Source organism: Panicum hallii, chromosome 4 (assembly GCF_002211085.1).
Source record: "Panicum hallii strain FIL2 chromosome 4, PHallii_v3.1, whole genome shotgun sequence".
NCBI classification, from domain to species: Eukaryota; Viridiplantae; Streptophyta; class Magnoliopsida; order Poales; family Poaceae; genus Panicum; species Panicum hallii.
In genome coordinates this window covers 889,972-1,124,278 of record NC_038045.1, presented here as the reverse complement: position 1 = coordinate 1,124,278, position 234,307 = coordinate 889,972, and the positions used below count along the sequence as shown (strand labels likewise).

The window sequence follows — 234,307 nt, the reverse complement described above, 5'->3', positions numbered from 1 at the left end:
CGTTTCAAAGTGAGTGATGATACAGATGTAATCGGAGGTAGAGGTGGAGGAAGCAACTTGAACAGTTGGGAACTAAACAGGGCCTAGATAACAAAAACCCATTAGGGCCTACGAACCCTACCTATATGGCTAGATGACAACAACACAAAGATGAAACGGCATCGCGCACAGTATAGACCCATCCGAAAAAAGGGGCCGAAATGACAGCGACTTTTATCTCAAAAAAAAAGACTACTCGAAGCGATCGGAGCCGGACGAACGACCCGCGCACGTCACATCGTTTGCTTGTCTGCTGCGCGCTTGTTAGCGGGGAAGGAAGGAAGCGGACGCGCTTTCCAGCTTGGTGTCGTCTTCGGCCAAGACTCATGCTCTGTTTGGCTAGCGCGCGCACGTTTCCTCCTCTCTACGAAATACCCAATCTCTCAGGGTGGATACGGTAAAAGGGCATGCGGCCTCTATCTCGGCCGTCGGGCGGCCGCGCACCGCTTGATCCGGCCGTCCAACGCGTTGCCTATGGTAAAGGGTTTATCATGCGCCGTGCCCGATGCGAGTATTGTGCGGCACACCTAAGCACGTGACCGACAGGCAGGAAGGCGCTTTGGAATGATCGATGCTCCTAACCAACGTCTTCAACAACTTGCCAAACACAATCAGCTCGCCCTCTCGTTGCAGCAAATTTTTAGAAGGCTCGCGTTACGTGCTTATTGCATACAGATGGGGTTAAGCTGTGTTTGGATCGTCTAGAGCTAAAACTTAATGCCTGCTAAAGTTTAGTGCAACCAAATTTTAGCACATAACTATGGTTAAAATTTAGCTAGATAAGGAAGAATAATATCATTAGCATCTATCGGCTCTCTTTTTCTAAGCTAAAGTTTAGACACCATTTTATGGTATTTAGATCATTCGTTAGCATGGATTTCTGTTTGGATGGATTAGTACTTAAAATTTTGCGCTTTTATCCATTAGCACTTGGATCTAAATAGAGTGTTAGCTACTACCGCATGTGGTACAGGTACAAAAATACTAGCTCCAACTGGTATTTTTTTCGCAAAAAGTTTTTGTTAGGGAGAGAAGACAAATAATGAGCTATCGATCGTTAATAACAATGCTGCACTGGCCCATCAAAGCACTGTCAGCCCATGGGTTGGCCCAATCTACGCACTCGCTCCATTAACCCCGCCTTTTCGAATCGGAATACGGGAATATAGCGAGACTACGGACTAGCCCGTTTGGAATTCAAAAGCCATGAAGAAGAACGTTGCGGTCTGCTCGGCCCATTTTGGGCTAAGAGTTGCGGCTAGGCCCAGCCCAACGAGGAAACAGAGCAACCGAAGCTCGCCTGCACTTGCACGTGTGTTCGTCGTCGTCGTCCTCGCTGCCGTCGGCAAGTCCACGGCTCAATTCAGGATTCGGGGGGTTCTCGGGAGGTGGCTCTCTGCAATTTGCCAGCCCCCCTCGTTCCCCGAAACCTCCGTCGCCGGCGCTGGCCAGGACGCACGGGGTCCTCTCTGGCACGGGGACTTGCGGCCCGGATTTGCCGGAGAGTCCAAATGCGTCTCGTCGAGGAGGGGGAGGCGCCCAGCCGAGCCGAGGTAAGTGCGCTCCGCCTGCTCCTGCCTCGCCTTGCTCGTTAACGCGGAATCGCGAGGGATTAGATTAGTGGGTATGCTTTTGCAATGTGGGTGTTCTTTTGTTGCGCGCTGTGCCGTGAATAGGGATCATCAATGCATTCTAAATTTGCTCGAACGTTTCCCAGTGCGATGCCTGAATAGGGATCAGATGATGAATGGCTGCATGCCCCATTGATGAGGACCGGGATGTCTCCCTGAACACTTAAACTCTGTTAGCCAGACCAATTAATGAATGCTGTGCAGGAACCCTCTGCTTGGCTGGTCCAATGTGGAAATTTTGTTTTGCTTACATAGGGTAAGTCCAGCTTCGCTGTGAATCTGTTAACTTGCACATGCTCGTATAGTCGTGTGGAATACAAGGATGATATGGTTGCCATGTCATGTATGCAACCATGAAGCTTTGCCTGGTTCTCGAATTAGTTGTCATTACTTATACACAGAATTAGAAAATTTGGTTCATATATCTAAATAATCAGTTTGGATTTCTATCGTTCATCGAAAAAAAGTTTAGATTTCTATCTGAGTTTCGAACTTTGGTGCCATTTAGTATGATTGTTTTTCTAGCTTGACACGCAATATTTCCTCATTTCACACGATTGCACCGTCTGTTGTATTCATTCTGCCACCATAACGAGAGTTTGGTATGATAATTGTAGGAGGAGCGGATACACTCCAACAATTTGTGACTCGAGATGTTCCTATCTGCATTTGTGCAGGTCATAAATCTGTAAGACTGTAAAAGACTGATTCCTGACCAGGAGCATGATCACTGGCGAATGGAAGATGTGCAGCAAGTGCTTTGAGGATCTATCTAATCAGGCAACAGGTATACAAGATCTGAGTTAGGATATGACCCATTTAGTTGACTGCAACTAATTGGCATATTAGTTTGATAATCGTAGTTTTGCATGCCAGGGATCTTAAAAAGTTATTTAATAATCACAACAGTGTATCTGTAGAAGACAACACTCTATTCTTTCTGTTTCGTTCCTAGTTTAATCTTCACAATAACTAGATAGCTACCTAAGGGGGAAAAACGAGCTAGGTAACTGTCTGCCACTATCCTCTGAAGAGAAAAAGAGTGAAATTGTTTTTGGTTAATACTAATTACCACTCAAAAATTTTTGCCTGACGTGTTCAGTTTTGTGTGAATAGACAGTTATTGTGGTCTTGCAAAGGAGTTGCCGAAAGTGGGTGATTTGATTGCAAAAGTGATTATTTAATTGGAAAAGATGCATCATGCATGCCATGAGACTGAAATGCAGGCATCAATGCTTACTGATAAATGCTACATCCATCATGCGGTGAAGATGTACATGAAGCTTGATAGAGAAAAGGCATGTTTTAGTTATGAACCCAAAAGAAGATTATTTCTCTTACCCCAAAACAATAGGTTCCATCTCAAGGAACGGTCACTTCTCAGAAGCTGCCAAAGAAGTGAGAGCGCCATTACTTGGTCTTTATTCACCAAGTATGCTGCAATGCTGTGTACTGAACATATTGCGGCGTCCCCAAAAAGATGTATGTCTACTAGAAGCTAATGGCACCAATCCTTTGGATGTTAGTCTGACAGTTTCGAACAGGCTCCTAGTTGAAGCAAAACGGAAACCTTGTTGCATGTACCTGTTCGTGTTTTTTCCATTTGAACCCGAGCGTCTCAGGTTTTCAACAATGCTCTATTTATTATGCTAATAACCACTATTTGGTGACCCCCTCTTTGTCAGAACAACTGTTTAGAACAGTCAGGACCAATCTTTAAACCTTATATCAGTGAAAGGCATAGTATGCCATTGTCTGTTTTATATTACCAATGTCACTGATAATATGTTGATTTTACAGATGGCTTGTGTAATACCACCAAATGGTTCCCTACTTTCTCATTCAGTTACTGGAGTAAGCCAGGGAAATTACGGAATGGCAAGCCTGGTCCCGGTAACAATTCCATCAGGTATGCTACATGAAAATTCACAGTGCGTCCTATCAGCAGCATCTGGTAAATATTACTGATTGATGGTGTCATCATGCTTGTTAGAAATATGTTGCGGTGTCGTATGTTCCAATATATATATATATATATATATATATATATATATATATATCTTTTATCTATGCACACATGGCAATAGGATCCAACATACCCAGGCTTGCCCAGCGTTGTCATTCTATTGTGTTTCTAGAACTACTTCAGTTTGCACATCATTTTTGTTATCAAACCTTAGTTGGCCTTGGCCAATTCCTTTTGAAATCTTTTCCCGCTCCATAATTCTCCTGCTGAATGCTAACAGCTTAGTAGCTTTACAAGATCAAAACTGCAAGTGGCCCTTGTTTCCTAAAGAAACAAACAGTAGGTGAGCTGGTCACCAGGTTCCCTTACTGTCAGATTGATTTAGTACTCATGGATTCATTCCCTTGCTCTGTTTTCATTTCTTCTGATAACACATCTCATTATCTGCAATTTCCTTACTGGACGGCAATTCCTTGCAGATGAAAACGACCGACTGTCCGATTCACCACCAATAATTGGGGTATGGAGGACCTGTCTCCCTGAAATAACTCAGAGACTGTAACTGTATGGTTCAAAGTTCAGACCAGGGGCATGGACGAGCGAGCAACGACGGACACGCCCGCACGGCCGTCCCGGCCACCCGGGGGTCCCTTCCGGCAGCTACAGGGCGTCCTCGCCGTGTGCACGTGTGCATGAACTTGTCCCCCTGGTGTTCCATCACGCATTCATGCGCGCCGTGGCTGTTGCTGATTGACTCGGTGCTTGTGGAGTCGGGACACGGGTGGCCCGAGCTGGCGCAGCCGGGCGGACACGGCACATGCCTGCAGTTGGCGCCACACTGTTCATCAGGAGATGGACTGCAACTCCTGAGAGGGTGTGCTCCCAAGTCTCTCCCCCATCCGCAGCCGCTACAGTTGATGCAGAGTACTCGCTCGAAACTTTTGCTCAGAGGCTTGGATTGGATCGCCCTGGTTATATGGGCGCCGCTCCTGGTGTTCCAGTTCGGTTTGGATGCAGAGCGGAGAAGGTCAATTTCTGGTGCAGGGTGGGAGTTCTTGAGATTGGTTGCTTGCGCCAACACTGATAATTTGGTCAATGTGTCTTGCAACAGGAGACTTGGCTAGAAACAGTGCTTGGAGAACCCAGGTTTGGTCAAACGCTGAAGAGGACTCCAGCTGTGTGCATAGGCTCGTGCGGCAGCCTGCATGCAGCTACATGTCTGATATCTGACAGAGCACAGACATCTTCATGTACTACTATACCTGAATAAGATTTATGATCGATTCATTTCACCTCATAAACAAATGAAGAATTCTCTCCTAATCATATAAGCATGGAATTCATCCAACCATGCAGGCACAGGCACCACACCATCTGTACTATGTATGTACTCAAGAAGCATGCAAACAAGGGAGTGACAGCATGATGGCAGTTGAGGTATGCAATGAACTACTTTTCTCTGGAGCAGCAAGCCCAAGCAGGGGAGGCATGCAATTAGGGCATATTCTACTGCAAGCACTACGGCTAAACATCACATGATCGCCACCATTTGGAAGAAGGGGAAAAAAAAAGATGCGGGGGTGGGGCCCGCCCCCCTAATGATCCTTTTTAGCCCAGCCCAGCAGGTGTTTGTGTCTCATCTAGTGGGGTACTAGGAGGGGCTTAAGATACTGCCTAGTGATCTTGAGACATGTGCTGCTGCTAATGCTTCATTAAAGGGTGAATGGATCGCAGCACACTGCTGCCGCTGCTGCCGCGAACACACTCACGATTCGATTAGTTTAAATATATTTCTTGTTTGCTTTGTTGTGTTAGCGGTAATAGGGTAGATTAGTAGGGGGGCGGATGATGATGCACTGCGAGCCTGCAACCTACGGCCACCAAATATTTTATACGTTTTTTTGGCGCTAGCATATCTTTCAGTGATCACAAGAAGCTACGGTGCCTACCCTGTTCATCTGCTGGCCCATTGGAGGCAAGCTTGCTACAAATGGAATCGATGGGGCCGATGCACAACTGGACAGAAAGTTTTTATTTTTATTTCTGTTTTTGCCCCTGCTTGGAAAATACTACAGTATTTATGCTCCACTACTAGCCTGCTTTTACTAATTATTATCAGATGCAATTTGGTCTGCTATGTGTATCCTTATTAGTACATATAAATGCATTTTATAATACTACACATCCACTTGAGATTTGCTCAAGGGGAATACAAGTTTTTTTTTCTCGAATACGCAGTAGAGCTACGTATCTTTTGTATTAATAGGTAGAAAAAAGGAGTTTTTTACAACGCGCTGTGCCTGAACACGCGCAGCTTTGGTTGTGAAGGGGAATACAAGATACTCCTGGTTGGTCTGAATTTTGAAGGCTTTGGGCTGTTTATTATTAAGGTGGTGATGAGATAATAACACTAATCCAATTTGATGAGCAACGATGTATTTTGGAGCATTTGGTGTATATATATGCAGTGATAGAAAGAAAAGGAGAACAAAAATGCTAGCAAAGGTAGGGGGAAGAGGAGGGCGGTACTAGCTTAGTAGGTAGGAGTGTAGCTGCTAGAAGGTAGCGCGGTGATCAGTGCATGAGTGTTGAGTGAGTTGAGAGGTGAAGGGAGGGTAGAGGTGATCGGAGAGAGACGCGCGGTGAAGGGCGTGGTGACCGACCGGGTGAGGCATGCAAGCATGCAGGCATGTGACGCTTGGCCCAGCAGCCATCAAGTCGGCCGGGCCGGGTTTCTATTGCGCTTTCTTGTCAAGCCGCTGCGACAAGGGACGGGGCATCCCTATTGCATCTATTTGCTCGTGGAAACGCCGCCCGGCCGGCGGAGCTGGTGAGATGAGCTACCTGCTGCTGCTGCTGCATCGGCCGGCCTCTCCATCGCCGCTGCTGGTGCTGGCCTCTGGAGAGGAAAAAAAATAAAGCTACTGTTCTGCTATAGTGCAACCAGTACGAGGCCACCACATATACACTTGGACACGCGAGGCGACCCATAGCTGGCGCTGGAACAAAAGGCATGCATGGCCTTTTCCTGCTGGCTTTAGTTTTTCTTCTTGCTCCTCTTTTATTTATCAACCTATAACTTCACAGCTGATAAAAAAAAAAGAAAAATTCAAAATATTTAGATATGCGCATGATAGAAAATTCTAGTAAATTAAAAGCTAGCTAGCAATTAGTGTGGGAAGCACTGAAACAGTACCTTGAGAAATACTAGTACTAGCAAATTAAATAATTAATCCTCCGATTAAGAGCTTCCTGCAACAGCTACTGTTGAAGGAGTTAGCTAGAGTACAGAAGAGGTGGGGGCCATCAGTTGACTTGGACTTGTGTCTAGTTTCCCTGCCTGGGGGATTAAGCATGCATGTCTATAATTGCAAGCATTACAATAGAGGTTTGTTTTATTTGTTTTTCTCTGAGGTGTTACAGTAATCTCCAGTATTCTCTTTTGCAGATGATTTGGATTCACTGGCACAAGTGTTTCTGTTGTCAGCTTCATTGGCACGTCACGTGATATCTATGTCAGGTCGTAATTCGAATCATCATGTCCTGGCCATACCCTTTATATGATCTCATCAGAGCCTCAGACGCTGCAGGGAGAAGAGCAGCTTTTCTAGCTAGTTAGTTATACAGTTAGCGAAAATTAGCAGCTTTATATTTAGTACAGGTGATGATGAATCGGAGTTGTTTAGGCATGCAATTCCCTTTCAGAATGGTCAAGAGCAGGAGGAAGAGGTGCTGTCGATTTTTGGGACCTGCAGCATCATATCGTCCAATCCACAGGATGACACAGCCGGCCGGCCTGAGTGTGTCATTCAAAAACCTAATGGCACACCTCTCAAGGCATGCAGCACCTCCGGCCGGCATCCCTCTGCAGCAGGTTGCTCCTCAAGCGACGACCCCCAAACTCCAAAGGGAATGAGTTAGTTAAGCATAGGGATTTGGGCATTATGCATGGCACTCTCTCTCTCCCCCCCCCTTTTTCTTTTTTCTTTCTCTCTCCTTCCTCGGGTGTGGGTGTGTATGTCTTTGCAGTACATACATACAAACGCGCGCACATTCATGTGGTGTTGTGGATGGGGACAGAAAGGGACTGAAATGAGTGAAAGGGAGTAAAAGAAGAGTCAACTCGTGTATTGCACAGGGCTCGAGAGCAAAGGCCAGCAAGTACTCAATTATTGGGACCTCACCCACATCACTGTCAATGTCAAATTTTAGGGGCCCTTTTAATCCCTTCTGTACCCAACAAAGCCAAACAGATAAACAAAGTAAAAAAAAAGAATTCGATCGCCTCAGTACTTCCTTCTTCAGAGTACAAGGATCTTCTATTTTCAAATTTTACCCCAACACTACTCATGTATTAGCTGCTTTCATATCGCTCAATCAGACACAATATATTAGAGAGTTGTACCTTTTCTTTCATTTTAGGGCAATATATCGAAGTTGTTCATCATGCTACGGGCAGGGATCTTTTGTATTTTTTCCCTGCTTGATCACTCTATACACTAATAAACAAGTATAAAAATAAAAGGGAATTAAAATACCGGTATACTTTAACATATGTGCGTGCTTGAATGGAGATGGATAGATACGATCTCATTTCAGATAAGCAGAGCAAAATGCTTTGCATTATTTACAATGACCACATGAAGGGATTACACAAACACACATATCAGTGGAAACATATTCTCTCTTCTCCTTTGGCCTTGGCTGAATGACCCATGGTGCCTGTTTGCTGCATGTAGAGCACACTGTTCATATGTGCACTAAAGAAAAAGTTAGGCAAGTTTCTTATCACAAGGGCCTTTAATTGGTACTCCGTGGAAAACTGAATTATGCTTTGACCCAATATAAAAGAGAACCTAAATGTAAGGTATTCAGATGCAGTTACGCTTTTCAATCAAATTCAGAGGCTTAGAAACTCGCACGTGTCAAACAATCAAAAGGCATATGTTTTATGATTTTGACTGAATATACCTTTTATGTATCACAAAAGAATTGTTGTACTCCAAATTGCAATGGTCAATGATGAACTAGTTCTTTGCATAGTGGTTTACTTAGAAAACATCATGGTTTTCTTATGCAAAAATAATACCATTCTGCTGGGATCATGGTTCTTGCATGTGGGCACATAAAAAAATCAAATTTATATAAATAAGACCATACCGTAGTGCTAACCATATATATTATGGGTAATTAATTAAGATAGTTGATTCTTCGCCCATTGTATATGTTCTTTTTTCTTCGTGTCCCAGATTTAAGCAATTACATAATCATTAATTTGCAACTAGCATGTTATTAGATGTGTTTTTCCATTTTGCTAATCAAAACAAAATCTCTGATGATAGAACTTTTAGCACATATAGAGACTGTACCTTTTAATTTGGGTGGTTTCATATACATTGCTACGAAGAAAAGATCAAATGGAGTTAATTATGTTCCTATTGCATATGATGATACCTGACATTTTTCTTAGTACTTGGAAACCATTCTTAATGTAGGTATATCAGGCGCCGACTCTAAAAAAAATTACCTAAACTATAGTTACATGTTATATAAAAATTCGCGACCATTTTATGTGTACAAATTTCACCCAAATAATTTCATATCAAGCTGGACCCACATGAACTGATGCACCTGCAACGCAATGATATGTCTCATTTCTGAGTCCGGCTGAAGAGATGAATGTGGCGATGATTAATTCACTCAGATGACAGGAAGAGAATATATGCATAGATATTCTATTCTTGCCTGGTTCAGACAAACCGCTCCAGTGTTGTACAGGAGAGAAAATGGGGCCTGGAGAGAATGGAAGCTGGCCGTTGTTTTTATTCAGTCCTTGCATTGCTGAGTATACATAATTATTGGAATAATTCACTTGGCCCATCCATCTATTTTTTTCAGGACAATAATCTTTTCATCTAAATTTATTGAGTTAAAGGTGGGGTTTGAACTGACAACTAACAAACAACTGATCGAGATCAAACTCGATAATCAGATAAGTATTACTAGGCGTCTAAGCCGGTCACCCTAACAAAATCTTAGTCCGGCATCCAGACTATGCATCGCTATGGTAATCGCCCATCACGTTATTAATTCTATCATCAAATCCTTTGAGGATCGGATCGATCTTTTATTTAGTGCACGCTACTGTGTTATTTTGGACACTTGAACTTTTCCACTGTGTGAATCACTCCCATCGACAAGAGACCTTGCCGACACATATGCACCCTCTACACTTCTTGCGCATTCTTTCAATTCTTTTTTTACTGAAACGACATAGATCGTCCATATAACCTACCGCTGGTTGGTTGGTCTGCCTTTTATCATATCAGACCGTGAAAGGACTCACTAGTATTGCAACCATACAAATGTCGATCAGTCGAGAGATGGAAGCTTGACTTGATCATTGCTAACCCGTAATCGTCATCGATCTTCTGATTGATCGATCAGAAAGAGTTGCATGCATCTAATCTAATCTCGCTTGCTACCCACTCCTTTTATTTGTAGAGCATACAACAGCACACACAAGATATTACACATTTTGGTCGTCTCTGGCTGTTGGCCTCCAGCATATATAGTGCGTACTGGGCCATGGAAAAGACTTGATTTGAGTTGGTTATGATCACTATCCATGGTGCCTCATGAGACATTCTGTGTCTACATGGAGCAACAGAGATGAAGGGGACCCACTAGGTAGAGACCAAAGACCTAATAAGCTAATAAGACCGCCTGTTGCTAGCTTAACCAACAAAAGTGGCTACTAGGAATGCATGGTTGCGCATGGATACATACATGTAGGATCAGAGGTAGTAGGAGAAGTGCGTGCATGCAGCTGCTGGAACAGTCGGAGTGGAGGCCCATGCATGTTTTTGCTATATAGCTACCATGCGACCTTGTCATATGGTTTGCTGTCACGTCACAGCAGCATGTAAATGTATTATGAACACATTAAGAAACTAATATAGTTGTCAACCTCAACTTCAAGTTTCAAGAAAGTATATATAGTATAGTACCCGCACTTGTCAGCGTCAACTACTACAACTTCCATGCTAATTAAACAATGGCAGGATGTGTGTATAGTTCAAGGTGTGCTTTAGTTTTGATCATTTCAATAATTACAGAGCTGGCGCTTTTTCTTTACCTCCAGGTGTTTCCTTTGAGCATTTCTTGGGGCCTCAGACCGTACATGCCTAGCTCCCATATGTAGGCCTCTTTTGGCACGCATGAATTTCACAAGATTTTGGCAGAATCGTTTGAATTCCCCGTAGGAATTGGGGGAAATCCCTCGTTCCAAATAAGGCCACATATACTTGGTTTGGGCCATCGCTTTTCCTTCGATCCAACATAAACACATACTTTCTCCGTTCTAAAATGTAAGGTGTTTAATTTTATCCTAATTCAAACTTTTCTGAATTTATTTGAAGTTTATGGAAAAATATATTATTCTATAATACCAAATAAATGCACCACCAAGACATATTTCATGGTGGATTTAGTAAAACTAACTTAGTGTTGTGGATGTTGATATACTTTTTTTATAGATCTGGTCAAAACTAAATGATTAAATTTAGCTTAGGATAAAATTAAATTGTACACCTTGCCTTTTTCAATATATGGAGTAGGACTTGTCACTAGCTAATATAGTTCCATGCATTTGTGTTCTCACGATCGTTAATATAAGTACTCGTTTTTGCTGCTCTTTTGGGCATTTTATCCTCGCTTGGTCCAAAAAGGTAAACTGAGCAAATGATTGCTTCGTTAATTCTAGACTAACAGGATTTGCTCAAAATAACCCCGGCCCGCGATGCGATGCTAAAAATGCACGACGGGAATCGTACGTGCCACAGGGACATGAGAGCGAGACAAGCTCACAAAGGTGGTGTTCCTGTGGCTTCCTCTTCCCCGGCGCAGAGGATCCCTGCAGCCTCGGGTGTGCTTTACATGATGATCAGCGACCTTTTTAAGGCAAGGGGAGGAGGATCATGAGGCACTGACAGGTTCTAGACCAACTGGTGTCGACGCCACGCCACGCCATGCCATGGCATGGCGCGGCCCGCAGCAGGATGAACAGCAGCAGCGGCGTCAGAGCAGATCGAAAGAAAGCCAGGGGCATGTGGTGACAACAAGACACCAATTTAAAACGCCATGGCCGCAACAACAAACACGGGGCCGGGCCAGCTGCCTGCAGGGATCCATCCATGTCCATGTCCATGCATGAAGCTTCTCTCACTAGTCACTAGTGTAACTGTTCACACTCTCTCGCTGCCGCCTCACCCTACCGCCGCCTAGCTACAGTGCCGCCGCGCGCGCGCGCGTCTCCCTCTCTCTCCTCCCTCCCCAGTCCCTCCCATGGCGTTCAAGAACGTGGTCGAGAGAGAGAGAGCAGGGAGCTGCGGCCTGCCGGACAGCAGCGGCTTTCGCGGCCGGCCGGAAAGGGCACCCGACACAGGCCCTGGATTCCCGCCACGTGGCGAGGCATGCGCCGTCCGCTGGCGCCTAGACGGCCGGGATGGCCCCACGCTACGCGCTCCCTCGGGGTTTTAAACTCGCCCAGCTACGGCCACTCCTCCTAGCTGCCGCTGCCGCTGCCGCTGCCGCCGCTCCCGTTCCGTTCCCCCTCTCCTTTTTTTTTTCACTTTGCCTTTTTTTCACTGCTCCTGCTCCACTCCACCTGCAAAGTCAGCTTTCCGGTGATGGCACAGGCGGATGAAAATTCCCAACAGTTTTTGAGAGTGCGTGCAACATTTCCTGTCTGCAACAAGGTACTAGTGCACTATAGCATGCAACGCTTGTCCCGGCCCAAAAGATTTTGCTCACCCAGCCGGCAAAGGTGTTGGATCGGAATATACTAGATGTCTCAGTAATAATATTATACTATTCTGCTGGTACTCATAAGTAAATCTACCACGAACTCTAAAACATTTCATGGAGAAGGTACACTTTTTTATGTATGGACTTACAAATTTTCTTTTTCGTGCATGTCCACATTGCATGGTACAATAATACTACTAATTCTCTTGTACTACCTCTGCATCCATATAGCAAAACAGTTGTTTCCAAGTAACACATTCATTGTGACAATATGCAAGGACACGATACTAGCTGCATTAATGCGCTAGATAGTATTAAGCAAGCTTAAAGTTTATGCACGAATATAATTGAACTGAATTGAATTGTTGCAGCTCGTAGGCTCCATGCTTGTGTAGTGTACGTTACTTTTGACCATACCTAGCTAAGTGGAGCTGCCTATACATATAGTGCTGTCCTTGTACTTCGGGTAGCTAATAAGTGGTACGGTACTATGTCATTGACAATCATATGCTTTTTTAGAGAGTTAAAAATAAATAAATAAAAAGAGACCATACATGCTCTGTTTTTGCAACCATAAATAAAATATCTCCTCATCATTTAGTAATTAAATAAAAATTGATAAGTATTCTAATGTTTTGTTATAAAAAATACCATGCATGCATGCTACTAGTATAGTGCAGTAGGAGTATTCACCCTTCTGTTGGACATGGACATCAAATAATAGAATAATATACTCAGATAACGGAAATAAATTATTCTACCAACTGAGCTGAACTACCAAGTGCAGTGCATGCGAGCTGATGTGGGGAAGAGGAAGACGACGACCACACTGCAAAGGTATTCTTTCTCCTGTCAGTAAAAATTCCTCCCTGTCCTTTGTCGCCTTGTAGTCATGCTGTTATTGACAAGGCATGAAGAAGGGCAAGGACAGCTCCGGTAATAACTCGGCAAGGCGAGGTACAAAATGTAAAAAGGGTGGCAAAGGCAAAGCAAAACAAACTCTGCAAAAAGAAAAGGAAGAAAAATACACTACCCCGCCATTCTCTCTCCCCCCCCTCTCTCTCATTCCATTTCTTCCTTTTCCTCTCTCTTGCATCCCTTCTCTCTTTCATCTGGTTGGGTGGACAGAGAAGGGAGCACGCAACCAAGGAACCGAGAGAGAGAGAGAGAGAGAGAGAGAGAGAGAGATAAGAGAGGTGAGCTGTGCGCGAGCAATAAATAGAAATTAAGGTCCGAGCCGCCTCCATGGCGGCGTTCGCAGGCGCCCTCGAATTCGTCCCCCGCACCCACATCTCCTCCGTTCCCTTCTCCCATCTCTTCTTCCTCTTTATATAGCCTAACACCTCATCTCCTTACCACCCCCAAAAGCAGCTCTCCCTCGCTCGCTACCACTACTCATCAGCAGCTAACCTCCTCCCCCTCTCCCTCCTCCTCCAGATACTACTTCTAGAGAGAGAAAGAGGGGCTTAGACCCAAGGGGTCAAGAGAGGAAAGCAATTAAGCAAGAAGAGGCGGATTAGAGGCGAGCTTCCTATTTTCAGCAAAGGCAAGGTGAGTAGTAGCACTGATGAGTGATGAGGAGGTGCTAGTCGAGTAGTGGAGCAAGCTTCGTTCTCTCACCACTCCCACATGCATATGCCACTCATCATCAGACAGCAAGCCTATCCTCATCTCCTACGCCTTGCTTACACAAATCTCTCTATCTCTATGAGCTTCTCTCTACAGATCTACGATCCATCCATCCACTACTGAGCTATGTCAATCTACACACGCAGCTCATCTAACCTACATGTCACACAGCCCCAAGCCCGCTGCCGTGTTCTGTTGTTGCTGTTGCCTCTGCAGCTGCTTTTTTCTTACTCCCAAGATCTCTACTTGTTTTTTGCTGTAGGAGCTAGCTAGGCGAGAGAGAGAGAGAGGAGGAGGAGCTGCGGAGGCTTTCTTTGCGGTGCACTCTCGCTCTTCTTGATGGGTGGTGGTTGCTGCCTCGCATGGCTGGGTTCTCTCTGAGAGGCAGCGGAGGAGGAGGTGGGAGAGGCGGAGACCGCGCCGGCGATCACCCGATCGGCGCCGACAGCCTGTTCCTGTACGCGCGCGGGGCGGCCGCCGCGGCCGCCGACACGGCGGCCAGCGGCGGCGGGGGCGGGGGGATAGGGTTCCAGCTATGGCACCCGCACCAGCAGGCGGCGGCGGCGGCCGCGCCGCACACGTCGCAGTTCTTCTCCTCCGGCGTGGCGACGGGAGTCGTGCTGGGGTTCTCCTCGCATGATGGCAGCGGTGGGATCGGCGGCCCCGGCGGCGGAGGCGCGGGGGGCGGCAGGGCGGGGACGAGCTGCCAGGACTGCGGCAACAACGCCAAGAAAGACTGCGCCCACATGCGGTGCCGGACCTGCTGCCGGAGCCGCGGGTTCAGCTGCCCGACCCACGTCAAGAGCACCTGGGTCCCCGCCGCCAAGCGCCGCGAGCGCCAGCAGCAGCTCGCCGCGCTCTTCCGCGGCGCCGCGAACAACAACAGCGCCAGCGCCGCCGCCGCCGCGGCCGCGGCCGCGAGCAAGCGGCCGCGCGAGCTCGTCCGGTCCCTCGGCCGCTTGCCGTCGGCCAATTCCGCTATGGTCACCACCACTACTTCCTCAGGTATGCCTCTCCTCAATTGCGCTGCGCACTCCACTGTCCACCTCCGCCACACTGTTGCGGGCGCGCCCGCAGACGGCATGGCATGGCATGACGCGTAGATTATCTAACCAAATGATGGTGATGCGGTTGCAGGCGACGGCAGCGGTGGGAGGTTCCCGCCGGAGCTGAGCGTGGAGGCGGTGTTCCGGTGCGTGCGGATCGGCCCGGTGGACGAGCCGGACGCGGAGCTCGCGTACCAGACGGCGGTGAGCATCGGCGGGCACACTTTCAAGGGGATCCTGCGTGACCACGGGCCGGCGGATGACGCGGCGGTGGGCCAGCTGCCGCCGTCCTCGGCGGAGTACCACCAGCTGACGGGGCACGCGAGGGAAGGGTCGTCGCCGGCGGGGAGCAGCGAGGCGGCGGCAACGGTGGCGACGTCCGCGGCGGTGCTGATGGACCCGTACCCGACGCCGATCGGCGCCTTCGCCGCAGGCACCCAGTTCTTCCCTCATAACCCTAGAACCTAGCTTAATTAGCTAGCTGCTGCTTCAATTCCTATCCTAGCTTAATTCCTTGATGGTTTCATTTACTTCCAAAGATGATGAGCATGAGCTAAGTCGTCGTCGTGTCGTCATGATCAGCAAACAAATTCGAGACAAGAAGAGAGAAGAGATTTTAATTGCTACTACTACTACTACTATTACTCATTCGAGTCGGTGATCGATGAACACTAATGTGCGATCAATCGAGCATAATGTTGTTAGCTAGAGCTAGTACTACTTCTACTTGTTGGTCAATCTTATTTCGAGCTTATAAGTTAGCCGGCCACCTTAATGCAATGCAAAGAGAAGAATTTAAGTGTAGTTTCATTCCTCAAATGATGGGACTACTTGATTTGTTTTCTCCTCGGTTGTTTACTCCATTTGACATGCAGCATGTGATTAGTTAGTGATACTGTATAGTATCATCTTCTAGTTTATTATAAGCTAATCCTCCCATGAGTATAGTTATATATATAATTAAGTAGCTACCACACTAGCTTAGTACTAGTACGTAGATCACACTGTGCTTGCTTGCCTGCATTAATCAATATGCTGCTTTTGTATTATGTACATGCATGGGGAAGCTTCTCTCTCTGGATTTGGCTTGTGTGTAAAGCTGGGCGTTTCTTGCATTGGTGCTTTTTATATGATTTGTTGCATGTTTTGGGCTCTACCGATGCATGTTTTGTTCCTCCAGTTTGGTTCTTTTTAAGCAACTTGCTGTTCTACCTTGGGATGGATGAGCAATCAGCTTGTGCTAGCTTGCTCCAGAACATGGGAAAAGTACAGCAGTATTTCTATGCATTTTTGCAGGGATTGATGTGGCTTTTGGATTAGTTCCTTTGGCTAATCTCGACGATGCTAGCTGCCTTGTAACATCTTGGCCTCTCTCTCCTCCTCCATTTCTCTCTCTAGAGTACATAGTGACCTTGTCACACCACTGTTCCTCTTTTCTTAGGGGTACTATTTGCAATATTCTTTTGGTGAAGTGACGTAGATCAATGTTGCAATTCTTTAACAATAAAAAGGGAAATCCACCATATACCAGTCACATGGAATGATGGAAGAATGTCAACAATGTACATGATTTGTCGTCTAAAGAAATAATGTGCATGGCTATCTCTCTTGAAAAAGCTGTAGGGTTGATCCAATTAAGCCTAGGCATTAGTATCTGAGTTCACAGCCAGAATAACATTGCCTTCACTTGACAAACACTTCTGATTTTCAATTGATAACTACTTGGGCCATTATTGCTCATGCGTTTGTCCACCCAAAAATTTTGAACAAAAACAAAAGCAGTACGGCGTTCTGGAGTTTGGTATGTGATCTCTTGTCCTAGCTTCACTGCTCTGTAAATTTTGATAGCTCGGCCGGCCTACATGTAGAGTGGTACAGTGTGTACTGTCCTTGTGCCATATCTAGCTGTAGAGCCACATCTCTACTTTGCTTGTTCCTTTTCCCCATCGTCTCACATCTCTACAATATATTTTCCTCTATTTTCAAGAAAAAACACAGAGAGCTTTTACATTTGTGAGATGCTGTAGCTTGGACACCATGGATTATTATTGCTAACGCAGTTCTATGGCCAGACTAATCAAGAGTAGATCCAAAAGTTCATGCATGCTCCTTCTTTGTTGTGCATACATTCGATTTCTTCTCTCTCACAGTGTCATACACAACATCTACATTGGTCAAAGATGTTAGCACATTTATAGATGTCCCTTTTCTGGATCTAAGTTTTGTATGTGGTGTCTATTCAAAGTTATTAGTATAACTAATTATGCTTCGTGCTTGTCCCTTCAACTCTCCCTTAATTCACTTATTAGTGATCTATATTTGCATTCATACATGGCATAAATTCTAGTAAATAATGGTTCTTAATACATAGAAAATACAGGACATATATATATATATATATATCGATGATCTTTTAAGTACCTAACTAAGTCGCGGCAAAAGTTACTTAATTTGTTAGGAATGATTGGAATTGGACATACATAAACTCATACTGGTCGTCCCTAGCTCATATGCATGCATATATCCAACTGGAGATGCTTTAAATTTTGTCACTTAAATACAAAAGTGCTAGAATTTCTTATGAAACCTATGCAGTGTTATATTAGAAGAGAGAATCCCTCCCTAGAATAACATCCCATTGAGTAACATTGTGCAAACTAAGAACACAGACATTATAACTCCATTGCGAACTGTTATCGGGTTCTGAGAATGTACATCACGCTTAGTAAAACGATGGGGTTGTTTGTATATATGCCCAATTGTTCTTTCATCGAGTTAGATGAATGGAAACTTCAAAGGTGAGAATAATATTCGTACATTTTTATTACTCAACTTTGTCATACATTTTAGTGTTACTAACTAGACTGTTTTGTGCATCCATGGCTTGTAGTATATATAGAAATGCTGCAGTATATGACGTGTATAAATTAAATTGACAAATACATAGTCTGATGCACACTCTATTTTCTTTTTCTATGTGCTCTCTAATATATGATGTGTATAAATTAAATTGACAAATACATAGTCTGATGCACACTCTATTTTCTTTTTCTATGTGCTCTCTAATAAATAGTTTGAATTGAAGTTTTTTGAAACATTGTACTAGTTTTAAAGAAAAATACTAGAGTACTCTTAGATAATTCACAAGAAGCATATATGAGCTACTATAGAACGAATTTAGTAAAACCTAAAACACCATAATGAACCATAGCTAGGTCAAATTTGGCCAATTTTCCGCTGGTAATAACAGCTAGGAGTAAATTGGCTTGCAGTGCTACCATCCTCACAGAAAAGGAAAAAGAAGAAGAAAAGAAATATATGTATGGACCATTATCTATACATGCTGTGTGGCTATCTACCTTGAGTTATAGGATGTGAAACCCTTATCTGTCGAGAAAGCCTTGATTTCTTCTCTTGCACACGACAATAAGCTGCACTCCTTGCCTTACAGATATATTTAGGAAGTTCCGAAACGTGGACACTGCACCAATTTTCAGCTATTCAAATAGTATTAATGCTCTAATAATAATAGATCTTGATGACCTCAAATAAGAGTATATAAAAACTTGAGAAAAAATATAATGTCTTCAAATAGATCATTGGATGTATCGTGGCCAGAGAATGAATTGTTCAGTATTTACCAAATGACCATGTCGTAGATTCAAGCTTGAGAGAATATTGTAATTAAGAAGACTATATCGTCTTAACTAATAGCTATCGAGTCCCTTGCCGGAAATTGCATTATTGTGTTAGTCGACGCCCAAGCTAATCCTTTCTCCTTTTTTTTTACGAAGCAGGTAGGAAAAATATTCCACTACTTATCTGATTTATTATATAGTCGTCGCCCAACCTAATCTTGCTCAGATTTTTGAAAGGACGTAACGTGTACAGTTCGTTATGCAATTAAATCTTCTAGATTGATTGATGATTCGATGTAACGTAGGCACAGTACGTTTGTGCTCTCTTTTTTGGCTGCCATGCATGCATGTGCGAATTACTTGTCTACCCGTTGTCTAGGTAGCTAAACATGTATGGGTGCTGGTTCTAGATGAAAAGAATGTAGATTTGTGCAAGCTTGTATGCACTTCCTCCAATAGTAAAATACAAGTAGCTTTAGTGCGTATACGTGAGCATCTGCATTTGTACTAATACCTTTCGTAAAAAAAAAACTACTTCCAAACTTTCTAACAATCAAACCTTTTTTTTTTCAATTTCAGCCTCCAAATATATAAAAAAACAGTTTGATTGATAATGTAAAATAAATGTTGGTACATTCATCATGAAAAATATTTTAATAACATATATGATCCTTCTTGTTTAGATATATACCGTGCATATTTTGATAGAAGATGATATATATATATATATATATATATATATATATATATATATATTAACGTTTCATCTTGTAGACTGTGTTGATGTGCTAAACTTATGATCTGAGTAAATAATATGATGACTCCATATGTGCTTTCTTCTGAGTTTTTTTTAAATGTTAGATTGGATCAGATGAATTATTGTATTAGGTAGCAAATATAGTTCTACCTTTGGTAACAATTATCAAATTTGTGTGCCACATATATATACAAGTGTATTTTCAAATCCAATGGACCAATCGCGCAATTTATATATATATATATATATATATATATATATTCATGAATTAACAAAATACATAACAACCTAAGCAAAACTAAATTTCTACAAATGGAGAATCTACTTGTGTCTCACATGTACATGTGTGCGTGATCTTGATTTTTGACCTGCCAACAATATAATACTATCTTTTCCTGTTGTATGTAGTAGAGAAATAGTAGCTAGCACTAGAATGGATAGCCGTGTCTTCCCCAGCTTTACATCCATGGTTCTAAAATTGAAGGTCGTTTTCTTGCGATGAATACACACCTATATATACGGCTATATATATATATATATCTCCCTAGCTACTTATAGGGTCCTAACAACGTTCTACCAGCAGAATATTCAGTTTCTATGATCTCAATACATAGTCTCCGTTATGCATGTGTAGACGTCGCGAATTCAACAGCCTACATATTTCAATTGATGTATAGCCCATCAAGCAATTAAGGTTGCATTACACTATCCTCTCGCATAAATAATTGTAGGCTAGCATATATGCCCAACTAATTGCACCAACCATATGAATCCGGTTTTACCCTTTCTGAAGAAGTGGACAGCAAAAAGATTAAAAAAAACAAAAGCAGTTGATGTATTGGTCATATACATTGGTGCACAACACATAGAAGCCCCCAATTACACATCTCCATCTCATACATGGGAGGAGGAAAGTGACATGCATAATGAGTTAGGCCTTGTTAGATTTTGTGGACCACTTGACCCCCTCGCTCTCCAACAACAAAGTTTTGACCTCCTCTTTCATGAGGAAGCAAGAGGTAGCTCTCCCCCCTTCCTTGCGACCTTCAGAATCCTGTGCTGCAGCAAAGAAGGAATCAAACCTAACAACAAAAATTTATTGGGCCAATGCTATCCACACCTAACACCCTGCCCTGATCTATATATGTGTACAACCACAGCTACATGTCTAGGGGCCTAATTGCAAATATTCATTTATTCCCAGTTGAGATATATTTTGTAGTCTTCATAGCACACTGGGGCATGCAGTGGGCCCGGCGGGTGCCAGCTTGGGTCCTCCTAGTCAGCTTGTATAGGTGCAGGAATTTCACTGCATGGAGGGAGTGTAGTGCTGAGCTAGCTAAGCTTGTTAGGTTAAGGCCACCCCCTCTCTGTTGCTAATAGCCATGGATGCATATGATGATTAGATGAAGTAGCACTTAGCACTAGCTATTAGTGTGGGGATGGAAATGGAAGCAGCAGCAGTGCAAGCATATATATATATGGAGATGATGGATGGTCCCAAATGTAAGATATCGATAGAGCTTTAATTCGTAAAAGGATGGGAGATGGCTCTCACATGCCTGTTGTCACAAATTGAAGCGACCATGAGGTTTAATTGGTTGAAAAATAATGGCGCTTAATTGCAGCAGTACGAATATATAGGCCGCGTGTCTGTATATGTATCGCAGGCACAGTTTCTTTTATTTGCACTTAATTAATTGGTGGTACCAGTAGTAGATTATAATTGGTTGGACCATGCAAAATCATGAATGAAGGGGTCAAAGTGCAAGTTTTGTTAGCATGAACCGATCCGGCCGTCCAGGGTATACGTATAATTGCTATAAAAGGGTGTGTATGTGTGTATTAAACATGCAACAACAGTACAAGTACTGTATCAACATAACCATTTTGGAAGCACATACAGTAGACATACTATTATTGGGCTGTTCTGCAATTTATTCATTTATTTTTTACAAAATACATCTTACATTTCACACGCTTGTACACTCATCCCAGCTATAAACCCATGAACGCACTCCCTACGCATACGAGCGCCTCCAACGCATACACCTATGTCTTGCATGCACGCACGCTAGCATATTGCTAGGGTTAGTTAGGTAGGAGAAAGAACACTACTATAGTACTGTGCCTGCTAGCAGCCGTACGTATATATAGTAGCCCCTACACATAAACGTATATAGCTAAATTACTACTGCTCCTACCTACATACATACTTAACCACGAAGAACAGTACAGTATCAAGCAAGAGCGCACTGCATCGGTGTCCTATACGAAGACACATTGACGCGTTCGCGCAGCCGGCCGCTCAGCTCAGCGATCATCTATCAGCCGCGCAGCACATGCGCGCACAAAACCGCCCCCTCCCCTTGTCAATACGCATGTGCCCGCGCCGCTCGCCCGAATAAAACTAAGCGATTTAATTAGTCCACTAACTAATTTGCTTTTGCTTAATCCATGGAGGATCTCTCTCTCTCTCTCTCTCTCTCGTCGGCGCGGCAGCAGCCAGCAGGCATGGCATGTACTGCTCCGCCGCTAGGGAAGGAGGAGGAGTAGAGGCTAGTAGGGGCAGTAGCTAGCTACTAGCTACTAGGTTAGAGCGAGGCGTCGTCGCTATGGGAGGGCGGAGCTGGCCTTGGGCAGTGTGCGAGCGGCTGGCTGACCCCTGACGCTTTCTTTCAGCGCTCCCTCGCTCGTCAGGACCGAGGCGATAGATAGAGTACCCGGTGTTTTCTAGTGCTTGCCGATGGGAGGCAGCCTGCAACTGACGGCCACTCGACTGTACTGTTCCGGCCTCTTTGGCGTCAAGCTTGCTTAATGACCTGCGTCAATGGCTAGCTACCCTTGGCCGCGCGCGCCTAACAGTTGTACTGCTGCTAGCTGCTTCCTGGTACTAGCTAAGACTTAAGAGTGCGTATATATTTGTTTTGGGATCAGTTAATCTGCAGCCAGGCTTAATAATTAGTTGATTTCTAAAAAAGGATCATAGAGAACAGTGCTTCTCTGTACTTACATCACACACGTGACTGAGCACTGTGCTGCTCTTCTCCTTGGAGCTTATCCACCTACTACTAGCTAGCTCATTAGCTGCAGAAAAACCAAGGTTTGATTGTTAGCTTATTACTCGACAAAGTATATTGCCATCTGGATATGCTACAATTGCTCTAGATGCATGTGTATGTATAGGAACAGAATATGCATGTAGCTAGATCATCGCTCATCTGCTTGCTCGTCCCGAGAGTACGCCACACCCACACCCACTGCACACTGCGCTGCACCTACCTGAGACAAAATTTACCGGCTTGCATTGCATTTGCATCACGACGCCGCACTGGAACACTGTTGCAAGTGCGTGCTCGTTTACATGGAACAGTGCACACACGCAAGCACCTACAGGCGATTCTGTACTACCCCTGCGCCGGCGATGGATCGACCACAACTTCCACACGGACACACCCAGCGCCCAAGCCATCTGCGGCTGCAGGTGCCTCTGGACTGAACTGAATGGGTTAGTAGTTGCGCTTGCACGGGCATGGGTCTCGCCATGGATGGGCGGCCGGCCATCAGGTCAGAGCGAGAGCTCGAACGGAGACACAGGCGAGGGGAGCTTCCAATGCACGTTGGATCGGATGGGGCCGTGGAGGTGCAGGCGTATGCAGAGCGAGCCAGTCTGCGCCGGCTGCTGCTGCTGTGCTACCCTGCTGCTGCCTGGCCGGGGCCAGACGGCAGCCAGCCTACCAGCTGCTGCGTGGTCCTCTCCTCTCCGCCGTCCGCCGTCTGAACTCGCCTGACACCCGTGCGCGCCCGGCAACGGCAAAGCCAGATCCAGTTCAGTACGCGCGTCAGGAACCCGGACGGCTCGTCAGGAATGGACAGTCACCATCAATTCGCACTCCAACTGTTAACATCTTCCTTCTGTTTCTGAAACGAACACATTTTGTTATCCAGTAATTGTTCGACCTAGTTCTTACTCAAATACGTTACCACAACTATAAAGGCTCAAATTTATTTTCAAAAAGAAAAAAAATGCTGAAGTTTATTTTGAATTAAACTCTGAAATTTCGTCTCTCCTCTTGGTGTGATATGAAAAGCGCAAGCAAGCCTGATGGAAAAAGCGATAGGTTCAGCTGCTGACCTAATTATGGCGCTGTACGCGTATTGTCTGTATGTGATCATGACATCACTGTAACTCTTCATTAATTAAGCCATTAACGAGCCGCGGTGGCCGGATGGATGCTTCTTTCGTTTTGTCGGCTACCTTGTCGAGGCCGCCCCCTTTTTCCAGCTAGCTGCCGCAAATTACGGCCGGCTTTGGTGCCCGGCACTAGTCCAGCCACCTTCTCGATTATTCCCCGTACCCACTCCGTCGTCGCCTAATCCTATGATCAAGCAAGCATCGAAGCGATGCCGTTACTCCTAAAAGCAGCAGACACTAGCTACAACTTCAGGACCCTGCATTGGTCGTCTACCACTGCTAGGAGTGGAGGATCTCATAGCAGTATAGGAATTTGATGATGCAATCTGAACCTTTTTTCTTCTTCCTTCACTTATGATTTCTTGCATTTCTATTGGCATGATTTTTTTTTGCTTAGTTGAGCAAATCAAAATTCTTGCAGCTACAGGTATTCTCAAATTATTAGTCGTTTTGGCTTTTCTGTATTCATAGTTTTTGCTATACATCTACATATATATTATATCTAGGTGAATAGCAAAGTCTACAAATCTAGAAAAGCTAAAACGACCAATAATTTGGAACAGAGGAAGTAGTTGATTGACCACGTATACTATGCGTATCTTTCCTAATTGTTAGGATTCAAACCTAGTTGTGTGTAAAGCCGGCATATATCTCTCTAGCTATAGCGTCTGAGGATGAAGAGCCATCATCTACCAAAAGAAGATTATTGATCGAGACTGTGCGTAAGCATATCTAAATAAATAAGCAAGCATTATTCCAAATCCTAACAATCTATTTTCCTAACCTTGCTAGTAGTGCCGATAGATATATGCAGCTTCCCCAGAGATTGCCAATGCGTAAGGCCCCATAGTAGGTAGCATCGTTCCTCGGGTCACTGTCTGAAAGATGAGCATACTCGGATGGAAAGGCCACTTTCCCCCGACCAGTGGGCCCGGCTCCGATTACCACATTGACTTGTGGCGCCGCCGCGAAAGAGAACTACTGAATCGCCTTGATTTGAGCAGAAGATCTCTGATGGACGGGGAGAGGTAATGTCAGCTTGCGCCCCTGAACCCTGACCTCTTGTTTCTTTGGAAAAGACAAGTGTTCTGATCTCGTGATAATTACGTTTGAATACAGGCCGTCTGTTTAGCCGAGGTCAAAAGAAACGCAAGCATGACCGTCTCTTTTAAGAAGAAAAAAAAGTTCTTCAATTTTTTCAATGCAGTATGATGTATCTCCATCACTGACAAAGTGTCAAATACCGCTTTCTGCTGGGGATGGGATATTTGGAAGATGTTGGGGGTCATGTGGTGCCGTCTTTAAATTTGATTGATTATTATCCTGGCCGGCAGGTCGGCCCATGCACCTTTGTTGGGGCCCTTTTGCAGAAAGTCCGGCCGGTCAGTTTGTGCCTTTGAGCCCAAAGCCCAGTCCGTCCCATTCTGCCCCTTCTCTTTAATTATTAGAAATATTTGCTTGGGCGCGGGCAATCAACACGGTGTTGATTAATCGGCTCGCATGATTAGGAAGGCACGCGGCATTCTGCGTGGCACATGACAGTAAAGCACACGGCGCCGAAAAGACCCTGGTTGTCTCTCTTGCTGTCTCTCCCCATGGTTTCTTTTCGAACTGCATTTCTCTCTCTCTTTTTGGATCAACTAGCCTAGTGGATTCCAAAGCAAGCAGGAGTAGGGTAGGCCGACAAAGTAGCATCGCATTCGCCTAGGGAGTAGAGTGGATCATCAGAATATCCTCTTTTTATTAAGGGTAAGTCTGACCAAAACTCGACGTTCAGATGCAAGCAAAACGATTAATGCTTGATGAACAGCACATGGGGTAGTAAAAGGATCCTTCTTTCTCATCAAAAAAGAAAAAAGAGCTGGAGAAAAAAAATGACGGTATGTATTTGGGCCGCAGGCCCAACTAGTATTGAGTTAGGTCCTGACAAAGCCCAAAACTACGTTCAGTTAAGGAGGCCGAACGGCCGGCGGCCCCTTACAACGACGGGCGGCCCCTTACAACGACGGGCGGCCCGATAGGTGAACATATTTCGGGCCCGTGATGGGGCGGTCGAGGCATGGACTGAATTGTTGGGATCGGTGTGCTGCTGCTTCTGATATTGAATAGCGTGTGACCCGCACTATATCCAACCCCACCCAAAACTAATACACTTATATACCCAACCCTACCCCACCCTAATAATTAATTGCTCAACTCTAACCAACTCAAATGGGTAACCTATAGCTACACTTGCATACAAGAATGACATTACAAGACAAAGAAGGGCCCTTGCATACAAGCAAGGCATATATACCGGGTCACTTCTGGTTTCAGTTTATATGACCAATACTGAATGACATCATGCCACATATTGCCACCGGGTGGCCAGTGTCTATATGACCAGGATCAACTCTGAGACAATTATTACAACAACTGAACAAAGCATGCTCTCCCTTACCAAAATATAAAACCAAACAATGCCCTCCAACGCTTATCACCTTCCTGCAACATTCCCCGGCACACTTTTGTTCATTACCTAAGCTATGTTTAACCGACGCTAGTAAGAAAAATAGAGAAAAACGATCATGTTATTGTATCTTTAGGAGCCATCTCAGCTTCTCATGACTTGCTCTTGGACTGCACGCACACACACAAAGATCAATATATCAGGTGGCTGCAGATGCAAAGGTACAATATAAATTACACTTCAAGAGTTTGTACAGGTAGGCTGCAGGTGCAAAGGTACAACATAAATTACACTTCAAGAGTTTGTACAGATGGGTGAATTAAAATTACCTTCATTGGTTGGATATTTGTACAGCCAATCTTTGCAGCAAACTAGGGCTTCAAGAGTTTGTGGTGTCATTGAGTTTCGATTGTCACTAAGAATCCGACCACCCAAGCTGAATGCAGGTTCAGAAGAAACGGTGCTGAGTGGAATAGCCAGAACATCGCGTGCCATAGCTGACAGCATGGGGTACTTGTTGGAGTTTGTCTTCCACCACAGTAAGATTTCAAAATTTTCATCTTCTCTCACTGGTTTTTCTTCCAAATAGGCATCAAGTTCTGATTTTTCTACCCAGCTCCCTCTTCTCTGAGACCTAAACTGATCAAATTTCCGATGAATTTCTCTTGCCTTGCATTAGCACTGGTGAACGGCTCACCATGCTGTTAGACACATCAACTTGAGGTACTGCATTTGTACCATTTCTTCTTATAACCTCTTGATACTTTTTGAAGTATTTGCCCAGCCAATCTTTAGCCAAATTTATGCTCAACTCAATGTCAACAAAATTCTCACATACTTTTTCATAGAAGAAGTCTAGAAAATCAAATTTGCGTCTTGGATCAAGTATGGTAGCAATAACAAGGACCATGTTGTAATTGCCATCCTAATACTTATCAAACTTATTATCCATTGCTCTTGCCAATTCTTTCATGACCTGATGTTGCCATGCATGACTTCTTAAAGCTTGGTGGATGTAAAGTATATTGACAAGAAACAAATGTGCGGTTGGAAACCTATCAGCTGAGAATGCCTTTGTAGTTTCTTCAAAAACTCCAAGAAACTTACCAATAGACTCGGCTTTGCTCCACTCATCCTTGGTTGGAAAGAGTTGCTGCTATGATGTGGTGTATTGCTTCAGCACAATCTTATACTCAACTGCCTCTAGAATCATACCATGTGTTGAGTTCCAACGGTTTGGAATATCAAGCACTAAACCAGCTTTTGTGGGAAAGCATTCCCTTTCAGCAATTTCATTAAAGGCTTGAATTCGCGATGGTGATGAATTGACATGCCTAACCAAATCCCTTATCAATTCTATTGTAGGACCAGCAATTTTCATTCTATCTTGAACTAATATATTCAGTATATGAGCACAACATCTAATGTGCAAATGCTCACCACCAAACAGCATGTCAGCCTTTCCACTTTCTTGCAAGAGATCACATGCTGCCTTGTGTTGTCGATCGAAACCCACCGGCGAGCAGCGGCAGGCAACACGAGGAGCCGGGAGGCTTCCGGGACGGCTGGTGGGCCCCGGTCCCTCGGTCAACGGCCCAGCGATCTGGCGCACACCCTGGCTTGGAATTGCTAGGCGTGCCACCTGATCCTGTACCTGATCAGGAAGGTGTGATTTGTGAAATTCCTGTAAGCACAGACACTTGTAAAAATCAGTCCGAGCCGTGATCGGCTCATCACTCCTCCCCGGTATCGGCTATAAGGAGCCGATTGCAGCATTACCGGATCGGATCTTTGGGTCAGACAACATATGTATATAATAATGGGATGAAACTTGCTTTATAGATATTAATCTAATCCAATCTACGACGGCTAAGCCCTCACTGCACAATCGGAACGTCCTACACGTGATTGAGCCTAACGAATACGCAAAGCATCAGAACGAACATCCAAACAGAGACCCTAAGAACAGCTAAAGAGCTGATTCCTTAAAGAACCCTCTATGCAGACTAAGATCTGATACTAACGTATTGCCGGAACTTTCAACTCGTTTGCAAGGCCTAATCATGCACATATCAAGCTAAATCCCTGACAAGTAGGAACTAGCCATAACAGATTGGATCTATCAATAAAAATAAAGCAAGACGCGATCATTGCATCCATGAACGGGTGCAATGATCGCGAGACACGCAAGAACAATGAACAGAGCAAGATCATGACATAAGAATAACATTACTCTATGCGCGCTATGATAACTAATGCTACTCGCCATCTACAAGGCTTCAGAACGAGCAACACATGAAACAACAAGCAAGAGCAATGCGCCCCCCGATCACGCGAAGCGTGATCAGGGGGCAACATGGCACTTACCCGATGAAGAACCCTGGAACAGGGGAGGCGATGCGCCGTGAGTTGTTGATGAATGAATCTCTTTTCTTGTTTATTCATGGTACATATTTATAGTCCGTAGACTTGTTCTCCTTAACTAACCCTAACCAAACACGACACGAATCCTAACTGCCTAAGCCTGAGTTTACACGGCTTTACCGGCCCCAAACACCCGTACGGGACCCGATCTGTAATCCTACCATCACCTTTCCCTAGGCCCGTTTTGCTCCTTGACCCACTTTTGGCCCGTCCAGAATATGGCGATAACACCTTGTTATTAGATGCATTGTCAAGTGTTATCGTGAACATTTTTTCTTTTATGCCATAATCTATCAGACATCTTATGAGCGCTTCCTCAATTGCTATACCGCTACGTGAATACTTCACATCCTTAAAAGCAATTATCTTTTTTCAAAATAAAATCAGGCCCAATATAATGGGCTGTCAAGCAAATGTACCCTACCTTCTGATTTGATGTCCAAAGATCAGAGGTAAAGCAAAGCCAAGAGTTAATCATCTGGAGTTCACTATGCAAAGCTTTCTTCATCCTCTCAAACATAGATACACAACCATTACGAATGGTTTGCCGCCCAATGCAACTAAATGTAGGCTGCAATGACTCCATCCACGGTTCAAAGCTTTCATCATCAAATTTGTTAAAAGGAATCTCCGCTCTAATGCACCAAGTAATCATTAACTCTTAGCTTTTTTGGGAATTGAAGAGAAATGTACCTTCTACGGGCTTCTTCATGGTGGCAATAAATTTATTCCTAACTTCACTAGGGATTTTTGAACAATATTCAGCAATGTGATTCCGGAAGCTGGTGGTACCTGTCTTTCTTCTCGTAGTCATCTTTGATCCACAATACTTGCAAAATGCCTTTAATACATCATCTTCGTCAATCAATTCTGGCTCATAATACTCCCAAACTGGTGACCTCCTATTTGGCGAAGGTGATTGCAAGGAACTGTTTCCGGTGTTGTCATTGGTGGTTGAGGCATCGGAATGATGAGAAGACATCTGTCAATAGTAAAAAGAAATCTCATGAACATATTGTTACAAACAACAGTCAACGAGAACAAGAAGCGAAAATTTCATCAAAGTTACTAGCATGTAATGATATAATCAAAGATAACCACTAACTAAAGAGAATTTCATATGTTGGCAGATAAGAAAGCTTAATCTAAAAACACCATATCAAATAGATTTAACTAAAGAGAATTCATATGAATGCAATCCTAACCTCCTTACCAATCCCAAATTTAGTATAACAAGTTTAAAATATGTTTATTTAATGGAAGCAACCATCCCCAAGCCATCAAAAAAGAGGTGCAGGAACACACCATAATTATATTGCAAACACACATGACACATATCATTCTGTTATATCAAGGCAAGCCATTACGTAGCTATATTATGAAAGGGGAAAAATGCTATCTATTGCATCGATCCTCCAACTGAAACCAACCAAAATTCAGCAGTACCAGTACTGCTTTCCAGGGCACACAGGAAAGAGGGAAAAAAGAAAGAAAGGCACGGCAAATTCTATGTGTTGCATCGATCTTCTCAGGAAGAGATTAGGGAGGGTCAGAGGGGAGCTTGAGGAGATGCACCTTTCTGTTGGAAGAGGCGCCGACGGCAGTGGAGGTCGTTGGTGACGGTGGCCGGCGGGGACGGCCGACGAGAAGGGAGGCCGGCGGGAAGGGCAGCCTGCGGGGATGATGGACGGAGCGGCCGCCACTGCTCCTTGCAGCCTCCTCAAACCGCTGCAGATCTAGCAAGAAGATGAATGGGGTGAGCCGATGAGGAAAAGGAGGACTGGGGAGGGGTGATGCGAAGGAGATGGGGAAGGGGGATGGAGGAGGTGTACCTGTGGGACGGGCGGAGGTGGCGACGGCCGGTGATGGCGGCGGGGTCTCCCGAGTTCTGTGCGGGGGCTTGCGAGTCCCGTGCGGCAGCAAAGAGGTTTTGCGAGGGGTGGGGGGCCGAGTTGTGTGGTCAACAGGAGTCACGACCGACCCGCTTCTACCCGCTCCAACCCGCAATTCTATTATATCCAACCCGCTCCGACCCGCAAATTCCTACAACCCATTCCCACCCACCCAAACAAGCCCCATCTAAATACCCAACCCGAAATACCCATTCCGACCCGCCCCACTAGCAGGGCTAATATTGATCACTGATCAGCATGTCAAACCAGGATCCATAGCATACAAGGCCAACCATCACAATGTACAGTATAGTAGTGCTATTATATTATATTTGAACAGTCAAGTTTGACAGTAATCAACCAATACTTGGTTTTTTTCTTGAACACCAACCAACCAATACATTGTACCACGATACGATACGATACAATACAATACAATTATAAATGACACACGTATGTTACACAAGTAGAACACACGAACGGTTACATGAGAATAAGCACCACGAAGAGCTGGGGCCGTGGACGAAGCAAGCACGTACGCGGCTAGCTGGTTCATCAGTTTATTCGTTACAATACCACCTCAGTTACATACTTGGTGACGAACTTGCATTATATTGCTTGGCGTGCAGCGACACTGCACGCTACGCATGGCAATGCACAAGACAAGCCGCTACTAGATAGCTAGATCAGCCGAGGCGCAGGTCGTGGGAGCCGTAGGCCATGCCGTGCAGGTTGGGCTGGCTCGGCACCACGCGGAAGGCGTACATGTCCGCCGCGCCGGGGCCGCCCAGCGCCACCGCGCCGTCCCACCCGCCGGCACCCGTGTTGTCCACGAACCCGAACGCCGGGTCCTCGCGCATGCCCTGCACGTGCACCTCTAGTTTAGATCAAGACAAGTAGATAGATCACGATCTGCGGAGATTAATAATTAATTATATGATGATGGTAGCGCGATCGAGTTGCTTATACTAATAATAACCACAACTGCACGTACCAGTTCCTGCTGCAGGTTCTTGTACGCCTCGTAAGAGTGCTTCACCTGCACACGCATGTACACACACAGGATAGTATTAAGCAAGGTCGTCGTGTACCGGCCACAACATGTATCGAGTAACAGAATCCGATCCACAATCATTGGTGACGTACGCCATGGTATATAAAGTATAATTAAGCCTACTTAAAGAGAAAATGTTATTAGTAGCATGAAATAAACTAAGCTTATCCACAAATTAAAGTAAAAAAACTCTGAAAAATAGGTTCTTTGTAGCAATAATAATTATATGTATTGCTCTAACTGCAGTATAAGTACTTTATGGTATACAATAGGAGGAGCTACATATCTGCATCTGATGGGGTGATGGACAACACATATGTGTCCTTCACATAGGTGGGGATGGAGGTGCGTGCTAGCTAGATAAAATCTGATGGATGCATGTTTATTTCAGTCAAAATACATGCATGCATGGTCGTGGCACGGCTACATTCAGAGGTCAAAAGCCAAAGTACCTCCATACTAATGGGTTCCATTTCCACACTTCTGCAAATCATAAAGCCTCCACTTTGGTACTTATCTGCGTGTGTATCATGCTGTGGTGCTACTTCATAAAAATCAGTGTTTGACATGCTACTCCCCGGATAGCCGGGGGACCAAATGAGCATGCAACGATATGATCTGCGGGGCAGCTGTCTAAGCTAGCAGGCTTAACGGGAGAAGCACACGCAGACGCATGCATATGGATGCCCCAACACTAGCTGTCCTTTGCTTTCTGGTTCTCAATTCATTGTAGCTTCTAAAAGACAGAGACCAATGAGCCTATTGATTGAGGAATACAGCGCTGCATACGATGTGTACGAGTGCGCGCCATGCGAGCATATGAGATGGACCAAGATCTAGTGCAGTTCTACAACGTGGAGCTACTCTGAGTAGAGCCTCGAGTTTACACGGAGGAGGAGTTGCGTGTGGAAATGCACAGACATGCATGCTAGTGTACACTGGACAAGAGCATGCAAGGCTCAGTTTGAGCGAGGCGTGGTGGTGTCTGTCAGATATTAGCTTTGATCACTACTTGAAGAGTCAAATGTGCAGGTACAAAGATTTGAAGGTGGTTGGGGTTGCATGTCGATCTACATGCTGGTTTTCTTAGTATATATAGATAAGTAGACCAATGCACTAGAAAGGTATAGACAGGAAGAGGTGGTAAGCAGACTCTCAGTTACGTATATCTTATTTAAGTCGAAAATGATTCATTTAACTGAAGCAATTAATATGTATATGTTTATATGAAAAAAAAAGCTATATAGACTAAAAAAGAGAGGAGTGATGCTTTGACCAATCGCAAACTGATTTTGAAACATTACCATGACCACTGGACTAAACTAAGAAACTGGTGACAAGTGAAGGCAACGGTCGTCGGGAGATCTAGGTCGGTGCAGATATATATGTGGTGACAAATTGGGGGGTAGCTAACTCTTAAAAACTTGCATTGCCCAATTGACTTGTATGAGCAAATCGATGCACAGTGAGTGTGGGATCACATGATACTGCTAAATGCTTGGTTTTCTTACCTTCTTCTTATAGGTATCAGTCTGTGTACTGATCACATGATACTGCAAAATCAAATTGAGAAAAGGATCAGCAAAAGAGATATATAAGGTTAATAACATATAAGCAATTCTCTCTCACACCTTTTCTTTTGAGAACAAAGAAATACCAGTGCAACATGTTGTTTTTTGAGGTAAAAAACACGAAATTTACTCTAGAACATAGATAATATGCATCAATATATTGGAAATTAGCAATACGATCTTCTCCAATTGAAGTATCATAAATCTTCTCTTAACTACTTCACACACAATAAGACACGCAAGAAGAAATTAAGAACGCACACAGATCTACCAGCGAAAAACATTCACAAACAAATCAAGAAACAACACACAAAGATCTGCCAAGGCGCATGAAATATGCAGAGATCTGAAGAGGATATCAGTTTGCAGAAGAGATAGATCTAGCTATCTAGGATCTGAACAAAAAGATTAGGGTTTGTACGCGCCTTCCTGTGGCGAACCTCCTTGAGAGCGGCGTCAACATTTTGCTCAAGACCGCGCAGCTCGTCGAACTCCAGACTGTCCAGATCTTCACCCATCCTTTGCCTAAACACACAAATCAAGTATCAAAGTTAACTAAACTTTGCGAATTAGTTCCCCATCTTGCTCAGAAATCCCCATGAGAAACCAAAGAGAGGAAAGAGGAAAGTGATCCCGTGCTGACCTAATCTCTGTGCGCAGGTTGCGATTGATGTCCTTGAGATGGCTCAGCGTGCGCTGCATATTCTGCAGTAGTCAAACCAAGCAAAACACCAGAATTTCTTTTAGATCTCGTCATCTCATGGACAGGTGAAGAGTAAAGCATCTAGCTTGGTGATGCAAAAAAGAGAGGGAACGGAAAGACAAAAGGAGACAATCGATCACCTCATACTGCTCGACCCACAGGCTGGTCCCGATGGCCTGCTGGTAGCGGTCAAAGATGGTCTTGATGCTGCAATCAATCAAGAACAAAGTCAGCAATCGAGAGATTACATATGCACAGAACCAAGCTGGAGCAGCGTGAAATTGAGCAGCAGCTCGTGAGGAAGAATCAGCGAGCTAGTAGCGGAGAAATACAACGAAGAGATGGAGATCGGTCGAGGTTTATAGCACTGACTCGGTTCCGGGGCTGCAGAACTCGTGGTACTTGCCGGTGGAGGAGAACATGATGATGGCGACCTGGGCGTCGCAGAGCACGGTGAGCTCGCGCGCCTTCTTCATGATCCCCGTGCGGCGCTTGGAGTAGGTGACCTGCCGGTTGGTCGCGTTCTCGATCCGCTTGATCTCGATCTTGCCGCGCCCCATCTTGGGATCCTCGGCCAGCAGCCGGTCGCCCTCCTCCACGGTCTCGAGCTGCTAGCTGGGCTAGCCGCAGCAGATTCACGGCAGGGGAGAGGCCCGGAGAGGAGTTCGAGAGAGCGAGATGGGGAAGAAGGGGAAATGGGGAACGGGGGAGGCAAGAGGCCGCGCGAGTGCGCTGTGATAAGGAGGAGTTGGAGGAGGAGGAGGCGGTGGTGTGAGGGAGGCGGTGAAGGACAAGGCGCGTGTGTGCAATTCGGGGTGGGGAGGACGAGCGGTGGAGCGCGACGTGGACGGGGGCAGCTGCCGAATCGGTGAAAGGCGTGGGGCACCGTGCCCGCCCGTGCCGTGTGCCCGCGCCGGAACACCGGTCAGCCGTCGCCGGCTGGCCTGCTCCTCCTCGTGACGCGCGCGGCGAGGGTGTAAGCGCCGGCCGGCCGACCTCTCGGCTCGTTCTACCGTGCCATCGGTCTCGGTCGGTCGCGGCTCAGGAGGACCTGCCTGTGCCTCCCGGCTGCCGCGGGGCTGTACGTGGCTTTTGGGCACAACTGTTAGCACGGTTTTGGCTACCGGATCATCGTCGGGTCTCTTCTTCTCTTTTTCCCCAAAGACAGGGAGACGTCGACAGGCCCGGTCATGACGTGCTCTTGGAGTGCAGCTTCTAGAGAAAGCAAGCTGTAAGAAGCAAATAGATTGCCTGCTTTGGTACTGGAATCATAAGCTAGCATGGAGTTGTCTGGATGTTCGGGAGGTGATGTTTTGAGGGTGCCATTGTACATTGCACATCAAAAAGGCAATCTCACAATCTAGAATTAGTTTTTTTCCCCGAAGCCATATGTTATACAATCAATTTTTCTAAAAGCCACAATTGGTATTTTTAGGTCTTTATTATTTAGGAAGCAAGATTTAGTGCATTATATACTACTCAACCACTACATATGATCCTCCACGACCCCTAGTTGCAACTTGACCTGGCTAACACTCTGCTCATGTACCATAGATCCATAATCTAAAAAGAGCCATGTTTCCATGTCATTTTGAAACATGTGAGGTCAGGGACAAAAAGATTACACTAGCTATCCAAGTCTGAAGCAAGGTGGTTCTATGCTTCTGTACAACTGAGGAAGAACTCCCACTGTCCATCAGTCAAGCAGGAAAAAGAAAGGAGCAGCTCATATGACTAGTCATGTCCATCTAATTGCTTTGGCACCTATCTACGGAAAACCATGGTAACCATTCGTGAGAATCCAAGTGATGCCTCTTTGGCGCCGGGCAGGATCGGACGAGATGGGCAGATGGGCTTCCTGGCTGGTTGGTGGTACGCAGCGCAGCAGCTGCTCGGTCAATCATGCGGCGGCCTGTGTGAGCAGAAGAGGAAATCCTTCGTGCCACTTTCCAGTTCCAGGCATGAGTTATTGGGCTCATGGTGCCATTTCCGGGTGCTGGTACGTGACGGGTCATTGCACTGACTACAGAGAAAAGAGGACCAACAACTTGCTTTCATTTAACTTGTTTATTGCTTTTGTTTGATTTCTCTTGGTTTGCCCTCAATATACTCAGTGGATAATGCATATTGTGCTCTTGCTTGCATGCGCGGTTGGTGCCTCACGTCAACTTTCCAACGATTTTTCTATTTTCAAGATAGGGAATTTATTAATGTGTTATAATGTCTACAATGTTTTCAATTTGTTTTATTATGCATGCTACTCATGCTAGCCATAATCAATATCTCCTAGCTAAGATTTTGGTTAGCAACAACAGTTGTATTTGGCCACACTTTAGAAAAAGAAAACCAGAATGAAACGAACCATGAAACATGTTGCATGGTTCATTCTGGATTCTTTTTCTAAAGAAAAACGACGCGAACTATTTCAAAAGAAATCAAATCGAGGGTGGCAGGAGAGATTTAAAATTTATATAAAACAAGAGGACAGCGAAGAAACACGGCGCAGATGATGGGGATTGGGAAGGTGAAGAGCGAGAGAAGAGGGAGACGACGCGCCCCGGTTCTCCCTCTCCTCCAGCTCCCCTCCCATGCACCGCCCGCTTGTTAAGCAACGCGGCTCGTCGAGGCGCCCCCCCCCCCCCACCCCCACCACCGCGCGCGGGCCCCACATGTCATCCCCACGTCCGACCACCCCCCGACGCGCGGGGATCACCCCATGTTCCAAAGATTACGCGTCGCTCCGCCGAGGGGAGGGAACAAACCCCTGATCGACCATTAACCCTACACGCCCCAACTCGCCGAGGTGAGGTTAACTGTTCGTGCTAACAGATCAAGCGGCAGGGGCAAATCCCATCTGCTACCCGCATGCGGGATCGGTCCATGGCGGGGGGCTCCCGGGGCTCGCGCGCCGGCGGGAAGCGCGGCGGCGCCGCGGCGTCCGCGTCGTCCTCGGCGGCGGCGTCCGCGTGCGTCTACTACGCCACCACGGCGCTGCTCGTCGCGCTCTGCGTCGCGGGGGCCTACTTCCTCACTTCCACCTCCAGCGCGGCGTCGGCGGCGGCCGCGGACGGGGACGCGGCGGGGGGCACGGTCACCGCGTACCGGCACACGACGCGGTCGTCGTTCGCGTACGAGGTGACGAGGGAGAGGGCCGCGCTGGCGCCGCCGCGCCGGGCGGGGAAGGCTGGCGGTGAGAGCGCCCGCTCCGACGAGGACCTCGCCGAGGTGGAGTCCCAGCCGGAGAGCACCGTCGCGGCGGCGGCCGTGCTGGACGACCCGCACGCCAAGCCGGACGAGGAGCGTGGCTCCGACGAGGCGGGCATGGAGGAGGAGCACAGGATCTCAGGGGCGGCCATGGAGGATGTGAAGAGCGAGGACGGTGACAACGTGGCGGCCGCCGGCGATGCGGGTGCGGAGGACGCGGCGAAGGAGCAAGAGGCAGTGCTGGAGGAGAACCGCGACCCGCAGCTGGAGATGCCGCACGAGCAGGCTCGGGCCGCTGCCGTCGAGGAGAAGAACCTGGACGGCGGCATCGAGGAGGAGAGCAACGCGGGGCAGAGGCAGCGAGAGGAGGAGCAGAGCGCGCTCGACGAGCAGGCCGCCGGCGGAGGCCTGCGCCGGGAGGTGCAGGAGGAGCCCCAGATCGACGGCGACGAACGAGCGGACCCGCAGCCGGGGGAGGAGAGCGAGCAGCGTCAGCCGGAGGAGGAGCGCAGCAATGAGCAGCCACAGAACGAAGAACAGCCACAGAATGGGGAAGGCGGCGACGGCGACAAGCAGGCGGTGTCCGAGCACAGGGAGGACACGGACGGCAACACCAGCCAGGACGGCCGCAGCGTGGAAGACTCGCTCGTCGGCGAGGCCCGCACCGAGGAGCACAAGGCGTGGGCGACGCAGGCCGACCAGTCCCACCGGGAGAAAGACCGCCGCGACGAGAACGCCGGCAGCGGCGACGGCGACGGCAGCGGAGCGGACAGCGCCGGCGGCGAGGAGCACGAGTGGCGGGTGTGCAACGTGAAGGCCGGCGCGGACTACATCCCCTGCCTGGACAACGAGAAGGCCGTCAAGAAGCTGCGGCCGGAGAACTTCCGGCGGTACGAGCACCGGGAGCGGCACTGCCCCGACGAGGGCCCGACGTGCCTCGTCCCGCTCCCCAGCGGCTACCGCCGCCCCATCGAGTGGCCCAAGAGCCGAGACAGGGTACGCACTCACGTGCTCGTGAAATTCTCAAGCTCATTGTTGCTGCTTGCTAACCCATGGTGTTCGCCATGGCGGCGACGTGCAGATTTGGTACAGCAACGTGCCGCACACGAAGCTGGTGGAGGTGAAGGGCCACCAGAACTGGGTGAAGGTGAGCGGGCAGCACTTGACCTTCCCCGGCGGCGGCACGCAGTTCATCCATGGCGCCCTACACTACATCGACTTCCTTCAGCAGGTACCTACCTGCTCAACAATGTCGTCGAGCGATCAGCCGAGACGGTGAGGGAATAATCAGGTTGGTTTCTCTGAGCCGCAGTCTGTCCGCGGCATCGCGTGGGGGAAGCACACGCGGGTGGTGCTCGATGTCGGCTGCGGCGTGGCCAGCTTCGGCGGCTACCTGTTCGACCGCGACGTGGCGACCGTGTCGTTCGCGCCCAAGGACGAGCACGAGGCGCAGGTGCAGATGGCGCTCGAGCGCGGGATCCCGGCCATCTCCGCCGTCATGGGCTCCAAGCGCCTGCCATTCCCCAGCAAGGCCTTCGACCTCGTCCACTGCGCGAGGTGCCGCGTGCCCTGGCACGCCGACGGTACGTTGCCGCCGCCGCCCCTTCCACTTCGTCTGATGAGATCATTGCCGACGATGCAACAACATTGTGTGTCCGCGTGTAGGTGGCGCCCTCCTCCTCGAGCTGAACCGCGTCCTGCGCCCCGGCGGCTTCTTCGTCTGGTCGGCGACGCCGGTGTACCAGAAGCTGCCGGAGGACGTCGAGATCTGGAAAGGCACGTGCGCGTAATAGACATCAGTTTCAGTTCCGATCATCTCCCACCATGGCAAGAGGTAGGAAGCTGATGGCTAATGGAGTTTTGTTCACCTGCACTGCACCCACAGCAATGACATCTCTGACGAAATCCATGTGCTGGGAGCTGGCGTCGATCAAGAAGGATCGTCTCAACGGCGTCGGCGTCGCCTTCTACCGCAAGCCGACGTCCAACGACTGCTACGAGGCGAGGAGGCGGCAGCAGCCACCGATGTGCAGCGACGACGACGACGCCAACGCCGCGTGGTACATCCGCCTCAACTCGTGCATGCACCGCGTGCTGACGGGCCCGTCGGAGCGCGGCGCGCGGTGGCCCGTGGACTGGCCGCGGCGGGTGCGGACGCCGCCGTACTGGCTCAGCGCCGCGCGGGCCGGGGTGTACGGGAAGCCGGAACCGGAGGACTTCACGGTGGACTACGACCACTGGCGGCGCGTCGTCGACCGGTCCTACCTCAACGGCCTGGGCATCGACTGGCCCAGGGTCAGGAACGTCATGGACATGAGAGCCGCATACGGAGGGTAAGAAATCCGTCGAATCGGCGTTGATGATGCGCTCTGATCGTGCTTACGGCATGGCTGCGTCTCTTTCTCAGGTTCGCTGCCGCGCTCCGGGAGAAGAAGGTCTGGGTGATGAACGTCGTGAACGTCGACGCGCCCGATACGCTGCCGGTCATCTTCGAGCGCGGGCTGTTCGGCATCTACCATGACTGGTGCGAGTCCTTCAGCACCTACCCGAGAACCTACGACCTCCTGCACGCCGATCACCTCTTCTCCAAGATCAAAGAGAGGTGAGCCATCACAGCTCAGCTCAGTTCTCACTGCTAGCACTCTGTTTCAGCAATGCCTGCAACAGCCTCAGATTTCTGGGTTGACGCACGCGTGTCTTCTCCAGATGCGCGGTTCTGCCGGTGGTGGTCGAAGTGGACAGGGTCATCAGGCCTGGGGGCGGCATCATCGTGCGCGACGAGGCCGGCGCCGTCGGCGAGGTGGAGAAGCTCCTGAGGTCGCTTCACTGGGACGTGCGGTTGACCTTCTCCAAGAACGACGAAGGGGTGCTCTACGCTGAGAAATCGGATTGGCGGCCGGAGCTGATCGAGGAGCCTGCGTAATAGCCAGCCCCTCTTGACTGACCATTTCAGGACGACAAGCAGTTTTCATGTCCAGCTCAAAGATAGATAGGGTTCTTCCTTTCTCCTCTCTTAGTTTTGCAGATGTTACATACGAATAACACACCCGTCAGCAGTGAGTACATTGTTTTGCAGTAGCATCGCAGTATGTTCATAATCACTGATAGAGAATTTAAATCATTATAGCAAACTGAACGCTGATGATAGTTACAGATTCCTACTTGTGTATCCTGGACGCCAAAGGTTATATGGAATATATGCTCAGTTAAACATGTCTTGCATTTATTTATTTATTTAAAAAAAACATGTGTTGCATGTGGTAGAGCAGCCCAGAAAGACAACAGGTTGGTCTGGACATGAGTGTGCACCAACACAGCTCCACAAAAGCATTCAAAGCTCAATTCAATTGCAAATCCTAGGTATCAGAGACCGTATACTGATGTATGCAAATTTATATATCAGCTGTTACAACAATGAGGTGATGCGTTTGTAAACAAACAAACTAATTGAGCAACCACTGAATAGTTCAATCAACCAGAATTTCGTTCCAGTCGGGGCCACAGTGTTGGACCATAACGATGCTCTTCCAATCTATAGTACAAGTTAAATAGTTCCTACTTTTCATACATCTTTCCAAAAATTGGTGCTGCAGATCTCAAAATTGATGGGGAATCGTCAAGCATTGCTAGCAGCTAGCCCATCTGCTGTTGTCTGCAGTGCACTCTCTTTTTTGTAAAGTGGCACTCTTCCACCGAGCTTCTTAAGCCTCATTACCATGTCATGCAACCATTCGAAGGTGAGTATGTTCTGCTTATTGAGTTCCTCCCTCACCTCTGGATGCACCCTGAACCAGTCCCCCAACATCTTGTGGACATGGGATCTAACCATTCTCCATGGCACAGGGTACTGCTCACACAGCTTCAAATATTCAATCACTAGATCAGCCTGGTCCAAGCCGCTATCTTCATTCTCACCACAATCTTCTTTCCATTCCTTTGTCCTGAAACCAGCAAAGAGTGCTGGATTTTCTAGAAGCGTTTCTGCTGAAAGCACACCATCAGCACCAGTATGTTCCAGGCAGTTCTTCACATCCTCCATATGGCGAATGTTTCCATTTGCAAGAACAGGTACTCTGAGAGCATCTTTGACGGCCTTGATGGCATCCCAGTCTGCTCGAAATTTCTTCCCATCCTTTTCGTCTCTTGTCCGACCATGGACAGCCACAAGAGAAGCTCCAGCTTCCTCAAGCATCTTTGCATAGGCTAGTGTGTCTTCCAACCGTGGAAATATGCGAATCTTAACTGAGACTGGAACATGAAGGTTAGCTGATAGATTCTCGACAAGGGATTTTACGAGGGGAAGGTTGTCCATGAGAAATGCCCCATAGTTCCCCCGTCTTGCAATACGCTGGGGGCATCTGCAAGGCAATACATTATTACCAGTCAGAAGAGCATGGACCATATTTTCAAGCAATGCTAATACATGAGAAATGAAAAAAATGGTATATGCTAGCTAGAAAGTAACAGTGGAAGATTCATCATTAGTGCTCTAAGCAAAGCTAAGAAAGCAGCTAGCAGCATAAATTACTAGAACTAAACAGTTATTGAGTTGCAGTGGGCAAACCATGGCCTAGCATGGTGGCTAATTCGTTTCCCCATTGGAATCACTTGCATATCACTAATATCACGCTTGAGGCACAGCTAACAATGTTCTCTTTCAGAAGAAGTTTGTGTCAGCAAACTATTTGAGTGAGCCATTACAAAAGTGGTGAAAACTACAATCAGGTACTAGGAAAGTAAATATGAATATAAAAACCAGTATAATAGCACAAGGAATTGCGCATTACCCAAAATTGATGTCAACATAATCGCAATGTGGTTCCACCATCTTTGCAGCTTGTAACAAAATGTCAGGGTCATTTGCACAAAACTGAACAAAAAGTGGCCGGTCCTCCTGTATATGGTGAAAAGAATGTCACATCCCATACAAGATAAATAATACAACTCATAACAAAAAAAAAACTGTGTAGAATAACAAGAGAATACACCCAGATGATGTAAAACAACTGTCAAATAACCCTCATGTTCAAACAACCATTACCAAATACAGCAATTCTTTGCTTCTCAGGTTCAAACATTGGCTGCTACCACTAAAATTTGGAAGTTTTTAAAATCAAAATGCAAAACTGCCTAACCATATTCGTCTTCACACCAAAGCAATTATTGTATCAGCTTGTATTGCAATGGCAAGGAAACTAAGTAACTAACCGTCAAATAAGGCTAGTGTTTAAACAATTCTTACAAAATACAGCATTACAGCAATTATTGGCTACTCAGGTTCAAAGATTGGCTACCCCACCCCAGCTACTAAATTGGGGAACTCTTAAGTAACACTCGGAATTCCATCAAACTGCAAACTTGGAAGTGATTTGAAATCGAACCGCAAAAGTACCTAATCATATTCGTCACCACACCAAATGAGCAAAGCAAGCAATTATTCTATCAGCTTGTATTGCTATTGCGAGCTAAGCATATACCACTACCCTTAACTTAAACTCCATCCCAGTAGTTACGGTGCCGGACTGGAACCTCAAAAGCGTCAGTTACCTTGCACGTGGTAAACTCCATGGACCTATACTTCTCGTTCTCGGAGAAGATGCGGGAGTGGAGCATGGGCGTGTATGCCGCGTCGGCGCCGTAGCGTCGGCACAGTATGCGGAAGGGAAGCTCGGAATTATCCACCATGGGCGCCACCATCAGCCGCGGGGACCCCAGGCGCCTCCAGTGCGCCCACGCGCGCTCGATCCTCTCCTCCGCGGACACCGGCGGCGGCGGGAGGGGCGGGGCCGGCGCGACCTCCCCCGCCGCCGCGGCGGCGGCGCTGGAGCAGAGGTCCTCGTCGGGGTCTGCCGCCGTGGCTAGGTGGGCGGCGTCGGCGGCCGGCGGCATGGCGGGGCTAGGGTTCAGGGGGCGGAGGCGGCGGCGCGGGCTCGTGAGGTGCGGAGCGAGTCGGCGCAGTGGCATGCGGTCGGGTGCGGCGGCGGCGATTCCTCAGATGTGGGCTGGGTCGGGTCGAGATTTTTTTTTGTCTTGGGGACCGTGTCCGGTTAAGATGACATCACGGGCTCACATGTCAGTGAGGGAAGCTTTGGAAACAAATGTTAGCGTGGGCCTTTTACGGCCCAGCTGGACATGAACAAAAGTCGCCATGAAAAGGCCCATAACGAATCTATTTGGCAAGTTTGTCATCTCTGTGTTCCTCTCTCTCTTCAATGCATCATGTTCATAGATTCTTGGTTACAAAAATGGAGCAACATTACCCGGGAAAAATGGAGCAATATTTTCAGTGCACTGAAACTTCTTGTGTTTAATAACTGAAATCTTATCTCTTCCACCAGGAAGAGAATCATCTGTCGGCTGTAGCAAACAGAGGTGAGCGCCGGAAGTAGGAGCAGAGAGGCGAGCAGCCGGGACAAGCCACCTCCACCGCATCGCCAGCGAGCTCGAGCAACTCCTCTCTCCTCCGCCTCCAACGCGCTCGCCTCCGTCGCCGCCCGTCAGTACTCCGTGGCGACAAGCGCGCGCAATTCGAAGCGTCGAGCTTGGACTGCCGGCGGAAGCAAGCACAGGAAGGGAGCCCGACGAAGGGCAAGAGTCGGGAGCCTCCGGTGAGATAGACGACTACGCGAGAGAAGCACGAGCTCTCCTCGAGCCCCGGTGGCCGGAGCAGTCGGCGACGAGCGGCGCGAGGTGGCGGCGAGCTAGCTCCGCCCTGCACTCCCCCTGGAGGAGCCCGCCGTGTCAGTTCCGATGTTTGGACAGGAAAATGCGGCGAATTGACGGCTTCTGCTTTCCTGCTCCTCCCGCCGCGTTGTGGAGCTGGCTCCTCGACGACAGCAGCAGCGGTGGCGGCGGCCGTCGGTCAAGGACGGCGGCGGACGGGCGGGAGCATGAGGAGCCAGTGCAATCCAGGGGGTATTTTGTAAATAGGAGGGGCCAATATGCAAATATTCGGATGGAGATTACTAATCGCGATCCTAAATAGGGGGTATTTTGTAAAATAAGGGGTTAATTTGCAAATATTCGGATCGCGATTATTAATCGCGATCCAACCTAGGGGGCACAATGTAAATAATTTAGGGGATAAATAGCAAATATTTGGATCGTAGGGCTCCAGGTGCAAATACGTCGGGACGGACACACGGCGGCCGGCCGCCGGCGAGGCTGCCCTATCCCCTCCGGCGAGAATCCGGCGCGACCCTCCGACCGCTCTGATGCGGTATTACGCCCGCTCGCGGCCGTAGCTGCAAGCTACGGCAAGCAATTGGCGGCTCCAGCCACGGCAACCGCCATAGCGGGCTCTCGACGCCATGGCCACTCACCGAGTCGCCCACCCCCGGCCATGACGTCCCCGCCGGAGTCGCTACCCGCGGCGCAACAACCCGCTCGCCCCGCCGCTCTCCTCAACGCGCACGCCGCGGACGGCGCGCCATTTCTCCCAGCCCAGGTACAATCACGGCATCTCCAGCTCCCTCCGAAACCTCAGACAGAGGACCTCCAGGGCCGGCGCGCCAGCGCAACGACGAGACCGCCAGCGCCAGGGCATCTTCGTCGTGGCTCCACAGCTGCGCTGGCATAATGGCCTCGTCGAGCAGAACTCGGAACGGATGAGCAACTTTCGGTTGAAGCTCTGCTTTCAGCTGTCTGTTAGGTTGGAAAGGAATGGAGTCTGCTGACAATGGACTAGGAAAGGGTTCCTTTTTAGATGATGGCAAGTCATTAGAAGTGGGCTCTTCATCAGACAGAAGAAGAACATGCCGTACTTTCATCCTTCATCAGATCTGTGTGTGTACCCAGGGTTCCTGAAGGGGATGATGTGATGAGCCTCGAGGTGGCCATGAAGAGGGAGCGTCCAAGGACTAAAAGTTTTGGATAGGATCTGTATTACAAATTGAAGTATTTATAGACTATTGATTTTCTTGTGGATGTATACCATTCGCTTGTCAGCATCAGATTTGCAGTTGTAAAAAAACAAAATTTACACAACCCCATATCAAAATTAACCTGCACATTTTTGTTTCTGTCCGGTAAATGTAGATTGCTCAAGTGCAGGTACCAGCCACCCTCTGTGCGTGAGTAATGCTTTTACATCTGCCCTGTCTTCCAAGATTAGCTTTCGTCTTATATAGATAGATTTCTGCAATCCTGTATTGAATTAATATTTTAAAAAAATCCATCACCGCTTCTCTCCTGTTCCTTTGATGCGTACGAGACCGCCGTAGCTCAAGTAGCGTTTGATTCACTGACAGGGCTGGCTTGGAACACCGACTTTTTTTTTTCTTCTTATCATGATGAAGCAGCTCAATTCTAGAGGTAACTAGGAAAAACATCGCTAATACCCAAACTAAATATGTTCTCAAGACTTCCGTGGCAAGAAAAGGACAAAATGTTCTTTTTCAGATGGGACAGCAATTGCATTTTATAAGATAAAGATAGGTTAAAATATATCCATTAGAACAATTTGGTGGGACACCTATTAGCAGGCTACCACTACCACACTACTAGAATTCTTCAGAAGATGAGACAGTTGATGGATGGGATTGTTTTGTGGTAATCAAGAGTAGGATGCGCCCTACCAATTAGATGGACAGAGGACCTAGTCGTCTTCCTGGCTTCCTGCCCGCCAAGCTGACAATGCAAGTGGCATCAAATTCATATCCCATCAGCAACATCTGAAGAAACTTTTGTTTCTGAATGATGGACGGTTCATCGCAATTTCGAGAGCAGAATAGTTTACACACAAATGATTGCCCAAGTTGCCACCTTGGGCGTACTGGAGCATCTCCCAAACAGCTGAAACCTACTCATCAAGTGCCCATATGGCCATATCTATTCCTCGGTTTCGTTTCGTCGTTTGCTTGAGGCAGATTGGGGGTAGTTCTGAATCTTTCAGCTCGGTTTCGCATCGGCAGAAGACGATGGCGACGGGAGTGCAATGTAGCCAGCACATCCCACCACTAGCTGCATCAAACAAACTAGATACTACTACATCTTTTAACCGCACTCTCTGATTTGTCGCTTAAAAGTTGTCAAAACGTACTCTACAATTCTATTTTATCAAAAAAAAAGAAACAATTCTGACAAGCTTCTAGAGAACTTTATGCCTACTTGGTTAATGCTGATTATCTTTGTCGTCCTACTCGGAAGCATCACTCTTACTCCAAAACTATGAAACACTGCACGGGTTCCAACAATATAAGTAGGGGCTCCATATAAGTACGTACTTACGTTCACCCTGTCAATCAACTCGATGGAAACCCATTTGAAGGACAAGGCAGTTTTTTTCTCTGATCGTACATAGAATGGCTAGCCGACTCTTTATCTGAAGAATTGAGTATTTGAGTCGAGTCCGCGACCGGCCAGAGGTGTCCAGCAGTGTAGCCTACAGACCCACAGTGTTTTCGTGTCGCGATTTCTGCGTAGAAGAATGTGACCTCGTCATCAACCTATATCAACAACAAAGTTTCTACTGTCCATGCTATCGAATTGACTTGGAGAGTTGCATTGCGTTGCGTATGCCCTTTTTTCACCCTATAATATAGCACAGATTTCAAGAATTTTTCTGGACCAAAGCTAGCAGATCACCCTGGTATATAGGTTTTTTTTGCGCGCACAAATACTGTCACTTGGTAATATGGAGTATAGAAAAGATCCAACCATCAAAGTAAGATTGTTATTAGTAATTTAATATAAATTAAGGATAATTTTTATAATTTTTGTAATTTTATTTATTGCAACTATTTTTGGCATATTGCAACATTTTTAGACCGTTGCATCAAGAGTGAAACCTTGTAGTGAAATAAATTTTTCCATATTACTCTTGTACTACCTATACTAGTCCGTACTAATAATCAATGTTTCAGTGGTATAGAAAAATCTCGAATGTCCCATGTTTACATGCGAGTTGTTTTCAGATAGGAGTATATGGTTGTATTATGCACCGTAAAAATCCTCGTATATATCAGTTAGAGAAACAAATTTTTGACAAGAACAACAAAGCGATCTTTCCCAGAGGAAGGGACCATCTGATGCCATGCGATGAAATATCTGGGGCGCTCTGAAACCGTCTCCTCCAGCAGCTTCCTACCGGAGACACCTCCCAGCTGGCCGGCGGCGACGTTTTCCGCCGGAGCGGCAGCGACGGCCGGGTCTGCTCCGACCTGCAGCGCCCCGAAAAGGCTTCCGATGCGACGGAGCCATGTGATGCGGCGCGGCTTGCAACTGACAGCACGCCCCAACCGGATAGCGGAAGGTGCCTGGCGTGCCCGCACCAAGACCTTTTCTTTCTCCTTTTCTCTTCAGCTCGCAACATCCATGGACCAGACCAACCATCACCGCACGAGGAGATGCTAACAATCTTGGCATACAGTTAGCTCCTCATCCTGTGCTGGTGCTTGTCCTTGCTCTGCACTGCTGCTTGACTGGCGCGGAGAGCCTGTGCAAGTTTGGCGGCGTGCCTTGAGATCTTGATGTCCCCGCGCCGCCGTCTTGCCTCTACAAGCATGGGTGATAGTTCAGTCATGGTGTTTTGCTTGGGAGGTGCACGGATTTCTGGTAAAGAAATGACGTGCGGAGCTGTGATAGATTGCCTCTCAGATATATAGCTGGTGAATGTAGTTCAAGACTTCCAAGTCGATCGCAAGCGCATGTCTGTTCAAAAATAAAAGTGCATATCGAATTGCTTTTCCCACTTCAAGTGTATCAGGGACTGGCTTTTTTAGCTATCCTTGGAGATTTCCAGGAGCTGCAAAAGAACTACTCCTGGAACGGTATACTGCTTTAAGGTTCATGGCGATTCAGCTTTCTTGTGACTGCATACTGAAGTGCATAGTTCATGTCAAAACTTTCGTTTCAGCAACCGCAGTTCATCTTCAAAGTTCAGAGGTTCAGCCTGTCAGTCCCATGCTCTCAGACCCTACAGACCGAGGCCAACTTCTCTTTGGAGTCTCTCTTCAGAGACCAGATAGATGCATTCATTGGTCTCGCCTACATATAGAAAGCATCTGAGATTTTCAATCGAGGATTTGTACTCAGCAAAGCAAGCCAATTGGGGAAAGATCGAAATGGGCATATGGCGCAAACTGCCGCCCTGATTTTTGTTGAACAAGAGAAGTATCTTGCAAACCAGCTGAGTGCTTGGAAACTACTCCTACGCGGCTTTTGTTTTCTACTCTGACACTCCTACCAGCAGCCCTTGGTTTCAACAAGGAAATGCAGAGATCAGCCGAGCATGTTGCCATTAGTACAGCGATCCATCTGTGGAGGCACACCCTACAAGATCAAGGGCGAGACTAAAGAGCACGATAATTGTTGACGAGGTTCATATTAAAATCACCTTAACATTGGTAATTCAGAACTTCTGTCCTATCAGGATCATCAACACATTTGTGACATGACCAAGTAGCTAGGTGGCACACATGACAATCACAAGTTTTTACAGTACGGTAACGATGGATATCTCTCATGGCCATAAACTGCACCGGGTTTGACTGGGATTGAGCACTGCTAGTAGTGGTAAGTAGTATGAGGTAACAGTACAGTAACAGCAAGCTCACACACACTGGTACACAGTAGTAACGAAGTGCACACGCGATCGAGCTAGCACGGCGGCCGGAATGATGCAGCTCGATCATATCAGAAGCACCAGAAAGTCGGCGCCGGCGGCCGCGCCTTCTTGGCCGGCGGCTGCAGCGAGATCTCCGGCACCGCGAACACGTCGCTGTCGCTGTCGCAGCTCCAGTGCCTCTCCCTCACGCGGCCCTGCTGCTTGGCCGCCGTCGGGACCGCAATGGAGGCGGCAGCAGGCACCTTCTCGAGCCCCATCGCGCCGCCGTACAACGCGCCGCGCTTCCCCTGCCGGCCGGCTATCACGTCGAAGAGGTCGGCGTCCAGGGACGGGACCTGCTCGTGCTCATCGCACCTGTCCTCCTGCTTCCAAGAAACGCAAGATGGATGGATCGATCGATCGTTTAGTGTACATCATCCGGTTGTGGGTAGAACCGTAGAAGTAGAACTCGGCGAAGAGATCAGATCAGGCGTGGCTAGACACATACTGAGGCAGCGGAGAACGCGGCGTCGTCGAAGAGGAGGTCGTCGACGCGCCAGCCGGGGCAGATGTTGGTGAGGTAATCGGAGATGCTGCTGCCTCCACCGCCGCCACCGTAGCTGTTGCTGCAATCAAGAGCCAAGCTCTTGGCCGTGCAGGAGCCCTGCGCCTGAGGCGCGCAGACGGCGGCGACGTCGTGGAGCTCGTCAGAGCCGCTGCCGCGGCAGTCGTCAGGGGAGGGGGGCGCCTGGTCGACGAGCGCGGCGGAGAGCTTGGCCCCGACTAGGAGGAAGCGGCTGTGCTTGGCGGTGAGGTCGTTGGCGCTGTGGATGGGGTCGTCGCAGTCGGCGCACAGGATGGCGCGGTCCTCCACGCAGAACACCAGGCCCCTCCGCTCCTGCAACAGATCGACCGTGTCAGCAGCAGCTCCGATCCTCTCCGGCTGAAGCACACCAACGGGGGTCAGGCACAGGCTCACGGCACCTTGCAGACGTCGCAGAGCGGCGCGGCAGCGGCGGAGTCGTCGCCGGAGGGGTGGATGAGCGGGATGCGGCGGTGCTTGTCGGCGAGCTTGTTGGCGCGGTGGACGCGGGTGTCACAGGCGGAGCAGAGCGCGGCCTCGTCGGCGCAGCAGAGCACGGCGGCCGGCTCGGCGCCGCAGACGTCGCAGCGCACCAGCATGGCTGGCTGGCTGGCGGAGACCAGGGCTCACCGGCTCACGAGGAGATCGAGCTAGCTCTCAGCTAACAGCGTCGTCGGAGGCTGAGGAAGAGGAGGCTCGAGATGAGAGAGAGGCAGAGGACATGGCGGGATGGGAGCGGCGAGGAGGCCGCAATAATAAAACAGAGAAGGAGGGGTGGTGAGGGATTAAATTATCCGCCATGACAGGGAGAGGCGAGATCTTGTTTGGGAAAGAGATCAGGCCAAAGCTGGCCACCTCGTTTGGTTCTTTTGTTTTCTTGCCTCCATTGACGGCCTACTGCATGGCTCGGCTCAAAAGCTGGGCCGTGTCATTCTAAGCCGAGTAAGTAATTGTGCAAACTACACCTAGATTTTTGTCCAACTTTACTGGACAGCTTGGTTACTTTTACCTGCTTTTGGTCATACAAAAAATCAAAGATGGGTAGGCCTGCTGCCTGCAAGATATTTAAGATTTTTTTAAGTTGTGTTGTTGTTGCTGCAAAAACTAGATGGTTATGGGTCTTCGTTTTCCTTTTTTTTCCTGACAAGTAATACATGCAGGGGTGTTTGGTTCCAGGGATTAAAGTTTAAGTACTTGTCACATCAAATTTTCGGTGCTAATTAGGAGGACTAAATATAATATAATTATAAAACTAATTATACAGATGGAGGCTAATTCGCGAGACGAATCTATTAAGCCTAACTAGTTCGTCATCAGCACATATTTACTGCAGCACCATATTGTCAAATCATGGTCTAATTAGTCTTAATAGATTCGTCTTGCAAATTAGTCTCCATCTGTGCAATTAATTTTATAATTAGTCTATATTAATACTTCTAATCATCAGTAACCACACATTCAATCGTTGTTTGATTTAACAAGGACTAAAGTTTAGTCCCTGATTTGTACATGGCACGTGGATAGATCGGGTTTTTTGCTTGCTTGCAGTACCGGAAATCTGTCTCTAGACTCTCTACGCACAGTGTCAACTGGGCCCTAAGGAAGTCAATGCACCATGCCTCGGATCACGGCTTGCTTGTACTGTAAGTGGCATGATCCTTGTGAGAGAAAAAATGCACGGCATCCACTGTGCCGTGTTTAATCACCACCTGTGCCCCGATCAGCTGGACTGTTGCTAATTATGAAATAATTAGGTTAATCCGCGGTTATTGTTGCTGGTCAACCAAGAGCGCGCGCAAGCACAGCGATCCGGTTGCCCATGGCGACGACTTTTTCTTGCTCCTCTTAAACGCCCGTGACTCCGGCCATGGATACCGATTTGAAGCGGCTGCACAGGAACTGAATTAAGTCAGGTCAGCATGCGTGCGCTTTTCGGAGGACATTCTCGTAATTAGGGTTGGCCCAATCTGGATGCTGCCCCTCAATGCAAGCAAGACTTTTGCGTTGGGTTCAGAGTGGGAGATCGATCGAGAGAGATCTTGCTTGGTCCATCTCCATCAGTTGACGAGCTCATGGATCGACGCCCGCCGGCGCACAGCCGGGCTGCGCGCGCCATGCTGCTTAAAAGCTGGCAGCTAGCTAGGTCACCGGTTCCTCGATCCATCCATCAATGGATCCATCGATCACAGCTAGCCCTGTGCCGATGAAGTGAAACCTCGGTCGTAGATGGTCATCTGCTCTCGATCGATCAGCTCGGCAGCTGTCAGCTGTCCTCCTCCTCTTCACCTCGATCTTAACTTCAAAAAGCTCATCGCCTTTCCGGTGCCACGTCGAACGATCGTCAAGCTCGCTTGATCGCATGGAGTCAGTCCAGCGTGTGAACAACCATATCATTCACCGCGAACGCGTCTAGATCTGCCAATCGAGCGACCCAATTAATACGATGATCTTAGTTAGCTGATGACACGAACTAGCTAGTTTTCCTCCACGGTTTGCAGTCGTTTTCACTTTTCAGATAGCGAAGCCGGGCCAGGGCCAACCTTTTCGCTCGCTCTTGAATTCCGCGTCGTCCTTGCGCGTATGGGTTTTCCTCGGCCTCATTAACTCCCTGACGTTGAGATTATATAGTACGTACGACTAATGGCTTATTAGCTAGCAGTGCAGGCGTAATTAGGGTTAGATTAGATAGATCCAGATCGAGCAGCCATTTTCGCATCGATGGAACTCTCTCCTCTTATGGTCGTCCTTGTGGAAGAAAACGTTTTAATTTTTGTCCATTTGATTGATGATTTGAGGATAGAGAAGTGTACGTAGTTATTACAGTATTGTATTTACTGTCCCTAACTAAATGCTTTGGTAATAATAAAAATGACTACCAGTACTATTTACCAGAGGTTATGATGGTCATTTCATATTGACTTTCTTTTAACGTGAAAAGTAGGAGTACGACCCATGCGGCATATATATGTATATATATGGCCGCGCCTCAAAAGGCGTTGGCGCCACTCGGCGCGGCAGGCAGCGGCAGCGACGAATGAACGCACAACTCGCGGCCGGCGAGGATCGCATCACATGGCGCCCCGCCAAAGGCGCCCCCCCCCCCCCCCCCACCCCCTCTCTCGCCGCCTTGAACTCTTCACCCGCCTCGACGCGCGGCTGCCGATGGCAAGCTAGGACCACGCCCAAGGGAACTGAACCCCCCGCCCCGCCCGCGGTGGCCGAGACCTGCCACGGCATCCGGCATCGCATCCGCCACTCGCCGGGCGCGGGGGACCAGCGGCGGCGGCATGGCCCCTGCCTGGGGGCGGCCGGCGCGGGATCGTCTGCGCTGCGCATGGCGACGCGGTCCCGTGTCCGCGTGATGACGCCGCCTACCGGCCGGTGTACGCGGGCCGTCGAGATCGGGTCGGACGGCCGCGCGCGCTGATCCGCGGCGTGTTCCGCGAGGGCGCCCGCCCGCCGTCGCTTTCGTCGCTGGAGGCCACTCGCTGCTTGTACATGCCCTCCTAGTCCTAGAGGCATCTATCTAGCGGTCAGGGGGTATGGGCCTGGGCGTATCCGGCCGGCCGGCGGTGTCCGTACGGACGAGCTTGCACGACCACGCCATGCCCATGTTCGTTCATCTCCAGACTTGACGAGAACTTGCGAGACGGCATCAGGATGGGCACGATAGCGACCCAAGATTTCGCAACAATTTTAGGCTCAGATGCCCGGCACGTCAGCACAGTAGCGTGCTAGTGCGTAGAACAAGGGCATCAACTATATTTGTAAACCACTGTAAAAGTTAATACCTGGAGAAAATTATTTCTCCAGGCGAGTTCGCATCAGTATCCGTACGCTTGCAGGAAAATAACTGGGTTCATGAAAGAAGCTGAGAGCGAGGAGACCCAGGCGGGGCGGCCCTGGCCGAGGGAATTCGGCACGCGCAGAAATCCCCAGCCCAGAGTTTTACTACCACCCAAAAGGAGCTGGTGGCTAAGGAAGCGTCAGCCTCAGCTCAGGTGCCTTTCAACCGGGAGCTGTTCCGAGTTCCTGTCACGCGGCTGGGGGGGGCCTACTGGGCTGAGCGATCGGCCATGGACTCGACTTCGGGGTGCCTTCCAGCCACAGACTTTCCCCTTGTGCCCACGTGACTGCACCCGCGGTCGCTCTCCCCGACCGCGAGTGCCTGGGCTGGGCGGGCGACTTTGAGATTTGTTGCGTGCTGTGCGGGTAGGGCCGTGCTTCAGCGCCAGCTGATGATTCCAAAGGTCGTGGAGTGGCTCTGGATGGACGACATTGCGGTGACCATCAGAGAATTTTGGGGATCTTGTCGTGCCTCTCAAACAATTGGGGCGGGTCCCTTTGTTTTTCTCATCACCAGATAGTATCTGGGTGCTGTCGACACCAGGCACAAGGGCAGCGATTGATCGGTTTACAGAACACAGAACAAAAGCAAACTAAGAAGAAAAATATGTAGTCAGATTTTTTTTTTATAAAAAAAATGTATTCAGATAAGAGCAGCATTATAAGTACTTCGTATAATGGTAACCAAAACTTTAGTCATAGGCCCGTTAAGAATAGATGCTAGAGTTGGGCCAAACGAAGCACGTCACGTCCATTGCAAAATGAAAACCACGTGCAACTAAAAAGAAGTAAGAACATAAACGATCGAACACCACACTGACACAGAACATATATTGGTAAGAAAATGGAGCCCAGGCCAGGATGCTGGACTAGAGATGCCACGAACACAATATGTGGTTCAACACAGTTAAGGACCCCTCAGGACGAGGTCCACGTAGATGGCTTCAGCCGAGCAGAAACCAGCATGTTAATCCACAATGGTAGGCAGTGCACAGGTAAAGAATCATTTCAGATCCATTTCTTCCACGGGCGATCTATTTTACAAGTTTGGGCAACATCTCCCTACCAGGTGTTACAACATTTCCCCTGAACACGTTTTGTCCCCTCCAAAAACTAGGAACAGAATCAGAACCTATCCTCTTCTAGCGGGTTTCCACCAATGAATTTGGGTAAAGGAAAGAACGTATTCGCTTGCTTCACATCACGATACGGAGAACGGCAAGCCCGACGGCTGATATGGAAACAATGGTACCTATGCAGTATTTGATGACATCATACTTTGCTGCCTCCAACTGGGCCTTCAGTGAGTGAATTTCCTGCGTACAGCAACAAAGCATCAGATTGGTCTCTGGTGTAAAAAGATGATTCCACAGACATACAGCCTTACTTCACTACCACTTACCTTGTCAAGCTTTGTGGTAAGCTCAGTAGTTTCCTCATTTTGCTTGGCAAGTTCATCACGTATGCGCCTGGAGCAATTGTGTTTCAATCAGGTGTCATATTCACACATAAAGCAGTTTTTAACTATGCAGGCGATTATACTAAAGAAATGCACTCATCACTGCTCAGCAGCATTATGCCCAGTACTCATCAGAAACTAGATGGATTCTTTCAAGAAAATCTCAAGGCAAGCAGGACAAGAGCATTAAGATTAAACCAGCTAGTGGAGTCATCTATATGGAGATACTGATGCAAACCAAACACTAAAATATAGCACACATGCAGGAGATGGAGCATGGTGCAAAATTCTCACTTCAGCTACATAGCCTAACAATTCGTCATTGTTCACAATTTAAATTTCCTCAGCTGAGCAATGAATGGTTTGCATCCTTGTTAAGAAAGAAAACTGCTAGTATCTCAACCAAAGACACAATGCCTTTTCATGTGCAAAAGTGAGTAACTACAACTATGAACCAAGTAAGTCGAATCTAAGGACTGGGAACCAGAACCATGGCCAAGGTCACTACAACTTTCTTTATAATGAGTATTCTGTTTGTTCTATATACAAGTTCATAGAAAGTATAAATTCTAATGTTTCAGTGGTCAGCACAACTGGTAGGTAGCTAATGGGAAAAGAACCAAATAGAGACAAGTGATCTCACCCTCTTTCAAGGTTCAGATCCAACCGCTGCCCTGCAGTGACCTTGTCAATCTCATACCTGTTTCACACGATGAATCATTAGTCTGAGTGTGCTCATTCAGATTCATGATATAAACCGTTCTTGAACTTAAATACTGACTTAAGTTCACTCCTCATCTTATCAATATCTCCACGAAGTTTCTCAGTCTCCCGCTGTAGCAAAGAGAAATGGTTTTCCTGCAGAAATAAAAGGTCTTTTAAGAGAATTGCCCCTTGTAACCATTACAAAGAAATATAAATACAGGACAAGTACTCAAGGGAACAGTTTCAAATACTGAAGATGTAAAGAGAGAAAAAGAAATATGAGTACATCTGAACTGTAATCCATGTGAACACAGTGCATAGAAAGTGAGAATTGTTTGTAGGTTACTTGTTTCAATTATGGAATGGAAATATGCAGTTCTGTATACTAGGTCCAGCTAAAACATTGCAGTCTGTTCCAGTTCTTGCAGAGCACACAATAACAACAACAACTACTACAATGCCTTTTATTCCCACAAATCTCAAGCTAGGATCACAGTAAAAAAAAAAAGCATCATGGATATAAACCAGAGTATTAGATTTGTAGCTTCTGCCCCTTAAATCCTAGACAGGATTTCTGGAACTCCGCACTTTGAAAGAGAGAATTATGATTTATGAGTAGGACTGCTATTGAAAAATGCATCAGATTGGCCTTCCAAATTAGATAATTGATAGATCAATGCAAATATGACAGATAGCTGAAACAATGGCGGCCGCGAGTAATTCCATATGATTGCATCTGGGCACAATAATATGATCCTCCTATACAGCTAGGCATGTCAGGACATCAAGAACACACACACAACACACAAAGAAGTGTCCTTCTATCTGAAAGATTAGTCAGATATTATATAACATGTCCAGCCAATGAGCAGTTGATCACAACCAGCAATACATTCTTTGAAGTCCAGAGTGCGCAATAAAATATCAGCTTGGGGGGTGGGGTGGGGTGGGTGGGGTGTCTAACATAACACAACATCTCTAATATTTCTCAAAAATATTTTGCAAAACATTATAACATATATACAGTAGATTGCAGAACCAAATGGAGAACTGTGGTTGCATAAGAATACAATGGATGAGGACTGAATTATCTTCTGCACAGGAAATTATAAAATGTTCAAAGAAGCATCTATGAAACAAACAGGCCACAAATTTGAAACTAACCATTCAAAATAAGAGACAGTGGTGCAATGCATAATAAAAACGATCATAAGTGATGCAAACATGCATTTCCGTATTGAGTGTTAATAATCATTTTGACAAGGAAGGTTGGTTTATTCCTCACCAGATTTGCTGCTGGCATGCTCAGATTATTAGATATCAGATACTACTGGAAGCCTCAAAGAGGTTCCACACTAACATTTCAGATGGATGTAAACTGATTCAAGAAAGAGTGCGGTAACTGATACAAGGCATGTAGTAAAATCTGATAAGCCTGAACTAATGTAACTTGGTGATATGAGAATAAATTTTTCAAGGTAAACTGAGACCACTGATCTTACCTCATGATAAAAGGCCAAGTGTTAATACAAGCAAGCAAAAATGTACCAGACTCAGTATAAATGAAGACAGCAAAAATGATCAAGATATAGCAACCCATCATAATCTGATACCCGAAAAACAGAAAAGGGAGATGTAAATGGTTGTCAAATGATCATATGAACCCATAAATCCCCATTCCCACACATCGATTCCACAAATTACGAGGGCCATAATGGAAATGAACAGCAGCTCTAAACAGGGTTGTATAAACCTTCATTTCAGTAATGCTCAAACGGAACATTCTAAAACAATCCAGAGAGAAACCAATGCTAAGTGTCTTCACCCCCCAAAAATGCTAAAGCTACGCAATCATATGCAATCAAGTTCAATGGAAAGCCAGCAACAGTTTATGTGGAACTTGTACAAGCTCCCAGATCAATTTCAATGAAAATTCAGCAACAGCTAATTCTCGTGACCTAACTGTTTAGCTTTGAACAATACCTGCGAGCTCTGCACTTGCGACTTGAACTTGGAGATATTGGACTCCTGCAGCATCTCACTCTGCACACAGAGAAGCAAGGCCACCAAATAAGGAAGACAATTGACCCAGCCATTCGCACAGCCTGTCAAACTCTAAGAAACAATCCGGCACGAAACGTGGGGCGTTACCTTCTGCATCTCGGCCTTGGAGACGAAAGACTCGGAGATGCTCTCGAGGCTGTCGTTGAGGACCTCCGTGATCGCGGAGGTGATCGCCTCCGCCTGCTTGGTCGGCACGCCCTGCGACTCCAGCTTCCTGACCTGCGATCATCCCCGCGCGCGCGCCCGCGCGCTCACATCAGCATCCCGACGGAGCATTTCGCCGAACACCTCTCTGGCGCAACCCGCCACGAGACGCACAGCATTGCGCGAAACCGAAACGGAACGGAACGACGCGGAGGGGAAATTGCTTACGAGGGCGAGGGTGTCGACGAGGAAGGCGCGGCGGCCGTTGGTCTTGACGAGCTGCGAGATGCTGCGGGCGCTGCTGGGCGCGGCCGCCCAGCGCTGCTGCGGCCAGTGGTGCTGGCCGTGCAGGAGCAGGGCGCGCCTGCAGGCGACGGCGGCGGCGGCCATCTCCTCCTCCTCCCCGACGCGACGCGGCGGCGGACCGGGAGGCGGCGGCGGAGGGGGTCGGGGCGCGAGCCGGTGGGGAGCGGCCGGGGGCCCCGGGCTAATAAGGCTGGGCGGGTGGGCGGCGGGCGATTCGGGCGGCCCGGCTTCGTTCCCGGGAGGAGGCGGTGGTGGCGCTAATTTGGGAAAGGCGAGGGGGCGACGCTGCCTACATGGGAGGGATTATGGGGATGGGGAGGCGTGCAGTTGAGGCTTGGGGAGGAAGACGACGCGAATCAAGGGTAAAAGAGGAAAAACCAGACGGTTTTCTTCATTTCCTTGTGAAGAGAAAAGAAATGGACCAGCTGCTCTTTTGTCATTTACTATCCTTCCCCCCGGATGAACCCTTTTTCTTTCGTAATATATTGGTAACCTGCTTTTGTTTCAAAACTGTCAGCAATCCATTAGCACTTACTCCGTAACCGGTATACAAATTCAAATGCCCTTGGTTTTTTGTTCTATTTCAAAACAAAAAAAAAACGTGGAGTCTATGCTATGACTAGTATTATCCTTGGCTTTCGGGGGAAGAGAAGGAAGTTGCCGTGGGCGTTCCTCGGTGCGCTGGGCCTGGGCGTGGCTGGCGATGACGCACCAACCAGCCGCCCGCCCAGGCCCAGCGCACATGGCGGTAGAGCACGCACGAGCAGCCCCAGCCTGGTCCGCGCTGGGAAGAGGACTCGACCCGACCCGACCCGACCATCCCAATCTGGCAGTCTCCGAGCCAGACGCTCCCGGTGCGGTGCGGTGACTTGACGTTGAGTTGGTCCGGTCGGAGGTAGGTTTGGAGCTGAGGGAGCGAGGGATGGATATGATGCGAATGCGGGGATGGGTGGGTGCGGGGCCAGTGGCCGTCCGGCTCGGGGCCCAACGTGTTTTTGCCCTCTATTGGATTGGATCTATGGGGTCTCAAATTTCGTTGTTTTTACAGTACAGTGTTTAGATCCATTTAGCTGAAAAGTGGGTCGAAATAGCAAAACTTTTGGTAAAATTGTCGAACGGTTCCAAGAGCACGTACACCAAAAGTATGTGATGCTAAGAGTTAGACCATTAAATGCTATCTTTCGTCCAACTGGAGAACATGATTTGCGACGTGTGGTTCTCAGGTTCCTTGGGCAAGGGAACGCCTTTCTTTCTGCCTCGAGAGGCTCGCCCTAACTGTTTGCGCAGTCAAGAATGTGAAGATCAAAGAGTGGGACGGATATTTACAGATACCTTGTGTTTATTACTACTAGCAATTTCTTGTTAGATTAAGGGATAAGCTACTGGAATTACAGTTCTTGTGAAGTAGCCTTTTCATGGCTCTACCAAGCCAGTACAGATAGCAAAGATGGTAAAGTTAAATATACATTGATTTCTCAAATATGGTAGTTCTAGGTAAATGCAAAGTTATAAGATACTTTTCACTAATACCATCCCGTAATGTGACAGTCTGACAGACCCCTCTGGATAGAGAGAAGCAGGCGAAAAGGCCAATCCGTTCTTGTTGAAATTACATGTCTATTTAATTTGTTGTAGCAAATTGGTCCATAACATTTCCAATCATATAACCAGTACCCAGAAAAATGCAGTTCTTGTCAGAGATAGCTACTGTTATTAAATTCTTAGAAAAAGTCCGGTTTACACTCTCAAACTATAGTAAAAATTCAATTTTTGACCTTCAACTACAAAACCGGGTAGCATAGACCATCCAACTATCGAAACCGTGCAAATTTGGCTCTTTGAGTGGTTTCAAAGGTGGTTTTGTATTTTTTTAAAAAATAAAAAACTCTAATAAGATCTAGAAAATCATAACCAATCCATTTTAAATCAGAGAAAAATATAAAACTAGTATCAAGTTTTTCTAAAAATGTAACCTATCTATTATTGCTCTATTTGAAACTTATTTATTCAAAAATAATAGGCATAAATACAAGCAACCGAACATAAAAAAGTTGGATCCGAATAACTGACAAGTAGAGTGTCAATAGAGAGGTTACATTTTTAGAAAAAAATTTATACCTATTTCATATTTTTATTTAAAATGAATTAATTATGATTTTTAGTTTAAAATTGTATATTTAATTTTTACAAAATAAAAAATCACCTTTGAAACCACCTAAAGGATCAAATTTATACGATTTCGATAGTTGGATGGCCTATGTTGTCCGGTTTTATAGTCGAAGGTTCAAAATCGGACTTTTATGATAGTTGGAGGGTGTAAACTGGATTTTTTTCCTAAATTCTCATGTTGCCATGTATCATCATCATGTCCTTCTCTTGCTTGCTTTCCTATCCAATATCATCGAAACCTTTTAGTTATGGACCAATCTGTTGGAGCCAGCCGGCGCAGGTTGCTTTGTCCAATTGACAACATATGCTTTGTGACATGTGGTTTTCAAGCTCCACGGGCAACGCCGCAATGCCTTTCTTCCCGCCTTGAGACACTCACCCTAACAAATCGGCGCCGTTTCCTCGCCGCATTGTTCAATTTGATTCAACATTTTGCAGTAATTTCAGTCTGTTTGCTTATTTGTGGTACATGAACTTGATCCATGCTAAGGCCCCGTTTAGTTCTCAAGTGTTAAACTTTAGCCCCGTCATATAAAAAGAAGAATCTTATCATTTTGAGTATTAAATAAAATTTGCCTAATTTTTTCACAGATGGGTGCTAATTCGTGAGACGAATTTAATGAGCCTAATTAATCTATAATTTGCAACAGTGATGCTACAGTAACCATTCGCTAATCATTGATTAATATATCTCGTTAGATTCGTCTCGCGAATCAGGCTAGGAGTTCTACAATTAGTTTTATAATTAAATTTTATTTAATATTTCTAAATGATAAGATTATGATATGACAGGGGTAGAGTTTAGTCCTCACGGATCAAACACCTCCTAAGTCTCTTGGTCAGAAAACTGGAACCTGGAACAAAAGCTGGTGCATGGTGTAATTCCTACATCCTTTTTTCTGTCCAAGAAGTTTGTGCCATCCATCCTCAATTCTCCGTTGACTTGACCATCATCTTCTTCCTCAGCGGCCTGGTTTTGTGTTGCCTGAGGACGGGATAACTCGTAACGGAGTTCGGCACAAATTCGTTGCCTCCAAGCAACTCCCTGACATACTTCGACAGTACAGATAGCTACTGTTATTAAATTCTCCTCTCCTATAAATACCCAGCATCTTGCTGCTGCGACCTCACCGCACTCATCTTCTTGTTCATTTCCAGGTCACTCACAGTCAGTGTAGAGACCGTGTGTGACAGAGTGACAGAGAAACAGAGCGGCGGCAATGGGTACAAGGCACCTGTGTTGCCTGCCCGGCCCTGCTCCTCCTCCTGGGGCTGGCGTCCAGGCAGGTCCTGTTGCAGGTAACCAATGCATCCCATCATGGCTAGCTGACGCTCTAATCTCACTGATCATGCGATCATCTCGTAGGCTGTTCGCCTTCATCGTTGATTCGCACTCTGATCTCTGAAGGAATTGAGCTGGTGCATGCAGGGGTTCAACTGGGAGTCGTGGAAGCAGAGCGGCGGGCGTGGTACAACCTGCTGATGGGGAAGGTCGACGACATCGCCGCCGCCGGCGTCACGCGCGTCTGGCTCCCGCCGCCGTCGCACTCCGTCTCCACCCAAGGTCCGTCTGGACGCATCCTTCTTCTTCTTCCAAGTTCCTGTCTGAACATGTCTAGGAATCCTGAAAGCCGACGTGGAGTGGACAGTACGCGAGCTAATATGATTGCATGCAATCATGTGAAGTGAATGGATAGCTGGCCGACATACACGCAGGTTACATGCCTGGCCGTCTGTACGACTTGGACGCGTCCAAGTACGGGACGGCGGCTGAGCTCAAGTCCCTGATCGCCACCTTCCACGGCAAGGGCGTGCAGGCGGTGGCGGACATCGTCATCAACCACCGGTGTGCCGACTACAAGGACAGCCGCGGCATCTAGAGGCTGTTTGGAGCGCCGCCTAACCCGCCACAGCGCGCCACACTTTTTCCGCCACAGGTATGGTGTTCGAGGGCGGCACGCCCGACGGCTGCCTCGAACGGGGCCCCCACATGATCTGCCGCGATGACACCCAGTACTCGGAGGGCACGGGCAACCTCGACACCGGCGCCGACTTCGCCGCGGCGCCGGACATCGACCACCTCAACGACCGCGTCCAGCGCGAGCTCACCGAGTGGCTGCTGTGGCTCAAGTCCGACCTCGATCGGCTTCGACGCCTGGCGCCTCGACTTCGCCAGGGGCTACTCCGCGGAGGTCGCCAGGGTCTACATCGACGGCACGGCCCCGAGCTTCGCCGTCGCCGAGATCTGGAACGGCATGGTACCCGGCGAGGACGGGAAGCCTGCGTACGACCAGGACCCGCACCGGCAGGCGCTGGTGGACTCAGTGGACAAGGTGGGCGGTGCGGCGTCGCCGGCCACCGTGTTCGACTTCACCACCAAGGGGATCCTGAACGCCGCCGTGGAGGGCGAGCTGTGGCGGCTCGTCGACGCGCAGGGCAAGGCCCCCTGTGTCATCGGGTGGTGGCCGGCCAAGGCCGTCACGTTCGTCGACAACCATGACACCGGCTCCACGCAGGCCATGTGGCCATTCCCTTCCGACAAGGTCATGCAGGGCTACGCCTACATCCTCACGCACCCCGGCAACCCATGCATTGTGAGTCCTGTTGTTGCCTTGCCTTGCCTTCAATAACTTGTCGCGTTGCACATCGACATGGCCTAATAACTTCTAGTCCTAAATGCTCTTGATCGATTTATTGCAGTTCTATGACCGTACCATTTCTTCGACTGGGGGTTCAAGGACGAGATCGCAGCGCTGGTGGCGGTGCGGAAGCGCAATGGCGTCAAGCCGACGAGCGAGCTAACGATCCTCGAGCATGATGGCGACGCCTATGTGGCGGAGATTAATGGCAAGGTGATCGTGAAGATCGGGTCCAGGTTCGACGTCGGGCACCTCATCCCGGCAGCAGGGTTTGAGGTCGCTGCACACGGCAGCGACTACGTCGTCTGTGAGAGAGCTGGCAGCGAACAAGTGACTCGCGCGTAACATCAGTGCTTGTAGTAGGCATGATCCATATAGAACTAGAAATGCTCGCGGCGTTGCCGCGTATGGCCATGTGTGGGCTGCTTCCAATGCAGATAGTTCCCCCGTTTTCCGTCTCGTATGGTGAAGCGAGCTAGCTATGGATCGGGATGGGTAGTTCAGCTTCTTATCTGCTGATTCTGAGATCTCCTACATGTGTTTTACTGATTTGTTCTTTTTAGTGAACTCTGCTATTATAACTGGTGTCAGATATAGGAAGCTGATCGCACCTAAGGAAATTTGTACAAGTAAGTTTAGCCATATTGGAGGAAGGTTTATGGTGCAAGCTAGCTTGAATCGCTTTAGTTTGTACTAAACTAACATTAGGGCAGTGCTAGAATTTTTCTTAACTCCAGCAAAGTTAATAACTTTTTGAAAGAAAACCAACAAAGGAGCTGCAGTTAGCGTACGCCAATTATTTTATGGTCTCACTTATTGCATCCACAATGGGTTGGAATTTGGAAAGCAGATTTGATGTTATAGTTTGATCATAAGATCCTGCAGCAGTATTGTTGCTTTCATAGTTAAACAAGCATACATGGCATTTCATCAAACAATTGAGAGGCATAGCAATTCTGTAGGGAGGCAGACGTTGGTGAAGGAGTATGCTGCTTACAACGTTGGTGTTACAAAAACTAAAATAGCATGCCTCAGCGGAGGCAGTGAACTTAATCTTTGTTCCCAAAAGGTAGGTACCTTATAACCTATCATTTCATCATCTATGTTGTTGTATGGTGCCTGTAAATGTTTTGGGCTGTCGAAAGCTATGTTTTCGACCAAAATATACGTAGTAAGAGCATCAGTTAACCAAAGTTGTATCCAAAACTATAAGCAAAAGCAGCGGTCCACATTGGTGTGCCCTGTACAGCAAAATATCATTCCGTTTGGTTTCCTTGTTGTTAGCTGTGCAGTCCTGCTACACAGAGAAAAAAAAAAGGAAACACACACACACACACATATATATATATATATATATATATTAGCAGATGGAAGTTTAATCCAAATTAAATGGTAATGGATAAAGATAAACCTTAGAACTTTATAATTATGTAATGCTAGCTTACCTTTGATCATTCCTCAACTTTTAGCTTCTTCCTCTCGTGTTGCTCATGCTTCCTGTCATCATCGTCATTAATCTAGAAAAGATTCCAAAAAGGATTACACATTATATTGTATAGTCTTTTGTAATTGATTTTTTGTTAAGGGAAAAAGGGGTTACCTGTGATTCATTATGCTTCTCTGTGGTATCCCAAGCACTGTAATTATTTGAAATGTTATTAGAAGCAGGTGAATAGGATAAGTGTATGAAACAGTAGAAATATACTTACTCAGACTGCTGGTCTAAGTCCATATCTTGTATATCTGTGAACTGAGGAGTGTATAATAATGATGCATGCAACAAGTCCATAGTTAGCATAAATATGTTTAATAAAACAAGGAGTAAACAGTAAATTCTCCTTTGCTGTACCTGCTCGATCTTTCTCTTTGATGATATTGTTACAAGTGGTGGCAGATCATAATTAGATACATTGTGTATGATGTTTGATAATGTTGCTTGTTTTCCATGTCTTTCTTTGATCATCACAACCTCAAAAGAAGGCTCCATGTTTTTGACACTTTTTTTGAATAGCACTTTGACTATGAAAGTGCATTTATGGGTAATCCATTGCGATATCTCAGGTGGAATAGAGCTTGGATCATAACGTTTCCTTAGTGTCTCTGAGCTTTTCCCAATGAGTTCTACCCCTTTTTTCTCGAAAAACATGAACTGAAGGCTATAAGTGTCATCTGCTCCTGTGAAACAAACTTTGTACTTGAAGCATATAGAAAATACAATTAAAAGAACCATTTAAAGATCAATAACTGAATCTATGTTACAGCTTGGCTATGGAGGAATTTTCTTACTTCCAATCATATTGCTTGCATGAGCAGCCATCTATCTTTGTGCACTGATATCCATCATCACCTGGTATCATTCTGGAGTTGCAAACTCTGCAAGCTCTGTAACACCATTGCTCTTTTTCTGGTATAGATATCAGTGTGATCGTACACTAAATTTGTTCTAAGCATATGCAGTTAACAGACAGGAATATAATGAGCCATGGCTAATGTAAAGAGAGATTTAAGGAAAACAAATCAAGGTGTTTTTACCTTGTCAGTCAAAGGATCGATTTGTTTCAGGTCAAACAGAGTTTTTTCTTGAACACCTTGCTCCATGTAGTCTGCTTTGGAGTTCTAGTTTTTTAATTGGTGTCACCTGAGATGACAGTCTGTTGGCAAGTTATAAATTAACGAAACATGAGTATTGCGTTAAGATATAGCTATTTGTATTTAAATTCAGAATTGAAATAATAACCTCTTTGAAATGTCCTCGTTGCTGGAATATCATTTTCATTTATATACCAGCAACATGCTAAAGTTCCACTGAGAAATTTGTAGTCTTCTCGATATATTTTTATGAGTGTGCCCACAAATATTGCTATGACGTGATAATTCTGACCAATATCAAAGAACGCCTCAGCATCGAATTGAAGAGCTCTTTGTCCTGAGAGTGATAAATCAATTGTGTTTCCCCTGCAAGTAATTAAGAAAAACCAATCATGAAGACTATATGTCAAAATATTTATATGAGTTGGCAAATGCATAACTTTTTTTGGAAAAGTACCTGTGATCTTGAAGAGTTATCAGCCTACGCATCATAAGGTCTCAAGATGTGTTACGCGCTACAGCTGCATTTGCGATGGCAGTGATTTTTCCAATCACATCTACATTTGGAAAAGACTGCAAGTCATGATACTTGAACAAATGATGAAGATTCCTAGTATAGTTACTGAATATGTGTAGATTAAATGTGAGGCAATGACAAAAGAGTGTATATTGATTTTTATTGTTACCTAGGAAACGATCAGTCCTTCTTGCATATTGTGGTAGCATTTCGATTGGGTTAATGAAAATATATACTTTGGGAAACTTGTGTCATTGCTATTTCCTTCAAAGATCTGTGTTCTCATGATCAGTTTTAATATGTAAGGGGCATCTACAGCTCTGTTCCCAGGCTTTGCCCTTTCAACACATGCGTTGCATATATAAAGAACCTTTCCTTCTTCTAAATATTGTTTCAAACTGATCCAGGACTTGTGGAGGTACCTCACAATACATCGCATAACCCTGTGATTTGGAGTACTTAAAGACAAATACAGAGGGAAACAATAGTTTTGCAGAGGAAATACTCTGAAAGAACATCTCTATAAAAATTTCTGGCAAATGAGTATGTAGTTATACCTTTTGATCGATGACCACCATGTCAAAATGGATCAGAAGATTGTTCTCACTTTTACCCCTATATTCCCAAGGCCTTGACACCCTGACATGAACATTGCACAGAGTGTTTATGGGACGGAGCTCTGATAATGGAGTTATTTTTTCCTGCAATTTAGTTACTGAAAATTGTTGTTGTCTGTTGAATTAGGACAGTAGTACGAACAATAATGTAGGTGCATACATTACCTGCATTGCTAGTTCAACAATGCAAGAAAACTTGCAGTGAGTAAAAAAGGAATAGGTTAAGTTAAAGCATAATAGTTAATGCGAATAACTAAAATAAAAAAGGGTAGAACTAAATATTTGTATATTTCAGTCCATGTTCAATACTTCTTTATATACTATATTTGTAGTTTGTTTCCACATGTTTCATCTTCATTTTCTATCAATATTTTTAGCCCTTGTCTATCCTTTACTCGAGATACCCCAACATATAGTTTACCGTGAGTGAATACTGGTTTTCTTAGGTACACTCCCACATTGGATAGTGTTTGTCCTTGGCTTTTGTTTATGGTCATAGAGTAGCAAACTTTAAATGGGAATTGTCGATGACATAGAACGAACGGCCAACGACATCCTTGTGTGGTTAGATTTATTCTAGGTACGTAGACTTTTTGTCCGATATGTGTTCCTGTTATAATTATCACCTCTACAACATTTTGTCCGAGATTTGTTACAATTAATTTTGTTCCATTGCACAATCCTATGCTTTGGGTAAGATTCTGTAGTAGCATAATTGGGACCCCTATTTTTAATTTTAGTTTATGTGTTGGGAAATTATTTGCACTTAGACTATTTAAATATTCAATAGGGTATAATATATCAGCATCGTTACAAGTATCTATGCATTTGGATATTGAGTCTGCACTGTAATATTCAACTTCATTTTCAGGTACTAAATTAGGCATATACTCATTTATTTCATCCACTATTTCATTTGTCGTTGCTAATATTGCTCTATGTTTGAGATACTCGGGATCATTGTAGTTTGATCTAAAATCAGGGAATGTTGATTCTACAAGATCCTTTATCTTATTCTCTACTTATTTTATCAATAAATCATCTGGGATTTAAACTGTAATGCAATCTGAAAGATCATTTGTATCAGATGTAGTGTTATTTTCAGTGCTTCCATTTTCTATACTTAGTATCCACTGACAGAAAATTCATTTAATTCTTTGTACTCTGATAGGTTTGCCTTAATTTTTTTAGATGTATGTTTTCATGTAAGTAAAGCTTTTTTTGTATTTCCATAGATATGATCAAAATATTGAGGCATTAATTATTTGTGCTCTTGTAGCATTTTCGATTACCGGTAATATTTGTTTAGGGTCTCGTCCTAGTACTACAACCTTTCCTCCAAATTGTACATTTTGTAATTTTGAATCCTTTTCAGAATTTATATCTCTAAGTGATCTATCAAGAGCCTCAAAGCATTGCTTATTTTTCATTAGCGCTTCATCTCAAATGATGAGATCTGTGTTAAGAATGAGATCCGCTAACTTTATTCCTCTTTTGATATCGCAGATTGAAAGTTCGTCCACATCTATAGGAATCCGAAATCTTGAATGTGAAGTGCGTCCATTTGGAAGTAGCAAAGATGCAACTCCCGATGAAGCAATTGTAAGTACAATCTTTCTTTATGCTCTTAAATATGCGATTATAGTGTTCCATAGGAATATTTTCCCAGTTCCACCATGTCCAATGACAAAATAAATATTTGGTTCCTTATTAAGAATAGAATATATTATCGAATGAAATGCAGTTCTTTGGTCATTATTTAGTTGCTGGTAAAGTTTATTTGATTCTATTTCTAACTTACTGCAATCATAGCTAAGTTCTTCCTGAATTAACTGGTTGTTTACATCAATTTGGTACTGTGTTGACTTCTGTGGGAGGTTATAATTGTACATGTAAATTCCATTCTTTGAAAATATTTCTTCCAGCTCTTGAAGTGCATATCCTGTAGTTCTGTATCTGTTGGATTATATATAATTGGGTGATATTTATTAATGAGGTAACGTTGAATGTCATCGGTCATTTTCCTCCATTTTTCATTATAGAATTTTCGCTCATCTTGTAAGTTGCAGAATAATAACATGGTGAAAAATAGGTATCGCAGTTGTGTTGCAGTTGCCCAATTTGCAGCCTTGGTAAACATATCGTACCATTCTTTGTCATCTGTGAGTAGTCCATGTGCTGCACACACTTCCTTGAATGTTTGATAGACTATTCCATTATATGTTCTTATATCTTTGTAGCTTTGTGCTCCTTTGACTATCATAAGTAGCATGCGCAAATAAAAACGTTCCCCTTCTATTGGATTTACATAGTATAGTCTACCAATCTTAAAATTTCTTTGTCTTTTTATCCACTTTCTACTTTGATCATCCCATTTCCATTCTTGTGGAAATTCGCAATATGTTAGATTCCTTGCATCTTCATACAGCTTATTAGCTCCAAACCACTCTGTTAATTTTTGTTTTTTTGGAACTTTGGATCTTTAGCAATTGTTTTCAGCTTTGTTCCTTTACGCAATGGTACCATATTTTGTAATGGTAAATGTACAAGTAGTTTGGTAGCCAATGGTAATGTATGTCAAATTCTAATAATCTCCAGAGAGCATCTTGTTCACATATATATCCATAATCTAGGTATTCTTTAATTTCATCTATATCTTTAACTTGTTCACTTGAAGATTCGTTTTGTCCTGTTCTTATGCATTGAAACATGATAGATGCTTGGTCACGTCCTTTGATAACATATTTGCAAAGATATTTCAATAATTTACTTTTGTTTACATATTCTACATTTATATGTGCTTGGTACTTTTTAAGTAGTTTTATATTATATGAAACTACCCAACTATTATCTAAGTTATGATTTTCTCTTCGAATATACATATTGTTATTTCGTCTACGATATAGAGCGAATCCATTATCTGTGAATGTGATCTCCTCCGTAAAATCTTTTGGATAAGATTTTGAGCATTTTCCCTTTTTCATGCAAGGATATTTCTCATTTTTATCACCGCATGGCCCACGCATCATATGTTCAGATACAAGGATATAACCTAGAGGATCATCTTCTGGATTAGGAATCTCAGCTGATATCTATGAGTCTATTATTTCAGCATTGATGACCAAATTTTTTTATCTATCCATAATATAATGTGAACATGAGGCAATCCTCTTTTTTGGAATTCAAACGAATATAAGATAGCTAACATTTGACCAAATAGTTAGCCAGACCAAATATCTTCTATCAATTCTTGTAGTTTCATATGGAATATTCATAGTATAATATCTGGTCTATCACTGGGTTGTCCACCATGTCTTAGGGTATTAACTATTTCTTGCCATTTCGGATTACATGTAAATGTTATGAAAAGGTCAGGAGGTTCGTATACACGACAAATAGCGATGCCGTCATGATAATTTTATATAGCACAGCGTTTACAACCTGTGTGACTCGATGGTAGTAATATTTTTTCCCAACTTGATTACTTTCACTTAATCCTTTTCTATGGCATTAAAAACTCCTTGTAAGTATTCAATTTTTAATTTGTCCTGGTTTCTAGCAATATATGCCAATCTATCTTCATCCTTCATTGCCCTAGCGTCTACTATGGCTTGTTTAGAGAGTCTACCATAACATAAAAATGAATTTGGTTGATTTGGTCTATAGTGCATGTGATACTTATAATATTCATGCATTGTAATAGTATTTATTTTTTTTTTTGTTAATTTCAATATCATGATATGATATCCCAAGTTGGAATCCTCTTTCACCGTAGGGGAAAAGTAGTGGATATTGTAGAGCCATATATGCTGGATGGAAAATGGTTATACGTAGGAGGCCTTTATTTTTAGTACTAACGATAATATCTCTCTGGTATTTTTCTAGATTTAGATCACCAACTATTAGCATTGCTAAATCTTTGGTACGTGGCATCTCATATTGTGTTGGATCTTTCTTTTCAGCACCAATATAATTATGCTTATATCTATTCCATTATGTTCTTCTAGTAACTCACGGGCATGGCGAAATATTTTTACCAATAGGTTACATTTGTCAAGCATGTTTTTAAGCTCATGTACTATATTTGGATCTATGTCCGTTTCTTGAGGGTCTTCTTTGTGTAAAGCTTTTATCCTATTTTCAATTTCATTTTTTGTATCAAAAATATATAGTTCAGCATATTGTGGTGGTTGACCTTGTTCTGACGATCCTATACGGTGATGTATCTGGCCATTGATACGGAATATATGGTCCTTCTCCTTTGTTAATGTCTTTTATTATATTTGCTCCCATTGAGGTGAATGCAAAAAGGCTATTGTATTGCCTTATTTTTGTAAGAAATGTTTTGATTCTGTGCTTTTTCTATCATTAATTAACCATGATAGAAATTCAGGAGGGTCTTTATATGGTGGTATCTTTATTTTCCCATTTTTACAACAGTTTGTGTATATAACTTGTCTCCTACGCCGGCTCTCTATTTGGTTATGTTCATTGAACCAGAATATAGCTCCACAATATCTACACCGGTAATTTGGTTTACCTAAATATGATCGTTTATCATATGACTCTTTTAAGTGTTGAATATATTCTGGTGTATATGATACCATGTCTTTATTAGTACTAATTTGCAAGCATATTTTCTTTGAATCGTCTTTTTCATCTGGCTCATAGTTTTGTTTTCTTTTTCTTCTTTGCAGTGATGATATTTTTTCCTGCCTAATCTTTTTAGAATGTGATTGAATGTCTATAGGATTAATAGGTTGGTCCTTTCTCTTTGTACGAACCATATAAGAACTATGAATTTAACAATATCTATGTGTGCGTACATATAGAGAGAGAGTATATAAATATTTCAGAAAATATATGGAAACTTAAATATGTATATGTATATTCATATATTTATATACATGTATATATATACTTATATATTTCTATATATGTGTGTGTATTTGTGTATATGTATTATATATATATAGTTTTCGTGTGTATATGTATAGATATATATGTGCACAAAAAAAATTATGTATCTTTTTAAAATTTACACAGGTGAAAAAATGTAGGATAAGTTAGAAACTCATGACAAAAATAGAAAAAATACACACTTTGTAGCATGAAAAAAAATGATGCGACATACATACAAATGTTATTATCAGTTATGGTAATATGAATGTCTAAAGAATATTGTTTAGTTGGTATTACATACCTTTTTTTTTACTCCTGCTCTTTACTTATTTGGGATGTGCTGGTTCTTGAACATATATGGTAAGATTTTGTTAGAATAAGTAGTACTGAAATTGAAGCAATGGAAATCGACATAGCACCATATATAGTAATCTGCTTGGGGGCACTCATGAATAAGCATATATATAGTCATGGGATCGAATAAAGTGCAGTTATTTAACCCAAGGTTTTGTATCTGTAAGAGTACATTATGGTATGTATGTAGGTTCTGTGCATGCTTCAAATTATCTTAATATTCTGGAAGTGTCAAAAAATTGAGGCAGTAGTAAAGTCATCGATGTTTTAGAAAGAGAATTGCAATAAAATGATTTAGTACCAAATCTCCAACCAGAATTGCAGACTGTGTCCCCCAAATTTGTTTTAGATTGCATATTGATGCTTCGTTTGATACAGGCTACATTTTGGAAGTGCAAGGTTGTGCATCAAAGTGATGTGGTGGAGCAGGAAGCAAGGTGACAAATGAGAAAAAGGGACGAAGCGAGCCTAATTGGAGGAAGGAGGTGATGATAACGGGCAGTACACAATGAGCGAAGTTGAGCTACAGCTCGTCAGCTAGCCGTAAAAAGGACCCCTCCTCGTTCTCGGCGTCGTCGGTCGAGTCGCCGTAAAAAGGACGCCGCGTAGCTGGCGGAGACCGCGCTGGCGCGCGCTTGGACTTCCCCCGAGACTTCACGAAACCTTTGGAACCGCACAACTCTACAGCCACGTTGAAACGTTTGATGCCGTTACTTTCTCATCCAACGCTTGAGGGAAAGTAGATGACGTGGCCCAATAAGATACCCTGGTTTGGTGCAAGAATCGTAGTAAGAGATTACACACTCCCTCCAGGGCTTTAGGGCATGGCTAAGTAGTAGGCATAAACACTACAAGGCCCGTGAACTCGCCTTATCAGGTGTAACTGGAACAAGGCTTTCCGTGTAAGAAATCAAGTCAAACCACAATACATTTTCCCATGCACGCCCCAAGGTGTCTTGAGAGGGCGCAAGGTGCCTTAACTCATCCATATCGAATAGTATTTCACCTACCACTACCTTGTAAGCTTCCAAACTGTAACCAGTGGATAGCATTTTGGATGGAGCAGCGTTGCAGTACTCCTCATCATGTTTTCTTGTAAACACCACTGGTAGAACTGGATGTTGGTGGAAAAAGCATCGGCATGACCTGGTCCCAGAAGAAACTTGGGGTTGATGAGGAAAGACGATGGGTTCCGGTGCTGTTTCTGCTTGGAGCACTTGAGATGCTGCGCGGACAAAAGAAGGGTCGTCGGAGATGGTGGCAAGCCAGGCCTTGCTGACGGTTCTGAATCTCGCCAGGGATTCCACTGGCAGCTCGAAAGTCTGCTGCTGCGGCACCCTCCTCTTCGCCTTCCTCCTGTATACCTTCAAGTCCATGGCGCCAAGAACAAGCAACCATTAGTAACAGTGACTTAATTGGAGAGTGGTAGCAATTGCTAATCTGTATATGCAATGCACGGCGTCGGCTATGCTGATTTATATGTGGATATACCGAGATGAATTCGGACACGGCCTCTGTTAATGTGGGAATCGATAGGTGAATTCGAACACTGTCTCTCTGTTAGTCTGGAAATCGATAAGCTATGCTTGGAATCCCTCCCGGACACGGTCTTCGTCTTGATAGGCAACTTATGCACAAGAAATTCTGAACAAACGTGAGATGTTTTTGCTATCGGAGTACATGTTCATACTTTGTGGCCGCTGCAAATCATCATTATTATATTCTGGATGATTCACCCTGCCTGCAGTCTTCCTTCAAAATGGGTTATTATCAGACCTCGAGCATCCTGTGCGTACATACATAATTTCAAAGTGAGTACTGCAATGCTCCGTGAAGAAACAGCATTGAGGCTTGCGATGCCGCTCTGATGTTATTATCAGAAGACACAAAATGGGTTTTGTTTGTCTTATTACATGACATCCTGTACACTACTGGAGGAACCTACGGAAACAACAATCAATGGGGCGAGCAGTGGGGCCAAGTGGAGAACACAATACCATGCCCCTACTATCAGTGTCCAAGTGGGTTTTCTTTTTAACACTGAAATCTCGTCACGATTTTTCTAGAAACCAACAGAACTACAGAATGCTACTTCTATTCCAGGTGTCTGGAGGAGTGATTGATCGCACGCTCCCCCAGCTTCTAGTGTCTAATCCCCTGCAGGATCTATAGAGAGCAGGCCTATGTTTTATTTTTATTTGGGACGCTTCCGGTCTGGGTACATCATATCACCCATAGTGTCTTTGATGTAGGTCCCAACTTTATTCAGGTTCTTTGCCACACCATTGGCAACAAGCCCGGCATTCCTCTGAAACCTGCAAGTTCAATAGACAAAGTGCGGCTTGTTAAATTCTGATGTGAAATTACAAATTAGAGAACTTGTAAATTAGCAGGAACCAAAAGACCAACTCACTTAGTTAAGAAGTCGTCTCCTGCATGCCCTGGCTTGTATCGATGTGGTTGTGGTTCCGGTTGCGGAGCTGCAGTGAAGTACAGATGAGTAAAAGTTCTAAAACAGGAACTTGTGAATTCTACAGGCACCTACTAATAACAAAATCAAAGAAAGAAGCGTGTTTCGAACATTCAAAAAAGTAGAGCAGCAACGCTGGAAAGATATAGAGACAAGTTCCCAAGTAATCAGATCGTTTTCTGAGTTTCACCAAGAAAAACATGTACATTGAGGATTCTTAATATCCTCTGATCCTACTTTCTACAGAACATGAGCTTCCCACAAAAATCAGTAACAGGTACAGTGGCAAAACTCGCAATTCCTTAAAAAAAGAAAATATTACATCACGAATTAATCAAGCTGCAATTTCTAATTTTTTTTATCAGAAAACATTTTTGAAGTAATAGATTGATTGTTATAAAAAAATATCTGGTAATTTCTCTTCACAGGTTCAATAAAAAAATTGGGACAGTTAAGGAGGCAGTTTAGATTTTTTTCAAATTGATTTCTTAAGGTCTCATATCTACCATAAATAAATCAGTCAACATTAATCAGGAAGCAATTGGGGCTACCTGTGCAATCTACATAATCATTCATTTCTCCATTACGAGCTTAATTCTCCTTTCCAACTAAAATTTGAGTGACAATTCTCGGTGTATTTCAGGTACATGAATGCAACTGATCAACAAGAAATCAACATATTTGAACAAACAAGGAGTCTGTTATATGGAAAGTATTAAATCCAAGGGAGAAATATACTTTGTCGAAAATGGATCTTGAGTGTGTGCACAGGCCGGCAAGTGCGAACTTCTTTCAGTGACCATTCCAAATTCCCTAGCATATTGTCGTCGCTTTGCAATTTCTAGCACAAGTACAAATCTTGGAATGGAAGAAAATGTTTTTCTTACCTTCTTTCTTATTGTAAGATGGGGCTTTATTAACTGGGGCTCTTCTATCTGCCAATAGCTGGAAAGGGGGAAATATATTCACTCTTAGCAAAAAACACAAAAATGTATAAAAGATCATAAGACGCAATAACTACAAAATACTACCTGAGCAGTTTGAACAGTTAATGCAGAAGAGGTTTGGAGAAAAATCAAGAACAGATATCAAAACAGAATAATGTGCATTTATTTCTACTGCAGTTGAGAGTGAAAAAAAAGCATGCAAAATTATGTAATAAAAATAAATGCTATGAAGATAAACAAATTGGCGTGAATAGCCACCCAACCATTCCAAAATTCAGCATAACCACTATCATGTTTCTAACAAGATTTGGATTACTCTGGTTAGAATATATTACCTCAACTCCAACACAAACAGGTAGCTGTGCATGTGCTTTCTTGTCATGTACCCCCATAGAAGTTTCCTTGTCATCTAGGTATATTGAATAGCCAACACATGCATATTTGAAATCCGAAAGGTTGCGACCTTCTTGGATAGCTTCCAGTTCAATTTCTCCAATCATACGCTCAGAAACTAATACACAGTTAAGAAAGTCGATCATGAATCAGAGTCGATAAAACTGTTAAAAATTATGGAATCAGATAACAAAATAAATAGATCGTGAAACAGAGTTGAAAACTTATTCTGTCTGCTCTGATTATTTGATTACAAGATAAATAATTTGTACATGCCAGACACAGATAAAAATTAGTTCACAGCGAGTCACACAATAAGAGCCTTTGCACAGTATGATAGAACAGATCAAGTTTAGATTCTCTATAGCCTACACTTTTGGTCGCTAGGTGATTAACGCCAACCATTGTACAGTTAGTTTATGGATGAACGCCAAGCGTCTCAGTTATATTTCTTTCAACTCTGTGGAAGACATGCCCCTAATAGGCCTAACCTAGTTAGTGCTTAGGTTGGGCAATCCAAGATCCTACAGTAAATGACATGAATGTAATCCTTGGTGGAGAACTTTCAAGTGGGCCATATATGCTAAGCCATCTAACAGTTCAAATTTCCCATGAAAACTCCTAGCCCTGATATAGAGAACAACCTTCATAGTTTACACTTCAACCTGCGTTGATGAATTGGACATGTCAGGATTCTAATATTCCATGGACGACAAGTCCTGACATCACACCTTTCCTAGCACATTTTGAGACCACAGAAGTTGCTGGGAAATGTATCTGTCCTCCTTCCCATTTCCCCTGCGAAAGGAAAGGAGAGTGGTTCGTAGACGCGGAGTGATACCCAACCGGCCACTCGCAGAGGCGCAGCGTACGGAGCCCAGAAAAAGCTTCAGAGCATTGTACACTGCGGCAGGGTGGATCAGTAGAAACCCTAGCCCAGAGACGAAGAGAGGAGGAGAGGGCGGCTGGAGAGGCGCGCGCGGATAACCTTGGGGAAGGGCGCGGGTGATGCCGACGCAGACGGGCCCGCGCGCTCGCGACCGGAGCACCGACGAGTAGAAGAGGCAGCCCTTGCACGACCTCCCCTTCGCCGCCCCTCCTGTTCCCGCTGCCGCCGGCGGCGGCACCGGCGGCGTGGGGTCGCCCGCCTCACCGCCGGCGCGCTCCATGGCCGCGGGCGCGCGGCGTCAAGGGGAGCCGACGCCGCGGCGGAATGGGCGGATCGGCGCGGCGGCGGCGTGAACTGGAACGAAATGGCTGCGCTGCGCTGGAGCGGAGAGGAGAGTAGCGGGGCCTTTGCTGCCAACTCCGTTTGGGTTTACGCCGCGGCTCCCTAACCGAATCGTCCCCATTTTCATTTTCGCCTCCTGCGATTTCCAGAAACAGGTGGGGTGTGCGGTGCGGCGGTGGTGCGCGTGCACGACGACGGCGCATGTGTCTCGTCGTCTCCTTCACCATGCACGCCCATCGCTGAGTTGAGCGATTTGGTGTGGGAATTTCTTTGCATTGTGAAGAGGAGTAATATAATTTATACCATTTTCGTTTTCCAGCATTCACACCCGGAAATAAGGTTGCCCTAACATAAGATTTATGTGTCGTACTTCAGAATCTCTAAGAAACCAGATTCTGAAATGCCACATCACATTGCATCAATTTTTATGCGTGTTTACAGCTCTCGTTAGAGCGTGCAAAACCTCATCTCTGAACACGTACTCAACTCTTGGTGAAAGTGCACACCGCAGGCAACGGTACAGAGGCTGAGACCAACATCAGAGACCACGGATCTTCTTGCAAATCACATTCAGTATTCACACGAGACGAACTACAACGTTCCCCCACCTGACAATAGTGCAGTGCGTATGTACATTTCCTTTTTTTCCAACAAATAAAGATCATTTATGTACACAAGGTGAGGTTGCAGGGTACAGTTAGTTCCTGTACAATGACTGGCATCTTCTACAGAGCAAATTACATGTCACGATGCTGGTCCACACTGACTGCGCGGCTGCATTGATGTTCCGCAGAGTTAGCTTCATGGTCATGTCAAAATGCTGTCGCAAATGAACAACCGATAAGCACATACAAACCTTATTTTTGAAAGTTCCATTTTGGTGAAGTGTAGGTCAGCCAGCATTTCTAACCTATGCAGCCAGATTTCGGAGCAGCACCACAAGTAGCACACTGTTCAAATGGACAATTGTCCTATTTAATTTAAGTTTGTATTCCCCGAGGCCCACATACATATTATGGGCAACTGATACATTACATACCTCATGATTGGAAGAGAGTAACCGTTGCAATATATCCATTTTTCATTACCTGTTAGTCAAAGACAAAAACACAATGTCACATCTGAATATATAATAGCTAGCAGTGTAGTTATATGCACAAGGGAGGAGAACAGATTTTGAATTAAATTGATTAATAGCCACCTCAAAAGCAATATTCTGATATCCATATACAAAAGTTGATCCAAACGGATTATTCATCGAGCCTTGTGTCTGGATCGCAGCTCGACCACAATCACCGAGGATCTCCTAATACAAAACAACCAATACAAGGGTTGTTAAAGAGGTGAAAAGATACAACATACAAACGAGTATACGAGAAGATAGCGTGATCACTCCAAGAATTGCTACTCTGCTACATTATTACAACCGTGTCCTCAAAAAAATTTATAGCCTTCCAGAACAAGCAAGAGAAGAGTTGTCATTCTTAGCATCAGAGCATTAGATGTTTAAGCTAACAACCTAATGTTCTAAAGAAACCATCATTTATCTATATGTGTATTAAAAAGTTTGCCATACAGCATTTGGGAAGGATGAGATACCTCAAAAAGTAATCTAGCATGTAACGAAACAGAGTGCTAAAAATGTCAAGGAAATGATAGTTTAAAGCGAAGATGGTAACTTCAAAAACAAACCACCTGGCAGGCATCATTAGCAATCAAAACCTGAACAAGACATTCAAGACTTCTAGTGGTGCCTTGACTGTGCAAATTAAGTCATCTTAAACACCATACCTTGACTTGTTCCCATTTTGTACGAGGTGTGATGCAATTCTTGGAGACATTACCAGGCTGATATGTCCCTTCAACTGGGAAAAAATTAAAGGTTATTGGATAGTATTGGTTCCTCAAAAGCAAATGATTCTATTAGTAGCCATTGTAGTTCAGACCTTCAGCATCATAGATAACAAAGTTGCATTTCTTATAGGAATTGAAATCTGAATGGCCAGGGAAGTTTGTATGCAAAACAAACTTCTTTATCCTATGTGTCTGCAAGGAAGCAAAAATCTGTTAGCATGCTCTCTTGTCACAAGAAAGACCCTTTTTTAAGTGTGTACCCAATCATAAAGCAAGGAAATTCTCCATACCTGTCCATCAAATAAGATATCAATTCCGCGGGAGAAATAGTTGTAGAAGTAATCACCACAGAGTGTTGTCCTTGGGCGGGGGTCTGATGCAGAGTGTATTACCATTTGGTCGACCTGACAAGGAGGGAGAGCAAACTTAGTAGCATTCCAGATGAAAATGCACCAACAATTCTAGGGAGAATGGCATTCCTTTATATTGATCTTTGCAAAACAAAACTTTAATCATAAACCACAGAAATACTGCATGGCCTCGCACCCTCAGTAGCTCTGTACAGGCTAAAACAACTAAATAGTGCAAACCAATTCAGCTATGTCATATGTTAATTGATGCTAGCAATTGAAATAATTACATATTACATGAAACCTCTATCTGATGCCTCAATTAAAACTGACCTGCTTTTGATGGATACCACATGGACGACCCAAGTCAGTCCAGACATCCTGCAAAAGAAAACCATGTAAAGGAATAAATCAGGGCCACCGTTAAAGTTATATTTTACTTCAGCAAATAAAAATGTGATGTTCGACCTGTGGTGATGCACCAAAAGGAATACGTTGGCCCCCTATTGTGAACCAAAGCTCTTCACCAAGCTGAAAATAATACAAATTATACACATAGATGAAATATTTTATCCAGTGGTAAGGCTTCGTAAGATGAAAGACCATACAGAAACCCCCTCTTACAGTGATTGTATGAATGTGCCTCAAGCAAGAAAGCAAAAGATATATTTGATTTAACAAAAAAAAGGAATCCAAAACAATAGCATGATTGAAAGGCATATCTCATGACAAGTTTTTTCTTCATTTATTTTGCTCATTATGTCCATATATTTCCTCAGAGAAGAAGATGCCCCAGTGGGTGGGTGGGTGGGGACAAGGCTTGCCAGTTAAGAGGTCAAAAAGGATTAGTCTGAATCCTTACTACTGGATTATGAAACATCTGAATTGCTGGATTATGGAACATCAAATATATCTTCAACTTCAACAAAATCAAAAGCTGAAAAGACTGTCAAAAAATCAAGCACACAGCATACCTTTGCGTGCACCTCCTCCATATACAGGCTGCCTGCAGGCAATGCAGGTGTAGCTGCTTTGTCCATCAATGATCCAACACCAACCTTGCTATCGGTTGAGCTATCAAATATAGAAACTCGGCATGTGACAGGGGTTGTTCCATCTGGGAACTCGAGGGGCAAATCTGCCACTGCGATAGAATTAGGGAGGTGAGGTAAGATGTTAAGAAAATATGGGTACTAATAGAACATTCACAATTGAATGAGGCTGTTAAGTAGAATACCTTCCCCGTTTGTGAACAGATTTGTATACTGGCTGGGAATAGGGAATGCAAAGGATAAACCCTACAAAAGCTTGTGAGTAAGGCAAACCCACCAACAGACAGAGAGAAAGAGAAAAGAGAAAAAAGCCAGAGCAATTTATCATGACGTACTGGGTAGAATAGAGTATAAATTCCCCTCTCTTTGTCATATATACCAGGGAAGGTTGGTCCAAAGAGTGCATAAACAGCTGCAAAAGTGGCTAATGTTGACGGACCGCTGAAGAGAAAAAGAAGAGAATGATCAGTAACACCGGACATCCCTATGTAGTTGTGCTGAATGGTTGATGTAAATGAGTAACAATGTAGCAAATTATCGCTTAGGATTGATTCAAAAGTACTTTCAAACAGACTAAAGCATGGAAAACAGTGATCACGAGATCCTCACCCAATTAAAGATGTTGCATATCGCAATTGCAATCTTTTGACATCATAAATCTCTATGAGACGGAGCCTCTGCAAGGAAAATAAGAATCGCAGGACTTTAGTAACTGCTGAAGCCTGAAGGATGATTAAATAAAGCAGGTGCCATTTCCATACGGCACACGTTCTCGAAGGTTCTTTTTTCCTCATACAAAAACTTAGAATTACCAACAATGATCCACATTACATTTTCTAGTTCTATAATGCATAATAATAACAACAACAACAAAGCCTTTAAGTCCCAAGCAATTTGGAGTGGGCTAATACATAACATACTCCAATTTGTTTTTGCAAAAGTGGTCCGCTATAGTATTTATAAATCTTCATGAACAACTAATTTCATCATGCATTCAGCACCGGCACTTTCATCAAATACACCTAATAGTGTAACAAATTAACCCGAACATACCTGCGACCAAGGATCAAAACGTAGGTGGAATCCATGGTCCGGAAAGCTAATGACAAAGTCCAACTTGAGAGGCTCCTGAACCAACAACACCGATCATCAGTAAAGAAAATTTTGGTAGCCCCAGCATCCAACAACTTGTGCACCGCAACTCACGAACCTCGTCGAAGTACTTAACATGGACAACGTCGTAGATATTGGGCTGGTGCTCTATCTGTGCAAATGCATCAGAGATCGGCATCCCTGCACCGATTGCGAGCTCTCAAGTCAGAGTTGGCCCAAAGTTTGAATATTTCAGCTAAAGTGTTGCTTAAAAAACAAGTCCTTTTTCCTCTCCCGTGCCAACCGAGAGCAAAGCAAGGAAGCAACCGCCGATCCCGACCGGAGCGGCGGCGGGTGGATAGGTTTCGGGGGAGCTCACCGAGGGTGAAAGGGCCGACGCCGAGGCCGGGGCGGAGGTCGAGGGTGATGGCCCCCATGGCCGTGCCCTCGCACCGCCGCCGCACAGGCACCGTCGCCTGCGACGGCATCCCAACCGACGCCGCCGCCGTTGCCGCGCCGCCGCCGCCCACCATCGCCGGGGACCTCTGCGCCTGCATCCCGGGGCCCACCTCGCGCTCCCCCTTCTTCCTCCCCCGATGGTTTATTCCTCGCGTGCTGCTGGGCTCGATTCGACGGGATTCGCGTGTGGGATTGCGTCTACTCCTCCATCTCCCCCGTCGCGGACTCGCGGTGCGGTTTAGCTTAACGAGAAACTAACCCCGGGGGTTGGCTGCGCATGACACGTGGGCCCGGTCTCGCCAGTGACTGTGGACTAGAAGCGGGGCCGGGGTGTCGGCGAGGGGATCGCCGCGTGCGACTGCGCCGCCCCGGGCCTTGACGTGCGGAGGAGGAGCGTCGCGCGGCAAGGCAGGTGGCCAGCGGGACACGTGGCGGATTTTGAGCGGAGGAGGCTGCTGTTTGCTGCGCGCGGTGAGTTGCGTAGGTTGCTTCTGCTTCCATGGTCGCTTCCCGTTTGGAGACGATACGAAAACAATTGGAGTTGGATTTGCAAGTTGCAAGCCGGGTTCGGCTAAGTTAGCGACGATACGAACTCGATTTGGCTGACCACCGAGAGCGATTCAGATAACTGACAATACCGAAAGTCTGAGACGGTCTCACCCCCAAAATTTTACCTCTCGTTTCAAATTTCTCTTTTGAATGCTTCCATCAAGAGACTACATATTTCACGTGGACCAACGGTAGGAATAAAATCTCGGCGTTATGGAACAATGGAACAAAACTGGATGAAAACTTGATGCGAGTAGCTCAATTCACAGACTAAGTTAAAAGCTCACCATTCGGATTTCAGTTTCAAGAAATATAAACTACTGAAAGAATACCGAAGAAAAATTGAAAAAACTTGAAGGCATAGCCAGCCAGAGGGCCAATAGGGCACACGTGACATGCGGCCCATCAGTTTGCGCTTAACTGCATGACACAGAAAGCAAAATTCCATTGTGTCACGGCAAACATCAGTTGACCAATGACTAGATGAAGAACACAGGGTTATTAGAACAAGCATCCATGGAAAATGAGAAACACAGATGTAGTCCAGTAATTTCATTCTTATTTCTCGTACAACAACTCGATTAAACAAGAAGTGATTTATAGAACTCTGGATGTGCCGAGTTCTGTCCCCACTTGCAGGACTCATGTTTACTAGTCCTCCTTGCCATAATTGTAGACGATCTCAATCTGCAAGATGCAATTGCCATTAGTTGAACAGTTTGGTGTCTACCAGAAGACAATGAAGCAATGAAGTCATTTTGCAAACTCTAAGCAAGAAATACAATACTATGTACTTAGAAAATATTTAACAGTGTTCACCTTGTCGCGTCCAAATAGACATTATTCTGATATGAAATTACTGTACAACTAGCCTACCTCTGTGAGCCCAACAATAAATTTCCTGGTGTTTAAGATGATTTTACAAATAATGATAAAAGATTTGTTCTTAGCAAGTGAATTAATTAATCAATCTCTACAACTAAAAAGACTCAAGTGGCGTACATCGTCGCTGCCAAAACCGTCGTCCCGCCACAAAAAACACGCGTGCGTCGTGCAACCAACCGGCGCCTCACCCGCGGACCGAGTCCTCCGCTAACTCCGGCATCGTCACGCCGTCTCATGATGCCGCCGCCGCCACCTCTACGCTCGCGTCCGGAGTACCTCCTCCAACTCTGGCACCTCCAGCACGGTCTGGTGACTCCACCGCGGATCACCGCTTGCGGACGCGCGCGGGCTCCCCGTCGCGCCGCCTCCCCTAACGCTGGTCTCCGCAGAGCGCGCCGAGCAAGATCATATGGACAGTGCAAGCCCGCGCCGCGCCGCGTCCACCCCCGCGTCCGGAGCGCCTCCCCCGTGGACTGCCGCCTCCCCATCTTTGGCGCCTCCCCCATCTCCAGCACCTCCCCCGCGGACTGCTGCCCCCCCCCAAAAAAAAAAAAAAAAATCTCCGGCGCCTCCCCCGCGAGCGCACGCCTGCTGCGCCAACGAGCAAGATCCGCAGACGAGCAAGGTCGCGGCCCCGGCGCTCTCGGACATCCACCTCGATCGATGGCAGCCATTTTAAGTTGCTCCACTTCACACGATTGTGAGCAAATGATTCTGAACAAATGGTTGCTTCACACGTCAAGCTCGACTACCCCACCATCAGCAAGCAGTTCACTGCCGAGGAGATTCCCGCACAGGTGACTTATAGCTCTTCAATCCTCAGTTACTGGATATGCATTTTTACTGTAAGTTTGTTCTTAATGCAATTGGGTAAATGTGGTGCGATTTACATAGACATTCTACCAAGAGGGTATGGATAAATGCTATGTTTGTTGTTCGTCAATTGGGTATATATGGAAAAGTTATCAACTTTATTAGAGCATAGCTCTTGGACCTGGCCAATTGCTTGTTAGTATACACCCATGCTGGATTTTGTTTGTCATGCGACCGGATAAAAGGTATGTTCAGTTATGGAAAGACGTTTCAATTTAGAGACATTTTGATTTTGCAATGGATGATAGTCCATGTTAGAATCCTTAACATGCTCTGGAGTTTAATCCCTTGGAGAGTATTTTTATTCCAGATCTGAAAATTTTGATTCCCATCTGACAATAAGTGGCATTGTGATATGATTTATGCCAACGGCGATGATTGTTTCAAAATCCATTGCTTCAGTTAAGCAGTTGAGTTATTTGTATTCTGTATTTCTGCTCTGGAAGTGTTGTGAACTTTTGAATGTGTATAGAAGATGATATCTTATCATATGTATGTTTACTTTGAGTTGCCACCAGACAAATATATCTGGGATACTTATACTTTTAATTTTAGTTGTTATACATTTGACTTATCTTGGTTAATTACCTCGACAGATTTTGGGGAAATTGGTGGATGATGCCTTAAAGTTTCTTAATGAGAAAATTACAAAAGCAGTGGTCACAGTCCCAACATACTTCAACGATTCACAAAGGACAACAACAAAATATGCTGGCCGTATTGCAGGGCTGGAAGTTCTTCGTATTATAAATGAACCAACTGCTGCATCATTGGCCTATAGTTTCAATTATAAAAGTTGTTGTTAACCTAGAGAGACTAATTATTATATCTATATATAAACAGCTAAACGCACTGAATATCGTATTATAAATGAATTTTCTCAATACATCTGCTGCTTTGGTGAGAACGGATTCCTCGAGCTGAATTGAGCATAATGGAGCATTCATTTCTGAATAGGCTCTATCTCCATGAGTTTGTTTGTATTGATTTTTTTGGCCCTTTGGAACGCACAGACCATTAACTATAGGATTTTAAATGATCTAACACCAAGTAGAAAACACATTCTTTGATAATATAATACAAATGATTTTTATTTAGATATTGTCTGACTTAGATCCTTTTGCATAATATAATAAAATATGATATTTGTTTTACCCGTAGCAATGCATGGGCATGAACCTAGTCAATAATAAACAATAAGAACTGTTCATCTATCCATTGAAAAAGTACAGATGATATCCATAAGCACTGCGTAGCAATCTTTTGTATTCAGATTAGGCTAGCTTAAACTAAAACTATGAAGACTACCTTTTTTAAGTAATAAAAGTAGAGAAAACCAAGCATAACATTACGAACTGTGAGCATTCTAGTGAATCAAATTAATACAATGCAAATACATTACAAAGAACAAAGAGCAACATAAGCTATGATCTTACCCCTTGAGGTGGAGGAGGGTTTCTTGTGAATTTAGTGCCACCAGGTGCCCATGGAACTGCATTGTTAAGAACGGAAATACGAGGCGTTACTTTAGGCTTTCGCATTGCAGCACAGAGACTTCAACTTACACATTTGGTGATTCATACACAATAGAACAACCAGTCCAAAAGTTACTTTGACGACACAATCAACCCATCAGTAGAAAAATTTCAATTGTCTATCCAAATAACTTTGACACCACAATCAGCACAAAACTTTCAATTATCTATTAAAACAACTTTGACTATAGCATCAGTACTAACTACTAAATTTTCAATTATCTATCCATAAAAAATTCTAGTATCTTCCAGCATAATTTACTGCGCAATATTCATTAACAAACAGAGGCATCAATGTCAAGAACTGAAGCAATTCGTAAGTTAAGTCACGTAGGCTGAAGGATTATATGTTTCAGTTGCATCATAAATCTTACTACAGAGTTACAGTACTCCCACAAAAATACGACAGGCTTCATCTTGCAAATTTAGCAGTCCATTCTAATCACTATAACCACTGTAAGAATTCTAAAAACTTCACTTTAAAGTCAATTGCTCAATATTCAATCTCTATACACACAAAAATGCTAGTACTATCCCACATTATTTGATGTGAAGCATTCACTGAGAAACAGAGGCATCAACGCAGGAACAAAAAAGGACCAGGCAGGATTGCAACAGAAAGCTTACCGATGTAGGGATCGGGGTGCTGGAAATTCCTGTACTGAGCCTCTGCATCATCGATGAGCCTATCGACCACGTCCAGGTTATCCTGCACGACCCACACACGAAAACCAACATCATCACTGACAACACCACACATAAATAATCACCAGATGTAACCCGCGAATTCACTCCTCGACGGCAGCGAAATGGGGGATCGAGGTGCAGAGACGAATCAGCACGAGGCGGCTCACCACATGTCGGTTGGCCTCGAACTTGTCCCTGAGATCCGACGCCTGCGCAGGAGAGGAACACGAGGTCAGATCCATCCGCGAGCAGGGAGGAGGATCAGATCGAGATTCGAGAGCAGAAATGGGGAACTGACGTCCTGATAGAAGAGGTGGCGATGGACAGCCCAGTTGAGTGTGTCCTTGAGCGCCCGGCGGTAGAGCAGGCGCACCCGCTCCTTCTGCGCCGCCCGCCGCGCCAGGTACCCCGCCGTCGACGCCATAAACCTCGCCGCCGCCGCCGCTCCTTTCCTTATCTCTCTCCCCTCTCGCTGCGGTAGTTGGGTTGGGGATTGGGATCGGATTCGGACGGGGTCACGGCCTTGCAGGTGTCGTCTATGGGCTGTTTGAATTGGATCTGGAACTGCTCATACATAAAGGAAAGCCCACTAAGGCCCATTTTTTCCTAACTGGGCTGCTGTACGCACAGCGGCGCGCAGAGCTCATTCATTATCATCCTGCAGACAGTTTCAGGGTTCATTGGGGCTTTTCGGGCCCACCTATTACTTTGTCCTTCTTTCTTTCTTTTTTGTTATCTCTGTGCACACATCTTTTTTCAGACTATTTCAACGTCTAGTACACAAATATCTTTCAAAAAAGCATTTTTTTATGCAACTAGCGTGTAGAAGATGGCGAAAAGATTGATATAACCAGCACTGGTTGAGCATTGGCGCCAAGCAGCAGATAAAAAGGGACTATTAAAGTCCAACATTTCACCTCTAGTCAAGTTGACCTTGTTCCATGAAAGCTTATTTATCTGTCCTTCTCCTCAGTACCGACCGGCTAGTTGGATACAGCTTCGAAATGAGAATGAACAGGGGCTGTTTGGTTGCAGGGACTGTAGCCTTGTTACATCGAATGTTTAGTTATTAATTAGAAGTATTAAATATAGATTAATTATAAAACTAATTGCACAGATGGAGGCTAATTCGGGAGACAAATCCATTAAGTCTAATTAATTTATCATTAGCACGTGTTTACTGTAGCACCACATTGTTAAATCATGAACTAATTAGGCTTAATGGATTCGTCTCTCAAATTAGCCTCTATCTTTGCAATTATTTTTATAATTAAACTATATTTAATATTTCTAATTGATATCCAAATATCCGATACGACGGGATTAAAGTTTAGTCCGGAGGAACCATACACCCAGTGAATATACTGGAATATGATGATAGGACTTGAGCATTGAAACTTCAAAGTTCTCCACTTTTTATAGTCAATGACATGTCGAGCACACTTCTGGAAGTTGTATACTTGCAATATGATAAACAAAAGGAGCGCTACTAGCTACGGTTGACTAGAGACTTTGCATGTCGTATACAAATACCATGAGCCCATTTGGATGGTCCATCTATTTCCATTTCCCCATAACATGTTTTAAAGAAAATAAATTATTTATGCTCTCTATTATAGGTGGATCCAGTCAAAATATAATTAGCAATTTGTTAATTTATAATAACAGAGGTTTCCACTCACGAAGAAAAACATATATGGTGTATCTCCTCCTATCCCTTTGATGATTCCTCCAAGCAGGAGAGAAACCTCTTCGTCCAGCAGATAGCCTAGCAATCGAAGTACGGCCACACCAGAAGTAGTTGGGAGTTGACATGGCCTGCTCCGATCCTGCTGGTACACACTGCCCACTGACGGATAGTTGGCACATCAGTAACTGGTGTAACATTTCTGAATAAACACTCCACTGCTTCTACACAGGATATGTGTACATTCGTACCGGTAGTGCATTAGCAATTAGCATGACACGGGTACAGAGTACACACAGTGCACCAAAAGGAAGAAAACCTTCTCTGATCAAGTTTTAGCTGGTACGATGAACCGTGCATCGTTTACTGTCACTGCTAGTACTTCCATAATACGTGAGATGTAAGCACTGTGCCCAGCATGGTGCTGGCATCCAAGGAAATCAAGATCATCAGGGTTAAAGAGAAGCATACAGATCAAGCGGCAGCAGATGGGGATTGGGGAAGGAAGGCCGTTGCTGCTGCTCACAGTTCAGCTTCAGGCACTGTCCGTTTGCATTTACTCCGTGCACGGGAAGAAGGTAGCGACAGCGAGTTGGGTGAGGTGAGTGAGATTTAATAGCCCCTGCATCACTGACCGGGACCTCACTCCTCTCTCTCTCTCTCTCTCTCTCTCAAGTCTGAACTCGTCTGAGCTCCGAGGTCTGATGAGAACACTGGTGAACAAATATGCAGGAACCCAGGCGCCTCTTCTGAAACTTGCCGCCTGCAGGTTGGCCGTTTGTTTAGTGGCTTGGAACCTTCATGTGTCAGTCAGTGTCAGTCAGTCAGGCTCTCTGCCGCTAATCAGACGCTAACCACGAGTAATACGAGTATTTTACGGCATCGGAAGGCGTTTTATATGGCCACAGCCACACGCACATCGTGGCGAGGCGCTGTGCAGAAACAGTGTTTGCTTATGCCCAGCAGATGCTTCTGTGCTCCTGCTGCCACTGGCCGGTTTCTTTACTCCGCGTGAGGCGCGGCAGCTTGCTGTACGCCGTTTCCTGCTGGATCTTGCATCTTGCCATGCCAGCACAGCGGACCAGGTGTACAGGCTTCGCGGCTCAGCTGAGTTCTTGCTCGTGATGAATCCGTTTCCGTGTTCCAGCTCGTAGTGGCATGGTGCTGGCTGCTGGATCAATTCATCCAAATCTTTCCAAGTGTTGCTGCATGATTTATTTCCTTTTATCTACTATAAATTTTGTAGTATGCAGTGAGAATGGCATATGGATTAGTTGGAAATTTACAGGAATGCTAACAATGCTACTGATTTCCTAGCTTTGCTGGTTGACAGAATAGGACAGACCGCTGCTGCTTGTGCAGCAAATGGAGCAAGAGTTGATGTTGCTGATCTCTGAAACATGAACCATAACTGGATACAGATGGGAAGAAAGAATCTGACGCTTTCAACAGGCTATCACCATAATTTTACGGTTAGTGATGGGCCTGTTAAAGAATGACGGCACGGTCATCGGAAAGCTTCCTTTCGGTGCGTCAAGTAAGCAGGCATTACTTTTCAGAAAAGACAGAGAAGAAAAAAACATAAAAAGGGGAGCTAGTGAACCGGGCATTGATTGAGAAACCTGGCGTCTTTTCCTGCCACGGAAAAAGAAGTCTAGTTTCTTGCTAGCACCGGCAATACACCTACTCGGAGAAAAAGATGTGGCTGTTGGATCGCACAACCGTGCCTCATAATTCCCGGGAATTAGGACATGCAATAACTTCTGAAACCACGTCCGGCTTTGCTATGTGAAGCAAAGCTGCCGATGGAATCGACTTATTATCCTTGTGAACGGCCACTAAAAAGTTTGCACCGGCAATACAACTACACCACGTATAGCCTAGATTAAATGTTGAGATGAAACTTAATCATGCACGCCTGTCGGATCCCGAGACATCAGCCTCGAATTAATTAAAAATGCGGCGCGGTTGTCGACGAATTCGCTGACACGATTCATGGTGAGGTGGACATTGCTTGTGAGATCCTCTGAAAATTTTAGAAGCCACACAAGAGTTTGCTTTTGCAACGAGGCGCGGGCCAATGTTGCGGATGCGCCGCTGACTAATCGGCGTCGGCCCCGGATTTTCGATTAATAAGAGAGGAGATGGTACCAAATACGCGTGCATAAATCGTGTGACGAATTGCATCATGGATGACCTTAATAATAGAGGCAAAGTAGTTATACAATTAAGTGTTGAAGTGTCGCCGTCGGCCATCAACGGATCCACTTGAATCCACACGTGCTCTGGGCTAGAGATTATTTGAAAAGTACTCGATCTTGCCTAATGCACTATGTATAATCCCTGTTGGTATATGTTGCTCGTCACTGTACTGTGACGTTCTCTCGGTCAAATAGAAGTTGTGTTCTTGAGAAAAGGCTTCATCAGGGGGGGAAGATGTGCTCAGATCACAGATGGGAAAGGAACACATTACATCCAGTAAACCGAAGAAGGGAAAATAAAGGAATATTTCCTCTAATCTCTCTCGCTAAAAAATAATTCTCCCTCTAGATTTTGTTGAATTTTCTCGTTTGGTCATGCATGAAATGGATCGGAGCATCTCTGACAGGAAATCCGCACATGTACAATGCAGCACTAATCCATAGGATTTGAGACCATTTTCCCGAATCTCTTGCTTGCATATAGTACAGTATCCAAGACCAACATAAACCTTTTCCTATTTTCATCCAGAAAAAAAAAAGGTAAAAAGTCCTTTGAACAAGGCCCATCAGCATCCCTTTTCACGAGCAGTCGACAGCAAGAGGATAAATCCAGTGGCTGCAGTGGGTCAAGCTGCCGCTGTCCATCAACGTAACGGGAGCTTCGATCTTCCATCCCCAAACCTCGACCTGTTCTTGGAACCCTTGACGCATGGCCTTGCTGCGGTCACCGTTGAATCGCAGGGAGAGACGAATGGGCCTGTCATCCGGCCGTCGAACTCGTCCAGCTCGCGGTCGGCAGCGTCAAGCCATCGTGTCAAAATTCAGACGCCATTCGGCTTGCCTACATGCTTATCTTGCTGCCAAAAGTCATTTTTTTTTCTGGCAATGCTAGTGACTGTGTTCATGTTGGTGCCGGCTAAATTTGTCTGAAAATTTCAGCATACCACGAAACTTCCAATTTTTTGAAATTTCATGAATCTAGGCTCTCCGCGGAGGTCATCAACTGCGCACCGGACATTTCCAAGAACGAAAAGGTCAGGTAGAAGATGAAAGTTCCAACACTATTTCTCTGCACCTGATCTTCTGATTATGTCAACTGTTAACATCAAAATTCAAGTCTTGCTTGCCCATCAGAGCTGCAACTCCTGATTTGTCAAGGGTAAATTATTAAGGAGAAATCATTCAACGGGCGGGTCGCACATTAACTAGTCTATTATTTATCAAATGCTGCAGCTCTCTTTGAAGCGAACGAGTCAAGGAATGACTTTAACTTTGATGAGTGGCAGCGCTAGTACCAGCTGCTGGGAAATGTCAACACGGTTGCATCAAAGCCACGGCACTGCAAGTAGTGTCCCATGGACATCGAGACCAAAGGCGACCAACTATTCAGCGTCGAAAGATGAACAAATCGCATCCGCGGTCGAAATTTGGAGCAAACTGCTCCTTGAATTCCCAGTTACTAAGAAGAGTATGAGTGTTACAGGGCAGCGGCAGAGAATTCCAATCAATCATGAGAAAAGTATCAGTGTTCAGTAGTAGTGTCCCACAAACATTAAGACCAAAGGTGACCGACTATTCACCAGCATAAAAAAAAAGGAGATGAACGATCACATAGGCGGTCAAATTCCGAGAGCAGTTCGATCTTTGAATTCCAAGTTACCGAAAAGAAGAGGAGGAGTCCTAGGGAGCATGTACCGAGAGTTCAATGATGAGAAAAAGGTAGAACTGCCGAACTGTTCTTCAGAAATAGACCGTCATGAAAACCACCTTTTTTTTTCGGCGCCACACTGATGCTGGCTGCAAGAACATCTGATCTGACAAAAAGGAAATTGAATGATCCAAAAGAGAAACGGGGAGCACATTAAGCAGACGCGTCTCCTAAAATTAGGAAGGCGTTAATGGCCCAATCAAGGGCCAGCTTAGCGAATCAACCACTCCCGGCACTGAAAACGGCTTAAGGTTTGCGCTGTAATGGAGGAGGCCGAGGGGGTGGTGGGCCGGTACAAGTGGACAACGGAGAGGCGCCACCTGCCCCGGCCGGCCACCCGCCGTGTTTCTGGAGGAGATAGATGGCTGCTCCTGCTCCAGCTCCCCAAACCGAACCACCCCCACCGGCGTCAGCACGGCCACCGAGGACGGGGTCGCCGGCCACCAAACAGCCCGGCAGCGCCCACCCGCCCCGAGCGACGTGGCCGAGCTGGGCCCGCCTGTCGGGGACAGCGAGGCCGCCCCGCGCGTTCAGTTTCCTCTCAGCTGACGTCACCCGCGCCGGTTCCCACGCGCGGCTGCCGCGTGGGGCGGGTCGGTGACATGCGGGCCCGCGGCGGCGCGGGGGGCCACCGATCAGAAAGGCGTTTTGGGGGTGAAAAAGAAAAAAAGGAAAAGGGCTTTCGCCGTACGCGCAGAGAAGAGAAGGGAAGAGAGAGAGAGAGAGAGATCTCGCTTTCTTTACATCCTGCCCCTCGGGGAGTGGGAGAATTCACGGTCGCCTCCCTGCCTGCTGCCTTTCTCTCTCCTCTCCCAGCTGTGCTGTAACCGAGGGGGAGGAGAGAGAAATAACGAACGCCACCTCCCCTCTCTCTTTCTCTCTCCTCTGTCTCGTCCTCCCCCCGCTTCTTCCCCCCCCTCCCTTCCATTCCCAACGAGGCAGCGACTCGCCCGCCTGCCTCCCTCGCAATCGCGGCCGCGCGGAGGCCCGAGCCCAAACCCTAACCCTAGCGGCCCGGGCTCCGCCTCCGGCCGAGGGGGGCGGGCGCGATGGGGCAGTGCTACGGGAAGGCGGGCGCGTCGTCGCGGGCCGACCAGGACGACATCGGCGGGGTGGTCGCGCCGCCGTCCCCGCTGCCGGCCAACGGCGCGCCGCAGACGCCGCCGCAGCAGGCGCAGGTAGCCGCGCCCGGCACGCCGAGGCGCCGCAAGTCCGGATCGACCACGCCGGTGCACCAGACGCCAGGGGTCGCCTGGCCGAGCCCGTACCCCGCGGGCGGGGCCAGCCCGCTCCCCGCGGGGGTGTCGCCGTCGCCGGCGAGGTCGACGCCCAGGAGGTTCTTCAAGCGGCCCTTCCCGCCGCCGTCGCCGGCCAAGCACATAAAGGCCACGCTCGCCAAGCGGCTGGGCGGGGGCAAGCCCAAGGAAGGGACCATACCGGAGGAGGGCGGCGTCGGGCCCGGTGCCGCCGGAGGAGGCGCGGATGGGGCCGAGGCGGAGAGGCCATTGGACAAGACGTTCGGCTTCGGGAAGAACTTCGGGGCCAAGTACGAGCTGGGGAAGGAGGTGGGGAGGGGGCACTTCGGGCACACCTGCTCGGCCGTCGTGAAGAAGGGCGAGTACAAGGGGCAGACCGTCGCCGTCAAGATCATCTCTAAAGCTAAGGTGAGGGCACCAGTCCGGGATCATGGTTGTAGTATGCTGCTGTCAAATTTCACTTTAGGAAATTTTCAAATTTCAAATAGTAGCTGCTGCTGTTAAGGTAACCGGCACGCGTTTGCGCCAATTCCGTGGTAGTAATCGAAACTTAGGTGGTTGAATGGTCCAAATTTTACTTACTGAGGGATACGTCAGGGATTTTCTTTTTCAATTTTGGAGTTTTACTCTTTGGTTGGTTGGCATTGGCGCAGGAAGTAAGATAGGGAATTTAAGGATTTGGCATGGTAGCTGACTAGTTGCATTTTAGCTATGTGTTCGCTACTGCAATATCTTCCCTCCTTTTTAATTGTTCCAGGATTTTTAGTTTGAGACAGTAAGATTGTACCATGAAAGACATTTTACTGTTCCATTATCCAATCTTTTTAAAATGTCTGCACTTCTCTACTCAGCTAGATAGTCGGACTGGGGCGGGAACTGAGAATAAATTATCCCAATTTTTTGGTCGTGATACTGATTAGATATTTTTTGACAGTTCTAGGCAGGTTCAGTTGATCCTGGAAATCATCCTAATCTTATGTTCTTGTTAATGGGAAGATGATGCATGTAGAAACTTTAGAATGTTGAATAGTACAGTGATTGAAATTCTTGGTGACTTACCCAATTCTTGTTAGTTAAATTAATGATCAAATGATACAGGACATATCTTGACCTATGCTTTCATCCCCACCTTTTTATTTGGTGAATTAAGGCCTGTGCATTTTCTATTTGGATTCAGTGGTACCTTTAGGAAAACCTAATTGATTGTGCTGGACCTGTTAATCAGTCACTTGATTACTAGCTGAGCTTATATTTGATTCCCCCTTGACAATTATAGCTCTGATTGCAGCTATGGAGGCATCACGTGTTGCAATTTGCCAGTCACAATCAATGGGATGCATATGTGTGTAATAACTTGAAGCGGAGAGTGTGTAATAACTTGAAGCGAATATATATTCAAGGAGGCTACATATCCTAGATTTGATTTAGTAGGGCAAGCTCCATAGGATAGCATTGCATGAGTGTGACAATTAGAATTTCTTACATTGCATTATTATTAGACATTTCTTCAAGGAGGAGGAATATTAGACTGTTTGGCTAGATAAAAGAATTGATAATTTAACAGCTCTTTCAAATTTCAGAAATATTATGTAGTTGCAGAAATGGTTCTCAGGGACTTTCTTGTGTCACCTATTTTTTTATGAGGCTATGAAGTTCCCAGGACGCCACCTCTAAATTTGGCAACCTCCTGCTTGGAAAAAGGAAAATTGTTCATTCTTGGCAACAATTTCTCTGATATAAGCCATTTACTCAGTAAATATTTGTTGCCTGGACCCTTATTTGGACATGCTTTGTGATGCTTTCTTCTCTTTAAGTTCTGACCATGTAAATGTATATCACTTACATTTGCTTCTTTCTTTGGAGCTGTAAACATGGCCTCTACTTCTTACTGAAATGAAATATAATCTTTTGTTTTTGGTAGATGACGACGGCCATTTCCATTGAGGATGTTCGTAGGGAAGTCAAGATTTTGAAAGCTCTATCAGGGCACAATAATCTTGTCAAATTCTATGATGCATGTGAGGACGCCCTCAATGTCTACATTGTCATGGAGTATGTTTTTTTGTGACCTTTTTATATGTGATCTTATCAAGTTATAATTCAGAAATACTAGATTAGCCTTCTTTGGATACAACATTTGATCTCAGGCGGCTTCCAGCACACTTTAAAAACAGCTCCGTGATACTTATGCATTTCCTTATATCACTCCCTGCTAATCATATCCTTTGATGTGTGTGCTTAGTAGTATCAAGCATTCTGCATAAATGCTATGCAACACAACTTATGTAATACCCATCAGGTGGTGATGTTCTCATATTGTTTCTTTTTGAACAGATTATGTGAAGGTGGTGAGTTGCTAGATAGAATTTTGGCCAGGTACTTCCTACAATTTATCCATCTCTAGTAGCTGAATAGCAGTATATCTTGTTAATGCTTACCAAGTGTGCAAACTTGAACTATTGAAGAGGCGGGAGATACACAGAAGAAGATGCCAAAGCGATTGTTGTACAAATTTTGAGCGTTGTGGCCTTCTGTCATCTTCAGGGAGTAGTGCATCGCGATTTGAAGCCAGAGGTATGCTTGAACCACTTCGTGTATAGTTTGTATGCACATGCAGTCCCATAGGTGTTTGGTTGGGTTATTTCTGCCATCTCATTTAGCTGCACTTGCTGTTGTTTCTATTAAGTGACAGCAATAATGTTGTTGAACACTAGGCTGTCTTTTGTGATGCAACACAGTTGATATATTTCATTTGCACAGAATTTTCTTTTCACAACAAGAGATGAAAGCGCTCCGATGAAGTTGATTGACTTTGGTCTGTCTGATTTTATTAGACCAGGTAATGTACTCATAATTATTTGATATTTATCTCTTTATATGGCCTATGAGTTTACATTTATTTTTGCTCTTGTAATTATATTGCAAAAAAATGCATTACCTTTTTCATAGATTCATTCTAATTTTCTAATATGCACTTAGATAAACAACGTAGATTTCTCAGTGAGAATCTTAAATGAAAAAAATTGCAAAGGTGACAGAAACATTGATTGTTACTGAAGCATAAGTTCAAGTGAACTTCTTACAGTAGAAATCAGCTTGAATGCAAGTTTCAGAATTTTTATTGTGTGCTCAGGGTCAAGGATTTCATCACACATGTTTCATGTTTGTTTTTCATACTGTTCATACTTAATAGTGTATGCCAGTTAGCTCTTGTGGCGAATAAATTTTGTCCTATGCTGCAGTTTGATGAATGTCAGGCGCAAAGTAATTTGATTTTTTTCCTGAAATTTCTGAACATTAGGAACAAGTTTAATTCATGATGTTTTGTTTATGCAGAAAACATTTGCTTAATATTCATTGTTACATGCTAGGATCATGCTGTGTCTATATTGTAGATAAACATAGCATACATTCATATCTGAAAGTTTATTTTTACATGTTTCTTGGGGTTTGGAAGTTGGAATAGACTTATCACTATCAATATTTACAGTTAATTATTTTTTTCGCTCACTTCATTAACTCATTGGATACTTGGTTCTGTGTGTTCTGTGGTTTGTAATGCAGATGAAAGGCTCAATGATATTGTTGGAAGTGCATATTACGTCGCTCCAGAGGTTCTACACAGATCATACAGTATGGAAGCTGACATTTGGAGTATAGGTGTCATAACATACATTCTGCTCTGTGGAAGTCGGCCATTTTGGGCAAGGACAGAATCTGGGATCTTCCGATCTGTGTTGAGGGCTGATCCCAACTTTGACGATTCACCATGGCCTTCAGTATCGGCTGAAGCTAAGGATTTTGTGAAGAGATTTCTGAACAAGGATTACCGCAAAAGAATGACGGCTGTCCAAGCACTGAGTAAGTTACCACTTATGTGTATTTAGTGTCTCTCCGGGATTGTGATAATCACAGTATCTCACTTTGTTTTTTTTCTTTTAAGCATATTTTATTACCATCTATTTTTTGGAACTGCTAGTTTAATGCATTATGTACTTATGTGGTAATAAAACCACAAATATGAAGATACTTTTCTTTACCTGTTTGCAGCTCACCCTTGGTTACGAGATGAACAAAGGCAAATTCCATTGGACATACTCATCTTCAGATTAGTTAAGCAATATCTTCGTGCCACTCCTCTTAAACGTTTGGCATTAAAGGTACAGTATAGACTTCCATGGCATTAAGTTTTCTTTTTTCTTCATCGATCTTTGTTGATATAGCAATATGCAATTGATAGGTGTGTATGTGCTTAATGTGCCAAAAGGCCATGTAGCCCTCCTAAGTCCCAACTTGAGAAGTTATAGAAGATGGGTGCATAAGCACATATTTTTCTAGTCATGGTAGACTGATAGTAAACGTTTTTGCTAAGCTTTATTCTGTATTTTTGTTTTACTTTATTTTGTGATCCTGTACCTTTTCAATTTATCATGAGCGACTGATGCTGGATGTTACTTTTATTTGTCATCATATTGTTCCTAGTGGCAGGTTGTTGTGTAATTTGTCAACCAGATTTCACTCATTAAGGTACTATAGTAACAGTTAATTTGTTACTTTTTTTTTTGGTCACAGGCACTATCTAAGGCTTTAAGGGAGGATGAGCTTTTGTATCTTAGATTGCAATTTAAGCTGCTTGAACCTAGAGATGGATTTGTATCACTTGACAACTTTCGGACGGTGAGTTATGAAGACATTTCAAAAGCAGAACACTCGTTCATGCCTTCCTCTGCACATTATGTTGCATGTTCTAACTTCTAAACTCCCATGGTATACCCAGGCCCTTACAAGATATTTGACTGATGCTATGAGGGAATCAAGGGTTCTTGAGTTTTTGCATGCGGTAAGGGTTCGTCACTATGCAAAGGATTATACAGTGATGCTTATCATATCTGCTCATAGTGACATTGCTGTAAATTTTCCATCTGATTATCTTTAACTGTAATGTTAAAACGACCCCTTGCCTAATTTTGAGCTGCCGTGTTGATGCTTAAAACATGTTGCTTTTGTCCTTTGTTTAGAATTCTTTTTGCATTTTGTGGCAGATTTTTTATGTGCGATATTTATTATATTGATTGTTGAAGCTACTGATCTTGCTTATGCCTCAATCACAGTTGGAACCACTTGCCTACAGGAGGATGGACTTTGAAGAATTCTGTGCTGCAGCAATCAGCCCTTACCAGCTCGAGGCTTTAGAAAGGTGGGAAGAAATTGCAGGAACAGCCTTTCAGCACTTTGAACAAGAGGGCAACCGCGTTATATCAGTTGAGGAGTTGGCACAGGTATTTAACAGATGTGTTTATCCTCTGGGTCAACATTTTCAGCACGTGCATTTGGATTCATGTGAAGATCACCGCCTTATTTTCTTCATTCTATATTTAGGGTGGGGGGGGGGGTAATTGAGTAATCTGACATCATCTTTCTGTGTGTAGGAACTAAATCTCGCGCCGACTCATTATTCCATTGTGCAAGACTGGATCAGAAAGTCAGATGGCAAGCTAAACTTTCTTGGGTTTACCAAATTTTTGCATGGTGTCACGATACGGGGCTCAAATCCAAGACGACACTAAATGGTTGCAAATTGTATTCGCTTCTAATTTAAATCCTCTCATTCACATTACATGGCCCTGATTGTTGTGACCCCTTCCCTCTTGTCGTCCCCTTCCTTCTGATCAATGATCATTCTTCCTCCTGTTTGTTATGTCGCCGGCTGTTGTCATCATAGCTTTTGTAGAGTACATGTAAAGATCCTTGTAATGAAGGCGAAATCATATGGTTTGCTCAAGAAATATAGTGTCATGTGTTCCTTTTTGCTCACCAAATTTGAACCATTATCCGTGGACACAAACTTGTATATCAAATCCCGGTACTGAAGTTAATATAGTCGCTCAGTTTATTAACTTTTCAAGCACGTGTAACTCCCCACTGTGCTACACCGTTAAGAATTTCAGCCTGAGATTGTCTCTTGAGCTCAAACATTCTCGGTGAAATATCTTATCGGCTTGTGAGCTGCGCCTGTGTTACAGAGGAATTTCCAACAATACTGCTCAAAAATTCAATTCTACTGTTTGAATACTTGTAAGATTGTGGAACCAATTCATGTCGATTGACAGCTTTGATGGGCCTGCTACAGCGTTACATATCGGGCCTCCAATGGTGCTACAGGCTGGGCCATGTTCTCATTATGCAAATTTTACAGGCCGGGCCATGGTCTCATTTAGGAACGGCAATTTTCAAATCAAAAGAGACATTTCCCCGCTCCGGTGCGCCGCCCGCCTCCCTCCGCCCCCGGCGCTGTCCGCCTCGGAGGCTCCCCGCCTCCAGCTGTTTTCAGGGGTTCCCATCCAGAAATCGACCGGAATTCCATGGCCGTACGGTACGACCACCGATCGATCCCGTCTCCAGCTGGGCACGACTGCTACCCGTCGTCCTCCTGCTGAAACCCTTCGTCTCTTTCAGCTCGTCATCAGGCGGAGTGCCCTGCGCCCACGGCATGCATCTGGGCGGCGGAGCCGGGAGCTCCTCCCCCGCCGTTCCCGGCGGGCCACGAGATGGACGTCGCTGTCGATCCTTGCCCGGGAATAATGGCGATGCTGAAATTGCTGGTGAGCAAATTCCCTCCCGTTCATGGCGGCGCGTGCGATCCTGTCTGGTGGCGGGTTGAGTGAGTCCCTCCGTTTCGCTTTCGCGGAAAGGAGATGGCGTTTCGGACTGTGCCTCTTGGCCTGCGAGAGGGGAGACACATGCAAGTCGCTCTCCTCGGCTTGGGGCCGGCCGTTCGGTTGGGCAGCCATTGCTGTCATCTATGCTGCTCGTCGTCCCGGACCTGGAACAGCCGTCAGCACCTATATTTGACCATTTTTTTTCAACTCAAAATTTTATCCACTCTACCGAAGATGATTGCAAATCTATACACTGGTATAAAAAACACTTTTGAAAACAAAAACAGTAAACGTTGTTTTCGTCGTCTAACAAGCGTCAAAGTCTGAATGACTTGAGATACATTACATTTACATATATTATGCAACACATTTTTCCTTTCCGCACCAAGGCGATCGATCCAGCATGGATAATGCCATGCTGCAGTTGTAGCCAGCATTCCTTTTCAAAAGAAGAAGAAAAAAAAGAAGAGTTGCAGCTAGCATGTAGGCATCTCTGTGATACGGATAGGAGTGCTGTCTCTGTTAGTATCTTGGAGCCATCATGGAAGCAAGACTGAAAATCCAGGCGATGGGCCACCTGCATGTGAGCAGAGCTGGTCCTGGACAAGTACAGCACGGACAGAGTCCGCAAACATAATACGTTTCCAAATCCACACACCCAAACAAACGCCGTGCCAGAGACGTGTTTCCGGCTAGAGATGTTTCAGAAGCAGAAGCAAGCAAGGCAAACAGTACGCTTGCCAACGAACGAACATGTTCCTGAACCTGGCGTTGATCATTGATGCTGAGCCAAAGGTCTGAAACGGATTTGTTTCCATGGACAGAAAACCAGCGCAGGAGTGTTCAGATAAGCTGCTAGCTGCTTCTTCACCACTTGGACACGGGAGGAATCGAATACTTTGCGGTCTTTTTCCGGGAGCGCCAAGAAGGTCAGCACCGGAGCAGTGTGCCATGGTTCTGAATGTCAAATTCGAAAGCGAAGATCATATCGGTTTCGCCGTTCTTTCTCAATTGTTCTGGAGATCAAGTTGTACTTGTCGAGCACAAAGAGATGAAACCATGCAGCAACATGGAGTGATCTCTTGGACCATTGTGCACAAGTCTTGGGCATACGCTATACATGCCAAACGGCGACCCTACTAGCAAGTAGCCTTCCAGTATATCCAAGCGCTGCCTCTGAATACATGTAGCCTGATCCTATACAATGAGCGTAGATGTGGCCATGTCCATGAGGAAGACATCTGTTGCAAGTAGGCCGCGGCCGTTGAAAGTTGACGACGCACGCGTGGCGGCAACCGGAATCCAACTTCAACTCTGCACCTGCTGCTGATGAACTCTATCTTAATCTATCCCAAGGAAATGGAAACCCCTGTTCTCTCAGCAGCTTAGTTAGGCTTTGCCAACATGAGCTTCTTCATGCATGTGTGTGTGGCTGCAACTGCAAGAGATAGCATCGCCAGTTTTGTAACTCCTGCAACTGCAATGACTTAGAGAGATGCATGTGTAGACAAAAACAACAACATATACGAGAGGCCAAAAGTAGCTTTACATGTTGGATAGGACAATCCGTGCAACCTGATTGTCCTTCAATCAAGTGGCTCCTGATGAGGCGTGCAGTGCAAAAAAAAAAAAATTCCATTCAGTCCGATGGTTAGTTGCTGGGCGCTGACGACTGATGGATGCATGAACTTGTGATTCAGAAAAGAGGGGGCCTGATGTGGATCGAGTGAACCCGGCTGTTGGACGAGAAGGAACGCAACTGGCAGGATCATGCAGAGGCCACCCCGTCCTAATCACGCCCGCGTGGCAACGTTGACAGGGGGGGTTAGTCCGCCGTCAGTCGGTCGGTTCCTTTCCCTGTCCGGCCTCCTACCGGCTCATGGATGGATGGATGGATGCTCTAACTAATCTTCTAAATCTAATGCCATCATGACAGTTGACGTCGTCACAGCCATCCATTCATTCCCAAGTTAATCAATGCAGCATGTTACAGTGTTGAATTAGGAGAGGAGGATGCCTTGGTTATTCGCTGACCGACGACAGTGCCCTCATGCTTGCCATCAGCTGGCCTGTTCATTTCCTCCATGAATCTCTGAACATGACGAGAGGGTGAGAGATGCTGCTGGGTTCAGGCATGTCAGCGTCTTGAAGGGAGAGGACAGAGGAGGAGGAAGATGATGCCATGCCATGATGCCAAGGCAAGCTAAGAGGGGGGGGGGGGGGGATTAATAGAAGAGTCCAGAGCAGAGAGCCCGGAGGAGTTAGCTGAGCGGAGGAACAAGAGACACATGTACACGTGAGAGGGGCGTGCCTTTGGCCTGTTGCCCAGAGGAATATGTGTAGCTACAGTGGAGCCATCACCCATCACCAAAAAATAAAAAATTGTGGTCTCGGCCATGTCCATCTGCCCGTACGGAAAAGGACGTGATCCGTATATATGTATGTATCTTCTTTCCTCGATATGCACGCCGTCCGATGATTAGTCTGGCATAATTTTTGTTTTTACTCATATATGCCAATAAGCTCCTAATCATGATGCTTATTTTGCACTCCTTCCCGTCGCGAAGATCGTCTACTACTTTACTAATATTTTCAGGCGCTTAAACAAAATGTGTGCTGCCTGCTTCTCGAGCAGCTGACGAGCTGAATTGCCACGCACTGCGTACTGTGTGTACTTTCTATGCTTTCAGAGAGAACATTACTGCGTATGCTTTCACATGTAGAATTAGAAACATGGAAAACATGCAAGGACCCTTGCACCTACTACTAGATATACCATCGGTGCTACAAGGTTCTTTCGTCTTGTCTGACTAATCTGGAATAGAATGATCCATGGGATCGGAGTAAGTGGTGCGTGTCGAGGTCAAAGTCAAACGTGTTTTTTAAATTCTCTCCACACGTGAAACCTTTTACACTACTAGTATTATATTATATTATATTTATATTGGTTGGAGATGTAAAGATGAAGAGGGTGATCCACTTTTGTCAGGTTCCAAAAGGGGGGCATCGTTTTCATCCACTGGTCGAGAAGATTACAACGAGAGCGATTCACCAAGAGAATTACTCCGTCCACTGGAGTGTGGTGAGGAGATAAAAATAGCGACCCACTGCACCTGATAATAGTTTTAATATATTTGTACATGCCAACACGTGTGCCCATTGCTTTCCTGTGCTCGGCGGAATCAGTCTGTGTGTCTGCCCCTTTCTACTGCGGCGCCGCCCTATACTATACACCTCACCTGCAGACTAGAATGATAGAATCCTTCTGCACAGTTGCAGTACCAGGTCTCTCTTCCCCATGCACACATGTTCCTCGACTGAAGATTAATGAAAGCACGCATATGACGCCAATATTTTCACAAGAACATTGTCGTCTTGCACGCCACTTGCAGCTGGCTGTTGGACGGCAATAGTATACAGCGCTAGCTAGCCATTCAATAGCACTGGCTATATAATATGCAGCACAAACAGGCTCAAAGAGGACTATGATTCATCACTAAACCCAAGCTTGATTGGGAGAACAGAGGAGATGTGACAAAAGAAGGGAGCACGCACACTCACAAAAGAGGCTTTGCTATGGCCCCTCTTCTCTTTCTTTGCCAAGGGGCTCCTTTCCCTGTTTGATGCTCAACTAGGAAGACAATAATCAGGTGAGGCCCGCTTATAGAAGAGCTATATAGATCTAATTTTGAACGGAGGGAGTGCGGAATTAGAACCTCCTCGTTATAAATTGCCAATCCGTCTGTTTATAGGCATTCAAAAAAACTTCGGGATTTTGATGGAGAAGAAGAGCTATATACTTCGGAATCTGAGAAATTAATCCGGAAAGATATGGCAGTATGCCAACAACTGGTAGTAGCTAGCTAGCATTCACAAAAGAGAGAGAAGAACTAGTAGAAGAGAAAGGGAGATCAAGAGAGGCCGGACAGAGCATAAAGTCTAAGCACTGAAACATTCACGATTCTTTGATTTCCTTTTTCATCATCATCAGAAACCTAGAGAAAAACTCTAATGATATCCATCCGTCCGTCCATATGTCCAGACCTGCAGATCCACGATTACGCTAGCTCAAGCAACCAAACCATGATCCTTCGATCATCTATCCGCGGCCTGCATCTAAGTCCTAAAAATCAAGAAAAACCCTAAATAAAATAGGTACCGTTATTGTTCTTCGATCCATCCGCTAGCTGGAGATAGATGATGGGCCGGCATGCATGGATCTCCCTTCTCTTCCTGGGGGCATCAGGCGCGGAAGCACCCCGCGATGTTCAAGTGGTGGTGGTGGTTGTGGTGGCCATGGTGCCCGCCGCCGGAGATGTGGTGGTGCTTCTGGTGGTGGATGATGCCCTGGACGCGGCGGAAGTGGTCGACGCCGCAGGGGATGGTGATGGCGCCCTTCTGCTCGAAGCCGTACTCCTCCTCCGCCGCCTTGAGCAGCGCCACGAACAGCGGGTGCTTGAGGTACCCCACCGGCACCACGAACCGCTCCTCCTCCAACTCCCCGCCGCCGGGCCCGGGCCCCACCACGCGCACCGCCATGCACCCCTTGGGCGGCATCGGCCCCCCGCTCGAGCCCCCCAGCGACGCCGACGAGTGCTGCTTCTTGAGCAGGTGAACCCCCATCGATCGGTCGGTCCGGTCCCTGGGCGCGCGAGTCCCGCGTAGGGCTAGCTAGCTCCAACTCCAGGCCGCAGCCTCCGGCACGAGACGACCGACGACGGCGACGCACGTCAGAGCGACGCGGCCGGGGAGGCGCGGCGGCGCGGCTGCTGCTGCTGCATGGCGGCGAGGAGGCGGTGGTACGGTGGTTGGTTGGTGTGTGCGACTGCTGGGGAGGGCTCGGCGGCTGGATTCTTCTCGGCTTTTGCTTGGCTTGAGGCGTCTCCGTGGGGAGGGAGGGGGCGAGGTGCCCGTGCGTGTATAAGAGGAGAGGCGTCTCTGGGTAGGGCGCATTGGCCTATCTTAATCGAATAAATGCCATTAGAGAGGAAAAGATCACGTCATAAATCCGAATTTCCTTATTTCCCTTTAATTTTCTTCGCCGATTCCTTCTTATACGCAGTGATGTATGTATATACGTACAATATAATCCCTACGAGGACTAGGCATGTACGTATGTATGTACGCGAGGCCACGACACGTAATCTCGGGTGAATGATGAGGGAGACGTCTTTGGGGGAGGTGGCGCCTCCTCCGGGCCGTACGCATACGTACGTGCGTGCTTGGCCGGCCGGCCGTGATGAGGTCACCGCCCAGACGCGTGTCGCCGGCGGCCGGAGCCGAGAGCGATATGATGGAGAGGACTAACGGAACAGGGAAGGGGGGGAGCAGGTACTATCTGCCCCGGAACGGCCGCGACTCCAGGCGTGCGCGCGTGATTCGCTCCAGCTCCGACGGCCACGGCTCTCTCTCTCTCTCTCTCTCCCAGATTCGTGCATGCTACAGAAGATTTTTTTAGTTTTTTACGCTAGAGAGAGGAATAAAAATCTCTCTCTCTCTCTCTCTCTCTCTCTGCAAAACGTACGGCTTGGAATCTGGGGTGGTACGCGACGGTACATATACGCGCGCGCATGAACGTGCTGCAAATGAGATCACCGCCAGTACTTTGCGCTTGTTTCACAATGGCAACGAACGATCCAAGAGCGCAGGAGGGCAAGGAAAAAAAAGGTACCTTCTTGTTCCACTACTGCATCCAATCCATCTTTTTAAAGCTCCTCAAGATCGATCTTCACCCTCCATGATAGATGTCTTTTGGTCGCTAGCTAGTGATCAAATACTACCAAGCTCCATGATGATGCTGAAGATACTCTAGCTACCACTATGGAGTAAAAAAAAATAAAAGCAGCGACCAGTACTTGGAGATAAACAAACGAACAAACTGTAGGAGTAGTTAGGCAATTCGCTGCCGGTTGAGTACAAAAGTCAGCCCAGCCGGTTCTCTCTTTGAAGCGGCACTTTTCACGTTCGCTACTCGCTAGTGGGGGCGGCCGGAGAGATATAAAGCTAAGGATTTTGGAAGCTCTGCGGATTGATTGGGGCACGAGCGAGGATGAAAGGACAGCAAAGGACACGAGGCGAAATACGGCACCGGTTTTCAGTGTCCCGACAACGCGCGGGACTGTTTTTTTAGTCTGTCTTTATCCATACCCTCTAAACCGTTCTCTACCCTATATATAGTATATATAGAGAAGATTCCGTTCTCTATTGCTCCAGCAGCGTTCTCTAAATGGTCCTCTAAAATAGAGAACGCTACAGGTTTCCTGTATATATAGAGATTCTCTCTCATCTTCTCTATTTTTTCTTTACGTTTTAAACACTGAATTAAATAAAAATAAAATATGTCCATAGCATTTGAGGTATGATAAATACGTACGTACAAAAATTTGGAACAAAATACGTTTCTAATATAGGGTTTAATGTACAGAGAACGAGATTTAGAGAACGTTGTTGGAGAGAAATGAGATATAGAGGAGAGAATGTTGTAGAGAATTCTGTAAATGAAGGATACAGAGAACGATGTTGGAGATAGCGTTAGCACTATTGGTTTTTCTTTATCTGATCGGTCTCTGCGCCTGCGCACCACCAACCGGTCTCGGTGACTTGCGAGCCACCTGTGTGCCTGAATATATTTCCGTAGCTTTAGACCTCCGGTGGTAGCAGAGAGAGGGGGGCTAGAGGCACTGCTTTTAATTTTATGGAGTTCATGTAATTGTATTCACTTCTGGCAATCAATCAGTAGTAGTATGATTGCCAGTAGAATGTTCTGCTGTACTAACCATTAACCAATCACTCCGGATGGATGAACATGAACCAAAGTAGTAGGCGCCAAGAGAACCAGGATTACCAAGAAAACCAAAGTGATTTTTTTCCCATGGTCGAACCAAAGTGATTGATACCTGCTGTAACTGAACTGACAATAGTATTTCCCCATCTCAAATTCAGAGAAGTTGTGGTGATCAAAATCTTTCCAGAAGAAAAAGGTTATAGCAAAGTTGCCGTAGCAAATCTGTGCGCAACAATTTTGGACTGACTGCTGCGAAATTTTCTGTATCCGAAGAAACTGCAGGAGTGGAGTACCATGATTTCTTCAAAAAAAAAAGGAGTACATGATGGACGAAATGATTCCTAGACTCACTCCACTACCGGGCAAAGTGCAGGGTTCAGGCTCAGGCGCAATCCCTCCCTTTGCTTTGCTTCGCTCCCAATAATTTCGCCAAGCAAAGTGATGGATAGGAAAGGGGGTTTGGTTGGTGGGTGGCGGTCAAACGTCGAACCCCTAGCTCTAGCGCCTCCATTATTGTAAAGCTCCGGCCCCTGAGAAACGATCCGCAACAGAAGTTATTCCCCCACGGATGGGGACATCCGAGCTGTCGTAGTATACTCCACAGTGCAATGGGATGCAAGGTTTGCCTGAAACTTGTCGAATTTGCTGGGTACAGAGAGGACTGTACTGTGGTTCTTGTTACAGGCACTTACGGCTCACCATACACATGCATGAGAAGGCAGGTTGACAGATGCTTTTAGTTTCTTGTAACGAATTTGAACAGGATTTTTCTGAACCTGATGTTTACAGATCAATTCTGTGGGAGTGAATTCAGAGATGTCCTACTTTGCTTACTGATAGCCTGCACTTGCAGTGCCAGTGATTCAGATTTTAGAGGCTGAACTCAACAGCTCTGGGGTATCTTGGTCGGACTGTCGGAGGAGGGAAAAAAAATGGAATTGTCCATGGGCTACCCTCCAAACAAAGATACGGGAAAGAAAGAAAGAAATTCCTTGGGCTACATACAAAAAGGGGGCTGCAGAAAGCATGGAAAGGAGTGAGTCAGTGAGACCGATCAGTGACAAAAAGGAGACTAATCCATCCAATAATTGTCCATGAGCAGGACTAAGCATGGAACGGGACCTGGCCACCATGCTTCGCCATCGTCCTTGTCGGGCCTCTGATCCTCCTTTGGCCTGCAGCACTCGCCAATGGTGGCCCGCCATGGAAAGCAGGAACCTCCCAGCCATCCGTTCGCCGGCTGCTCCTGCAATCTGCATCGTGGGATATCGAGAGGTGGCTCGCGACAACGACGATTCGTCAATGATGGATCGGGCTGTCGATGTGGATCCGTCAAGCTTGCTTTCACGTTCCTCTTTTCGATCCTCCGTTCGATGATTTCAGCTGGGCCGGAGTGAGATCTTGATCTTTGGTGGGCTAAAAGCGAATGATTGGAGCACTTTGGGCGACCATAGGTTTCGCAGGACGAGGCTGCAACTCAGTACTGTATGCTAAGCAAGTGTCAAGTCAGTCAGTAACATGTGTTTTAAGAGTGCAATAATCCCTGTCGTCTGTCGATTCGTTAGCCGGGTCAGAAACTAGGGTAAATTAGTTCCTTTCTTTTTCCTTTTTTTTTCCTTTTGAGATTCTAGTAACAGTAGGTTGTTGTACAGTGAAGGCATGGCGACGATAAACCTGTAAACTCGCGATTCAGTCAGGAAGTGGAGTGTGGGGTGTTGGGAAGGATGAGGTAGGAGTGCAGGAATGGATTCTCTGAACCCAACGACATCTAGTAGCATCCGGTGGCGATCAAAGTGCTTGCTGTTGGTTGCACGTCAAGCTTGGTAGCTGGTAGTTCGTGCGATCTCTCAAATCCTTGTTGTGGCAAAAACACTCCTGAAACATTGAACGAATGCAAGGCGCTGCAGATTCAGAAAGGAGAACGGGATGGGACTGAAGATTGTGTCAAGGGGCAAGTCTGACGATTTCTGCCGGACGGGGATCCCGCGCAGCCTCGCCATCACGGGCCTGCTCGACCCGCATCCGCCACCGCGTCATGCCGACCACCAAGCCACGGAAATGCCGGTGCTCCCGTTCCCAAACATGCCGGCCTCCGCGGGCACCAGCCCGCCGGTGTCCAGACGCCAGAACACCTCACGCGGTCACGGCTGCCGCCTGCGATGCCTGCCGGCCGTCGTCGCCGTCGGCTCGCTCTCGGCCACAGCGCCGCGACATCCAATTCCTGCCGAGGCAGCAGCTTCACCAGCGCCTGCTCCGTGTTACCCATTTTTGGTCGAGATTTGCGCCCGCCGGCACCGGAATGCCGCGTCCACCACACGGACATTTCTCTTTTTTTAGTTCTTCCTCTACAAAATTTATTTGTCCTTGAAATTTCGTGGAGGCATGCGGCCCTGCATTATCCATCCGTGTCAATTTTTGTAGAAAATTTGGTGAACATTTGGATCGCCAATTTGAAATACCGTCCACCCCATGGAAATTTCTCTTTTTTATTTCTTCATCAACAGAATTTATTTGGCCACAAAATTTGTGGGAACATGCTTCCATACACCCTCCGTCTCTGTCCATTTTTGTAGAATTTTCAGTGAGCATTTGGATCGCCCTTTTGAAGTCCAATACTCCTTTAGATAGAAGAACATGGGATGGTCTATGGTCTGTATTTGAGCACGAAATTCCAGGGGATGAGGCACCTCTGTTCGCCCATCATCTTCCAGCGATTTTTGCAGAGCTTCCGGTGGCGATCGGGTCGCAGCCGCTGACAAGTGGTGGCCATGGCTCCGGCTGTGCCGGGCAGCAGGAGGCCGGGAGAGGGTTCACAGACGAGTGATCGATCTTTGCTGGAGTAAAGCCAAATGATTCCAGCACTTTAGGTGATGGTGGATTTTACAGGGCCAATCAATTCATAAGGAACTGTCAGATGATCAGCATCAGCATGGTGGTTTTGCTGGACCAGTCTGCACTGTACTGAACAAGTGTCAATTCAGTCAGTACTATGTTTCATTACTAATTAAGAGTATTAAATATAGATTAATTATAAAACTAATTGCACAGATAAAGACTAATTTGGGAGACGAATCTATTAAGTCTAATTAGTCCATGGTTTCACAATATGGTGCTACAGTAAATATATGCTAATGATGGATTAACTAGACTTAATAGATTCGTCTCGCGAATTAGCCTCCATCTGTGTAACTAGTTTTATAATTACTTCATATTTATTCCTCCTAATTATATCCGAAGATTCGATATGACAACAACTAAACTTTAAAAAAGTTTTCAGACATGCCCTTGGCTGGGATCTGAATGCCGGGTGCTGGAATATACTCGTTGGGGTGCAGAATAAGGACTCGGATGTCTGTGTTAGAGATATATTTAGAGATATGCTAACGATACATTTGTACACGAGACATACATAGGTTGGTTCGGTTGTGACTCTCATAGATAGGATAGTTAAATATAGAGTCTTTGTAATTTCCAACACGAGAGTCTAGCTTAACCACTTATATCTGTAACATTGCTTCTATATATAAACATGCAACCTATGATTAGCCAAGATAGGCAATCATAGTTAACTTCATTATCTTTTATGGTATCAGAGCCTGCTCTTCCTAATACATCCATCAAGCACATCTACGACAAAACTCGCCGTGAGGGAAAGGCCGCGACGAAGGAAATCTTCGCGACGCACAGATGGCGTCCTCCTCCTCGTCGCATCCCTCCTCGCACTTTGGACACCCGGTGTCGGACAAACTTACGCGGGACAATTTCGTCTTGTGAAAAACACAGTTCCTGCCGGCTGTTCGTGGTGCCAAGGTGCTCGGCATCTTGGACGGAACTATTCCTGAACCGCGACCAGATGTCGACGGCAAGAAGAAGCAAATCCCCAACCCAGAGCATGACTCATGGGTGGAAAAAGATCAACAACTACTCAGTTACCTGGTGAACTCGGTCTCCAAGGAGGTCCTCGCTGGGATTGCGACTGCAACGACTTCTGCTGAAGCATGGAAGGTGCTAGGGGTCATGTTTGCAGCTCAATCAAGAGCGCGGGTTACAAACCTGCGTATGCAATTGGCCACTGCCAAGAAGGGAAGCCTGACGACGACGGCCTATTTCAACAAGATGCAGAACATCAAGGATGAACTTGCTTCAGCCGGTGTCACCGTCAATGATGACGAGGTTGTTGCTCATATACTCAACGGTTTAGATTTTGACTATCACCCGTTTGTTTCTTCTATGATGGGCCGATCAGGGGACCTTTCTCTTTCTGAGCTCTACTCGCTTCTAATGGAGTATGATCTCCGACTCGAGATGTATCAAGGAACTGAGCAGCATCAATCCTCGACAAATGTGGCATCTCGAGGCCGTGGAAACCGTGGACGCTCTGGGGGTCGCCGTAGTGGCGGCAGATCAAATCAAAGGTTTCCAGCATCGAACAACAACAACCAAAACTTCTCCAACAACCAAGGCAGCAACCAACAAAGCAACAGGAAGACGCCGTGTCAAATCTGCAAGAAAACAAACCATGAAGCCAAGTAGTGCTACTTTCGCTATGATGAAGATGAGCAATACCGTGGGCGACCCTCCGAAGCCTATGGTGTGGACACAAATTGGTATGCTGACAGTGGGGCTACAAATCATGTGACCGGTGAATTGGAGAAGCTCACAGTTCGAGATGGTTACAGTGGGCATGATCAAGTCCACACTGCCAACGGCACAGGTATGCAAATTAGCAATGTTGGTCATACAATTGTTCATACCCCTACCAGCAACCTTTTTCTTAACAATATTCTTCATGTTCCCTCTGCAACAAAAAGCCTCGCTTCCGTTCATAAAATAGCTAAAGACAATAACGCCTATCTTGAATTTCACTCGGATTTTTTTGTTATCAAGGACAAGGACACGAAAAAGATCCTGTACCACGGTAGGTGTCAAGGCGGTCTCTATCCTCTTTCATCCAGCGCATCTCCTAGAGGACAGAGGCCGAATCCAGAAGCCCTTGCTGCTCACACGCCATCCATATCCCTATGGCATAGCCGCCTTAGTCATCCTGCTATTCCGATAGTTCAGAAGGTCATTAGCTCAAATAGTTTACCTTGTGCTAGTAATAAAAGTGTGGAGTCAGTCTGTGATTCATGTCAGTGGGCCAAGAGCCATCAGCTTCCGTATCCCGTGTCTAATAAAATCTCAAGTGCTCCTCTTGAGTTAATTTATTCTGATGTGTGGGGACCTGCACCTACCTCTGTTGGACGCCACAACTACTATGTTAGTTTCATTGATGATTACTCCAAATACACCTGGATCTATCTCCTTCGACACAAATCTGATGTGTTTAGAGTTTTTCAAGACTTCCAAAATTTAATAGAACGCAAACTTTCTCGAAAAATTTTATGTATTCAATCCGATTGGGGTGGAGAATATGAGAAGTTAAATTCCTTAGAAAATTGGTATTAGTCACCATGTCTCTTGTCCTCATGCTCACCAACAAAACGGAGCTACCGAGTGCAAGCACCGTCACATAGTAGAGGTTGGGCTTGCCCTTCTTGCAAATGCCTCCATGCCCTTAAAATTTTGGGACCAGGCCTTCCTCATCGCCACACATCTCATCAATCTTCTTCCCAGCAAAGTAATTCAGTTTGAGGTGCCTGCTACTCGGCTTCTTGGTGAGACGCCTGACTATAATAACCTACGCGTGTTTGGTTGTGCTTGTTGGCCCAACCTTCGACCTTACAATTCACGCAAATTATCTTTTCGCTCTATGCAGTGTGCGGTCCTTGGCTATAGTTCTATGCACAAAGGCTTTAAGTGCCTCGACATCTCCACTGGTCGTATCTACATATCACGCGATGTCGTCTTTGATGAAGCTGTTTCCCTTTTGCCACCCTTCATCCCAATTCTGGCGCTCTCCTTCAAAGTGAAATTGTCCTCCTTCCTTCTTCTCTCCGTAATCCAGGGGATGACGATTGCTATGATTCTAACATTACTAATCCTACTAATGTGCCTGGTGATCCTAGTGTGTTACAGAAAGAAAATGGCATCCCAAGTGCAGGTGGTATTCCCGGCGTTCAACTATTTCCAGATGCATCGCTGCTTCCTGTCATCGAAGATCTAGGAAATCGATCCCAGGCAGATTCGATCGACACTCCGAGTACTCCCCTCGAAGCTGATTTGGACACGGCGCCCAGGATGGGAGCAATGCAATCAGCACCAGCACATGAGGGCGAATCTCCATCGAGATCTCCACCCGCCTCCGCCCCGCATGTACCTGACGCGCAAAACGAAAGCGCGTCGACTTCGCCCTCTCCCTCCGCGACAACTGGCCCGACCAATCAGCGTGTCCCAGTCTCAACCGTGCCTCCCACGGGTGCTCCTCTTGTCTCTTCTATTCCAGATTCAGAACCACAACGTCACCAGACTCGACTCCAGAGCGGGATTGTGAAACCTAAGCGCATGTATGATGGTATGATCCGATATAGTTTCTTCAGTGCAACAGGGGAACCCAATTCAGTTCGAGAAGCATTAGCCAATTCCAAGTGGAGGCAAGCTATGGAAGCTGAATTTGATGCACTCAGAAAAAACCAAACATGGCGCCTAGTGCGAAGCAAGTCCGGGCAGAATATAATTGCAAGTGGGTGTACAAAATTAAAAGGAAAGCTGATGGGAGCATTGATAGATATAAGGCTCGTTTGGTAGCGAAATGCTTCAAGCAGCGATATGGCATTGACTATAAAGATACTTTTAGTCCAGTTGTCAAAATAGCCACTGTACGACTGGTACTTTCTATTGCAGTCTCCAAGGGTTGGTGCCTAAAATAGTTGGATGTACAGAATGTGTTTCTTCATGGCGTTCTGGAAGAGGAAGTGTATATGAAACAACCACCGGGATTTGAAAGCGCTGAAACTCCTCATTATGTATGCAAATTGGACAAAGCTATCTATGGGCTTAAACAGGCACCCAGAGCTTGGTACTCCAGGTTAAGTAACAAATTGATTTCCGTGGGTTTTGTGTTCTCTAAATCAGATACATCCTTATTTATTTATAATAAAGGTGATATAATAATCTATATGCTTATTTATGTTGATGATATCATTGTCACAAGTAATGCACCTGAAGCTGTGACAGCTCTACTCGCTGATCTTCGTGAAGATTTTGCCTTGAAAGATCTTGGAAAGCTACATTATTTTCTGGGTATTGAAGTCAAGGAAGAAAATGCGGGTATAACTCTTTCTCAAAGAAAATATGCACAAGACTTATTGACACGGGTTGGCATGGTCGGTTGCAAACCATGCACTACTCCATTGTCGGCTTCAGAAAAATTATCAAGTTATGAAGGTACACCCTTGAGTTCCAAAGATAGTACTCGCTACAGAAGTATTGTGGGTGCTCTCCAATATCTCACACTCACCCGACCTGATTTATCATATGCTGTAAATCAAGTCTGTCAATTTCTACGTGCTCCAACGTCTACGCACTGGGCAGCAGTCAAAAGGATATTAAGATACATAAAGCATACGATCAACTTAGGTTTGCACATTCAGAAAACAATACGTCCTTTTCTTAGTGCCTTTTCAGATGCCGACTGGGCAGGTGATGTGGATGACAGATGTTCTACAGGCGAGTTTGCTGTATTCTTTGGTACTAATTTGATCTCATGGAGTGCCAGAAAACAGCCCACAGTCTCTCGATCAAGTACTGAAGCAGAGTATAAAGCCATAGCAAATGCAACAACAGAAATGAAGCAGAGTATAAAGCCATAGCAAATGCAACAACAGAAATTATTTGGCTCGAGCAATTGCTAGCTGAGCTCGGTGTCAAGATGAGTCGCACATCAATTTTATGGTGTAATAACTTGGGTGCAACCTATTTGTCTGCCTATCCAGTGTTTCATGCCAGAGCAAAACATATAGAGATTGATTTTCACTTTGTCAGAGAAAGAGTACTCAAGAAACAATTGCATGTTCGACTCATCTCCACAAAAGACCAGGTAGCTGATGCTTTCAAAAAGGCGTTGCCGGTTGCTAAGTTCAATGAGTTTATATACAATCTCAATCTTTCAAGTGGCTGAAAGTTTCGATTGAGAGGGGGTGTTAGAGATATATTTAGAGATAAGCTAAAGATATATTTGTACACGAGACATACATAGGTTGGTTCGGTTGTGACTCTTATAGATACGATAGTTAAATATAGAGTCCTTATAATTTCCAACACGAGAGTCTAGCTTAACCACCTATATCTATAATATTGCTTCTATATATAAACATGCAACCTATGATTATCCGAGATAGGCGATCATAGTTAACTTCGTTATCTTTTAGTCTGAACCCAGCAACACGCCAACATGCAGTATCTGGTGGCCATCAAAGTGTTTGCTGCGATCTCTCGAACCCTTCTTTCGTCCGTCGCATCGCTCAGCACCGACGCGTTCGTCTTTCAGCTCGACTGGTGGTGCTATGGTCAAAACACTCCTGAACCATTGATGAACGGGATGGAACTGAAGATTGCGGCAAGGAAAAGTCTGACGATTTCTGCCCCCCGGTTTCCCACCTCTCCTCGCCGCAACCAGGACCCGCATCCGCCACCGTGTCTCCAGCCGACCACCGAGCCACGGCAATGCCGGCACGCGGCGCGTTCCTGTTCCCAACCATGCCAGCCTCTGCGGGCACCAGCACGGCTGTGTCCAGGCGCCGAAACGCCACGCGCGCTCACGCCTGCCTGGTCTGCTGTGCCAGCCCGTCGTCCTCGCCGTCGGCGCTCTCTCGATCGGTCACGGCGCCGCGGCATCCCTGCCGAGCCAGCAGCTACACCGGTGCTTTCTCCGGCCACCATCGCGCGCGCGCACAATGTTCCCGGCCATATACGCCCTCTTCCTCCTCCCGCTACCCAGTTTCCTCGACTCAGCTTCAGCTCCACTCCTCCGCTCCGCCTTGCTGCCAAGAACTCGCACGGCTTCGCTGTGCGGGAACTGATCGGCCGTCATTTGACATTGGAATTTGCCACGACGGTGGGACCCCGAATCGTACCGATGTTTTTCTAGACTTGTTTCTGGAAATTTCGATGCGAGGGATGAGATTTGCGCGCGCTTTCTCTTTTTTTAGTTCTTCCTCTATAGAATTTATCTGTCCATGAAATTTCGTGGAGGCATGCGGCTCTGAATTCTCCATCTGTGCCAATTTTTGTAGAAAATATGGTGAACATTTGGACTGCCAATTTCAATTTTCAATACAGGACGGACCGTCCACCCCACGGAAATTTCTCTTTTTTTTATTTCTTCATCTAAAGAATTTATTTGGCCACGAAATTTCGTGGAGACACGCGGCCACACACCCTCCATCTCTGTACATTTTGGTAGAACCGATTTGAATTCCAATACTCCAATACCCCCTCTTTTTTAAGCTCTTCGTGTACAGAGCTTATTTGAGCGTTTTTTCTCCAAGTCTGATGGTATGTTCCATTTCCTTTTTTTTTTCAGGTGTCTCTATATGTTCCAGTTTCTGAATCAACGATGCCTTCAATTTCTTCCAGTCGTGGCCACATGGATCGAATGCATCTTGTGTCTATAGGTCAGAAATTACCGTAAATTTGTGTCATTTCTTTCGAGATTCTGGTAATAGGTTGTTACAGGGAAGGCAGAGCGATGGTTCATCTGCGATTCAGTCAGGACCTGAAACGCCGGGTGTTGGAATGGAGTAGGAGTGCAGAGGACTCTGAACCCAGCAACATGTGGCATCCGGTGACCATCAAAGTGTTTGCTGTTGGTTGCTTGCATCGCATGCTTGGTAGCCTCAGATCCTTGCTTTGCCCGTCGCATTGTTTAGTTTTAGGATGTAATTCAGTAATTCATCTTTTCAGTTCGCTGATAGTGGACCGTCGATCAGATACAATTAATGTTACGTCTTAGGAGGTAATAGTTTTAATTTTTATTTTATATATTTTAAATCAGAAAATATAGGATTAGATCTAACTTGCATGCATGATTAGTTGAGATCTCAGATTTCTGTCTTTTTTCCACATGATGTGCCGGCCATTAATTTGAGACAAGAAACATTTTTTGTCCCCTCCATGCACGTGACATACCCAGCACATTGCATGTAACTTTTTTTTTTGCCATCACGTGTTGTAACATAAATACATTATGTATCATGGATACCATGCACAATTTAGATCTAACATGATTGACACGTGATGGAGCCTTTTGTACATGTGGGTGTAACATTTTTTTCTTTTTCTTCTGCTGCCCGGGTTCCCGCGTAGCCTCGCCATCACGGCCTGCTCGACCCGCATCCGCCACCGCGCGTCCCGCCGACCACCGAGCCACAGCCGCAGCCGGCGAGCAGAACATACCGAAGAACCTGCCATGGCCCGCTGCATGAGCTCAAGCGAAGCGCGCGCCTGCTCGGCGTGCTCGCTCGGCTCCAATGGCCGGCCATGTTGGGGACTTGTTGCGGGAGGAGAGAGAGTGAAGGAATAGGATCCTTGGGCTTGCGTGCATCGGAGAGAGATGGGCCTTCATGCTCCCTGCTAGCACGGAAGGTGGGGAGAGCAGCGGCGGCGGATCAGCCGGAGGTGGAGCGGAGGGACGGAACCAAATTCGAGATCGACACCAGGGGGCTTTTTGCATATATTCGAATCGCGGTTAATAATCGCGATCCAAATAAAGGGTCTATATGTAAATTATAGGGGTACAACATAAACTATAAAATCCAAAACGGGGTCTATATGTAAATAATAGGGGCTGTGTTGTAAATATTTGGATGGGCGTTTTGTAATATTTTGGACGGCGCCATGGGAACCGGCAAGGTCGCCTTGCCGCCGGCGACCGCCGCTCGCACCTTCCCGCTGCATCCCTGGAGAGCTTCCTTCGATTTGTGTGCCCATACGCTTCCGCCGTGAGCATCTGGAAGCTCGGCCGGACCGCCACATCCCGAACCCGAGGCCGATCGACGAACCTCATCGGCGGGTGGTCCCTGCAGGCGAGCTGTAGGGCCTCGTCGAACGACTGCGCCCAGGTAGCTGAAGCTGGTCCTGTTCCGCACCTGCTTCGTTCTCCTCGGCGCCCATGGTGACCCCGCCAGGGCCTCCGGGTTCTCGCGGATCGCATCGCCGGATTTTGATGCTGGCAGTGGCAGCTTTGCGCACAGATTTTGATTTGCTGACAACAATTTCAGTTCATCTCCGCACACACAGGCTATATAGACCTGGCCTCAATTTGAGGCCTGCCAACATTGAACATCAACACACCGACCACCCGCCCGGCCGGCCGCCGGCGCCGGGATGGTGACACAAGGGGGTGGACGGTCCACCCCGTGGAAATTTCTATTTTTTGGTTGTTCCTCTACAGAATTTATTTTGGGGCGAAATTTTGTGGACACATTCGGACCTTCCTTCTCCATTTCTGTGCATTTTTGTGGATTTTTTGTGAAGATTGGGAATGTCGATTTGTAGTTCCAATATAGAACGAGGGTGGACGGTGTTTCAAATACCGTCCACCCCCGCGGACATTTCTCCTTTTCCGTTCTTCCTCTACTGAACTTGTCTGGACTTGAAATTTTGTGGAGACATGCGCCTCTACATTATTCGTCTCTTTCCATTTTTGTAGAATTTTAGGTGAACATTTGGATTGCCGAATTGAGGTCATATTATAGAACATGGTCGGTCTTTCAGATAACGACCAGTCGACCACACCATGAGGCCATGGTCACTTCTCTTCTTAAGTTCTTCGTCCAGACAAATTATTTGAGCATGTAATCAGGTGGGATGGTGTTCTCTGTTTGCAAATAATCTACAATTTTTTTTTGCAGAATTTCTGGTGGCAGATCTCAGGTGAGTGGTCGCCATCTTCACGCGCTCCGGCGGTACCAGGCCGCGGGAGGGATCGCAGGTAAGTGATCGCCATCCGGATCTTTCTCGGGGTGAGATCTCTGGTGGAGTAAAGCCGAATGATTCGAGCACTTTGGATGATCGTGGATTTTACTGGTCAGTATCAACGTTTCCGACGACGGCTCTGTTTCCAAGCCATGGATTGAGTCCGACAGGCATGGAGCTCCTCGCGCCCGTGAGCCGGCGGCCGGGAGAATCGCGGCGACAAATCCGCCGCAAACTGCGCCCTCCAATCGCGGCGGCCGGCGGCGATCGTCGGGACGTCGTCTCCGCATCACGCTGACGCGTGGACCCTCTTAGAGCAACGCGAAGTGGACCTCTCGAGTCTATATTGATGAGAGGACGGTGGTCCAGTCCTTCTCTCTATTCCACAGATGTGCGGCCCATTTCTGTATTTTTAGGTGTTTTTCTTTTTGAAAAGGACTGTTCTTTTAGGTGTTGTGTTTCGGTGTCTGACTGAATCAACGATGCCTTCAGTTTCTTCCAGTCCTGCCTCAACAGCCCCCGTTCAAGCTTCTGCCACTGGCCCGGCCTGTAGTTGAAGCAGCACCTGCAAGCACTCTATTTTGCACTTGGATTCGCCTGCACACGCCTAGCCGAGATTCCCGCCTGCACTTTATTTTGCACTCGCATCAGAAACCGATGAAAAAAACAAATGCAGAAGCTACGTATAGGCGACTGTTCAGAAGCTGGGTGACATGCTGAGAGCAGAATCGAATTCGAATCAGGATGCATGATGCTGCGTGGATGTGGAAGCTGCCACACCCGCACCCACAGGCCACAGCTGCTACTAGCTTCGTGTGGCCCGAGTGGCTGGCGTTCCTGCATCTGTCCCTGCATGAGCCCTCACGTCAAGAGAAGACGAGAAGCAACCAGAACCAGGACAGGAGCGAGCAGCAGTGCTATCCGGCATGCATGCATGGGATGCTGACCCGACTGCTGCCCCTGCCCGTATGGTCACTGCACTGGCCATGGCCCCTCAGCTAGCTAGGCATGCATGCATGTCTCTGCATGCCATTCTTGCCAAACGCAGCTGCCTGTCAGATGACTGATTAATTGTATAATGGCAGTTTTCATGAAAGAGAAAGGCGTAAGTACTGAATCATGATTGTGATATCTCATGCTATCTGCGTTCTTATGTCCTGTTTAGTATTCTACAGTGAGAGGTGAAGCGCATGTCCCAAGGAACATGCGTGTAGCCAACACATCATGCATGATAGGATGCACCAATATGGCCGACGATGTGCATACAAAGGGAGCAGAACTAGAAAGAGAAAGAGAAGAGGCCAAATGAAAAAAAAATCTGCAGATATATAGCAGCTTGAGTTGTCATCCTTCGAGGCAATGTGGGATTCATATTCGAAAGCATTTTCATGTGATGCGGATTAGTTTTATGGCAATAGATGCCGATGGCCAAACTATATATATATAGCATTGGAGGCTGCAACGAACCAAACCATTTTGAAATGGAAGGAGTACGAGAAAGCATCCTTTGGAGAAACAAAATAGATGAGACTATGGAGAAAAAGATATCTGAATAAGTGACCATGCCGCGTGCAGCGAAGATATATGTCCCTTTTCTGAAGAAGTAGACGTACAGAGAGCAAAACTGCAAAAGGGGATGACGAAATCCTAGCGAGACAAAGACAATGTGTTCGACATAGCAAGAGAGAATCTTTAGGGATTTGGAGGCATGGGAAACACCATTCCGCTAGCTCTAAAGGTGTAAGCATCTCGACACAAAAAATAATAAGCACCGTACAACATGCATATGGGGAACGAAGCTATATACGTATGTAGCTAGAGTTCATCAAGGCTTCCAACAGGAAGCAGCTCAGAGCTAGCTGATTGAATAGGAACAAGGTTACACAGACATCAATGCATCGGTGTCAATGCCTGAACAATATAACTTCTACATCCCACTCCTGACTCTTCACGGTTCTGACATATACAAATACTAAAAGGTTCCAAAGAAATCAGGCTTCAAGTACTAGATCATGCTACACCCTTTATGTGTCCAAGAAGTGGACGATCTGCAAGCATCTCTGGCTACTACGTTCTGGAGGAGTAACATCCCAATAATTAGATACTATTGTTTCGTAAAAGCTAGGAAATTATGCATGACAAGCGCTTGTAGATTGTGTTCTAGCTACAAATTCATGGTTAGCTGCAAACAGCACACAACTAGTATATATCAAATGGTTATCTTGATCATTTTGTTAAGCAAGAACAAAGCATGAACAGTTTCTTTAACGGAACACATCTTCATTAACTTAATTTCACTGCTGGTTCTCTAGAATCATGCAAGAAATATTTCACCAATGCATAGCAGATAAGAATGTGCATGCCATATATATATCACCATAAAGTGGAAACGATGACCAATTAAATTCAACATTGAGAGGAAGTATGAGTACCCACTTGCACAAGGCACAGCGTAATTGGGTTCCTTGATCTAGATCTACAAGTGCTGCGTGTATATAGCAACAAAAAAAAATACACGCATGATGCTCATTTCTTTCATCCTGGTTTGATGGTTCTGAAAATTCCATTAATTGCTTTATAATTACAAAGAGAACACAATAGAGGAATGGTTCCTGATAAACTATTTGGACATAAATAAAACCTTGATACGCTCTTAGTCATCTAAGCTAAAGCCACATGGTAATGCAGAGCTGAAGGGAGTTCTGGAGTATAGAGGTAAACAGAAGTGTCAGAAAAAGAAAAGAAAAGAGCAGCTGGGTTTCCAGAACTTTGTAGGAAACAAAGAGAGAGATGAGGACTGAAGCAAAGGATTTAAACCTGGATACACACCTCCAACCATCAGATTCAGAGGAAGGATTTGCATGCATGGGATGGGAGGGAAGCAGATGTATGGCCCTTTAATCAGGTGATGATGATGGCAACTTTTTCCTCCCCTACCTTCCCCTCTCCCAGCAGCCATCACAGGCTAATTATTGCCAAGGAAAGAGAGGGAGAGAAGATCCCCCACATGAGCTAGCCATGGGTATGTGTGCAACTGGCCACTGGTCAGTCATGCAGTCATGCCCACCCATCATTACACCAATCTGCATCTCATGCAGCCTCTTCACCATGCCACACCCAGCCACAAGATCTATACCCATACACCCAAGAAAACAGAAGAGAAGAAAAAAGACCAGCGCGCGATATATATTCGGCAGATTAATTAGCTTACTCGATTCAGATGTGGAGTTCTGATGGAGGCAGAGAGCATGGGGAGCCCTTCCTTTTGGGGGGAATGAAGCCTGGTCCGAGATCTACACCCATCTCCTCTCACCCCTGCCTGCCCATCTCCTCTTGATCTCCAAGAGAGAGGAAGAGAAGGATGGAGGAGAAAGGGGGCAGGTCAGAGAAAGAGCGGCGCCCCCGAGCCAGACAACATTCCCCTCAAAGACGAAAAGGCTCCCTGATCTCTCTCTCTCTCTAGCTAGCCAACTTTTCCTTGATCTCTCTCACAGCTTCTTGATCCTACCTGTTCTCTCACATCTCCTCTCACTTCTCTCTCAGCTTTATTTCCTGGCCCTTTTGGGGTATGAGCGAGATGAAGGGAGAAGAGGAGAGGAGGGTGTGTGTATATATGGAGGATGGAGTAGCTAGGCATGCTGAATGGCCACGGGACGAAGGGTTGCCCAAGAGGCACGGCTGGTTCCAAGGGGGATCTGTCTGGCCGGGCGGCAGTACAGCGCTGTGCTGGACTGGGGAAGGGAGGAGGAGGAAGAAGAGCTCCTGATTAGGAGGGGGGAGTTATGGTGGACCTTTGCCCACAAGAGTTGCTACCTTCACCTACCCACCCCGGCCTACTCTCCTTGCTTTTTTTCATCTGCAGTGTGACAACCTAGATGTGCCAAACTTTTTGTACTAGCACCACCACTCCCATTTTGCTTGGTACTCCTAGTTTAGGACCTTGTATAGAGGTATAGTATGAAAAAAAATCTGGCCATCTGCATTTATATATATATACACATTTTTAAAAATAATATAGGACGGGCAAAGGTCTACTGTGTACTTCAATATATTGTTAGAGGAGGGGGTCGAGATTTATAGATATAGACATCAATAAACATAGTAAAACTATGATTATACTTAAGTAAATTTTACCATGCTTCGCAAACAAAAGAGTAAATTTACCATGAGTTTGTTAAGAATATTCTCGTGTATATATTTTGATTTATGGTGTTAATATTTTGAAAAGAAGCTTTGACTCCAAACAGTCTAAGTAGGCATTGTTTTGGAGTCTAAACCCTTTGCGTGGGAATTTGGAATAGATACAGTAACGACCTTGTTCGGTTCACTATTTATCACTCTATAACTTATGTGTCCAAACTTCTAATCGACAAAATAAACTGTTTTTGTGCTCTTCTTCATATCCCCTCCCCCTCCCCCCCCCCAAAAAAAAAAGCTCCCAAGGAGCACAAATACAAAAATTGTAAGCTTGTAGCAAATCTTAGTGCGGGGTCATTATTTATCACAAAAGTAGCTAACCTTTTCCCTCATGCTTAACAATCAGATTTGTGCCGGTTGAGTTCTTCAGATTCTTTCAATTGTTTGGAGTCCAAGGAGCAAATTTGTTGTGCAAACATAACAACGGGTAGATCAGATGTATATAATAGTTTTTTTGGTTGTACAATTACTCCATATATTTTTGAGTTCTTTTCCTTCAAATCAAGGAGTCAGTGCAACTGTTTAACCCTTTTTCAAAATTTATCGATTCTGAAATTAATCACCCACATCTTTAGAAGCATACAACATGCCCTGAAGGCCAAGTCATTGTCTAGGCGATCAAATAGACTTACACAGCCCTAGTCAAGATTCAAAAGGCATTCTTTTTATAAAATAAAATGAGATCCAAAAAGGACACCTCTATGCACCTTTTCTCAGCCCAGAAAAAGGCCTCTGGTGCTCCTGCTACTGCATTTTTTTTTCAACACCCATGCTGCCCCCACATGTCAGGCTCAAAGCGAGCAATTATAGACTAGCACGCAGGGGAACATGCACCCACGACACCCGAAACGCCTTTCCCCTCCCTCCCTTTTCATCGTCCATCCGGTTTCCTTCCTGTTCAGACTTCAGACACAAGTTCAAATGCGGAGTTTATGTTGAAGGGCATGATTGAGAGAGAGAGAGAGAGAGAGAGAGAGAGAGAGAGAGAGAGTGAGAGAGAGAGAGAGAGAGAGAGAGAGAGAAGGGGTGGTCAGTCGTGTGGGGGTCTGGCCGGCTGGCCCTGCCTTGTTGGCAAGAAGACAAGGCCGGGCTGGTAGACATGACGGATCAGAGCAGGACGCCATGGCCGCTAGCAATACACGTCAAGTGAAGTCCATGGAGATGGAGCATTGCTACGACGACCTCGCTTTCTCAGGCAGATGCAGCGGCGCAATGAATAAAAAGCATCCGGCTCAGCGGTCGCCCAGTCCTCAGCTGGCCGACCGATGTGACCACGACGCAGTCGTCGTCGTCCATGCCGCGGCCCCGTACGTCGCCGTTGCCCCAAGAATCAAGATCTCTGATTATCTTCTTCTCCGCAAGTCCGCACGCATACGCGTCCGCTGACGCCCGCATCGCTCACCATGAGCTCTGAAGAGCCGAGCTAGATAGCCTAGTTGAGACTGATGTGTGCTTGCTACGTGACCCTGCCTGCAGGCTGTGTTCAGCTGCAGGTCATCATTCTAGCACTGCTGGTGGCTGCTGAGTTGACGATTCCTTCCATCTACGTCAATTTATATATGTTTCTGACTTTCTGGGGGGGCAAAAAACAGAAGTAGCTGCACAGCTCCTGAGACATTGTTCTTGTAAAAGATAGCAGAGGATGCAGCATTCAGGTAGCACAGACCCAACCAACTCATGAACAAACGTTGCAATGGCATGCATGATGTGTGTGCGTGTTGTTTAAGGAACGAAATTGAAGCCTGTAAATTATACGACATATATAATGATACTGAAATGATCAGTATGCTACTTATATATTCAGGATGAGAGCTGATGGGATCTAGACATGCTTTAGAGAATGTCTGCACTACATGCTGTTTGCTTCACAGAGGCTGCCGATAGAGAAGAGGCATGTTATGATAATGACACTGAAATGCGTTCAATTATTCGACTTCTCAATGTGTACTATATCCAATGAAGTACTCGTTATTCTTCTGTCTTGATAAGTTAGGCCGCATTTTTAATCGTTTCTCTCTGTCCAAGAACGCATCAGCTGACCATCTCGATCGCTTCTCGCTTCTTCCTGTTTGTTCCCACACAGTACTCCTTGTCGTTGGCAGAGATCGGACTGCTGGTGCTGGAGATAGATGGATGCATGCTGGGTCGATCGATCGATGGGCACAGTAGCAACGCTGAAAAAACGGCGCAGCCTAGCCGCCCCATCTGCCGGTCAGGCCAGCAGCCAAAGCTGCAGCAGCTTCATCATGTGTACATGCACTAGTAGTCAAGGTAGCAGGTAACATGATCGAGACTTCTGATCGCGTACCGTTTTTTCTCGCGAAAAGTGTGGTCAAGGCATCCATCGACCATCGATCGATCGACTGATCTGCCACGACATTTGAGTTGTGCCGACTCTGGTGACTCGCTGCCGACACACCAACATCGATCTCTGCCTGCTGGAGGGAAGCCGGAGTGTCTCCAGCTGGTGTGAAGACCAAAGATGGCGCGGCGGCCGGCCGGCATGCAGATCACTGGATTGGTACGTGTCGTAAAGTAGAAGGTACGCTGGACTAAACTGCCGATCACATCGATGGATGGGCCAGTGGGTTGTGTCCGATCCGCTAGCCGCTACAACTACAAGCCTTAGCTAGCTAGCTAAGCTTTCTTCCGGGAGATTGAGAAGAGTTTGGAAACGATGTCAGCTCGATCGACATGGACCTTGGAAAGTTTGAAAGCAACGCTGCCGCCTCTCAGTTTGACCATCCGTGTGTCCAATTGCAAACTAGAGTAGTGTGGTTGCACTTGGCATGTAGTTACCAGGAGGCTCAGAAACCTTAATTATGAACATCGAGATAACTACATGCTCCTTTGACAAACTGAAAAATCCACATGCTTTCTGAACAATATGGCCGTGCTTAAAATTAAAGAAAATAGTAATTGAGAACCAGCTCAAAACTACAAAGCAAGGTACTTTCGACTCAAGAAAATATCAGCGATCATGGCATAGAACACGTAAGCTCCAACATTACATATCGCTAACCCTAACCAGTGTGCAATCAATCGATTAACAATGTCCTGCGGCACAACGAATACACATCGCTGAATTACTGATCACTAGAAAATCCGCGCCATCTTTGAGCTACCGACCTAGGGAACAATTGCAGACTGTTATAGTGTTATTAGACCCCAACTTGTAAAAGCACGCATCTCCACTAAAATTGTGATAATTTCTCCATGTGTAGAACTACAAGTATGAGCCTCCTGGTGATGTTAGAAATTTTCAGACTTTCTCATTCACTGCCTTGAATATATAAATGCAGATAGAGATGGTTAGAGTGGTTTTGCATTGAAGTGAGAAATACGGTCATTATAAAAAATACATGATCAGAAAACAGTTTGTACAAGCATGTTACTTTAAGGTTTATGGATATGGATGTAGTTGTATGGTCGGATTTGAAAGCATTAACAGCTGAAGAGGAAAAGCATATGATATGAGCATATGCTCATTTTACGAAATATAATATTCAGCAGGAGGGAGGCGTATCAATTGACAACCATGAAACAATCAACAATGGTTGCAATAGAATTATAACTTTACAGAGAGGTACCTATCTCAAAAAGATTCATGTCTCCAGATCATTCTTTTCATCATCCTTTTTGGTCCTTCAAAATGGTTGTGCCTTAATGCCTAGGCCTAAGGCACATTGTTCATATAGGAGGTCAAAAGCAAAGCTTGTTAATTCAGTACATCTCTCCAATTCAATCCTTCCCACATCTGCATTTAAAGCATTGCTTGTTTGATCATTGCAAAACGAATATATAGTAAAATATCTTACTCTGCTATATCAATAATTTAGATAATATGTTATACGATGCATGCAATGGGACGATGCAATTCTTATTCTGGTAGGTTGCACTTTGCCTTACAAAGGAGAAAGAAATCTAAACAACTATGAAAATGTGGAGTCTGAAGAAGTCTATGAGCATCCATGGAAACAAGCAAATCTTTGATCATAGAGCCAGCGATATTTAACCTTGCAGGTAAATAGGAAAGTCCAAAGATGTTGTCAGAGCAAAGCATTCGAATTAGCAGCCAGGGAAGAAAAAATGTGATGATCTCTATTGAGCTATTGGAATTTAACTTCACCGTGGTGCTGCACCTGTTTAAATGAGTAACAGAAACAGATATGCAAGCAGCAAGTAGGCAGTGTACCTTCAGGAAGATGGCAGAACTATGACGCGGCTTTGCTGCGCCTTTCTACGGTTTTAGCTAATGTTACTATGTTAGAGGTATTTTGACCATTTATCTTTCTTTTGAAAGAAGAATGTACTAAAATGGAGCACATGGTATCTCCACTAAATTGCAGGAACCACCATGGTACAAAGATTTTTTACTCATACAACCATGGATGCTCCAATCTTCATCTTCATCGGCAGAGCCTGGACTGCTCCACCTCCCACCCCAGCAAGGAATTCCAAAATACTGGAAAAGCCACAACATCCAGCATCATGAACAAACCACGACGCATCATATCCGTTGAAAGACTATCGGCAATGCATAGATGAAGAAAGGAGGGGAAGAACAAATCCACTAATATCCGCTGACAACGCCCAGAACGCTCTACAGAGCAATATCCTCATTCTGCTGACTGAAGTAATATTAGTGAGGTAATATTGTAAGCTCCACAACGCTCTTCATTTCTAAACTAATGCAACTGGATGCAACTGGACATTCATTTTTCGAGAAAGATAATGGATAATCAATGGTAGAATATGTCTGACAAGCGATAAGCTGAAAAAAATAGAGAAAGAAAGGGTAACATTAGTCAACGAAAAAACAGAAAGGACCAAACATTAGTATTGTTCTGCGTTAGGGGAGGTTCAGACCTGTGCATATTCTAAGTATAGCAATACGTGCCCTGGCTTAAGTGACAAAGGCTGCATCAGGAAGGCCTTAACAAGTTGTCTCCGTTGCCTGCTGTCTCTCTATTCCTCTTCTCTTCACTCGGTCAAGCATAGAGCAGGAAGCAGTGGCGTTGCTGCAGAAACAGCATGGCAGCTACAGAAATTTAGGTTTGCCGCGGAAACCATTTTGTTGCAAAATTTTAAGTTACTAATAATCTATGTTGTCAAGAATTGAACATGTGACATGCGAACTCTGATTTTTCATATCTTATTCAAATCAATTTTGGTTGGTAAAAAAAAATGCTCCTAAAATTGAATCATGGAAAGCTCACAATATTACCTCAATAACTGATTCTTCCAAGCCAAAGACCTTGCCTTGCAGATATTGGCATTTGCTAAACCACATTCACGCTTAGGACTCAGAGAGCCGGTTTACCTGCGGGTATGGCATTCCGTCGAGCGGGTCCTGGGCGGGAGAGGTCAGAGGTGTGCCGCTTCCGTTCGCCGCCAGGGCGTCTATGGATCTCTTGGAGTCCGCACTGGGCCTCTAAGCTGCCTGTTTCGGCGCGCACCCGCTTTCCAGCTCACACCTCCACAATATCTGCATCGGGCGAGAGGCAGAAGGGATCTCGCTCTCACCAGGTCTCAGCGATGGCGGCGAACTTGGACCTCCGCGGGGTTCAGAGACGAGACGCTGGGACCGCCTCCGCCAGGCTGCGACGGATTCCGAGGCGGCGATGGAGGAGGAGTAGGAGGCGGCGGCGGCGGGGCCAAGGAGGAGGAAGCAATGGAGGCGTAACAACGCCATTGAGGAAGGAGGGCCTGTGGAGTGGAGGCGAGTGGCTGAGGTTCGGGATTTATGCCCTGCCGTGGTGCGTGGAGACGGAGGAGACGAGGGCGCCGCGGAGGGAGTGGGGCATGCAGCGGAGCATCGTGCACGGCATGCCGCGGCAGGGGCAGAGAAGAGGCAGCGGGCGGAGGCGAAGGGGACGAGCGGGCTCGTGAGGATTCGCGAGCGACCAGGTTCGCAGCTTAACAATTTTTTTTATGCTCAGCTCGTGCTTTACTCACCCATCGAGACAGCAAAGTCGCGACCCACAAGATGGGATACAAAATCTGGGAGGGGATCCCAGACCATATGCTTGGCCGATCCGGGTCCCTGCCTGAGCCTGAGCGAGCTAGTTCATGAGCACACTTGTTACAAGAACGAGGCGTATAAGCGACACCAAATAAAACAAAATGTAACCTCAGAAGTCCATCGCAGCTTCCAAGGCAGAAACACACGCTTCCCCTTCAGCAGCAAGAGCATCAGACCTCCCAGCTCCTGCTAAAACTCCATGGCCATCACTATCTCTGATAACAAAACCCCAGGCACCATCCTTCTCGTTTGCCCTCAAAGCTCCATCACAATTTACCTTCAGCACATCCGGTGGTGGTGGTGTCCATTATGGAATTTCACCGTTTCTTCCCTCCGAGCCGCCCCCAGAATTATGCAAGTAAGACATAAAGCTGGTCACCAGACCCCTCATTCTGTGCGCCACTTCATCTGTTGACAGCATAGGCCCTCCCGCGTTGGCCTTGTTCCGTACATCCCACCAGAATTTGGTTTCTAGTTTAGAATTTTTCGGAATACAAGAACTTTAGAATTTGATGGAAGAACAACATTCAAGTACATGGGAGGTCAAGGAGCGGACTCTCTTGTGCAGCATGCTGAATTCGCCTTCTTGGCACGACGGTTACATATCTTGGCCCATACCTGCAGAACCTATGGCAAAGTGCAAAGCTACATAAAAAGTTTCAAAAATTTTAAGGTCTACCATTTTTCTGCATGAATTTTGAAATTTTTTCTTGGAATGCATTAACAACTAGCTAGCTTCTTCACTGTTTATCTTGAGTTATTGACACGAGGGCGCATTGCAAGAAAGAGAGGCTTGGCCAACTGCTTAGACCACTCCTTCAAGAGCAGCATATAGCAGTGCCTAAGATTGACAGCAGGCTAGCAGCAGCCATGGCTGTCAGGATCAAAGATGAATCCGACAGAAAATTTAGGAAATTTCGGGGAGGAAGTAGAGATTAGGAGGAGAAAAGCTACAGCCAGGGTTGTACGCCTAAGGAATAGGAAGAACACGAAAGAAAATAACTTGGGTACATTTTCATCAGTCCATTCCTTTCGAAATCTTGAGTACATAGTATAGGCTTACTGAGTCGCTTGCCGTAATGGCGTTACACCAGCAAAAACAAAAATAACAGGATAACAATGAAGAAGACAACGCTGTTAGATACTAACTCTATTTCCCTTTAGCTTCACCTAGTATAAGGCCTGAAATACTCCCTCCTTGAAGACCTTTGTCCTCGAGGGTTTGGAGATTGGAAATTAACCAACCAAACTTCTGATTTGAACATTTTAGATGGATGGAGTAATCAAGCTGCTGATTTAAATATGATTTGATCATGGTCATGGAGGCAAATAAGAGAAAAGCCAAAATTCTGTTATTCCAATTGAGAACCTCTGTAATGACAGCAAGAGAGAGTCCATATAGAGTGCATCTGTAAACTCCACCGTGCAACTGATCTACACATGAGCTGTGAACGATAGCACTCTTTGAATCATCGCATTTGACCATTCTTATTTAGTTTTGGTTGCGCTAATAATTAACCACCTCAAAGTACGATGTCTGCAAGTAGTTGATGTAATGCAGTCAGCCTTACAAGTCTGTTCAGGTTCAGGTTCAGTCAGCTTCACAATTCTGTCCATGTATGTTCTGAACTACACTAATTTCTTGAGCTCTATTGCATTTCTGCTCTATTGGTACACACGCCAGAGCGTTTCTGCTCCAATTCGCAGCTAGCATCCATCCGTCAGTGGCGTGTCATGATGAGCGGGCATCGTCATGATGGCGTGGATAATGAGGAGAGAGATTTACTGCCTGATTTCGTTCTTCAAAGATGCGGAGAGAGATGCTCAGCAATCACCCATCAAGTAGACAAATCCTTCCAGAAGCATTGGAGATGCAATGGAGGACTGAATTTCGTGATGATGAGAACACTACTGAATTTCGTCATGTTCCTGAGGGCGACAGAGCACCTCTCAGCTATTGGGTGCCACAACAGATGTGAGATGACACTCCAATTAATCAATCTTTATTGGAAGAGCCGTGTCAGGAAATTAGAACACAGTAATGAAACAGCACGATATCCCTGATGCCTGAGGTGCCTTACCTTCAAGCTTCACGAGCACTTGCTGAGTCTGAAAATGCCAAAATGAAAAGGGCAGAGAGATTCAAAAATCGATACATCCGTTCGCCCGAAATGAAAAGGGCTATTGTTGACTAAAAAATCTCGAACTTGCAGCCATAGAATTGTCCCAAGAACTGGCTGAGCACGCCTGGAACCAGCTCCTGCTAGTTGCTTCACGGGGATTACGGAACTGGGGAGAGAATAAACACGATACTTCTTTTTGCATTCAATCACAATATGTTTTCCTTTCCCCTCAAAAGTGATGTATATAACATGACAGGATTATTGATTTTTCAGGTTATTGCGAGTCATTTCCACAAGACAGATATGGTTGCCCCGAATTGTAACAACAGATACGTTGAATCTTCATGGTTGTCGAGGACTCGTATACACATGGAAACAGGATTTCACAGAATCACAGTTGAGATGGCACATTAAACTAAAACATAGAAAAGCAACTGATTGCCACCCGGGTGAAAACATAGGAAACGGGTTCACAGAATCACCAGTTTAATTCAAAACATAGAAACGCTCACATTAACACCTGAATGAAAACATAGCAAGGGTTCCTCATAATACCAGTTTGGGATTACAATATATTAAAATAAAACACAGAAGAGCAACATGAACCTCACTGAAAACATAGGAACTCATGACATGGTTTTAGCATTTTACAGCCAAAATGCCACAGGATCCATACGGATGGACTCAGCTGATACTGTATTAGGCACCTCATAGTGTCGAACCCGACGACACTTAACCCTCAAGTCATGCATCTTGTCATACTTGAGGGAGAAGGTCATCAAACGATACATGCATGTGGCGTCCGCGTTGGGGCACACCTCCTACACCTTCTGACTTCTCGAGCAGCACCTGATCAGCTTTGTCTTCCTTGACCTTCACCTCACCTCCCACACCTTCTGACTTCTCGAGCAGCACCCGATCAGCTTTGTCTTCCTTGACCTTCACCTGACAAGCGTTCTCTTTCTCAACCCACACGCACTCCACAAGGCAGTATTTGCGCCAGTTTTCCATGTAGACGAGGCTAGCGCTTACATGCCTATCAGCTGGGTGCTTGCTGAACAACTTCTCCTTGCTGCACTTCCAAGCAGGGCAATGTCTGTCACCAGTGTTGGGCACGTTGCAGGCGTAGAGGCACCCAAAGGCCTCTGGGTCCTTCGAGAGCCCAACCAAGGCTTTCAGCTTGCGGTCAAAGTGGCCACGGCCAGTGAAGGGTAGCATCCACTCACCGAGACATTCCCACACAAACTTCCCCATGTCGAAGATGAATGTGGTGGCCACAGTTTCAGTTTCTTCACCCTTGACGCTGACGAGGATGCTCTGTCCATCAGAGTGCATGGCGTAGGAGGTGACATAGTGAATGGCGGCTCTGGGAGCTGGCGCCATGACCACTTGTCATTGCTATCAGAATCAGAATCAGATTCAGATTCAGATTCATCCGGCGACGAGCCATCACTGTCAGATTCAGCATCAGGATGTACCAGCGGCAAGCAGCAGAGCTCAAAGCATGCAGCGTCTATAGCGAATAGCTTATCGCTGCCCACGGAGAAGTAGATGGGAAAAGCCGGACAGTTCGTCCGAGGGCCTAAGACGACGGTCCGTGCGCGGACGTCCACCAACTGGACGATGCATGAGTTATTGTGATGCAGCCCCATGATCTTGGTGCCAAAGGCGGACGTGAAGAACTGGGGAAACTGACGGTCAGCCTCGTAGCGCCAGAAAGGCTTCGGCAAGCGCTGCTCGGTGTGTTCATCTGATGTGCACGGCAGCGGAAGCCTTACCTTGCGGATGCTGTATCCACACTCCCAGTCATCAACGACAAGGTAAAGGTGCCGCCGACGCTCTGCGGTGCTGCCGCCATCACGCTCGCCACGCTGCCGCTTCGGCATCCCCGTTCCTTGCTCGTCGCCTTCTTGTTCTCTACTACCAGCCTGCACGCAGACTCAATTTTACCAGGACTAATCTGATCCCTGCGGTTTGAATCCGAAGAGGAATCGATTTTAATATAGAAATCAATCAGGCCAAATCCTCCTACTGCAACTATTTTCGACAAATCCAGGGCACCGAAGATGGAGCGGCGGCTGTTGAGGTGAGGCGAAGGGGAAAGCGGCGGAGGCGGGGGCGGAGCCGGAGAAGGGATGGATTATAAAGGAAGGAAACTCTTAAGGAAATTTCCCGGCGACGGTGGACCTCATGCCCCGCTCCTCAGTGCCGGAACTCATGGACGTTACCAAACTGAAGAAAAACTGCCGCAACAATTTTAGGCCGTATATTATTTGGAGTAAGTATCCGGTTCATTTGTGGCCTTTTTTTCGGCTGTTATGTAGATCACGTGCCACAGTCACATGTTACATAAGAGAATAAAAGATAATTATATTTCAAAAAATGTACAACTATTAATGGGATTTCAACATCAAAACAGTTCACAAATATCATAACAATTTTATTATATATTTATATGTTTTATCGGATTAAATTGAGATGTTATCCGGAAAAAAAGATCAAATTGAGATGCACGAGCATGTCGAGCAAGCCAGTACATGACGAAGAAGTAAGCAATGAGCTAATCTATCTAATCTAATTTAATCAGATTGATGATGGTGAATTGGTGATTAGCAGCAGAGCAGCGTGGCATGCAAGCAGCGCAAAGATCAAGAACTGACATGGATACCGTTGGGCGAGTTGTTGGCGGTGAGCACACCGCGTCCTCGACCCTCACCCGCGTGAGCCCCCTCGACCGCAGTTGGAGTAGGCCAGCGACGTCTTAGTCGAGATCGATCGGCCAACCTTGTTAGTGACGACGGCTGTGGTCCGGAGCGCGACGGCATCGGGGGAGAAGGCTCGGTGGTGCGGTCGACCCCCCGAAGAAGGGAAGGCTGTTAGCGGCACAAACGCACGTTAAGATTCACCGCAAGCTTACAGATCGTATGTAGCTTTTCCCTCAAGAGTACTCGCCAAGGTTTATCAATCTGTGGAACCATAACTAATCCAACTAGCAAGGAAATATTTGGCTTTTCTGAAGACTAATCTAATATAATCTGATCTAATCTACTCAACACCAGAGATAGCAAGAGAAAGCATAAAGATAACCAATCTAGAGGACCTAGATCATGCAAACACTGTAGTTCATAGCATAAAAGTGAAGTAAGATAGATGTGAATCTCATTGAAAGCATCTTTTAAGTCGTCATCTCCGGTCAATCTTCCGAGAACATCACTTTACATAGGCCACCCTATCAGCATGGTTAGTTATAAGGGCACGTTCGAAGAACGTGTTGAACTTCTTGGTAGATCCGGTACGAGCCCCTAGCCATCACGGCTAAGAGAACACCCCGAGCGATCTATCTCGATAATAGATCGATGGAATAAGCAAACCCAAGAACGAACAAAATCGCTAAGAACAATCGAAAACGCATTAAGACTTCACCATGAACAATAATACATCACAAGAATGTCATCCATCGGTGAAGATTCTGCACTCGGCGGCGGCCTTGGACAGCAATTTGCGGACGTCGCGGCAGTAGCGGTCTCGACTTTGGAGAGGCCATGGTTCCCGCCCTTGCATATTGCCTGGCGCAGTGCCGTGAGCTTTCGGCAGGCCTGGCAAAAACGACACTGGCGACGTTGCTGCTATGGCTAATCTACTCGCCTCAATCAAAGGAGTAGGACACCATGTGGATGTCATGAACGCAGCCATCGGCTGCTAGAAATGGCCTCGTCGTTGCTCGCAACGTGTTTATAGAATGACTGAATCTGAATGAGCAGGCAAAGTGGCTCTGCCTTTCCATTTTCTCTTACTCTTCCATGTGCCCTTGCAATAGGACTTCCTCTCTGGCCAATTTATTCAACAAAGCAAAATAGTCAATGCAAGTCACTAAGATTTAGTTTAGTTCGAGTATCATTGTATTTACTTGAACTCTATAATATGAGCACTAACCTTACAGTTGTAATGCAGGAGAGTGCGATATTTCTGAATCATGGTTAGTAGATCAATGAATGCTGGTACAAAGGTCCATGCAAATTCGATCGTTTATTCCTTTTCAACTTGTCAGAAGCTAATCTTCCAATTGCTAAAGGTATACCCACTAAATAGAAATTACATGTCAGTGATCATTGACCTATATCAAAAGTGAACACTAAGCTGCCAACATTTTCAGTGGCTCACGGAGTACTTGCATATGTTGGCACATGACTACATGAGGGCAAATATTTAAGATCTCCAAGCAACATCAGAGAAGGCTGGCCGCTCCAACGAAGGCGCAGCAAAGCTGCAGAATTTGGTTTACGACCTCCCCTGCTGACCTCAGTATCACCAATCGCATGCGGCAAGCTTGCATTTCAGGAAGCAGTGCCCTCCATCCTCGTCGAGCCTGCGGCAAACAGGGCAAACAGTGTCTATCTCCATACCTCTTTGTTTTATGCTCATCCTCAGTGGCAGGCTATCATGCGCCAGTCGCCACTAAAATTGCTTGACCTTCGGTGTACAAGGTAACTTCCAGAGACTGTTCCATATGACAGTACCTCCCTGTGTGGTGGAACAACTCGGCGAGCCCTCTTGCCTTGTTTTGTGCTGCTCCCGGTTGTCCACTAACACATGGTATGCTGGCTTAACTGAGAAACATCCTTTTGGATCAAAATGCCACGCAATGGTGTCCTCCATCCCTTGCTTGATTGGTACAGACAGAATGTCTTGAATGTCCTCCTCCCAGAATATATCCCGTATCAGACCTTCGTCCCACTTCCCTGTCAGTGGATCAATAAGCTCAGCTACCTTGGTTATAACTGTTCTCCCTCTTGGCGTGATCGGCTGTCTGATGACTCCTCTCGGAAACCACGGGTCAGACCAAATGTTTGTGTACCATCCCCAACCCTCTCCAAATTATTCCTTTCTTTACAGCGGCCAAACCATGCAATATGCTTCTCCATGAGTAGGATATACCCGGTTTTTCTCCTGCCTCCAAAGGATTTCCACCTAGGTAATATTTTGCACGGAGTACCTGAGAACACAATGAGTCAAGGTCATTCAGTAGTCTCCATCCCTGCCGAGCCAACATGGCCAAGTTGAAGGTGTGCAGATCCCTATACCCAAACCACCTTTTTCCTTGCGAGTGCATAATACCTCCCAAGATAACCAGTGCATCTTATTTTCCTTCTCCTGCTGAGACCACCAGAAACGACAGATCAGCCGCCCAATATCATCACATAGAGTCTTTGTGAGATCAAAGCATGAGATGGCATATGAAGGAATGGCTTGGGCAATCGCCTTTATAAGAATCTCCTTCCCTGCTTTGGATAATAGCTTCTCTTTCCAGCCCTGGATACGCTGCCATACCCGGTCCTTCAGATAAGTAAAGGTCTGCACTTTTGATTTGCCCATATAAATTGGGAGACCAAGATATTTCTCATTTCTAGCCTCAGAAGAAATTTCTAGAGCTGACGTAATTGCTGCTCTCTCTTCTCTTCTTGCCTGGTGTTTTTACTAAACATAATCGAGGGCTTGTCCTTGTTGATAATCTGACCCGAGCATCTCTCATACAATGAAAATATTCTTTGCAACTGATCTGCAATCTTTTCTTCAATTTTGAAGAGTAACAGCTAATCATCTGCAAACAACAAGTGGTTGATGCTCGGAGCCGCTGGGCACACTCGGACTCCTTCCATTTCTCCTCTCCTCTCCCCTCCGCTGCATTCAGCAGACATGAAAATGCTTCTGCGCAAATCAAGAACAGACACTACCGGAAACGCGGCCTTTGCCGAGTGTCCAGAGCTTTGCCGAGTGCAAAATATCGGACACTCGGCAAAGAGCCTCTTTGCCGAGTGTAGCACTCGGCAAAGGAAAACACACGGTGAACTCCTTTGCCGAGTGCCACACACTAGGCAAAGAAAAACACTCGGCAAAGAATTTTTTGCCTAGTGTCGAGCACTCGGCAAAGGCAGACACTTGGCAAACGAGCGCCAGGAGGCAATTAACGGCGTGAGTCTTTGCCGAGTGCCTAGTCGAAGACACTCGGCAAAGAGGAGTTTTGCCGAGTGCCTAGACAAGACACTCGGCAAAATATACATATTTTTTTCTTTATTTTGTCCAAATTTTTTTCTATTGTCATCCTACATTCTCCTCAACAACATATGTAATTTAGGTTCATTTATCGAAGTGTTTGCTATATTTCGTCAATTTATTTCATTTTATTGAATTTCTTGAATAATTCAAATTTGAACTGCGTGGTCATTCGAATAGTGGAACAAATGAATGAAAAATTGTTATTCATGTTAATGAGCATGCTTTGAGGCCTTATCGAAGAAAGGACCAAAAATTTCAAACCTACTATTCACGAAACATGGCGACTAAATTGTGTTCAAGTCGTGTTTAAATTGTATAAAAGGCAAATTTGGTCGGAAAATTATGAAACTTATCGAGATGTCACGTTATCATGTGAGGACACTGTGATAAAATTTTTATAAGATTTTTTGAAAGTTTGACATTTACGATGCTTAACACCTAATTGGGCTTCACATAAAATCATACCTCTCTTTGGAGAATATTTAATTTGTAAGCATCGTATGTTGTAACTTTTATGAAACCTCGTCAGATTTTTATCACAACTTCCCCATGTAATATCATTACATCTCGACAAGTTTCATGATTTTCGGACCATATTTGCTTTTTATACATTTTAAAAACAACTGGACAAGAAGTTCGTCGTCATGTTTTGTGGACAACAAGTTTGAAATTTCTGGTTTTTTTTCTCGATAAGGTCTCAACGCATGCTTCAATAATGTGAATATCATTTTTTTCATTCATTATTTTCCATTATTCGTGTGACTTGTAGTTCAAATTTCAATAATTACAAGAAATTCAATAAAATGAAATAAATTTATGAAATATAGCAAACACTTCGAGTAATGGGCACAAATTGCATATACTGTTGCATATAATGTAAGTATCACAACAAAAAAGTTTGGTGCTAAAAAGTGAAAAAAATAAAAATTATTTGCCGAGTGCAAGGAAAAGCAATCGGCAAATAGATCCTTTGCCGAGTGTAGGGTTCAAGGCACTTGGCAAAGAATGTGAATATTTAAAAAAAATTAGATTTCTTTGCCGAGTGCCGTATCCGGGCACTCGGCAAAGAGGGGCCTTTGCCGAGTGCCCCAGATCTAGCACTCGGCAAAGAGGATGCATATGTAACCGGCTCCTGCTTCCATTACCCACACACTCGATCACACGCGGCGCCCGTGCCCGCGCCCGCGCCCCCGGCCCCCGCCGCACCCCCGGCCCGCGCCCCCGACCGCGCCCCCGCCGCCCCGGCCGCCGCAGGTACTGCATCCGCAGGTACTGCTCTGGTAGGATCTCTATTAAAATATTTATAAGTAGCACAAATGCACTACTCAAGTGATACCAATAACCAGCAACAGTAGAACCGTGGAACCTAAACATAGGTGATTATAGACAGTAATTGTAACCTATATTTCCATGGCAACAGATGTGTACATCAGAAGCCCCAAGCAAGGGGATTTCTATTGTTCATCTCCTCAACAAACATGAACATGTCTAACCTTATCTCAAAAGTTTATAGTACGCAAGAAAAAAATTCGATTAATTTAATAGATCATTTCCTGTGTCAATTATTGGTGAATTGCTGAACTATAACGTTGAGAAGTGTTGCTAACTTACACTGAAACTCTGTATTCTAGATCTTCTGGATGTTAAATTCCTCAAGACAAGTTCCAATTTTGTCCAATTGGATTGTTGTCTTCCATTTTCAGTACACATTTTTCTTTCTGTAACAAATGGACAAAATTATGAAAACCACTCATCCTGTTATACATGATAGTTTTAGTAAGGTAACAACAGCCGTATTTGGAAAGTGCATACCTGACAAAGTTGAAGACTGAGTTTCTCTAAATTTGGTGTGCATCGTAGAAAGCCAAGAAGCGCGCGGAGATCACCAGCCAAACACCAATTAATGAGATAGAAAGTCTTTAATGGCTTGATAGGCATATACAGGACCTACCATCAGCACTACTTACTAGCTAGGGTTCTAATTGATATTACTCTGTTTCCGGTGTATATGTTAGAGGATGGAAGACCGTGCGTGGATGTACACTGGCCGCCCAAGTCAGGCTAGGATGACTATTGAGTGGATCAACAGGACCGATGCTTTCTTGAAAAAGCACTCGGCATACATTCATGAAGAGGTGTCCAACTTCACAACAACATACTATGGTAAGAACAGAACATCATGGCTTGATTCGTTTTCTACATTAGGACGGCTTAATTTCATCTTCTAATATGTCATGCATGTACTTGCTGTCCTGTAGGTGACAACCTCCCTAGCGTGGATAATCCTCCCCCTCGTTACAATGCTAGCGAAAATGAATCGAACCTCAGCCTTTTGCAAGGGCAACTCGGAAGTTCAAGTGGTTCGACCACTAAGACATTGAGCCCTCAAGAGTGGCGTCAGATCATGCTATATGTGTTGACCAACCTTGAAGAGGTGGTGCCGTACATGAAGCAATTTCTTCGTGAGTTTTGGCGTCAATCAAGGGATCCTACCCAGCAGGAATGTGATACCCTTCTTAGATAGGGCGCGGGGAATGGATCGCCCACTTTCATTGCTTGGTTCAAACAGCAGGTACCGTCCAATCTAGCTCGTACTTAGTTTGTCATTCGTAGTTGTTCTTATGTGCAAATAATATAACGATCTATCGTGCTTGAACTTGCAGGGTCATAGGATGAGCGCCGAGTTGAGACAGGTTGCCGATGGCTTTGACTATAGGGTCAGGTCATATTCTGGTTATGACGTTAATGGATATCGTTTTTGGACGAGAAGCCATGAGGCAAGTCGACCCAATCGAAAGACCACAAATTCTGGAGTTTTTACTCCTGGCCTTGATAATGTCGAGTATTATGGAAGAATTGAAGAAATATACGAACTCAGTTTTCATGGTTCCAAACCTCTCAATCCCGTCATATTTAAATGCCATTGGTTTGATCCAGAGGTAACAAGACGGACATATTCTAATCTTGGGCTAGTGCAGGTCTGACAGGATTCCATCTTACCAGGAGACGATGTGTATATTGTGGCCCAACAAGCCATACAAGTTTATTATCTTCCATATGCGTGCCAAACCAAGGAGCATCTTAAGGGTTGGTATGTTGTGCACAAGGTATCACCGCATGGCAAAGTACCTGTCCCAATCGATGAGGATTACAACTTAGACCCAAACACATATGACGGAGAGTTCTTTCAAGAAGAGGGGCGAGAAGGGCAATTTGAGATAGACTTAACTGAAGCGATCAGAACGGAAGTTGAAATGGTTGTTGATGATGATGATGATGAGGAGGAGGAGGAGGAGGTGCAAAATGCAAAAGACTTACAAATGCTAGAAGCATTACATTTAGGCAATGTCAATAACGATAGTTATGCTTCGGATAATGCGGACTATGATATGGTTGATAGTGATGATGAGACTTATGATCCAGCTAATTCTGACGATGAAGATTACTTTTAATCAATGTAATACTATATTATTATGTAATTATGTTTTATTTATTTTGCATCTCTTTCTAAGTATGTCATGTTTATCTGTACTTATTGGTTTACTCTTCTTAATTTCAGGTGATTGAACAAAAATGGTGGACGGTGGTTACTTGAGGAACGTACTGTCCCTTTACTTCAGGGCGAGGAGTGCCCCTGCACCGTCCGATGTAGTAGAGGGGTCGTCATGGAGGGAGAGGGGGAGGGGGAGCTCACAGGGGCCCTCGCAGGACGACACGGAGGAGGAGGCACAGTTGCCTACGCAGGACGAGGAGGTGCGGGAGAGGGACGAGGAGTCGCAGGAGGAGGACGAGGAGGCGCAGCACACCGCCTCTGGTTCCGCGGGCTCTGGTTCCGCAGTCTCTGGTGCGTCGAGAGTCTACTTGCGAGGTCCCTCGAGTCTCCCTCACCAACCGATACCTCGTGACAGGCGCCCGCTGATTACTCCCGATAAGGACAGGTAACTTTAAATGTTTTCACCGCTTCTACATATTATATGTTCAAATCTGGAATAGAAACTAATGATTTTTCTTAATCACTTGTGCAGGGGTTGGAAGATTGTGCACCCTGGAGCTTCTCACAAGCGCACCGTCAATGGTTGAGTATGGCGGAGTGTGGGAGCCGGCCTATACGTTTGAGCACTACACCGCGGCCCCCGATGCTGAAGATCGGGAGGGCAGGGTATTCAGCAACAAGGCAGAGCGGGTGAAGAAAGAGCTGCGGGTAAGTGCTCAATAAATCGCATATTAATTGCACAATTTTATACCATAAATGAATAAGATCCATTGTGTTTGTATATGTAGGATTTCTTCATATGCGAGGCTGGTAAAGAGGGCGAGGCGGATGTGGTGATCACCAACTGCTGTAAGAAACTAGTCTGGGAGATTCACTACGAGGCGCGTATCCAAACTGCCAGAAATTACCACGCCACCGTCCTTGGACAGAGGGTCACCAAAGAAGAAGTAAGAACAATTTATTTGACTCCGGAGCAGTACATATAGGTAAAGAACAGAACACCGTGGCTTGATTCTTTTTCTACATTAGGACGGCTTAATTTCATCTTCTAATACGTCATGCATGTACTTGGTGTCCTGTAGGTGACTCCTAATTGGTGCATCTCCTATCCCGATTGCTAGTGACGCATAGTGCAAAAGTGGTGCTCCAAGGAGTGGGAGGAGAATCACGTTGCTTGCCGGGAGCGACGTTTGATGATGCCAGGTGTAGCACACCATCAAGGCAGCTGCAACCTCAGCGGATACGCTGAAGTATGGGTACGCGAATACATTTATTTCATCTAACGCTCAATTATGCATGCTTTCTAATCATCTTGTTGCTTTTCTCGTAGTCATCATCACATGGTGGCCAGCCTTGCAACCTCTTCACGGCATTTGCTCTGTACCACAAGGGAAAGGCGACCTTCGATGTCAGCTACAACCCGGAGGATGGGTCCGAGGCATACAACAATGCGAGCATCCACACCCGCCTCAGTGAGTACACATTGATGGCAAGGGAGGTCCATGGCCCAGAATATGACCCCACCACAAAGGACCTTTACACAGAGATCGTCATGAGGATCGGAGGAGGTAAGAAGAAAGGACGGTACTGGATTGCCGATGGCGCAATCGACTCGTCCTCTACTCCTACTCTTTCTCAGATTCGAGCAAGGAGCACGAGTGCGAGCCTAGCCATACGACCTCGGCAGGACACTTCACGCCATCATATACAGGCATTCCAGGTTATTCCTTCTTTATCCGTCGTTCGTTGATTATTACATACCTTTTCTTTGCATTATTGTAACATTGGGGTGAAAACTGTGCAGGGCCGGCTGGAAGAAGAGACGAGGAAACGACAGGAGTTGGAGCAAAGGATGAGTGATGTACTTACTTACATGCAGAGTCTTAGCGCTGCAACGGGTGTACCTCCGCTAGCTTCTCTGTTCGCGCAACCTCCACCACCTGATCCGTACTCTACTCCTGTGAGTGGGGATAAGTTGTATTTATGTATGATCGTTATTTATCTTGTCTCACATGCAATCTCTTCTCCTCTGTGTAGAGACAATCGGCGGCATCAAATGATCCGCATGCTACGCCATCTCCAAATCAGGCAACACCAAATCAGCGATCATGAAATTTGTGTGGTGAACTTTATCGTTGTTAACTCTTGTGTGGTGAACTTGTGTATGTGGTTTTAGTTGTGTGATGATAAGACTTTGGTAAATTTTGTTGTGTGATGATAAGACTTGGGTGAATTTGGTTGTGTATATGAAATTTCAAATAATATACCTGTGTGAATATGTGCCTGTGTAAAATGGAGGCTCCCCATCCGGGGACGGAGAAAAAACAAAATAAAATCTTAAAAAAAATACTTTGCCGAGTGTAGAGGAAAGGCACTCGGCAAAGACGTCTTTGCTGATAAAATCGCTGCCGAGTGCTCTTTGCCGAGTGTAATCGGGGCTTTGCCGAGTCAGACACTTGGCAAAGAGCCTGAATCCGGTAGTGAGATATGGTGAGAGAGGATCGCCTTGCCTAAGCCCCCTTTGCGGAGTGATTACATCCGTCAGCTCACCATTGACTTTGACACGGTAAGAAACTGTAGAGACAAATTTCATAGCCACATTCAGCCAATCATGATGGAATCCCAGCTTTATCAACATTTGCCGCAGGAAATCCCATTCAACACAGTCATAGGCTTTACTCATATCAAGTTTCAGAGCAGCATACCCATCTACTCCTCTCATCTTATTATGCATATGATGGGTCAATTCATAAGCCAATAAAACATTGTCTATTATCAACCGGTACAAAAGCACTTTGATTCAAGGATATTATATCAGGGAGAACAGTTTTCAAATGGTTCGATAATGCAATTTTGTATATCACATTGCATAAGCTGATCGGCCGTAAATATTTGAGTTTCTCCGGATTTGAGACTTTCAGAATGAGTACAACAACAGTATCATTCCATCCTTCAGGCATGTCCCCTCCGTTCAGTAGTGCTTTGACCTCCCTCACAACATCTACTCCAACAATGTGCCAATATTTTTTATAGAATAAATTAGCATGCCATCCGACCCTGGGGCTTTTAAATCTCCCATATTCTCCAGAGCAGCCTTAATTTCCTCCTCACTATACTCCTTCATGAGTTCATCATTCATGTGGCCGTCGACACGATGGGGTACTCACTCTAACAGCTCATCATACCCCGTACCTTCATTGGACTCAAACAAAGAAGTATAATAGTTAGTCACCAGGCTCAGCATCCCCCTCGCCTCCTCCACCACTCTCCCATCATCATCTATCAATTTTTGAATTCTATTTCGCCTCCTCCTTTCCGATGCAAAGCCATGGAAGAACTTTGTGTTTCTATCTCCATGTTTCAGCCAATGTACCTTGGCCTGCTGTTTCCAATACAACTCCCTCTGATTCTCCAGTTTCTCTAGCTTATGTTTCAGCACCTCCACAGCAGCCACATTCTCATTTGTTATTTTCTTTTTTCTGCACGCCTCCAGTGCTTTTTTGGTGAACTTGATCCATTTCTCCGGATCACCCAAGATGTTTCGGCTCCAATCCCACAAATCCGCAGCCACTCCATGCACCACCGATAGGACCCGCCCCGATCGTCCCTCCATCGCCAATCTCCACTACCGCTTCACAATTTTCCTCCTGCACCCAATTTGCCTCAAACCGAAGCTGGGGACCAGTAGATGAACTCCCCAACTCGCAGTCCTCGTCCATTGTCACGATGACAGGCCGATGATCTGAGTGGCACGGGTCTCCATTCTTCACTCTGATGCTCGGGAAACGAGAACACCATGCCGCATCCGCAACAGCTCTATCAAGCTGTTCACGAATGTAGTCGTCTCTCGTGTGGCTATTGTTCCACCAGGTGAATTTGTCCCCCGTGAAGCCCAAATCGTGTAACTCACATTCCTCCTAAGCTTCCCGAAACCTGTCCATGCATATTTGTGGTTTCGGGACCCCTCCTTCCTTCTCATGGCTCATGAGGATCTCATTAAAATCCCCCCTGCAGAGCCACAGATGCCTCCTAGCTGCATTCAGCGTACGCAATGCTTTCCATGAGAGCTCCTTCTTATCAGAGCGTGGCTCTCCATAAAAGCCTGTGAACCTCCAAACGAAACCATTATCCTCCACCACATCACCGTCGATGTGACAGTTGATGACACTGCACGAAGGTGAAAGTTTACGCCTTTCCTCCAAAAGACTGCAAGACCACCACTCTTCCCTCTGCAGTCTTTCACCACCAAGTTTGTCAAACCAAGCCACCATCTCAAACCTTCAATCTTGTTCAAGTCCATTTTAGTCTCGGACAGAAACAAGATGTCGGGATCCTCCTCCTTCTGTATGTTCAGAAGGCCACAAACTGCCGGGCCATTCCCCAACCCCCGATAGTTCCATGTTATGACCATCATTGCTTCACGCAGGGCTGTTCCGACAGCCCCGCTTCATATGATTGCATCAGTACCTTCTGCTTCTTTCCTCCCCCATCACCGGAACTTCCGACTCTATTGGCCGTTTCTTGTCAGAAAGGCCAGATTTCACCTCCTTTCCCTACAAGTTCTTTGCTCTTGGCAGTCTCTTGAATGTGCCACTCCTTGAGCTTTTCCCATTGGTCAGTGCCTCTGCGCCCTTACCCAGCTGCCCCTCACCCATCATCACCTCATCTACGTGCATGCTTTGCATGGCACTGTTCCCCCTTCTCCCCTTCTGCACCATCTTTGTCCTTGCCCCCAAGAGTGCAAAAACTTCTTTCCTTGACACCTCCCCCTCCACAACAGCACCAGTATCACCAACAAGATCCACAAGAAGAGCCCTCTTTGACTTCCCCTTCACTTGCTTACTGTTATTAGGTTTCACAGGGCTCGTAACCTCATCTTCCTCTCCATCTTTCTCTCCAACAACTGTCTTCTCCTTCACTGCAACATCCTTCCTCCAAGACGGGGCATCACTCCCTGTCCGTCCAGAAAAACTCCTGCTGCCAGAGAAGCCACCACTTCCTTTGCTCCCGCTCCCTCCAATTCTCCACTGCAAGGAGGATCTGTGGCCGCCAAAACGATTTTCACCTCCCTCTTCTCCTCTCCTCCGATCTGGAATGCATCTAATTTTCCTACTGCATTGTTGTATATCCCCCGTTGGAAGTTGTGTAGCACACATCTTATCGGTGTGGCCAATGATGCCACACGTGTAGCAAAAGTCAGGGAGGAATTCATACTCCACCGGGCACCAGATCGGCTTCTCCTCTTCACCTCCCGCGAACACAGTGACCCCTCGCATCAGCGGCTTCCTGATGTCAAGCCGCACCTCAATGCGGAGGTAGCGCCCAATAGCCGTATCATCTTCATCCATGTCCATGTCCACGAAGGAGCCCAGTTCCCCTCCAATTGCCTCTCCAGTAAATCTGTTCATCATCCCAAACGGCAGCTTCGAGGGGATGGAAACAAACTCCATCTCCTCAATGGTTTTGGTCTCATCCAAATCGATCATCACCAGTAAATCCTTCCCAAACATCCATGGGTCATGCTCTAGGGCACGCCGTTTCCCTGACGCCTACAGGAAAATGAATAAAAAATGGTTCTCGCCCAAGTCCTTGCAATTCACTCCTTTGATCGGGCACCAAATCTTCCCAAGGGTATGGGCCAATGCATCTGAGTTCACCAACTTCTCCGCCGCCTTTGCCCTAGCCGGACCACCTACAATCCACCCAAATACACTTGCGCTCCGCCGCCGACAACTTCATGCGCTCCATCATCCCCTCTGCCGCCTCCATCTCCGCCTAATTCTCCAAGCAGATCGCCAACCGCGTGGAGAAGGAACCAACGTCTGGCGGCGACTAGGGGCTAGCGGATCTCGGCTGGGCTCCAAAAGGAGGTTGAGACAAATGTAGGATGGGACGTGGAATCGAAGATCAAACCCTAAAAATGTATCCGATCAGGGAAATGAATGAGAAGAATGCAGGAAACAGAGATCAAAACCCTAGTCGCCAATCCAACCTCGAGTCGCCTAGGAGACCTAGGCGCCGAGGACTAAGAAAAGTTTTAAACACAACATTCTTTCTTTAACATACCTTAGCAATTAGCATTAGAATAAAACTATTTGCAAACACATGAAAGCAGCGAGAACGTCACAACCCAAGCGTAAACAATCGTCTTCCTGGGCTGCGTTCGGGTGTGGGCTTCTTGTTGGGATCGAATGCGGCCTGGTGGTGAAAACTGGGGGAGCTTGGCAGGCAGCCTCTTTAGCACTGGGCCTGCTGGGGGCTGGGCTACGAAACATCCTAACAGAAAACACGAAATCACCGACAGCGAGAGATGAGTGGAATCCTAGTCAAACCTCTCCTCTCTCCCAGGCCCCTAATCCCCAAAAGCCACGGAAAAGCAGGGAACGGGGAACCCAACCCCACAAACCCCTCCTCCAAGCACACAAGCCGCCCGCCCCGCGCAATCGCGTCGCGACTCGCGCCCCTAATCCATCCCCACCCAGCCCCCTTCCTTCCTTGCCCCCCTCCGTCCGTGAGCCAATCCCCCCCACCGCCCCCGAACCCCGCGAATCCTTCCGCCGCAAGCCAGGGGCAGAATCGGGTTCCTCGGCCGCCCCGGCGCGGAGCAGCAGCGGCGGGGCGATGAGGTCGTCGGAGTCGTCGCGGTTCGTGCAGGAGCTCGTGCTCTACGCCGCCAGCGCCGCGCTCAGCTGCCTCGTCCTCTTCGCCGGCCTCCGCCAGCTCGACCCCAACCGCGCCGCCTCCCAGAAGGCCGCGCAGCAGAAGAAGGAGATCGCCAAGCGCCTCGGACGCCCGCTCGTCTCCACCACGCCCTACGAGGTTCGTGCCCTTGCCTTGCCTCCCCCTTCCCCCGATCCGCAGGCGCCCCCATCTAGGGTTCAACCGGTGCTCCGCTCCAATCCATTGTCCCCCCTCCTCACCGTCCCACGAAGCCCCCAAATCAAATCGAATCGAATCGAATCCCCCGCCAATGCTTGCTTGCCCGTCGCAGGACGTGATTGCGTGCGACGTCATCAACCCCGACAGCATCGACGTCGAGTTCGACTCCATCGGCGGGCTCGACCACGTCAAGCAGGCGCTCTACGAGCTCGTCATCCTGCCCCTGCGCCGCCCGGAGCTGTTCGCCTTCGGCAAGCTCCTCAGCCCCCAGAAGGGCGTGCTCCTCTACGGCCCGCCCGGCACCGGGAAGACCATGCTCGCCAAGGCCATCGCCAGGGAGTCCGGGGCAGTCTTCATCAATGTCAGGATTTCCAATCTCATGAGCAAGTGGTTTGGGGATGCACAGAAGCTCGGTAAGGCAACGGTTCTAGTGTTAACCACATCGTTGCTTTAGCTGTCCACTAGAAACTTACTAGTTTAAGAATCGCTGCTGGTTTTACCGTTTTATTTTTTTGGTGGGTATGTGATGTGCTGCTGATGTTGGCACGTTGTTGCTGTGGCAGTTGCGGCTGTGTTTAGCCTTGCTCACAAGCTCCAGCCTGCTATTATCTTCATTGATGAGGTTGATAGTTTCTTGGGGCAGCGACGCACAACAGACCATGAAGCCATGACTAATATGAAGACGGAGTTCATGTCCCTCTGGGACGGCTTCACCACTGATCGTGAGTGCTCTTAATCATTGCCTGCTGGCATGAAAGCATCGCATTGATTAATCGTATGGATGCATATAAAACTAAATACTTGCCCTATGATGATTCTTTATGAATGCACAAGAGGCATAATCACAATTTAGTAAGTGCCACTCACAAACTGTAGTAACATAAATAAATTTGACAACCAACACTATCTAAGGTTGTTTCCTTAAGAAAATAATTATGCCTAATTGTTGTGTTATTTATGAGGCTCATGCTAGCGCTCAGACACAATTTTAGTGACATATTTTCACTAGTGTTTCAGTTGTTATCAACAAATCCAACCTCTGTCTATGTATATTGCTTCCAAATGATTTAGTGCATTTTTGCCTGCAAATTACATTGAATCATGGAGCAGACTTACATTATGTTGAGCAGGGGCACATGCCTCCTATGTTTTAAGTTTTATAATAGATGTGCTTGTAAGATTGCATGCGCTGTCACCTAATGTCGTCCTGAACTCCTGATTGATCGACATCAAAGATGAAGCTGGCTGTGGTGTATGTCATGAGCAAAGGAATTGAGCAGCATGTGTCCTTAGTCCTCTTCCTCATGTGCCCAAGGCCTATGTCTCAGAACATTAAGTCTGGTGCTGTTTCAGTTTGAGTACCCCTTTGTATTATATACTGATAAAGTTTGTCCAAATCTGTCCTCAGTGACGGAGCCAGTAGGGGGACTGGCCCCCTTATGATCCTATTTTTCTATTGAAGCCCTAAATCTTAAGAAGAATTTTAAGGCGTGAATCAGTGGTGTTTGTTCTCTGAAATAGCTTAGCTGCCCCTCCTAATCATCATTACCTAGCTGCATCACTGTCTGCCCTTAATTGAATCCAGTAACATTCCCAAAACAAATGCTGTAGCAGCCAATAGCAGTGACCCTCTACGGCACACTGGTTACCATGTAGATATGTTTTGTTTAAGTTTATGACTTGTTCTGATCTGTTTATCTGAGTGAAACTCTTTTAGCCTTTAACGTTCAGTATATAATATATCTTGGTAATCATATGTACCAAAAGAAGCTAATGTGCTTTTTCTGGAAATCAGTATAGAATTTATGTAAGAACTGGGTGACTTCACAAAGAAAATAAGGAGAATATAGTGCAGTAGTAATATATATTTATAGGAACTGATTTCAGGGAAAATGGTAGCCCATTAATGGCCAGTTCGTTATATGGTTTTCCAATTATTGATCTGTTGCTGTCTTGTTGTTTTTTCCCTGTTAATTGATTTTAATTCATCTTTTCATTATTTTGGCCGATTTTGTACCCTGGAACAAGCAAGGATGTTTGATTGTAAGTTTTGACTGGGTTTGGGGTGCGCGTCATTTACTTAATGTATCTGACACCAATGTGGCTATGCCTTGCTAGGACTCGTATCGATGGTCATTATGGCTGGTTATATGGGATGCTTTCAATGTACAGGGAGCAACTCACTTGCTTCCATCAATGAGCTACCTTACATGAGAAGAACATGTTTATAATATGCTTTTTTTTCACTCATGATTGCTTAGGAATTCACTTGATGATATTCTTATTATTATTGAGAACCATAACCAATGCTGCTTTCATGGGAAGCGTGTTTTCAAAAGTTCTAGATACTGAAAGGATGTTACTTCAGAGAAACTATAACTAATAAGTAATAACATGATAGCCTTTGCCATATGGCATGCTTTCTAGGTGAATTTCTACATGAACTTATTGGCGTGCTCGGCTGCAGCAGCTGCGGCTGTGGCTGCGGCTGCCACTGCAGCAGCAGCCCCCCAGCTGCAGCAGCCGAGCGGCTGGAGCTGCAGCCGCAGCGAGCAAGCCCTATAGTATGCCTGAGGCAGGCATGAGAAATTAGTCTACAGCTGCACTTGTTTGCCGTGATGTCTTATTTGGAACCACATTAAATTTTCCTTGCAAGCTTATTCTATTTTTGGAAAAGGATTGTTACCGCATATGGATATAGAAATATTTACTGTACAAATTTACTTCGGTAGATATTACTGAGCAATATTTAATTATAAATATATGTCTTTTGCAGAGAATGCTCGTGTGATGGTCCTTGCTGCTACAAACAGGCCTTCTGAGTTAGATGAGGCCATCCTCAGGCGCTTTACTCAGATATTTGAAATTGGAATTCCTGTTCAGAGTGAAAGGAGCAAGATACTTCAGGTTGTATTGAAGGGTGAAAATGTTGAGCCTAATATTGATTATGATCACATTGCAAGATTGTGTGAGGGCTTTACTGGATCAGATATCCTAGAACTGTGCAAGCAGGCAGCATTCTACCCTATCAGGGAGTTGTTGGATAATGAGAAAAATGGGAGGAAATTAGATGTGAGTCTTTTATTTCCACTCAGTTTGTTGGTATACAAGATTTCACACTGTTGTTTATAACACTTGTTTCCACTTCTGATAGTAAGTTAACAACCTTAGTACTAAATTAGAGCACATATTGACTTCTGATAATTCAATAGTATTTTCTACAATCAGTTTAACATATCTTCTGTAGCATTTTACTTAATTACTAGCATTAACATATCAGTTCAGCATATTTGCTACAATCAGTTTAACATGACTTCTGTTGATTTAGTATGTTGCATTCATGGAAAAAATTTATATAGTATTGTTATTTGGACTTCTCATTACCTGATTTCGTAATAACAGTTGTGCTGTTTATATTTCTCTGGACACTGGTGAAGTTGATTTAGAGTTAACTTAGAAAGGCTTCTTCAACCTCGCATTGGATTTGATTCGTGACTTACTACTTCTGTTTCAGAAGCCTAGACCATTGAGACAATCAGACCTGGAGAGAGCCCTATCAACATCTAGAAAGGGCAAGAAGGCTGCAAGCTCGGGGCTACAGTCGCCCTTGTGGGTTCGGCCCTCGGATTCAGAAGACGATCAGGTACAGAGCGCAATCTTTGAGATATCTAAGCTGATGTCTCGAATAGTTCAGAACAGTCAGTCAGAATCAGAACCGCAAGAGCCTTCTTCACCTTAATCTAATCCTTTTGCTAGATCTCATGAAAACCTGCAGTGGAGTAAAAGCAAGCATTACCTCGATTTCGTTAGGTTTTCTTGTGCAGCTTGCGAAGGTTCAGCACATGTATTAGTTCCTTTTTGCGTGGTGAGGCTGCACCAGTTTTTGAAGCTAATTGCAGCTGGCAAATTGGCAAGCTTGCACTGATGTTTAAGTTGATTCAGAATTCTCTGTGTCTGGCCAAAAAATATAATTATCAGAACTCCATGGTTGTCTGGCTGAAGTACTGTTTTGCTTGCCTTGTATTTTTAAACAGTTTTAGGGTAGTCAATATACATAATGAAGAAAGGGCTCTTGCATTCCAGGTCCACGAATGCACTTCGTTTTATCTGATTCTATTACTCACATGCCTTTAATCTCTGTCAAGGAAATTCATTTCAGAGCATAAACTGTTTGACACCTGCCATCAGTACTATGACAAAGCAATCCCGTGTTCCCTGAGAAATCGTTGGATCTTTTGTTCTGATGATCCATCGCAAGCAGATTGCTGTGAAACATGCTTGTCCAAACTTCAGACTACTTTATGTGTGAAAGAATCAGCTTCGCACCACGATTTATCATTACGAGCACGAGCAGCTGCTTGCTCTCCTCAAGGCGCTCGTCTCCATGATGGACATCTCTTCAGCGAGCGACAGCTTAGTGCCCTTGAGCATCAACACGTCCGCGCCACCGTGCCCGTCGGCGCTGGCCTCCTCGTCCGCCGCGACCCCCAGCGGCCTCCTGGACACGTTGGCGTGGATCTCCTCGAGCAGCCTGAGGAAGGCGCGCTCGACGTTCTCCCCGCTGAGCGCGGACGCCTCCGAGAAGAAGAGCCCCTGCTCCTCGGCGAAGGCGGCCGCCTCGTCGGCGGGCACCGCGCGTCCGGCGGCGGCCAGGTCGGCCTTGTTGCCCATGAGCATGACGACGATGGACTTGTCGGCGTGGGCGCGGAGCTCGTCGACCCAGCGCGCGGCGTGCTCGAAGGTGTGGCGCCTGGTGACGTCGTAGACGAGCATGGCCCCCAGCGCGCCCCGGTAGTAGGCGCTGGTGACCGCCCTGTAGCGCTCCTGGCCGGCGGTGTCCCAAATCTGGGCCTTGACGCGCCGCCGGGCGATGTCGACGGTGCGCGTCTGGAACTCGATGCCGATGGTGGACTTGGAGTCGAGGAAGAACTCATCGCGGGTGAAGCGCCCCAGCAGCTGCGTCTTCCCCACCGCCGAGTCGCCGATCACCACGATCTTGAACACGTAGTCCTCCTCCATTGCTCGACCTCTCCAGGCTCACCTGCAGCAATGACTTGGCTTCTCCCAAGCTACACGAGTCTCTTGCTAGCTCTTCCCAAGTATAAGCTTGTTGCATGCCTCGTCTGACATCCGATCTGCGTGTGTGTGCATAAATATTTGTGCTGGTGACATAAGGAGCAGAGTGGTTGGGAGGGCGATGAGGAGGGGTTGCTCTCAGCTCCTCCTCCTATTGGAGGTGCTCATCAGCATCTTTCATAATGGAGACCGCTGCTGACTGACAGAGATGAAAGGGGTTCTTGGTGTTGATAATCTGTTGCTAATTACTGCCACCACTACAGTTGCGTACGTTTGTCCTAGTGTCCTACAGTGAGTTTGGTTCCTAGCTATGGAACTTTTCTCTTTCGGCATTCATTCATCCTAGGAAAAACTAACTTGTTGTAGCGCCTACCTTAGGTTAGATAGGCACGTGCAAATGCCATGCTTCTTTTTCCAAGGTTTTCTTTCTGATGCTTTCGTATTTTTAACGGCGTCCCTTAACTTTATTGATCATCGTCGTGTGAACCACTCAGTTGACCGTCATCCAGTTCGATTTTGCTAGAAATATAAATGACGGCGGAGGATAATACAATTCAAACTGATTTTGGTTACTTAGTTTTATCCTTAAGAGATAGAGCAAAAGACATTTCTCTCTATTCATATGCAAGCACAGGAATCGGACGGAGAGCAGGGATATGCAGACGTCGTGGATCACGCAACCCTTAACCTAATCACTGGTCGCATGACGCTACCTAGCCCAGCAGTTAGGTTACCAAGTGGACCAGAAGAATGGATAAAGTTTATCGGTCGGGAGGTATGGGTTCAGTCTGCTTTAGCACACACCGATCGAGCTGTGCAGTCCCCAACTGCTACGCCCAGCACGTCATATGCAGTAGTACCCCTCTGATTACGTCTCAAATATTCTACTCGGCATGATGAGGCTGTCACTATGCATAATGTGGCTAGCTCATCACAGGGTTGAGTATTCCATGTTGGTTGCAGGCAGTTGATCTGACCTCATTTAGAAACCTGATTACGCTTCTGCTACCTGAACTCCTGAAGCGAGCTACTAGTAGCTTTCTTTTCTGTGATTCAGCTGCCAATCCAACACCAACGTGATGTTCAGATGTGTCGGTCGATGCTCAGTCATGCTCATGGCAGCTTTGGAGGAGATCGATCTTGTGGCACCATCAGAAGAAATGCTACAATATTGTACCCCAGGGAGCAAGAGTTTCCATATGATAATCAATGGCAATTATACATCACCCAGTCCTTACAAAGATGCAGCACCAGAGCAAGAGTCCAAGCATGAACGAGCATACTATACTACAGCCGATGTTTCTGAAGAACATACTACTATACTACAGCAGCAGAGTAGGAGACAGACACGCGTGGACTACTAACTAGTAGGCGTGGCGCGCGGGCGGCGGCGGCGGCGGCAGCAGGTGGTCGCAGATGGCGGCGAACTCGGCCAAGGCCTCGGCGACCATCCCGGCCTTGCCCTTGCCGACGAGCATCCTCACCAGCGCCGCCACCCGCGCGTCCAGCTCCTCCTCCTCGGAACTTGCTCCGTGCCGGCGGGACAGGAGCGCCCGCGCATCGCGCGCGGCCCCGCGCAGCGTGCCCGCGCGCGCGCACGCGTCGGCCAGCGCGGCCGCGTACCCCGTGGCGGCGCGGCTGGAGCTGGCGGAGCGGGCGGGCGGGGCGAGCGCCGGTGACGACGCCGAGCGCGCCGGCGACAGGGGCCGCGCGGCGAGACTCAGGCGCGGGGCGGCGGGAGCGGGAGCCTTGGGCGGCGCGGCGGCGGCCTAGGAGGAGTGGCGCCTGAGCGGGAGCGCGAGGTGGTGGTGGTGGGGCGGCTGGAGGGTGGCGGGGAGCGGGAGCGCGACGGCCGCGTCCATTGGCGCGACGACGAGGAGGAGACGACAGGAGGGGGACGAGTGGCTGGCCACGCTTGCTGTTTGGGATTTTCCTTTCCCCGTGCGCCGCGCGTGGTCCACGGGCTGGGATTGGGACGGTGCGGTGGACGAGGCGGACACGCACACGGCGGCCCCGGCTGGCTTGGACCCGGCGCCGGCGGTGTGGTGGACCGGCCGCGGCGGCAAGCGCGACATTAAAGCACACAGTGCCGTGGGCTGGTTTTCATGGGCCTTCGAGAGAGGATAGCCCACCGGAACGCCGCCCTCTCTCTGCCGACCGGTTTTTGATCCTACAAATTGGTCTGGCAGCGGCAGGTCAGTTACAAGCTGTGCCCAGTGCCCATGCCGCCGACTTGCTGCCCTGCATACTCCTAGTATACAATAAAAAGAAAATCTGCAGGGTCCCGAACAGCAGCAGATCCAGTCAGAGACGGCTCAACCGCTTTGCAGTTGCAGTAGCACCACACACCATCGTTTAGCTAGCTTCTGCATGTCTCCAGGGACAAGCAGCAAGAGCTTAGCTGCAAATGGCTGGGGAATCTGGACAGGCAAGCATGTCCAGACACTGAAATCATACCTATGGTGAAATGGTTTATTGTCAGTTCAATTGTTATTCGGCTGACTCATCTCTTGCTGCTTTCCAAAGGATGGATCACATGATTTTCTGATTATTATTCAGTCAGGCATGTCGATCGATCAAGTTGCCGGTGCAGGTTAGCTTAGATTAATCCCCCCAGGCACGCGCCGCCAACAGGTTCCACGACACTGCCCATGCCCTCCGACCCCACCACCCATGGTTTTGCTGCGACACAGACACTCCGCCCTACGCGAACCAGCATGGCAGCCCGCGCGTGCGTACAAGCCGGGCCGGCACGCACCTATAAACCTCCTCCTCCTGGGACAGCTCCGTCTACCAAACCATGGAGAGGGCAGTGTAGCCAGAGCGAGCGAGTCCTCGGCAAGTGCAAGGATCAGAGCTCCACGAGACGACGACCATGCTCTATAGCCGCCTGTAGCTGGCTTTGGTGGAGATAGGTGCGCGGCGGCGGGGCGCGTGCGAGAGGCCACGTCCACCACGGCGGCGGTCCAGGCGGTGCCGGTGCCGGAGACGATGGGGGAGCTGGAGGAGGAGGAGCGGTACGTGCAGGTGGCGTCGAGGTTCTTCCGGGTCAAGCCGCGCGGCGGCGGCGGCGCCAACCCCCACTACCTCGGGTCGTGCCTCCTCTGCAAGGAGAGCATCGCCTGCAACCGCGACGTCTTCATGTACAAGTACGCGCGCGCAAGCATGGCATCATCTTTCCCGATTCCTCCCTTCCGTCCCATAGCTTAGTGCTGATCGATCTGCTGCCTGCAGGGGGGACGCCGCGTTCTGCAGCGACGACTGCAGGCAGGAGCAGATGGACATGGACGAGGCGCTCCAGGCCGTGGCGCGGCGCCACCGCCTCCTGCGCGCGCCGTCGTCGTCATCGTCCTCGCCGGCAGCTGATGCGGCGTCCTCGTCAAGACCGCCGGCGATGCGCCGCCGCCCGACAATCGCCAACCTCGCGGCGCGCAATCCCCCCGTGACCGCAAGCTAGGTAGCTGGTGTCGATCAGCAGGGCCGCACGCATCGAGATGGATCAGGCCGTGAGTGCGTAGTCGCAGGATCAGTAGCCAGTAGGTGATCGTCTTCTGCTGCGATCATCGACCAGTTGCAGTCAAGCGCAGAAATTAGCAAGCAGAAATTAGCATGTAGGTGTTGTTCTCTGGGGATCCTGAGGGCATGCATGGATGATTTCATCTGCATGATCTCTTGTAGGGAGAGAGAGAGAGAGAGAGAGAGAGAGAGAGAGAGTTGAACTGATGAGCAGTTGAACACTAGGCAGAGATCCAACAGAGCAGGAATAACCAAGCTATGGACATCGACTCTTTGTGATGACCTGTATATCTGCATGTACAAACTAAAACATTAGTACCACCAGAGCAAGATTGCTGCCATTCGCATTCCTCTTCATCGTTCCTGCACTTTTCCCCCTGAGACATCAGATGTGACTTCAGAAATGGACAGATGAGAAAAATTCAGAACAGGATTGAGGTGCCACGGCATGCACACTTGTCCTTCAATCAGTAGTCTGCAGGGCAATCCTAACCTTGTCCTAAATCACTTGTACTACCTGCGTAACTTTTTCCAGGGCTTAGGCTGCAAGATTGCAGACGGCTGATCCTTTCAGCTTTCACTTCTGTCTTCTGATGCTCTGTGCAAGTGTGCATCTTTACCGGCTCAAGTGGCTCCAACACAAAAGCTGTGTATATGCGCATAATGTTCCTTCGCTTTGCAGCAATGATAGGCACAGGAAAGCTGCTAGCTGGTCAGTGTTGTACTTGGACAAGAAAAGCAACAGTTCACAGGGACAATCAAGGACCTTGGGAGAACAGGTGTGAATCTTTCTCAGATGCACATTTTTCTAAACTTTGACACCATCCTCTCTGCAGACATCATTGCAGTGCCACAATTTCAGATGCTACAGTTTACAAACAAAATCAACTGAGTAATGCACTTTTGACCAGGATGATCCAGGTTGAATACAGTGAGCAAATGAGCAGACATTCATGAGCAAGTGGGAGTACCTATCATGCATAGACTGTTACAGAATAGATGACAAAGAACAACGAAGAAGAACCGATCACCCCAGAGGACACGAGGATTTAATATGGAAAACCCTTCCAAAGTAGAAGGGAAAAACCACGGGCGCCAGCCAGCAGAACTTCACTATATCGAGTGCAGTTACAAATGCCGGGGATTTACAATGATCTTTCTGTATCCCGAACGGCGGCTTACAAGAGATATATATATATATATATGGAAACCCTAATCCGCTTCGCTCCGGCCTAAGCCTTCGGCGACGGGCCTCCGCTTCGCTACGTCCGAAGTCGGCCTTTATACGTGTATAGATGAATTTGGATCACAACTTAACATAGGTACCCAAGCACAACCATTGGCACTACTTTTCCAGGTCCCAAATTTACAAATAAATCACAGGAAATCCAAAATTCAGTCACTGTACCCTGGAGATATATTTTTTTTAGCGACCGTATCTAAGCATATTTTTCTATAAAGGGAAGGAGGGTAGAGATATATTCTAGTGACTCTCGTGAGTGGAGCCAATGAATGCCCAACACATGTACAGCGAAAAAGCAAAACCCTAACTACAGCAGGCCTTCAATTTCAAGTCGATGCATTGTACGAGAACCTGTCGTGATCGGCCATGGATGCTTCGGGAGTAGCTAGACTATTGCAATTATATGGTGCCACTGGAGATATTCCAACTTCAGGAGCTGGAGCGTGACAGCAAGAAGAGGGCAAGTAGTCATGGGCCCTTTTGCTTCCTGATCACCTTGCTCACCACCGTGAGAACGACAAGAGGGCCGGCCTGTCGAGCTTGGCACAAGTGCTTGCAAGGGGAAGGAGTGAAGGGTGCACATCACGAGATGGAGAGGAAGACAGGTGGAAAGGCTGGTGGGGATTCCCCTGCATGATAGCAATCTGCTCGTTTTCTAACCTTCTGCAATAGAGTGTGCTGGCCTGTTGGTTGGTTTTGCTCCATTACCATTACCACCTCAAGATAGGTAGACATATGAGCGCTCTCAGATCCTGGTACCAGTCCCATTCTGAAACTGAAATCCTACTGGTGCTCTATGGAGGAACTGCAGGTCTTAGATACTAGTGGGCTGACCGTGGCAACTCCCTGAAATGGGCTCTGAGGACCACGAGTCGGCCCACTTATCGCGCTCCAAGCTGAAACTCCTATTTTCACTCTTTGTGTTCTTTTCTTGGTCCCATGACTCGTGAATTGAGCTTTGTACATACCTACACTCCTACAGGTTGACCGACAAAGATGTTGAGCGTCGTCGAGATCCTCACGGCGATAGAGGGAAGATTTCACGGTGTATCGAATTGGCTACATTTTTGTTTTTGGAAATTGAATTGACTCCATCTTGGAAATTCAGAACTTTGATCACTACCTGACGACCTGAACAAACCTCCAGCTTCAAATTAGTAGTGAGTATGCGTAGTGGTACTAGGTAGTAGCGATGAGTCTGAGTAGAAGTAAAATTTTAATTTTCTATCAAATTTCGTCACCTTATGTGGGTCACTTGGTTGGACAATCTGTTTTTGTATCCTGGCAGCATCTTGAACAGATCGAACTGAGTGAGGATGCTGACGCCAAATTGCACCCCGTTTATTAACATTAGCCACAGTTCTTCAAAGCCGCTCATCTGCTTCGCCGCCGCGGCGGCGATGGTGACGACACGGCACGGCACGGAGGAGGAGGGATTAAGGGAGATAGGCAGGGTCTTGGAATAAGAGAAAGACAACAACCGCGCAGAGCACACCGATCTCTTCTATCACCATCCGTGTAAAAGAATTCTGGATATTCCTATGAACACTGAAAACTGAACATCATTCATCCAGTTAACTGACGAAACACTGAAGCAAGCACAGAGCAATGGTGATCGTGGAAGTTAAGCAACCATGGCCGTTCAACACGACGATGGAGGAAATACCAACGGGTTATCGAATTGACTACATTTTTTTTCAAACTTGAACCGACTCATCTTGGAAACTCACGAACAAGCTTGATCACTGCTAGTAGAAGACAGTAACAACCCGAAGACTAGAACAGCTTCAGAGAACAGCGAGCCGGCAACAGTGGCGAAAAGAACTGTTCAGAAGAACAGACGAGCCCTTCCTCGTCTCCGCTACTCCCTGACGCCTCCCGTCCCCACCTCTCGCCGGCCGGCCAGCCATCCTGGCTCCTGGCGTCCATCCAGCCCCTCAAAAGACGAAAAGGCTCACCTGTCTCTCCCTCTTCTCTCCAGCTAGCCAACTTTTCCTTATCTCTCACGCACCTTCCAGTACAGAAGCAAACGTTGGTATACACACACGCACGTACAGATTCTTGATGCTACCAATCTCTCACTCTCACTCTCTCCGTCTCACTACTTCCTAGCTTTATTTTCTAGCGTTTGGGGATAAAGCTATCTCCAGCGATATCCTCTAAATCTCATCCCCTTTCTTTTTTCTCCACATCAACTTCATTCTCTGTACCAAACTTAACTCCAACAACATCCTCTATTTCCATCTTCTATACCCCACAATCTCAATTTTCTATCCTTTCTTCCAACTTCCCTTTCCCCAGCCGCAACCGCCATCCAGCGCCGTCGCCGCCTCCCGCCTCCGCCCGCGCCCCTCCGCCCGCCGCCCCTCCGCCCGCGCCCCTCCGCCCCTCCTCCCGCGCCCCTCTGCCGCCTCCGCCCGCGGCCCGCGCCCCTCCTCCTGCCTCCCGTGCCACTCCGCCCGCCGCCCCTCCGCCCGCCGCCTGCCGTGCCCCGCCGCCTGCCGCGCCCTGCCCCGCACTGCTCGGTTGCCGCTGCCCATTGTCCTGCGCTTCTCGGCCTGGTGCCGCCCCTCCTCCCGCACTATGGACTTAGAGGACTGGTTACAGCAAACGAAGATGGAGCAAGATGAACATCAGCGACAAATGGAGATGGAGCTAGACGATCTGGAGGACTTCACCCTCCTGACGATGTCCATGGGGGGTCCCCAGGTGCCTCGCGAAAGGGTGCCTCGCCAAATCGTGCCTCGTGATCACCATGAAGGTTTCCGTCGGATATGGGCAGACTACTTCGCTCCCTAGCCGGTGTATGGCGACAGGCTATTTCGACAACGGTGCGTCGCATGCATGTGTTACATAATGTGTCTGCGGTTTCATGGCGAGTGAACTAATACTTCCTGTCTTTGACTCCGCAGCTTCCGTATGCGACGGCATGTGTTCCTTCGGATTGTCGACGCGGTGCAGAGGGTAGATCCTTATTTCATCCAGCGTCCGGACTGCACAGGCCTTATGGGAATATCTGCCTTGCAGAAGTGCGTGGCCGCCATTCGCATCCTGGCTTATGGATTACCAGCCAATGCAGTCGACGAGTATGTGCGTATCGGTCCCTCGACAGCTCAAGAGGCCTTGAAGCATTTCTGTCGAGCAGTCATCGATGCATTTGGTGGATACTATCTGTGAGCGCCAAATGAAGAGGATGTCCGCCGCCTCGTCGAGGAAGGTGAACAACGGGGATTCCCGGGAATGCTTGGCAGCACAGACTGCATGCATTGGACGTGGCGTAATTGCCCATCATCGTGGAAGGGCATGTTCACCGGCCGTGGGAAGTCACCTTCTATGATTCTAGAGGCTGTGGCGTCCAGGAACTTATGGATTTGGCACGCTTACTTTGGAATGCCAGGTAGCTGCAACGACATCAACGTTCTTAACAGATCGAGTCTCTTTGACCGCTTCATGCAGGGGACCTCGACGCCGGTGAACTTCACAGTCAATGGGCATTCATACAACATGGGATATTACCTGGCAGATGGAATCTACCCAGACTGGCCCGCATTTATGAAGACCGTCCGTCAGCCGATGGAGATGAAGACTCGCCTCTTCACCGCAAAACAGGAGGGTGCTCGGAAGGATATTGAGAGAGCATTTGGTGTGCTGCAAGCCCGGTGGGCAGTGATTCGTGGGCCGGCCTATCCATGGGACAGGGACGACGTGCGGGATATGATGACCGCATGCATAATTATGCATAACATGATCATCGAGGACGAGGGTGACAGGGCAACGAACACCATCTTTGAAAATCCCGGGCAGCATGTCGACCTATCAACGGGGAACTTGGGGGACCGACATGCTTTTGTTCAAGCACATCACCGGCTACGAGATCGTGATGTCCATTTTCGCCTGCAGTCGGACCTAATTGTGCATAATTGGAAACTACATGGGTCGAGGGTTACCAGTGCGATGGATGTGCCACATGTGTGACCCCATGCACGCCACACCCAATTACATGATACAAGAAGGTGCGCTTGAGTGTTGTTATGGGATTGATGGAGGAGATGGAGTCACATGGCACGGTGCCAATAGCTCAAGTTTATGGGTTGCTCATTGATTTTTGCTAAGGCTGGCACACTGGAGAAAGCCTTGCAGTTGCATAAACAGATGATTGAAGTCTCACCATCACAAAACTTAACCAGCCATAGGTACTACTGTGTTCCAAATGTGAAATTATGATACATGCTATGCACTGATAATTGTCATAGTATTCCAGTTGTACATGATCACCCCGGGGGGGGGGGGGGGAGGGCAGATTTTCATTAAACTAAATAACCATCCATCTTATTTTTGTTTCTTAGCAGCGGTGGACCATTTACCTTTGCATTCTGATGCTCTATCAAGTTTTTTTCTTAAAAAAATTGTTGCCACCACAGAAGGAGAAATGAGTCCTACTGAAATCTATCAAGTTTTTTTCAGAAGGAAACTCTTCTGAAATCTTTGGTTGTAATCTGAATTCTGAAGAGTATATGACAACCTTTTTTTCCGATTTGTTGCTGCATTCTCCATAAGATTCAGAAAACAAACATGTAGTTTTGCCACTGGCCTAATCTGCGACTCTGATAATGTAACATGTAGTTGAAGCATCATAATAGTATATTTTATATCTTATGATCTTACCTTGTTACTATCAATGGTGGAGGGTGCTTTTTGTACACAGTTCGTATACATAAGGAAAAGTAGCTTCCACTGTTTGGACATTGTGTAGTCTTCATTTTATTCTCCGTGTTCATACCTTTGTGATTTTTGCAAATCTGTTGCCATGGTTACTTGAGTAGTAATAACTCTGCAAAATCAAACATGCAAAAATTGGCTGCTCCATTTATCAGAAGTTAATCTGTTTGTGCAGATGATGGAAAGGGCATTTCCAGTCTAAAGTCCATGCTTATGCTGGTATGGTTGGTAGACCTTTGTTGCTATCCTGCTAATGTGAAGAGAATAATCACAGCAAGTTTTGCCATTTCATATGATGAGAAAGGACATGCTGCTACTTTTTCTCTCCACATAGCTAGCCCTTGACTATGTTACAGCACACAATATCATGCCATCGACCAATTGACAAGCATGTACTCGATCAATATTACCTTGCGATGAAGCAATTGTTTTTCATAGTTTCTTAAATCTGAGGAACCAAAGATAAAGTTTGAGATTTTCCCCTCCAAAATGCAATGTTTACATAATGACAAGCTGGATTAAATGATGTGCTTCTGTTACAGTAACACAGTTTGGTATAAAGAATATTTAGGTAAAAATAAAGACTTTTGGAAATATCAACCCTCAGCATTCTTCCATAGGGAAAACTATTCTTCCATGATCACCACCTACATGAGGAAAAATATTGACAAAATAGACATATATCACAGGATTGGCATACAAGGAAAACGCAAGACGACACAAACTTATTATAGCCGTGGCTTTAAAGAACCGCTAAGTAAATAACCGTGTTTTTCAGATTGATAATGTTGACATGAGCTGCATGCTCGTACAAGCTGCAATCACAAAAGATTTCGAACCAAACACTCCATGTAACAAGCAGAATAGTTCTACACACAGTTTGGGCACACAAGCGGAATCTCAAATTTCCAACACACAGTTCATTTAAACAATAGTTCTCGCACTTCATACAACACTCAGCACTTAAAGTTCTCAAACATGTAACAATAGTTCTAAGATCAAGAATGCACGCAAAGTTCCGCAATCGTACACAAAGTTCTCAAATAATACAGACAACGCAGAGTTCGGAAGGCCGATAGCAGTCAGGGAGGAGGCAACGAGTACTTTGCAAGGATCTGCTCCTGCTGTCGCTTGTAGAACAGTCGTAGCGCTGGCGAGCACCTGTCGAGATCTATACTAAGAATACGTTCCTCTTCCGCACGTTCTTCCTTGGCGGCCCGAGACCGCTTCATCTCCATCCGACTCTCCCTGTCACTCTTCTCCATCTCCAGCCGACTCGCCTCCATTGCCAGCCGACTCTCCTCAAGCGCCAGACGACGTTCCTCCAGCTCCCTTTCCGTAGACATCTTCTTCTCCTGCAACTCCCTGTCCGTAGTGATCTTCTTCTCCTGCAGCACAGCCATCGTGGCGTGGTGGCTGGCCATCTCAGCATGACTCTCCTTTATTAATGACAGCTTGTTGCCCCATATATCATTCATTTGTGAAATGTATTCCGACGAGGACGACGATGTGGCGGCCTTTTTGCTCGCTGCTTTAGTGGCATCCCTCCCAATCGGCCTCTTGCTCCCGCTGGAGGCCGGGGCATCAGACTCGGCTGGACCGCCCACTCCGTTGGCACCGCCAGCTGCTGCATCGGAGGAGTCGTCGTTGAGCACATGTACCTTGGAGTGAGCCCCAATGCACGCCTCCCACTTTGGCTCATCCTTCAATAACTTCCAGGAGTGCATCTGGGTGAAAAGCTTCTGCAATACCGCAGCATACCGAGCCATTGCCTCCATCGCCTGCAGATGCTCAGAATACACAAAAATGAAGGGGTATCAATTGTATAAATTGGATATCTGTATATAAGTGAAATGCAGGTCCATGTTGTCCATGAATGCAACCGTACAGAAGTTGAGAAGCATGTCAAGTACCTTGTCCGCGTCCGACATGCCGCTGGGATTCAAACGCAGAACGCTACTGTAGAACTCGGAAAACTTGGTGCAGCACTCTTTGATGTAGTCCCAACGAGTCGTGAGCGACTTCTGAGATCTCTCCGGGTAAACCCCTCGAGATGAGTTGTAGCCTTTCATGATCCGTAACCAAAACCCTTCTTTCCGCTGCCCGGTATTGACAACCGGGTCAGTACTTATGTTTAGCCACCACTTTGTCAGGTTTACGTCTTCTTCGGGATTGAAATTGGGAAGCTTAACCTTCGGACCACTTTTCCCAGCATCGGGGTCGCCCCCTCGGACCCTCGGACCTTCACTGACCTGCTGCATTGGGGGTCCTGCTGGAGGCGGCATGGTTGGTGGAGCAGGGTAAAAATAAGGAGGTACTGATGGCGGCATTTCGTATGGATGGAAGGATCCCATCCAATGCTGCCGAGAGGCAGCATTGGCAGCAGCTTCAACCTCCTCTCTCTCGTCATTGTTGCTGCATCCTTGCATGGCGTAATTGGTCACGCGGTCCATGACCCTACAAATCACAAAGCACAAAAAGTTGTGTGACTTACAGTACAAAAGAGATATATATGAAATGTTCAGTTGAAATTGCCTATTTAAATACATTGTTCTGCTTATTCATTACAATATAATTGTATGACCCATAGCCATATTATTACATACTGAATTCTCGTTTTGCAAAAATTCACACCGCATACAGCTGCTTACTCTTGTCCTTGTATTATTACCTAACAAAGGATCATATTATTGTCTAATGCAGTACCAAAAGATCCAAGAGAAGTGCTATGTTGCTAAAGGATGGCTATGACTTCAGGACTGATGACAAGGAAACAGAGACGATGGTCCAAGTAACTAGTCAAGAAGAATGTTGTTACTGTATGCACTCAGAATCTATTCTTTATATTCTCAAAAAAGAAGTAGAAAATAAAACACAAGGGTATGATGCGAAGCGTGATGGGTAGCACATTTGAGATGATGCACTCTGAAATTAATGAAATAAAGAAGAGGGGGAAAAAAATATGCAAAGAAAAGGCAACAGGACAGCAGCTACGGCAATATCCAACACTGTCAGACTCTAATCTGCCTGTTGCTACAGGTGCATCAACTATCCATAATGCAGTATTATTGCTTATCTAAAAAAGTACCTATTGCGAACCATATTATTGTCTATCTAGAACAATATTATTGCATGATCCCTATATTATTGCCTAAATCAGGTCCATGTTATTTGCCTGATGGCATGATCCTTTAAGCTGAATACATAAAAAGACAGCAAAACTAAAAGATACAATAAGCTGAACACAAGTATTGTTAAAAGAGTGCCAAGATACAACTGCAAAATTGCTAATGCATAATAAATAATCAGCTTAACCATTACGTAAAAATGCTAGTAGATAATAGAAAAATTGCTTAACTGAAAGGGAAAGGAATGCTAGATAACTCAATCATCAGAAAACAATCAGGTAACTCCACAGTGTAAAACTTACTGCTCATCCTATTCAAAATAAATACTACTCCAACAAGCAAACGATCAGAAAACCTATGAGATAAATTGCTACTTGAACAACAAACAATTAGGTAACTTGCAGTCTAAAAATTCAACGCATTTTCGATTAGATGATGTGTGTATAACTGAAATTACAGCCATCACAAAGATCATGGCAGGAAGGATGTTGCTCAACCTTGGGTCAAATGCACAAAAGAACCTGCACATGATCACTCAGCAATGTCAGGAATGTCAAAGCCAACAACAAATCGCTCATGCTTCAGAACCAAGACATGCTTCAGCTAGCACCTCTCAAATGTTATACCAAACATCCCATGTCTACAGTTTGTGGACTGTAAGTTTAAGATCAATATCAGAAATTCCATAATAAAAAATAGTTCAGAACCAAGTCGTTCATCAAATATAGCTATCACACAATCTCAACTACCAATATTTTCCCCAGTAATGTCAGTTGAACTATTGCTAAAAAAATGACCAAAATGTATGTGGCAACTGGATCACTTGCATCACTGGTTTTGTATGAGCCCGCTCTAGCACAAAAACAACAAGTGCAAATTGATCATTAGAACCAACATTCCAATCATCCAACACGAAAAAAATGGTAAAATAAAAACTGGTGAGGCTCTCCATGCCTAACCCCTAGCCCCAAATCCCCGAGCTGTTTAAGGGAGGTGCAAGAGGCAACCGTATTTCAGTATGAATCTTCTGGCAAATGCAGAACATGCTACTGAGCAGATGCAGAACATGCTAGCACAAAGCGAAAGCTAACTTAAATTCCCATTATCATCAACACTATTACCATAGCAGCTACTTTAATCTACAAACCAAGTTTGCCAATTCCAGCTTCACTAGCAAATCTTCTGTTCTATCACTAGAAACAACCCGCCATTGAATATCAGTTGTGCACAGCATAGATTATCCTCCTCCCATGGCTAACCTCACCATCCAAGTTCAGAAAAGTACGAGAGGTATACCTTCCCCTCCGGCGCCGCTTCGAGGAAGACGGGATGTCGGCGGATCTGGAGATGAACCGCTGTCGATGGCGTGCCGACCGTGGCCTCTTTCGTCTCCCTTCGCCGCTGCCCCCTCCCTTTGCAGATGACGGCCGAGAGTCACTCTCGCCTTCCCCTCGGCCGGCCCCGAAGGAGGAACTGCCGCAGTCCTCCAGATCTGCCGCGCGTCGGGAACCCTGCTCGGCTGCTTCCTCCTGCGCCCGCACGGAAGGGGATGGAGGACGCCGGCCGGGACTTCCTTCTCCCCGTGCGCAGGCCCCAGCCGCCCCCCGGCGGCCCTCGAGCGCAACGCCGCTGCCGACTGAGACGCGTCCGCCGCTCCTGCGCCTCCCGCCGATCTGGCCCCGCCGCCCCTCTTCCAGATCTACTCGCCCGCGGCCCGCCGCACCCGCCAGGCCCTCCCCCACCGGCGACCCAACGGCGGCCGTCGCTTTCCCCTCCCCGGCAGTTTCCTCCCGCGGCCGCGCGGAAGGGGCTGGTGGAGATGCGCTGGAGGGCAAGAGCGATGGAGGACGCCGGTCCTGGCTCCCTCTGTGCGGGACGCAGACCGCTTCCTCCATTTTACCGCACACGTTGGAGCACATCGCTGGAGCGTTACGTTGCTACAGTATCCTCTGTTATTAGAGAACCGCACCCTTTACAGCACACCGCTGGAGACAGCCTAAGAGCGGGATGGAGGGAGACAAGAGGAGAGAATCGGATTTGTACGGAGAAGGAGAAGGTAGACCAACTTCAGCGGATCCTATAAAACAAATCCAGTATTTTAAATTTGGAGGCCGAGCCTCCATCTTAGGAAGACCTCCAAATTCACCTACACACCCCGAGGCCTGAGTGATCTACCCTAGGTCGCCATCCCTCCGTTTATTCTCGTGGGAGGGGATTTTTTAGCTCTCTATTTTTCCCGCGCGCCTTTTTTCCTACGGCACATCCTTCTCCAATCCACGCACCGCTGCCATACCGGCCGCCGGCCGCCATCCCTTTTCTCCAACCACCGCTGTCAGGCCACCGTCGTCCTCCCAAATCGGCCCCCAGCCCTCCACCTCGAATTCCACCTCAGCAGCCGCCCTCCCCCTTTGGCCCTTGCAGCTCCGGTCGCCGGCAAAGCAGAGTGACCTCCCGTGCGCCGGCTACCGCCTGTCTGAGCGACACGCAGACCCGGCCACCTCCATAATTCAGCCCCAGCCTCCACCGCGTACGCCAGGCCACGCCGCTCCATGCAAGGTCTGTTTTTTCTCTCAATTTCATTTGTTTGTGTACAGTATCAAAACCCACCATTATCGGTTGGAGTGAAAGCTTCTCTAGCCCGCTCAGATGCAAATAATAGCACTGGTGCCCAGATGCAGACTTGCAGCAATGCAAATACACATATATATTTTTCTTCTAAATTTTATGTACAGACAATCTAATTTGTGAAGATTGTTACTATCAGTATTGTTGTTCAAAACATTCAGAACTTATGTACGACAGGACTCTTTGAATTTTGGTTGTAGAATATATTCTAAATTATTTATCTATCTACACCAAATTGAACTATGTGGTGTGCTAGATAATTTCTAGATGTATGCGATTTTAAATTGAAATTTTTTAAGTTTAAATCATCATGTTTGAAATCACCAATTTTGATATGTCTTGTTGCTATGGTTTAGAAATATTTATGTTTAAATTTTGGTGGAGTGATATAAAGAATATACATGAAGAATATGCTGAAATACAAGAGAGAAAAGGAAATAGGGGCTGAGGGGGTTCTTGCTGGAGTTTGTGCAAAAAATAGAACCCTCAAAAGTAGAGGAAATCCCTACTTAGTAAGTAGAGGCTCTTATTTATTTTGAAGCTATTACTGGAGTTGCTCTTCGGAGTGGGGTCAGAGTCATGGTGGACCTTGCTACCTTCACCTACCTCCCCTTCCTTCTTCCATTACCATAACTCCGAGTATGTTGCTCGTCAGGCTATAACCAGGTTATAAGTGCACTCGACTCTTTAGATCCTTGTTTGGGGGGTATCTATTCTTAACGCACGCGATTTCGGCGGAAGCTATCGCAAAAGGATCCCCCGCCGCTTGCCTCCCACCGCCAGCCATCTTCCCCATCTCCGGAGGCTCCCATCGCCGGATCCACTACCGGTGCCGCCCTCGCCCGAGTGAACATTGCACCCCTCCCCGGTCCCTGGCCCATCGGTTGTCAAACCTCCACCCCGCAACCCACCACCACCGCCAGCCAGTCTTCCCTACCACCCCTCACCCCCCCCCCCTTCTAAGGTCGCCGGTAGCCACCGCACCCCGGCAACCCCCACCCCGAAGGCCCGAACTCCGGCCACCGCCGGCTAAGAAGAATAGTGGCCTTCTTCTGCGACGCGCGAGCCTACGCGCGCGATAAATAGATTTGCCAGGTGCAAGGGCAATCACAAACAAAACAAATTTAAAAAGGGAAAAAGGCACCATGGGTTCTTTAGGTTTTCCAGAAGACGTAATGATATGATCTCAATAAATTAACAACGTGAAGAAACGAACCACATATCAGCAGTACAATGCATCAATAGTTCTGCCACGCCTGAAGGAAGATGTACAATATATTGTTAACAAGAGAAAGAACAGGTATTCTCGCCACAAATCCAGCGATATCATCTGTCGTTCCTTTCAATTCAAAATGCAGCCTCAGCGAAACAGAAACCCACCAAACATAGTATAGTTGCATCTTAACAATCTTTCTCCTTGGCGAACACTTCTAATTGTCAACCAGATCATTTATGATGAGCACACAATCTTGTTCTTGGCACTGCAGACCTGGATCTGCATCAAAGAAAACCACCACATAAGTCCATGTAAACCCTTATTCACTCTGTTGACCTGTGCTGTTTGTGTGAGAGAAAATATCACGGCAATATGAACAAGATTGGACAGGACCTAACATGATGAACATCAAATATCCTCAGTAACATCTAGGACTGGGACGCTCAGGGTCCGTTTGGTTCCAATTTTCCATGCCGATTCGCTTCACAGAATCTGAAAACGCAACCAAAGGGGTTCCACAGCTGCAGCGATTTTTTTGGAATCCACCGATTCCCGCAAGTGTGAGGAGGCAGCGGGGGTCTGGGCAGATTCTACCGATTCGCGCTCTGTAATTACCCGCGTTGCCACTGCCAAGTGATAACGGTTCGCTTCTTTTCTTTTCTTCCTCCCCCGTGCGCCTCCTCCCCGGCCCTCTCCCTCTCCCCCTCGACGCGCCCCCGCCGCCGCCCGCGGCCCGCCGCCCCCCGGGCCGCCCCCCGACGCGGCCCCCGCCGCCGCCCGCCGCGCCCCCCGACGCGCCCCCGCCGCCGGCCGCCTCCCCCCGACGCGGCTCCCTGCCGCGCCTCCCTGCCGCGCCCCGACGCACGTCCCTGCCGCGGCGCCCGCAGCCGCGCCGGCCGCCGCGCCCCCCGACGCCGCCGAGCTCCCGCCACCGCCTCCACCCCCGACCTCGTGCCACACCCCCCCCCCCCCCCCCGTCCTCGTGCCGCGCCCGCCCCTCGCCCACTCCTCCGATCCGGATCTAGATCTAGCGCAAGGTCGGGCTCGGCCTCGGCCCAGGCTCCCGCCGCGGCGTCGGTGGGCGACGGGCTCTTCGCGGACTACAAGGCCACGACCACTTTCATCTTCTCCGGCCACGACGTCGCAGGTACCGTGCCAACCACACTAACCGTGCGTGCCGCAGAGATCGTCATGCCTATTGTTCCATTATCTGATTGTTCAAATTGGGTTCATAATAGTTTATTACACTTATTTACCAGTTTTCTTCCATGTGTTCATGTGAAACAACTCAGAATTTGTTGTCGGTGCCTTGAGATTCAGTACCAGACTGTTCACATGCCTCGTGCAGGTTTTGGATGTCGACTCTGTTAGTCCTTGGCACTAACCAAACTTTTAGGACATACGACATGAACTCTGCCCTGGCTGTCCTACTTGATTTGGCCCTGACTAATTTGGCACAAATTGGAGTTCCTGACTGAAAATCTATTGTATTCTGCTGAATTTTGACCGAAATTTTTGTGCCATGCACATCTTTCATGTCTTCGAAATAGTAACAGAAAGTTTGTAGCATGTTGTCGTTGACTCACTTTGTTTCTGTGTGTGATGTCTTGGTTGTATTGCTTGAGGATAAATGTCATATGTTTTTTGGTTTGTACACCCTCCATTGCCCTATGTTTATCCATTTTATTTGCAGTTGTTGCTTCATAGTGCTTGATCATTGAAGTAAACAAGAGTATAGTTTTAATATTTTTCACTTTAGAACCCTAAAAGAGTTAAAGGAAAGCTTGGCTGGCAGGATTCCTAAACAAAATATTTTTTTTGAATTGGAGGGAGTAGTAGTTAACAAGTTTGCATATAAAACATCAGGTTCTTGCTGAAACCAAATGCTCCCACTCTTTGCCACTTCAAATCAACCTGGTTTAGGATGAAACTGAGCATATTTCGATGCTACTTGGTGTTGATCCCTAAACTAGCATTTTCATGTCTACTGAGAGAGTCACCACTGAGATCCTCGGTACATTTTCTACACAATGTGGTTCCCCTCTTTCATGTATAGCTGACCAAGTAACATCCTTTCTTTCTCTTAGTCCTGCTCACCCTGTCTACATCTATGCGAGGTTTTCACTGAGATTTTGGGGTATTAATTTTCCCATTATTGAAGGTGTTCTTTTTGTAGCTGAAATTTTCTTTTTGCTGGAAATCTATGTTTCTTGCTGTTACAACCTTCTGATTAGTAGGAATTGATGCAGTCTAGAATTATTTGTTGCAATTGCCATGGTGCAGGAACATAAAGCACACATATATCTGCACCTTGTGCACACCTATGCAACCTTATTTGAAGCGCTTCTTATGTGTTCTTATCTGTTCTCCTGCAGGCACGTCCCAGTAGTTAGCTAGCTTTGCGTCATCCATTCACTGCATTGAGGAACGGACTGTAAGTTCTCTCGGCTCTTGCTGTACTCGTCTGAATTTGGGACTTGAACAAGCGCCCACTTCATATTTTGTCTTATTTTCAGCTGCTGGACTCATCTGGACTGGTTGTAGAAGGGGTCAAGGGCCACTGCTGAACTCTGAACACATCCGTCGGTCCATCCCCTCGAAAAGAGGTGAGCTACGTTGGATTGACTAAAGTAGAAAGAATTTATGGTCATCTGATAGCAGTGCAAGGCATGAATGGAGCAAATTAAGTACTTTTTCACTGTAAAGCATTCTTTGATTTTATTTTGCCTTCTCTAGACAAATTAGTGAGTGCTTCTCTTACAGTTACATTGTGGCATCTTGATAATTCATGACCTAATGTGATGCAAATTATGAATATTTTTGTAGATGGGCCGTGGGCTTGGCTAAAGCCGCAAGCAAGCCCCCTCCTCTTCGTCGGCGGCCGCTACCTCCCCGCTCCCACAATCTGCCGCGCCGCCGCTGTCCCGGCCAACTTCCTCCTCCCGAGGCGGCGGTCGCCTCGCGCGGAATCTTCGCGTGGGAGAGCAGAGAGAACTCGCCGAGGGCGCTTGCGTGGGCTTCGCGCAGATTAGACTCCCATCCCTCACGAATCCCAGCGGGCGATGCAGGCGAAGAAGCTGACGCTGCTGCAGACGGTGGCGGCCGCGGGAGTCTTCTCCGCCGTCTCCTGCTGGTAACACAGCCTGATAATCCAGCATCCCCTGCGAACTCTCGCTCTGAGCATGCTAGATCTCCCACACCTGTTTTGCTGCAGGTATGGCTTCATGTTTGGAAGGGAGTCCGCGCGGCGAGAGCTTGGTGACATCATAGACGACCTCCGCAAATCCACCACCACCTCAACCACTTCATCTGAACCCGATGCTAATTCCAAGCCATAGTATGCTATGCTATTTCCCCATCTAAATGTGGTCAATTTTGTTTGTGGATCCTGCAATGTAAGGTAGATGGAATAACCAGTCTTCGAGATGTTTTTACTAGTTTTGCTACTTTTGCCCCCTCCAAAATGTGTTATTCAGCTTGAACATCTGTTTAGAATGAAAAACAAGTTAAAGATGCTGTTTGTTTAAGGGGACAGTATATTGATCCTTGCTGTTGGAGAGTGTGGCTCATTTTTTTTCTTTTTTGACAGTGTGGATGTTGTCATGTAGACATATCCCATGGTTTCATGTTACTATTTCAGATGAAGGGAACTTGCTACAATGTGATGTCTAGACAGTCTAGTGTTGTCCTGGGGAAACAAATTTCTGGCTGGCTCACTGCCCTGTTTTGAAGCCATGGCAGGCAGCATTCACTGCCACATTGATATTCAGTGACCAATCAGCTAGGGTTGGTGGTTGATTGGAAACTGATATTTGCCATCAAGCAATAGGATTTCACATTGATTTGAACTAATTGGCTGGTAGAGTTTTCAAGGACTGAGGAGACCACTGGCAGTAAAGATTTTTTTTTTCTTGCACCAAAGAGCTACATACATGGAAAATTGAATTTGGCAGGACAGTAATGATAGGGCAAGCATGGAAGTAATTGGAGCCATGTGTTTAAGATCACAAACCTTCAATCTTCTAAACAACATGTAAGATAACCAAAGAACTAAGGTGGTAAGGTGGCTGTTGGTGATGATCATTGTGGCACTGGTGTTAGCACATTATTTTCCATGTATGTAGCTCTTTGGTGCAAGAAAAAAAAAATCTTTACTGCCAGTGGTCTCCTCAGTCCTTGAAAACTCTACCAGCCAATTAGTTCAAATCAATGTGAAATCCTATTGCTTGATGGCAAATATCAGTTTCCAATCAACCACCAACCCTAGCTGATTGGTCACTGAATATCAATGTGGCAGTGAATGCTGCCTGCCATGGCTTCAAAACAGGGCAGTGAGCCAGCCAGAAATTTGTTTCCCCAGGACAACACTAGACTGTCTAGACATCACATTGTAGCAAGTTCCCTTCATCTGAAATAGTAACATGAAACCATGGGATATGTCTACATGACAACATCCACACTGTCAAAAAAGAAAAAAAATGAGCCACACTCTCCAACAGCAAGGATCAATATACTGTCCCCTTAAACAAACAGCATCTTTAACTTGTTTTTCATTCTAAACAGATGTTCAAGCTGAATAACACATTTTGGAGGGGGCAAAAGTAGCAAAACTAGTAAAAACATCTCGAAGACTGGTTATTCCATCTACCTTACATTACAGGATCCACAAACAAAATTGACCACATTTAGATGGGGGAATAGCATAGCATACTATGGCTTGGAATTAGCATCGGGTTCAGATGAAGTGGTTGAGGTGGTGGTGGATTTGCGGAGGTCGTCTATGATGTCACCAAGCTCTCGCCGCGCGGACTCCCTTCCAAACATGAAGCCATACCTGCAGCAAAACAGGTGTGGGAGATCTAGCATGCTCAGAGCGAGAGTTCGCAGGGGATGCTGGATTATCAGGCTGTGTTACCAGCAGGAGACGGCGGAGAAGACTCCCGCGGCCGCCACCGTCTGCAGCAGCGTCAGCTTCTTCGCCTGCATCGCCCGCTGGGATTCGGGAGGGATGGGAGTCTAATCTGCGCGAAGCCCACGCAAGCGCCCTCGGCGAGTTCTCTCTGCTCTGCCCACGCGAAGATTCCGCGCGAGGCGACCGCCGCCTCGGGAGGAGGAAGTTGGCCGGGACAGCGGCGGCGCGGCAGATTGTGGGAGCGGGGAGGTAGCGGCCGCCGACGAAGAGGAGGGGGCTTGCTTGCGGCTTTAGCCAGGCCCACGGCCCATCTATCGAATGGTTGGGCCGTCGGGCTTTTTGCTGGACTTTTGTAGGAGGACTATTTATCGAATTTCTGTCCACTGGATTTGCCTATTTGAGTCGGGGATTTTTTTTTCTTGCATAAAAAAAAGGCCTTTTCAGGTCCTTTCCTAGGAACATACAGGCTCCAATTCTGAACTTAGTTGTAGCGAAATGAAGATCAAGAGCTGTTGATCCATGCATGTCGTTTTGTCTGTTTTAAACCTGAACTTCTTCTATTTTGGTGCGCTTATGGCCTCTCTCTAATAATCTTCTATATACACACAAACTTGGAATTTTGGAAAACGCCCTGCGCACCCCGAAATATTCCGGCACCGGTCTATCAGCCCCCAAACGCCGTCGTCACCTCTTGGCCGACGGCGGCGGCCTCCCGTCTCCTCCTTTCTTGTCGGCGGGCGGCGGCGGGGGCTCCATCTGCAGCACCCGCTCGAGCTCCTCGACGACGTCCCTCATCGCCGGCCGCTCCTTGGGGTTCTTGCCGAGGCACCGGTCGGCGAGCCTGGCCACCTCGCGCGCGGCGGCCAGCGGGTACCGCCCGCCCAGCCGCGGGTCCATGATGGCCCGGAACCCGGCGCTGTCCGGCGGGTGCCGCCGCACCCACGCCAGCAGCTTCTGCTCCTCCGCGGGGCGGCTCCGCTCCAGCGACCGCCGCCCCGTCAGGATCTCGTACAGCACCACCCCGAAGCTCCACACGTCGCTCTTCGTCGTCAGGTGCCCCGTCTCGATGTAGTCCGGCGCCGCGTACCCGTGCGTCCCAACCACCTGAGCCATCATCCACCAGCATCAGCAAGTCAGTTCAAATCGTCAGATGCAACGCAAGATTCATGCCATTGCATTGCATAGGGGATTGGGGAATTAATCGCATTGGCCGGTATTCCCATAAAAAAAAATCGCAGTGGCCGGTTGACCACTCGCATACTCACCGCGGTGGAGACGTGCGTTTTCCCTTCGGTTGGCCCTTCCCTTGCCAGGCCAAAATCCGACAGTTTTGGCTTGAATTCGGCATCGAGAAGAATGTTGGATGCTTTAAAATCCCTGTAGATCACCTGCCACACCAAAAGGCCGTGGATCAGAAATTGATCACTTACTAGTGTATGTGTTCTTAAAAAACTGTGTGTGTTAATGCAGTGTTGAACATGGCTCAGTTCGGAGTTTCAGAGAATGTATTTATCCTGCAGACTACGGTTTAATCGGTTCAGTCAGACATTCAGAGAATGCCCTTTTTATTAGCAAAGAGAATGCATTTTTGGTTTTTATACAGAAAGAACAATGCTTTGGGGGGAACCTGAACTTCCGGTACTCCTTCATGGAGATAATCCAGGCCCCGTGCAGCGCCTATCATGATCTGCAGCCTCAATCTCCATGAAAGGGGAGGATGAGCTCGGTTGAACAGGTGGTCATCCAAGGTCTTGTTGGGCATGAACTCATAGACCAGCAGCCTGTGCTTGCCTGCTTCTGAATCCACTGCGCAGTAGCCGATCAGCTTTACAAGATTCGGGTGCTCAAGAACACCCAGGAATTGGACTTCAGCCAGCCACTGCTTGTGACCCTGAAATCAGGAAAAGAAAACTTTTAAACTGCTATTCCAAAAAAAAAAAGATGAACCCAGTCGTTAAGGAACACAGTTCAATGCTTGAAATTTTTGAATTTCTTCTATACTTGGATCTAATTATTGTCATGATCAGACTTGGGCGGTGTTTAAGGCGTGATGCTGATCTATATGATTTAATAGGTTGTCTTGTGATGCCATCTTGACTAATTTTCACGTGGTTTGTTCTACGATTCCCACTGAAGTTGACATCAGTCGATGTCCTTGTCCGGTTGGTTGGACCAATATTCTCTTAAAACTCTTTGAAGCTGTCCAGGCCAATATTTATGTGTTTAAGATTGTCAAGAATCTCCTATTAATCTAATGGTTCCATTGCAAACAAACAATCTTCTGAGTTTTGTTGTAGGCCTTGATCCACATGAGGGCACCTAAAGTCTCGATGATGTTGTTACTTCTCGGCAGTTTGTGGACGCAAAAAAAAAATCATTTAAAATCTGTAGTGTCTATACACCAGAAATGACAAATCCATGGAAACTTCCAATTCTTTTTTACAAGATGAGGTCCGAATCACTGTCAATTTCTAGGGATTCCATAAAAATACTGCACAGATACTCTGCCACAGTGTGATCAAATACTATGATTAATCGCCAGAGAATTCAAGCTTTCTGATGAATAAAGTCGATGTGGCATTACAAATCTAAGCCTAAAATGCAGCATGACATGAATAATTTTGAAAAAAAAAGGAGGAAAAGGAGAGAATAGAGGAGATGCGAGGGAGCAAACTGACCTGCAGGCTGCGCTGGTTGAGGCGCTTGACGGCGAGGACGACGCGGCCGCCGCCGGCCGAGCGGAAGAAGGCGCGGTAGACGGAGCCGAAGCCGCCCTCGCCGACCTTGAGCGCGCGGCTGAAGCCGTTGGTAGCGCTGCCGAGCTCCTCGAGGTCGAACACCCGCAGCCGCTGCGCGCCCCGCTCCTCCGACAGCTCCTGGATGCTCCTGGTGGGCGTCGACGCCGACGCGGACGAGGCCTTGCTCCTCTGCCCGCCGCCACCGGAAGAGTCCGACGCCGGGGGCGACTTGGCCGGCGCCGTCTTGGCGCCGGCGGCCGGCTGGCTCTTGGACCTGCCCTTGCCGCTCCTGAAGGCGAAGCACCCCATCTGGCAACAGGAACGATGGCAGATTAAGCCGGAGAAGAGAGTAGCATGCAAATTTCATCAAGAGAAAGGGAAGGGGAGAGGGGGAAAAAATGGAGAAGCGAGTCGCTGTACCGGTGAGAAATCGTTGAAAAATGGGAGAGCTTCACCTAATTCAACAGACCGTTAACAGGACAGATGAAGAACTGCGAAAAAAGAGAGAATTTTTTGGGGAGTGGGGAAGAAATGCTATGGTTGCCCATGGGAGAGGAACAAGAACATGTTGATTGGAGCCAGCAGGGAGCCCTGTCGGTTGAAGCTCATATCAGAGGAGAGACGAAGATGGAAAGGAATGGACTGAATCAGGAGGAGGCAGAGCAGGCGAAGGGGATTAGGGGGAAGGAAGCGGCGGCCCGGGAGCTAGCCCTGTGGATTGAACGGGAAGGAAGACGGTTTGCTTTGAGGAAGGCTACTGGCAGGTGCAAGGAAATGAGCTCGCACACACGTGGTGGTACTGCTACTGCCTACTGCTACCGTAAAATATGAGAAGATGACGGAGACGGGAGTGGCGCGGATGAGATGATGCGAGGACGGGATCGCGCGCGCGTGGAACCACCATGAACTACTTGCTCGTTGGGAAGGGAGACTCGCGTGGACTGGGGAGAGGGAGGGAGGGAGATTTTCTTTCACGGGGATCGGAACCATACCTCGTCGTCGGCCGCGGCCCTCGTGGCTTGGGGATCGGATGGGATGCGTTCTTCTGCCCCCTTCCCGCGCTGGCGTGCGCCACGACCAAGATATATATGCACGCACACCGCCACACGGCGGACGGTGACGACTCCTGCTCAGCAGCCTCGCCTCGGCTGCTGCCCAGTGTGAAGAATAAGGGCCTCATTTTTTCAGAAAAAAAGAATAAGAGCCCGAGTTGCCATGGATGTTTGACATTAGAATATAGACTAATTATAAAGATAATTGCATATATGGAGGCTAATTCACGAGACGAATCCATTAAACCTAATTAGTTCATGATTTGACAATGTTATGTTATAGCAAATATATGCTAATGATGGATTAATTAGACTTAATAGGTTCATCGTGTGAATTAGTATTTATTTACGCAATTGGTTTTGTAACTATTTAGTACTCCTGTACTTCTAATTGGTATTCAAACATCCGATATGACGGGATTAAAATTTAATCACTCGGATCTAAACAGACTCAACGGACCCTAAAGAGCGTGCAGTCCAAGGAAGGGACAGTCAGTGATTTCTTCTCTTGTTCTTTCTGCAATTTCACACATAGAGGCCGTAACTAGAGCAATTTTGTTTTTCCAGTGCCAATGAAACAAATGGACTGGTTAAAAAACCAACTTCATGTGCAAGTTTTTTTTAAAAAAAGAAACAAAACACTCCATGTCATGTGAAAGTGAATCGTGGTGGAAAAGAATGACTGCCTAAGACAAAGAAGGAAGAAGCCCATCTTCATTCAGTTGGGTGTATCAAGCATGTTTACCCCTGCTTCCTTCTTCAAGCAAAATATTTGCTTGGTCAAAAATTCAAAAGCCTGGCTGTCGGTGGCTAGCACTTCTGCTTCCTTTTTTTCCGGCAAAGCAGTCAAAACAAAGTTGCTGCTGCTGCTGCGATTTGAAAGCCGCGGCCATGAAACCAAAAGTGGCGGGTGCCATGCCAACGAAACCCAAAGTCATCAGTGTTCATCATCAGAATTTACGATTCGAGTGTCGGCAAGAAAGCAGATCCTCCTCTCAGCACCCTGATCTGCGGGGTTGAAACCGGCGCCGGAGGAACGGCGTCGCGTGGTGAAAGCTTTCGACTACTTCACGGGATGAGAATGAGACATAGTGGCCGTGGGCGGCTGCACCCGCCTCGCCGGCGACGAAGTCGCGACGGTCAGCGGAATTCAGTTCTCGCTGACCTCGGTGGCACCAACTTCATCGCAGCTTACGAACCCACGTTGAAATGCGGTGCCTGTTTCATGCCACGTGGTCCATCCCTAGCAAGTTTTTTTTTGCGAAACCATCTCTAGCAAGCTTGGTAAAAACTTTTTGCTCTCCTTTTTCTTTTTCTCAGGTGATGCTGAATTCTTAGGTCACATCCAACTAATTTCCTAGCTGAATGTCCCTGGACTACACGGCACACAAGACTAGCCCCATCCTGATGCGATGGCCATCGAGAGTAGCCGTGCCACGGCATTTCCACGCTCACGCGTTAACACCCGTTTGAGAGTCCTGGTACGCACCCCCGTGCAAGTTGCCGCAGAGGGGTCCATGCCGGTGGCACCCACGGTCTCCGTGGCGAATTAATCGGTTTGACTTGGACGGGAATCTGCTCAACCCAGTACAGCCCATGCACCCAATCACTTGACGATGAGGTGGCTTGGAGAAAGAACAGGACAGGAGTCACATTCAGATGCTTCCCCGTCCTGACCTGTAACCTGACTGACAGCCAGGGTTTCTCCATTCTGTTTCTTCAGACAGGTCACTGTCACACCCACGACGACCTGCCTGCTTTTCCTTCCTTCCTGTAAAACAGGTTGTTCTTCAGAGCAAGTGGTGAAGCTGTGAGCTCATTCATACCGGAAGCAGTAAGCCTTGCGAAGCAGCAAGAGAACACATCAGACTGAGGAGACTTTTTTAGAGGGAAGATTAGTGCTAGAGGTGTGGACTTAGGAGTGGTAAATTGGTCAAAGACGAAGAAGAACAGGTGACCCTGCCTTGTTTCAGAGGGTGAAAGAATACTGCTGATGGCAACAGACAGATGAGCCGACATGTTGACCTGTGGTCTTGGCAGCACTAGTAAGTATTGTACTGCCTGCTAATCAAACGATGTGGTGGGTGATTAGGCGGGGAATCAAGTGAAGTGAGCCACCGACTAAACAAGGGTTCTGCGATGGAGATGGCGTGCAGAGTGGGTTCCAACGAGGACGACGACTGAGCTGAGCTCCCCTTCAAAGGTTTGGCACCTTTCTCCACATCCTTTGCCTTGTTTCTTTCTTCCCTCTCTGGATAAACTGTGCAAATGATAGTTGGAGGCGAGTCCACCTGGACTTTGGATCATACAGTACAGCTCTAGGTAGCTTCGAATATACAGCTTACACCGTGTATGAGCAAGAATTGCCAGATGCTGCCAACCAAATTTAGGCCACAATCCTAAAAGATTGCATGCCTAGAAGCCTTTGACAGAAAAGTGATTTACAAAACTTTTCACATGAAAGGGCGACCAGAGAGGAAGAAGAGGGGAATGGAAAAGATACCCTAATATGATCTCTAGTGCAAGACCAAAGCCATCATGATTCTTGAGCAAGTCTTATGCTCAGCCACATCACTAAACTATCCAGATATTACATCACAATATAGTATATACCTCAAGTGGGTATTTCTGCTTGCAGAGTAGCAATTCAGGTATGCATTGTTTGCATAATCCATATGATCTTGGTTTTATAAGACTGGTAACTTGTGTACACATGTGAAGGTTACAGAGAACATGGTTCAGAGCTGGTTCTCGCAAAACAGAAGGCCTGCCAGAAGAATAAGAACATACACATACTGTGCCCACCAGATTGTATCCCATGAGATAGAATTACAACACTATGCCGCATGACAGAAGCGGCGTCTCACAGACAGTAGATACAACAGACTTCCTAAGGAGCCTCATCAATTTTTACACAAGTATGGAATTATCACTTGTCTTCTATCTCAACAGCCTCCTACTTACAGGTGGTGCAAGTCCTGGGATGTTGGGAATATCCTTGTTGTGTGGGTTTACAATCTGCCAATGGAACAGTATGAACATCATTCAGCAATAGTCACTATAACCAAAGAAGCCTGAAAATTTTGTGTGCATTTTTTCTGTTGTCATATATGATTTTTTATTGGCTATTTGACTTATTTCTTAGCCATTACTGTTCAATGCCATTTCTGTTTGGACCCTGCTCCAAATCTCTTCATGCCCTCTACCGTTCATTTTTCTTGTTTTGGGGGATGGGTGTTTAATGTTTCTGAATTAGTTTACATGTGTATTTTTTATCCACATAGAAGAAAGAAGGTATTGGATGCAGTTTACAGAATGAACAGGTAGTCTGGTGCGCATATGGTTGGATGGTCTGATACTTTAGCCTCGTTATCTCTAAGTTTCTTAACTAGTGTGTTAGTATTCCAATCCCAGACAATCATGACCTCTACTTGACCCACTTCATTTCCCACAGGAACAAGGGACCTTTGAGGACGAATTCATTTTCCACAGACTTCTGTAAACTTCACATCAAACCAAAAAGGAAAAAAGGATAAAGGGGTAAAATCATGTAAAGGAGGGCTCTAGTTGTAGAATTTCCAAGCCATTTTGGTCAAGTACATCAGAATATCGAATTGATATGTAATACGCCAATTAATACACTAACAGTTGAGTGAGCAAATCTCTGAAGAACCTGAGCGCTCACCTTAACAATTATTACTGCTATGACTCCAGCAACAATGAGAAAAAGCATGGCCATGATGCAGCGATCAGTTGCAACCTAATTTAAAAGAAGTGAGACAAATGAGAACAGAGTTGACAAATAAAATAAAAAACTGGTGTTGTGAGATGAAGTTACCTGTCTACCGATTTCTTTCACCAATTGAGATGCCTTTTTAATGGAGAAATGGATGGAGTCCAGCTCATTAACAACTCTGCTCATTTGCTCTGTCTGATGAAGATGAAATAACCAAAGGTGACTTTTCTAACCCTAAGTGAACGGTATAACACAATAATTGGCTGCTTTCAATACATAAGAAAAGCGACTTGCCTGAGCTTTCAAGGCAGCTGCAGTTTCTGTGCCTACATTAATGGTCTCTTGGACAGTCTATAAAATAGACAAAAAAAACCAGCATCAAGAAGCAATGAAAGGAACGCTGCTGCTATGAGGGCATGAGCATAGCAATTGGTGGACTTGAGAGTCCAATCCAATACAACAAATTGTTCTCTAGAAGCTAAAATCATTGAGACATTGATATATTGAGGACTTCGGCAGTAGACTCAATTCCAAACTTAGAACATAGTGCTGATTCTTGAGAGAAAAAGGCTTCTAGATGTTTATACATAACAGCTGCATACAAGAATGTTTCCTCATCTTCAAAAAAAGGAAAAGGGAAGATGAAGAGGGGCGACACAGCAATGTCAGCATCTTAGCATCAAAATGAGAAACAAAGATCTTAATAGGATCATATAGGGATGAAGAATCTATCTCACTGAGCACAGATTTCTCAACTTATTAATGCAAGAATGCAAAATCAACAGGTGTTCCTAGGAACATAATGGTAGAAGCTTAGATGTAGGTCATAAATAAGCACTGCCACAGGAGAAATTAACCTGTTTAGATCGTGCGATAGCTTGATCAGTTTCATCCATTAGCTGATTGCCTTGATCCATTAACTGCTGGTTTGTCATATCTGAGGGGGAAAGAAAAAAGCTCAGTATATCCAAGACGGTGATGTCAGAGGCTTGTTTCTTTCAAAGCTTTCAATTGAATATGTCCTTAGTTTTTGAACATAAAAGAGATCATACTATGTGCTCCCATAGGGGCTTCTGATATTGTCACTTACTTGATGCTAACAGGACATTTTCTTCACCATAGCCATCTTCAACACTAGGACCATCAAAAAGATCAATCCGTTTGTTTTCACTTGCATATCTGCAATCCAAATGAACTTTGATGTAAGTATCATGAAATGCTACGAAAACTAGAGATGCATTCTTGATGTAAGTATCATGAAATGCTACGAAAACTAGAGATGCATTCTTCAAAGTTTATAAGAAAGATAATTAAGATGCAGTGAGATAGGTCAACACTCACTGTTTCTTAAGAGCAACATAAGAGTTTAATTCTTTGATCTACAAAACAAGACAAACTCTGGTTTAGTGAAAGTTAGAGAATCAGACCCAAGGTGTATAAATTCACATAGATTGAAAAAATTTACAGTAATAATACCATTGACTGCTTTCTGTCATGCAGCATTTTTGCAGTCTCCGGATCCGTGCGCCCTGCTTCATCTTTGCTAACTCGCTCAAAGTCTTTGATAAGTCTAGAACCACATAAAAAGAGCAAACTGTCAGCTTTCATGGAGCTACTCCACAACATCAGAATTAAGAAACAGATATCTGTATTCCTACAAACTAAAGTTTGGCCCCCATTACTGTGATTCAAAATACAGAAATTGCAGAGAGTCATCAACAGCAGAAATACTGGAAGCAGATAGACACAGTGCAATATATTGGTTAAGAAATATACATAAGTGATTGCTACTGAGAAAAAAAAACTAAATTGATGTGGGTGTGGGATAAGTAGTGCTGGCTTGCCGCACTGCCACTTTTCGACTCATGCCAAGCGAGGTGTTTGTGTTTAACCTTTCCATCTGACATATTCTGTTTAAGGGATGTTGCTAAAAGCTACATAGTACAGAAAGGGGAGTGAAAGAGACCGAGTAACCTTTTGCAATCTCGCATCTTATCAGTAAGCTCTTCAAGCTGCCTGCTGCGGCGGTTGGCATCCTTGATCTTGTCCAGCTTCTGGAACCCATTCCTGTAGACAAATTAAGCAACGCATCAGTTCAGTCACATTATGCTATCAGTTCTACAGAGATCAAGTAGTAGACCCGCAGACATCAGGAAAAGGAACGATTTTTCCCTCTACAGATCAATAATTTGATCTCCAAACTTGTGCTCCGCTCGCGAAAACGCGGCAAGCAAACTGAGATCTAATGAGCATTCGTGGAGAACATGAGTAAGAACAAACTACAAGCAACAAAAATTGCAGGAAGTCGAATGGTTTGAGCTTACTGCAATGCTCGGAGGATATCGCCGATCTGTCCGTCGATCTCGGCCAGCTCCTCGTTGACCGACGCCAAATCCATGTCCTCCTCCTCCTGGGCAACCACACCAGCAACCGAGCCCCACAGGGGAAAGCGAAATCCAAACAGAAAGCAGGATCAGGCACCCCGTCCCCTCGAGGTCCCAGCCAAACCCCACGAGAGCCGGATCGATGGGACCGGCGGCGGCGGCGGAGGCAGGGAACCCAATGCGGGTGCGGTGGTGAGCCTGGTTGGATTCGCCGGGCGCAGATCGAGAGGGGTCGATCCCGCGCCCCGGTGGGGGAGGCGGAGTCGGAGGCGGAGGCGGCGGTGTGGTCTCCGACAGGGCCTGTCGGAGGCACGCCGCCCTTGCTTGACCTTTTTGTTTGGTTTTGCTTTCGCTTCACGGAGGATTTTCCTCGTTGGATTCACATCGTCCTTCTGTCCGTAGGATCGTCATCCAATGCTGCAGATCAGCTGGTCACTTCAGGCACCTCCTGGCAAAATGGTTAGCAGAAACGGATGTTTGAGCCAGATGCTTTGCTTTGTTTCTAATATGAAATTGTGCAGACAAAAGATAGAGTGCTTTTGGAAGCTACTGCTATATGAGTAAACATTATCCCCTGGTAAGTTTTTGCAACATCAACGAGAATTTACCCAAACTGTGAGAAAAATGTTTTTAGTTCCTTGAGATAAAAGAAAAATATTTCTTGGTTCTCACATACCCTTTTCTTTCAGTATGGGCGTCGTTGACATGAGATTTTTATTTTATGAGGATGAAGTGATGAACATCGGTTGTTGGAAGGTACCAATCCAGTTTGGCATGAGCTCAGACGGTCAGACCAAACAATCTGATATTTAGGGGAGTTCCTTGACCATTGTATCGTAACATAGTCTCATAGTAGCTCTTTTGTTGATGCCGGATGAACACTATATATTTGGTGAAACCATCTTTTATTCATAGTTTCTGAATCCATGACCAATTCAAGAGCAAGTTATCTTTGTTTGCCCATAATCACGAATCAATGGAAGTGATGTAGCATATATACAAAAGTTCCACTATTTTTTAAACTCGTGATTAGATGTTTTTCAAACAAAGTTCGCCCTGTCACTCTAGTGTCAATATGTGTCATTGTCTTGTGAAAAAACACAAAACTCTACATCGTTCACAAGCCACCAATCATTTCTTTTAAAATTCATGAAAGGTGATTTAAAATCTTCAAACAATGTAATCTAGCCTCGAGCATAGAGATATTTTACCATGAAAACAGGGGGAAATCACCTTTTTTTTCCCAATTTCCATCAGCGCGCCTGATACTCTGATGCTCCATCCACTGGCAGCGCCGTTGCAGCCACCCAAACCCCATCAACAAAACGGCGCCAAACTCCAGAGACCTGACGACGGCCATCTCCGCCATGAAGCACCTCCTCCTTCCCTCCCCTCTCCCGCTCCTCCTCCACCGCCCATCCAAGCCCCTTCTCCTCCACCCTCGCCGCCGCCTCGTCTGCATCTCCCCCGCTGCGTCCGACGGCAGCTCTGGCGATCCTACAACCGCCGCATCGGAGCCAGCCACGGACACTGTCATCCAGCCCTCTCCACCGGCCGCTGCCCCCTCCAGCGGCAAGCCCACCGGGATCAAGAACCGCCTCAAGGCGAGGAACCAGGCCCGCCGGTTCCAGCTGGATGCCCCGCCGGAGGAGGTGATTCCGAAGAAGAAGGCGTCGGCGTCGGCGGCGGCGCCGAGGAGGGAGAAGCAGCGGGAGCGGAAGGGGTGGGAGGAGATGAGCCTGGCCGAGAAGGCCGTGGAGCTGTACGTCGGGGAGAAGGGGCTGCTCTTCTGGCTCAACAAGTTCGCCTACGCCTCCATCTTCATCATGGTCGGCGCCTGGATCCTGTTCCGCTTCGTCGGCCCGTCGCTCGGGCTCTACCAGCTCGACGCCCCGCCGCTGCCGCCAACCGCCGTGTTCGGCGGCTCGCCGTGACACGGGAGAGAGCGTCGGCTGCGTGTTCTTGCAGAGCGGAGTACTCTAGGTAGCTTAGCGTAGTGGATAAGATGTATGAGAAAGATTGGGGAAGAAGAGGACGCAAATTTAAGAAAGCGTGGCTGGTTTGGTTCGGCAATGTGTGCCTTGTTACCACAATTGGAGGAATGGATTACGCTTTTGCAGTTTTGGATTAAAAGTTCAATCTTTTGCTGGCAATCTTGTATTAAGGATGCAAAGATCTTGTAGCTTCAAGGCATAGCAGTAGCACCTCATACTGGCAACTGCATCCTGAATTTCTGATTTATATGCGCAAACCTGTTTGATTTTGTGTAGACAAGTGATTAATTTCGATATGCTTTGGATACAATGCTTCATGTCGAATTTGAGAAATTGTGATCAAAAGGCATTCTGCTGCCATTCTTCTCAGTAAAACAGAGAAAAATTCAAAAGTGATTTTGAGATTAAGAGCCAATTAAGGACAACACATGGACAAAGTAACAAAGTAATTCCCAGTGATTTCTATTCTCTTACACAAACCTCTGAATGCTTCCATGCTAATTGCTAACACAACGCCCTAGAAGCCATTGATCAGTTTGACATCAGCACTTCCATAGTTCCATAGCATCTAGCAACTGATTACATAGTCAGAAGAATAGGGATACAGTCGCATCACAGGGGGATCTACATGGGTCAGTCAGAAAGAAATTGGACAATGGACAGGATTATGACAAGGATTGTGCCACTGAGGAGGTGGAGGCGAGGCCGGAGAGCAAGCCGACGATGAGCGCGCTGTTGTACGTGGTCGCCTCGTTCTGCCTCACGTTCTCCCTGTCGTCGATGAACGAGTCGTTCTTGAACGGCCCGCCCACCAGCGCGCCCGTGGCGACGTTCGGGTTGGGCTTGGGCGTCTTGAGCCACTCCTGGCCGTTGCAGCCGGTGTCGACGTCGGCGGGGATGGACGCGCCGCGGTGGTGCACCCGCTGAGGGTAGCTGTCGCCGTAGCCGACGAGGTAGCTCAGCTTCATCGGGTTATCGCCAAGGACGTAGTCAGCCTGCTCAGGATTGATGTGAAGGAAATTGTAAATAGGCATTTCTCAGAAGGTTGATCAGTTTTCATCTCTGAACGAAGATAGCCATTTCTCTGAACAGCTTCTGTTTTGTATCAGTGATGAGGTTGGTGTTACCTGGGACTTGGCGAATTTGCGCAGGTCGGCAGCCCTGAAGCTCTTCCCGCTGCAGGTCAGCTCCGTCTTCCCCGACGCCGACATGTAGTCGCTGTAAACGGCGGCGAGGAACGCGGAGGCAACAGGGTGCTGGAGGGAGTTCCACTCGGCTACATACAGCAACCCCCCTGCACAATTGCACATTGCATCAGAGATCAGTCTGACCATTTAGCAACAATACTTTAACACAATGACGTGAATAGCAATGTCACAGTGCACCATCAGTGAATAGCCAGTAACATTTTTGCTTTTCTGATGATCTATGCCAATCTCACAGTGACAGATAGTAACTGCCAACCTTCTGTTCTGAAAGCAGCCGTGTCTGACTCCGGCAGGAGAATGCACATGACCGCGTCGGCAGTGTCCTTGTAGGACCCAAGGCCCTCATCTTGTGCAACGTCAGATCCGTCTGACGCAAAGAAGCTTACCCTTGACAAGAGAACCTACAACCCAAGGCAAATGTTGCGAAAGTTTCAAATCAGAATGAACTCACAAAATCCCATTACATCTCCAGGTTGCAAGAATTCTACATTACCTCGGTGCCAGCACGCTTGTCATCCCAGCTGAAGTACCTCGGGTTCCCGAGGTCGCCGTACTCCTTGCCATTCTTGCCGGTGGCGTAGCTCAGGTAGCTGCGGTTGCCGGTGGCGTGGTACAGCCAGCTCGCCGCCCACAGGAGCTCGTCCTGGTACGTCGTGGAGTTGTAGTAGGCGCTGAGCTCCGGGAAGGTCCGCGTGTAGGAGCCCCGGTGCTTGTCGGCGAAGGCGAACAGCCGCTCGGCGTGGTCGAGGAGGGACGACGAGTACGTCCCGTTGATGGGCTTGTACACCAGCGACGCCGCGGCCATGGCGGCCGCGGTCTCCGCCGCCACGTCGCTGCCGGGGGCTTTCGTGGTGATCTTGGTGAGGGGTCTCTTCTCGGACATTGTCTCCGGACGTTCCCAGCACTTGTGGTCTGCTTTGGGGTCACCCACCTGATGATGGCCAGGAGATCAAATCTGACTTTCAGAATCGATTCAGTGGAACAATGAATTTTGCTAGTCTGCTACATGCTCAGGGCTAAATTTTGCATCATGGGGAGTTTTGAATCTTGGATCAAGCCAACTAGAGGAAAGTGACACGCGAACAAGATTCTTACACGCATGGACGGATAAAAAAAGTACCAAACAATCGCATTGGAATAGTACAAAATCACCTGAGGATGATCGGAATGCAAGATCACCTGGATGTATAGGACATCGTCGGAAGGGTGCGCGTTGATGAGGAAATCCATCATCCACCCCAGCGCGTCCATGGCCGCGTCGCGCTGCTTGGCGGCGCCCATGGCGCCGCCGTACTCGAGGACGGACCACGACAGCATGGTGCCCGTGAACGCCAGCGTGAAGCCGAACTTCATGTGGTCGCCGGCGTCGTACATCCCCTTGGAGAGGTCCAGCTTGGCCTCCTTGCCGTCGTCCAGCGCCGAGTCCCCTCGCCACGGGATCTCATTGTTCACCAGCTTCCCGGCTTCATCGATCGAGACATGCATGACGCGCAACAGCCATTTCAGATGGCATGCAGTTGGCAAGGATGTGAGGTCGATCGAGGGGATGGCATTGATCGGCACCTACATTTCTGGACCTGGAAGAACTGGAGGGCGACGGCGAGGGCCTCGGCGTACTTGGGGTCCGGCACGCCGGGGAGGGGGAAGACCTGGCCGCCGTTCCTGTAGCGGATGAACACGACGGTGGCCGTGACCGCGAGCGCGACCAGCGTCAGCAGCAGGAGCCAGCAGCAGCACCGCACGCTGCAGCCGCAGCAACGCGCCATTGATGGATCGCTCACGGAGCTCCCACCACCAGATCATTCAGAGGCGCGCCGCGGGAGGAGGAGCACGAACACCAGCGGCCATCCGCGGCCGGCGGCGATCCCCTCGGTCGTCGCATCAACCGATCGAGCCGAGAATTAAACGAGGGAACCGCGTGTGCGCGCCGGCCGGGAACGGATTAACCTCCCTTGCGTGCCTGCGTGTCGAAGCAACCAACGGCGGGCGCAGACGTGCCGCCGGCAATGGCGTCGGTTGGTGTGCGGTGGTGGGGAGTTAGAGGCTGGCCATGACCGTCTCGCCTCGGATCAGTTGCGGTTCCTTTTTATGGGCACGTCAGAACGGGAGGGCCGAGCTTGCAGTTACGCAGGAAATTTGACACCTAGACGAGTCAAGCAACACTTGATCACACAAAAAGCACGCGCGGTTGAGATTAGGATTCAAACAGAGCCTAAGAATCACATTATTCTCTTAACCTTTTTTTGCATCGTGGTTGAATGCGCCATGGCTCGTGGAGCGTGCGATCGTCACCTTTTTTGCCTCGTTGCGCACTACCATTTCTACCTTTTGCTCTAACTGTTCTTGTTACCATTCATTGCGACTTGCGAGTTTGGATCTTCGTCGAGATGTCCTATCATAGTATCATATCATCAATCTCTAAACGGTGTCGTAAGATTTAAATCCACAACTCATTCCTCCATACCATAGTACAAATTCATGGCAATCCTGTTTCGATGGTATGATTTTTTTTAGACCATAGTTTTCGTGTATTTACGTGATCACAAAAGACCAGACAAGTACGTTCTCAAAAGGTAATAAAAAAAAATGCGGTCCGTTTTAGATGTTGTCATCATGGGCCAGGACGGCCCAGAGGCTGACGCACGCACCCCATCAAAAGAGAGCCAATGAAAACAGGATGAAATTTCCCTCAACAAGAAAGAAAAAGAGAGAGAGAGAGAGGAAACAGAAGAAAGAAGCAAGCAAAACCCAATCCAGGGATTTGGTGGGTAAGCGAAAGGAAGGGGAAAGGCGACGACGATGAGAAGCAAGTAGCCGTCGCCAAGCCGAACCACGGGCGAAGAAAGCAAAGGCGAACCGCAGCTCACCGCGGCGGCGCCTACCCGATCCGTCGCCGCCTCCGGTCGGAAGGTACGCCCCCCCCCGAACCCCCTCCATTCCCCGCTCAAATCCTTCCGATTCCTCGCCCGCAGGTCAAATTTCGTTGCCGAGTGCTCAGATTCGATTTCAAATGCGTTCGCGTTTGCTTTCCCCTCATTTCCAGGGGCTCCATGGAGCAGCGTGCGGCCCCCGATCGGAGCGACGCCCCGGCCAGGGAGCGCGAGTGGCGGGAGGAGCTGCGGCAGCAGCAGTCCCAGGTGGACGCGCTGCGGGAGCGGCTCGTGGAGGTGAAGGTCGGGATGCGGTGCTCCGAGGGCGACTCCCGGAGGGAGCTGGACCACCTGTGCCGCAGGGTGAAGACCATCGCCACGCTGCTGGCGTACCTCAAGTCCAAGGCCAGGATCATGGCCATACCCCATCTCGCGCACACCTCCTGCGGGATCAGGCTCCAGGAGGGCATCGGGTACATCGACAGGCACGGCGTGCCGCTGGCGGATTGGCCCAAGGGCGCCGAGCCCGTGTCCTGTGGGGCAAATTCTGGCGACAGGATGGCGGTGGAGAGTAGCGCCGCTCCTGAGCATGGCGATGCCGTTGTGGGGGATGTGGATGTGGACGACATTCTCAAGTCCATCCGTGTGGTCACGGATGTGATGGAGTCGCTTGTGAAGAGAGTGATTGTCGCTGAATCCGAAGCCGCTAACGAGAAGGAGAAGGTGAGGATGGGGTTGGAAGAGATCAGGAGGAAGACTTTGCAGGTCGAGACCATGTCGGCGAAGGTCGAGGAGATGGAGAAGTTTGCTGTGGGTACGAATGGGATGCTGAATGAGATGAGGCAGAGGGTTGAAGATATGGTGCTGGAGACCACTCGGCAGAGGCAGCGCGCTGCTGAAAACGAGCAGGAGCTTAGTCGGGTGAAGCAGGATTTCGAGTCGCTGAGAACATATGTTAGCACTCTTGTTAGTGTCAGAGAAACTCTTCTGTCATCAGAGAAGCAATTCGAAACAATGGAGAAACTTTTTGACAGGTACTTTTGCACCCTGTTACGCGTTCTTAATTATTCTTCTTTCTATGAGTGCATGGTGAAGAATTCATTTTGCCTGGCACATCTTCTATATTCTGTTAAAAATGACTTGAAGAAATGGTCTGATGATGAAAAACATAAAAAAAGAAATTTAATATTCTAAATCTCAAGCACAAAGGCATGGCATTATGGCAACTCATTCATTACATTTCGTTCTCACAACGTATAATTTTAAGCAGAAAGACACAAAGCACAGATGGTAGGATGTGTTTCTGCACAGAATGCTTTTACTGTTTCCATCCTTCAATGCTTTAGTGATTCATAAGGCCTGGTGTAGTGCAGAAAAACCCACAAAATGTTTCTAATAGCCAGCTATTACTATTATCTAAAAGCCAGCCTGTTGATTTTATTAATGACACTGGCATTAACAGCACTTTCTTTCAAGGGTACAATGCTATCACTATCTAATTCTTAATATCTTGTAATTTGTGTTTGGGATGAGTTCTGGCAGCTGCCCAGGGCACTTTCTTCTGTTAAGAACTCCACCCTAATACCCTGTCATTTGCTAAGTAGTAAGTATGCTTGTTAAGGCACTGAAATCATCTGGTCTGTTTTGAATTAAGTATCCAAATGCCATCTTCAGCAGACTTATCTCCATCGCATATCCTAGCCATTTTCTCCACTATCGATAATTTCTTATGGTATCTTATGAGAGATTCACCGAAAGTTGATACTTGCGTTGAATCCAGTTAATTGTCATGCAATCTTTGAATAAAATTGATACTCATTGGTCTGATGTATACTGTTGTCAACATTCAGATAAATAATATAATGGTTCAATAGTTAAGAAGATGCACGCCTAAATGGATACATAATTAAGTGATTGAGTCTAACAGCCTGCTTAGGTCTGTATCTGTACCAAAACTCTTGCTTCTTTCTGAACCTGATATGTCTTTCAGTTTCATTCTGACATTTAATAAGGTTCTTGCTGTCTGTATACTCTCAAAACTGGACATCTAGTTGAGAAAATGCCATGAGAGGTAAAAAACATAGTAGAAGTCACATTTTAGGGGAGAAGAAACATGCTTTGTCCATTGTTTTCTATCCATTTTCTTGCTCGCCTTTTTTTTTCCTTCCTCTTCTAATTGATACAGGTATAGTCAGTTTGTTGCGGTCATAAAATTGTTCAGAGAAGTATGGTGAAATCGTCCTCCTCCAACCTCTTGAAAGAAAGGTCCATTGGTCTTGTTGCATGCATGAACAATTTTGTAGATATGATATGATGGAGAAAGAATGCATTGGTACCTCGTAGTCTTCATACTGTTAGTCTTTACTACGTATTGATAATAGCTTTGGCATATATTTAGGAGCTGGCCAGGCAAGTCTATTTATACACCGTTTTGTAGTATCCAAATTCTGATTCTTTACCAAATCTGACATTGATTAACTTGTTTTGTGAGCAGGCTAGTTGCCAAGACTAATCAGCTTGAGACTGAGAAAGCTCAGAAAGAAGCTGAAGTCCAGAAGGTGATGGAGGAGAATGTGAGGCTACGTGCCATGCTGGACAAGAAGGAGGCACAGCTCCAGGCGATGAGTGAGCAGTGCAAGTTCATGGCGCTGAACCACCACAACTAGCAGGCGATGGGCCTGAGGCGGCTGCACTCTCGTCCTACTGATGTACCTTACAAACTACAATTACATTGTTGTGATATGTTAGAGAAAAGAAAGAAAGAAAGAACAGATACCGTGGGATAAGTCGCCGCTGCGCTGTCCAAGTTCCAGCGCTGTGATTCATGATGCAAACAATTGTTCCCTTAGGTGTGAGTAGTCTGCTCAACTGTAGCTGACATTGTTTCATGATGAAGGTGTGTAGAATACTGGAAACGATCTGTCCAATTTCGCAAGCTCACTGTGACGTCGTTGTGCTTGCTTTAGCCGGATATATTCTGTTTTAACCAGGGTGCTGCGAACGACGACGCGAAGATGATATTGCTGCACATGCCGCTGTGAAGCTGAACGCTGCTGCAGTGTTTTTTACCTTCACGAATTTCCAGCAGTAAGGTTGAAATGCAGGCATTCTGCTTGGTGCTTTTGATGTCGATGCATTTCTGTGTTTTTACTGTATCGATATACGTTGCACCCTGCATGATGCACTTCTCACAATTTTGGTTGACCCACCTGTCAGGGGATTCACACTTTACAGCACGGATCACTTATCCCCTGACGCTGCGCTGTGCGCTGCATTGAACGTGCCAACAAACCCGAGGAGGAGGAGGAGGAAAACCCAAGCCCAAAGCCCAAAAAAAGCCAGCGTGGACTACCCCGTGCTACTCACGCCGCGACTCCAACTAGCTACTGCTACTTGTACCCGCCTCCTTCGCGCAGAGAAACCCGCACGCAAACACAGCCTCGCGCGAGCCCCTCCGATCCGAGATCTGGGCCGGCCAGCCATGGCGATTAGGGTTTGGCTCCCCGCCCTCCTCCTCGCCTTCCTCCTCGCCGCCTCCCCCTTCACCCAAGGTAACAACAGCGCGGGCGCCCGCACCGCCGCGTCTCCACCTCCTCTCTCTCGCTTCCCGCCACTCAGATCCGCTCCGGGGACCTCCCGCTCTTCGGGAATTCCGCGCCGTGGCAGCGCTAGATCCGTGCGCGTCGCTTCTCCTTGGCGCGGAAATGGAGCTGATCGAGCTCCGTGGGGTTGGGCCGGACCAGGTTGGGACTTGGGGCGGGCTCAGGTGGAGTAGATCGGTGGTTTTGGAGGCGTTGGTCGGATGTAGAGGTGGAGTCCTAGACGCGACGGGTCGCGGTCTTGGGGAGGATTAGTTGGTATGCAGTAACTTTGTCTAGTGCACGCATCTATGTTTGCATGTTGGCCTAGCTAATCATCTGAGGACTAGCTGCTACTGAATTGATTGGAAATTGTACGAGATTTCATACTGGCACTCCAGCAGTAATTTTTCACTGGGTAAAATCTTGGAAAATAGCACTATTTTTTTTAATCCAGAACAACTCCAACATGCGATTACAGAAGTAGGAAGTATTAATACCTTGGTCGTTGTGTACAATACGCAATTTATATTGAGTTGCGTGGGTTTCTATTCCAAGAACGCATACTAATGTAGTCTCCACATTGCTTATCTTTTAATCAGCCAGGATAAGTTTCTATAAGTATTTTCTCATTGATCTACACACTGCATGTCTTTTAATCAGCTAGGATAAGTTTACAATAAGTATTTTCTCTAATTGACCTACTGACATCTTATACTAGAAGCTCAAAGTGGATTTCATTGCTGGTGTTAAAAGGTATTTCTTGTTGCTGTAAGGATGCCTTATCCTGTTGCATTACCTAACATTGCTAGCATGGTGATCTCTTCCTGAGTTTTTTGGGACCTATTGAGTTGGCTAATAGAGTAGGTTTTATTTTGTGCACATTGTTCAACTTAAATTTCCTATTCTCCATTTCCACAATTGAGACTCTGTATGCACTCTTCTTTCCTAAACTATCTGTTTACACTGAATTTAATTTTCCTTCCCTTCTTACAGTTGCTAGAGCTCAGTCGGAGGAAGATGCTGCTACAGCTGAGGTTGTCGAAGGGGCTGATTTAGGAATTGTGGGTGATGATACTCAGATTTCCAGTGATGGACCTTTGAGTCCTGCTCCTGGTGTAGAGACAGTATGTGTATTCCCCAAAAATGCTGGCAAAAGTGAGTGCATTTCAACGTATTATACGTTATAGTCTCTAAACTGAATCAATTCATGGCTTATCAGAAAGGATTCCATTCATATCTGTAGCATGCGATGTTCATTTAACATTTACATGTTCTAGGGCAGCTGATTTTGTTGAATATCTGCATATTAAATCAGTAACCAATAATGCATCCCTTTTTTTTTTTTACTTTGTTGCAGTTGTACCAGCAGGTGAAGAAACTGAATTACTCGTTGGCCTGCAAAATGAGGGTAAAAAAACCTCTCCTTCCATATCTTTATTTATATTCGTCTCTCTAGCAAATCGCCATTAATGCCTTTTTATATTTTATATTTATATAAGCATTTCCTCTTCTTGCTGGTGGCTCATATTGAGTTTCATCTCTAGTTTATCAGTGTTGAAGCTAGGATTAGTGGTGGACTTGGGCTACATCTATTTACGTAGAATTTGTTTAGTGAATATTTCATGCTCATATGTTTGTGCATTCTTTGCTTTGTGTATTAGCTCATTGCAAGTACTTGTTCATTTGGGGGTAGCATGCAGTTTTGAAATCGTTTCAATTTAGTCAATGCTCTATCCTGCTAGTTTGTATATAAGCTGTGTAATCATCATGTTTGTTATCACCAATTAAAAGAAATTTGGATTACGTTGGACTAAATGGAGAACATAGATTGTAACTGTAAGGCATCCTTGGCCCTTGACAGCACCACTTCGAGTTTTCTTTGGGCAACAGATGCTTCTATAGTCCTGGCAAATTGAATTGGGTACTCTTGTTTCATTTTATATTAGATGTTGGGTACAATTGGTTTAATGCATGTTTGTTTGCAGCTAGAAGAAAAGCTAATTACTGCGGATGGTAGTCTTACACCGTTTGCTTACATTGTATTTACAGGTGAATCAACTTTGAATGTTGTTGCTGTCCATTCAACTCTCCATCTTCCTTATGACCATAGTATGTATGGCCAGAACCTTACTGTTCAGGTGAGGATATGGGCTCCTTATTGTTTATCATCTTTTATTCTAGCTGAAGTAGCCATCTCTGGTGGATATATGCATTATCAAACCATCGACCCAGTTACCATATATTAAGTTTTGATTGCTTGAGAGATGTAATTATGCGGAAAATAGGGGAGGAAGGACTCCTATGCTTTGTTAGGACCTCCTGTTCTTGCTTGGTGGTTGTTTTTTTTGAATTGATGTGTGTGCAAAGGCTCTCAGTGATTTAGGGTGGGTTTGGGGTGCATTGGAGTGGTGTGCATTTTGTTGGCCGTGCACCACTTTTTGTTCTTAAGAATGACACAAAGCTCTCATGTGTGTTTGATAAGAAAAAAAATGTAGGGAGTTTGCTATTGCTTTGTTGATTTTCCTTCAGCTCATAGTTGCTCTGGATCACATGCATATCTTGATTATACAAAACGGAAGAGGGCGTCCACTGAATGGGTCTTATACTCTGATTGGGGGTAGAGGGTGGTTGGGTTGTTTTGGGTGTGTCCAGACTCCAGAGCTGGAGGTGGGAGATGTGGGAACAGGGTGGGGGTGTGAGAGCCAGTCAAAGTATGCGAGTCTTTCTAGGATCTGCTCATTTGCTACTACTGAATTAAGTTGCATAGTGGGAATGGAGATGTAGAATAAGACTTAGAGAGGGTCCTTGGGTGAGGTCGAGAGTGTGGACAAGTTAGGCTCATAGTTAGATAACATATTTCTTAAAAAAATATTAATAACTTTGTTATTTCATGTTTTCTTTGTACAGAAATTCTTCAATGCATCAGTTCCTGTTTCTGTGCAAGCAACTTTCCCCTATACATTCGTTGTGAGCAAGTTCTTGCAGGTGTGTTAATTTCTCTCTTACCATTGAGACAGTCTAAGTCCACGATGATTATATTTCTTTTACCTTGAAATAACTAATGAATGATGATGCTCATTTAAACTGTGAAGACTAATGCTTTATGCTCTTGCAGCCTGGAGCCTATGATCTAGTTGGTTACATAGTGTATGAGATTGATCAGCACCCTTACCAGAATGTATTCTACAATGGCACGATTGAGGTTGTTGAGGCTGGAGGCTTACTCAGTGTTGAATCTGTCTTCCTTATTACCCTTGGAATTGCACTTCTTGGTCTCTTTGGATTGTGGGCATATGGCCAGGTTCAGCAGCTGTCGAAGGTAATCCTGTTTTCAGGCTTCGAAATTTCCTTTCCTTAGGGAAATATATGTTCCTTCTGTAAACATGAGCTGTTCAGCATTCAATTAACCATAGCCCATGGTGAACTGGTAATTCAGACTTTTTTTTGTGATTTACCTGAGTCTAGTAAATAAGAATTTTCCATTACCGATGTTCATTCTAGGACTGGGAGTACTCATACAGACTCCAGCACGTACACACTAAATTCCTGTGGTGCATCATGTGCTTTTTGTTCTCAGCTTACAGAGTACAGTATCTTTTTCTCGTCAACTTAGTTTGGCGATGATTAATGCAAACCCACTTCTGTTATAATTACCGCATGTCTTGGGGTCCTATATTTTTCCTCAGCAACTTGTTTCTTGGTTGTAGAAAACAAAGAAGGCCCCTAAGGTGGAGCTTGGAACTGGAACAACTGATGCCAACATCGATGAGTGGCTGGAGGTATGTTTCTGCTGATGAAATTTCTTTTTGGAAATCAGAACCATGTCAAGGACTGACGCCCATTCCTGTTTTACCTTGCAGGGCACTTCGTTTGCGCAGAGAAGCAAATCCAAGAAGAAGCAGACCTGAGGCTCCTGAGTCTAGTTAATCATTTGAGGATCTAGAATGAGGCAAGTGAGGGTAGCACCTCACAATCACAAGTGACTTTTGTTGAAGATAGTTGGGAAGGGAGGTTTTGAAAACTGTAGTTTCGTGGTCGCACATCTTTGTTAACACCAGTTTCGGCCTTGTTGTGTACTTTACATGGAAACTTTTCTTCAAACAAAATTTTGTTAAAAAAAGGTATATGCTATAGCTGCAGGGATTTTCTGATCTTGAATTTTCAGTGCATGGATGGAGGATTTGTTTTTAAGGATACCGCCTACTGGCTGGAAAGCTTGGCATAGCTATCCACGTTCCCGTTCTGTTTCCCATCGCCGGGCTCCTAGCCCATCATCGCAAAGTTTATATGCGAGGAAAAATATAGCTTTTTTGGGAATGGGATTTTTTCTTTAAAAAAAACACAGGCATGAACTCGTCAATTGGGATCGAAGATGAGGGGCCCACTGGACACAGCCCCGCGCCTCACCGTCCAGGCTGGACCCATCTCCGTCCACCACCAAATCGAATCGAAGCTTCTCCTGTACGCGACCTCCCGCTGCTCCTGCGGCCTCTGGGCCGTGCACGCCCAATCCGGCAATCCCATTTCCCAAGCAATGGAGCGGGGGCGCTCAAGGCGGCGGCGATGCCCCGCGCCGTAGCACCTCGCTCCTCCGTCACCGCGTCCCCGTGCCGCTTTGCCGAACTGCCGCCGCGCGGGTCCTCTTATCCCTCCTGGGAGGCCTCAAACCCCAGCGAGCGAAGGGGCCATGGCGGCGCGAAGGAACCGCCTCCGCGTGGTCGCCGTGGACGCACCAGTGGACAACGGCATTGGTGTGTCGGTCGAGTCTCCAACCATCCCTCTGACGTTCGCCGCCGCCGCCCTCCCAAACTCCAAACCCTAGCGGAGGGCGCGCGGGCGGAGGGCCCGTGGCGAAGTCGGCAGGGCAAAGGGCGCAACGATTTGTGTGACCTGCAGTCGTGATGGGCTGTCAAATCTCTTGTGTTTCAATCCATATGGGTCAGAACGGTGTTAGGGGCCGTTCGGTTGTGCCGGAACATTCCAGGATTTATTCCAACTGATGAAAGTTTATATAAATTTGTGAAGTAATCCGACTCGGAATTATTCCAAGCCATCATTCCGTGGTAAACGAACGGCCCCTTAGGGGTTTTCATGGGAGGTACGCTAGGCAATCGTGTGCTCCTGTTTCATGGCGTATTGCTACCCCGAATTTGTTGTGGGAACTCCTGTGGCTGCAATGTGGTTTGCTGCTATTGTTTGCTGGGTATCCTGGTTGTCTGTTAGGATTGTTAGGGACCCACTAGGTATATATGGTGCTACCTTGTGGCTGCAAATTGTGCCTGGTTAATGGATATGGCAAATTTGTGGTGCATTTACTTCTAATTATTGCTGGCACGTATTTGGAGCATGGCTGCAAATTGTGCCTGGTTATGGCAATAAATATTTTTTTAGGTCAAATTCGAAGATTGAGATTCATGCAGCTTGTACATAAATATGTATATGTCAAGTCAAGTATGGGAGATCCATGCACTTCTTAAGCAATTTTGTATGTATCTGTGACAAGCATAGGGATTCATAGACTTTTGGATGCGATTTTGTTTGTATTTGGATGAACCTGGAGATTCATGTACTTTGTATGCTGTTTGTTGTATTTGTTCATTGGGTTGATTATGGATCATAAGTATCTTTCACCTGGACCTCTCTGATTTTACCACTTGCCATGTAGATAAATGAGTTTATTTAGCCTTGTGCTTCACATTGCGGAATAGATGAAGGCTAGGTGCCTAGGTGAAGTGGAGAAACAGATCTTGTAAGTTGTAACTTTAATTATCTGTTCAGATGCACTAATGAGTAAGGAAGCAAATTGCATGTCACAAATTGTAACTTTAATAGAATTGCCGTGCCTGTTTGTAATTCATTCACAGCATTGTGGACATGAGCTAGACATTATCACTGGAGTTGGGAGTTGGGGGGGGGGGTGATCAGGCTGGTTGGCTAATTTAGATGATGCTATGTGTGGGGCTATATCAACCTTCCATCCTATGTTCTGGCATGAGAAGAACATATATGCCTTCTGATCTGGTGTTTCATATTTTAATTCTATTTGAATGTTCATTCAGCATGGGAAAGTGGTGCATTTTCTGCCTGCTTTCACAAGCTTCAGCTCTGCAACATTTGTAGATGCCTTTTATACTGTCACACTTTACATTGAATTTTTTTCAAATCAAAACAAGTGTGAAATACTTCAGTGGTAGTAACTTATCATTTAGGAATATTACTACATGACTACTATCATCAATGTCGTACTTTTTCTTGTTCACTTTTTTTTTTGCGCGATAACTGTAGCACCATATATTTGTAGCAACTAGGAATGAGTTTGGCAACATGTGTTATCGTTGTGTGCTTCACAGAATAGTACTGCAGTTTTTATACAGTCTACTTATAAAATTGGGGCTTCCAGTTACCTCTTTGGATAAAGAAAGAAGTGAATTTGGCAGTTTGACATACCAATTGGTCACTGACCAGTAATTTTTAACCTCTGTTTCTTTTTGTTATGTAGTGAAATTACGTTACTCCCCTTGTTTTTTCCACAGGTGAACATAGAAGCCCAGACTTCTACTGTTTTGATGTTAGAATTCCCAGATGTCACGAAAAATTTACATGGATGCTCTTGCCAGGAAGTGCTTCTGATGTGGTAGGTTTGTCCATACCCCCATTCGCAGATGATTGAACTTTCATTTAACACTACATTATATGTGTGATATATACCATGTTGTTAATAGAATATTGATGATGTGCATGAATGCATGCTTATAATGCAAAACTTGTTATCTATCTCATTGTCTTGAAAACTTACAAGCTGCACTTGCGCCAATGCTTGCCTATCTGGGTCTTTCCTTTAATGTATGCTATCTAATCAAGTTTTCCCATACTGGTTAAAAACTGCGAGTGACTGTAACATCAAACACATGTTACTGCTGATGCTGTTAGTGCTTTCTTTCAGTTCCTCAACTTTCTAGTTTGGCTCCCTGAAGACCTCAAACCTTGAAAATTTGTGCGAGAAATCTTTCCTTTTGAAAATAAGCTTCTACAGGTCCTATGCCAGAAGGGGCTAGTCTTTCGGTGGACGTAGACCTTAATACTTGTGAGTTGCGACTCAACGTTTTCAATGTTACCGAACATGAAATTTTAGTGTTTTGTTTCAACTGTAGAAGGACTGGGGTTTGGAGGGCCACCTAGCCCTAAAAGTTGGAATGGTACCTGAGTAGTCCAATGCAACCTTTGTTTTTCAATGCTGGAATTTCTTTCACTGTAGTTCACTGTATACTATGGCAGCCATTTCTTGGTTGCGAACATATAATGGCAGCGACTAAACATTGTAAAGATAAAGGAAATATTGAGATTGGGAGTTTAGGAGCTGGAAAAAGTTGGCATGATACCTGGTGCTGAAATTTCTTTCACTGTAGATTACTGGATAATATGGCAGCCATTATATACTGGAAAGATAAAGAATTGTGATGTTTGAATACACCTCCTATTGGGAAGCTGCAATAGTGTACCTATAGTTGCCATGCCAACTTGAGATATAGTTTAGATGGCACAAGATGAACCACATCTAGTGTACCCAAAGTTGTAAATTCGTCTAAGAAATAACTCTTTCTCCCTGATCTCTGCATTAAGCATCTGGCTTCATGCTAGAATGGCAATGAACCCTTCTTTTGGGAATCCAACCTAATTTCACCGGCATGATAAAATTATGACGGTAAAATACATAAAGAGTGCTAAAACCCCAAGTTGGAATGATAAATCTCAACTCCGGATGATAAATACAATGGTATGATAAGCTGCCCTATTAGTCGATAAATCCATCCTGTTGGATGATTAAATCTACTACGAACCAACAGGTCTGGCATTTTTCACTACTTAAGCAAACAGAAACTAACAGGTGTTCGATGATAAAATCTACATCGAACCAACAGGTTTGACAAGTTTCATCATCAGCTGGAATGCTTGTTCAGTCAACCACACTAGCAACATGTTTCAATTAGTAGGAATGCTTGTTCAGTCAAGGCGTAGGAAATCATCTACATCAGATTCTTAACATCAGCAGATAACTGCACTTTATTCTCCCTGCTAGATATCATGTAATGCGGAGACTTTGCCCTTAACTCCTCACTTGCTTCCTGTATTTTCAGAGACATGGAAAAACACAAGTGTTTACATATATACTCTGCGCCTGAATCAATTAGTCATTTGTTTCCCATGTTTGGAACTTTCCTAGCACCGTTTTGAACAACGCTTCCTACAGTTCAGTACTTCTTAGTATAGGTAACATCTCCTGAAGCAATGTCTGCAGGTATTTGCCTCTTTCTTTGATTGTCCTCTTGGGGACTCTCCTAAAACGCATCTCCCATCCTATCATCATCGTCTGTGCCCGTCTGATCATCATCGGCTGATCCATCAGATTCCTCATTGGTTTTTCCATCTGATTCCTCACTGCCTTGTTTGCTACTATTCCCAGTCTTTGTAAGATCAGTTCTGATGAGGTTTTCATCGTGATGAAAGCCCATATGATCATCATGGGCTCATCCATCAGACTTATCCTTTTTTTTATTGGGGTTCTTTGCTTGGTTTGGACCCGGCGAAATGCGCAAACCTCGCTCCAAGGCGGGACGAAGTACTAGCGGTCGTAGTCGAAGTCGACGGCGGCGGGCCGGTTCAGCGCCACGTAAGCTGCATTGCTCCATGGCTGGCGATCTGCCAAGGGATAAGATCTAGAAGGCGTTGAATTACCATTGGACAGATCAGATAGCGGCTGTAGGGTCTACCATATGAAGCTTATCGAATAGATGGCCTTTTACGGTTCTGCCGCGGCAGGTGTTCACATAAAAGTATAAACCCGATGACATCCAGCACACCAGTGCATAATCATGATAGGCTTTGCTCTTTTCCTTTTAGGGCACGATAGGCTTTACTCGACCGGATCCCAAAAAGAACACGTTCACCATTTGAAATCCAAACAGGGGCAAGAACGTCAGATTCTTTTTTTTTGTCGTTTTCTGCTTGCCTAATTTTTCTTCGTCGTAATCTTATTTTCTTCTTCGTCGTCAAAAGCGATGGTTTGAACCCACGGAACACGCGTTCAGGTCCAGGGCCTAGCGAGATGAGACGAATGGAACAAAGAAGCATCGGGACAAACCAACCTACCTCAATTCTGGCGCTCCCTGCCAAACGGTGCAAAATGCCACCAAAACCTGCAGCAAGTGGCAACAAAATGATTAATTTCCTCTCGGATCAACAGCAAATGTGGCACTTGCATGGAGATGAATAGCAAGGTGGCGCTGCAGCCATGCTATGTGCATGAAGTGCTACCGCCAATGTTGAGAACCGGGAGCTGAATATTCAATCCGTTTTTGCTGTTATGTTGAAAGATGGTGGCTTGTGCATCTCTTCAAGATGACGTATGTATTGCTAACACGTTTGGTTGACAAAAGTGCTGCATTTTTGCTTTCTTAACTGTCAGCATTGGACCTTTGTGCTCAAATGTCGATTTCCTGTAAAAAAAAAAAAACTAGCACAACCTTGCTTGTACTTCGTACCTGATGATTACATCAGTGCACATTAACTTGCAACAGTCCCTGCATTTGGCCTGATCATTCAGATACCTGTCTGGCGTTTCATATAGTTATCTTTGTGTGATGTTGTGCTGTTAATTCCATCCATTATTTCTGCTAGATCTGGCATGACATAGGAGAGTGGTCCCTAATCCTGATGAGAGAAGCAGGACATGCGTAGCACTTGGTTGTCTCAATGGTAGCCATCTAATTTCCTTCAAAAAAAAAAGATGGTAGCCATCTAAAAGCTCTGCTACCAAGCATAAGCACCTTAATCGAGCAGCAGTACTCCTGCCTTTCTTTCGAGGGAAAACGGCCAAGTACCTTGCATGAAATTAACAGAACGAAGAAATTACTGTCTGCTCCTTTCGATTGCATGTTCCTAACTGTACTCTTAGAGCCAGAGACCCAGTAAGGCCCTAAACAGCCAATTTTTTAGCAGCCTCATTGCTTGAGCTTTAAGACACCTTTTCTCTGCTGTATGATATGAAGTGTGGATACATGGATTTCACTGAACTAAAGATATAGTAGCTGTATTGATTGAATCATGTGCTATTTATCCTGGTTTGCAGGCGCTCAAGATCCCAGTCCTGCCCCTTCTGTCGGGACAGCCTCAAGCGAGTAAATTCCAGTGACCCGTGGATGTTCACTGACTGCCGAGACGTAGTTGACATGGCAACGGTGACCAGAGAGAACATCAGGCGCCTGTTTATGTACATCGAAAAGCTGCCTCTGGTCACGCCGGAAAACATCTTCTACGCCTATGATTCTCATGTAAAATAGCTCGAGCTGCACATGATGACTTGCTCACCATTGTTTTCTGAGAGTGATGACGCATGGCTTATTGATTCATGCAGAGGATGTTCCTCGTCCTAGGCTTATTGATTCATGCAGAGGATGTTCCTCGTCCTAGGATGTGGCTAATCTTGGAGCAGCCTGTGGACTCTGACAAGAGACCTTGAGAGCTCTGACTGGGTGTAGAGTCTGTTCAGGTTTTTGTAAATGTGTTGTACATATTTATGGTGCAATGGAAAATCTTTAGGGAAAAAGCGTTGTGTTCCAAAGTATGGAAGCTCTAGCTGAGATACACTTGGTGCTTGTGTTGGGTTCGATTTTAAGCTTGAAATGCTCTGTAGTTTCAATTCGATATATCTGTGTTTCAACCCTTTTGCTTGCTATCGGTGCAAAGCTATGATACTGAAATTTTTGGGTTTAAAATACCTACCGGTCTGGATATATTTGTGTTTCGGTGATAGAATTCCTACCAGTCTGGCTTAAAATTCAATGCAAGGGCTACAGGCAAAACTACTCAACGGTGTCGGTTGAGACATCATGTAGAGCGAGGCTGGCTACATCACAGGCGAAGCTAGGAAATTTTATCGTCGATACCAGTGCAATGTACTTAATCTATACTTTTAAAACTATAATTTTATGGATAACACAATAAAAACTAAATGATGATATATTATAAGATTGTTAAAGTTTACAATAGTAATTATCCTTTACAATTTCAATTCTTCGCTACCACCATTGCCATCCATCTTATAAAAAGCAAACACTAAGGTCAATCTCGTGGGGGTTTCATAAGAATTTTATGGGCACTAAATACAGCAAATTTGATGACATGCTAGGGTAATTATGAGGAGAGAGGAGGGAAAGTTTTATAGGATAATAGAGGAGTTTCATCACCGTTACACTGCAGTTACCAAGTTCTCAATCTTGGTAACTGTGCAATAAAACTATGCACTGCGGTCAGTCTCAATGGGATTTCAGAAGTTTTATGTGTATTAAATATTATACCACATCAGCAAATTTGTTGATATGGCAGGGTAATTATAAGAAGAGTGAAGGGAGAGTTTCATAGGATGAGTGAGGAATTTCATCACGATTACACTATTCTATCACAGTTACCAAGTTCTAGGTCTCGATAACTGTGCAATAAAACTATGCAGTGTGGCCTGTCTCAATGGCGTTTCGCAAGGAGTTTATAGGTATGACATCAGCAAATTTGCTCACATAGCAGGGTAATTATAAAGAGAGAGAATGAAGAGTTATATGGGATGAGAGTGGAGGTTATCACTGTAACACTCCTTTAACACAGTTACCAAGTTCTCAGCCTTGGTAATGTACAATAAAATCATATACCGAGACTGACCTAGCATCATCATCTGAAATATCTGAATATGCCAGAACCACTATAATGAGTTATCAAAACAATTAATCGTTTACCTGACATTTGCATTTGCTAAAAAAAAGATTAAAAAATGAAGAATGAAATTAAGCTCTTCTGGCCTCCACTTGCTTACGGAAATATCATCCATGTAGCTGACAACGACAACTGCACCCTAGCTCCGCCCCTAGCCTACGGCGCTCCATGAAGGAATACTCCGTACACGACACTGGAGAACAGGTCATTAAATAGCTTGGAGGCCAAACACTCACCGTGTACTCCCGGAATAATTATGGACCAAGCATAGCGGCAGGCGATAGCTACCGGTGGCTATAAATTAGGCGCGCCGTAAATGCCGTACCATAACAACCAAACAACTGGACGCTGATTCTCTTCCATTTTGAATTTTCAGAAAAAAAAACTTTCATCTTTTGGCACTGACAGGTGATGCAAACTAGAATACCAACAACAGGCAATCAGATCGAAATAAATGGATGAACCAGCTGATGGAAAATGAAAAACAAATCAAATATTTCTGTGTTTGGTCAGTGAAGGCACCAGTCATGCCCTCATCTCTTTCTGAAACATTTCACTGCAACATTCTTCCCCTACACTGTTGGGGTTATATGGGCCAGTCACATACTACTCAAATATCTGTACATGTTGAAAGGCATTCAAAAGTAGCCATTCAAAACTATTCTACCACTGCTGCTGCTATTCCATCATAAGGATCATCTCTCCAGAAGAAAAAAGGTATAATCTTATCATCCTTCCGAAACCCTTGGATCAAAATTCTGTCCTAAGGGTTCGTCATAAGAGGTCAGTAAAATCTTAGTTGTTGACCTGAAATGAAAAGATCTCAAGGCTTTACTGATGGTGAGCACTAGAATGTTGTAAGCTGCAAGAGAAAGCACTTGTATGGAAATATCCCACCTTGTCTAAAATCCGCAGTTTCCATGAATCATTCCTACGAGATGTGTTAGGTTCAGCATAGTCTGGACCATGTTGGGACTGGTTTCTCAGTAGAGGCAGCCTAGCAGGCACAGTGGTGTCATCATCACTGTCATAGTCAGTCTCTCGGTCAGGCCCAAGGGTCCTGAGTACCATCCCAAGAATGATTGATAACACCTGAAAGTTAACTGAATGTGTTAACAGAGGATCACTCATGCTCAAAAGCTTGGTTTCTCTTCAGAAGGTACAATTGCAGATGCAGTTACTCCAATAAAAAAGAGGCAGAGGTCAAACAAAGTTTTCTTTCCCCCAAAACAAGACAGCCCCTGATGCCACTTAAAAATCAATTACTAACAATGTTAGACAAATGAATGTAAGATCACTGTACCAGTCGTGTATGGTTGCTTCTCAAGCATTTGTAACAGAGCATGTGCCCGAGGTCAGTTTTTTTCTAAGCATTCTACAAAGGTAGATTGTTAAAACCTACTACACAGTGCCACCATACTTAACTAAGCATACTAGTGTCTTCTATCTTCGTTCACAAGAACTTCCACAGCATGTATTGCTCATAGGGCAGGTAGAACTATACAATGACGAAGATTGCATTATCATGCAGTCGGGTGCAAAAGAACCTCACCTGAGCAGCCACCACTGAGAGGCCTACCCATTCGCATATCTCAAAATTTGACCTCACGAAGTCCTTGAATTCATCAAACTTGCCTGATGGGTCAGGGGGGAAATCCTGAAGGTTTGAAAATTATCAAATAGCAGATATAAGGAAAATAACATAAAGTATCATCCATAGTCAACAGCTGAGAAGCTCTTTACCTCTTCCCAGTTGGTATTCAGAAATACATCCACAGTAATCGCACCTTCCAGTATAATAAGCACAAATACAATGATCATGTACTATGTGTAACGTTAAGGAAAAAGAGACGTAATATCATTGTCAGGTCACACTGCACTTAACGTTACAGAACTCAAACAATATAACTGCAATTTGGAGGCTTCTGTGAACTAGTGGCCTGCACTCTCAATTCAGTTATACCATATATCTTTGTGGCATCTCATATGTAAAGATTATATAATCCAGAAGAAAATATAGCTTTTGCACCTAATTGAAAACCTTGGATAAATCAGCAGCAGCTGCTAAAAACTAATTCACTGTAGGTAGTCAGCGAGCAAAACGCAAGGGATGGAAGCTGGTATATCAGACATGTAATTCCATGTATCTAGCAATTCACTATAGGTAGCCAGCAAGTAAAATACAAGTAATAGAAGCTGGTATATCAAACAACATGTTTCCACGTAGTATAGGAGATAAGGAGTAGAGCAATTCAAAGGATACACAAGAAAGGCAGTGACCATTTGCAGTTTCCGCAGCAATATGCCCAGAGCAAGTCAGCAGGCACAGAAAGATCCCCAGGCCAAGAAATGTGTAGATGAACCTGCATGACCCGTAAATTTTTTCTTAGTAAATCAACCCCCAAAGAATATAGATGCAAGGTGCAGTTTTTCCACATGGTGGCAAAATATTGCTCAACAAGTCCATCTAACTACTTATTCTTAGATTATCAAGTGCACGCAGCCCTGACATCATAGTATGTTCCTAACAACAGCAAAAGCATGGGTGCTTGGCCCATTTGATTGTCTGATTGATACTACAATGTTAAGATGACGAAAGAGATTGTTAAATCGTGGCAGCTATTGGTTGTTTAACACCAGCAGCATCATTCTTTCCATATTCTTCATCAGTGCTCTTGCCCCACCAATCAACTAACCGTGGATCTCCTTTTGAGTTAGGCCGTCCCTTGCATTGCATCACATCATGCGTTCCAATCTGACGCCACATGGCAGCCGCCACCTAAATCTCTAGAGTACAAGTCCAAAACAGCGACACGAAAGCAGATCACCCTGTCACCGAATAGCACTAGCATCCACTAGACGGATACTATTTCTTTTTCTTATGCGTCACTAACTGCAACCAAATCTGCAGCGATAGTGGTATGCTGAGCTGAGGCCCTGCCCATCACCCGTCCAAAATGAGTAGCCTTTAACTGCCACAGAAGAAAAAAAAAGCGCTTTCGTTGGTGTCCGAGTAGGTTCGTTTTGTACGCCATTCCTAATCTCTTATTTCTGCACGGCATCCTCAATTGGTTGGTATGACTATGGGGAAAAATGCTCCAATAAAACAGTACAGTAATACAATTTGTTGCCAATTTAGCTTGAAACCAAACGCATTTCTCCAAGCGACGGGCGGATTGGGAGAAGAAACCAATAACAGCGAAGGGGTCGAGAAAGCTGCAAATCTAGGAACTCAGCTCCTAGCGCGCGCAGCAGTAGCAGGAACGGAGAGCGAGATCTGCTGAAGCAGGATGAGGAGGATTGGGAGGGAGAAGCGGTTGCTGACCAGGGAACGGGGAAGCGCTGGTCGAGGTCGGCGACTTCCCTGTACCACGCGCGGAGCATCCAGAGCGCGTAGAGGATGACGGCCATGCCGGCGAGCCCCACGACGGAGTTCACCGCCTTGAGCGCCGTCTGCACGCAGCTCCGCACCATCCGCCCCGCCATGCCGCCGCCGCCGCTGTGACAAACCCGTGCAAGAGCCAAGACCAGCTCCGGCCGCTCTTCTTCCTCCTAGTCCTTCCCTCCCTGGGGCCTCGGTGTCGGCGGCTTGGTATGGTTTTACTTTTTGTTGAGCGACGAAGCAAGCGGTGGTCGCAGCAGCAACTCGTGTGGGAGAAGCGGAGACCGGGTGTGGGGGTCGTGCTTCTTCGGCGGCCGGGGTTTGACGTGGTGGCGTGGCGTGGGGTTCTGGGGAAACGAAACGGAGAGGAAAAGGAAAGCGGCCGCGATCGCGGACGGGGACGGGTGTAAATGTTTGTACACTTGGGTAATCGCCGTCACGTCCCGCGCCGCATGGGTTGGCGGCTTCCGTTGAGCTTCTTCTACGTGGTTTCGAGGATGCGAAATTTGATTCGTGGTACAGCACGACATTAACGTGCCAAATGATGTGCTATGATGACACCAGCTGACACGAGTCGATCCAGGGAATCGAGTTTGTCATGGATCAAAACGCACTCAATCTTAACCGGCGAAGGGCGTGTGATATGAAGGGCTACGAAGCAAGCAAGATGTGGCCCGACTTGGGTGCTGTTTGATACAAATGGAGAATTACAAACTCATATTTCCCTGAAACCCTAAATCCTATCCTCATTCGTCCCCTCCCGCAGCAGCATGCGGCGGCGGCCGCTGGCCAGCTCGTCTCACCTCTCACGCTGTCCCAGTCTCCCTCAGTCGCTCGGCCTCGCTCTGACCGCGCGCGTCGCGAGCCGAGGGCGCGAAGCCAGCGAGGGCCTGAGGGCACGCCGGGTGCTCCGTCCACTGGTTGCTCTGTCCAGGCCGGCGGAAGACCCAGGGCGGTGCGCTTGATCTGATCTGCCATCTCAACTGTGTCGATTCTCTCGCTGGTCTGTACCCCTCTCTCCCGCTCTCGCTCGCTCCCTCCCTCTCCATTCCATCTCAATCTCACTTCTGAATTCAGACATTGAGTGATTCATTGAATAATTGGTGCATACATTTGTATTGATGCTGTGTGTTATCAGGATGTTTAGCTATGAAGTATGGAAACACTGTTGAATTCAGCGTATTATGGGACCTTTGTAGCTATGTTCCTGTAAATTTAGTTACCAGTGATTGTGAGTGTTTCTTGTGGTACCTTTGCTCTGGACAATTTTTTTGGTTCGGAATGGGAATACCCAACTTTGAAATCCTGGATCCGCCAGTCTTATATATTGGCCCTAGGCGTGGCGGGGATTCACCAACCTTGCGTACGCACTGATCCTAGTCCTCCACAATTTTAAATGAAAGTTATCTGATAAAAAAATATCTCTAGGTGTTAAAGAACTAGGGATTTAATATTGTAACTGAGATCGATCAGATGACTGTAATTTCAAACTAGCCAATTTTGGAGCAAAGAAGGTTTAGAACCCACCCTCTGTTCTCCACAGGTGCATCAAAGATGCCGCAGGTAATGGTGGTGGCGCGGAACTTCATGGATATGGTGGCTGCGCTGCCTGCCTCCAAGCTTGATATGCTCTATGACTCGGCCTTCATCTGTGAGGCTGTACTCAGGTCCAAAATTCACATTTTCTGCAGTGCATTATTCGTTCTCAGTGATTTCATGATCTTGATCCAGTTAAGTTTGCAGGTCACTTCCACCACTGGCGAAGAAATATGCACTGCAGATGCTGTACGTGTTGGCACCCGTGACCGCTGCAGCTATGGAAGAGTGGGTGCTCAATGAATATGCTGCCAAGCATAGGGTTTCCATTGATAAGCTGCTCCAACTCAGGGTCTTTGTTGAAGTGCGCGATAGGTAAGACACCATCCATCTCCATCACTCCATGAGATACTGGGCATTTTTGACTTGAACTATGAGCAGACCATAACTCACCTGGACTAGATCAGTTATGAGTGAACTCAAAAGCGGTGATGCACTGATATGTATCTCACCTTTGTTCTAGTGTTTTGATTTCATTTATTACCTTTTTTCTGCATTCATGGGAGATTAAATTTTCACAGATAGCAAGTTGCTAAATTTTTGCAAAAACTGTTTGCCCCATGACAACCAATAATGCGTGTTTTGTTCAAAGCAAGCAATAATTTGCACTTCAGCCACAAATTTGCATGCTTCCTAATTTCTATCGTAACCAAGTGGCTTTCTCTGTGAGATATATTCATGTATGGAAACATGTGTAGTTGTAACAATGTATTAAGTCATGATACATCTTCATTTAATCATGATGAAGTAGCAGTAATGCAGGAAGTATGATCAGTATTTACATGCTCGTGATGGATATGTTGTTAAATTATCATCATGAGATGGCCATGTCTTTAGAGGCAAAAATTTACACATGGTTACTGATTGGTTGAGCAATGACATTTATAGATTCTCATGTTTCTTTACTTTGGCTTAAGAGATTATCATATATTTCTAATGAAAAGAGGTTATCTTATGAAATATGCTTCAGACATGTTGAGGGAATGTTATGTTTGAATATATGTACGGAATTCTTATGTACGTTGATGGCTTGGCACAATTCCTTATTTCTGATGACATTCACACTATTTTATTTAAGGTAGAGAAATGAGGATTGTAATGATTTGATTAATCATAGTGACTGGCTCTTTACTGTAGACTTCTCTGGAATAGTTCTAACTTATTACTAACTATTTACTGCTACATTGACTGCTGTGCTTAGCACTGCAAAGTGCAAAGCATGCTGGTGCATGGCAAATTAGGCCATTCCTAACTCTCATGTTTTTTCTCTGTATACAGACGAAAGGAGGTGAGCTACAAGATGAATCAAAAGTTCCAAGGTAACATGCAGAAGTATTTGGTTGACGGGTATGGTTTTCTCAACTACTCTTCTTTGTTTGAAATCACATGGGTGATCCTTTCTCAAACTTGGAGCTGCTATGATGGTGTCAGCAATACAGCTTCACTGCATGTGTTCTCCATAATGTATATACACACCAAGTTAAGACTTGGTAGTGATTATTTTGCCTTATGAAATTACCCTGTGCCCTGGTAATATCACTACCACATGGAAAAAAATTGAACTCTTTCCACATGGTGTTCTGCGAGCAAGAAAGTAATTCAGTCTACCACTGTTTATATGAAAAGAAGATTGTTGTATAGTGGTCTGTACATGTTTATTTTTTTAAAAAAATCTAGAATCATATACCCCGAGCTGGTGATGTTTAAGCCTTTTGTTCTATGAGTAATACTTGTGGAGCATATTAACTATTTATCATACCACTCTTACTTCTTTTAACTTTTATTGCAGTGGAAGTTTACCAAGGGAACCGATACCGTTAAGTGTCACTGGTAGATTGCCTGCGTCAGCAGATCTGGAAGCCTATGCTCTTGATCAATGGGAGGTTAGGTTGACAAAGCTTAACTCAGAATGTGTTTACCATGCCTCCTTTCCACTTTTCTTTATATCGTCTTTTCGCTTCCCTTGTCGAATCCGATTCTTAGAGTAACACTCGGAAGACTTCCAGTGTTTATTTCCCCTAGTGAAAGGCTTATATATATATTTTCTATTTTCTATTTTCTCTTGGAATAGTGCTTCTTGTTGCAATTGATCAATTCATCTCAAGTCGAAAAAGGGACAAGTTTCAGCTCCTCCATGATGAAGACATTTCAGCGTGGCCTTCTGAGTTCAAGGTTCCATCTTGTCACCTTGTCTTGACAGTTAGCTTAATTTCTTCTAAACTAGCGACAGTCAAATATGTTTTTTTTATCAATAAGTGATTGGCAAATTGCTATAACTCTTTATTTCTTCTAGTACAATTGAATAATATATCCAGTGCCATTCGCACAATTTTACATAGCAGATAAGCAATACACTAAACAGACAATAATAACTAGTAAATTGCTGTCGGTTTACTATTCTATTTCCTGGATGTAAAACTTGATTAACTGATCGTCCTAGCAGATGATTCGGTTCAGTAGCTTGGTCTTCTTCTGGTTAAATTAGTCAAGATATTTGTTAGTCATGTTTAATGTCCATTACTCATGTGAATCATTTAAATCTCATATTTTCATCTGCTGTTGCATGTTTTCCAGCTTTGCTATATATGTTTGCTTCACTGATATAAGCAATAATTTCAACGACGTGGTTTCCTGATTTGGCATGTTCACAGGGATGGTGAAGCTCCAAAGTTGACTGAGAATGGCTTCCAATTTCTTGTGAGTTCTCAGCTTTCAGCTTTCATCTAATCCAATAATTGACATCTTCCATATTTGGTTCTTATTATTTTCTATTATACCAGCTGATGGAAACAAATGCACAACTTTGGTACATAATGAGAGAATACATTTCCTCTGCAGAGGTATTGGTGGCATATTCTTTTTATATTTATTTTAGTTCGCCTTGGTGACTTTTATGTTGAATTCGTTGTTGATTATTCCTGTTATTGACTATAGGAACGTGGAGTGGACCCTACGGAGCTGATATCATTTCTCTTGGAACTTAGTTTTCATAAATTGGGAGCGGTAAAGTGAAGTTTCTTCTTTCTAAAGATCATGCTAGACAGTTAGAGCATGTAGATAGTAGTCAACATTTTGTCCTCGATGTCCTTGAAAAATTCTATATCCAGAGCACCTTGTCTTGTGGTTATACGGTACATGAATAGGAAAATGAAGTGCTTGAAAATGAATATATTAGAAGAGCATCTTGAAGAAGTTGCAACTGTTCCACTTCATCTAACATGGCAGGAAAATCAAGCTTACTTGCCTGCTTAAGAATGTTTGAAAAGAAGTTAGTCATTTTAGTTTTGAGTCTAATAAAATGAAATCTACCAGCTTCTTATTCAAAGTCTGCTGTCTGGTATGGTTGAAAATTCACAGCCATACTTTCTGTTTGCCTTGTTCATGTTTCAGGCTTATAGTTTGAACACTCTGACTGATGTCCAAAGAATTGCCATCAGGGATCTTGCAGAGTTGGGATTAGTCAAACTGCATCAGGTAGAAGTTTTATTTGTGCCCCCCCCCCCGCGCTCATATTGATGATACTGATGAGTCATGAATTTCAGGGTCGAAAGGATAGCTGGTTCATTCCTACCCAATTGGCTACAAATCTCTCAGCAAGCTTGTCGGATTCATCATCCAGCAAAGAGGTTGCATAATATATCTTTCCCTACTGCAACTATCTATGTTTTCCAAATCTTCTCTGTAACCTCCACCTACTTGTCCCCTAATCAATGATCAGGATGAAGATATGTATTGCATTTCACCAAATAGTTGATATTGGTATTGTTGTTGCAGGGCTTTGTGGTTGTGGAGACAAACTTTAGAATGTATGCATACTCTACTTCCAAATTGCACTGTGAAATTCTGCGCCTTTTCTCAAGGTACATGAGGGTCCATATAAGTGACATAATCTAGCTCCTCACTATTATTTTTTCCATTAAAGCTACAGCATGGTAGTTCTCTACCTCCTGTTTGGGAATTACTTGCTTTTGTCATGTTGCATGCAAAGGGAGCAACTGATCTCATAACTGCATTGGCTCTGTACTCTTTCTTAAAGCTTATTGACCTGATGCACCTGAGTATAGGCCAATTCAGTTGGTCTGGCATTCCCAGTAGACTGGTCAGTGGTTACTGTTGTGAATTCTATGCAGCTGCTTGTTTATTTGTGCTGTTGACCTTAACAAATTAGACGGCATAAGTTAAGTTTCTAGTGTAGCCCAGAGCTATATCTGGTAAAAGAATTTGACTTAACAAAGCCATCTATAGACATCTCTTGGAGCTTCTAAGTCCTTCAGAATTATGGTGCCGTAGCCCGTAGGCGGCTTGTAGATCTAGCTGTTTGAACCACCTGCATCTGAAAATAATTGTTGTCCCCTTTGCACTGTTGGCTGTAGTGCATTAGTCCATATGGCACTTTGCTGCCTTGCGCTATTGCCTTGCTCTATAGATGGCAAGGAGGAATTATTTTTTTAGCATCGTACGCAGATTTATTTGAGGTTCCAAGATCTGAAACAGAAAATTTGTTTCGAATGAGTCCAGCTGGCAGGTTTTGTACTCTTGTTCCAAAGGCTTGATTATAATGGCATGGTTAGTTATTTGTGCACTCATTTTGAAACGAAATTGTTGACCACATGCTTTTCTTTTCAGGGTGGAGTATCAACTTCCAAACCTCATTGTGGGAGCTATTACAAAAGAAAGTATTTATGGTGCTTTTGAGAATGGAATAACTGCTGAACAGGTAATGTCTAGAATCTAGATTATACTACTTCCGTGCTGTTTTACTTTTGGTCTTAAAATGCATGCAGTTGAGTATTCATATATAACTAAAAATGTAATGGTCATAGGTGTATTTCAGATTATATTTACCAAAATGACAAGTGACAGTGGAGGTATTATTGCTACAAAATACATTGCATACATACACGACCTTTTTTAGGACACTTTAATTTGAAGTTTGTGCCCACTAACAGACCCAAACTTAATTATGGTTATTTGTTGGGCACTCTGTTAATTTTGGTAACATTTTTTGTCCACCACCTTAGCTTCTGTTCTCTTTCTTGTCTTGTATAAAAGCAGCTACATTCAAAATCTAGCTTGCATCTTGTTTCAAGATTGATTGTCTTCTTTTTTTTCAGATAATTTCATTTCTCAAGCAAAATGCTCACCCTCGTGTTGCTGACAAGATACCTGCTGTCCCGGAGAATGTCACAGATCAGGTAAGAAGCGAGAGTTCCCACTCTTTTGACAGCCACCACTTACTCTGCAGAAACAGTACAGTGGAAAAATAATTCAATACTCATCTCTATGCAGATTAGGCTGTGGGAAAGTGATCGTAACAGGGTTGAGATGATTCCATCACATTTATATGAAGATTTTCCTAGCAAGGTAAACACAGTATTATCTGTACCCTACATCTTTGTCCAAGGGCGATCATCAGACATTTACTTGCTTGCTGTACTCAGCGATTTTTCTCGTAAACTGACAGATTACCTAACTCTGTTCCCTTATGTAGGAATGGTTTGAACAATGCTGTGATCACGCAAGGGATCATGGATACTTGCTCTGGGAGGACTCGAGGAGGATGAGGTTGATTGTGCGAGGGGAGTTCCACCCTGAAATGAGGGAGTTCCTCCGCAGGCAAAGATGAAAAGGGACCATGTGTTTGTTCTGGTATGCACCTTTATGATTGAAGGAAAGGGCCATTTTGGATAGAACAAGCAATTTGTGTGCATAAAGCTCCTCGACGCAATGACTTCCATTTATACTAGTCTGCCAGCATGGCTCTTGTCTCGTACACAGGCCACAACAGGCCACAACGTGTGCCCCCAAAAGTTTCTAATCGAAAGATGGAAAAGAAGATGCAATTGCGGCTGCAGATGGTTGCATACACTGTAGGCATATAAGCTTAGTTTAGATTACTGAAAGTTCCATTTGTAGTGATATGATTAACGCGACACTGTGAGTGGGTGACACCCAGGAGTGGTCTCCGTTTGTCTCTTGTCTCTGATGAGTATCCTCAGCTGGCGGCTGGTGCTGTAAAAACTGCTAGTTGGTGCTGTAAAACCTCAGATGATTCTGAACGATAAATATTCATTTTTTCGGTTTTCATTTCTCTCCTAGATGATATTGATTCACTGTATCGGATACGTGGAAATCCATTGTTTTATTTTTATCTTTTTTGAGAAAAAAAAGAACAGAGCAGCTCCGTAGTCCGTACGCGACCACGCTGCGGAAGCAGCAGCAGGGAGAGGGCAAATATTGGGCTGAAACTAGAAGTCGGCCCGGTAAAATCAGGCGCAGCCCGTGTGGCGTGTGGCGTGCGGAGCGAGTCGGCTTGGCTCGGCGGCCATTTCCCGTCCCCTCCCCTCCCAGACCCAGAGGAACCCCATTAAAAAAAAAGGGATGAATCTGATGGAAAAGGAGAGTTTTTTTAAAAAAAAGATAAAAAAATAAAATTCGAAAAAGGGAGCCGGATAGGAAAAATTCGGAAAATGGGTACCTCCCGCCCGTTAATCGGGGGAAGGCGTGGGGCCAGGGACCTCCCGCCCAACCAGCGGGCGGGAGGTTCCAAAAATATTTCGAGGCCCCTCCCGAGAGCAAGAAAAGTTTCTTATTCGCGAAGAGATTCCTGAGGCAGGCGTCCCGCCCGGCCAGGGGGCGGGAGGTCTCCCTTTATTATTTTTGTTATATTTTGTTGGTTGGAATTGTTATGTTTTGTTGGAATTTATGGTTTACAAACGATTTGAAATTTAGAATTTTGTCAAATAGAATATTTATTCGCCATACTCTTTTGTATACATATAAAATTTTAATTCAATTTTACGAAGAAGATTACTGTATTTAAAACTCGTATGAAGATGGTTAAACGATAACGTTTTGCAACGTTGAATCCAAATATTAAGATAGTACGATACGTCAACCAATTAAAAAAAAGTATCATACAAAAATAGTTTAAATATAAAAAGTCCACCGAATCAGTAGTATCTACCCCGCCTGTCCCGGACCTCGCGCTCTCTTCGTCCTCCCCCCCTAGTCCTAGCCCGTCGGCGTATGTGGTCCTCCAAATACGTAAATGCATCTGGAGCACGATGAGGACGAGGCGGAGGAGGTGCAGGCGTGAACGGGTCATCCTGGGACTGTGCACCTGGAGCGTCATACGTCTGGGAGTGACCAATGATGTCAGGCCCGGCGCCGCCGCCCACCAACTCCGACCAAGTGGCGGAGCCGCCCTCCCAGTCGTCCCAGTCTGGCACACCAAATGGACCACCGTGTGCAGAAACTCCCATCGACCATGCATGCTGAGTATAGCCCCGAGAGTACGGAGCAGCTGGTGTCGAACCCGACGGGAGAGACGTTCCTGGAGCATAGGCGCCAAATGTTTGAGGCTCCATTCTTGCAGGAGGAGGTCCCATTGCTGTCGAGTGCATGACTATAAAAACAAACGAAATTAGTCATGTAAATCAAAGGTGATCGAAATGGCAATTATAAAGGACTTACAGCTTGAAATAGCGGCAGTACCGCTGGACGCTGCGTGCGGTGCTGCAGAGGTCGACGGGCCAGCTGTGTACACGTGGGCGGACGCATGAGATGAACTGGAGGCCCCCACGTCATCTCTGCCGCGACACGTTAGTGCACGTAACGCTCGTGTCAAGTTGTCTTAAATTTTACGCAAGCTGTCTTTGTACTGTGCCTCCGGTACACGTACTCCACGTTCAAGCAACGTGATCTGAGATGTAGCTTCGACCTCCGCGAAGTTGATCAGATCGATCTGCATACGTAATGGGAAGCAGAGTAATATTGTTATCGATCTTTTATAAAAAAAGATTTAATAATTCAAGTTACGAAAGACATACCGCGCCACGCTGCACCTGATCACGGTATGAGGGATACGTGTCCGAGATGGTCGGCTGGTGCTGATGCTCCGCGTCATCAATACGTGAAAGAGTGACGTATGGACGCGTGCGAGGGAGGTACCAGCGGAGGTATGCGCCGTATGACGCCTCCGTGTGTGGCTGCGGCTCGTCCCACACATCGTCACGTGCGTCAAGCCACCCTTCTACGTACTCCTGCAGCTTGACGATCCAGTTGACCTCGTTGGCATGATATCCCCTGTGCGAATATCTATTGCAAACATTTGAAAGACAACATTACTTTATGATAACAATTATATAATTAATACAAAACGAGTTATCACAAACTTACTCGTGTACGTTGCGCGGTACGGTCTGGAACGCTCGAGGTAGGAGAGGGAAGTGCTGTGGTCGCCCGAACTGCCTCATCACTCGCTCGACGCAATACGGCTCGACGATAATATCGAACACTAGGTTCGCCTTTGTGAGCCAGTACGCCTCGTCACGCATGCAGAGGGAGGACAACCCGTGCGGCGCACGTGTGTGGATAGCCGCAGTGGTGTACGGGGTCCAGATGACATCCTGTGGCCGCATCCGATCAAATTCGGACACGAACTGCGGGTACGCTTTTCGGACCTGCCGATGTGCCCAGCTCATCTGCAAAATTACACGACTGCATCGGTACTTTGCATATACAGTAACGTATAACAGTAAATTAAAGAGCTTACTCGTCGATCGGTCCAAAGCGAACCCATCGTGGGGCTATCCTCGTGCCTGGCGGATAAGACTCCTCGCTGATTAGGGGGCGTGCTATGGCGAATCACTCGTACGACCATAGCTGCAGCAGAAGTGGGCAGCCTGTGATGACGGCGGTCCTCTCCGTCTTGAAACAGGCTTGGCAAAGACCTCGGTACGTGGCAGCAAGCACTGTCGATCCCCAGCTCCACGCAGGTACCTGGCCCGGCTCCGCATCCGCAATCGCACGCGCGTATTGGATGAGAATCTTATCCACATAATTCCCGCTATAGTTGCAGAAAAGAGTCCAGCCGGACAACCACAACAGATATGCCTTCAGGCAGCGCGACACCTCGTACTGCCCAGCCAGAGGGTGGAGATCCTGAGCCTGAAATATATTTGTTCAATGCTTAGAGGTAGTCACATATGATTCAATTAAATTAATTAAAAAATATTTGTACTTACCCTAAATTGTATCACCCAACTCTTGGCGGGGCCGGGCGCGTCCGGTACGTTCACAAAAAGTGGCGGGTTCACTGGAGCAAACCGCTCTTGAAGCTCCGCCCTCCAGAAAGGTGGCACGGCAACCGGACCAACAGCTTCACCCGCAATGGGAAGCCCGAGCAGGTACGACACGTCCTGCAACGTGGGGGCCATCTCCCCGCACGGCAAGTGGAACGTGTGCGTCTCCGGACGCCACCTGTCCGCCAACGCCGCAAGTAGAGAGCGGTCCAGCTGCATCCGCTTCTTGGCGCCACCGTCTTGGCCGTCGCCGGCCTGAAGCATACGTGCGAGTGGCAGAAAACCAGCCTCACGTAAGATGTATATTTTGCATTGTGGTTACAATTGTCGTACAAGCTATATATTAGTTTCGTAAAAAAAATACAAAGTATCACCTGTCAAGCCAGCGGTCGTCCAGGTGCAACAACTCCTTTGCTACACGAGGGCGCAACTCGTGAAGCTCCTGCCCCTCCACCGCTGCCAGGTACGACCTGTGCTGTTCGTCGATTTTCGCATCAAGGAGGTCTGGTGTCTGCGCCATATCTACATGAAAAATATAAGTACCGTAACACATACTCGTACAAACAATTAAAAATACTAAAAACTATTCGAAATATAACTACCCTAACAAATATATCTAAAAACTATTGAATTACTAAAAACTATTGAATTACTAAAAACTATTCAAAATATAACTACCCTAAGAAATATTTCTAAAAACTATTGAAAATACTAAAAACTATTCAAAATATAACTACCCTAAGAAATATATCTAAAAACTATTGAATTACTAAAACTATTCAAAATATAACTACCCTAAGAAATATTCCTAAAAACTATTGAAAATACTAAAAACTATTCAAAACATAACTACCCTAAGAAATGTATATAAAAACTATTAAAATTACTAAAAACAATTCAAAATATAACTACCCTAAGAACTATATATAAAAACTATTGAAAATACTAAAAACTATTTATAATAGAACTATCCTAACAAATATTTCTAAAAGCTATTGAAAATACTGAAAACTATTCAAAATATAACTACCCTAAGAAATATATCTAAAAACTACTGAAACTATAAAAACTATTCAAAATATAACTAACCTAAGAAATATATCTACAAACTATTTAAAATACTAAAAACTATTTAAAATAGAACTACCCTAACAAATATTTGTAAAAGCTATTGAAAATACTGAAAACTATTCTACGTATAACTATCCTAACAAATATTCGTAAAAATAATTGATAATCATACAACTATAACGAGAATATACCTCCAAACCGACGTGTGGACAGGGTTTCGCCGTCTCCTCTCCTCTCCTCTCTTCCTCTCCTCCCTTTCCTTCTTTTGAGTTTTGCTGAATATTGTGAAAATTAGGGGTGGATGGGGGGCTTAAATAGTGGGGGACGTCCCGCCCGTTGGGAGGGCCGGATGTCCCTCGGGGGAACCTCCCGCCCGTTGGAAGGGCGGGATGCCCCTCGAGGGAACCTCCTGCTCGTTGGGAGGGCGGGATGCTTATCGGGAATCCTCCCGCCTGTTGGACGGGCGGGATGCCGTACCAGGGGTCTCTTCGCAAATAAGAAAAATTTTCTTTCGCGAAGAGACCCCTCCCTGGGGTCTGTTCGCTTTTTTTCGACACTCCGCCCGCTGGATGAGTGGGATGTCGCCTCCCGCACGTTGATCGGCCGGGAGGCGCCCATTTTTCGAATTGTTCCAAACCGGCACCATTTTTTCGAATTTAAATTTTTTTAACCCTTTTTCTAAAAGAAATTCGAAAAGGAGATGAGGAACCTGGTGGATGAGCCCATGATGATCATATGGGCTTTTATCACGATGAAAACCTCATCACAACTGATCTTACAAAAAGACTGGGACTAGTAGCAAACAAGGCAGTGAGGAATCAGATGGAAAAACCAATGAGGAATCTGATGGAAGAGGAGATGATGATCAGACGGGCACAGACGATGATGATAGGATGGGAGATGCGTTTTAGGAGAGTCCACGAGAGGACAATCAAAGAAAGAGGCAAATACCTGCAGACGGGCACAAACTTTGTGCAGAGTCTGGTGTTACCGGATCAAACAAACATGTATCATGTATGTAGTCAGCAAGTTAATTCCTTTGCACTATAGTACCAATACCTAGAGCCACGTTCGCTTTAATTCAACAATTTGCTAGACCAAAAGCTCTCGACGAGATGAGGGGAGTAGGCATCAGAGTCATGGAAGACGAGCAACACGGCAGGCCCTCGTGGAGCCGGCTTCTGCTTCGTAAGCAGGATAAACATGTCGTCATCTGCCACATCTTCCCCCAGCAAATCATTATAAAATCAAATCAAACCCAAGGATGAATTCACGGCAACACTGTACTAGAAAACACGCAAGTTGAATCCCCCCCCCCCCCCAAAAAAAAAAAGCGCAAGTGGGGGGATAGAATTGAAGAGAGGAAACAGAGGCGCAGGTTGGTGATTAGATTACTGCAACTGCAAACTTGGTTGGATGAAACATTCGAGATCTCCGAAGAAGAAAAACATAAAGAAAGCAGGGTGCCGAAATGGAATGAGCTGCCGGCGGCGGCGACAGAGGTGGTGCGGCGGCCTGCGCGGTATTTATGGGGATGAGGATTGCTAGGGTTAAGTGCCCCCGGCCTCGATTGTGCAGGTGGGACACCTGGATCTCCGCCAGCCGTTCGATCACGCGACATTCTCGCCAGACAAATCAGAGATTTCCCTCTCATCAAATACGCCAGACAAACGCACCGCTTGTGGAGTAAGACCAGACAATTTTAGCAAATATTATACACAAGTCTGCATCAATTATCAGGTATGCGGATGGTTATGAGGAAAGCAATACAATCTCCTAACACCACCCGGAGAAAATGTTTGGCAGCATATTTTACAAGGGAGACCGCAATGGATGTAGAGATCTCATTCTATCCATATTTACAATGCCCCAAGGACTGGATTGCATTCATCCCAAACAATGACCAGGGCAACAGCTTAACGGTGGGGAACTGGAATCAGCAACAGCGCTGTCACGCTTTGCTCAAGTGTGCACACATCATGCTTGCCGAACAGAAGCGCTCCTATGGGGTTCTACCGCCTAAGATCGCCCCCTCCAACTTCCCGCATCACATGACAAGAATATTCTGACAAAGCAGTGAATAGCATCGCAGCACCGAAGGTCAATCGACTGCTGCAGTGCACAAGTAGACGCGGGTTCAGGTTGCTAAGCGCAAGGAAGCTTGTTCTTGAGAAAATGACCACGAATGCTTCTGCTGCTGAGTGACGACAGCTACTTCTGCTGAGTGACAGTGTCGCTGCAGAACTTCTTGAAATTTTGGCACTCATCGGTCAGGAAGTCACTGCGAAATTCAACAGGATCTTAAAACAAGATTATCCAAAGACGACATGGATGGATTACAGATAGACCATGGTCTTACTAGATCCGTTCAACCATTTCTGCCTGATCCCATCTAGGACTCCAGGGATAATCATTTATTGGGGGTGAAGTAATAGGTATCCCATCGGCATTACAGTGCTGCGGAGGAATCATGAAGGCAGACGTCATTCCACAGCTTCAAAATCTTCATTATTTGCTTAGTAGCATCTAAGTGGTAAAAGATATATAGGTGGCTCCGTGGCTCTTATCACAAGATAAAACTATTCCAACACCCAAGCAAATTAAGTGACAGAAAAAGGGTTTTAACTTCCAAGGCCTGTCTAGTATGTGAAGAGAATTTTTCATGATATGTCAGAACTACATGTGTTCATTTTCAGAAAAACAACCAAACATAACCACAAGGTGGTGACATGGAATAAATAAAGCATGAAACAGATAATGACTACAGTTACAAACAAAAAGTAAAATGTTAAAAATCATATCTAGAAGTTCTGAAATTTTCTGAGAAAAAAATCAGGCAAGTAGAAGAAAGGGCGAAATACATGCATATAAATGTTTAAGACCAAACTCAACTTCTTTTTATGAGATACAACATTCATAAATCACTAAGAAAGAGTGAAGAAAAAGACCAAAAGTGTATGTGCTCTATTTTTATCTTTCGTTTAACAGTTTACTGATTTCATATTACAAAGTTGAGTATGGTTTTGATATTTTTAGAAGATGGTTTTCCTAAAATAACATAAAAGGTGCCAGCTTCACTATGCGATTGTATCGAAATTCAAGTCTACTACTCAATCCTATATGCAGAAAGCAATACAACTTACAAAAAATGAGACCTCTGATCAACCAAGTAATTACAAATAAGCATAACTGTTCAGGAGTCAAATAGTGACCTGAGAACTCTGCAATGTGAGGACAGGTTGTTGCTTTGGGAACTGAAGGGGGATGGCAAAGTGTACCTGCAGCATCACAATGCATTCCTTGTCACTTGTTAATGAATTAGTTCACAATTATAGGATAAGATGAAACAATAAAAAGGATGATGCAAATTGTCAACAAAAAAATCTGTTTAAGTAAAGAAAGCAAATTTATTCAAGATGTGGCATTAAACAGTTCACAATATGCAAAGTCAAGAGGAAATGAAGGAAAACACACTCCACAAATATACAGCTGCTAATGGTTCCAGCATAAAAATTGTGAAAATGCATCAGCACCAACATTCTGAATGTTGGTGACCCCGTGACCGAATACCACAAACCACATACAGCATTGTGGTGTTATTCCACGAGAATTAACATTGTTTCTAGAAGCGTGTCCCGTTTTCTTCTCAGATGCCAGGTTTTGTTTTCTTTTACTAATTCTGCATTAATCTGGTCGGTTTAATGTGCTTAAAAATCCACATATTTAAAACAATTTGCAGTCACTATGTGCGAAGCGGAAGGAGAACACAATTTCTTTTTTTCTGACTATCACCATGGAATAGAAAAGAACAAGAGAGTATTAGGTTCATGCATTCTGTGACATACCAGAAATGTGAAAACTCCTGAAATGGAAAGCACTGTAGCCCTCCTGCAAAAGATCTGATGCACAGATGTATCGTTAGGAAACTTGGCTAAATGCACAATTATGTAAGGAAAAACCAATTATGTATAAATACCGGATCAGCCTCTATTGGTCTCCCAAAGGTAGGAGCCAGTGCCTCGATAAAACGTCTTCTGGCACCAATTGAAGCTGATGCCTCAACAACCTTCAGTACAATTATCAAAGTTAATGTCGAAAAGAACCATTAAAAAACGCATAGAAAATCCCCTACTTCATGTGCTTTCATGACATTGCATAGCCATCAGCTAGGCAACAATTAGGTGCCAAGCCAACCAGTGGTGGTAACCATGAGAGAGAGAGAGAGTGGGCACGGGGAGAAGCTTTAGGAATTATTGCCAGGCCAGTCACTGTCCTAGTAAATGAGCTCACAAAGCAGAGGAAGGAGCCTTCCTCTCTGGCTCCCTCCCTCGGAATTGCAGCAATCATGCACGGCTTAACTAAATTAATAAATGCTTGAACATGATTTGGTAAATGAAAAGCCCATAGGTTTTATACAACCAAGCACTTGAAGCATTACAAAGGGTTGAAATGCAACTAGACAGCACAAAAAGCACATGCAGACGCAGTCAGGTTTACAGCTGCCATCCAAATAATGGTATAAGACCTACTGTTTTTTCCGCTTCATTTTTTCTTCTGTTGCAGTTTCCCCTCACTTTCCGAAAGACCATAGTCAGAACGAAGCTTGAACACTCGGATTTTAACACAAACACTGATTTTAACGCAACCAAAACAGACCAATGTTTTACAGTCGTCTAATCGAACCTATTCGCCACGGCACCGATAAGGTGATTGGTTGAGATTAGTCGTCGATTAGGCCGATTAGTCGAGCCTAGTCGTCTGTATAGTCATCCTGTACATCCACAACCGATATGATATGTATACTATACAGTACATAGTATATAGAAAACATCAACACCACAAATTTTGGCAGGAGCTCCTGGGCAGCGGGTATCTCCTGGCAGTGGGGAGGCATAGAGCTCCTGGGCAGTGGGTACCTCCTGGCAGCGGGTAGGCATGGAGCTCCTTGGCGTTTCCTTGGCGGCGGCAGCGTGCTCCTGGGAGGCTAGATGCACCAGCGGACGCGCCTTTGGGGGGGGCGGCGGAGCGTATTTTGGAGAGTGGGCGGCGGCGCGTCCGCGTATGTGTTCTGGCGGGCGTTTTGGGGTGAGGTGGCTTGGCAGCACCTGCAGCTGTGAGATAGATACCCAAAACCTAATGGCCCTAATTGCCAGCCCAGTAGCCCACCACCCACTGGCCGAGGCCCATCATCTCAAATCTGATAGTTTTCAAGCCTAATCGGACGACTAATCATGGTTAGTAGACGACTAACTGGATGACTAGGTTTCTAGTCGCTGGCCCTTATCGGTGGGGCAAGGGAGCGATAAGCCCGACTGATAGCGATTAGTCGGACGACTAGAAAACATTAACAGACAACCTGTAGACATGTAATCCCCATTCCCCATGCCATAACTCATATGCATGGAATCGACATGAAAATGGCATGGAAAATGCAAAACAACAACTGCATGGCTTACCAGCAGGTTAAGACTTTCTTCTAAGGCAGGAAGATACTCCGCCAAACACCTGCATATGATAGACCAAGGAGAGTTCAGTAATCTTTTGCTTCTTTTCGAGAAATATTGTAACAAATGGGGACGCAAAGACATAACACGTGCGTTATGCGTCGAAACATGGTATGCAAAAAGATAGCACAAAAGGCAAGATAATCTTCATCTAGCAGCATGGAAAATTGACTTACATCCCATTTGACCATGGAGGGAGTTTCACATCCTCAACTGAGAAAAGTGATTTCAAATCTGATGTTGAGGTTAGTTTGAGTCGTGGAGCAGAAGGAACAGAGGAGTAACTTGAACTTCTACTGATTGGAAAAATGACCTGCACAAGAAACAGGCAATGTGGTTTTCAAGTTCACAAAGAGCTCATATTCCATCGGGTTGTCCAAACTATAGAAAGACAAAATGAAAAGAGATGGCTAGCACTATTCATTATCAATGCTACCGCTATCATCAAATGTCCATGCCTGCATCCATGGAACCAGTGGCTTTAGAGGTTAACCTGTAGATGGATCTTTTGAGGTAATCTCCAAGGACATCCTGGCACCAGTTTGTTAAAGTCAAAGTCGACGTCCAGAAGTGGTACAGCAAATTTCACCTCATCTGGCTACAAAATACAACAAATACCAGGTGAGAGTAGATACCAATTTTCATGAAAAAGAAACGGGTGTGGAAACTGGTAAACTTGCCCTATCAGCAGAAGGTACCATGCAAACTTCAATCCCCTGTTCAATGAGAGAATTGCGAGAAGTCATTAATCATCCAACTTATTCAATAAAAAAAATTGTACTGATTGGAAGAGCAATTGGTAATAAGTCAGTCAAGCCGCTTAACCTTCGGCGCATATTTAAGACCCTTTCTGTTTCTCACCCACTACTGCAACCATACCATATAAAGGCTGGTTTAAGAATAGCATCTAGACCTTACATTTAGATATATGGCGCATTAATCTAATATCTCAATGTCACTTAATGTGAACGTGTGCAAATGTGTTACCTCCTTAGAGAGAACTGTGCTTAATTCAAACGTCACCCTTGCATCATCCACCTTGGCAACCTGCTTCTTGTGGTATTCAATGTATAATTCCCTGCACCGAACAAAATTTGAATGAAATGATATTGAAGAAAGTTTGGCACCAAAAGTACCAGGAGTATCCCGAAATGCTTCCACCACCAACAAGAGCATCTCATGATATGAATTTCTTCCTGGCCACATGTCTACCTGACTAACTATGGTTCAAAAATAAAAATTGGACAAAGCATACATTCATTCAATCCCAACGCTGACAGAAAGCAAAGACACCAACATCTATCCCTAACCCCTCTTCGTAAACATCCGTCCCATGCTTGCAATCCTCCGTTAGTACTTAATGCTTCTAACCCCAGCCAGAAATTATGCGATGATAATGATACCATAAGCATAGACAGCTCGAGAAGCAAGAAAAACCTCACCGGAGCTCGTGTACGAGAGCAACGAGTCCCCTGGGATCGCGGTAATCCCAACGTGCCAAGCAGCTCGCGTCATTTCCAGCCTCGGCATAATCCACTAGCGGCTGGAACCCCTCGTCGTCCGGCCCGAACACCACGTCGGGCGCCACCTTGGGAGACAGCGCATTGTACACGAAATCCCCTGCGGTAGCAGAAATTAGAGGCGCGGGATCCAAGCCCGAACCCTAGAAGCATCAGTGGCTTAGAGCGAGGGAGCCTTACAGTGGACGTAGTCGAGGCAGAAGGGGATGGAGAGCGTGAATCGATCGGAGTGGCGGCCGTTGCGGCAGCCGGACCAGATCTGTCCCACCTGCAAGCGAGCGAAGTGAGACCGGGAGCGGCGAGGCGAGACGATGAAGAGCGGGGGGCAAAGCGGATACCCTGATGGGAAGCTTGGAGTGCGAGAGTAGGTAGCTGAGCTGCGCGGCGATGAGGGGCGCGAGCGGGGGCGCCGAGGTGGAGACCGGCGCTGCGGCGTCGGCGGACGGAGACATCGCCGCCGGCGGATGTGGCTGGACTCGACACAAGGAAAAACAACTTTATTTTCCTTGCTTGGTCTGTCTTGGGTTTTGGAAAAGGAAAATGGTCAAACAGCTTGCAGGGCTGTATTTTGGGCCCGGATGATATTCCAAGGATTGCTAATTTAAACCCAACACTATGCCACTAGATACTCCATTTCTTTCAAAGAAAACGTGCCACTTCATTAGGGCTCTAGAAAGATAGCAAGAGAATCCTCTAGCACAGTGGCGGATCCAGGATAATTGCGAGGGGGACTTTCTTCCACCTCTAGACAATTTTAGCCTCTCCTCGCACCGCATCCATAGCAAAAAGTTACAGAGGGGCTCCATGGGTCCGGCAGCGGTAGGGGAAGGGGGTCTGGAGCCCCTCCGGACCTACCGCTGGATCCAACCCTGCTCTAGCATGATTCCTCGAGGATGTTATGAGCTGTGAATTGTATAGTTACGTCAGAAGCACTATATGAGTAGCATGCAAAGGATCCGCTATAGAATAATTTCATGCTACTTATAGTTCTTGTGTAGTTGCATCTATGCTTCAGTGTTACATACATCGTCCAAATTCTATTCTATCATATCCGGGGCTGCGGGGCTGTATACATAACGTAGTTTAAACATGATTAAAAAATAAAGTCTGTTTTATCTCTTATTTATATCGTTTTCTACTCGTTTGAGTAGAAGATAAAGCTAGTCGGTACAGGAGGAAACTATCCAGGTACGATTCCTTAGCTGGTATTAATTAGATCCATGTAACCCTGACCTCCCGGATATATAAGGGGGGGCAGGGACCCTCTGAAAAATATCTCATTCTACACCCAAGGCAATTCAAACCGCCACACAGGACGTAGGGTATTACGCGCCTCACGGCCTGAACCTGTCTAAGTTTTGTGTTCCTTGCACCTTCAAGTTCCTGATCTCGGCGTCTCCTCACCTAAACTTACCACATTGGGCATATCCCTCTGTGGGCAGCCGGTAAAACACCGACAGCTGGCGCGCCAGGTTTAGGATCGAGATGGCGGACTAGAGGGGGGTGAATAGTCCTTTCTAAAACTAATTGCGCCGGCTAACCGAAACATATGCGGAATTGAAACTATTCGCTTAGCCAAGACTTCACCCCTCTAACTATGACTCTAAGGCACTTCCAAAAAGATCCTACACAAAGCAAATGGAGTGCCAAGCTAGTAAGAGATCTCCTAACAATTCTAATGCCAAGCCACACAAGTCTAAGCACTAGTACTTCACAAACAAAGGGAGCTCCTACACAATTCTAATGGGCAATAGCACAAAGGCAAACCTAAGCTCACTAGATGCTCAAGGACAAGGATACACAATACAAACTCAAGAGCTCAACTTGCTTAGCTACACAATCTAAGCAAGAGCAACTAATTAAACTATACAAGTTAACTAGTTACACTATGATCTCTACTTCTAGCTACACAAGCAACAAGATGATTAGCAAGCTACACAAACTAACTAAACACTAGAGAGCAACTACACAAGCACAAGATATATATGAATGTAAATACAAGGCTTGTGATTTGGAGAATGCAAACCACCGAGAAGAGTAGACAAGATTGACATGGTGATTTTTATCCCGAGGTTCACTTGGTTGCCACCAAGCTAATCCCCGTTGAGACAAGATCCAAGGTTGTTGCCGATCCTCTTACTAGTGGTGACTCTCAAGTCACACTCTCCCACGTGGAGTGCTCACACCGAGCTCTAGCACATGATCCGGACGAACCACATGTTGCTCTTCACGTCTCGCTCAACTAGAGTTGCTCTTCGCGGCTCGCGCGGGGTGAGCACAATACCCCTCACAATCTCTTCTCCGGAGCACCATACAATCTTCTTGCGGGCTTCAACGGAGCCTCTTCCCACCAAGCCGTCTAGGAGGTGGCAACCTCCAAGAGTAACAAGCACACCGGCTTGCAACACGATCACCTAGTGCCACTCGATGCAATCTCTCAAAGCAATCGCACTAGAATCGCTCTTTCACTCAATCGGATGATCACTATCAAGTTAGAGTGAGTAGAGGGCTCTCAAGCACTCTCACACATGGACACAAAGTCCCCAAGGTGCTCAGCACCCTCAAATGCCCGGCCACACCCTCTATTTATAGAGGGAGGCCCCAAACTAGCCGTTACACTCAAATCCCGTGAAAACAGAGATTTCACGGACTGTCCGCCTCACAGAAACCGGACCGTCCGCTATTCAAAACCAACGGCTAGAACTGCAATTATTATATGTCAGAGTCGACCGTTAGAGCCCCGGGCGGACTGTCCGCGGTTCAAAACTTCGAACCAACCGATTTGCAAACGTCTCTGACTAAATCTGGAAGTGATCGGCGGACTGTCCGCTCCCCATGGGCGGACTGTCCGCAGTTCAAAAAGTGAGCACACACAGAAACCATAGTGCTTCTGTCCCAAAATTTTCAGTAGGAGGCGGACGGTCCGCCACCAAGGACCGGACGGTCCGCAGTTCATTTTGGACCACCAACAGAGCCAAAAATGGCTCTGTTAGAGCTCATCCGGGATAACGGCGGACCGTCCGCCCCCCATGGGCGGACCGTCCGCAGGTCTATTTCTAGCAGAAATGTATCTCGGTAAAACAGCCATAACTCTTAGCTCCGATATCCAAATTAGGTGATCTTGGACTCTACGGAAAGCTAATTCAGAGGGCTACACAACCCAACTGAATACATGGTCCAAAACACAATGGATCAAAATAGTATTCCACTCCAAGAGACAACCTAATTTCCGGAGAAAACCGAAAAACCTTTCTTGCTTCACAAAGTTGATCAACATCAACTCCAACTCTTTCTCCTTTGCAAATGTGCCAACACCACCACGTGAACAACACCATGTGCATGTGTGTTAGCATTTCACAATCATTTTCAAAGGATTTTCACTTGATCTCACCACGCCACTCGATCCTAGCAACATCGCAATGTTAGATCGCTCAAGTGGCACTAGATGACCGATATGCAAACAAGTTTGCCCCTCTTGATAGTATGGCCATCTATCCTACATCCGGTCATGCACTTCTCTACACAACCTTTGACCGGTGAAATGAAATGCCCTACAAGTCATACCTTTGCCTTGCGCATTTCATTTCATTTTCCCAAATGTTGATGCCACACAAGCACCAAATTCCATCAAGCCTTTTGATCATCTTCATAAGTCAACACTTGGCTTGATCTTCCTTGAATGATATGATCCACTCCATATCATCACATGATCTCTTTGGTCCATCGATCTTGACCTTACTCGCTCTTCACCGTTGCCTCGGTCTATCGGCGCCAAATCTTGCCCAAGTTTCACCGCCTCGCGGTCCCTCGCTTCAAAACCTTGACTTGCCCTTCTCCATTGCAACCAGTCCATCAAGCCAAGCCTTATCTTGATCTTCTCCATTTTGGTCACATAACTCCATGTTATGTCTCATATGCAATGAGCTCCTCGATCACACTATATGAGCATAGCATCAACCCTTAGCCATTTCTCCTTCATGGCACATGTTGCTCATACTAGTGTCTTTGTGTGGACTAATCTCCTGTATATCTCAACATAAACACTTATTAGTCCACCTAAGTTGTCACTCAATTACCAAAACCAAACAAGGGCCTTTCACCAGGTAGGGCAACGCATCGAAGATCCACCGGCGAACTCGATGGCATCTTTCCAGTTCACCAGGTCAGTACCTTCTCAGGGTACAACGTTTGTTTTTGGCTCGTGGGTCCGCATCGCAGATGGTGCGGGCAGCTTTCGTCGATTCCTCGTCGACATGAAGCCAAAAACTCCCGCGGCGGAACCTCGCAGCGACCTTGACAAGTTCGTTGATGATCTCGACGACTTGTTAATCCATGCATCCGCTGCAAGGATCGAGGTGGAGTCTGCTTCCGGCGCGACTTCATCCGGCGCTGCATCAACTTTCCTTGTGTTGGACTCGTTCCAATATAAGGATTCGCGTAGCCGATCACGACTCGGTCTACGCAATTTGGCCACTGATATCTAAGAGGCCGACATCTCCGAGTCCCTCTCCGCATTAGAGAAGAATTTGGACTCTCTGCTCCAACTTGAAGGGCCCGAAGCCACCGCATGTCGGGGGGCTTCGGGTTGTTTTGGTACCAGCGATCTGATGATCATCTCCACCTCGGAGGGGCGTTTCGTGCATTGGAAAGGCATGAAACCTTCTGATCTACTCGAGGCTGAGGATCGACTTGTGGCCCACCTCGAGCTTTTGCCTTTTCAGGAGGGCAGGCCGTTAGCCACTGTGGTGGAGGAGTCGACTGAACTAGTCGACGAGAGCTCTGAGGAGCTCATCTCACGCCAGGTGCTGATGGCAGAAGAAGACGAGGACGATGGTGACTTGCCCATCGATGAATTTGATGCGGTCTCCGAAGACGAAGCCACAGCCAACGCCGGCGATGAAAATGACGCCGATCGTGAGGCACGAAGAACCCGGAACAGGGCTCGCGCAGCTTGTCGAAGGAGTCAATGAGCGCATGCGGCCCATGCATCGCGAGCTTGACGCCGAATTCGCTGCCGTAAGCGAGCGGGGCTTCAGGACTCCGGTGGCCAACATCGCCAGGGTCATGGCCATACTCGAATGCAGTAACGATCCGAACGTGCGTCAAGCACTTCGTTATGCGCAGAGGGCCTGGATTCAGCTTGATCAACAAAACCCTGCGTCTACCCTCGGAGAGGAGCGCGTGGGCGAAAGCCGAAGCCAGGCTCACAGCCGAACGGCAGGCAGCCGTCCTCGACCTCAGCGTAGCAACAATAACAATGCTCGCGGAAGTTAGGCTCCTGGCGGGAGGCAGCAGCCACCTTCAGGAGGTAACCCGCGACAGGCCAATCATCAGCCTTCTCCAGAAGACCTGCCAGCACATTAATGAAGGCCGCGGTGCGCGGTCCGTAATCGTTTCCAGGCCAAAGTACGCGAAGAAGTCGAGACAGAAGGTACTGACTGCAGCGACTGTTTCCTAGCTTTCTCCGCATGGTTCAGCAGCTACAAGTACCCTGAGGGCTTCAAACCGATTGGCATCACCAAGTATGATGGTAAGCAAGCTCCTCAGCAATGGTTACATTGCTACTCCACTGCTATTGAAGTCGCAGGGGGCTTCATCATCATCAAGGTCGTCTACTTCCCGATGGCTTTGGACCCTGCGCCGCTCACGTGGTTGGAGAGCCTCAGCAACAACTCGATCAACTCCTGGGAGCGGCTCAAGAAGATCTTCATTGACAACTTCTAGGGGGCGATCACTCGTGCAGGTACTCGTCACGATCTTGCTCAATGTAAGCAAGAAAGTAACAAGCTTTTACGGTCCTATACACGTCGCTTCTTCGATGTCCGCGCCACCACTACGAATATTTCGGAGGAAGACATCATCGACTGTTTCTACAACGGCATCACCGATCCAGGCATCTACAGAGACTTCGGGCGGAACAGGGCGAAGACTGTTGCGGGGTTGCGTGACATGATGTAAGACTGGTCCGAGCTAGAGGAGAAGATGCGAGAGCGGTTCCCGAGGCGCCAAGATGGCAATTTGAGGCGTCCTCATGACAACCGCAACGACAAGAGCTGGACCGAAAGCGCAAGCCAGATGATCTCATCGTGGCTGTGGATCATCTCTCGCGAGGCAAGAAGTCGACGACGCAGGAGGAGTTCGAGAAGCTCCTACAAAAGAAATGCCCATAGCATCCAGGTGCCAATCATGCGGCAATTGATTGTTACCACCTCCGGAGGACTTTCAGCAGTTCCGGCGGTGGAGAAAAAGAACAAGAAGCCCATGGACAAGGAACCCGAAGACGACGACCAAGGGGACCAAGGGCGCAACCTGAAGTTCCAGGATGCTTCGAAGACCATCAACGTCATCTTCGAGGGGGGGGGATGGAGACTTCGGTACTAGGCGGGAACAAAAACTGCTTCTCCGGGAGATCATGTCCGTCGAGCCGGCGGCACCACGACCACTCCGCTGGTCAGAGGTGCCCATCTCGTTCTCCCGCGACGATCAGTGGACAAGCTTTTCAGAGCCCGGTAAGTTCCCCTTGGTTCTGAACCCGGTGGTGGCAGAAATCAGGCTCACCAAGGTGCTCATCGACGGTGGGAGTGGTCTCAACCTCATCTTCGCCAGCACTTTGAGGAAAATGGATCTGAACTTCACGGATATGCTGGTTCCAAGCAAGTCTCCTTTCTACAGCATTGTCCCAGGTAATACGGCGCACCCGCTTGGTACGGTGGTTCTTCCAGTCACTTTCGGCACGAGGGAGAATTACCACACCGAGTTCATTAAATTCGAAATCGCTAACTTCGAATCTTCTTATCATGCTATACTGGATCGTCCGGCACTCGCCAAATTTATGGTAATACCGCATTATGTTTATCTACTTCTTAAGATGCCAGGACAAAGTGGGGTACTCACTCTCCGAGACGACTTGAAAAAGTCATATGATTGCAACCAGGAGGCGATCCAATATGCTTCGACTACGCGTGTACTAGATGCTTCAGGAGAAGTACTCGCGGCCGCGCAGCAGCTCTCCCAAGCCAGGCTGGAGATCCCTTCAAGAAAGGCCAGCAAGTCGAGCATCCAGTCGATTGGTGATGTGGCCCTCAAGTCGATCCAGCTCCAGGAGGGTGACTCATCTAAGACCGCCGTCATCGGTGCGGGCTTAGATGAAAAATAGGAACTCACGCTCGTCAGTTTCCTTCGGGCTAACCGAGACATATTCGCGTGGTAACCAGCAGATATGCCAGGGGTGCCCAGGGAGCTGATCGAGCATAGTCTAAATGTACACCCAAAGGCTGTGCCCAAAAAGCAACGTCTTCGAAGATTTGCTCACGACAAGCGTGAGGCCATTAAACGGGAAATAGCTAAACTCCTCGCGGCTGGTTTCATTAAAGAAGTGATTCATTCAGAGTGGGTAGCTAATCCCGTCCTTGTAAGGAAAAAAATAATGAATGGAGAATGTGTGTTGACTACACCGATCTCAACAAGTATTGCCCAAAAGATCACTTCGGGCTACCGCGCATTGATCAAGTCGTCGACTCGATGGCGGGTTGTGTACTCCTTTATTTCCTTGATTGTTATTCAGGATATCACCAGATTGCGCTTAAGAAGGAGGATCAAATCAAGACTGCGTTCATCACCCCGTTCGGGACTTACGCCTACAAAAC

The 234,307-nt window shown here is 46.2% G+C and overlaps 29 protein-coding genes, 6 long non-coding RNA genes, 1 other non-coding gene and 1 pseudogene across 45 annotated transcripts; 16 read left to right on the top strand and 21 right to left on the bottom strand.

Annotated features, from left to right (window-relative positions):
- The first annotated feature begins 13,713 nt into the window (after positions 1 to 13,713).
- Positions 13,714 to 15,923, top strand: LOC112890704 (protein SHI RELATED SEQUENCE 1). The gene is made up of 3 exons (XM_025957556.1): positions 13,714 to 13,995; positions 14,336 to 15,078; positions 15,211 to 15,923. The coding sequence occupies exons 2-3, from the start codon at positions 14,436 to 14,438 to the stop codon at positions 15,585 to 15,587; spliced, it is 1,020 nt and encodes a 339-aa protein (XP_025813341.1). The 5' UTR covers positions 13,714 to 13,995; positions 14,336 to 14,435; the 3' UTR covers positions 15,588 to 15,923.
- A 14,904-nt stretch (positions 15,924 to 30,827) lies between these two features.
- Positions 30,828 to 34,542, bottom strand: LOC112890037 (MADS-box transcription factor 16). Its single transcript, XM_025956861.1, has 7 exons — positions 34,175 to 34,542; positions 33,943 to 34,009; positions 33,743 to 33,804; positions 33,525 to 33,624; positions 33,040 to 33,081; positions 31,469 to 31,513; positions 30,828 to 31,337 (listed from the first exon to the last, which is right to left on the bottom strand). The coding sequence occupies exons 1-7, from the start codon at positions 34,360 to 34,362 to the stop codon at positions 31,161 to 31,163; spliced, it is 681 nt and encodes a 226-aa protein (XP_025812646.1). The 5' UTR covers positions 34,363 to 34,542; the 3' UTR covers positions 30,828 to 31,160.
- Positions 34,543 to 36,682: 2,140 nt separating this feature from the next.
- On the top strand, positions 36,683 to 40,214 carry LOC112890797 (probable methyltransferase PMT24). The gene is made up of 7 exons (XM_025957658.1): positions 36,683 to 38,002; positions 38,088 to 38,237; positions 38,319 to 38,589; positions 38,672 to 38,782; positions 38,892 to 39,339; positions 39,414 to 39,608; positions 39,713 to 40,214. The coding sequence occupies exons 1-7, from the start codon at positions 36,683 to 36,685 to the stop codon at positions 39,927 to 39,929; spliced, it is 2,712 nt and encodes a 903-aa protein (XP_025813443.1). The 3' UTR covers positions 39,930 to 40,214.
- A 134-nt stretch (positions 40,215 to 40,348) lies between these two features.
- On the bottom strand, positions 40,349 to 43,010 carry LOC112890798 (tRNA-dihydrouridine(16/17) synthase [NAD(P)(+)]-like). The gene is made up of 3 exons (XM_025957659.1): positions 42,554 to 43,010; positions 41,794 to 41,900; positions 40,349 to 41,364 (listed from the first exon to the last, which is right to left on the bottom strand). The coding sequence occupies exons 1-3, from the start codon at positions 42,968 to 42,970 to the stop codon at positions 40,623 to 40,625; spliced, it is 1,266 nt and encodes a 421-aa protein (XP_025813444.1). The 5' UTR covers positions 42,971 to 43,010; the 3' UTR covers positions 40,349 to 40,622.
- A 5,292-nt stretch (positions 43,011 to 48,302) lies between these two features.
- LOC112889628 (B-box zinc finger protein 20-like) lies at positions 48,303 to 49,946 on the bottom strand. The gene is made up of 3 exons (XM_025956358.1): positions 49,536 to 49,946; positions 49,060 to 49,449; positions 48,303 to 48,934 (listed from the first exon to the last, which is right to left on the bottom strand). The coding sequence occupies exons 1-3, from the start codon at positions 49,731 to 49,733 to the stop codon at positions 48,641 to 48,643; spliced, it is 882 nt and encodes a 293-aa protein (XP_025812143.1). The 5' UTR covers positions 49,734 to 49,946; the 3' UTR covers positions 48,303 to 48,640.
- A 3,863-nt stretch (positions 49,947 to 53,809) lies between these two features.
- Positions 53,810 to 57,991, bottom strand: LOC112888993 (protein FMP32, mitochondrial-like). The gene is made up of 7 exons (XM_025955440.1): positions 57,581 to 57,991; positions 57,296 to 57,427; positions 57,128 to 57,187; positions 55,221 to 55,297; positions 55,083 to 55,139; positions 54,383 to 54,449; positions 53,810 to 54,296 (listed from the first exon to the last, which is right to left on the bottom strand). Exons 1-7 carry the CDS (start codon positions 57,740 to 57,742, stop codon positions 54,177 to 54,179), a joined length of 675 nt encoding a protein of 224 aa, XP_025811225.1. The 5' UTR covers positions 57,743 to 57,991; the 3' UTR covers positions 53,810 to 54,176.
- A 3,056-nt stretch (positions 57,992 to 61,047) lies between these two features.
- Positions 61,048 to 62,852, top strand: LOC112888992 (annotated as a pseudogene).
- Positions 62,853 to 73,276: 10,424 nt separating this feature from the next.
- LOC112888811 lies at positions 73,277 to 76,778 on the bottom strand. 2 transcript variants are annotated; one of them, XM_025955148.1, is made up of 6 exons: positions 76,244 to 76,778; positions 75,198 to 75,373; positions 74,803 to 74,860; positions 74,654 to 74,728; positions 73,859 to 73,925; positions 73,277 to 73,760 (listed from the first exon to the last, which is right to left on the bottom strand). In XM_025955148.1, the coding sequence occupies exons 1-6, from the start codon at positions 76,422 to 76,424 to the stop codon at positions 73,640 to 73,642; spliced, it is 678 nt and encodes a 225-aa protein (XP_025810933.1). In that variant the 5' UTR covers positions 76,425 to 76,778; the 3' UTR covers positions 73,277 to 73,639. The 2 variants fall into 2 exon arrangements, with proteins under 2 accessions (XP_025810933.1, XP_025810934.1); XM_025955149.1 differs by lacking the exon at positions 74,654 to 74,728 and having other exon boundaries at positions 76,244 to 76,727.
- Positions 76,779 to 77,024: 246 nt separating this feature from the next.
- Positions 77,025 to 81,605, bottom strand: LOC112888809 (UPF0183 protein At3g51130). Of its 3 annotated transcripts, none has more exons than XR_003227935.1 (16): positions 81,214 to 81,601; positions 80,953 to 81,035; positions 80,796 to 80,870; positions 80,352 to 80,419; positions 80,078 to 80,183; positions 79,928 to 79,988; positions 79,665 to 79,834; positions 79,159 to 79,221; positions 79,024 to 79,071; positions 78,631 to 78,744; positions 78,433 to 78,532; positions 78,278 to 78,351; positions 77,688 to 77,792; positions 77,526 to 77,574; positions 77,343 to 77,436; positions 77,025 to 77,260 (listed from the first exon to the last, which is right to left on the bottom strand). XR_003227935.1 is itself a non-coding variant. In XM_025955146.1 (16 exons), the coding sequence occupies exons 1-14, from the start codon at positions 81,389 to 81,391 to the stop codon at positions 77,527 to 77,529; spliced, it is 1,293 nt and encodes a 430-aa protein (XP_025810931.1). In that variant the 5' UTR covers positions 81,392 to 81,603; the 3' UTR covers positions 77,027 to 77,306; positions 77,397 to 77,436; position 77,526. The 3 variants fall into 3 exon arrangements, 2 of the variants coding, with proteins under 2 accessions (XP_025810931.1, XP_025810932.1); XM_025955146.1 differs by having other exon boundaries at positions 77,027 to 77,306; positions 77,397 to 77,436; positions 81,214 to 81,603; XM_025955147.1 differs by lacking the exon at positions 77,343 to 77,436 and having other exon boundaries at positions 77,027 to 77,306; positions 81,214 to 81,605.
- A 581-nt stretch (positions 81,606 to 82,186) lies between these two features.
- Positions 82,187 to 86,333, bottom strand: LOC112888812 (NADH dehydrogenase [ubiquinone] 1 beta subcomplex subunit 9). Its single transcript, XM_025955150.1, has 5 exons — positions 86,121 to 86,333; positions 85,990 to 86,031; positions 85,763 to 85,844; positions 85,037 to 85,092; positions 82,187 to 82,529 (listed from the first exon to the last, which is right to left on the bottom strand). The coding sequence occupies exons 1-5, from the start codon at positions 86,244 to 86,246 to the stop codon at positions 82,494 to 82,496; spliced, it is 342 nt and encodes a 113-aa protein (XP_025810935.1). The 5' UTR covers positions 86,247 to 86,333; the 3' UTR covers positions 82,187 to 82,493.
- Positions 86,334 to 92,257: 5,924 nt separating this feature from the next.
- Positions 92,258 to 98,554, top strand: LOC112889341 (CDPK-related kinase 3-like). Of its 2 annotated transcripts, XM_025955916.1 has the most exons (11): positions 92,266 to 93,082; positions 94,596 to 94,726; positions 95,009 to 95,050; positions 95,140 to 95,248; positions 95,435 to 95,513; positions 96,239 to 96,535; positions 96,725 to 96,834; positions 97,247 to 97,351; positions 97,452 to 97,514; positions 97,786 to 97,953; positions 98,104 to 98,554. In XM_025955916.1, exons 1-11 carry the CDS (start codon positions 92,468 to 92,470, stop codon positions 98,239 to 98,241), a joined length of 1,857 nt encoding a protein of 618 aa, XP_025811701.1. In that variant the 5' UTR covers positions 92,266 to 92,467; the 3' UTR covers positions 98,242 to 98,554. The 2 variants fall into 2 exon arrangements, with proteins under 2 accessions (XP_025811702.1, XP_025811701.1); XM_025955917.1 differs by lacking the exon at positions 98,104 to 98,554 and having other exon boundaries at positions 92,258 to 93,082; positions 97,806 to 97,953.
- Positions 98,555 to 103,016: 4,462 nt separating this feature from the next.
- LOC112888387 (auxin-responsive protein SAUR32-like) lies at positions 103,017 to 104,096 on the bottom strand. Its single transcript, XM_025954597.1, has 2 exons — positions 103,493 to 104,096; positions 103,017 to 103,377 (listed from the first exon to the last, which is right to left on the bottom strand). Exon 1 carries the CDS (start codon positions 103,954 to 103,956, stop codon positions 103,576 to 103,578), a length of 381 nt encoding a protein of 126 aa, XP_025810382.1. The 5' UTR covers positions 103,957 to 104,096; the 3' UTR covers positions 103,017 to 103,377; positions 103,493 to 103,575.
- A 6,176-nt stretch (positions 104,097 to 110,272) lies between these two features.
- Positions 110,273 to 110,411, top strand: LOC112891310. The gene has a single exon (XR_003228529.1). It is a non-coding gene; the product is annotated as a small nucleolar RNA Z247 (small nucleolar RNA).
- Positions 110,412 to 119,798: 9,387 nt separating this feature from the next.
- LOC112891061 lies at positions 119,799 to 121,781 on the bottom strand. The gene is made up of 2 exons (XR_003228404.1): positions 121,185 to 121,781; positions 119,799 to 120,047 (listed from the first exon to the last, which is right to left on the bottom strand). It is a non-coding gene; the product is annotated as an uncharacterized LOC112891061 (long non-coding RNA).
- A 3,391-nt stretch (positions 121,782 to 125,172) lies between these two features.
- On the bottom strand, positions 125,173 to 128,105 carry LOC112889744. 3 transcript variants are annotated; one of them, XR_003228174.1, is made up of 4 exons: positions 127,398 to 128,105; positions 127,040 to 127,191; positions 125,761 to 126,944; positions 125,173 to 125,453 (listed from the first exon to the last, which is right to left on the bottom strand). It is a non-coding gene; the product is annotated as an uncharacterized LOC112889744 (long non-coding RNA). The 3 variants fall into 3 exon arrangements; XR_003228172.1 differs by lacking the exon at positions 125,173 to 125,453 and having other exon boundaries at positions 125,628 to 126,944; XR_003228173.1 differs by lacking the exon at positions 125,173 to 125,453 and having other exon boundaries at positions 125,628 to 126,944; positions 127,494 to 128,105.
- Positions 128,106 to 146,306: 18,201 nt separating this feature from the next.
- On the top strand, positions 146,307 to 150,848 carry LOC112888826 (ATPase family AAA domain-containing protein 1-like). 2 transcript variants are annotated; one of them, XM_025955168.1, is made up of 6 exons: positions 146,307 to 146,684; positions 146,857 to 147,157; positions 147,308 to 147,466; positions 149,521 to 149,816; positions 150,259 to 150,387; positions 150,501 to 150,848. In XM_025955168.1, exons 1-6 carry the CDS (start codon positions 146,487 to 146,489, stop codon positions 150,507 to 150,509), a joined length of 1,092 nt encoding a protein of 363 aa, XP_025810953.1. In that variant the 5' UTR covers positions 146,307 to 146,486; the 3' UTR covers positions 150,510 to 150,848. The 2 variants fall into 2 exon arrangements, with proteins under 2 accessions (XP_025810953.1, XP_025810952.1); XM_025955167.1 differs by having other exon boundaries at positions 146,313 to 146,684; positions 150,259 to 150,848.
- A 25-nt stretch (positions 150,849 to 150,873) lies between these two features.
- LOC112888828 (ras-related protein RABA3-like) lies at positions 150,874 to 152,066 on the bottom strand. Its single transcript, XM_025955169.1, has one exon. It carries the CDS (start codon positions 151,761 to 151,763, stop codon positions 151,083 to 151,085), a length of 681 nt encoding a protein of 226 aa, XP_025810954.1. The 5' UTR covers positions 151,764 to 152,066; the 3' UTR covers positions 150,874 to 151,082.
- Positions 152,067 to 152,981: 915 nt separating this feature from the next.
- Positions 152,982 to 153,895, bottom strand: LOC112889055 (60S ribosomal protein L22). Its single transcript, XM_025955534.1, is given in 1 exon segment — positions 152,982 to 153,895. A coding segment is annotated over 1 exon segment (711 nt). The 3' UTR covers positions 152,982 to 153,184.
- On the top strand, positions 153,870 to 155,677 carry LOC112888829. Its single transcript, XM_025955170.1, has 2 exons — positions 153,870 to 154,969; positions 155,055 to 155,677. Exons 1-2 carry the CDS (start codon positions 154,812 to 154,814, stop codon positions 155,275 to 155,277), a joined length of 381 nt encoding a protein of 126 aa, XP_025810955.1. The 5' UTR covers positions 153,870 to 154,811; the 3' UTR covers positions 155,278 to 155,677.
- Positions 155,678 to 159,195: 3,518 nt separating this feature from the next.
- On the top strand, positions 159,196 to 160,554 carry LOC112889054 (protein ALP1-like). Its single transcript, XM_025955533.1, has 3 exons — positions 159,196 to 159,288; positions 159,607 to 159,669; positions 159,772 to 160,554. Exons 1-3 carry the CDS (start codon positions 159,196 to 159,198, stop codon positions 160,552 to 160,554), a joined length of 939 nt encoding a protein of 312 aa, XP_025811318.1.
- Positions 160,555 to 162,380: 1,826 nt separating this feature from the next.
- LOC112889053 lies at positions 162,381 to 163,504 on the bottom strand. Its single transcript, XM_025955532.1, has 3 exons — positions 163,212 to 163,504; positions 162,678 to 163,079; positions 162,381 to 162,644 (listed from the first exon to the last, which is right to left on the bottom strand). Exons 1-3 carry the CDS (start codon positions 163,368 to 163,370, stop codon positions 162,381 to 162,383), a joined length of 825 nt encoding a protein of 274 aa, XP_025811317.1. The 5' UTR covers positions 163,371 to 163,504.
- A 5,723-nt stretch (positions 163,505 to 169,227) lies between these two features.
- On the top strand, positions 169,228 to 171,242 carry LOC112891171. Its single transcript, XR_003228431.1, has 4 exons — positions 169,228 to 169,414; positions 170,643 to 170,701; positions 170,784 to 170,873; positions 171,094 to 171,242. It is a non-coding gene; the product is annotated as an uncharacterized LOC112891171 (long non-coding RNA).
- Positions 171,243 to 171,297: 55 nt separating this feature from the next.
- On the top strand, positions 171,298 to 172,599 carry LOC112891172. Its single transcript, XR_003228432.1, has 3 exons — positions 171,298 to 171,400; positions 171,482 to 171,604; positions 171,857 to 172,599. It is a non-coding gene; the product is annotated as an uncharacterized LOC112891172 (long non-coding RNA).
- A 189-nt stretch (positions 172,600 to 172,788) lies between these two features.
- On the bottom strand, positions 172,789 to 173,478 carry LOC112891170. Its single transcript, XM_025958106.1, has 2 exons — positions 173,183 to 173,478; positions 172,789 to 173,101 (listed from the first exon to the last, which is right to left on the bottom strand). The coding sequence occupies exons 1-2, from the start codon at positions 173,251 to 173,253 to the stop codon at positions 172,978 to 172,980; spliced, it is 195 nt and encodes a 64-aa protein (XP_025813891.1). The 5' UTR covers positions 173,254 to 173,478; the 3' UTR covers positions 172,789 to 172,977.
- Positions 173,479 to 173,575: 97 nt separating this feature from the next.
- Positions 173,576 to 177,027, bottom strand: LOC112891167 (probable serine/threonine-protein kinase PBL19). Of its 2 annotated transcripts, none has more exons than XM_025958103.1 (5): positions 176,910 to 177,027; positions 175,858 to 176,226; positions 174,807 to 175,070; positions 174,445 to 174,567; positions 173,576 to 174,283 (listed from the first exon to the last, which is right to left on the bottom strand). In XM_025958103.1, exons 2-5 carry the CDS (start codon positions 176,224 to 176,226, stop codon positions 173,864 to 173,866), a joined length of 1,176 nt encoding a protein of 391 aa, XP_025813888.1. In that variant the 5' UTR covers positions 176,910 to 177,027; the 3' UTR covers positions 173,576 to 173,863. The 2 variants fall into 2 exon arrangements, with proteins under 2 accessions (XP_025813888.1, XP_025813886.1); XM_025958101.1 differs by lacking the exon at positions 176,910 to 177,027 and adding an exon at positions 176,338 to 176,820.
- Positions 177,028 to 178,727: 1,700 nt separating this feature from the next.
- On the top strand, positions 178,728 to 184,014 carry LOC112891173. The gene is made up of 3 exons (XR_003228433.1): positions 178,728 to 179,172; positions 183,492 to 183,666; positions 183,779 to 184,014. It is a non-coding gene; the product is annotated as an uncharacterized LOC112891173 (long non-coding RNA).
- On the bottom strand, positions 179,616 to 183,477 carry LOC112891168 (novel plant SNARE 11). Its single transcript, XM_025958104.1, has 10 exons — positions 183,030 to 183,477; positions 182,680 to 182,772; positions 182,182 to 182,275; positions 182,047 to 182,084; positions 181,796 to 181,884; positions 181,563 to 181,642; positions 181,000 to 181,056; positions 180,808 to 180,900; positions 180,655 to 180,729; positions 179,616 to 179,987 (listed from the first exon to the last, which is right to left on the bottom strand). The coding sequence occupies exons 1-10, from the start codon at positions 183,101 to 183,103 to the stop codon at positions 179,910 to 179,912; spliced, it is 771 nt and encodes a 256-aa protein (XP_025813889.1). The 5' UTR covers positions 183,104 to 183,477; the 3' UTR covers positions 179,616 to 179,909.
- A 348-nt stretch (positions 184,015 to 184,362) lies between the features above and the next one.
- LOC112891169 lies at positions 184,363 to 185,328 on the top strand. The gene has a single exon (XM_025958105.1). The coding sequence runs from the start codon at positions 184,457 to 184,459 to the stop codon at positions 185,021 to 185,023; it is 567 nt and encodes a 188-aa protein (XP_025813890.1). The 5' UTR covers positions 184,363 to 184,456; the 3' UTR covers positions 185,024 to 185,328.
- Positions 185,329 to 185,514: 186 nt separating this feature from the next.
- Positions 185,515 to 188,057, bottom strand: LOC112890820 (endoglucanase 18-like). Its single transcript, XM_025957682.1, has 6 exons — positions 187,859 to 188,057; positions 187,471 to 187,754; positions 186,785 to 187,222; positions 186,548 to 186,692; positions 186,211 to 186,377; positions 185,515 to 186,078 (listed from the first exon to the last, which is right to left on the bottom strand). The coding sequence occupies exons 1-6, from the start codon at positions 188,055 to 188,057 to the stop codon at positions 185,749 to 185,751; spliced, it is 1,563 nt and encodes a 520-aa protein (XP_025813467.1). The 3' UTR covers positions 185,515 to 185,748.
- A 926-nt stretch (positions 188,058 to 188,983) lies between these two features.
- On the top strand, positions 188,984 to 192,126 carry LOC112888643. Its single transcript, XM_025954919.1, has 3 exons — positions 188,984 to 189,201; positions 189,335 to 190,195; positions 191,656 to 192,126. The coding sequence occupies exons 2-3, from the start codon at positions 189,342 to 189,344 to the stop codon at positions 191,825 to 191,827; spliced, it is 1,026 nt and encodes a 341-aa protein (XP_025810704.1). The 5' UTR covers positions 188,984 to 189,201; positions 189,335 to 189,341; the 3' UTR covers positions 191,828 to 192,126.
- A 413-nt stretch (positions 192,127 to 192,539) lies between these two features.
- Positions 192,540 to 196,900, top strand: LOC112888645 (translocon-associated protein subunit alpha). The gene is made up of 8 exons (XM_025954920.1): positions 192,540 to 192,712; positions 193,736 to 193,897; positions 194,100 to 194,150; positions 194,792 to 194,880; positions 195,650 to 195,727; positions 195,858 to 196,061; positions 196,450 to 196,521; positions 196,603 to 196,900. The coding sequence occupies exons 1-8, from the start codon at positions 192,643 to 192,645 to the stop codon at positions 196,648 to 196,650; spliced, it is 774 nt and encodes a 257-aa protein (XP_025810705.1). The 5' UTR covers positions 192,540 to 192,642; the 3' UTR covers positions 196,651 to 196,900.
- A 1,758-nt stretch (positions 196,901 to 198,658) lies between these two features.
- Positions 198,659 to 199,974, top strand: LOC112888642. The gene is made up of 2 exons (XR_003227873.1): positions 198,659 to 199,376; positions 199,686 to 199,974. It is a non-coding gene; the product is annotated as an uncharacterized LOC112888642 (long non-coding RNA).
- Positions 199,975 to 204,942: 4,968 nt separating this feature from the next.
- LOC112889293 (tetraspanin-19-like) lies at positions 204,943 to 208,265 on the bottom strand. The gene is made up of 6 exons (XM_025955851.1): positions 207,828 to 208,265; positions 206,766 to 206,865; positions 206,246 to 206,326; positions 206,055 to 206,159; positions 205,400 to 205,594; positions 204,943 to 205,309 (listed from the first exon to the last, which is right to left on the bottom strand). The coding sequence occupies exons 1-6, from the start codon at positions 207,986 to 207,988 to the stop codon at positions 205,298 to 205,300; spliced, it is 654 nt and encodes a 217-aa protein (XP_025811636.1). The 5' UTR covers positions 207,989 to 208,265; the 3' UTR covers positions 204,943 to 205,297.
- Positions 208,266 to 208,556: 291 nt separating this feature from the next.
- Positions 208,557 to 215,569, top strand: LOC112889292 (general transcription and DNA repair factor IIH subunit TFB2-like). Of its 2 annotated transcripts, none has more exons than XM_025955849.1 (16): positions 208,557 to 208,887; positions 209,428 to 209,551; positions 209,628 to 209,795; positions 210,759 to 210,827; positions 211,270 to 211,363; positions 211,552 to 211,652; positions 212,132 to 212,177; positions 212,261 to 212,320; positions 212,415 to 212,483; positions 212,838 to 212,954; positions 213,023 to 213,106; positions 213,255 to 213,340; positions 214,107 to 214,197; positions 214,595 to 214,675; positions 214,770 to 214,844; positions 214,972 to 215,569. In XM_025955849.1, exons 2-16 carry the CDS (start codon positions 209,439 to 209,441, stop codon positions 215,104 to 215,106), a joined length of 1,389 nt encoding a protein of 462 aa, XP_025811634.1. In that variant the 5' UTR covers positions 208,557 to 208,887; positions 209,428 to 209,438; the 3' UTR covers positions 215,107 to 215,569. The 2 variants fall into 2 exon arrangements, with proteins under 2 accessions (XP_025811634.1, XP_025811635.1); XM_025955850.1 differs by having other exon boundaries at positions 208,562 to 208,887; positions 212,871 to 212,954.
- Positions 215,570 to 216,983: 1,414 nt separating this feature from the next.
- On the bottom strand, positions 216,984 to 218,065 carry LOC112891128. The gene is made up of 4 exons (XM_025958059.1): positions 218,038 to 218,065; positions 217,662 to 217,966; positions 217,313 to 217,580; positions 216,984 to 217,227 (listed from the first exon to the last, which is right to left on the bottom strand). The coding sequence occupies exons 1-4, from the start codon at positions 218,062 to 218,064 to the stop codon at positions 217,117 to 217,119; spliced, it is 711 nt and encodes a 236-aa protein (XP_025813844.1). The 5' UTR covers position 218,065; the 3' UTR covers positions 216,984 to 217,116.
- Positions 218,066 to 218,102: 37 nt separating this feature from the next.
- On the bottom strand, positions 218,103 to 218,715 carry LOC112888658 (protein MAINTENANCE OF MERISTEMS-like). The gene is made up of 2 exons (XM_025954930.1): positions 218,510 to 218,715; positions 218,103 to 218,432 (listed from the first exon to the last, which is right to left on the bottom strand). The coding sequence occupies exons 1-2, from the start codon at positions 218,699 to 218,701 to the stop codon at positions 218,130 to 218,132; spliced, it is 495 nt and encodes a 164-aa protein (XP_025810715.1). The 5' UTR covers positions 218,702 to 218,715; the 3' UTR covers positions 218,103 to 218,129.
- A 2,632-nt stretch (positions 218,716 to 221,347) lies between these two features.
- LOC112889841 (BRISC and BRCA1-A complex member 2) lies at positions 221,348 to 227,205 on the bottom strand. Its single transcript, XM_025956616.1, has 13 exons — positions 227,000 to 227,205; positions 226,842 to 226,929; positions 226,584 to 226,761; positions 226,129 to 226,219; positions 225,822 to 225,857; positions 225,635 to 225,739; positions 225,318 to 225,454; positions 225,094 to 225,142; positions 223,614 to 223,703; positions 223,483 to 223,536; positions 222,850 to 222,915; positions 221,997 to 222,094; positions 221,348 to 221,918 (listed from the first exon to the last, which is right to left on the bottom strand). Exons 1-13 carry the CDS (start codon positions 227,111 to 227,113, stop codon positions 221,849 to 221,851), a joined length of 1,176 nt encoding a protein of 391 aa, XP_025812401.1. The 5' UTR covers positions 227,114 to 227,205; the 3' UTR covers positions 221,348 to 221,848.
- Between the last annotated feature and the right edge of the window lie 7,102 nt (positions 227,206 to 234,307).

Excerpts from the sequence above, each read along its gene's own strand:
- LOC112890704 (XM_025957556.1), top strand. The coding sequence starts at position 14,436 with ATGGCTGGGTTCTCTCTGAGAGGCAGCGGAGGAGGAGGTGGGAGAGGC. Across the intron at positions 15,079-15,210 it reads CACCACCACTACTTCCTCAG|GCGACGGCAGCGGTGGGAGG; the intron begins GTATGCCTCTCC and ends ATGCGGTTGCAG.
- LOC112890037 (XM_025956861.1), bottom strand. The coding sequence starts at position 34,362 with ATGGGGCGCGGCAAGATCGAGATCAAGCGGATCGAGAACGCGACCAAC. Across the intron at positions 33,805-33,942 it reads TGTGGGTCGAGCAGTATGAG|AATATGCAGCGCACGCTGAG; the intron begins GTGATCGATTGT and ends TGACTACTGCAG. Across the intron at positions 33,082-33,524 it reads AGGAGGTTCGCCACAGGAAG|TATCATGTGATCAGTACACA; the intron begins GCGCGTACAAAC and ends TTGATTTTGCAG.
- LOC112890797 (XM_025957658.1), top strand. The coding sequence starts at position 36,683 with ATGGCGGGGGGCTCCCGGGGCTCGCGCGCCGGCGGGAAGCGCGGCGGC. Across the intron at positions 38,590-38,671 it reads CGTGCCCTGGCACGCCGACG|GTGGCGCCCTCCTCCTCGAG; the intron begins GTACGTTGCCGC and ends GTCCGCGTGTAG. Across the intron at positions 39,340-39,413 it reads ATGAGAGCCGCATACGGAGG|GTTCGCTGCCGCGCTCCGGG; the intron begins GTAAGAAATCCG and ends TCTCTTTCTCAG.
- LOC112890798 (XM_025957659.1), bottom strand. The coding sequence starts at position 42,970 with ATGCCACTGCGCCGACTCGCTCCGCACCTCACGAGCCCGCGCCGCCGC. Across the intron at positions 41,901-42,553 it reads TGGAGTTTACCACGTGCAAG|GAGGACCGGCCACTTTTTGT; the intron begins GTAACTGACGCT and ends CACCATATACAG. Across the intron at positions 41,365-41,793 it reads TATGTTGACATCAATTTTGG|ATGCCCCCAGCGTATTGCAA; the intron begins GTAATGCGCAAT and ends ATTGCCTTGCAG.
- LOC112889628 (XM_025956358.1), bottom strand. The coding sequence starts at position 49,733 with ATGCTGGTGCGCTGCGACGTCTGCGGCGCCGAGCCGGCCGCCGTGCTC. Across the intron at positions 49,450-49,535 it reads CGCTCTGCGACGTCTGCAAG|GAGCGGAGGGGCCTGGTGTT; the intron begins GTGCCGTGAGCC and ends GATCTGTTGCAG. Across the intron at positions 48,935-49,059 it reads CCGCGTTCTCCGCTGCCTCA|GAGGACAGGTGCGATGAGCA; the intron begins GTATGTGTCTAG and ends TCTTGGAAGCAG.
- LOC112888993 (XM_025955440.1), bottom strand. The coding sequence starts at position 57,742 with ATGGCCGCCGCCGCCGTCGCCTGCAGGCGCGCCCTGCTCCTGCACGGC. Across the intron at positions 55,298-57,127 it reads CGCAAGTGCAGAGCTCGCAG|GAAAACCATTTCTCTTTGCT; the intron begins GTATTGTTCAAA and ends TTATTTCTGCAG. Across the intron at positions 54,450-55,082 it reads GATCTGAACCTTGAAAGAGG|GCGCATACGTGATGAACTTG; the intron begins GTGAGATCACTT and ends CAATTGCTCCAG.
- LOC112888811 (XM_025955148.1), bottom strand. The coding sequence starts at position 76,424 with ATGGAGCGCGCCGGCGGTGAGGCGGGCGACCCCACGCCGCCGGTGCCG. Across the intron at positions 75,374-76,243 it reads CACCCGCGCCCTTCCCCAAG|TTTCTGAGCGTATGATTGGA; the intron begins GTTATCCGCGCG and ends ACTGTGTATTAG. Across the intron at positions 74,861-75,197 it reads CTGTTTGTGTTGGAGTTGAG|CTATTGGCAGATAGAAGAGC; the intron begins GTAATATATTCT and ends CCCCCTTTCCAG.
- LOC112888809 (XM_025955147.1), bottom strand. The coding sequence starts at position 81,391 with ATGCAGGCGCAGAGGTCCCCGGCGATGGTGGGCGGCGGCGGCGCGGCA. Across the intron at positions 79,222-79,664 it reads TGGAGGAGGTGCACGCAAAG|CTTGGTGAAGAGCTTTGGTT; the intron begins GTATGCTGTGTG and ends TATTATTTTCAG. Across the intron at positions 79,072-79,158 it reads CTTTTGGTGCATCACCACAG|GATGTCTGGACTGACTTGGG; the intron begins GTCGAACATCAC and ends TTTCTTTTGCAG.
- LOC112888812 (XM_025955150.1), bottom strand. The coding sequence starts at position 86,246 with ATGGCGTCGACGGCGGGGTACCTGGCGCGGCGGGCGGCGCAGAAGGAG. Across the intron at positions 86,032-86,120 it reads GCCACCTCTTCTATCAGGAC|GCGTCGGATCTCAGGGACAA; the intron begins GTCAGTTCCCCA and ends TCTCCTGCGCAG. Across the intron at positions 85,845-85,989 it reads TCGAGGCCAACCGACATGTG|GATAACCTGGACGTGGTCGA; the intron begins GTGAGCCGCCTC and ends TGGGTCGTGCAG.
- LOC112889341 (XM_025955916.1), top strand. The coding sequence starts at position 92,468 with ATGGGGCAGTGCTACGGGAAGGCGGGCGCGTCGTCGCGGGCCGACCAG. Across the intron at positions 96,536-96,724 it reads GACGGCTGTCCAAGCACTGA|CTCACCCTTGGTTACGAGAT; the intron begins GTAAGTTACCAC and ends ACCTGTTTGCAG. Across the intron at positions 96,835-97,246 it reads TTAAACGTTTGGCATTAAAG|GCACTATCTAAGGCTTTAAG; the intron begins GTACAGTATAGA and ends TTTTGGTCACAG.
- LOC112888387 (XM_025954597.1), bottom strand. The coding sequence starts at position 103,956 with ATGGGGGTTCACCTGCTCAAGAAGCAGCACTCGTCGGCGTCGCTGGGG.
- LOC112888826 (XM_025955167.1), top strand. The coding sequence starts at position 146,487 with ATGAGGTCGTCGGAGTCGTCGCGGTTCGTGCAGGAGCTCGTGCTCTAC. Across the intron at positions 146,685-146,856 it reads TCTCCACCACGCCCTACGAG|GACGTGATTGCGTGCGACGT; the intron begins GTTCGTGCCCTT and ends TGCCCGTCGCAG. Across the intron at positions 147,158-147,307 it reads TGGGGATGCACAGAAGCTCG|TTGCGGCTGTGTTTAGCCTT; the intron begins GTAAGGCAACGG and ends TTGCTGTGGCAG.
- LOC112888828 (XM_025955169.1), bottom strand. The coding sequence starts at position 151,763 with ATGGAGGAGGACTACGTGTTCAAGATCGTGGTGATCGGCGACTCGGCG.
- LOC112888829 (XM_025955170.1), top strand. The coding sequence starts at position 154,812 with ATGGGGGAGCTGGAGGAGGAGGAGCGGTACGTGCAGGTGGCGTCGAGG. Across the intron at positions 154,970-155,054 it reads CGCGACGTCTTCATGTACAA|GGGGGACGCCGCGTTCTGCA; the intron begins GTACGCGCGCGC and ends TGCTGCCTGCAG.
- LOC112889054 (XM_025955533.1), top strand. The coding sequence starts at position 159,196 with ATGGAGCAAGATGAACATCAGCGACAAATGGAGATGGAGCTAGACGAT. Across the intron at positions 159,289-159,606 it reads TGTCCATGGGGGGTCCCCAG|AAGTGCGTGGCCGCCATTCG; the intron begins GTGCCTCGCGAA and ends TCTGCCTTGCAG. Across the intron at positions 159,670-159,771 it reads CCAATGCAGTCGACGAGTAT|GATGTCCGCCGCCTCGTCGA; the intron begins GTGCGTATCGGT and ends CCAAATGAAGAG.
- LOC112889053 (XM_025955532.1), bottom strand. The coding sequence starts at position 163,370 with ATGAAAGGCTACAACTCATCTCGAGGGGTTTACCCGGAGAGATCTCAG. Across the intron at positions 163,080-163,211 it reads GCATGTCGGACGCGGACAAG|GCGATGGAGGCAATGGCTCG; the intron begins GTACTTGACATG and ends GAGCATCTGCAG. Across the intron at positions 162,645-162,677 it reads CTGTGCTGCAGGAGAAGAAG|ATGTCTACGGAAAGGGAGCT; the intron begins ATCACTACGGAC and ends CAGGAGAAGAAG.
- LOC112891170 (XM_025958106.1), bottom strand. The coding sequence starts at position 173,253 with ATGCAGGCGAAGAAGCTGACGCTGCTGCAGACGGTGGCGGCCGCGGGA. Across the intron at positions 173,102-173,182 it reads TTCTCCGCCGTCTCCTGCTG|GTATGGCTTCATGTTTGGAA; the intron begins GTAACACAGCCT and ends GTTTTGCTGCAG.
- LOC112891167 (XM_025958103.1), bottom strand. The coding sequence starts at position 176,226 with ATGGGGTGCTTCGCCTTCAGGAGCGGCAAGGGCAGGTCCAAGAGCCAG. Across the intron at positions 175,071-175,857 it reads TCAACCAGCGCAGCCTGCAG|GGTCACAAGCAGTGGCTGGC; the intron begins GTCAGTTTGCTC and ends TCCTGATTTCAG. Across the intron at positions 174,568-174,806 it reads AAGGAGTACCGGAAGTTCAG|GTGATCTACAGGGATTTTAA; the intron begins GTTCCCCCCAAA and ends TTGGTGTGGCAG.
- LOC112891168 (XM_025958104.1), bottom strand. The coding sequence starts at position 183,103 with ATGGATTTGGCGTCGGTCAACGAGGAGCTGGCCGAGATCGACGGACAG. Across the intron at positions 182,276-182,679 it reads AAGATGCGAGATTGCAAAAG|ACTTATCAAAGACTTTGAGC; the intron begins GTTACTCGGTCT and ends ATGTGGTTCTAG. Across the intron at positions 182,085-182,181 it reads ATGACAGAAAGCAGTCAATG|ATCAAAGAATTAAACTCTTA; the intron begins GTATTATTACTG and ends CTTGTTTTGTAG.
- LOC112891169 (XM_025958105.1), top strand. The coding sequence starts at position 184,457 with ATGAAGCACCTCCTCCTTCCCTCCCCTCTCCCGCTCCTCCTCCACCGC.
- LOC112890820 (XM_025957682.1), bottom strand. The coding sequence starts at position 188,057 with ATGGCGCGTTGCTGCGGCTGCAGCGTGCGGTGCTGCTGCTGGCTCCTG. Across the intron at positions 187,755-187,858 it reads GTTCTTCCAGGTCCAGAAAT|CCGGGAAGCTGGTGAACAAT; the intron begins GTAGGTGCCGAT and ends CGATCGATGAAG. Across the intron at positions 186,079-186,210 it reads GCAAATTCGCCAAGTCCCAG|GCTGACTACGTCCTTGGCGA; the intron begins GTAACACCAACC and ends AATCCTGAGCAG.
- LOC112888643 (XM_025954919.1), top strand. The coding sequence starts at position 189,342 with ATGGAGCAGCGTGCGGCCCCCGATCGGAGCGACGCCCCGGCCAGGGAG. Across the intron at positions 190,196-191,655 it reads ATGGAGAAACTTTTTGACAG|GCTAGTTGCCAAGACTAATC; the intron begins GTACTTTTGCAC and ends TTTTGTGAGCAG.
- LOC112888645 (XM_025954920.1), top strand. The coding sequence starts at position 192,643 with ATGGCGATTAGGGTTTGGCTCCCCGCCCTCCTCCTCGCCTTCCTCCTC. Across the intron at positions 192,713-193,735 it reads CGCCTCCCCCTTCACCCAAG|TTGCTAGAGCTCAGTCGGAG; the intron begins GTAACAACAGCG and ends CCCTTCTTACAG. Across the intron at positions 196,062-196,449 it reads AGGTTCAGCAGCTGTCGAAG|AAAACAAAGAAGGCCCCTAA; the intron begins GTAATCCTGTTT and ends TCTTGGTTGTAG.
- LOC112889293 (XM_025955851.1), bottom strand. The coding sequence starts at position 207,988 with ATGGCGGGGCGGATGGTGCGGAGCTGCGTGCAGACGGCGCTCAAGGCG. Across the intron at positions 206,160-206,245 it reads TGAATACCAACTGGGAAGAG|GATTTCCCCCCTGACCCATC; the intron begins GTAAAGAGCTTC and ends TCAAACCTTCAG. Across the intron at positions 205,595-206,054 it reads TCTCAGTGGTGGCTGCTCAG|GTGTTATCAATCATTCTTGG; the intron begins GTGAGGTTCTTT and ends GTTAACTTTCAG.
- LOC112889292 (XM_025955849.1), top strand. The coding sequence starts at position 209,439 with ATGCCGCAGGTAATGGTGGTGGCGCGGAACTTCATGGATATGGTGGCT. Across the intron at positions 209,796-210,758 it reads TTTGTTGAAGTGCGCGATAG|ACGAAAGGAGGTGAGCTACA; the intron begins GTAAGACACCAT and ends CTCTGTATACAG. Across the intron at positions 213,341-214,106 it reads ATTCTGCGCCTTTTCTCAAG|GGTGGAGTATCAACTTCCAA; the intron begins GTACATGAGGGT and ends TTTTCTTTTCAG.
- LOC112891128 (XM_025958059.1), bottom strand. The coding sequence starts at position 218,064 with ATGGGTTCGCTTTGGACCGATCGACGA. Across the intron at positions 217,967-218,037 it reads CGCTTTGGACCGATCGACGA|ATGAGCTGGGCACATCGGCA; the intron begins GTAAGCTCTTTA and ends GTAATTTTGCAG. Across the intron at positions 217,581-217,661 it reads GTACCGCGCAACGTACACGA|ATATTCGCACAGGGGATATC; the intron begins GTAAGTTTGTGA and ends TGTTTGCAATAG.
- LOC112888658 (XM_025954930.1), bottom strand. The coding sequence starts at position 218,701 with ATGGCCCCCACGTTGCAGGACGTGTCGTACCTGCTCGGGCTTCCCATT. Across the intron at positions 218,433-218,509 it reads GTTGGGTGATACAATTTAGG|GCTCAGGATCTCCACCCTCT; the intron begins GTAAGTACAAAT and ends AATATATTTCAG.
- LOC112889841 (XM_025956616.1), bottom strand. The coding sequence starts at position 227,113 with ATGTCTCCGTCCGCCGACGCCGCAGCGCCGGTCTCCACCTCGGCGCCC. Across the intron at positions 225,858-226,128 it reads GCACAGTTCTCTCTAAGGAG|GGGATTGAAGTTTGCATGGT; the intron begins GTAACACATTTG and ends CTCATTGAACAG. Across the intron at positions 225,740-225,821 it reads TGGTACCTTCTGCTGATAGG|CCAGATGAGGTGAAATTTGC; the intron begins GCAAGTTTACCA and ends TGTATTTTGTAG.